The following is a 248,969-nucleotide window of genomic DNA, read 5'->3' as shown; positions in this document are numbered from 1 at the left end:
ACCTGGGTGACGGCAGAGGAGGTCCGTGACGAGATCTTGATCGAAACGTTCCACCAAAGGTTCCCCAGGAAACCTCAGCCAGTAGCGAGGTTCCGGAGGGAGTACTTTGGCACCACCGACGATGAGGAGGAACTGGAAGGATTCAGGGAATCGGAGTTGGAAGGAGGAACAGACTCCGATGAGGAGGAGTACTTGGGAACCTGAAACAGCAAGAGGTGGAGGGAAGTGTTCGAAACTTCGGAAGATGAGGGAGGTTCCTTCAGGGGTTTTGCTCCCTCGCCTCCCGCAGAGGAGGGGAGGGAAGGGGGTGAAGGGGGCCCTGGAGGGGAGGTGGATGTCAGGGAACTGCCATCTGAGACGCAGGAGGTGAAAGGGCTCACGGAGGGTGAGAGAGACCATTCAGCTGAGGAGGGGACCAGCAGGGGGAGAAGTGGAGTTCCAAGGGAAAGTGAGTCGGAGGGAGGGCTCAGAGACACTTCAAGCGAGAACAGTGGGGAGGTTTCAGGACCTCCTGTAGGGACACCCACTCCTCGCCGGAAACTGTCACGCCGAGAGTCCAGAAGACGCGTTTCCGTTAAGGAGCTTTTATGCTGGAAGAAGTTCCGTAAACGCCCACTGTCCGATTCAACGAGCGACTGATGGAGCCATGCTTAAGGAGCTCCGTCACAGACAGAGGTTTGTGGACTTAGCCAAACTCTGAGGGACTAGGATTTTACGCACAAGCAGCTCACCATCCCATCACACATCCCATTAACAAAAAAGAGATTAAAGCAGGAGACTTGGGTCAAGAGATCAGAGGGAACTAAGATTTGAGAAACTCTTAGGGTTTGAATATTTGTACACCAATAATCAGAAACATTTTGCACACCGTACGCCCCCATTGGTGTTCAGTGCCCTAGTTTGAAAAGATCCCCCTGTGGATTTCAAGCTGAAGCAGATTATTCAAGCCTTCCAGTTTTGGGCAGAAGACAAGGATCTGTTCCTGCTCTCCATTGCCTGCTTCGAAATGGCTGCCATATTGTTATGTTTCCAATCTTTCGACCCCAAAGACTCTGCTGGATGCTAATTAAATGTGACAGGGACATATGAACGCTGCAGGCTGTAGGGAGGTGGCCTTTGTTCCCACCTTTTCATTGACAGGATTGTTCTGGCTCTTTGCAGCAAGTCAGCAAGTGGTGGCCAAAGAAAAGAGAGATGAATAGAGAGAGAGAGAAAGCATATGCCAGCGAGAGGTCAACAGAAGGCCTTGCTTTTGCTGAGCCAGGTGCTGACTTTACAGAAACCAGGAGAGGGACTCTACTGAGTTGTCAACACATGGCACTTCCTAAACCCTGCTATGGTCTCCCTTCAGTACTAAAGCACACATTCTGGTGTTAGGATCAGAGGAAGCCGAGTAGTGACTTCTGAAAGCTGAGGTGTGTTTTCTACTAAATTAAAATTGGAGGTGCGCTTCACTTTTTACATCTGAAAAGGTTGGGTTTTAGAGCATGTTAAGAGTTAGTGTTTATCCACCCTCAAAGCAGCTGATCCCCTCATGTTGCATGTCATTGGACCGAGGCTTATCGAGAGCAGTGACTCCTGCAGAGACACAACAGGCGAGTCTCCAGTGAGCGAAGGTGTTTCTGCTTTCTGCATCAGGAGTGATAAAAATGTTCCAATCACCAGAAACAGCAGAAGGACTTATGCTTTGTGGGTGGAGCATTGGAAGAAGTCACAATGGGTCGTTTCTGTGCATACGTGGGGTTAACAGAAGACTTTACCTTACTTAAATCATTTCTTATGGCATGTAAGGACGCGGATGGTGCTGTGGGTAAAACCACAGAGCTTAGGACTTGCTGATCAGAAGGTCGGCGGTTCGAATCCCCACGACGGGGTGAGCTCCCATTGCTCGGTCCCAGCTCCTGCCAACCTAGCAGTTCGAAAGCACGTCAAAGTGCAAGTAGGTAAATAGGTACCGCTCTGGCGGGAAGGTAAACGGCATTTCCGTGCGCTGCTCTGGTTCACCAGAAACGGCTTAGTCATGCTGGCCACATGACCCGGAACCTGTACGCTGGCTCCCTCGGCCAATAAAGTGAGATGAGCGCCGCAACCCCAGAGTCAGTCACGACTGGACCTAATGGTCAGGGGTCCCTTTATGTTTACCTTTATGGCATGTAAGTTCTCATAAAGCATTATTGTGTCCCATCACACCACCTGAGAACTTTGGGGATCGAGTTTAGAATCTTGCATTCTGTTTTCAGACCTTGGAGGGGTGCCCATTTATAAGTTGGCCCCTCTCTGGAGCCACATTTGCAGTGGAGAAGACTTAAACTTCCCATTAACTACCAATTATTCTCCACAATCTCCCTTTTTTCAGTTTCTCCAGCCAAGAACCCAAACCAGAAGTAAACCCAGCTGAAAGAAAAACAGCTGGGGGGGGATAGGGTAGCATTTGGAACTTCCTTTGGGACACTTTATGAAGTTTAAATGTCCTTGCTACATGTGCTAAGCATCGCATCTGAACATTTAAAGCACCTTTGCACCACTTTAACAGCCATGGCTCCCCAATGAATCTTGGGAAGTGTAATTGAGTTAAATGTTCCAGCACCCTTAACACAGTTCCCAAAGGTGCTTTCAATGTAAGGCGTGGATTTGTGAGCATGCCAGCAGCCCATTCACCAGGGCCATCAATTGCTTGGTGTGACATTAATGGGCTGGCATCCATGGTCCTGAATGGGGTAACTGTGCCCCTGAAGGACCAGGTGCGCAGCCTGGGAGTCATTTTGGACTCACAGCTGTCCATGGAGGCACAGGTCAATTCTGTGTCCAGGGCAGCTGTCTACCAGCTCCATCTGGTACACAGGCTGAGACCCTACCTGCCCGCAGACTGTCTCTCCAGAGTGGTGCATGCTCTGGTTATCTCCCACTTGGACTACTCCCATGCGCTCTACATGGGGCTACATTTGAAGGTGACCCGGAAACTACAACTAATCCAGAATGCAGCAGCTAGACTGGTGACTCGGCGTGGCTGCCGAGACTTCTATAACACCGGTCCTCAAAGACCTACATTGGCTCCCAGTACGTTTCCAAGCAAAATTCAAAGTGTTGGTACTGACCTTTAAATCACTAAACTGCCTTGGCCTAGTATACCTGAAGGAGCGTCTCCACCTCCATCGTTCAGCCTGGAACACTGAGGTCCACCTCCAAGGGCCTTCTGGCAGTTCCCTCACTGCGAGAAGCCAAGCTACAGGGAACCAGGCAGAGGGCCTTCTCGGTAGTGGCGCCCGCCCTATGGAATACCCTCCCATCAGATGTCAAGGAAATAAACAACTATCTGACTTTTAGAAGACATCTGAAGGCAGCCCTGTTTAGGGAAGTTTTTAACGTTTGATGTTTTATCACATTATTATTATTATTATTATTATTATTATTATTATTATTATTTTGCTGGGAGCCACCCAGAGTGGCTGGAGAAACCCAGCCAGATGGGCGGGGTATGTATGTATGTATGTATGTATGTACATACATAAATCATTTAAATGTGACCAGGCACACATGGAAAGCTTACAAGAACATTACCTTATCCTGTAGCCCTCAAGCAATATAAAAGCAAAGACAGAGGAAACCTCAAAAGAACTATTGAGAATGATTACTGTGTCCTATCACTCTTTTTTCAGGGGCAACTTTGTCCGATGTCATCCATTCTACCACATCCAAATCAGTTTCCTACTATAGCTCTCCAAGCTGGGAGGGTGGGTGGGAAAAAGCAAGGAAAACCTACTGTTTGATGCCATATCTGTACTGTGCTGGTCTTCTGTTTGCAATGCCTGTGTTTCTACTAAAAAATACTCACTCGGAAGTGATACAGTCCATTCTACCAATTAAGAACTCGTAACCAGGCTTTTCCCAAAAGTCTTTGCTTAGCTGGCTGTATCATTGGCTTGGAGTTTGCTGCTGGTTATTATGCCTTTTGTTCCTTGCTATAAAGGTGGGTAGGGACACGGGTGGCGCTGTGGGTTAAACCACAGAGCCTAGAACCTGCCGATCAGAAGGTCGGTGGTTCGAATCCCCGCAACGGGGTGAGCTCCTGTTGCTCGGTCCCTGCTCCTAACAACCTAGCAGTTCGAAAGCACGTCAAAATGCAAGTAGATAAATAGGTACCACTCCGGGGGAAGGTAAACGGTGTTTCCGTGCGCTGCTCTTGTTCGCCAGAAGCGGCTTAGTCATGCTGGCCACATGACCTGGAAGCTGTACGCCGGCTCCCTTGGCCAATAAAGCGAGATGAGCGCTGCAACCCCAGAGTCAGTCACGACAACCTAATGGTCAGGGGTCCCCTTTACCTTTTTATAAATAAAGGTGGGTAGCTGTTTCCTTGGTGATGGTGTTACATGTTGTCCTTCAGGTTGCCTTTACTGTGCCTTGCTGTTTTTGTTTGTCACTTTGGGTTTGTCTTGAGTAAAATGAGGTATCAACAACAACAACAACATTTGTAGGGCATACACTATTGCTGCAGTCTTGGAAGTATCTGCAAGAGGAACTGTCCCAGACAGAACAAGAACATTGTGATACAAGACGCTGCTGTTCCAGGCATGCAAACTTGAATTTGCTGCTTTGACTTCATAATCTTTCTTTTTTTAATAAGATATTTATTAAAGTTTTAAAGATTTATATAAAATAGAAAAAACAAAAGAGCAAACAGAAACAATAAAAATACATACAAAACACATGCAACAACAAGAATTGCAGTTATAAAGATGAATGTATTGCCTAGAATGTTATTTTTGTTCCAAACATTACAAATTGTTGATAAGATGGACTGTTTCAAGAAGTGGCAGAAAGATATTTCTTAATTTGTCTGGCAGGGCAAGAAGCCCAGGATAAAATTCAAGATATTAACTGATGTAAAAGAAAGGGGGGGATTTGACTTCATAATCTCTTCCTTGCTCCTCTCTCACATTGCAAAGGAACTGGGGATCAATCCAGACTGGGCCCAAGCATGGCATGTGTCTGACCTGGTCCTGCAAAACATTACCTACAGATTAATGCCCACAAGGATGCAAATTTGAACTTATTTCTGTGCATATTCAGTTACCACTCTTGTGCTCACTCTCAGCAGTGGAAAAGTCAGCATCACATTTAACTGCATGATCTCTCTTTGGGGGAGGGAGAAAACACCTCTATTGCCTGTTTCATATTTAAATTCATTGAAATGTGTGCTAGCCATCTTTGATCATACAGAAATGAGTTCCAGCCTGGGGCAATGGTAACTGTGACAACCCTCTTCAGACGGGCTTCAAAGGAACCTGTTGCCTTGACATTATCAGTGTCAACCCAGAGATTCCCAACATGCATGCACACACCACACACACACACACACACACACACACACATTAAAGCATTAAAAAACAACAACATATTTTGTGTTTTCCCTCCCTAAAGATTTGCCCCTTCACCCCCTTCTCCTCAGACCCTGGACGGGGAAGGACAATGTTGATAGTAGGATGATAGTTGACCAAACCCAGCAGGGCTGTGTCAAAGGCATTGTAAGAAACTGTGTTATGATGAAGTATCATGAAGTATCATGCGTTGAGGACACTTACTATGAATAATGGGCTTTAGAGACTTCTTGGAACATCTCATGAACTCCAGCACCAAATTCTACTTCAGATCATATGGCTGTTCCTTGATATCCTCCCTTCATCGTCCTCTAGATTGTTTCTGCTTCACCCTTAATAGGATGCTAACAGGGGAGGGTGAAGGGAGGGAGGGAAGGAGGATGTGGGAGAAAGGTGGACCACTAGATGAAAACAACAAAGCACCTTCCCTCAATCAGATCAGAATTTGCAGTCAGACACCATGGGCATCAGGGAGGTAAGAACATCCTTCTGTGAATATAGGAGGCAGCCAAATTGGATGTATTTTGATAGTGTTCACCCACAACTCCCTTCCTATCATGTAGTTGACGTCCACCTGTTTTCCCCTGTAACAATCCATCTATGTGTCCATCTATACACTTGATCAGTCATTTCTGTCAGTAGGTTCTGTCTTTTTCACCTTTTCTGATCCCTCAATACATTTTGCTTCAGTTCATCTGGTTACTTTGAAAACGTTCACCAAATCCAGAAAACTGAGACTGTGGCCACTAACAAACAGTAGACTTAACAATGCAGACAGCATATTTTCCTCAGGGCCAGTATAAGTTCAGAATCGGAAAAGAAATGTTTTAAGTAGCTAGCAGATACTGTACCCGACGGAAGGTACGGAATAATTTTTGTCAAGGGATGTTTTCTAAAATCAAGGGCCCCATACTGGTGCCCTTAAATCAAGTCCTGAGTCACTAGCTGAAGACCAATGGTTTAGCTAGATGTATTTGATAGCCTGTTATTGGGACTTAAATTGATTGAAAACCTTGTGTGTCATTCCAGTTTGTGATGCCAATTCTTTCGTTGTTGTATTCTTGCATAACACACAAAAGGCTACATGCATCCTTCTTCTTTGGCGATTACTCGTGGCTGAGTAAGATTGTCTTCCATAAACATGGTTTTAAAAGGGACTGTGGAGGCCAATTCTGGATCCACACATCCTTTCACAGTGGGGACATAGGTTTCCAGGTGGGAGTTGATCATGGTGAGGGTTTGCCAAGCATGCCTTCCTTTTAGCGCATTTCTCCCTTTCATCCTGAGTTTGAGCATCTTCAAAACCCATGACACCTTTGGTAAATGCTGTTCTCCAACTGGAGCGCTCACAGGCCAGTGTTCCCAGTTGTTAGTGTTTAGACTACATTTTTAAAAGATTTTCCTTGAGAGAGTCTTTGAAGCTCTTTTGCTGACCCACCAGCATTACTGTGATGGCCTGGGATTTGGACTCGGAGGCTGAACCTGAGGAATCCCAGCCTGCACAGGATTCCCCACCTCCAGCTGAACCAGGGCTGGGGCTTGAGCCTGAAGGGTCCTCACCTGTGCTGGATCCTCAGGTGCAGGCACCAGCTGAGTCTGCTCTGGCTCCTGAGGTAATGGAGGACCCATTGCCTGCAGGTGCTCCACTCTCAGCCCCATCAGAGGAAGCTGAGGTTGCCTCTGGGTCCGGTAACCCTCCAGCCTCTCCTGAGCTGCAGAGGCTCAGGGCAGAAAGGCGGAGGGAACTAAGTTCCCACAGGAGGAGTGCTCGCCTCCAGGCCAGGAGAGGTGAGTCACCTGTGGACTGGGGCCGCCCTATGCCTCAGGGCAGATAAAAGTCAGCCAGCCCCAGTCCCAAGTTGCGGGAGCAACGTTGTTGGTAGCCAGTTCCTGCCTGCACCCTGTCCTGCCAGAGTTCCTGACCTCACCCGACTCCCTGCTTTTGACCCAGCTTCATCTTTGATAGACGACCTCAATACTGCTCCCTCGACCTCGGACTGGACTTGGACCTTGCCTCACGGAAACCCACAGGACCAGCACAATTATGCTTTCCATTTTTAAGTTTGGAGTAGAATAGTTGCTTTGGAAGACGATAATCAGGCATTCGCAGAACAAACACCATGGTGTGCATAAGGGGTTGGAGGAGGGGATTCCTAATTCTGTTGGCCAATAGAGCACAGGTTGTGTTTTCAAAATCAATATACCTTTGACTGCCAAATACTGGCGACAACTATGGGATGGCTATGCCACCAACAAGCGTTCTTTTGTGAACATCCGTTTGGCCGCTGGTGGGACTCCTGAATGGTCCCTTGTTCTCACTAAGCCGTGATTCTTAGGTTATATTTGCACATACTATGTTTCCACAGTGCATGAGATCAATGGATCCCTCATTGAGATGCCATTTCATTATATTTCTATACTGCCAGCAACACAAGGTGCTCAGAGTGTCCCCTCCTTCTTGTACCATCAATTTCATCTTCACAGTAACCCTTGAAGTAGGTTAGTCAGGCTGAGAGAGAGAGTTACTGACCCAAGGATCACTTAGTGAACTTCATGGCCATGTGAGGAGTTAAACCCAAGGTCTCCCTGGTTCCATTTGACACTGACCACAACACCATGCTGGCCTCCGTGATCTTAGCGCTTGATTTCTCTTACCATATTTATTCTGGTGTTTCAGTAGATATGGGGCTGAGCCTGCATATTTACTCCCCAAGATCAATCCTCTGCCAGTTGGGGGTTTTAGAGAAAGGTCCAGAAGGATGTTATGGTCGATGGTGTCAAAAGCCGCTGAGAGATCCAGCAGAACTAGGAAAGAAGCTCTCACCTTTGTCCCTGGCCCGCCGGAGATCATCAACCAGTGCGACCAAGGCAGTTTCAGTCCCATGATGAGGCCTGAATCCCGACTGGAAGGGATCCAAATGGTCCACTTATTCCAGATGTGCCTGGAGTTGTTCAGCAACCACTCACTCAATCACCTTGCCCAAGAATGGAAGATTTGAGACTGGGCGATAGTTGGCCATATTGGCAGCATCTAAAGATGGTTTTTAAAGAAGCAGTTTGATAATCGCCTGGGTCTGGGAAGGCTCCCTCACAGAGAGAAGCATTCACCACCCCGTGAAGCCCATCACCCAACCCTTCCCAGCTAGCTTTTATAAGCCAGGATGGGCAAGGATCAAGGAGACAGGTGGTTAGTTTCACTCGTCCAAGCAGCCTGTCCACATCCTCGGAGGTAACAGATTGGAATTGATCCCATGTAACAGGACTAGACAGAACTCTAGCACTCTCCCGCTCCGGCCCTGCTCCCACGGTGGAGAGCATGTAGAGAATGGCTTGCATTAGCAGTTCAGTTGGTTGTAGTGGCCCATTCCTGGAACAAGCAGAGTCTTCTGTGTCCACCACATCCCTTGACTCTTCCTTCTCCCCTCAACTCCAGGAACTGCAGAGCCGTCAGTTCTGGTGCCGCCTGCTGGCAGAGGCAGGAGGCACCCTGATCTTCGTTTGGGTGGTGCTGGGCGCCTCGTCCCCTGTGAGCCCCAAAGAGGTGCTTCCTTCCCCGCTTCAGCCAGCCCTTGCTGCAGGGCTGGTAGCTGTCAGCTTGGCTCACTGCTTTGGCGACATCAGCGGTGCCCAAGTCAACCCGGCGCTCACGGTGGCCTTCCTCTGCACCCGCAAACTGGACGCTCTGCACGCAGCAAGCTATATCCTGGCCCAGTGCTTGGGCGCCATCTTAGCTTCAGGTGTCTTCTACCTTGTGTTGCCCACCTCAGCTGTGGGGCAATTGGTCACCAAGGTGAGTAAGCTACACTCCTTTCTCCCTTCTTCTTTGGGACTCCCCCCACGTGAGGCATCCGCCTTTCAACTTTAACTCTGCCCACTTTAGCCAGGAATACAGTGGTACCTCAGGTTAAGTACTTAATTCATTCCAGAGGTCCGTTCTTAACCTGAAACTGTTCTTAACCTGAAGCACCACTTTAGCTAATGGGGCCTCCTGCTGCTGCCGCGCCGCCGGAGCACAATTTCTGTTCTCATCCTGAAGCAAAGTTCTTAACCCGAGGTACTATTTCTGGGTTAGCGGAGTCTGTAACCTGAAGCGTATGTAACCTGAAGCATATGTAACCCGAGGTACTACTGTAGAAATAAAATGCAGTAGCCATATTTTGAAGAGCAAAAAATGAGGACGCAATGGATAAAGTAATTTACAGTTGTTGTTTTTTGTGTGGAAAATCAATAAATAAGATTTACCCAAGAGAAAAAAAAGAACATCCTAAGAAAAAGCAGGACATTCCAGGATCAAATAAGAAACTGGGACGACTTCTGTAAATCTGCGACTGTCCTTAGAAAATAGGGACACTTGGGGGGTCTGTGACAGGAATGAGCCAGCTCCCAGCGAAGGTTTGCAGCCAACTGCTGAAAGCAGCCAGGAACAGAGAAGCTTAGATGTTAGGCAGGGGAGAGCTGGCAGCTGCAGATTTCGGCTCTTCGTGACCTTGACGGCCTGGTTGATAAGGCAGTAGCTGAGAGCAGGCTAGAACACAGCCAAAGTTCTCAGGAAGGACATAAAGACGCAAATAGAGACAGCCTCTCAGAAAAGGAAGAGATTGGAGCTGATCCACTAAGTCCGAAGTCAGCGAATGGGAGGGCTGCTAGATAGGAAGGAAAACAAGAGACGTAGGGGTCGTAAATTCAATATCTTCTGTCGCCGCCAGAAGGAGTTTTCAGAAGGGTCACCTTGAGTAATGATGCCAGAGGCTTTGTTAGAGTCGTCTGGAGCTATCTGTTTGTTTTTGCAAAATATCCTCCTTTTTAATTATCTACGCTTACTGTGCTATCAAGCTGAGAACCTGGACTCTTTACAGTCTGGGCCTGTGGCGGGTCTTGAATTTAAATGGGTGACCTTAGAAATGTTACATAGCTGAGTGCCATCATCCCTCTCTGAGCAATGAAGGGAACTGCAGCCAAGGAACTACCTGGTACCAACAGGTAGATGATTCTACAAGAGCTTCCAAGGAAGCGCTGATGGCTGTTCTGAGCAAATAGGAAGCCTTGCTGGCTGCATGGGACCATTGCTTTCCTCACGCTCCAACTTTGCCACTCCCTGCCTTTAGTTGTTGACTTGCTGACCACATCCCAGCAGCCCACTGCCCTCTTATGCCCCCACTTCCCATAGGCTACAAGTGACCCCTTTTTCTGCCAACTGCCCGGTTCTTGTCTCAAACTATCTCTTGAAACAACAGGTCCTTTCTGATTTTCCTTCCCACCAAAAGCCACTTCGTTTCACACCATTATAGACATTAAATCCACATATATATTTTTTAAAAAATGTATTTTCTCTTGTCTTTTAGCTATGCATATGTATAGCTGTGAAGGAGACAATGCCCAAGTAAATAGTTACGTGGCGATAAATAATAATAATAATAATAATAATAATAATAATAATAATAATAATAATAATTTATACCCCGCCCTCCCCAGCCAAGGCCAGGCTCAGGGAGGCTAACAAGCAATAATAAGAACAAATTGAATGAATACAACTTAAAAACAAAATTAAAATACAACATTAAAATATTAAAATGTAGCCTTATCACAGGAGGAGAAAGGAAAAGAAAAAAGAAAGAGGGGGAGGGAATCAAATTGGCTCCAAGCCAAAGGCCAGGCAGAACAACTCTGTCTTACAGGCCCTGCGGAAAGAAATCAGATCCTGCAGAGCCCTAGTCTCATGAGGCAGAGCGTTCCACCAGGCCGGGGCCAGTGTTGAAAAGGCCCTGGCTGTGGTTGAGGCCAATCTAACTTCCTTAGGGCCCGGGACCTCTAGAGTGTTGCTATTTATGGACCTTGAGGCTCTCCGTGGGGCATATCGGGAGAGGCGGTCCCATAGGTAAATAGTAGCCATCTCGAAGTTGTTTCAGATGCAGAACTAAGATAGCAGAAGTTACCATATTGGTAACGTGACTTTTAATATTACCCTCCATTTGTGACAGTTTTAAAAGAAATGCACGCTGTTTGCTTTGTGTTTCTTTATGCTGTTATTTGGACTCCGCGTCGTGAATGCAAAAAGTATTCTGACCAATGAAGGGTTTTAAACACATGCAAAGATTACCCAGCTGCCATGAACATGCTGGGGTCGAACAGCAGCACATATAGAATTGGTTTTAAATGGAGTCATAGAATTTGGGGGGAGGGGTTCCTCAGAGTCCATCAAATCCACTTACATGCTGAGTGCAGCAGGAAGATCGGCTGGTTGAAGACATTATGCAGCGTACTAACAATTTCAACATAAAAACAGTTTGAACTGCAATATTTCAGGTGAGCAGCGAAGGGAACGCTGGACAGGCCTTGGGAATGGAAGCTTTTTCCACTTTCCAGCTAGCTCTAACCATCTTTGCTGTAGAAGACCATCGGAGGCGTGAGTTGGGTGAGCCTGGAATCTTGGCCATTGGCTTCTCTGTAATTGCAGGAGCACTAGCTGCGGTAAGAGCCTTTGCTTGTGGTTTATAAAGTCCAGATTGATTGAAGGTTTTGTTGCTAGAAGCCTGGGGCCAGCATCGCAAGTTGCCCATGACTGAAGGCTGATTTTTAACGTCATTCCCCCACTTCCCCTGGTGTTTCAGATGATAGCATCCCTCCTACTGTTTCATAAGACGCATGGAATGTCAGGTTGCATTACAGTGGCACCTTGGTTGTCAAACTTAATCCGTTCCGGGAGTCCGTTCGAAACTGTTTGAAAACCAAGGCACAGCTTCCGATTGGCTGCAGGAGCTTCCTGCACTCCATCGGAAGCCATGTTGGAAGTTTGGTTCCCCAAAAACGTTCGCAAACACTCACTTCCGGGTTTGCGGCGTTCGGGAACTGATTTGTTTGGGAGCCAAGCCATTCGACAACCAAGATACCACTGTACTTAAAGAGAGCAATATCCTAGTCCTCATGACTTCAGAAAACTATATATATACAGTGGAACGTCTACTTACCACCATAATCCGTTCCAGCAGTCCGTCTTTTAGGCGAAATGGGTCGCTGATAGAAGTGCCGTTGTGCGCATGTGCAGACGGCGGCAGCCACTTCTGTGCATGCACGAATCACGGCAAACCTGGCATTTACTTCTGGGTTTGCCGCTGTCGCGACTTGGATCGTGCCCAAGTAGTGGCGGTCGTAAGTAGAGGTTCTAGTGCAATTTAAAAGATGCTCTGTCTGCAAAGCTTTGGCCACATTGGCTTTGTAATTGATGTACCCCCCAAAGTACAATCTTACATTCTTTGTATGGCTGGCTATACCCTTCCGTGTCAGCCAAGTGATTGTGGCTGAAAACTGGAGATTGAAGGAATCATGCAATCTTGGCTGGATAAAGAAAGAGTAAGCTCAGGCCTGAAGCAGGGAATTGATTTTAACAGCTGCACACACAGCACTGCATTCAGTCCTGCTGCACAAAGGAGGGCTGACAAATCAGAAAGTATACTAAAACTAACACTGGCACACACAGAAAAAGTTTGTAAGGAAATATATGCATATTTGCACAATGGATTCAGATCACAGAATGTAGGGGTTCTGGCTGAAGAATCAGGGTTTTTCTCTGTGTTTGTGGTTTGCAGAAACCTTTACTAGTACTTTACTAGTACTAGTACTGTAATTCGGGAGTGAAGTAAATTTAATACCAATGGTTGGGAACAGATTTTGCGACCCTATGGGCAGGGGGACTTACTTTTTATATATCTATGTAGCACCTAGCACATATTAAGTCATTTATGAACAATAGATGATGTTCAGCAAGACACACTCTTGGTTGTTTTTGAGATAATGACAACAAACTAACGCACAGAACAATCAGCCCAAAGGAGGGAGATGGACCACCACTGACTATGCCATTATGATATCTCTGCAGGGCACGTTCTCCGGAGGCAGTATGAACCCAGCTCGGTCCCTGGGACCAGCTGTCGTGACAGGAATCTGGGAACATCACTGGGTAAGTGGATGGAAGAGACCCTTTTGAGAGACGAGTGGTTCTTTGTTCTCCCCCTTTTCTGACTTCATGTATTTCAGCTGGCCCTCAGTGCTCCAGTTTTTCCCCTTCAAGCTTTTCTGGCTTAGTGTAATTATTTTTCATTTTTAAAATATTCTTTATTGAAAAATAAAAATATACAGAATTACAAGTGCGCCAAGTAAGATAAGACACACACAAACACACACACACACACAGAAGAAACAGGAAATACAGTGGTACCTCTGGTTACATACGTTTCAGGTTACATACGCTTCAGGTTACAGACTCCGCTAACCCAGAAATAGTGCTTCAGGTTAAAAACTTTGCTTCAGGATGAGAACAGAAATCGTGCTCTGGCGGCGCGGCGGCAGCAGGAGGCCCCATTAGCTAAAGTGGTGCTTCAGGTTAAGAACAGTGTCAGGTTAAGAACGGACCTCTGGAACGTATTAAGTACTTAACCTGAGGTATCACTGTAGTACCCATGTAGAAAACAAAACAGAAAAACAAGAAAAAACACATTGTGTGCCTTACAAAAAAAAGGGAGAAATTGTTATTGTAGTTAACAATTGTAGTTAATGTATTTTAGTTGGCCCTCAGTGCTCCAGGTTGTTGTTGTTATTGTTGTTGTTGTTGTTGTTGTTATTGTTGTTGTTGTTGTTGTTAAAACTGCCTGGGGTGCCAACTTGAATAAAATATTGGTGGGGGCAGGTAAGCCCTGACTCACATAATTGATCACACGATACGACGCACATACCCCATTTGAATGGCATTGCGCATCAACTGGGGGGCGGGGGAGGCCCCCTCAAATATTTTATTGGAGGGGCTGAAAGTACCTCAAGCCCCTAGGAGTTGGCTCCTGTGAAGGCTGCTTAGGAACCCTGAGTGCTGTGATTCCCTGCCTCTCTTGGGATCCCACCAAGTTGATTCAGTCACTTTAAAACTGCCTCCCTTAAGCCATCCTGGTTGATTTCGGGCCTACTTCTCTATCCTCAAGGATGAGACAGGTGCTTTAGGTTGCCACTTTTGCTCTCTCTCTCCTCCCTTCCTTCCAGGTGTACTGGCTGGGCCCCATCCTTGGTGCAGTCCTTGCTGGTGTCTCCTACGAATTCTTCTTTGCCAACAACGCTTCGCGGGAGAAGCTGGTTGCCTGCTTGACCTGCCGCGACATAGAGATCGTGGAGGCGGCCAGCATGTCTCGTTCTTCTGTCTCCGCCGCTGCCAAGCCACCTTGCAATGGGGAACACAGCACCGAATAGAAGGCAACGCCTTTCCCTCTCCGGCTTCCTGCTGCTACCCCCATGCAACAAAACTCCCTGCTCTTATCAAGGCTTCCTTTGCCACTTTGTTGTTGTTGTTTAGTCGTTTAGTCGTGTCCGACTCTTCGTGACCCCATGGACCAGAGCACGCCAGGCACTCCTGTCTTCCACTGCCTCCCACAGTTTGGCCAAACTCATGCTAGTAGCTTCGAGATCACTGTCCAACCATCTCGTCCTCTGTCGTCCCCTTCTCCTTGTGCCCTCCATCTTTCCCAACATCAGGGTCTTTTCCAGGGAGTCTTCTCTTCTCATGAGGTGGCCAAAGTATTGGAGCCTCAGCTTCAGGATCTGTCCTTCCAGTGAGCACTCAGGGCTGATTTCCTTCAGAATGGATAGGTTTGATCTTCTTGCAGTCCACGGGACTCTCAAGAGTCTCCTCCAGCACCATAATTCAAAAGCATCAATTCTTCGGCGATCAGCCTTCTTTATGGTCCAGCTCTCACTTCCATACATCACCATAGCTTTAACTATACAGAGCTTTTTCGGCAAGGTTTTTGCCACTTTACCCAGCTGCTATCTTCCGTATAGGATCACCTGCGCTCTGGCACTAGGATGGGACTGGAATCTGAACCCCTAAAGATGGCACAGCCTGACATTGGTGGCACAGAGCACGGCCACTGGTTCTGGCCCCAACATAGAGAGTATGGCGGTCTCATAGGCTAACACAAGCAAGAGCTGGAAACCAGGATTCCTGGGTTCTCTTTGGGTAAGATCCAGCGAGCTAGAACATGGTGCTCTGGTTTCTGTGCCCAGGATGATGGACATGGCAGACACGGAAAGGCCTGGAAACCAAGGCTGCTAGGTTCCATTCTACACTCCGTTGGCGACTTCATCATGTAAAACCCTGGGCCAAGAAGTTGACAGAAGACAGATCTGGGTTCATTGGTATATCGCCAGGTGATTCATAGGAGTTTGGTGATTCCCAATTGTTTCAACAACAGCAGCAACAAAATGACACCCCTCCCTCTCTCCTCAATTATACTACCAAAGAAAGCTTGGTGCAACTATTTCTGGTTCTTAAAAAAAAGAAAAACATTTCTGGGATCAGAAGTAAAGGTCTTTTGCTGCACCCTCTGCACACCCTCCAACATTCCTCCAATGAAAATAGGCTCGTACTATTCCATACCCTCTAACATTTCTCCAGTGAAAATACAGTCGTACCTTAGTTCTCAAACAGAATCCATTCCGGAAGTCCGTTTGTCTTCCGAAAATGTTCGAAAACCAAGGCGCGGCTTCCGATTGGCTGCAGGAGCTTCCTGCACTCAATCACAATCCACAGAAGTCGCGTCGGATGTTCAGGTTCCTAAAGAACGCTCGCACCTGGAACACTCGCTTCCTGGTTTGCGGCGTTCAGGAGCCAAAACATTCGAGTCACAAGGCATTCGAGAGCCAAGGTACAGTACAACTGTGGGGACGTCCTACCAGGCCCTCCAGCATTTCTCTGATGTCCTAAGGAAAAGCGGGGACGTGGGTGGTGCTGTGGGTTAAACCACAGAGCCTAGGACTTGCCGATCAGAAGGTCGGCGGTTTGAATCCCAGCGACGGGGTGAGCTCCCGTTGCTCGGTCCCTGCTCCTGCCAACCTAGCAGTTTGAAAGCACATCAAAGTGCAAGTAGATAAATAGGTACCGCTCCGGCGGGAAGGTAAATGGCGTTTCCGTGCACTGCTCTGGTTCGCCAGAAGCGGCTTAGTCATGCTGGCCACATGACCCGGAAGCTGTACGCCAGCTCCCTTGGCCAATAAAGCGAGATGAGCGTCGCAACCCCAGAGTCGGTCATGACTGGACCTAATGGTCAGGGGTCCCCCCTTTAAGGAAAACCGGGACATGCTGGGATCAAATCAGAAACTGGGATGGCTTTTGTAAATCTGGGTCTGTCCCTGGAAAGTAAGGGCAATTGCTGGTGGGTTTGGGGATGTTAGTACAGTAGTACCTCAGGTTAAGTACTTAATTCGTTCCGGAGGTCCGTTCTTAACCTGAAACTGTTCTTAACCTGAAGCACCACTTTAGCTAATGGGGGCCTGCTGCTGCCGCCGCGCCGCCGGAGCCCGATTTCTGTTCTTATCCTGAAGCAAAGTTCTTAACCCGAGGTACTATTTCTGGGTTAGCAGAGTGTGTAACCTGAAGCGTATGTAACCCGAGGTACCACTGTGACAGCAACAACGAAACAGTAGACGCTGCAAGCTTCAAGGATGCCCAACTCTACCCCAGGCCTGTGTCTACCATTTGCCCCAATATTAGGTGCAGCGCTTGAGAGAGCATCTCAGAGAGTCACCCCTGTTCTCTTTGCCACATGGGTGGAGTTCAACAACAGGTCTAAGCCAACGTCCCTCTCTAAACCCGATGCACACAATCAAGCACAGTGAGGAGTGCTATGGAGCGAGGGGGGGCGCATGCTGCCTCCCCTCCCCCTGTGCCTGGAACACGCTGGGCCAGGAAAAGTGCTGACCCAGCAAGTCCCATTATCCTCGCCCCTTTCAGGCCTGATCATTTCCCTCCCTCCGGCCCACTCACAGAGCAAGCTGGCAAATCCCCTGGAGCTCAGAGAGAATTAGAGTCCCTTAAACAGATCTGACTAAACCTCGCCTCCAAAATGCTGAGGTGACAAATATCCCAAAGAGGCCTCTTTCTAAGCACAGAGGGGGCCTGGTTTCATCCACATCCCCCCCCTCTTTTTTTGTTTTTGTTTTTTGTTGAGTGGTTAACCCCTGAAACTCCAGCCACAGGAGTTCTGTCTCCAGCGTTATCTCCTCTGTACGGTTTTGTTTGGTTCCTTAGCATACCCTCCAAAATTTCTCCGATGAAAATAGGGATGTCCTAAATAATAATAATAATAATAATAATAATAATAATAATAATTGTTGTTGTTGTTGTTTTGTTGTTGTTGTTATATTATTTATAACCAGCCCATCTGACTGGGTTGCCCCAGCCACACTGGGCAGCTTCTAACATGGGGAAAAACCCAGAGTAAAACATTAAACTTTTTTTTTAAAAAAAACCTTCCCTATACACAACTGCCTTCAGATGTTTTCTACGGGTTGTATAGTTACTTATCTCCTTGGCTCGGGAGTCACATAATTCCATATCCTCCAAAATTTCTCCAATGAAAATAGGGCTTGCCGATCAGAAGGTCGGCGGTTCGAATCCCTGCGACGGGGTGAGCTCCCGTTGCTCGGTCCCTGCTCCTGCCAACCTAGCAGTTCGAAAGCACGTCAAAGTGCAAGTAGATAAATAGGTACCGCTCTGGTGGGAAGGTAAACGGCATTTCCTTGCGCTGCTCTGGTTCGCCATAAGTGTCTTAGTCATGCTGGCCACATGACCCGGAAGCTGTACGCTGGCTTCCTCGGCCAGTAAAGCATGATGAGCGCCGCAACCTCAGAGTCGGTCACGACTGGACCTAATGGCCAGGGGTCCCTTTACCTTTAAGGAAAAGTAGGACCTTCTGGGATCAAATCAGAAAGCGGGACGCCGTCTGTAAATCCGTCCCTGGAAAATAATGCTTCCCAGCAACTGGTATTCACTCTGGGCGGCTTTCAACATACATAAAAACATAATTCTTCAGTACATAACAATAATAAAACATTAAACATTAAACAATCTTCCCTATACAGGTCTGCCTTCAGACTTCTTCTAAAGGTTGTTCAGTGGAACCTCAGTTTTCGAACATAATCCATTACGGAAGTCCGTTTGACTTCCGAAACATTCAAAAACCGAGGATCAAAGGGCTGTCAGCAAGTTCAATGGGGGAAAATTGAGAAACAGGTCTTGGAAGCTGTTTGACTTCCAAGGCGTGTTCAAAAACGGAAGCATTCACTTCCATATTTTCAGTGTTTGGCTTCCAAAATGTTCCACTGTATAGTTACTTATCTCCTTGGCTCGGGGGTTGCAAAATGCCCATCAACTTTGGGGGACCATGGCCCCCTCAATATTTTTTTGAAGGGACCTTTGCCCTTAGGAGTTGGCTCCTATGGTCCACAGCCACTAGGCCATACTGTACCTTGTAGCACAAGTAAACTTAAGAAACCCAGAAGTTTGGCTATAATAGGAGGATCCCCAGGATAAGGTAAGGGGATGTGAATGTGTTTGCTGGGATTAAGGGCTACTGTAGAGCATGGGTAGGCAAATTAAGTCCCGGCGGCCGAATCTGGCCCAATTGCCTTCTAAATCCGGAATTCGTTCATTATTTTTCTTCAAAATATAGTCCGGCCCCCCACAAGCTCGGAGGGACAGTGGACTGGCCCCCTGCTGAAAAAGTTTGCAGACCCCTGCTCTAGAGCCTGGGAGTGATATGGCTTTGGTTTCAGATGATGGAACCATTATGGGGCCTGGAAGGAATGACAGTTCAGCTAAGATTAGGCTGTCATACACACCAGAGGTTTCTTGTTCCTCAGTCTGAAGCCCATGACTTGAAAGTGATGGCAGGTTCTCCTGACTGAAGTCAATACAAGTACATTCCCCTCCGCATGAATCGACACATCTCAAATCGACCTTGTGAATGGTTTTGATCTCAACATAGCATAACTTGCTGCAACCTACCTTTTGGAAGGATTTTCTCCCCGAGCAAATGAAAGTACATTTCAAGATGTGCAAATCCAGTGGGAGGGAAATGCCCAACAACATCATCAGAAATTACCGCTCAGAAAATAGGTTTAGATTGCTGCAGAAAACTTTGTTTCCCCACTATGGCTTTTCATTTCCTAGTTGTGTATTTACAGAGCAAGTTACACTGGGGTGGGGAGGGATAAACCTCGCAGCTCTACTAGTGGAATGGCAGTGGTATCGAACACACATGCATGGCTTGGGAAGGGAAAACATGTCACCAAGAAAGACATAAACAGTGTAAAAATGGAGTCCCTGGAAACAGGGAGCCCAGCACAAGAGGATAAGCCAAGGGCATGCCTGTCATTTGCCACATCTCAACGCACAAGAAACACAGGCAACAAGGCCAAGGGAACCCTGTGGCAAGGCCTAATAAAGCAAAGAAAAACACACAGGGAGCATCACTGGTTCAAACGTAAGCAGACACTTTAAAAAAGACATAATTCCAGGCTGCAGCAATAAGCAAGCAAAGGAACCCAGTGGTTAATCTGCAGAGCATGAGCAAACATGCTCAGCACCAGGGACGGCTCAGTTGGCCTCAGGTTCGTGGGTTCAAGCCCTACACTGGGCTTGCATGGGATTAGATGACCATCGTGGTCCCTTCCAACTCTGTGATTCTTTGAGGAAGCTGTTGGTTCAAATCCACACCTTGGCTTTCTATTTTTACCCTTCCCCAGTTGCTATGGAACAGGAGATGATCAGAACACTTGTGGAGACACATGAAGGTTCAGGACAAGGGAGGGCAGAGAGGGGAGGCGGCAAGGAGTGCTTGGCTCTCAAAAGTCAGAAATATCCCCACTCTGGCTATCACCCCCCTGGCTGGTGAGGAGTGGTGCATCACGTACTGACAGGAGGACACAGGGCCCATGTCACTGCAGAAACCACTACCACACAACACAGTTGGCTGGAGGGAACCCACACTTTTCAACAGGGTCCCTGGCATTACAACCAGGGCCCCAGAGTGGCTGTGAAACATGCATTTGAGAAGCTGAAGATGCGTTGACGTTATCTGAACCACACAAGAAGATGGCAAGGTTGAGAAAGTGTGCGTCGTGGTGTAGTGGTTAAGAGCGGTGGACTCGTAATCTGGTGAACCAGGTTTGATTCCCTGCTCCTCCACATGCAACTGCTGGGTGACCTTGGGCTAGTCACATTTCTCTGAAGTCTCTCAGCCCCACTCACCTCACAGAGTGTTTGTTGTGGGGGAGGAAGGGAAAGGAGATTGTTAGCCGCTTGGAGACTCCTTAAGGGGAGTGAAAGGTGGAATATCAAGTCCAAACTCTTCTTCTTCTGTGGGGCTTGGATAGGATGCTCCTGAAAAGGAGTTCTCAGCAATGCATCAGATCCAGGATCTACATGTCATTGTGGTCCAGGGGTGTACCACTAGGAGTCCTTTAGGGACTATGGGGAAAATATGAAGCAGCCACAAGGGGAAGGATGCAGAGGCAGCAGCCACGGGCATCAGACTGCTGGATCGAGGTGAGCAAGCAGGTGGAGGAGCTGAAGAACAGGTGAGCATGGGCAGCAGGGCCCTGGGCATGCCAGAGCTGTTGGGGACAGGGGACACTGTGCCCAGGATTTGCTGGGCTGGTTTCAGTGAACACAGCTGCTCAGAGACATTTGCTGCTCAGTCACGCTGTCAGGAGCGAGCCAGCAATAAATCACACAGAGTAAGTGAAGTTAACTCTTTATTGGAAGAAACAGGAACTGCTCAGGAACTGCTAGGCCTAAAGAGCACAGCAACTCTTCTTCGGTAAGTCTTGCCCCTATGAAGCAGTTGTGGAAACTGAAGGTCTCCGCCTTCCCGCAGCTGCATAAGTCTCCTCTCCTGGGTCTTTGCTTCTCCCACTTCATACCTCTCCTGGTCCTGTGCATAGCTGTCAACTTACAGATTTGAAAATAAGGGACCAGCAGCCTCGAAAATAAGGGATCAGCAGCCAAAATAAGGGATTTTAGTCAACCAGCTGAAATGCGAAGTTAAAAGGGATCAGATAATTTGGGAGAGCAGTGCCGGTTTTTAGCCCTTCGTTTCCAGAGATTGCTGCTCAAGACACCAGCTGATGAAACACTGCAATTAAATAACTACAAGCAGCAACCACTTTTCGCGCAAAACGAAGTCGAAGCTACGAAGATGCTGCTGCAGTTCTGTATCTTTTCTCTCATGCTCCATCTGCAGCTCTCAGTTCCATCAGGCGGGGCAGGAGGAAGGGGGGGGAATAGCGCCCGAAGTAAACCCGCAGATCAGATCATCTATGCTAGTCTACCACTACAAATCTATGGGAGAAGCGCTTGCGGTCCTTCCTCCGCTTTCCCCCTCCATGGTTAGCCCTTGGAACACCTGCCCGTGCCTCTGCCTGCTCCTCCTCTCTTTGAACTGCTTTCTCTATGGTTGCCCTCACTCTCCTCTCAAGGCTCCTCAGCAATTCATAGGGCGCGCCAGGCTGCCCATCTCATTCGGGTCCTTCGGCGGTGCAGCCGCACTATGGCCTAGTGGGAGCGGCGGCGGCGGCAGCAGGCAGAGGGGAGGCCCCAGGCAGAGAAGCTTAGTTCGGCGGCCGCGAGGAGGATGGGGGGTGAAGGCCCTGAGGCTCCCACCAGTCCCGGCAGGGAGGGGCTCCCGGGGGCCGAGGCTGGTGAGAGGAGGCCGGAGGAGAGGGGCCGGGCAGTCAAGCAACACAGTTGGAGCCTCCCTCCTCCCTGACCGGCAGGGAGGGAGGGAGAGCAGCTGCTTCCTGTGAAACCCGGGAAATTTAAAGGACATCATCAATAAGGGACAGCAACGGGACACGGCGCTGGGATAAAGGAGTTTCCCGCCAAATAAGGGACGGTTGACAGCTATGGTCCTGTGAGACCACTGGGGAGGGGAGCTTGTTGCAGCAGGAGGGGGAGACATCCTGTCTTCTTTACCAGCCTGATTCATCTCTGCCTCTTGGCCGCCCTCCTCTCTTATTTCTGATTCTGGACTTCTTTCTGCCACGGACTCTCTCTTCTCACTAAACCCTGTTGCCTCTTCAGCTTCCAACACCTCCTCCCAGTCTGCTCCGTCTTCTCCCTCTGACCACTCAAAGTTGTCCCACCACCAATCCCCAGGCTCTGAGCCTTCTTCCCTTGTAGGTTGTCCAGCTGGTCGTCCCCCCCGCCATTCTTCTGTGTCCAACCAATCCATGACAACCGCCAGCAGGAGACAACCACCACATGCTCCCAGGGCAACTGTTGGACTTGCAGGCACATCCTGATGACATCCTTGCCAAGGGCAGCATCAGTTGGTGCTGGACTGTCTGCCACGTGCAAGGAGACTGGCAGCTCTGTAGGGAACATCTGGCTGCGTGCTGGCCAGTGCTGGGGGAGACTGGGTGGGCCTCTCTCATGATCTGTGCTGCAGAAGGGAATATTTTTGGGGCAGTTTACAGTACATAGGTATGAAAGCGATTTAAATGCAAGTAAGATGCGGGTGGCACTGTGGGTTAAACCACAGAGCCTAGGACTTGCCGATCAGAAGGTTGGCAGTTCGAATCCCCGCGACGGGGTGAGCTCCCATTGCTCAGTCCTAGCTCCTGCCAACCTAGCAGTTTGAAAGCACATCAAAGTGCAAGTAGATAAATAGGTACCACTCTGTCGGGTAGGTAAACGGCGTTTCCGTGCCCTGCTCTGGTTCTCCAGAAGCAGCTTAGTCATGCTGTACGCCGGCTCCCTCGGCCAATAAAGTGAGATGAGCGCCGCAACCCCAGAGTCAGTCACGACTGGACCTAATGGTCAGGGGTCCCTTTACTTTATCTTTACCTTAAGACATTAAACCATAACCAAAGCAACAGAAGATGCAGAAACAAAACTCACTGTACCCCTGGTCCAAAGTTAAAACAGATATTTAAAGAGACAACATTATTAATAGTATTAGTACAGTGGTACCTCAGGTTACAGACGCTTCAGGTTACAGACTCCACTAACCCAGAAATAGTACCTTGGGTTAAGAACTTTGCTTCAGGATGAGAACAGAAATTGTGCGGTGGTGGCGCAGCAGCAGGAGGCTCCATTAGCTAAAGTGGTACCTCAGGTTAAGAACAGTTTCAGGTTAAGAACGGACCTCCAGAACGAATTAAGTTCTTAACCCGAGCAACCCCTGTATTAATATACTCCCTATACCCACAGGTCTCAGGTGGTTCACAGGTTAAAATTGCAATATAAAAACACAAAATATATAATCAAAAGAAAAACAGAAACAACCATCCCCCAGGTGGTTCTGGCAAAGACTCAGGCGGTATAAGCTATTTAAGTTATGCTTGGTGCAGACTGCCTAGCCGTTTGTCAGACGGCAGTGGATCCAACCGCCACAGCAGGTCGCCATGAACGGATAAGACAAGGAAAAGTTCTTACCAACTGCTTTTTATTCTATATTCACAGAGAGAGGCTTGGAAATGCAGTCTCTTGGAATAATGGCGTTGCCACGAGTGAGTCTCCACCCCCTTCCTCTCTCCCCTCCCTCTCTCCGTTCATGCACCATCACTACGGGTGCTGAGAAGTGCCCTCTGCCTCTGAGCTCTCTGCTCTCCTCCTTTCAATGCTCTCCGGGTTCTGGGAGGGGGGGTCTGGAATGCTTTCTAAAGACACTGTGTCCGTCAGCTGCCTCCCCCTCTGGTGCTCCTCCTTCTTCCTCCTCTCCCATTATTTCCCCTCGTCTGCCTCTGAGCTGTGATCTCCCTCAAACCCCTGTTGTAATTCTGAACTGTCTTCTTCTCTGGAAGGGTCAGGCTGGGGAGGTGGTCTCCACCATTCCTCCTCTGCCCAGTCCCTGACACCTTTGCCAGCAGAGCTTATCTGCATGCTGGATGCAGCACCTCCCTTGTGTGATCTGAAAGGCAAGAATCATAGAGTTGGAAGGGACCCCAAGGGTCATCTAGTCCAATCTCTGGCAATGCAGGAAGAAGAGTGTTAGAGCGATAGAGTAGAAGAAGAAGAAAACAAGTTTTCCACATTTGGTAAAGAAAGTGGGGCATGGAAAATGGCAATAGGGGTTATATGTTGCAGGAAGTGTCATGCCTCCCCTCTTTTCCACCTGTGTGAGATGCTCTGTTTGGTACCCCAGTTACTGGAAGTGGACGAGAGCTTACCAGCATGGGGGGGGGATGGATGTCTCTCCTGTGTGGGAGGGATAGCACTCCTTTCCTGCTGTTGTGAGGGGAGTAATATGGGTCAGACATATGACATATGACAAAGTGTGGCAAGGGAGGCCCTCACAGCACAGGTGTACTTTATAGTGAGGCTGAGGCTTCCGGTTCCGCTCCGCCTTAATGGAGGCAGCCCCCACAGCAGCAGAAAATCATTGGCAAAGGAAGAACAAGGATGATTGAGGGTAATTATCCTTGCATGAAGTTGATAGACTATATGGAACTGGCGGAAATGACTGGCAGAATCCGAGACCAGGGAGAAGAGTCGGTAGAAGAAGATTGGAAGAAATTTAAAGACTATCTACAGAAACACTGTAAAATTAAGGAATGTTAGAAGGATGCTGGAATGAAGTTATGTGGTTTTAGCAATAATGTTATAAAGTGGTATGTAAAAATGGATTGTTAACAGGTAAAAATGTAAAGTTAGAATATATTAAGATAAAATATCAAGATAAAAGCAAAAATGGTAAGGACTTGCTGAAACAACTATTGAACTAGAATACAAAAAAGGGAGGTGTGAGGAGGTCAGGGAAACAAGCAAATGAAAGATAAGACATGGAAAGACTGATTTGTTTTTGTAATTGTTTTTATTTTTCTGTATTTTGTATTTTTTTATTTTTTTCATCTTTGTAACTTCTTTGAAACTTTAATAAATATTATTTAAAAAAAAGAGGGTAATTATCCTTGCAAATTCCTTCCAGGGATGGGGGGAAATGAGCTTCACTTGCAGTTCATCTCGGTACCTGGCTCTCGCTCTGGCATGGAATGCGGGGGGGGGCAGAGAGGCGCTGAGTGCAAAAGCACATCGCCTGTCAAAAACTCTCCAACGCTGCCATTAAGCAGCAGAGGTTCTCCTGTTAATTAGAGCTTAATTGGACTAAAGTACAGGCACGTGCTAGAAGAGGTGAGATCACAAACTGTCAAACAAACCAACTGCAAAACTCGAGATAAGATTTAATTCGGTGCAAAAGAAGGTGGGGGGAGGGGAGCCTACGGTTTCTTTATCTAAAGTTTTCTTCTCTACATTCATGATTTGGCAATCCTCCTCTGAAGGTTAGTTCAAATTATATTTGTAAAGGTTCACAATAGAAACTTAGAGCTGACTCTTCCCCATCCTTTATTATTTACGAAGTGAACTGAAAAACGCTAAGAGGACTTGGGATTTAATTTAATTGGAAGTATAATTGCTCATATATCTTCAGCTGGAAGGAAGGATGAAAGGAGTCTATGAACTACCAAGGAATTTATAAGGCACAGTGGCATATTGTGCGTTGCCAGCGCCCGAGGCCATGCAGAGGGGTGGTAGGGAGGGAAACAGATGGAGTACGTATGCGCATTCAAGCATCCGTGTCACCCAGGAGATCGCAGCCGCAGATGTAAGAATAGAAGGAGTCGTTCCGTTGTCTGGAGAGGTCACTTCCTGGTCTGCATGGAGATAAAGAACGACACAACTTTTAGAAGGAATCTGAAGGCAGCCCTGTGTTGGGAAGCTTTTTGAGTTTGACATTTTATTATGTTTTTATGTGTGCTGAAAGCCGCCAACAGTAGCTGGGGCAACACAGCCAGATGGATGGGGTGTAAAATAAAATAAAATTTGAATGGAGCCCAGCAATGGAAGTGCGGAGCTGCATTCAGGCAGCTCCAGGTGTTGAAATTTTGTGCCCCTGACAATTTTACGTCCAGGGCAACCACCCCTGTGCCCCCTATTCCACACCACTGCTGGTGCAGAGTTGGCAGTGTGCCCAAGTTCCTACTTGTCTCGCCAGAGTGGTGCATGCTCTAGTTATCTCCCGCTTGGACTACTGCAATGTGCTCTACGTGGGGCTACTTTTGAAGGTGACCCGGAAACTGCAATTAATCCAGAATGCGGCAGCTGGACTGGTGACTGGGAGTGGCCGCAGGGACCACATAACACCGGTCCTGAGAGATCTGCATTGGCTCCCAGTACGTTTCTGAGCACAATTCAAAGTGTTGGTGCTGACCTTTACAGCCCTAAACGGCCTCGGTCCTGTATACCTGAAGGAGCGTCTCCACCCCCATCATTCAGCCTGGACACTGAGGTTCAGCACTGAGGGCCTTCTGGCGGTTCCCTCATTGCGAGAAGTGAGGTTACAGGGAACCAGACAGAGGGCCTTCTCGGTAGTGGCACCCACCCTGTGGAACACCCTCCCTTCAGATGTGAAGGAAATAAGCAGCTATCCTATCTTTAAAAGACATCTGAAGGCAGCCCTGTTCGGGGAAGTTTTTAATATTTAATGCTGTACTGTTTTTAACATTTGATTGGGAGCCGCCCAGAGCGGCTGGGGAAACTCAGTCAGATGGGCGGGGTATAAATAAATAAATAAATTATTATTATTATTATTATTATTATTATTATTATTATTATTACTTGTGTTGTGAGGTCAGGCTGTATTATGCAAAGTGCTTCCTTTTTGTTCAAAGTGCCCTCATGCCAATGTTCCCAAATGTGCATGACATGACGCCAGGGGCATATTACCTCATGCCAGGCATCCTGCATACAATTTGTGGCCTCCCTGTGTGTGGTTTATATACTGGGAGTGGTGAGGTGTGTGATTAGGTGCTGAGCTGCACTGTATCCTATGCTCTGACATGGCGACGTGGGCTGCATGGCCATTAACATGGGGGTGGCCACTGTGATTACCTCACCCCCAAAGTCAAGAGGAAATCTAGGTCTTGGGCTGGTGTAAAGCTCTCTCACTGACAGTGATGTAGCCATGGCTCGAAGGGGTATAGGATCAAGCCAACCTGGTATTGTCCATATAGTTTTGGACTACATCTGGAAGGCACTAGGTTGCCTTGGACGCGGGTGGCGCTGTGGGTTAAACCACAGATCCTAGGACTTGCCGATCAGAAGGTCAGTGGTTCAAATCCCTGTGATGGGGTGAGCTCCCGTTGCTCAGTCCCTGCTCCTGCCAACCTAGCAGTTTAAAAGCACTTCAAAGTGCAAGTAGATAAATAGGTACCCCTCCGGTGGGAAGGTAAACAGCGTTTCCGTGCGCTGCTCTGGTTCACCAGAAGCAGCTTAGTCATGCTGGCCACATGACCCGGAAGCTGTACGCCGGCTCCCTCGGCCAATAAAGCGAGATGAACGCCGCAACCCCAGAGTCGGTCACGACTGGAGCTAATGGTCAGGGGTCCCTTTACCTTTAGGTTGCCTTAGATCAGGGTTTCCCAGCTGATGTTGGACTACAACTCCCATCATCCCTAGCCAGTAGGACAAGTGGTTATGGATGATGGGAATTGTAGTCCAAAAACTGCTGGAGACCCAAGTTTAGATTAGGCTTAGATTCAGCAAAGTGCTCCTCCCCGTGCCACTCCTTTCCTGCTCATGACTCCGCCCTGTCTTAGCTGTTCCGCCAGTGAATATTCACTGGTGTGTCTTGGGCATTCCTCTCATATATTTTGTGTGTGTGGTGGCGGGACCTTTTGCACTCTGCTGATGCTGCAGGGCTTCTGCTGAATCCTGTAGCTCCTCTATCGATGCATTTTCAGCATAGGATTGCTGCCTCAAATCAGTTAAAAATAGGTATATCACCATATGTTCTTCTTTAAAGCGGCAACGGTTTCCTGGTGTCTAAACAATGCATCCAGGTATATTACGGCTTGGAGAAGAATTTCAAACACACGGCTTGGAGATGAACAAAATCGGAGGTGCATTTCAGACAAATTAAGCGTTGGTTATATCCATATTGACTCAAATGGGAGGTTTATGATTACCTCACCCACTGCAATCCCTGGGATTTAAAAATGCTAAGATTTGATTGGATTACGCGATGTAACAATGCCATTAGCCAGTACGGAGGTAGGATCAGCTAAAAATCCAGTTTTAATATGTGACGAACAAATCACAGAATAAATATTTCAGCCCCAGTGTGGATACAGGTCACACCTACCTTCCAAGGGCTATCTAATTTTGTTCTTCTTCTGTGACGGAAAGTTGCAGGATTCTTGTTGTGGCAAGAAAAGAACTCAGTCTGGGTGTGGGGATCTGAAGGCCAGGGTTTTCCTATGGGGAAATTTGACACCATCAGATCAGGAGCATATATATCCATGATGTGCAGAAAAAGACACAGATGTGATTTGACAGCAGTAGTTTCCGAAGGTACGCAGCTGAGATCTGGAAAAAAAAATCCGTTAAAATTGCGATGCATTTAGAAAGAGGGTGCCAGGCTTTCTCGTACTAGTATAACACCAGCCTGTCTTTCAGTTGTTGAGTGGATGCTACAAGGCCTAAAAATGACCTCACCATGATGGCCTACCCTTCAGGGATCACGTTGCTGTCCTTCCCTCTCTGCTCCCTCCTGCACAAAGCTTGTTGCAGCACTGAAGACATCATGTCTGCTCCATTCTTTTGCATAGGGAAGAGTTTTGGCCTTGCAAACAGAGGACCTTTGGAGACGAGTCCGTTACACCTCGGAAAACCTGCAACTTGGGGAAGCCCCTCCTTGAACCGCCCCAGTTCAGAGAGGAGGACCGATGCTTTTTCTATACCAGTCTGCAACCAAAAATACACCCACAAATTGGCCCCTTGTGCTGCAGTAGCATCCTGGGGAGTTATGACCCGTCTACCCCCAGCAAGGAGTGTTTCCGTGAAGCTCCTTAGCTGAAAGGTGGAAAGAGGGAAACGTAAATGCACAAAGGGGTTGATCTATGAGGAGGATCAAAGCCCTGAAAGCCGGAGCAGGATCTGGCTGTCTCCTTGTGTACTCCTGAGCCTTTTTTATAAGCACCACCGCAGCTTCCCAGGCCAGGCAGGGAAGAGTTAAGAGACCCCAATCAGTTGAACTCCGTTCCCACCTCCTGGGCTGGGCTAGGGAGCCTTATAAAGCTCACAGCCGCAGTAGAAAGCAGTGGGCTTAGGTGGAGCTCAGCAGCAGCAGCAGCAGAGAGGAGCTTGGAGACTGCCCTGCTGCCGCTGCGCACCGCACCTCCACCACCGTCCTGCCTCACCATGTGGGAGGCGCGTTCCTCCTCCTTCTGGAGGGCTGTCTTTGCCGAGTTCTTCGGCACCATGTTCTATGTCTTTTTCGGCCTGGGGGCCTCGCTACGCTGGGTGGTCGGCCCCCTGAACGTTCTGCTGGTGGCCCTGGCTTTCGGCTTGGTGGCGGCCACCATGGTGCAGTCTCTAGGCCACGTGAGCGGAGCGCACATCAACCCAGCCGTCACCATGGCCTTCCTGCTGGGCTCGCAGCTCTCCCTGTTCCGCGCCGTCTTCTACATGGTTGCCCAGCTGCTGGGAGGAGTGGCCGGCGCAGCCGTGCTTTATGGAGTCACGCCAGCAGCGTTGCGGGGTAACCTGGCACTCAACACGGTAACTGGATCATGCGGAGGGTGTTTGAGGAGGGTGGCACGCCTATAATCTAAACATCCACAAGGTCGTATTGCTGCATGCGAGAGCTCCACTGAAGGATTGCATAGTGGGGGGGTTTTAATTCTGAGTTATTAGGGGCAATCCCAGGGGTGCTAGAAGGAGGAGAGGGATTCTTAACATCTCATAAGGAGTCTTGAGTCCCAAGATCTAGGAAGAATACAACCCACTAGCATAGGGCCTGGAGCCGGACTCTACATGCATTTGTGGGAGATGCAGGAGACGTTTGTCTCAGCTGTTATCTTTGATTGACAGCTTGTCAACTTGACTTTGGCTTCATAACTGGGTGGCACCCAGATGTCAGAAGATGATCTGAATGCATAGCCGTGCGTGTGTGTGTGTGTGTGTGTGTGTGTGTGTGTACTGTGAGGGAAGAGAGCAGGATCACAAAGGAATGCGAGACAGGAATATTTGAGGATGATTGTGTAATGAAGACAGCATAGTGGGATTTAATAAGTGTCGGCTTGGGCTATACGTAGGTTTTCCACGCATCAAGCTAACAAACGCCTTTGTGGCTTCTGCCAGCTGGATGAGCACCATGCATGTGAACTTTGTTAACTGCCAGACACAATGCAGAAGAGCAATCTTGTAGCCAATTGTTTGCATTTAAGAAAAAAAAGCCAACTTATCCCTTAGGCGTGAAAAGGCCTGTCATCTGTTGAAGCCCACACCTAACTAATCTGCTGGTTTTATAATGATTCTATCTTTATTTCAAGATCAAGCATAACTTAGCTTCTAGGGAGGATGTCTTGTCGATTGTAGCTCACAAAGAGCCCAATCCTAAATACGTTTACTTAGTCAGAAGTATGTCCCGCTGAGTTAAACAGGATTTGCACTGCGGTAGGTTTTCATAAAATTTAAGCCTGTGCCCGTAATGAACACCTCCCATTGTTTCATGGGCTGTGGGTTGTTCCTCTCAAAACTCCCTCAACCACATGTGATCTGATAGCTCAGTTCATTCTCCTAACAGAACAGTTTAAAGGAAACCCAGAATTACTAGTTGCTTTTTCGGCATCCCGCTGTCTCGGGAGCCAATGGAGGAATGTGGTATATGTTAGGTAATAATCAACTACATGACTTTTCCTTTATGGGGTTGACAGCAGAACTGCCAAAGAAGCTGGCAGATGACCATAGCTGAAATTTAAATTTTCCAAATCAATTTTGTATCAAGTAGTCCTTCTCCTTTCTTAAATTTAGATTCTTCCACCTCAGAGATGTTGGTTTGATGCCAGATGTTCAGATTTGTTGCTCTGCCAGTTGGTGTGATTTAGGCTTCCCTAGAAACATGTCTGGATTGTCAGAATTTACACTTCCTTCAGAAATTATCTGAATCTGTTCTTTTGTTGTTGTTGTTTAGTCGTTTAGTCGTGTCTGACTCTTCATGACCCCATGGACCAGAGCACTCCAGGCACTCCTGTCTTCTACTGCCTCCCGCAGTTTGGTCAGATTCATGTTTGTAGCTATGAGAACACTGTCCAACCATCTCGTCCTCTGTCGTCCCCTTCTCCTTGCGCCCTCCATCTTTCCCAACACCAGGGTCTTTTCCAGGGAGTCTTCTCTTCTCATGAGGTGGCCAAAGTACTGGAGCCTCAGCTTCAGGATCTGTCCTTCCAGTGAGCACTCAGGGCTCATTTCCTTCAGAATGGAGAGGTTTGATCTTCTTGCAGTCCATGGGACTCTCAAGAGTCTCCTCCAGCACCATAATTCAATCTGTTCTAGGCCAGTCCAAAGGATTTTGGCTCTGGTTTTTTTTTTAATGCGGTGCTTCACAGCTTCAGCCGGAGACATTTGATTCAGGTAGGGCTGGGATGAAGTTTGGGATAACTGAGCTAAAGACGTCAAGAACTGGTAACTATGCTTAAAATAGGCTAGCTTAAATTTTTGTCCACTCAAAAAAAGCAAAAGCATCTAGAGCAACAAACATAAAGAGATGAGTCTAGGGATTTAAGATCTACCAAAAAAACCCCATAAAGTAAGAGTGTGTATACAAACAAAAAATTAACATTTGCAGAGCATTTTTTCTCCACTAGGTTGAACCTATCTTCCCCCAAGCTTTGTTGCACGAAGGTCGGATATAAATTCCCAATGGAGATGCAGTCATGATTTTAAATTCCCTTTTTCTCCAGGGAGTCTGCTGGTTGTTTAAAAGAAATAGAATGTTTATCCAAACACTTTTTGGGTGTATTGAAGGAGAAATAGCAGATTCAGCGCTAGCACCTAGAGCCTGGGGCAACTGCTAGGCAGGGATCACCACTAACACCCCCCTCAGGGGACGATGGGTGGGGCAAAACACTTTATTTTTCATGGTCCTGTATGGGCAGTGGCACCAAGTGCCTAACTCTAGCTGCCATTTAAATTTCCCACAATGCCCCTGGTGGACATGATGGAAAAATAAAACCAAGGTCCAACCCAGGCTTGACAGATAATTCAAAGCAGTCCTAGCCTTCTTAGCTAGGGCAGGGGGCAGGGAATTGGGCTTGTGGGTTTAATTAAGTGCCCCCTTACCACCACCCCCTGCAAATAATTCAAGGATGGAAGATGATGAGATAATTGAAGAGAGCTACAGTGGTACCTCGGGTTACAGATGCTTCAGGTTACAGATGCTTCAGGTTACAGACTCCACTAACCCAGAAATAGTACCTCGGGTTAAGAACTTTGCTTCAGGATGAGAACAGAAATCGCATGGCGGTGGCACAGTGGCAGCAGGAGGCCCCATTAACTAAAGTGGTACCTCAGGTTAAGAACAGTTTCAGGTTAAGAACGGACCTCCGGAACAAATTAAGTACAGTGGTACCTCGGGTTACATACGCTTCAGGTTACAGACTCCACTAACCCAGAAATAGTAGCTTGGGTTAAGAACTTTGCTTCAGGATGAGAACAGAAATCGCATGGCAGCAGCGGGAGGCCCCATTAGCTAAAGTGGTGCCTCAGGTTCAGAACAGTTTCAGGTTAAGAACGGACCTCCAGAACGAATTAAGTTCTTAACCTGAGGTACCACTGTATTTAGGCTTATGTTGCCCTTAGCCTAATTCCAAGCAGACAGCAAGGTGGGGTGGGGTGGGGTGGTAAAAAGAGAAAGAAAAATGGGGGGTGGGGGGTGTTTTCTCTCTTTTGGCTCTGCCACCTGCCACTTGTTTTGGGCTCTGGTTTCTACAGATGGCTTTGGTTTTTCCCTGACAGATCACAGGAGGAAAAGTTCCCAATTCTTGCTGCCGCACATAGCTTGGCACACTTGCTAAATTAATTTCAAGGGAGGCAGTGTGGTGCAGTGGTTGGACCAGAACCTATTATCACTCGAGCCACAAAGCTCAGGAGATAACACTTGCTTGCAGCCACCCTCTCTCCTCTTCTTTTTTCTTTCTTTGTCTTTATCTTTGTCTTTTTATTATTAGCAAAATCATACATACGTAACCGATAAACACATAAAAAGAAGAGAAGAAGAAAAAGAAGGGGGGAGAAAAAAAAATTAAAAAGAAAATAAAGAAAAAAAATAACTATATCAAAATGACACCTTAAACAATAAGAATACCTATCTACTGATAAGTACTGTTGAATATAATTCAAACCTATATTGATATTTATTGTATATTCTAACCTTCAGTTTGGATTGAATCCCTTTACCATTTATTATGTTATTGACTTCCTTCTGCCTCTTTACGGTTTTGGTTCAAGTTTTCCTGTTTTATACCCCGTGTTTAATTATTTATCCTCATCTTGGAATGAATAAAAGACATTTCCCTATTTGCAGAGTTATTCAAAACACAGCCAAGTCTTAATATTGGAACCTTGTTTCATCAAATACTTGTTAAAACATTCCCATTCTTTTTTAACTTTGTCTGTTGATTTATTTCTTATTGACTCTGTAATTTTCGCGAGTTCCAAGTACTCGCATATTTTTAGCTGCCATTCCTCTCTTGATGAAATATCCACTCTCTCTCTTCTTAGTCTATCCCACAGGGTGGAGATTAGTCTGAACTTCTTGGAATAAGATGGAATATATACAGTGGTACTTCGGGTTAAGTACTTAATTCGTTCCGGAGGTCCGTTCTTAACCTGAAACTGTTCTTAACCTGAAGCATCACTTTAGCTAGTGGGGCCTCCTGCTGCTGCTCCACCGCCAGAGCACGATTTCTGTTCTCATCCTGAAGCAAAGTTCTTAACCTGAAGCACTATTTCTGGGTTAGCGGAGTCTGTAACCTGAAGCGTATGTAACCCGAGGTACCACTGCAATATACTACCACTCTTTGTCCAGGGGCATTCTTATCTGATCCCTACTTTTTCCACACAGTGGTCTCAATTTGCATAGGCTGTTTTATAGTGGGGTGTCAGGGAACTGCCATTGGCTCAGAGGCGAGAGGTGAAAGGTCAGCTGGGTTACAGGGAGCCTCCAAAGATTGTGGGAAGCAGCACTTCCTCAGCGGAGGAGGGAAGCCCCGCCTCTAGTGGGGAAGGGATGCAGGGCTCGGAGGATGCAAGAGAGAGCCAAGACACCGTGCATGAGCAAAGCGGGGGGGAGGCAGGTCCCCCTTTAGCCACGCCCTCTTTGCGCAGTAGGCTTCCGCGCAGAGAGGGGAGGCGTCGGCTGGGGGTCAAGAGACTACTCTGCTGGGGAAAGTTCAAGGACCGCCCACTCTCAGATTCTGCTAGTGACTGAGCAAGACATGGAATTGAGACGTTCTGCACTGTAAATGTTTTTTCACCAATAATAAACCCTTTGAAAAGACCAGTGGGGATCTTGCCTGTTCGCTCTCGAGCAACCACACCGGTAGGCATAACATGGGGGGGGGGGGTTGTTAGAAGTTTGTGGGTGCCAGACTCCCCTGTGGGTGCCAGACTCCCTGTGCTATGAGTTTCAGGCTCCCTCATGTTATTAGTTTCTGGGTGCCAGACACTGAACCTCTGGATTCAGCAATTGTTAAAATATTAAGCCAGGCTAGTTTCCCGATGAGGAAATTGCCTGTGGTGATGGGCCATTAGGAAAGCTCAGTGCCAGGTGGCAAATAGGAAGGGGCCCTCCCTCAACTCAGAGTTAGTTAGAAGACAAAAGCCAAAGTTAGAGTTGGCTGGGATGTGACCTGGAGGATAAAGGTTGCAGTCTGGTAAAGGCGGCAAGCTGGAAAGCCATGGCTAATTTCTGTCCTGAAGCCACGGCTGCAGCTATGGGAGAAGCAAGACCCACTTGGGGTGCCAATACTATGAACCCCTCCATCATAGGCTCAGGTTGTATATATGTGTAAATAAACCATATACCATAAAGACACCACAGTCTCCTCTGTGCCTCATTTCCCAAAGGAAATATGAACCCTGAGTAAACATGCCTGGAACCCCTGGAATCTTGCATCACTCAGCAATTGGGGTGGCATGCAGCAATATTGTCCTACTTTTGTGAGGGTATGGAGGGCTGGTGGTCAAATTAGATGGCCTTTTTGGGAGGTACCCACCAGCTGAATTATTCTGTATTTGCCTAGGGTGTTAAACCTAACCCAGAATTATTCATATAGCCCTTGAAGAGTAAAAGCATATCATCATTAATGAATTTTAAGTGAGTAAAATAGTGTCATAAACTATGCGGACTCTCACACTAATTGGAATCTGAAGCTGAGAGACAGTGTCATGACTTGCACCTTTGCTGGGCTTATGGTATATACCTGAGACTTGTTGGGTAGGATTCTGTCACCACTCAGCTTAGAGGGAACTGGAGGGAGACCAGCCACACCTATGAATGAGACTGGCATGTCTTTATATCAGTAGACCAGATCAAGTCAGTAATATTCCCTGGTCCCTACAAAGGCTTCCTGGTGCTTTTTTTAACCGACTTTTCTCCCTTGCCTCCCTTCACTTCTGTTGCCTCGGTCAACTCCTTGCACCACTGGCACCAAGTCTGACAGACAGACCTCCGCATTGCCACCTGGTAAATGCTTTGCCCAAATCTCTACATCCAACTTTTGATTAGTAAAGGTAAAGGGACCCCTGACCATTAGGTCCAGTCTCGGACGACTCTAGGGTTGTGACGCTCATCTCGCTTTATTGGCCGAGGGAGCCGGCGTACAGCTTCCGGGTCACGTGGCCAGCATGACTAAGCCATTTCTGGCGAACCAGAGCAGCACACGGAAATGCCGTTTACCTTCCCGCTGGAGTGGTATATATTTATCTACTTGCACTTTGACGTGCTTTCAAGCTGCTAGGTTGGCAGGAGCAGGGACCGAGCAATGGGAGCTCACCCCGTCGCGGGGATTTGAACTGCCGACCTTCCGATCGGCAAGCCCCAGGCTCTGTGGTATAACCCACAGCGCCACCCACGTCCCTTAACTTTTGATTAGCTCCATAAATATTTACTAGGCATGGAAAAGATGCCGTGAGAGTTGCCTTCAGTATTGTAAACTGCAAAGTTCTGGATGCCATGTCAATAATTATGCTATGAAGCTTATTGCATGATCAGAACAGTAGTAGGGGGAAGGAATGAGGTGTGGGCTTCTGTCGTTTCCTCATGGTTCTGTCCTCCTTTGTGTCTCCCTGATTTCAGATACACCCCAGTGTAAACGTAAGCCAAGCTACAGTCGTGGAGATCTTCCTGACCTTACAGTTCGTCCTCTGCATCTTCGCCACCTATGACGAGAGACGTAACGGGCGCATGGGATCTGTAGCGTTGGCTGTGGGATTCTCCCTCACTCTTGGACACCTCTTTGGGGTAATGACTCTGTGCAAGATGCACAGGTGTGGTACCAGATGTAGCCTATTTGCACAGTAAGATAGGGCCAGATTACCTTCATATTAGCCATGCGTACTTCTATCTTGGTTCTGTGAACAGCCCGACACATAGCGCTGTGCTGCCCTCCCCCATAGCTTTCAACTTACAGATTTGAAAATAAGAGACCAGCAGCCTCGAAAATAAGGGATCAGCAGCCAAAATAAGGGATTTTGCTAAGCTTATGAGTTCCATTGGCCCTTCCCCACCCGAGAGGGAGGGGGAGAGACTCTCGCCGACACCGCCTGCAAGCCCGGCATGAGGTGGTTGCGGCACCGCAGTGGCCGCTGAAGCGCCACCCTTCTGCGTCCCTCCCCATCCCATCCCCTCCTCTTCCTCCTCCCTCAGACTGCCGCCGCCTCCGGCTTCCCCTGGCAGCGCGGTGGAATCCTCGCAAGAGAGGGGCTGCCTGCCCGCTGCCACCCGTCTCCTCACGACGTGCCCCTGAGGGGGAAAAGGGAGAGACGGAGACGCGGCAGCTCGTGCGCTCGCTCTCTCGAGGCGGAGGACCCCGAGCCGCTGCTTCCCTCCCGAGCTGGGCGAGCATGAAACCCGGGAAATTTAAGGGACATCATCAATCCGGGACAGCAGTGGGACACAGCACTGGGATAAGGGAGTTTCCCGCCAAATAAAGGACGGTTGACAGCTATGCCCTCCCCATGCTTTAGCACAAACTCACTTTTCCATCAGTTTGCAATGCAACAGATCATGTTGGCTCCCTTGCTGTCGAGATTCCGGGGGCCTTTTCGCATGTGATCAAAAGGATTTCCCAATTTCGGAGTGGCCACATATGGGAGTACAAATAGAGCAATACTGTGACATTCAGAGTGAATCACAGCTGCTGGAAATATTATGGTGTTTGTCGACCGTCCATATCACTGCATTTTAGCAGAGGATGTGACAGAAAGCTACAGGATCATATATAAATCCCACCAAGCCTTTAGCTGGAATGGGGAATAAATTCAATTCGATTCACATTTAAAGGCAAACACACATGATCTGCACTTTCTAAAATAATATGCAAACTGAAATGTAGCCGTCCTTCAAAATGTGCAGTTCTCATAATTTTGCAATGAAGTTCTCTTTCCTAGTAATGTGTACAAATATGTATATCCTGGGGGTAGTGTTTGCATTGAAATGTACACACTAGTGGAAAAAAAACATACAAAATGGCATTATATTCAGGAAACTTGCTTTGCAAAAATGTCTGCGTTGGGCAAAATTTGCACTAAAATGTGGACAAAGTTCATTGAAGACACTAAAACCAACCAACCAGAAACTGATGTGCAAGAACTGACTTAAAGACTAAGAAAACGAGACACTGAAATTGACAGCTTGGTGCAGAGTCAGCCTTTAGAAAAGAAATTGGACCTGCTTGGGGTCCAGGGACATGGGGGTGCCTTATATACAGGGGGGAAACAGTTTCTCCATTCTAACCTTACTGTCTTGCAGATGTACTTCACAGGAGCTGGCATGAATCCTGCCCGATCCTTTGCCCCTGCTGTCATCACCCGCAATTTCACCAACCACTGGGTAAGGAGAGGGTTTGGGGGTAAGAAAGCAGGCTTATTCCTAATCAGGTGTGTAACAACATATCAAGCTAAGGGTTGCAGAGAAAGTTCTGGGCTGTTCAGGCCAGATTCCTCCAAGGCTTTATTTCACATATTCTAAAGACACCCCTCTTACCCAGCCAGATGGGCGGGGTGTGAATAAATAACTATATTATTATCATTATTGTTGTTGTTGTTGTTGTTAAACCTCTCCCTGAAAATTCATCCTTCACAAAGGCAGTGCTGAGCAGTAGTAGATCTCTGCAGATGCAAAGCTCAGATTGGAGACGGGTTCAATTATTGTGTCTGGTTCAAAGGAGTATTTGGGTCAATGGTGACGTGGAAGCACCCTAGAACTCTGTGTCACCCCAGATAAAATGAAGATAACCCAAGCAGAAGATTCCCATGTCAATACCTTCATAGGGGAGCAGGTTATGGTGCCCCATGAATAATTTTAAACACAGTTGCCAATACTTAAAATAATACAAAGCTCTGAAGTGTCTGCCCTTAGTCTGTGCCAACTTTGTACCAGCTATTTTTCCTGGTTATATGCACTAATTAGGAGGACATCCTGGAATAGCTGGTGCAGCCCTAAAGTAATATTGGGTGGTATCCATCATGTTTGTTCCTTCAAGGTTTCTGGAGAACTTGAAATAATTCTTCTTTTTGCACATGTATATTAGACCCAAGAGCAATAATCCCAGGACCAGGAGGTACAAATAGAGGAGAAAGGAATTTGCCAACAGTATTGGTGCAGACAAGGGACGCGGGTGGCGCTGTGGGTAAAAGCCTCAGCGCCTAGGGCTTGCCGATCGAAAGGTCGGCGGTTCGAATCCCCGCGGCGGGGTGCGCTCCCGTTGCTCGGTCCCAGCGCCTGCCAACCTAGCAGTTCGAAAGCACCCCCGGGTGCAAGTAGATAAATAGGGACCGCTTACTGGCGGGAAGGTAAACGGCGTTTCCGTGTGCTGCGCTGGCTCGCCAGATGCAGCTTTGTCACGCTGGCCACGTGACCCGGAAGTGTCTCCGGACAGCGCTGGCCCCTGGCCTCTTAAGTGAGATGGGCGCACAACCCCAGAGTCTGTCAAGACTGGCCCGTACGGGCAGGGGTGCCTTTACCTTTACCTTATTGGTGCAGACACTTCCTTAGGAGAGAGTCAGGCAATAATTCTTAAGAGAGTTGACATGATATATACATTGTTATGAGGAAAAAAACCTGCTCCTTTTCTCTTATGGGGTACCCAAGAGGCCATACAGAGTCCTTTTGTAGGTTCTCTATCGGTAGGAGAAAATAACAGACCAACCAGAGAATATTGAGAAGCAAAGCAGCTAGTAAGCCTGATATTTAATTAAAGCTGTTGAAACAGGGTGCTCCCCCCCACACACACACGGGGGGGGGGAGGGACCCTCAGCCATGTGCGCAAGCCCTTATATAGACATTTTAAATTGCCCGCCCTGGAGTCCAAGACCACCCCCAGAAACATCATACATACATCACAGAAGGGGTGTGGCCAAAAACCACCCCCTTAATACATCAGAGAAGGGGCGGAAATCTGGGTGTGTTGTTTCTTCCTGTCTGCCAGGTTACCTGATTGGATTACCCAGGCATCCTGGCCACTCTTTTGTTATGATAACTACTCAATTCCTGAACCCAGGTCACAAGTCACAGGCTCACACCCTATTCATATCTTAAATGTGCCCTTAAAACAGGATTTGTGAAAGAGACATTGGGGAGATTTCTCGTTTCCTTCAACCTTGCAGAGAAATATTTGAGGTCATTTTGGGAGAGAGAAAATGGTTTCAGGACTTTTCTGTGGGCTTCAGACATGTGGCTTACACATTTGTATGTGTTTGCTTGGTACATTTATGAACATCTCTGAAATAAACTAGGAGTCGAGAGTGGATTTCATGCTCTTTATTTATTCAGCTCATAGTGGTGAGGAGGAACGGAAGTTCCCCCAGAATGTCTGCTTTATATACATTATTTACACAATGGGCCCTACGTGATTGGCTACTTCCGGGATTCACCTGGAGGCCAATCAGGTTGCAGATTCACTTCCACCTGGAGCTGGATTGGGTGGCTCCTGTGGACCAATCAGACTGCTGCATTCTGGATCCTATTGTTCTAGGGTCAATCAGACTGCTGCATTCTGAATCCTATTGTTCTAGGACCAATCAGACTGCTGCATTTTGGATCCTATTCAACTCAGTATATAACAATCTATTTTATATATAGAAGACCTTCAAATTCTTATAAAAACATGCAGCCTATTCATTTGCCTCATGGTCACCTCTGCTGTGGAAACAATATGGGTTGCTAATATTCTCTATTTTAGAGACTGTGAGGTCATTCTTTTTGAATACAAACCAATGTAAAAGTTCCCTTTGTGTAATAAACTAGCACAGCAGGTGGAACTGTTTTGTCCCCCCCCCCCCACAATCCTTCTGAAATTTGAAGTGGTATTCCTTCCAAACTCCACCACCTTGCTCTGCCAGCTTCGTAACTGTTATGTACTGAAGTTCTCACCCTGGGCCAGCAGGGGGATACTATAGATAGTTCAGCAGCTTCTGCGGCTACGGCCTCCTCAGTGGCTTTCTGCAGCATGAGGTCTGGCTTGGCGAGGAGACACCGTTGCAGACGGATGTCCCGGACCCCACAGATGGTTCGATTCATCAGGGCATCGTCTAAGTCTCGGAACTCGCAGTGCATTGCTGCCTGTCGGAGAGCGGCGGTGTAGTTGTTAATTGACTCCCCCTCTGACTGGTTCCGGTGGTAGAATGCATGGCGGGCAGCAATCTTGGACGGCTTTGGTGTGTAGTGGTTGCGGAGCTTCTCTTTAATCGTGTCCCACGGTGCTGCCTGGACTGCTACAGGTGCAACCAATGCTCGGGCCGTCTCAAAACACCTCAGGCCCACAGAGGCTGAGGAATAGGCCCCGCTTCCGCTCCTGTGATACGTCCGTCAGCTCGTTGGCTTGGAGGTAGCAGTCAAACCGAGCAAGGTAGGAGTCCCATGATTCAGAGGCTGGGGCAAATGGCGGTAGAGGCACGAGTGAAGCCATGGTTCCGATGCCGATGTGGAGGCGATGGATGGAACACAGTGCTCTAGCCAGAACGGTCAGCTCTGAATTGATTCTGCTCCGTGATTTCGCTCCGTGTTTCAGCTCAGTGATTCAGCTCAGCTCAGAGAGTGGCCGCATCTGGCTGTGCTCTGATGTCCATCAATCCCATCCTCGTCGCCAGTGTTAAGTTGTGGGTGAACATATCAGACGACACAGCGATTCTCCAAACAGCTCTTGTTTATTCACAGGTCAGAACAGAACTAAACTGAAGGGTTCAGCCAGCCTGCTTATATAGAGCTCCAGTACAACGTAACTGTAACAACTTTCTGTAACTATCCAATCACTGAACGTCAATCTCAATCCCTTATTTGCATATGTGGACCTGAACTATCTACAGTATCCCCCTGCTGGCCCAGGGTGAGAACTTCAGTACATAACAGTAACTGAAGCTCAAGGAGTGTTATAAGCCTCTCATCGCTCCTCCTTTCTCTGTTAATCCTCCTCTACTTTCTAGGTGTATTGGGTTGGACCAATTGTTGGCGGTGTGATGGGCGGCTTCCTCTACGACTTCATCCTCTTCCCCCGGATGCGCGGGGTCAAAGAGCGTATGTCTGTCCTCAAAGGTGACCGGCCAGCTGAGACCAGCGCCCCGCCAGAGCCTCCTGGGGAACCCGTTGAGCTGAAGACGCAAGCGCTATAAGCAGTGACCTTAGGGTGACAAAACCACAGCACACACACACACCCCTCCTCTGGGGAGAGAGGGGGCAGGAACCACTGGCCCAGTATACAGACTGTTATTGCTCCTGGCCAGTAGGAAGCGGTGCCTTAGGAGACACAGATCCGAAGGGACAGTTTGTTATCCGGTCTCTCTCTCTTTCTCTCTCTTTTCAAACAAACGGGACGATGGAATGGGGAGAGCGGGTGGGTGGGGGAGATGGTGTCATTGCCTGATTTTTAAACACTTTCTTTTGCGGTGAGAAATCTTGAAAAAACGGCTTTAGGGGGAAAGGTGTAGGAGAACGATTCCTCCTGATCTCCCTGTTTGAATTCCTGCAAAACTCCAGAGTTGCTTCTATGTGTGTGTGTGTGTAACTGGACATGTGGAGTCCTTGCCACTTGGTGCTGGGTGTATGCATGAATGAGTGTGTGCGTGTGTACATATAAATATATATATATACATATATATATATAGGAAGGCATTGAACAACATCTATTCCCTTCACATCTCTCCATTTAAGGCCCCCACTGTGTTCCGCTGCTAACTTCCTTGGAGACAGTTCATCTAGCGTAGGATTGAGAGGCCAATTCAGGCTCCTTTGTGCTTTGTCACAGCCTTCTTTCACTTCCCTCCCTGCTCTGATCTGGTCCCCATCTCATCTCTGTGGGCTTTGCCAGCAATAATAATAATAATAATAATAATAATAATAATAATAATAATAATAATTTTTTATTTATATCCCGCCCTCCCCAGCCGAAGCCGAGCTCAGGGCGGCTAACAACAATAAAATAATGCAACATTCTAAAATCATTTCATTAAAAAATTACTTCAAATCAAATTGATGGCAACCATTGGGCTAGAGTTCTGTGAAGATTGCCAAAGGAGGGAGTCAGGCTGTGCCCTGGCCAAAGGCCTGGTGGAACAGCTCTGTCTTGCAGGCCCTACGGAAAGATGTCAAGTCCCGCAGGGCCCTAATCTCTTGTGACAGAGCGTTCCACCAGATCGGAGCCACAGCCGAAAAAGCCCTGGCTCTGGTTGAGGCCAGCCTAACCTCTCTGTGGCCCGGGATCTCCAAGATGTTTTTGTTTGAAGACCGTAAGTTCCTCTGTGGGACATACCAGGAGAGGCGGTCCCGTAGGTACGAGGGTCCTAGGCCATATAGGGCTTTAAAGGTTAAAACCAGCACCTTAAACCTGATCCTGTACTTAACTGGGAGCCAGTACAGCTGGTATAGCACCGGGTGAATGTGATCCCGCAGCGAGGACCCCGTAAGGAGTCTCGCTGCGGCATTCTGCACCAGCTGGAGTTTCTGGGTCAGTCTCAAGGGCAGCCCCATGTAGATCGAGTTACAATAATCCAGTCTGGAGGTGACCGTCGCGTGGATCACAGTGGCAAGGCATAAAGGCTTGGCTCAAGAAGGGATTAGGGGAGGAAAGCAGCAGGTGAAAGGGAGAGAGCGGAGACCGAGAAGCAGTGTTTTGACCACCAAGTGAGATCATGGCTGAGGTGGCATTTGAACCAGAGATGTCCCAGTTCATACTCTCAGCTGCTGTACAGCTTTCCCTCTGTGATATCTCCCTCCATTGCTGCTTCCAGACATTTTAGGAGGTGTGGACAAAAGGCATCCTGCAGGTTGTATGTTGCCTGCTTCTGGTTCTGGGTATTTTACACTGATCTTCCTGGCTTTGTTGATCTTCAAGCAACAGGAGACGGAAGGTTCTCCACTGTGTAAGCTTGGTTCTGTGTACTATTTATCTATATAAGCCGTGCGCTATAAGCACTCAGGCATGTTCCTCAAAGACGAAGGACATGGCTGGAATTGCAAGACCCTGCTTTGAAAGCAGTTTTGAAAATCCTGCATTTTCTGTTCTCCATGCACAGTCGCTTTTGACATCATTTCACGTCCCTTTCCTCATCTTCTTACAAGGAGACTGTATGCCATCTTCCCTTGGTCATGGTATCCCCTGAGATTTCTGCTTGGAGAGTGAAAGCATGGGCATGAAAGCTTCCTTTAATTTTAAAAAAATGAAAGCATTGCCCAAAATAGGTAGCATATGTTCTGATCAAAATAAAAATTAATACATAATAAGATGAGGGCTAATTAACAAACTCAAAAGATACCAGTTTCAGACAGCTCACACCTGAGAATCCTCAAGTTGGTCTTCTCAAATTCACCCACCCCAGGGCAATTAAGTGACTCCAGCACTTTTGTCAGTCCCTACCCCCACCAGAATGTCTAGCAATGCACCCAGGCCCTCCATTCATATCCTGCCTTTCTTCCATGGAACTTTTGCTGACCAGAACAAGACCTTAGCTTCAGCAGGGATGCAGCACCCTGTAAATTCAGTTCATGCCTTGAGAATTAATGAAGTGTCTGCAAGTTGTGGGGAACTTGTGGAATTCTCTTTAGTGGTGCTCTGCTTTGCACAGGCAGAAGCTTCCACCTTCTCCGGAGCTAAGCACAATGTGAGACTTCCGCCAATCCTGTAGCAGAGGCCCATGACTTGGGAGGTGGATGGGTGGTTTCTTGATCTTAAACAACTTGGGTCTCAGATGAATTGGTTGAAAGCTTTAAAATATATATATAATTATGAAATACAGAGAAGAACAAGCCTCGCTGAAGGGAATCAGCATGGCTTTTAAAAAGGAAAGTCCTGTCTTGACAAGCTTTTAGAATTCTTAAAAATATCAACAAATGTGTGGATGGGGGCAATCTGATACAGACATTAGTGTTGCCAACCCCCCCCCCATTTGCTGAAGGCCCTCACCAACTGCTCCTGAGAAAATTTAGCAGTCATGGTATAAGACTGCTTTCGTCAACCTGGTACCCTCCAGATGTTATTATTATTTATTGAAGTTCTATACCACCCTATACCGGAAGGTCTCAGGGCGGTTCACAGAACAAGATCAACATATAAAACCACAATATACCGTATTTTTTGCACCATAACACTCACTTTTTTCCTCCTAGAAAGTAAGGGGAAATGTCTGTGTGTGTTATGGAGGGAATGCCTACGGGTGGCATGCCTACAGATTTTCCTCCTCTAAAAACTACGTGCGTGTTATGGTCGGGTGTGTGTTATAGAGCGAAAAATACGGTATATAATCAAAATAAAACAACCCAATAACACCCCCTCAAAAAGAGCCACATTTTAAAAGGGCATAGGATGTTATTGGACTACAACTCCCATCAGCCTTAGCTAGCAACATCTGGATGGCACAAGGTTGGCAAAGGCTGGTATAAGAGGACTAGAGGATTAGAAGGTAAGGATATATTGATTTCCCCCCACAATGGAGGGAAGTAACCCATAGAATCCCTCAAGGACCGGTGCTATAGAACATAAACCATTCAGAGTCAGGATGAGCCATTTATAGACTGCATTAAATTACTAGTACAGTAGCAGTAATGATCCAGCATAATTTCTCCAAACTGGGTGAGTGGGCACCATAGTGCAAATGAGATTTAAGGTAAGTAAAGCAATGCACACTGAGACCAAAATATCCCAACTTGACATATACACTGATGGGATGTGGACTGGCTTTTACTTTACAATGATGGACAGCTCAATTAAAGTTTCACTAATGGCTTATATAAACTTTGCTTTCCTTCGCTCTTTCCACAATTTAAAGCTCTGTGTCCAGGTGACCTTTTGTTGTTGTTGTTCCTGTGAAAACCTGCTCTTTAAAGCTGAATTGATGTTTGCTCTGATTCAGTTTTAAAGAGCAGGTTTTCGTAGGGAAAGCTCAGGACGACGAAGGAGGGGCATTCGGACACAAAGCTTTTAAGGAAGTGTGGATAAGCCCTAAATGTGCAGCAATAGTTGGAGGAAAAACAAATCGGGACATAAATTTAAAATAAAACAGCTGGTCTCGGACTGCCATCATATAAAACCATAGTGCATTTAGAACGCTGTGTACAGTTTTGGCGTATCATCTCAAAAAGGAAAGAACAGAACAGGAAAAGGTAAAAAAAGGGGGGGGACAACAAAAATCGTCAAAAGGTTGAAGCATCTTCCTTAATCATTGGTAGCTTTTTAGTTCAGCAAAAAAAGTCGTGGGGATGGGGAAGACATGACAGAGGCTTATAAAGTCACGAATTGTGTGAAGAAAGGGAAAAAATATTCCTCCTAATAGAATCTCAATTGATTGGGAGTAGATTCAGGGCGGACAAAATCAAGGAACTTATTCACACAATACGGTCAGTTGTGGAATTGGATGGTCACTGGCTTGGTGGTTTTAGAAGAAATTGAGTCAATTGAGAGAAGGTCTCTCAATGGGTATTAACTATTCTAATTAAATGGAACTTCCCTGCTCAGAGAGGTATTATACCTGAATGTCAGTTGTTGTTCTCTGGGTGTCTTTTTATTTATTTATTTTAAGGGAGGGGGTCATTGCTGCCTTCATTTCTAGCTTGTGGGCTTCTGAGAGGCTTCTGGCAAATGCATGTTTAGAAAAGGCTGCTAGACCAATTGGGCCCTTGGTCTGAAACAGCGTAAGTCATGTTCTTACGGAGCTAGATGAACCGTTTGTCTTACCCAGCATAGCAATTCTTTTATGCTCTTTATTTACCACCAGGGAGTAGATCATTTTCAAGTACAGACTGACCTGCCTAGACATTCCCAAAAGGAACTGTACTGTAAGAGTCCTGCGCAGAGATGGGAAAGACCTTTTGGAGTCAGAGCAGGTGACTGATGGTTTCAAAATAGAGGAAACTCGGATGAAGTGAGCAGTGGGATTGCAGATGTTTCCACCTGAAAGCAAATGCTTGTTTTCTGCAGTGTTGGCATGTCTTAGCGGTGGATCTTATTTTTCAGATATATTGGTGTGAATTGATTTTTGGAGTCTGTCTGCTGCAACGTATATATAGTAAAAACTGATGTGATTTCAAAGCCTCATCAATGGACTCAATCTGGAGCCACTACATTGAGGTCTGTGGGATTATATCCACCATCATATAAAGCAACATGAACAGGATGAAATCACATGACTCTAGAATCTCTCCTCTGCAATAGATTTACTTCATTTGGGTCAACAAGTGGTTTGAATCTGGACTCACTTCACAGCAGCCAAAGGGGTTACGACTGGAGCCAATGGAACTGAAACTGATAGGACTGAGATGATAGATGATAGATGATAGATAGATAGATAGATAGATAGATAGATAGATAGATAGATATAGATAGAACAGGTGATATCAACGACCACTCCTCCGAAATCAGCAGACGAACAGTTGGTGTGAGTTCAGTCACTTCACTGAAGTCGATGGAATGACACTAAATCACCCCGTTAGCTGGGTTTATACTGAAACCAAAAACTGGCCCATCCAGAAGATTTGCTGTGTGTGAGACACCAATGATTTATTTGTTCTTCCTCACTTTTTTCCCATGCTGGATGGTAGCATGTCGCCTTTTCCAATGAACAGATTAACCTTCTCTTTCACAGGTATAAAGAACTCCTTTGGTTATTGTGTTGGAATTGTATTATTTAATTAAACGCTGTAATTTATTTTTGGTAATAGCTCTCCATCAGGGAAATCTGGCAGCTTGACGTAGTTAGGACGACACTTTCCACGACAAGGAAGATATAGGCTCTGCGATACATGGTATGTTGCAGAAAATGAACTCTGGGTCTTATATATTCAGGCCATCAGCCGCTCCAGTTCTGATCTGCTCAAGAAATTAAATACCACTGACCTATTAGACCTTAAGATACAGAGGTTCAGGCTGAAATTCTAAATACACATACTAGGGAGCAAGCCCCATTAAATCTAAAGGAATTTACTTCCAAGTAAACATACATAGATTGCCTTCTAAGAGTTATACCAAGGCATTTTATCATAGGATAAGTTTATCGATGACAAAAAGTAATCAACAGATTTCAGTGAAAGTGTGTCTCCATGTCCTGCTTCCCAGAGGAATCTGGTTGACCACTTCATACCAGATGGATCTTTGACCTGATCCAGCGGAGTTCATCATGATATCTGTCATTGGTATACAACAGTCAGGATTCCTGAAGTCTATTTCCAGCGTTAGAAGTAGAGTCAATATTTTTAGCCAGAGGTGAAATTTACATTCCAAACTGGATTGGGCAAACATTGCCAGTTACAGGATGTGATTAGGAAGTTGCTTTAAATTTAAACAGGCATGCAGGTCAATTTGCTTTACGCACCCAGGAAATGCCTAGAACTTTTGGTCAAACCCTGAGACCGAGCAACCAAACCTGGAAAATGTTTGTTGGGTAGAAACACCTCACAATTGCATAGCTGTCAACTTACAGATTTGAAAATAAGGGACCAGCAGCCTCAAAAATAAGGGATCAGTGGCCAAAATAAGGGATTTTAGTCAACCAGCAGCCAAACGAAGCCTCAAGTGGTGGTTCCCATAGCGCAGCAACCCGGCAAAGGGGATGCAGCAAGGAAACCCACCGTCACCTCTCCGCTGGGAAGCGCTGAGCAAAGGCGAGTCCCCAGGCAACGCGGCTGATTTGATCGGCACAAGGCATGCAAGCTCCACCCCCCAGTCGTTCTTAGACTCCTTATTGGGTGAGCAACGCAGCCAAGCAACACATTTGTAGCTTCCCTCCTCCTTGGCTGGCAAGGAGGGAGGGAGGGAGGGAGGGGAGCTGCTTCCTTTGAAACCCGGGAAATTTAAGGGACATCATCAATAAGGGACAGCAGCGGGACATGGCGCTGGGATAAGGGACTGTCCCACCAAATAAGGGATGCTTGATAGCTATGCAATTGGTTAAGAAGCAGCTAACAAAATTTCAGGACTTCCATACTCCTGCATCCAAACAGAAATTATTATTAGCATTTCCAGTAGTCTCTATTGTAACTGGAGCTTTCCTGGGCTGCATTATTCCTAAATGAAGGATGGGAAGGAAGCACAACTAAAGGAAATGGGAAAGGTGCTTCACATTTTTAACAGGACTTGCAAAGTTACTAACCCAGATCTTTGCTTACTGGCATTGCAAAATCCCGCCTCCGCTACAGTACACATTTAATAAATCCAAATTCTCAACATCTGGAGAGCAGGCTTGCCTCTTGCCAGACATAGGGTGTCCCTTAGAAGAGCTGCAAAATAGCTGATCGTCCCATTTTAAACAGCCATACAACACAGATGAGACTGGTGATAGCAACATGCCATATTTGAGAAGAGGTAACAAAATCGGGCAAAACACACACATGCTGTGCACCATGGAGAATTCCCTCCCCAGTCTCCCCCCATAGACGCTACCAGTGAATTCACATAGGAAGCTGCCTTATACCAACTCAGACCTTTGGTGCACCCAGGTCAGTATTGTCTACACTGCAGGGTTTTGGGCAGGGATGCTGTGAATTGGACCTGGGATCTTCCGCTTGCAAGATGAGCTACAGCCCTTCACATTTTAGTCATGCGGCTGTGAGCGCACGCCTTGCTTGGTTTTCTTTTCCTCTTTTTTTGTGCAACCCACATCGTTTCCCCAAAGCTTGACTTTCCCACCTGAAACGTAAGATCTGAGAGAATTATAGCATGTATTTACCTCAAACCGGTTAAGCTATCCGCATCCTCACACTTCCACAGTGGTTGTAGATCTATTATTATTATTATTATTATTATTATTATTATTATTATTATTATTATTCCCCGTCCTCAAAATGGTTGCAGGTCTTTGAGGTGGTTTCTCAAGCCTTCAAATCAGATTTATCTGTAGTCTCAAAATTTCATTTCCTAGGATTCCCTTGGAAAAAGCCACTTTTCTCCTTGGGGTGTACGAATACACCCCAAGACAAGTTTGATCAAAGCACAAGTACCCATTATGCCCATGTAGCAAATGTCTCCTACTTCCTGCAACTGTTTTCCTTTAGTTCATTTCCCAGTTTTATCATGAAAATGTAATGAATAAAGGCCGGTGTTCCCCATTTCTTACCTGGTTATTTGATCACAGGTTGACTAAACTTTCAGCACTTGAGTTCAAATAGGTTTATTTCCAAATAGGAGTGCAAAGGCTTGTGTTGCCCAGCTGGGCCTGGCGCCAGGCTCTTTTCTAGAGTCCCACATCTTTCTGACCCATGTAGATGCCCACACAGGCAGCTTCCATCCACCCCAATACAGTGGTACCTCGGGTTGCATACGCTTCAGGTTACAGACGCTTCAGGTTACAGACTCCGCGAACCCAGAAATATTACCTCAGCTTAAGAACTTTGCTTCAGGTTGAGAACAGAAATCGCGATGCGGCGGCAGTGGGAGGCCCCATTAGCTAAAGTGGTGCTTCAGGTTAAGAACAGTTTCAGGTTCAGAACGAACCTCCGGAGCGAATTAAGTACTTAACCCAAGGTATAGACAACTGAGAGCACTTCCAGACAGGAACTTATTGTGAAATTAGTGCTGCTCGTGCGCCAAAGTTTTCCCACCACCCACCCAACATTATGAGAAGAAAAATGCCAGCCTGTTCTTTTTCTGCATTTAATTCTGAAATTCCCATTCTGCAGGAAACTCACTTAAGTAAAAAAATAACCTGCTGTACATCCACAGTTTTTACAGGTGTGAAGGCTTATTTGCACAGGAGGCCTGTTTCCCACAAGAATGGAGAGGTTTCGGTGGGCGGCCTCTGTTGCCAGACCGCTTCTTCTATTCTCACCTCACAAATCCTTGCCATTTTGTTTCTGGCAGCCCCAACGATACAAACATACCTATATTTCTAAGGGACGCGGGTGGTGCTATGGTCTAAATCACAGAGCCTAGGGCTTGCTGATCAGAAGGTCGGTGGTTCGAATCCCTGTGATGGGATGAGCTCCCGTTGCTCAGTCCCTGCTCCTGCCAACCTAGCAGTTCAAAAGATCCTCAAAGTGTAAGTAGATAAATAGGTACCGCTCCGGCGGGCAGGTAAATGGCGTTTCCATGCGCTGGTCTAGTTTGCCAGAAGCCACTTAGTCATGCTGGCCACATGATCCAGAAAAACTGTCTGCGGACAAACGCCAGCTCCCTCGGCCAGTAAAGTGAGATGAGCGCTGCAACCCTAGAGTCGTCTGCCATGACTGCACCTAACGGTCAGGGGTCCCTTTACCTTTACCTATATTTCTATCAATTGCCACCTGCAGAAGGCACATGGGAATTTCAGCAGCCTGCTTCAAAGGATTTCTTCTTCTTCTCAAGATCTCTGCACAATGCATGTGGGGAATCAGCTGGGAAACTGTAACTGCAGTACATACCGTACATTGAAACTTAAAATGTATATATATTTACACACATGCACAGACACAGACACACAGAGATATCTTCCCCGACACCTCTTTATCAGTATTTCAGCATGGACCTAATAGGACCTAAACCCATTTGCACAGGACAAAATGTGTATTTTATCAAAGTACATCCAGTGTTTTTCCCCCTTTAATTTTTTGAACTATAGCTTAATCCGGCACTGGCTACGCCCATTGCTGCTCTCAATGCCTTCCTTTCTGCGCGCGCCTCCCCAACGGGCTGCAAAATTAACTTTTCGCTCCACCCCGTCGAAAGCGGGGGCGAGACTGAGCGCTCGCTTAAAAGGGCAATGCCAGGCTCTAGCGACCGAGTTGAACTGAATGGGCCTTACTTCTGAGCAAAAGGCGGCAGAGCCCTGCGCCTCCTCTGGCTAAGCCGGACCTGTCGCCGTGGCCCTTTTAAAAGGAGCGAGAGCGCATTCGCGCGCCATTTGGAATCCGGGAGGCGCGAGGAAGTCGGCGGCGCGGACCGGGAGGCGCTGCTGCTGCTGCTCCTTCTCCTCCCGGTGCAAAGATAGGGCGGGAAACGACGCCGGTGCAGATGGAGCGGCTCGCGCGGGGCGGGTAAATATGGCGGTTTGGGGAGGCCGCGGTTCAGGTTTGCAAGGCGCATTGCTAAGCGCTCGGGGAATGCGCGCAGCCTGGCGCTAACCGGCTGCAGCCCGCTTGGCATTTCCTAGGGAACAAGTACAGTGGTGCCTCGGGTTACAGACGCTTCAGGTTACAGACTCTGCTAACCCAGAAATAGTGCCTCGGGTTAAGAACTTTGCTTCAGGATGAGAACAGAAATCGTGTTCCGGCGGCGCGGCAGCAGCGGGAGGCCCCATTAGCTAAAGCGGTGCTTCAGGTTAAGAACAGTTTCAGGTTAAGAACGGACCTCCGGAACGAATTATGTACTGTAATGGGATGGGGGGGGAGGTGTTGGCAGGCAGTGTTACAATATGGCCTTGCCCTATCCAATATGGAAAGGTTGCTCTGTCAGAACGAGTCACAACTTGTTTTGAAATGAATCCCACTGGCTTGGGTAGAACTTAGTTCCCAACAGGGTTGTTGAGATATATTTGGTCATTTCCCCCCCTCCCATTTTTCTGCACATTCATGTTTGCGTACACATGCTTTAAATTTTAGTTAAAGGGGGTAGACTAATCCCAAAGCATGTTTAAGCTTCTAAATACAGTGGTACCTCGGGTTACATACACTTCAGGTTACAGACTCCCCTAACCCAGAAATAGTACCTCGGGTTAAGAACTTTGCTTCAGGATGAGAACAGAAATCGTGCTCCGGCGGCACAGTGGCAGCGGGAGGCCCCATGTAGCTAAAGTGGTGCTTTAGGTTAAGAACAGTTTCAGATTAAGAACGGACCTCCGGAATGAATTAAGTACTTAACCCGAGGTACCACTGTAGTATGGATTTTTTTGGGGGGGGCGGGGAGACAAAGTCTGAGTTGTTTCTGCTGGCAACCTGGAGAAGGAGCTCAGGTTTGGGCGGAGGGTCCGGAAGGGGGCATTAAGAGCACTTGGATCATGTTGCTTCTCCATAGTCAACCTCGTTGGCCTTGGCGGTGGTGAGGTTTTTTGGGGAGGTGGGGGGGACAGCCAGCTCTGCGTCATCTACTGTAGTGTATTGGGGGCAAGAGCCCCTATTCCTGTTGTTGTTTAGTCGTGTCTGACTCTTCGTGACCCCCTGGACCAGAGCACGCCAGGCACTCCTGTCTTCCACTGCCTCCCGCAGTTTAGTCAAACTCATGCTGGTAGCTTCGAGAACACTATCCAACCATCTCGTCCTCTGTCGTCCCCTTCTCCTTGTGCCCTCCATCTTTCCCAACATCAGGGTCTTTTCCAGGGAGTCTTCTCTTCTCATGAGGTGGCCAAAGTATTGGAGCCTCAGCTTCAGGATCTGTCCTTCCAGTGAGCACTCAGGGCTGATTTCCTTCAGAATGGAGAGGTTTGATCTTCTTGCAGTCCATGGGACTCTCAAGAGTCTCCTCCAGCACCAGAATTCAAAAGCGTCCATTCTTTGGCGATCAGCCTTCTTTAGGGTCCAGCTCTCACTTCCATACATCACTACTGGGAAAATCATACCTTTAACTGGGCAACCTCAAAACCAATCAATCCCTGTCGGGGCAGAAAGTTTGTAAATAATGTTCCGGCTGCAGCAAGAAAGGGGCGCTGATGTGTTTCCACACCAAGTTCTGCGCGCCGTACAAAGGCTTGTCACTCATACTTCTATATTCTGTGTTTTTCCTTCCTCCCCTTTTATGATTTGATTGTCTAAATTTTGCAAATAAAGGCCGAATGCGTGTTCTTCTCCAAAGCTTTCACGCGAAAACAGCACGATGAGGCAGCTCTGGTTCTCCTTTGCGTGATGAGCTGTTTCATTAGTTGCGAAAAGCACGCTGCAGCCGGAATTTTTTTATTTTGAACACACTTTCCACCCCTGGCAGTGATTTGTTGCTTTTGGTCACCCAAGGAATGGGGGCGTTTCTCCGCCCCCCCTAACATAAACAAGCATTGCGCGGACCCGGAGACGTAACGGGAGGGTTGCGCTTGGAGATGTTATATTCTGAGGATGGAGATTTGTGTGAGAGAGGAGCATACTTCTCGCCAGGCATTCGCGCTAGCTGCCAATAACCCCGCGGCCGCTTAAAGCCCACCGATTTCCCTCGGTGGGATTTCAACAGCTAGCTGGGTGCCGTAGCTCCTGGGATTTGCAAAGCGAGGGCGCGCGCGTTTTGCAGAGCCTTGCCTCTTGCAAGCCTTGCTGCAGCTTCTCCTGCCCTTTTCCCGCCATCGCCCTTCCTATAGGTGCTCGGGAGGTTTTAAATTTCGCAGGAAGGCAGGACTCGCGCACGCGTCTCCCTGGCACGGCACCGAAGGCCTCTTCCCGTGTCGAGCAACTTCCGCTTGCGCGGAGGCTGTCATTGGCGGCTGCTCGGCTTTGCGACTTTGCGAGCATCTTGAAAACGCTGGAGACGCCGGATCTCTCCCCGCGCTCTGTTTTCGGTTTTTCTTGGAGATCGTAACAACACGGGGGAGACTTCTCTTTTTAAATAGTAATAATCAGGACCCCCCCGCCCCCAGATCTTGCAAAGATTCCCTATATTCCATCTGCTCCAGATTAACGACCCCGCGTTAAATCCAGGTAAGGAAAGCGCCTTTTCTGGCGTCCTTGCAAAACTTATCGGCGTTGTTTTGTTTCGCCCTTGAGGTGGCTGCTTTTTGTGACTGCCGTGGCAAGGAATCTGATGGAAGATAAAGAGGACATTACTTGGTCACGACAACTAAAGCGGTTGCTAACCAGTTTAGTGCATCTCTGGGGTCGATCATTGGAAGTAATAAATGCATTTCAACCTGTGTGTGTCTGTGACCCACCCTCCATCATTTATTTCAAACGTGTCTCCAACTCCTCATTTGTCATTTCTCTATGTATTGCTTCTGCTGAAGGGAGACTGGTTTTTCCCAGCACTCAAAAGCAAAGTATTTGTATCTTTGGGAAATGCAGCCTGCCTTGCTAGGTGCCCACAACACTATTAGCACACTGTTGTTCACAGCACCCTGAGAGGATTGAAGTATAGATGAGCAGCAGCACTACTTATAATTTTACATGTTTTGTATTTTTTTTATTGCAAGCTGCTGTGAGGACCTTGGAGTTAAAAAGTGGGGGGGGGAATAAACAAAATTTGCCATCTCTTCTTGCCTGGGCAGAGCATTAACTTTTCGTTTTTGCTCCTTTAAATTCTGAGAGTTCAGTACTTGCAAAATTGTGCAATATTTGATTGTTTTATTAAACTAGGAATAACTGTTCGTCCTCATCTTTTCCCATCTCTTTAGCCATATAAACCTGTTCTGTTTCCATTGCATTGTAACCTGCTACAGCTGTGCTACTGATGCTGACCAACACTGACACAAGTATAGAGTTAAATTTACGTTATTCTTCTCTTCCCTCCCCTCCCTCAGTTTTACATTCACATCAATCCTATGAGGTAGGTTGCACTGTGAGACTATGACTGGCCCAAGGACAGCCAGTAAACTTCATTGAGGAGTCTGCAGTCCTAATCTCCCCTACTTTGTACTACTTTGTTGTTGTTTAGTCGTTTAGTCGTGTCCGACTCTTCGTGACCCCATGGACCAGAGCACGCCAGGCACTCCTGTCTTCCACTGCCTCCCGCAGTTTGGTCAAACTCATGCTGGTAGCTTCGAGAACACTGTCCAACCATCTCGTCCTCTGTCGTCCCCTTCTCCTTGCACCCTCCATCTTTCCCAACACCAGGGTCTTTTCCAGGGAGTCTTCGCTTCTCATGAGGTGGCCAAAGTATTGGAGCCTCAGCTTCATGATCTGTCCTTCCAGAGAGAGAGAGAATGCCTCCACTGATTTATTTGGGAAGTTTTAAAAGCTAATTCAAATAATTCTTTTAAGTAGTGTGCATAAGTATAACTGACTTCCGGGGGCTTCCAATTGTGTTTAAGGCTGCATTCCCATCCTGCGGACATTGAAGAAGTCTTACTTATGAGTAAAATTGCATAGGCTAGCATTGGAGAGTGGGGGAGGCATATACTATAGTGTTTTTGTCCTCCCATTTTAAGTGATGCCCTTGACTCAACGCTCCGTTGGTACTTTTCGGCGAGTGACAGTTTTCAGTATTCAACACCTCGAGAGGCTGTGCAATTAGCCCCACGTGCCCCCTTCCTTTCCCTTCTCCCTCCTGCAGCCTCCCCGCACTGCCAGGTGTTCAAAAGGAACGCTAGCATTATTATCACATGCAAGTGCCCAGCGCTGCCTTCCACTCCTGTCACGTTGCTTTCCTATATTCCTTTCCCGGCTGCTTCGCCCTGCTCACGTGCGCAGGCCGGCTGCTCCCACCCCACCCTGCTTGCAGAAACGGAGGTGTGATGATCCAAGTAGGATTGGTTGCCGGGTTTCCCCGGCAGCAAGCAATTTGTCGCTTCTTTGCTCCATGCTTAATTTCACGAACTTGCAAATATATGTGGCTTGCTCTGTTGCTTGCAGTTTTATTCAAACCTGTTGCTGTTTCATTCCCTCTGGGGATCTGTATGATTTGCATAGAATATTAGGTGGCATTTACCGTCTCTTCTCCCCCGCTCACAGGCATGTGTGCGCAGACTTTGACTGGATATGCAGATCGGTTGCTTTCCAATTTTTATTGCTCACTCGGCTATGATGGAAGTACACTATTTGCCCCTTCTAAAATTTGGCTCGTTTGGAGAAGGAACTTCAGTGAACTCTTGTGCCTTGCAAGCTGATGAATCTGCACTAGCCTTTAAAAATCCTGGAGATATTATGGTTTTTTTGGGGGGGGGAAGGTCTGTGCCACAACTGTACAATGCAGAGTTCTAAGACTGCAAAAGCCACTGAGTGCAACAGGGGGAAAGTTTCTGTGTGCACCAGCAGTAGGACTGGTTTTCAACATCACGATATATCACCAGCTAAACATTGTGATATATCAGTATATCACAATGTCTGAAATAAGGATGGAACTATGTAGAGGCGAAAAGTAGGGCTTGGGCGTTCAACATCGTGATATATCACCAGCTAAACAGTATGATGTAGCATTGCAATTCATGATACGTCACCAGATCAAAAGTTATGAAACAGTTATTACGCTATGGACATCAAACTGGTTTGGGGCGATATATTGCCCAGCCATAGTAAAGGTAAAGGGACCCCTGACCATTAGGTCTAGTCGTGGCCGACTCTGGGGACTGCAGAACTGCAGAGCCTTCAAGTGTCCCTATTTTCCAGGGACGGTCCTGGATTTGATCCCGGAATGTCCCACTTTTCCTTAGGTAAAGGTAAAGGGACCCCTGACCATTAGGTCCAGTCGTGACCAACTCTGGGGTTGCGGCGCTCATCTTGCTTTATTGGCCGAGGGAGCCAGCGTACAGCTTCCGGGTCATGTGGCCAGCATGACTAAGCCGCTTCTGGTGAACCAGAGCAGCGCACGGAAACACCGTTTACCTTCCCCCGTAGTGGTACCTATTTATCTACTTGCACTTTGACGTGCTTTCGAACTGCTAGGTTGGCAGGAGCTGGGACTGAACAACAGGTGCTCACTCCGTCGCGGGGATTCGAACTGCCTACCTTCTCATCGGCATGTCCTAGGCTCTGTGTGTGTGAATTAAAAATAGCTGGGGGAGTCTGCAGTACCCCCTTCCCCCATGCACACTGGGACTAGTCCCACTCCATCTAGATACCTGATCACCTTGTGAGTACTGATGGAATCATGGTAGCTCATGGTTCTCTTGTTTTTTTACATGTGAAACATGCAGGAATAGTTTGCAGAACAGTAATCTACCATCGGTTATTTGAGGAGGGTTTCAGTACTTGCTGGTGATGGTTGGAAATGGGGTAAACTGCATGAGTTGTGCAAAATGCTTGCATATGGGAGAGATTAAACGTGTCGTCGTTGGCCAGCCAGCCAGGCCCTGTAAGTTCTGCCACGCATGGGCAAAATTTGCTTTGGACACAAAAGGAGTACGTTTTTGTGGCCATCTTAAAATGATGCCGTGTCTCTTTTGAAACACCTTATGCTGATCCATCAGTGTTGTGCTGGGGGTGGGGCCGCTTTCTTGACCCACTTCACATTCACTGGCTTTTGTTAGCGCACAGCGGTGCGGAGAGCCGTTGAGAATGCGGCCTGTTATGCAACTCAGGTACACTTTCCCTGGTAGGCTATTGACTTTCTCATACTTCCCCAGGGGGCCAGTTTCCTTGGAAATTTGAATGAAACTAGGCCCCAGAAACTGCACTGGCTCGCCAGATGCAGCTTGTCACGCTGGCCACGTGACCCGGAAGTGTCTGCGGACAGCGCTGGCTCCCGGCCTATAGAGTGAAATGAGCGCACAACCCTGGAGTCTGGCAAGACTGGCCCGTACGGGCAGGGGTACCTTTACCTTTAGGCCCCAGTCACCTGCGGGGAGGAGCAAGAAACCACATGTGAGCTGTGGCTCACAGCGTGCCTGAATAAGCCATGGTGTGCAGGGTTGTTTTGGATCTGTGTGGTTGCATTGTAAGAACTGAGGCCAGTGAGGGTTGAAAACAGTTTTCCTAGGCATTCTCATCATCTTCATTTTACTCCAAATCTCAAGAAAAATCCAGGTTCCTTGTACCCCCCCACAGACCTACCTGTGCATACAACAATTCTTCCTTTCCTTCTTTCCTTATCTTAGTTTTACTTCATTTTAACTGCAAACTCAAAGAGATAGGAAAGTTAAGGAATGTTGAATGATGCTGGATTGAAATTGAGTGGTTTCTAGCTGTAATGATATAAAGGAATATGAAAAAAAAGGATTGGATAGAAAACAAGGTGTTATTATAAGCTGTGATGCTTTAAGTTAAGGATTTGCTGAACAAATAATCTGAAATGGAATACAAGAAGGGGAGGTATGAGGAGGTCAGAGAAATATGTTATTGAAAATTATGTATTATGAACTATATGTTTTTTATAATTTTTTGTTTGTTTTTTGTTCGTATAAAAAATTGAAAACTTTAATAAATATCTTTTTTAAAAAAAGAGAGAGATAGGAAAGTTACCAGTTGTGAGCACCATCTTTTATATAGGGCTTTGCCCCCCCGATGTTGTTGAACTCCATCTCCCATCATCACGGACCGTTGGCCGTGCTGGTTGGGACTGGTGAGGGTTGAGAGCCTAGTAACACTTCAAAGGTCACAGGTCCTCCCCATTCTCCTGGGTTATAACACTTTGCATATGTCACCCCATCCTTAAATCAATCCCTGTACGTTAGGTTAGCGTTTTGTCCATACTGGAGATGGAGGTGAGTCACAGCTTGCCCAAATCCGCATAATTATGATGCAAGAATTATACAGTGGTACCTTGGGTTACATACGCTTCAGGTTACAGACTCTGCTAACCCAGAAATAGTACCTCGGGTTAAGACCTTTGCTTCAGGATGAGAACAGAAATTGTGCTCCGGCGGCAGTGGGAGGCCCCATTAGCTAAAGTGGTGCTTCATGTTAAGAACAGTTTCAGGTTAAGAACAGACCTCTGGAACGAATTAAGTACTTAATCCGAGGTACCACTGTATTGATATCTCCTAGTCTATATGCTGTTCTAACAGCCAAGTGTCACAATCTCCTTTGCCACGAGTGAAGTAGGGCCAATGCCTACAAACGAACAAATACCGTACTTTTCTCTCTATAACACGCAGATTTTTTTCTCCTAAAAAGTAAGGGGAAATGTCTGTGCATGTTATTGAGCGAATGTGGGGGGTCCCTGGAGCCGACCCTCCCAAGCGCAGAGGAAAAATCAGACAAAAATCCAATCGCGCGCGTCAGGAAGAAGGGAGGAGGGAGCTCCGTGAGAGAGAAAGCTGTTGCTTTCCTGCATTCTGCCTCAGGGTCTTACTGCCCACTCGCTTCTGTTTTGGTTGCTGTTTGCTCAAACGGAACAAAGAGCAGGCAAATCCCCTCCCCTCCAGGCAACCCCTTCCCTCCAGGCAAGCAGAGGGGAAAGGAAAGGATCTCCGTCCTCCTCCAGTGGTGCTGCGTCCAGGGAAGCATTTTAGGGAAAACATGGAGGTGGGAGAGAGAGGGGGCTGGCTTGGGTGTGTGTGTGTGTGGGGGAACCTTTTCCTTCCTTTCCTCCCTCCCGTTAAATCCCTCCCCTGCATTCTTAGCCAGCTGCTTTTCCACACACCCCTCTCGTGCTCCTTGTCCCTTCTGTGTTTTTCCTTCCCTCCCCACCTAAAACGTGGTTACAAAGCATGGATCCATATGGATCCTCAGGATCTTTGCATTGGGTCACCCCAAATTCACCATCAGATCACATTACATGTCCATGGCTGCAGCCTGCACCAAACAAATCACGCACCCACTGTTGCCTGGGGCTGCAGTGGTGCAAAAACGTGGTTACAAAGCATGGATCCTCAGGATCTTTGCATTGGGTCACCCCAAATTCACCATCAGATCACATAGCATGTGCATGGCTGCAGCCTGCACCAAACAAATCACACACCCACTGTTGCCTGGGGCTGCAGTGGTGCAAAAACGTGGTTACAAAGCATGGATCCACATGGATCCTCAGGATCTTTGCATTGGGTCACCCCAAATTCACCATCAGATCACATAGCATGTCCATGGCTACAGCCTGCACCAAAAAAATCATGCACCCACTGTTGCCTGGGGCTGCAGTGGTGCAAAAATGTGGTTACAAAGCACAGATCCACAGGGATTGTCAGGATTTTTGCACTGGGCTACCCCAAGCTCACCATCAGATCACATGTCTGTGGCCACAGCATGAGGCACAAAAATGATACATCCACTGTTTCATTCAGAATTTTCCCCCCTTGTTTTACTCCTCTAAAAACGATGTGCGTGTTATGGTCAGGTGCGTGTTATAGAGCGAAAAATACGGTACACGGAGGACGCGAAATCGCTTGCTGCGCCAGTGAGCTGTTGATAAATGGTGGCTCACCCAGTGTTAGAAACTCGGATGTTTAATCTTGGTGCCAAATGACTCCTTAAACCGGTGGTTTTCAACCAGTGTGCCATAGCTGGGCTGCCTTGAATGATGGTCAGGGATGCCGTAGGCAACACTGGCCTTTGTCGCTCCATCCTCTCACATCTCTGCCTCCCAAAGGCTGGCACAGCTGTTTATTGCAGGAGCCCCGGCTATAAGCTCTGTAGGTGAATGGTGCCTCTGGGAGGGCACCTCTCTTTGGGGCAAGAGCTAGCATCTCAAAAGACTGGAGCAGCAGCTATGGCTGCCCAGAGGACTCCCAAGGAGAGGGGAGAGGAGGCTGAGGGAACACTCCACAAGGGAGGGTGTTCAAAAAAGGTGAGAGGCTGCCAGATCTGCAGGGAAGGGGTGACACAACTGGGCTCCTGAGCCACACAAGGGTGCCCAAGAAAGAATATAGTTGGTTAAGGGAGCCATGAACTCAAAAAGGTTGAAAACCTCTGCCTTAACCAAGGTTGCAATCACCAGAACGGAATATCTATTTGCCATTTTGGGGCAAGACTGCTCTAAAGTCCTTATTTTTCAACTGATGGACGTACTGACTGACTGACTTATTCTCAGTTAAACATCTGGCTAGTTCAGATGACAGCCTTGAAAGCTGGCTAAGAACTTTGAGAACTTAAAAGAAGAAAAGTCACTTGATCCAGGGATATATATTGGCATATTCCAACCTCTTTTTTTCTCAATGGTGACTGCTCCTGCTCAGGCGGCACAGAAAAAGCAATTAGGTCCCAGAAATACTTTCCGATTGTGCAGATAAAATATGAGTGATAGAATTCTACAGGTTGGGGGTATTAGTGTGTGAAAAACGGTCCAGATGCAATGATCCCCAGGCATGCACCTCCAGATAGTGATGTCAGGCGCCATCCTGGTGCCCAGGCATTTTCACTTGGTCGCAAGTGGCCGAAAGCCAGGTGCAAAATGCGCCTAGCGTCTGGCTAATTTTGAACTCTGCACATCAGGCTGATCAGGTTAACGCGGTCCTTTTCCCTGAAATTTGTAGTGGTTCAAAGAGATCTACCTGCTGCTGCTCATGTTCATGTTATCACACAGAGTAGCTGCAGCAAAATGAAGTGGCCACTGTGGAGATTCTGGCTCCAAGATGCATCATCTTTTGGTTTTGAAATGGAGGAGGTGGCAAGGTTCAAGCCTGACTGGGAGCCATGCTGCGTAACCTCAGATGGTGGGTGTGACTGATCTTCAGTGGAAGATCTGCACTCCCCTGCGGGCATCTCCTTGCATAATTATGATTGCTTCACATGTTCCAGGATTAAGCCCTGGATTTCGGAGTAGGTTTTGAGGCAGAGCCTGATTCAGAGCACTGGGCCTAGACCCATTGGAAGAGAAAGATTCAGTGTGAGCAGGCCATTTAGAGTGCTTTAGCAAGGCCTGCTCAGCCATTGGGCAGCGTGCGGCTGCTGCCTCAGGCAGCAGAAGCCCCCGAATCAGCGCCCCCACGGCCGCCCTGCCTGCACCACTGCCAGCGATGGAGAAGCAGCGCCAACATCTGTGCCAGTTTCGGCTGAGATCACATCCATTTGGGGTGTGAGCTCATCCCAAATCAGCATGATCTCGCCTGAAATTGACACGGATGCAGCACAGCGGTTGCGGCAAGCAGTAGCGGCGACAGGTCTGGTGGCAGCAGTGTTAGAAACTCGGAGATATAATCCTTGCTGTTGTTCTTTAGTCGTGTCCGACTCTTCGTGACCCCATGGACCAGAGCACGCCAGGCACTCCTGTCTTCCACTGCCTCACGCAGTTTGGTCAAACACTGTCCAACCATCTCGCCCTCTGTCGTCCCCTTCTCCTTGTGCCCTCCATCTTTCCCAACATCAGGGTCTTTTCCAGGGAGTCTTCTCTTCTCATGAGGTGGCCAAAGTACTGGAGCCTCAGCTTCAGGATCTGTCCTTCCAGTGAGTACTCAGGGCTGATTTCCTTCAGAATGGAGAGGTTTGATCTTCTTGCAGTCCATGGGACTCTCAAGAGTCTCCTCCAGCCCCATAATTCAAAAGCATCAATTCTTCGGCGATATAGATATAAGCTAGGCGCCAATTGTCTCCTTAAACCAGGCTTATAGTCGGCAAAACAGACTGCCTAGTTGCCATTTTTGGGGCCGGACGGTTCAAAAAGTTGTATTTTTCAATACGACTTTTAGGTTCCTGAAATTCATTCCGATGGTGCCGATAAAATATACCCGATAGAGTTCTACGGGATGTGGTTGCTAGTGTGTGAAAACAGTCAAAATTCAAGGACCCCTCAGGCACGCACCTCCAGATGGTGGAGACATCAGGTGCCATCTTGGTGCCTGGACATCTTCACTTGGTTGCAAGTGGCCAATAGCCAAGTACAAAGTGCGCTTGGCGCCTGGGTAATTTCTAACGGTGATCAGCTGCTTGCCAGAGGTTGTGCTAAAATGTCAAAATCCCAGTCTTCCCCCACTGAATATTGCATCCACCTAGCCGAGATACCTCAGAGGTATCTGAGCATAAGTCTTAAGCTATGTGGTTGCAGAAGAGGTTTGGGCTCCCAAACATTTCTCCTCAACTTGCACACACACACATACACATCCTCCCTGCTACATAGTGATCTGGGTTACCGTGAGACTGGAAAATAGGTTAGAATTCTGCAGCGCTTTGTGTAAGTGGGCCAGTTACACAAACCAGGTTACGTCCTGTCATTTCGAAATCAGTGTGAACTCCAGTAGCGGTGGATTGGGGTGAGTTAAGAAGGGGTTGCCTTGTTGTGAAGTGGGTGGAGAAAACACATCTCCTTTTCCTACTCCTCTTTAGTAGCCCAAAGTTTTGCCAGTTTTCTGCAGTCTTCTAGTTCCCAGCAGCTTTACTCTTTCCCTCTCATCTTATAAGCTCCAGGAATTTTGGAAGCAGTCCAGCTGCGTGCGCCTGAGGAGTTTGCGTGCATGAAGCCCCAGGAACCGGAAGGTTCTGCTGGTAAAATAAACTTACACAGGAGTAACGTGAGAAATCCCTTCTCTGCTTTTTGATCTGTAGGCCAGGAAAGGTGTTTTATCTGTCCTCCATCTCTTGATATTCTTCATGGTTCTTTAAGGCTGTGGCAGTTTTGTGATATCTCTGCTTCAATAGCCTTGGCTATTGGAAAAACGGAGGTTCAGGGCGTGCTTTTCTGAAGCTTTTCTGAAGATCTATAGTCAATTTGCATGGAAATCTTAGTTTGCTGTAGAGAAGACCTATGCAACAGCTCTGCCTATTTTAGCATGTTTTAGCTTCTGAGCAAAGGGTCTGCGGATTTTGGCTGAGATTTATAGCCAAACATTGTTTCCGGTGAAGTTCCACTTTTCCGCTTGTTGACCTGCAGAGACAAGGTAAGTCTCTTTTGCATCCCCTGGCAGGGGACAAGTAGCAGCTGCAGCATGTTTACGGCAACCTTTCTTGTCCATCCCATAATGCTGATTGGTGCTGAGTCACAGCAAACTAACTTAAATGTCCGTTCACCTGCTGGTGGTAATATTTGAGGATCGCAGCTTCTGAAGTTTGCTAATTGCACGGGAGAGGGGGGCAGCGAGCTGCAGTTACCTAATTTGTTGGGTAATAAAGGGGAAGAAGGGATGCGGGTGGCGCTGTGGGTTAAACCACAGAGCCTAGGGCTTGCCAATCAGAAGGTCGGTGGTTCGAATCCCCTCGACGGGGTGAGCTCCCATTGCTCGGTCCCTGCTCCTGCCCACCAAAGTGCAAGTAGATAAATAGGTACCGCTCAGGCGGGAAGGTAAACAGCATTTCCATGCGCTGCTCTGGTTTGCCAGAAGCAGCTTAGTCATGCTGGCCACATGACCCGGAAGCTGTACGCCGGCTCCCTCGGCCAATAAAGTGAGATGAGCGCCGCAACCCCAGAGTCGGTCACGACTAGACCTAATGGTCAGGGGTCCCTTTAAAAAGGGGAAAGAGAATTGCATAGCAATAGGAGAACGTGGATTGTATGAACCCTATCTCTTAATGTGGCCAAACAAGGGTGGTCTTGGCTGTGTCTGCCTGGTAGCCAATTAGGAGGTTTGGCATCTGTTGATTCTGCATTCGCAAAGAATTGTGAATTTTTGCTTGGTTGTGTGACTACTTCAGTTGGGAGACTTAGGCTCTTGAGAGAATCCCTTTATAAAAAAAAGCTGTGTGGATAAACATGAGTTCACACAGTCACTTAAGATCAGGCATAGGCAAACTCCTGCCCTCCAGATGTTTGGGACTACAATTCCCATCATCCCTGCCCACTGGTCCTGTTAGATAGGGATGATGGGAATTGTAGTCCCAAACATCTGGAGGGCCGGAGTTTGCCTATGCCTGCTTAAAGTGGTTGTTCTGTGGAGCCTAAGCAATGAATTTGTATCTCATTCGGGAGACTATAGAAGAGTCTGTTGTATTAATTTTTTGTAGCCAACGTGTATTTATATAGAGAATGACATATTGCAGAATACAGCTGCAAAAAACCACCAGGGCAGTCCCTCCGACTTTCAACACTGCCCTCAGTAATTGCTTGGGCCACACAGAAAGTGGCATGTGCTGTAAAACATCTGGAGATGTGAGAGGGAGTGTATGAGAACTATGTGGAATTTTATTTCCTTTCTCCAGATTTTGAGATAATGGCAAGAGTTGTTGCCAGCTTTTCTTGCTTGCTGAAGCCAGACATACTGTACATTATTTTATTTTTTGCATTTGCATTCCATATTTCCCCCTTCAATATGCAATATATGTTTTATCCCCATCCTCAGTTAATTCCCACAACAACGAAGTAGGTTAGGCTGAGAAGCAGCAACAGAGTGGGGATTTGAACCCTAACCTCGTAGCCTAGAGCACAACAATCAGCAGAAAAAGGAGGGGTCATCAAGGAGGTAAGGTAAAGGTACCCCTGCCCGTACGGGCCAGTCTTGACAGACTCTAGGGTTGTGCGCCCATCTCACTCTATAGGCCGGGGGCCAGCGCTATCCGGAGACACTTCCAGGTCACGTGGCCAGCGTGACATCGCTGCTCTGGCGAGCCAGAGCCGCACACGGAAACGCCGCTTACCTTCCCGCTGGTAAGCGGTCCCTATTTATCTACTTGCACCCGGGGGTGCTTTCGAACTGCTAGGTTGGCAGGCGCTGGGACCGAGCAGCGGGAGCGCACCCCGCCGCGGGGATTCGAACCGCCGACCTTTCGATCGGCAAGCCCTAGGCGCTGAGGCTTTTACCCACAGCGCCACCCGCATCCCTCATCAAGGAGGACTGCGCTTCAAAATATTAAATTTGAAATATTAAATTTGAGAACAATGTGGGAAAAGCCCCCTGCGTGATTATAGAAATAAGGAATGGTCAAATAAAACAAGATAGTGAGTTATACCAGCAACTGACTGATCGCGAGAGGAGATTGTTAATATCAGGATTGGAAAACTGTGAAGTAATAAAGAAGAGAGCAGAAAGATAAAGGATGGGCATTTGGCTTTTGAAATCCAGAACACGGGAAGTCCCACTGAAATTAATTAATTCGGATTATATAATTGGCTATTTATTTATTTTTTGAATGTGGAAAGATTTGGTTTGAATTTGTTATTAATATGAATGTTTTTTTAATTGGAAAATGAATAAAAATTATTTACAAAAAAAGAGGGGGGAAAGAACCCTAGCCTTGTGAGGTTTTTTTAATAAATACATTTTATTAGTTTTTAACATATTAATTAACATTCATACAACACAACTTCACATCTTATACAATATTTTTTGGACTTCCGTCAGCGCCTCTGATGATTTTCCGTTCCTATCACTTATTATGCATTTCTTAATTTCATATTACCTTTAATTATCTTTAACTAATAGTTCTCCTCATTGTCTTTTTTGCAATATTTCAAAAAATCCACCTTACAAAACTTCTTGCAAACCTACTAGCGTAATCTGTCCATCACAATTACTTTTCAAATACAGTAGTCCGTAAATTTTCTCCAGTCTTCTGAGAATCTCTGGTCCTGCTGGTTTCGAATCCTTCCTGTTAGTTTATCTAATTCTGCATAGTCCATCAATTTCATTCTCCATTCTTCTTTCGTCGGTAATTCTTCTTGCTTCCAGTTTTGTGCCAAAGCCTTGTGAGGTTCTAGTCCGACACAGTAACCCCGGCAAGCCAGTGCCTGGATTTCTGCAGGCAACAAAAGCCATTTTGTTTTACAGAGCTTCTGCCCTTTTTTTGTGAATGACCATGCAACTCCATAGGGACGTGGGTGGCGCTGTGGGTTAAACCACAGAGCCTAGGACTTTGCCGATCAGAAGGTCGGCGGTTCGAATCCCCGCGACAGGGTGAGCTCCCACTGTTCAGTCCCTGCTCCTGCCAACCTAGCAGTTCGAAAGCACCTCAAAGTGCAAGTAGATAAATAGGTACCGCTCCGGCGGGAAGGTAAACGGCGTTTCCATGCACTGCTCTGGTTCGCCAGAAGTGGCTTAGTCATGCTGGCCACATGACCTGGAAACTGTACGCCGGCTCCCTTGGCCAATAAAGCGAGATGAGCACCGCAACCCCAGAGTCGGCCACGACTGGACCTAATGGCCAGGGGTCCCTTTACCTTTATGCAACTCCATGGCTTAACGTTGCTTCTGTTCTCCGCAGGCTCCCTTCTTTCATTTAGGCTGAGATTTATGGACTTGTACATGATGAATTGCGAACTCTTGGCGACGTGCAGCGCCCTGGGCTTCTTGGAAGGGGACACCTACCACAAAGAGCCGGATTGCTTAGGTGAGAGATCCCAGGGGGTTGCAGGTGTATATTGGAGGTTTAAAGGGGGGGCGGTATGCCTGTCACAAACAGACTCATTAATGGATCCAGTTGATATGGGGATGTGGATGGGGGATGCATTTTAGGGAAGTGTGTGATTTTTATACACTTAGAAAAACCGATCCGTCATTAGAGCACAAGGCTCTTAATCCCAAGGTTGTGGGTTCAAGCCCCACCTTGGGCAAAAGATTCCTGCATTGCATAATAAATAATAATAATAATAATAATAATAATAATAATAATAATAATAATAATAATAATGTTGTAATTTATATCCCACCCATCTGGCTGGGTTTCCCCAGCCACTCTGTGCAGCTTGCAGCGTATTCAGGTGAAACTCGGAAAATTAGAATATCGTGGAAAAGTTCATTTATTTCAGTAATTCAACTTAAAAGGTGAAATTAATATCTGAGATAGACTCATGACTCGCAAAGCGAGATATGTTAAGGCTTTATTTGTTATAATTGTGCTTTATACCATTAAAATTTTCTGGGGCTGATATTTGGTTGAAGGAGTCTTAGGCAAGTTTATGCAGATTTAATCAATCAATTTAAGTTTTATTTGATCGATGATCAGCTGACAATAGCTTTGATTGCTGTGGGGAAGTTCTTCCTTTTGGTTGTATTTGGTGTAGAGGCAGGGAGATCATTATGTCAGAGCAAGCAATTCTCCTTGACCGATAGATTAAGCATCTTTCTCCCCCCACCCCATATGCTGTTCTGGGAGTTCCCCTCCCAAAAGATTTGGGGAGGGCGCGGGGCGAGGAGAAGGCAGGAAGTCCTGTTGTGCTATGGCTTTGTCATTGCAAAGGCTTCTGCTAGCTAGCACAACAGTTTCACTGAATATGACCCTTGGATTTTAGATGGTGAATCTATATCAGCCTTCTACATCTTAGTGGTGCTTGGAGGTCGTTGGACTCCAAATTCCATGAGCCTCAGCCAGGATGATGGGAGTTGTAGTCCAGTAACATTCAGTGAGCACTAGGTTGGGAAAGGCTGTTTGTTCTGTATCTGGCAGCCTGTTCCATGTTGGAGGCAGTCCCTCCTGTAAGAGAGAGAAGGGTTAATCCCTTTTCTAATATGGTACCTTCCCCATCAGGGAAGGGTGGTGCTGTGGTCTAAACCACAGAGCCTAGGGCTTGCCGATCAGAAGGTCAGTGGTTCGAATCCCCGTCACGGGGTGAGCTCCCATTGTTCGGTCCCAGCTTCTGCCCACCTAGCAGTTTGAAAGCACATCAAAGTGCAAGTAGATAAATAGGTACCGCTCTGGCAGGAAGGTAAACGGTGTTTCCGTGTGCCACTCTGGTTCGCCAGAAGCAGCTTAGTCATGCTGGCCACATGACCCGGAAGCTGTCTGCGGACAAACGCCAGCTCCCTCGGCCTATAGAGCGAGATGAGCGCCGCAACCCCAGAGTCGTCCGCCACTGGACCTTATGGTCAGGGGTACCTTTACCTTTACCTTCCCCATTTGTGGCTATTAAACAATATATAATGATATGTGTGTGTGTGTTTTTTAGTATTGTCAAGATAAACAGGAATTTCTGTTTTCTCCATTTTTAAAAAGGGCTTCCTCTTTTTGCAGCAATAATATAACTTCTTGTATAACCTTGCTTAATTTTTAAGTGATGGGACAGGAATTCCATGTGCTTTTTTGTTTCACATCCTTTCCAATGTTGCTCCCACATAACCCTTCTCTCCCTGCCCATCTCTCCATGTTCAGAGAGTGTGAAAGACTTGATCCGCTACCTGCGCCACGAAGATGAGACGAGGGATATTCGGCAACAGCTGGGGGCGGCGCAGATTCTACAGAACGACCTGATCCCTATCATTGTCCAATACCCTCAAGACAAACAGCTCTTTGATGCTGTTATCAGGTAACCCGCGTGGGTGTGGGATGACTTGCTTGGCTCCTGTAGGTTTACTAAAACCCATACATTAATATTATAATAATCAGGAGCTCACCAAGTTAGTGGCTAAATATCTTGATCTGGTTTTGTGTCGTTGAAACACATTGCAGACGTCTGATCTCCCTGGAGACCTAGAGATGTAATTTTAGACTACTTTGCCTCTTTCATTTGACAAATGTTTTGTGTCGCTGGGAAGGCGGTAATTCTGTATTGATTTGCTATGGATGTTTGTATGCGATGCCAATAAAAGGTTTGATGAATGAATTAATATTCTTCATGTACGTACAATGTTCCCTGACAGCGCTTTGATGAGAGACAGGACTAATAACTCATTTCAGTCCAAAGCCTTGATGGTGAAGAAGTCGGAGGTCACGGTGTAAGGCCATACAATGCATAAATGAAATTGGGATACAGTCATATCTTGGGTTAAAGTAGCTTCAGGATGAGTATTTTCGGGTTGCGTGCTGCGGCAACCCGGAAGTAACGGAGTGCGTTACTTCCAGGTTTTGCCGCTTGCGCATGCGTGGAAGCGGTGAATCGCAACCCACAGACGCTGGTTGTGTTCGCTTCAGGATGTGAACGGGGCTCCAGAACGGATCCTGTTCGCATCCAGAGGTACCACTGTATATCTAAGGAGTGACCCTTTATAAGGAGATACAAAAATACTCTGAAGAAAGGAAGGCCTGCAAAAATTGTGACAGGAACTTTGATAATGTTCCCAGCTTTCTTTAATTTTGATCTGCTTCATCTGTCGTGGAGCTACGGCCCGATGGCAAACCACCACTCTCAGATCTGTATAATTTGTGGCCCGCAAAGCTGAATGCAGCCCCCTAGGGACGCGATAAAGGGTAGAGTGGCATTCAACCAAGTTTTATTCAGAATTAAAATGAACTTGGTCGTATTGATTCATTTCATTGGGTCTGCTCTGAGTAAAATTTGGTTGAATGCCGCCTAGAGTTTCTTAAGATGAGTGTTCCTCCTGAGAGAGCCCTTTCCCTCGTGGCCATATACCTAGAATCATGGAATTGTAGAGTTGGAACCCAATGGTCATCTAGTCCAACCCCCTGCAATGCAGGAATCTCACCTAGACCTTCCAGCCTTAAAAACCTCCAAGGCGGAGAGTCCACCATCTCCCAAGGGAGTCCGTTCCACTGTCAAAAATAGCTTACAGTCAGAAAGTTATTCCTGGTGTTTATTCAGAATCCCCTTACAGTGGACGCTTGGGTTGCCAATGTGATCCATATGGGATGCACGTCCGCAACCTGCACTGGCGTGTTTGCGCACACACGGGTTGCGATTTGGCACTTCTGCCCATGCGCAAAGTGCAATTTAGTGCTTCTGCACATGCGCGACTTCCGAAACCTGGAAGTAACCCATTCTGGTACTTCTGGGTTTCAGCGGTCCATAACCCGAAAAAACGCAACCTGAAGCGTCTGTAACCCGAGGCATGATTGTACTTGTAACGTGAATCCATTGGTTTGAGTCCTACCCTCCAGAGCAGGAGAAAATAAGCTTGCTCCATCTTTCATGTGACAGCCCTTTAGATATTTGAAGATGGCGATCATATCACCTCTCAGTCACCTCTTCTCCAGACTAAACATACCCAGCTTCCTTAGCTGTTCCTCATAAGGCTTGGTTTCCAGACCCTTGGTTGCCGTCTGGCTTTGCTTAACGATCAGAAGAGATGGGCCTGTTTTTCTCTGCTGTGAGAAAAGGTGCTTCTTTGTAATGCACTCGATAATTTTAAGACTTAAACTGAGCCCCAAAGACTGTATCATCTGCTGCTTTTAAACCTGGCTCCAGAAAGCCTTGGGTAAAATAAATTTCTGTTCTTCCTCCTTATTTCTCACATTCGCTCTCCTTGAACAGAGCAGGTCAGCCAGTGGAATCTCTAGTTTTATCACTGGCAGCCTTAAGCAGAGAACCACTAGCCCCATCAAGGCTGTCGCTCGCTTAGGACTCCGTGAAGCTATTTCACAATAATGGTTGGATCCTCTTACTTTGTTTTCTTTTTCTCCTAGGTTAATGGTAAACCTAACCCAGCCAGCTGTCCTCTGCTTTGGCAAACTCCCGCAGGAAGCCAGCTTCCGACACCATTTCCTGCAAATCGTCTCTTATCTGCAGGCTTACAAAGAAGTGAGTGGTTCGTAACAGGAGCTCGGCCTACACTCGAGTAGGACCCTGGTGGGGAACACATGCCCGACTGGCATGTTCCCTCCCTCCTGGTCGATCGTTCGGGAGCTTCAAAAGCTTTCTTCACCCCGAACATCACAGCGACCGATGCCAACTGACATCGGCACACTTCGCGATCTGCAGAGTTTGCGCAACTTGCGTGACAGACCTCAGCAACTCAGCATTTTGGCTAATCTACTTTATTTACATATAAACACACACGGAGCACTGCAACATGGCTCCCTCTCTCTCTAGCACCAGACAGCAAAGACAAAAAAGAACAAAGGACAATAGTCCCACTTCACGGAACACAGGAACACAAACATCCTGTCTCTGTCACTTCCCACTCTGTGGAGTCAAAACATATACCGTCACGTGATAGACAAAAATCCCATGACTGCACTCATGGAGCAGGAATTCTAACAGTTCGCACTGGTGTCTCTCATTTTCCAATCCTTCCTGGGATCCATGTGGGACTGCCTTGTTTTTCTTGAGCAGCGGCGCTTCCTGTAGTCGTGCAGAATTCTGGCACACTCTCAGCTTTCTGGAAATAATTCTTTGTTGGATTCAGACTGAAGATGAGAGGGGAGGGGAGGAGCTGCAGCCTTCTGGGATAGAGGGCCCTGACTTGAGGGCCTTGGAGGTGAACTTGAGTTCAGGAAGGCGTGGAGATCAACAGTGGGCAGGCTAGTGATGGGAAAGTGAGGATCTGCTCTTCTGGGGTTGAGCTCCCTCTAAGGCAGTGGTTCTCAAACTTTTTTCTTTTCTTCTGGGCCACACTTTCAGAATAAAATTTGTTCTCACCGGGCCACATTTTTATTAATAAGAAATACATTGGAACACAAAAGAGAAACAACTGCTAGCAGTGCTTGATTTATAGCATAGAATGCAACTGCTTTATACCTTGGTTTACGAACTTAATCCATTCCGGAAGTCCGTTCTTAAACCAAAGCGTTCTTAAACCAAGGCGTGCTTTCCCGTAGCAGCGGGGGACTCAATTTAGAAATGGAACGCACTCAACAGGAAGTGGAACATGTTCTGCTTCCAAGGCAAAGTTCACAAACCAAAACACCTACTTCCGGGTTTGCAGCGTTCTTAATCCAAGTTGTTCATAAACTAGGCTGTTCTTAAACCAAGTTACCACTGTAATATGATAATGGGACACCCAGAAAGCATTAAACAATGCAGCTACATAAGAACGTGAATAATTCCCCAAATATGAACAAGTCTTTGCTAGCACTGTGTGATTTCGGGATTACAACTGGGTTTGCCCCCGGTATCACTGGATGCTCTTCCGCTTATCTATCCATATTCTGCAACAACAACAGAAATACCGCATTTTTCACTCCATAAGATGCACTTTTTTTGCCCAGGGGCAAAAAGCAGATCATGCTTTTTTTTTTTTTTTTTTGAAAGAGAAGACTAAAGCAATAAGGAGAGAAATTAGAAGAAAAGGAGGAGCAAAAAACTGCTCCAGCTAAGGAAAAGACACTTAAGGCAAACAAGAGGGAAGGGAGTGTTGAAAGGAAACAGCGGATCAGTGGGATCGGAAGAGAGATAAGGAACGCTAGCGGAGGCTGCCGGGGAGGGGGGAGGTAAAAGCCCAAGGATCCTCAGGATTTTTACATTGGGTCACCCCAAATTCACCATCAGATCACATAGTGTGTCCATGGCTACAGCCTGCACCAAAAAAATCACACACCCACTGTTGCATGGGACCGCTGTGGCGCAAAAACGTGGTTACAAAGCACAGATCCACATGGATCCTCAGGATTTTTACATTGGGTCACCCCAAATTCACCATCAGATCACATGTCTGTGGCCACAGCATGAACCACAAAAATCATACACCCACTGTTTCGCTCAGAATATTTCCCCCCCCTTGTTTTCCTCCTCTAAAAACTAGGTGCATCTTATGGTCAGGTGCGTCATATGGAGCGAAAAATATGCCATGCTACACTATACTAGACCGAAACATTTAAATGTTTCTTTGATTGCCCTTGAACCTTCCTGCCGTGCTTGCCGTCCTCTCCTGCCACACCCTCCGACAACCACTGCTCTAGGGGTGTTGTAAACAAAAATTGCCCTTTTCCCTTATGGGGTATCCAAGAGCCCATATAGAGTCCTTACATAGGTTCCCTATTGGTAGGAGAGAATAACAGAGGCCAACCAGAGAATATTGAGAAGCAAAGCAGCTAGTAAGCTTGATCTTTATTGATCTGTTGCAACAGGGTGCTCCCCTCACTCGCAGGAGAGGAGGAGGGACCCAGAAAAAAGGCATGCAAGGCCTTATAAAGACTTTTGAAATTGCCACCCTGTAGATCAGGACCACCCCCAGAAACATCATACATACATCACAGAAGGGGTGTAACCTAAGACCACCCCTCAGATACATCGCACCTGCATCACAGAAAAGGCGGTCTAAAACAGAAATTTTGAATCTTGTTTTTCTCCTGTCCTTGTTTATCTCCTGTCTGGCAGGTTACTTGATTGGATTGCCTGGGTAGCCTGGCCAGTCTTTTGTAATGATAAATACTTAGTTCCTGGGCCAGGTCACAGGCTCACACCCTATTCAAACACAGACATACCCTTAAGACAGGATTTGTGAAGGAAAAGACAGTGGGGAGGCTTTTCTACTTTGACCTTGCAGAGAAAACATTTGGTCAGTTTGGGAATCAAAATGGCTCCAAGTTGGTCTTCCTGTGCTGATCTATGTATGTGCTTGGTTGGGACGCCATATATCTAAGGCCATAAAATTCCTATCACAGGGGAGACTAACACGCTTCCTTCCCCACCTTGTAGGCGTTTGCCAACGAGAAGATCTTTGGGGTACTGAGTGAAAAGCTATATGACCTGCTGCAGCTGGTGAGTAGTACCCCCAGTCCCAGAAGCGGCACTTTGTGGGGGACCCGATCCTCAAGCGCAAGGAGCCAGAAGGGATTTAGGGAATGGATGTGGAAGGGGACCAAAAAAAGTGGGTGGGAGGGCAAGGTTGGGTTTTGGGCAGAGGCAAAAGCTCTGCCCTGTGACCCACTTGTGTTGTGGGGGGTTTATATATGATGACCTGCCCCTTCCTTCCTTCCTTCCTGCCCCCAGGACTGGGAACAGCGCCAGGAGGAGGATAACCTCTTAATCGAGCGGATCCTGCTGCTGGCGCGCAATGTGCTGCACGTCCCGGCCGATCCCGACGAGGAGAAGGTACTTGCATGTCTGAAGGGGGGCACCCAATTGCGGTCAGGCTGCTACTGGTCTAGGGCTTTGCCTGAAGGTGCAAAAGAAGCACCTGAGCTTTTGCAGAGGTTCACCTACCTGTACCTCTGCTTTCACAGCAGTCACTGCTTTGTTGTTGTTTTTATACCCCGTTTTAGGGTGAATTACTGTACTTTTCCGTGTACAAAATGAGGTTTTATATTTTAAAACTGTGTTTAAAAATTGGGGGGGGGGGGTTGTCTTATACAGTGTTACCTCAGGTTACATACGCTTCAGGTTACACACGCTTCAGGTTACAGACTCCACTAATCCAGAAATATTACCTCAGGTTAAGAACTTTGCTTCAGGATGAAAACAGAAATCGTGCTTCGGCGGCAGCGGGAGGCCCCATTAGCTAAAGTGGTGCTTCAGGTTACGAACAGTTTCAGGTTAAGAACGGACCTCCGGAACGATTTAAGTACTTAAACCCGAGGTACCACTGTACACGGATAGTACACATAGGTGGGACGTGGTTTTTGTTGCTGTGGTGAGCCGGAGATTGCCAGCGGCTATTGGGCGTGTTATTGGTGGCTTCGGCAAGGGCCCCCTGCCCCCAAAAGCTCAACAGATCTGGGCAATCCTTTCCGTCTTATACATGGGGGCGTGTTATACACGGAAAAATACTGTATATAATAATGGCTTGACTTAGGCTTGACTTGAAGCAGAGGCTTACTGGTTTACACATTCACATTATACGCACATCACTACACATTCACCACACTATCGTTAAATCTGCTGGATAAGGGGTGGAGGGGAATGGGAACAGTCGTAGGTTTTGCTTGTCTCTGGTATATTGCAAGAGATTTGCTCGCTATGTCACGCTAGTACGTGAGGTGACATGATAGATTTCCACACACAACCTCTGCAGGAGTGAGGTGTGTCAGTAGTTCTGCTTAAAATGTGCATTGCACATTGTCTCCATTTAGATTATACAGTGGTGCCCCGCAAGACGAAATTAATTCGTTCTGCGAGTTTCTTCGTCTTGCGGTTTTTTTCGTCTTGCGAAGCACGGCTATTAACGGCTTAGCGGCTATTAACGGCTTAGCGGCTATTAACGGATTAGCGGCTATTAACGGCTTAGCGGATTAGCCGCTTTAAGAAAAAGGAAACAAACTCGCAAGACGTTTCGTCTTGCGAAGCAAGCCCATAGGGAAATTCGTCTTGCGGAACGACTTAAAAAAAGGGGAAACTCTTTCGTCTTGCGCGTTTTTCGTTTTGCAAGGCGTTTGTCTTGCGGGGTACCGCTGTATAGGAGTAACCCTAGCAAAAATTTTGAGGGATTTTGCACCTGGTCTGACATTGCAGACTAGGTTAGCACTGCTGAGCTACGGTTTCGGTAGTCGAATGGACTCCTGGAACAGATTATGTTCGAGAACCACGACACCACTGTATATATATTTAACACAAACTTATTGTTCTTTGGAATGCAGTTTGAAAGCCAGCAACAGATAGTGTCCCTGTCCTTAACAACCACAGTAGATAGATAGATAGATACTTTATTCGGCTATAAGCCCACAAGGTAAAACCAATCAATAACTAAAATAGCATTTTACATTCTAAAATATCAACTAAAATATTTCAACGCATAATCTCCTTCACGTTACATACAATCTCTAGATGTACCATATTGTGGCCTTGAATATAAAGATGGTGGATAGAGTTTACTAGATTTTTAATAGTCATGCAGCATTCCATGAAGTCTTTTATATGAAAGAACTGAATTCAGGAATCTGGCAACCTGTAATGTTCTATAAGAGTCAATGTCCTGGAGTAAATAGGCTAGATGTAATTCAGGTGGTTTAGTAACAGTTTCCAAGATGATTGAACTCAGAATCCTTGATCGGGGAACAATATATAAAGGACAATTAAACAAGATATGATAAAGGGATTCTATTGATTTGCTGTCACATGCGCATAAAACCAATGGGCCGAAGATTCCAATCTGATAGGCCATGAACAGGCCGGGTTTAGACCTAATCGTGCTTCTATTGACCATGCAACAACCACAGTGTTCTTCCTTCCTTCCTTCCTTCCTTCCTTCCTTCCTTCCTTCCTTCCTTCCTTCCCCTCACCCCTTGGTATCCCTACTCAGAAGAAGAAGCAACTTAGGTCATGAGGACCCCAGTGCCCTTGTACTCAGGCTCCTGTGGTCTTTCCCACAGAACATTGACGACGATGCCAACATTCATGACCGGGTGCTGTGGGCCATCCACATCAGCGGCATGGATGATCTGCTCAAATTCTTGGCCAGCTCCCAGAGCGAGCAGCAGTGGAGCCTACATGTGCTTGAGATCATCTCCCTTATGTTCCGTGACCAGGTAAGCAAGGGGAGGAGGAAGGGGGTTGGGCAAGGCGGGCGATAATCTTCAGGTGGCTGAACCCAGGCCTGTTGAATTGCTGGTTGGGATGTCCATTGGATACAGTCTCTCTGTTAAAAGTTGGCAGTGCTATTTTTCTACAAAAAGAGGTGCCAGAGCTCACCATGAACACCTCCCTTGTTCTCTTATACAGTCGTACCTTGGAAGTCAAACGGAATCCGTTCCAGAAGTCCGTTTGACTTCCAAAATGTTCAAAAACCAAAGCATGGCTTCAGATTGGCTGCAGGAAGCTCCTGCAGCCAATCAGAAGCTCCGTCGACCGTTCGGCTTCCAAAAGAATGTTTGGAAACCAGAACACTCACTTCTGGGTTTCGATCTTTCGGGAGCCGATTTGTTCGGGAGCCAAGGCGTCCGAGATTCACAGTACGACTGTAATGGCAGTGGCGCCCACCGGAGAGGTGCCGGAACTGAGTTTGCAGCTGAAGAAACGCTCTTGAAGTGGGAATGAAGACCCAGGAATTTGGTGGCATTCAAAACTTATATACTGTAGAAAGGGAAGAAGGAAAAGGGAGAGTTTGAATACAAGACGAAAGAGGAGATGGCAATAGTTTTCACCTGTACTTGTGAGAGACTTGTAGCGTGGGGTGTAATTGGGGCAGTTTTTGGTGGGTTGGGAAACAGCAGTTGCTAACAGAATTAGTGAATATATATATATATATATATATATATATATATATATATATATATGCACATACATACATACCCCGCCCATTAAAATACAGTAATGTATCAAACATTAAAACTTCCCTAACCAGGGCTGCCTTCAGATGTCTTCTAAAAGTTTGGTAGTTGTTGTTCTCTTTGACATCTGGTGGGAGGGCGTTCCACAGGGCGGGCGCCACTACCGAGAAGGCCCTCTGCCTGGTTCCCTGTAACTTGGCTTCTCGCAGTGAGGGAGCCGCCAGAAGGCCCTCAGCGCTGGACCCCAGTGTCCAGGTACAACGATGGAGGTGGAGACGCTCCTTCAGATATATTGGACCGAGTATATCTGTGATACATAGGAACAGGTTTAGAGGCAATGTGCCTTCAGATAACGCATGCGAAGGGCAAAAACGGACATGTCTTGAGCGTGGTCATTTTGTGAGTCTTTTCACCTGGTCACTGTTAGGTGAAGTGATGGGTGAGTTAGTTGACATTACCCAAGGATGGGGGACCCTGTGTCCCTTTAGATCTCGCTGTTCTCTAGCAGGCTGCCTTGCTGACCAAGCCAGCAGGGCCCAGCGGCCGGACATGTTGGGTGTTTCAGTCCATCAACATCTAAATGGCCACAGGTTAACCTTCTCCGGTCAAACCTAACACGGTTGTCCTTACGTTTAGCATTTTGTAAGCCTTCTCAAAGTTGGGAGGCACAGAAGACAGGCAGAAAGATTGCCTTGTCCTATAGGCAACCTGAGGGATGCAGGTGGCGCTGTGGGTTAAACCACAGAGCCTAGGACTTGCCGATCAGAAGGTCGGCGGTTCGAATCCCCACGATGGGGTGAGCTCCCGTTGCTCGGTCCCTGCTCCTGCCAACCTGGCAGTTCAAAAGCACATCAAAGTGCAAGTAGATAAATAGGTACCGCTCCGGTGAGAAAGTAAACGGCGTTTCCGGGCGCTGCTCTGGTTCGCCAGAAGCGGCTTAGTCATGCTGGCCACATGACCCGGAAGCTGTACGCTGGCTCCCTCGGCCAATAAAGCGAGATGAGCGCCGCAACCCCAGAGTCGGCCACGACTGGACCTAATGGTCAGGGGTCCCTTTACCCTTTACCTTTATAGGCAACCTGCAGTGACTACTCTCTGCCTGGGATGGGCTTGGTATTGGGTGAGCCTAACTTGGGTTGCAGGAAGTCACAGAAATCTGTGTCCCCAACAGAACCCAGAGCAACTGGCAGCAACTGGGCAGGCCCGCTCAGCCAAGGAGCAGAGCGCAGACGCGGCTGAGTTGGAGCACCTGAGGCAGAAGGAACTGGCTGAGAAGAGGAGCCGGGTTCTCCAGCGGAGCAGCAGGTGAGGCAGGGTGGATTCGATTTAAATCAAATCGATTTCAGTCACTAGTCAGTAAGACCTGTGCTTCTAACACTTCTGATCCTTGATTCAAACTATGCTTGTTCCCCCAATATATGCATCTGCTTCTCCCTTTTCCCTGCAGGCACTCTCGTTTCGGTGGCTGCTACGTCATTCAGGGCCTGAAGTCTTTTGGAGACAGAGACGTTGTGATGCATAAGGGACTGCAGAATGTAAGTTGATGTGGGTGCAAGTGTGTGTGTGTGTGGTGGGGAGAGTCGTTGCCTGGCAGTGCTCAAAGTTGAAGGCCTCCCTTTGCTACTTTGGGTTGCGAAGTGTGTTAAGTATAGTAATTTAATTCGCAGACATTGTAAATGCTTGCATGCATTAGGTAAAGGGACCCCTGACCATTATGTCCAGTCGTGACTGACTCTGGGGTTGTGGTGCTCATCTCGCTTTATTGGCCGAGGGAGCCGGCGTACAGCTTCCGGGTCATGTGGCCAGCATGACTAAGCCGCTTCTGGCGAACCAGAGCAGCGCACAGAAACGCCGTTTACCTTCCCGCTGGAGTGGTACCTATTTATCTACTTGCACTTTGACGTGCTTTCAAACTGCTAGGTTGGCAGGAGCTGGGACCGAGAAACGGGAGCTCACCATGTCACGGGGATTCGAACCGCTGACCTTCTGATCGGCAAGTCCTAGGCTCTGTGGTTTAACCCACAGCGCCACCCATGTCCCTATTTATAATATTAGAATCACAGAATTGTAGTGTTGGAAGGGACCATGAGGGTCATCTAGCCCAACCCCTGCAATGCAGGAATCTCTTGCCCCAGGTAGGGCTCGAACCCACGGTGCTGAGATTCTAAAATCTCCCACTAGCAGAGCTAAAAAGGCTCTAACCCCAGGAGACTTTCTCTAGGCCAGTGGGGCTGGCAGTGTGAGACGGCTGATTCTGGGAGGCCTGGAGAGGCAGTGAGGTGTTGGAAGGACAGAGCTGTGTGTCCCAAGTAGCCTTGCCTTCTAAGCTACCCTGCTGGCTGCCCGCGGGGGTGCTGGAGGATGGTGTCTCATCACCAGGGCAAGCTAAGGTTCAACCTCCACTCAGGTTGGCTTCTGCATGTAGAATGAGCCATATTGCTCCTTTCCTTGGGCATCAAAATGTTTTGAGCTGGCCTTGCCAGGCCTGGGTAGGCAATACTGAGCTTAGCAATGGTCTGACTCAGTGTAACACAGCTTCCTGTGCTGGTGTGTAAAAAGTTAAAACATAAAGCAAATTGCAGTGAAAAAGAAGAAGTGGAAAATACCCGTGTCCCTTGCATGCATTACTTTGTGTTTAAATTGGATTGGTTGGTAACCGAGTTCTAGAGAGTTCTGTAGGAGTTCTCATGTGATTGGCTATCGTTGGTCACATGGGAAGCATACAGTGAAGGAGAGACTCTGTTGAATGTGAGGCAAGATGGCTGTGTTTTAGAATCCACAGTGAACACCGCTAGGTTGAATTGAGTGTCGGAGTGCTTCTCCACTTGGGAGAAAGAGAGCAAAGATGCAGGAGAAGGCAAAAGTGGGCAATCTATCATAGGAGCTGCAAGGCCTGGCCTAACTGAGATACAGAAGGCTGAGTGCTGAGCTCTAGAAAGAGAGGAAAATACAGTTGTTTAGAAGTTAGAAGAAGAGACTGTAAGCCCATGCTTGAACAAGCACGCGGCTGTAAATATTATGTTTTAAATCATCTATAACTTGAGATTCTACAAGTAAAGCTTTTGAATGTTAAAGTCTGGGCATTGGTTTAATTTCCAAAGAAGGGTGTCAGTCGTGATTTGAGCTTCTTAGCTGCATTTTCGCTGCTCTTACTTCAACAACAAAGTGGTAGCCCAGAAAGCCCCTCACTTGCCTACCCTTACAAACCCCCTCAACTGCCGAGGAAGCTGCAGTTGTCGATTCTTCACCTATACTCCTCCTCTGGTGCCCTTGCGTACCTCAGGTGTGGAGAACCTGTGGCCCTCCAGCCATCGCTGAACTACGCTACCCAGCAGCCCCAGCAAGCATGGCCAATGGCCAGTGATTATGGGAGTTGTAGTTCAACAATATACAGAAGGCCAGGGGTTCCCCACACATGGTGTGCACCTCCCTCTCATGCTTGCTAGAGCAAGTAGGACTTACAGGCAGGGGGAGAGTAGGAATGGGGCAGGAGAAATAATAATAATAATAATAATAATAATAATAATAATAATAATAATACCCCGCCCATCTGGCTGGGTCCCCCCAGCCACTCTGGGCGGCTTCCAACAAAACACTAAAATACAATAACCTATTAAACATTAAAAGCTTCCCTAAACAGGGCTGCCTTTAGATGTCTTCTAAAAGTTTGGTAGTTATTTTTCTCTTTGACATCTGGTGGGAGGGCGTTCCACAGGGATGGCGCCACTACCGAGAAGGCCCTCTGTCTGGTTCCCTGTAACTTGGCTTCTCGCAGCGAAGGAAGGCCCTTGGCGCTGGACCTCAGTGTCTGGGCAGAATGATGGAGGTGGAGACGCTCCTTCAGGTATACTGGACCGAGGCTGTTTAGGGCTTTAAAGGTCAGCACCAACACTTTGAATTGTGCTCAGAAACATACTGGGAGCCAATGTAGGTCTTTCAAGACTGGTGTTATATGGTCTCGGGGGCTGCTCCCAGTCACCAGTCTAGCTGCCACATTCTGGATTAATTGTAGTTTCCGGGTCACCGCTGCAGCCATCTCCACCTTCGTATCTTCTCTGCTCTCTCTTGTTCCTGGGCAGGTGAAGAACTACAGCCACGATCTGGCCAAGGAGGTACGGCGGGTGCCAAAGAGGCGCCAGCTTGCCCGCGATGGCGAGGGCGTCTCTCGCCGCTCAGCCCTCAACGTGAGGCTCTTCCTCAAGGAGTTCTGCGTGGAGTTTTTGGAGAACTGCTACAATCGCCTGATGTGTCTGGTCAAGGTGAGAGTGGTCTCCGTATCCTGCCAAGCGAGTTTGGGGATGGCAAATGGAGCTGGAAAAGGGAATCGGGAGGGGAGGGATGTTGGTGGTGTTGGGCAGAGCTGCAGCATTGCCTTCCCCGGGGATATCTTTTTTTTTTTTAGTTTATTTTTTTTTTAGTTTATTTTTTATTAATTTTAACATATAAATTATAAAATGTACCACAAAACCTATCACTTATACAGTCTTTTTGGACTTCCATCAGCACCTCTGATGATCCACCGTTTTAACCACTTCTTATGCATTTCTTAACTTTATATTGCCTTTACATCTCTTAACAAATCATCCTCCCCCTTATCCATTTTTACAATACTAATTATACTCCTCACAAAACTTCTTGCAACCCTATAAATGTCATCTGTTCTTCACAATTACTTTTCAAATAGTGCATAAATTTACTCCAGTCTTCCGTGAATTTCTGGTCTTGCCGGTTTCGAATCCTTCCTGTTAGTTTATCTAATTCTGCATAGTCTATTAACTTCATCCTTCATTCTTCAGTTATATATCATCTCCCAGAAGCATTTCACCTTTTTACATTCCCACCACATGTGATAAAATGTTCCCTCTTTTTCTTTACATTTCCAACATTTATTACTAACTTTATACATTTTCGCTAACTTAACAGGTGTAATATACCATCTATACATCATTTTCATCACATTTTCTTTTAGGGCATTGCATGCAGTAAATTTTAAACCTTCCTTCCATAATTTCACCCAATCACTCAGCTGTATATTATACCCAAAATCTTTGGGCCAGTGAATCATAACCGTTCCCCGGGGATATCTGTTCCTTAACATAAAAGTGCCAACTCTGCAGAATCTGGCAAGACGTCATCCTTCTTTCTGTTCTAGATCAGAACTTTGAATTTTAAGGATTTAATTTTAACTTTTGTCATTGGGCAGTAAGAGTTTAATCTAGTGACGTTGCACAAACAAAACAGTTTCCACTTGTGCAACAGACTCCCCCCCCCCACACCTTGAAAAAAAATCTGCATCGGAGAGTTGGAGGAACTCCTAGAATGGATTGCCAGTCAATGACTTTGCTGGATACAACCCAGTATAAATACTGTAAAGAAAAACCGGTGCTGGTTGGTGTGATGGGTGACAAATGCCCTGGAAGCACATGGAGATGAATAGGTCTCATAAAGACCTCCCTCCAGTCCTTTCTTATTGTGCAAATAAAGAAAGGTAGAAAGGTGCAAATGTTCATATTTTACAGTGGCACCTCAGGTTACATACGCTTCACGTTACATACGCTTCAGGTTACAGACTCCGCTAACCCAGAAATAGTGCTTCAGGTTAAGAACTTTGCTTCAGGATGAGAACAGAAATCGTGCTCCGGCAGTGCGGCGGCAGCGGGAGGCCCCATTAGCTAAAGTGGTGCTTCAGGTTAAGAACAGTTTCAGGTTAAGTACAGACCTCCGGAACGAATTAAGTACTTAACCTGAGGTACCACTGTACTTAATTCGTTCCGGAGGTCCATACTTTTTTTTTTAAGAATAATTTTTTATTAACCGACCAATCACATCAAATCAAACCAAATTACATAAATTCCAAATTACACAGCCGAATTTTAAATTTTTGTTGGTGGTACCCATATTTCAAATTCCAAAGGGGATCCAGTCAACTTCTTACTTCTTACTGCTGTTTTAATGTCCACAAATCTAACCTTATGATGTTCACAGTACTATCCAGTCCTTTCTTATTGTTTTTCCACATCTCTTGTTGTTATTTTCATATATTTTTCCTTTCTCTTTGTGACCTCTGATAGTCTCCGCAAGCTGGTTAGAACAGTTTGTAATCCTGCGTGGATATTTTTTTTTTTTATCCAGTAGCCATATCCAGACGTTTTCCATATAACATCACTTCCATACATCAAAACAGTCTTAGCGTCATTAATCTTCATCAATCTGCCTCCTTTCTCAAAACCTCTGAGGAGATTCACTAGGAATGCAGTCTGAAAAGAAGTCCGTTCTGTCCTCCTGGCTATAAATCCTTTGGCAAGATGGCGGCTCCAAATTAATTGCTGCGCCATTCCAAAAGCTCTTATTGCTTCTCGATCTCCATAAAGCATACTTTTGGTTAAAGTTTATCTCCACACAGACCTTAATCATCCTGCTTGGGTCAGTTCAACCGACGATTCTAATGAGGGGGGTTCTTGTAAATCACATAGAAGGAAAGTAAAAAAGGTTTTCCCCCCCACTCAGTCCCGTTGTCAAACATACCCAGCCTTTGGTGTATCTTCATCGTAAAATATTCCTGTTTCTCCAACCTGTCGTCTTCTTTCGCAGAGGTCACTTAAATTAGCAGACTTCACTCCCCTTCTTCACTTGAAATATGTGCATTTGCTTCTTTTGTAATTAATTATTCCAAATTGCTGCAGCTAGTGCGCGATCAGAGACAGCGTCCAGGAGAACCGAGATCCACACGGGGGCATTCTGCCTAGGGCCCTCACCCCCTTCTTTCGAATTAGGGGGTGATTTATGGGCACAGCAGGCAAGGGCAGTGTTCCCCATTTCCTTGGGGCAACAAGGGAGGCTGCCTACTCCCATAACAGCCTCTTAATTACCCCGTGTGGGTCGGAGAGATGATATTGTCGGCCATCTTCCAGTGCGCCCCTAGTGGCCCCGGAGGTCCATACTTAACCTGAAACTGTTCTTAACCTGAAGCACCACTTTAGCTAATGGGGCCTTCTGCTGCTGTCGCGCCGCCAGAGCCCGAGTTCTGTTCTCACCCTGAAGCAAAGTTCTTAACCTGAAGCACTATTTCTGGGTTAGTGGAGTCTGTAACCTGAAGTGTATGTAACCTGAAGCGTATGTAACCTGAGGTACCAGAGTATATAGAAGTTACCACCACTGTGCTCTGCATCTGAAATTTCTTGCTTTCCACTGTGCACATAATAGGAACCCAAACGAAAAGGAGCAGTAACAGGATCAGCAGCTTCCTCTTGACGTTCCTTTTCTCTCTTCTCCCCTATCCTGCAGGATCACCTGATCAGGGAGAAGGCCCAGCAGCACGATGAGACCTACTACTTATGGGCCATGGCTTTTTTCATGGCCTTCAACCGGGCTTCATCTTTCCAACCTCAGCTGGTTTCTGAAACGGTTAGCGTTCGGACTTTCTACTTCATTGAGCAGAGCCTGACCAAATACTATGAGATGTTACTTATGGATAAGAAGGAGGCTACTTCTTGGTCTAGAAGGTAAGGGGGGGTTAGTCACCCTGTGGAATGGCCTGCTGGGTTTCCCCCTCTGGTTTTGGCTGTGCGAACGAGTCCCTTTTGTCACTTGCCCTTTCATCCTGTCTTCCCCTGTCTCTCTAGAATGCATCTGGCTCTCAAAGCCTACCAGGAACTGCTAACGACGGTGCACGAAATGGACCATTCGCAAGACGAAGCTTTGCGCAACAGCAGTCACATCATAAAGAGTGAGGATTTTTAGTTGTAGAAAGCACAACCTCTTAGGACAGAGGTTTTCAACCTTTTGGGGTCCACGGCTCCCTTGACCAACTTCATTCTTTCTGCGGCACCCCTGTGGGGCTCAGGCGCCCAGTTGTGTCACCCCTTGCCTGCAGAGCCAGCAGCTCCTCACCCTTTTCGAAACACCCTCCCCTTGGGGTGTGCTCCCTCGGCCTCCTCTCTTCTCCCCTCTCCTTGGGAGTCCTCTGGGCTGCCGCCCCTGGTCTCTGAGCTGTCCTCCCTGCCCCCAAAAGAGGTGCCTCCTCACACTGTCTCACAGGGGCCTGGGAAGCACCCCCTGGCCAGCCCCAGAGGCACCATTCGCCTGCAGAGCTTGAAGCCAGGGCTGTTGCATCAAACAGGTGTGCAAGCCTTTGGCAGGCAGAGATGCGAGAGGGCATCAGAGGAGGGAGGGAAGGGAAGAGGGACAGTGGCCAGTGTTGCCTGTGGCACCCCTGACCATCATTCAAGGCACTCCAGGGTGCCACAGCACACTGGTTGAAAACCACTGTCTTAGAGCAATGTTCCGCCTGTGCTTAAGACCCAGTTCAGATTGAGAGGCAATGACTTGAGAGCTTTATGTGTTGGGTGGATATGCTGTCTTAGGTAGCCTCAGGAGCACATAGATGATAATGAAGAAGAAAGAAATGGTTGTCCGCTTTCTCTTGTTTTCAATTTATGAATGTCTTTTTAGAAATATTATCTCTAAGAAACAGCTAAGCCGCTGAAGATCTTGTTGGAAAGTCAACAGAAAACAAGCGCCTAAAACAAGAGACTTTTCCATACAGCTGGAAAAGCTTGTCAAAACAAAAATGTCTTCCGTTTCACGGAAGTACCGATAGTAGGCCCTGGTCAGGGATACTGTTCCACAGAACAGGGGCATCTGCTCTGAATCCCTGCTCCGAGTTACTGTGGAGAGGGCTTTTGATGTTTTTTGGATTTGGAAGGAGAAACTTCTGCAGGACACAGTGACCCTACTGGGTCTATAAGGCGACCTCAAGGAACCTGGTTGTGAGCTGTACACAGGTTGCCCAGCCCCAAAGTGGATTTAGCATGAAGTGCTTAGGATCCTATTCCTTCCGCTATTTTTTAATTTCTTGTAGAGCAGGAAACGCTGGCTTGTGTGCACGGATAACACTAACACCATAACCACCTCTTTCTCCCAGACAACATTTTCTACTTGATGGAGTACCGCGAGCTGTTCCTCACCCTCTTCCGTAAGTTTGATGCCACAAAGCAGCCCAGGTCATTCCTGAAAGATCTGGTGGAGACCACTCACCTTTTCGTGAAGATGCTGGAGAGATTTTGCAAAGGGAGGAGCAACCTAGTGGTCCAGGTATATTGGTGTCTGGGGACAAAGTCCTTTCCATGCAGGGAAGCTGGCGGCTCCCAAGTAGGCCGCACTAGGCCTCTCCATTTCAGCCAATCCACACAGACCCATAGCTGTCAACCGTCCCTTATTTGGCGGGACAGTCCCTTATCCCAGTGCTGTGTCCCGCTGCTGTCCCTTATTGATGATGTCCCTTAAATTTCCCTGGTTTCAAAGGAAGCAGCTCCTCTCCCTCCCTCCCTGCCGGCCAGGGAGGAGGGAGGCTCCAACTGTGTTGCTTGGCTGCGTTGCTCACCCAATAAGGAGTCTAAGAACGACTGCGGGGTGGAGCTTCCATGCCTTGTGCCGAACAAATCGGCCGCGTTGCCTGGAAACTCACCTTTGCTCAGCGCTTCCCAGCGGAGGTGACGGTGGTTTTCCTTGCTGCATTCCCTTTGCCGGGTTGCTGCGCTGTGGGAACCACCGCTTGAGGCTGCTGGCTGGGCTTTCTGCCTTTGGCTCGGAGGGGCTCAGAAGTTGAACATACCTGTGCTTGGAAAATCCCTTATTTTGGCTGCTGATCCCTTATTTTCGAGGCTGCTGGTCCCTTATTTTCAAATCTGTAAGTTGACAGCTATGCACAGATCTGCCCTTCCCTATACATCATATAGGGTGTCAGGTGTGGGGATAGGTAAGCGTGGGGCTTTCCAGACACCAACAAACAGCTGATTGCCAGTACCTGCGAAACCCCTTCCGCAGCGCTTCCCAAGCTGATCGTTGGCGTCTGTGAAGCGCTGCACACACCTTCTAGGCCTGAGAGGATGATTTTTTAAAAATGTATTAAAGATTTTCTTGATTTATAAAGGTATGTTCAATGTCTCTCTTTCGTATTTTTTTCCACATAACACTTCTTTTTTTTTACAAATCAGTTTCATTTGTTGAGACATTAGGAAGAATAGGGGGAGAGATGAGTGGGGGTGGGGTCGGGTGGCGATGTTTCTATTTTACTTAATATATGTGGGGTTTTGTGTCAGCATTGCTTGTGCAGGTTCTCTGCTGTTCACTTGTGTTCCTTTGGTGGTGAGAGAGGTTGGGGTTGGCCTAGGGTGTGGCTTTTCATTTGTGGTTGGCTGTGGTGGTCTTTGTTTTCATGTCTGAGTGGGGTGGGTGGGTGTTCTGGATCAGGTTAGCCATATTAATTTGTATGCTGTTGGTGGATTTTTGTCATTGTCTTGTTGGGCTGTGTATGTGATAAAGGGGAGCCATACCGGGGTGAAGGTGTCTTCTTCTATTTGTCCCCGTGTCAGTTTCAGTTTATTGGTTAATTTTTCTAGTAAGGTGAGAGGATTGATTTAATCACTTTCCCTGGGCCGTGCTTGTGGACGGAGGGCTCTAGGATTGCTACACTTCCGTCAACAGCCCCTTTTCCTCAAAAGCTGGCTCAGAAACCAGGAAGCTGTTTGTTTGTTTGTTGCAGAGCAAGAAAATCAAGAGGAAGAAGAAGCCTGCTAGGTCGGCTGTGCAGCCCCGAACGCCTGAGGAGCTGGAGAAGATGTGGACGAGGCTAGCTGAGCAAATTGATAAATGCATCAAGGTAGGATAATGGGAAATAACCAGTCTTGACACAGCAGCTTGGGGGCTCCTGTATTTTGTTTTCTAGCTGTCTGGAAACGGAGAGCGGCGCTTTTGCTGCTCTCTTGTTTGATCCAGTTCTAAAATGCACAAGGTTCTGAAGTCATAAAGGTAAAGGGACCCCTGACCATTAGGTCCAGCCGTGGCCGACTCTGGGGTTGCGGCGCTCATCTCGCTTTATTGGCCAGGGGAGCCGGCGTACAACTTCCGGGTCATGTGGCCAGCATGACTAAGCCGCTTCTGGCGAACCAGAGCAGCGCACGGAAACGCCGTTTACCTTCCCGCTGGAGCGGTACCTATTTATCTACTTGCACTTTGACGTGCTTTCGAACTGCTAGGTTGGCAGGAGTCTGAAGTCATAGGAACACACAAAAGGGAGCTGCCTTTTGCTATCAACTTAGACCATTGGCCCACCTAGCACTCTCTCTCGTGCAGTGCCTGTCTAGGGTTTCAGAAAGGGACCTTTGCAGTCCCCATCTGGAGACGCCAGGGCTTGAATCGGGGGCGCTTCTACACACAAAGCTCTACCATTGAGTTGCAACCACTCCTCAAAAGTCATGCAGAGCTTTGCATACAGATACGGGTACAGTAAAAAAAAATCAGACTCAAATATTCTGGGGTTGTTGTTTTTTTTAAGTCTTCCAAGTGCATGGGAAAATTAAATAAGGCAAAGGGGGTCAAACCCCTCACCCACCTCTTGAGCAATTTTATAGTAAGGTAAAGGGACCCCTGACCATTAGGTCCATTCATGGCCGACTCTGGGGTTGCGGCACTCATCTCGCTTTACTGGCCGAGGGAGCCAGCGTATAGCTTCCAGGTCATGTGGCCAGCACAACTAAGCCGCTTCTGGCGAACCAGAGCAGCGCACGGAAACACCGTTTACCTTCCCGCCGGAGCGGTACCTATTTATCTACTTGCACTTTGACGTGCTTTCGAACTGCTAGGTGGGCAGGAGCAGGGATCGAGCAATGGGAGATCACCCCGTCGTGGGGATTCGAACCGCCGACCTTCTGATCGGCAAGTCTTAGGCTCTGTGGTTTAACCCACAGAACCTCCTGCGTCCCTAATATTTTGCAAAAGGAAGTAAATTGTCTGTGTTCCAGTTCTATTTATTACATTACATAGAAAATTCTATTTATTACATATTACATTTGTATCCAGCTTTTACTGCAAGAAGCTCAAGGTGGCATGCATGGTACCCCACCCTTTTCAGCCAGTGTGGTGTAGTGGTCAAGAGCAGTAATCTCGTAATCTGGGGAACTGGGTTCGCGTCTCCGCTCCTCCACGTGCAGCTGCTGGGTGACATTGGGCCAGTCACATTTCTCTGAAGTCTCTCAGCCCCACTCACCTCACAGAGTGTTTGTTGTGGGGGAGGAAGGGAAAGGAGAATGTGAGCCGCTTTGAGACTCCTTAAAGGGAGTGAAAGGCGGGATATCAAATCCAAACTCTTCTTCTTCTTCTTCTTACCAACAACCCTGTGAGGTAGGTTGGGGAGAGAGAGAGGGTGACTGGCCCCACGGTCGCCTTACACCACTCTGGCTCTGATAGTACTGCCTAGTGTAGTGATCATATTTTCTAGTTGTGTGAAGTCTGGATATTGGTCTGTGAATGTTCAGTTGCCAACAGTGGCTTGGTAACACTTGTTTTGCAGTTTCGCTTTTGCATCTTGCTAAAATCTTCTCAAGAGAGGTGTGGAAACTGATGATAGTAGTGCAATAGCCCACTGAATTTGCTCAGCCATCATTCATGCAGTGCCTTCTGGAAGCCAGTAGGGGGTAGGGTTGCTAACTTGCCAGATGTTGAGCTGGTTTTGTAAGTCCTCTAGCCCTATTTTGAGATGGCGCGACAGCCTCCTTTCAGAAGATTTGATAAAAAGCATGCATTTGGAAATGCAGGCAGGCTTGCAATCTGAAAAACGCATTAAAATTAAAAATGTTCCTATCATTTGACGGGCAAAGAATTCCGCCCTGGTCGAAGAGAACTCTCCAGTGTGTGTGGCAGAAAAACCTTAGTGTGAATCTGCATTCAATCCTTCCTCTTTGAAAGTTTACTTACTTTATTAATCTTGCTCTCGTTGGGAATACATCCGGCATCTATCTATCTTTTTGAAAAATTTAAAAATTTATTTATAAACCTAAACTTTTCAGGTTTATACATTTAATTGATTTTACAATCATTTTAACATTTCAAAGCTTGACTTCCTTCCCCTTTTTTCTGCAGTCCCTTGAGTTTATTCTTTGATATATTCTGCATATCCAAATTCATTTATTTTGATTATTTAATTATCTACTTTAAATATATACCCTTATGAAACTGCAGGTTATTACAGTAATACTGCCATTGTTTTTATTTGTTTGCAGTTTGTCTGTAAATATTGAATAAACCCTTTCCATTCTTTTACAAAAAGTTTGTTGTCTTGATTTCTTATCCTTCCAGTTAGTTTTGCCGTTTCTGCATATTCCATAAGTTTTTGTATCCATTCTTCTTTCATCAAGATTTCTTCTTTCCATTTTGAGGCAAATAACATTCTTGCCACTGTAGTTATGTGCATAAATAAATTTCTGTACAATTTAGGTCAGGGGTAGGCAAACTAAGGCCCGGGGGCCGGATCTGGCCCAATCGCCTTCTCAATCCAGCCCGCGGATGGTCCAGGAATCAGCGTGTTTTTACATGAGTAGAAAATGTCCTTTTATTTAAAATAATAATAATAATAATTTATTATTTATACCCCGCCCATCTGGCTGGGCCTCCCCAGCCACTCTGGGCGGCTTCCATAGAAACAAAAAATACACTAAAATATCACACGTTAAAAACTTCCCTGAACAGTGCTGCCTTAAGATGTCTTCTGAATGTCAGGTAGTTGTTTATCGCTTTGACATCTGCTGGAAGGGCGTTCCACAGGGTGGGCGCCACTACCGAGAAGACCCTCTGCCTGGTTCCCTGCAGCTTTGCTTCTCGCAATGAGGGAACCACCAGAAGGCCCTCGGCACTGGACCTCAGCGTCCGGGCAGAACGATGGGGGTGGAGACGCTCCTTCAGGTATTGCATCTCTGGGTTACTTGTGGAGCATAGGAATTCGTTCATTATTTTTCCTCAAAATATAGTCCGGCCCACCATGTGGTCTGAGGGACGGTAGACCGGCCCCCTGCTGAAAAAGTTTGCTGACCCCTGATTTAGGTAGTTCTGTCCCTATAATTCCCCAAAGAAAAGCTTCTGGTTTTTTTTACAAAGGTTGTTTTCCTGCATCTCTTTCTTGCCGTCAGGGTCCTGAGCCTCTCCCAGAGGATGTTGTCCCTTTCGATGCTGCATCGGAAATTCCACTGGAGGAGCAGCGAGCTGAGGCCATGGTACGGATCCAGGACAGTCTACTGGCTGGCCAGGCACCTGAAGCTCTGTCCCTCTTGCGGTCAGCAAGGTAAGGAAGTGGCTTCAAGGAATGTATCCGTGTCCTTAATAATAATCATAATAATCATAATAAAATTTTATTAATATCCCGCCCTCCCCAGCCGGGCTCAGTGCGGCTAACAACAGTAAAAGTAACACAGTTTACATAAAATCACAATCAATTAATTGAAATACATTCTAAAATCAATTCATTCTAAAATCAATTCAGAGTCAAATTAATGGCAACCATTGGGCCAGAGTTCTATGAGGATTACAGAAGGAGGGGGTCAGGCTGTGCCTCAGCTAAAGGCCTGGTGGAACAGCTCTGTCTTGCAGGCCCTGGCAGAAAGATGTCAAGTCCCGCAGGGCCCTAGTCTCTTGTGACAGAGCATTCCATCAGATCGGAGTCACAGCTGAAAAAGCCCTGGCTCTGGTTGAGGCCAGCCTAACCTCTCTGTGGCCTGGGATCTCCAAGATGTTTTTTGTTTGAAGACCGTAAGTTCCTCCGTGGGACTTACCAGGAGAGGCGGTCCCATAGGTACAAGGGTCCTAGGCCGTATAGGGCTTTAAAGGTTAAAACCAGCACCTTAAACCTGATTCTGTACTCCACCGGGAGCCAGTGCATCTTGTATAGCACCGGGTGAATGTGATCCCGTGGCTAGGACCCCGTAAGGAGCCTCGGCACGGCATTCTGCACCCGCTGGAGTTTATAATAGTCTGTGAAGGACTATTGGTGAATCAGAGGAGCTGGAATCAGAGAGTTAGGAGGGGCCCAAGGGCCATCTAGTCCAACCCCTTGCAAATACAGGAATCTCGGCTAACGCATCCATGACAGATGGCCATCCAACCATCTGCTTTATTACCGCCAAGGAAGGAAAGTCCACCACCTCTTGTGGGAGTCTGTTCCACTGCCGAACAGCTCTTATTGCCAGAAAGTTTTCCCCGTACGTTTAGTTCGGAATCTCCCTTCTTGTAACCATTGGTTCGAGTCCTACCCTCCAGAGCAGGAGAAAACAACCTTGCTCCGCCAGAAGCTTGGCTCTGCCCTCACCGGTCCTGGAAGGATCCTTTAAAAAAAGTCCCATAGAGACTTTGTGCCTGTTCACTGGGGGATAGAGGAAGCCCAGAACACCTGTTCTTTAGATGTCCCTTTTATGAAGAGGCACGTAGTGAGAACATTGATCCCCTGCTGGTGAGGCTTGCTGACCTCCCAGAAAAGCAAAAATTTGACCTTTTCCTGTTAGGCAAAGATCATAAGACAACCTGGATGATCGCCAGATTTTGTGTACAGATCTGTAGGCACAGACCATCCCCCAACCCAAACTAGTTCGTTAAGAAAATCCCCAAGTTTTACGTGTCTATACACTTTATAAATTTATTGTACATTGTTTTAAATGTTTGATTTCCTTCTAGGATTGTACCCCCAAGTGTGTTTTATAAACTGGTCTCCGATAGTAATATCTATCTATCATCTATCTATCTAATCTATCTATCTATCATCTATCTATCTATCTATCTATCATCTAACAAGCTTGCTCCCTCTTCCACGTGACAGCCTTAAGGTAGTTGAATATGGTTATCTTGACACGCAGCATTGACCATCTCTGTGTTGTAAGAAACCTGAAAAGTAAAGGAAGTGTTGGAAGCAGCTAGGTTTTCAGCTTCATTAAGTGGTCTTTTAGCAGCCCTGTTTAACAAATGAACATGTCCAGCAGAAGGGTCTTCCTCCAGAAATGCGTGGCAAATGTAAACTTGGCAGTGTGCGTGGCCCTTTACTGGAATAACAAGAAGGCAGGTCTCTGTCCCAAGCAGCTTGCAATCTAAACGTTGACACGAGGGACTAAGAGGAGGAGGAGGAGATGATTATGGGTTGGTGGTGTGTGTGACATGGGCAATGTGGGGGTTCCAGCCCCCCCAACTTTGAAAAGATTGTCAGCTTCTTTAGACATTTATCTAAAATATCCTTAGGAATGTTATTTGGAAGGAAACATTTATGAACGTATTCATGAAGGCCAATTGGATGCATCTCTCTGCACAGACATAGACGCAAGGCACACAAGTAGTGATGTTTGCTGGATTATCACCCTTGTTCACCATTCTGTAGTTGCTAAAGGGGTGTGTGGGCATGTGGGCTTGGTTTTGACCCAGGTCTTGATGTTGGAGTGCAGGAAGTATCGACCCTACTCTATCCTAGCTGTTGCACACAGCTAATAACTCCCGCTTTCCTTCTCTTCCGTAAGGGAGGTGTGGCCAGAAGGAGATGTTTTTGGATCGTCTTCCCTTGGCCCGGATGAAGAGACAGAGCTGCTAAGACAAATCTTCTTCGCCACCCTGCCTCGTGAGTGTCCGTTCTCCATGAGTCAAGTAGAAAGGAACAGCAACAGGGCGGGAGGGAGGGCTGCTAAGGACCTTTCCAAGGGCCTAAGCCTTCCCTTACGGTGGATCCTCAAATGTCCTTACATTTGACACACCCCTTCATATATTTTTTTAATAAAGTTTTTTATTGATACAACAAGAAAAAAGAAAAAAAACCACAAATACCAAATTACACACAAGAATAACCATAGACACGTAATTTTCTTAACAAACAATAAAACATCTATTGGTCTTAACACTAAAGACCCAACCTCCCGTCTATTCCATATTTCAAATTCATATTACTTACTGCCAATACACACTTTTATCATAGTTAAACTTATTCTTAATAAATCTAATTTCTTATATCTACCTTGCAACTATTACTGAAGTTCCTTGAATGCTGCAACAGAATTTAAACTACTATAATTATTTTTCAGATATTCTTTGAAAACCTCCCATTTTGAAACAAATTCCTGTTTTGATTTATTCTTTATTTTTTCTGATAAACCATCTAATTCGGCATATTCTGTCATCTTTTGGATCCAATCTTGTATAGAGGGGATTTCATTACTCTTCCATTTTGCTGCGATCAAAACTCTTGCTGCCGCCGTCGCATATAAAAAGATACCCTTCCTCTTTGTGGAATATCCAAATCTGTTATTCCCAGGAGGTAGGCCTCTGGTTTTTTATTGAATGAGATCTTTAGCATTTTTTGCAGTTCTGCATGGATACTCTCCCAGAATACCTGTATTTTCCTACATATCCACCACATATGGTAGAATGTTCCTGAGTCCCCGCATCTCCAACAATTACTTGACACATTTTTATACATTTTTGAAAGTTTCCATGGTGTTAGATACCATCGATGTTGCATTTTTTGAAAGTTCTCTCTAATCGTGTAACAATTTGTGAATTTCCAATTGATCTTCCATAAATTTTCCCATTGGGCCATGGTTATTGAATGGCCAAAATCCTGGGACCACCTCACCATTGCCACTGTTACCTCCTCCTCCCTTCAAATGCACGCAGGACAAACAGCACCTGAGACAGATGAACCTGAGGAGGCACTTGAAGAAGAGGAAGTCGCTGAGGAAGAGTTGGCGTCTGTAAACGTCTCAGAAAAGGAATTCAGTTTCCTGGATTACATGAAGCGGTAAACAGGGTGTTGTTTTTTGTAAGAGCTTCCCCCCCCCCCCCATCCTTCTGTGTGCCCAGGGCGTTTCAAATGTCTTGAGGCTGTTTCCTCTGGCAATCTTGTCCATGTCATTTTTTAACATCCTTCCCCCACCCCCAATCCATCATAAGGGCTAGAAACTTGACTTAACGAAAAGAAAGAGAGAGTGAACTTTAGGAAGCCAAATCCTGTGCCCATTACCAAGTTTTGCAGTTCTGTGGAGGTGCAGTGTGCAAGCAGCCCTGACTATAAATATCTCGCCCTGGTCTTTACGCTATGGTTACCAGATTTTTTTCAATGAATCTGGAATCTGGGGACACTTTTTTTTAAAAAAAAAAGCTGAGTAGCAACAGGGAGTCAGTAGGGGGGAGGTGAGGCAAAAGACCCTGGGCCTAAGCACACATGCATATTGTATAAAGGTGCAAAGCCTTTCTTTCACACCCTGTGAAACATAAATGCACAGAGGTTTTTTTAAAAAAACTGGGCAATGGCTGCCCACCCGAGCCTCCCCCAATCTGTAAAAACAAAGGGGGAAGGGGGCAGGAGATCTGTACTGCCGGACATCCCCGGTTCCCCTTTGGCAGCTGCAGTCAGCAGCCTGGAGTCAGCCAGAGGCAACTGCGCTTCCGGGCTGCTGAGGCTGCCGCTGCCATGTTTCCCGGGGACAGAATTTGTCCGGGGACAGGGAACCGGGGACTTCTGGTAACCCTACTTTATGCTGAACGTGTTTAATATCTACACCCTGGTGTGCAGGTTTGCCAGTGCCAGTGTGGTCAAGGCCTATGTCCTGCTCTTCAAGAACTACCAGCAGAACAGCGCCCACACTAACCACTGCGTGGTGAAAATGTTGCACCGCATCGCCTGTGACCTCAAAATGGAGGCACTACTCTTCCAGCTTTCTGTCTTCTGCCTCTTCAACCGGCTGCTCAGTGACCCTGCTGCTGCAGCTTACAAGGTGAGGTTGACGGTAGCTGGGTTGCCCTGTGCATCATCAGAAACGTGAAGGCTACGATCCTAAATTCACCTACTAAGGAGCAAGCCCCACTGAACACAGGGGGACTTTGTTCCCAGGTAAACGTGTGTGGGTTGATCTGTGGATGGGGAAATTGCAAATTCAAACCGTGCCTCTACCACACAGATGAATGTAGCAGTCTCCATCCTCTAGACCCACAAGAGGGTGCTTTGTTGCAAGGTTGTTGTAAGAAATAATGAGAACATTGTTTTGAATGTTTTAAGGTACTACGTGTATTCGATGCCTCCCTTTTCTTTTTTAGCAGTACCTAGCCCTTTTATCTGCATCTCAAAAAGGGAGGGGCCTTTTTACATGATCTTTTGAGAATCATCAGGAATGCCCTTTTGGATTAAGGTTTGTTTTCTTGGCAGTTTGCCGAGGAAGGAATCTGGCATGAGTCAGTTGCCAAAAAAAAAAAAAGTTGCTTAAAGCGAGCTAAGAAGAAGAAGAAAAGAAAAAACAATTCCCAAACCTGCAGATTGCCTTTTTCTGCCTGCATGAATCTGACATGTATCCTACCTCCTCCTATGTATGCAGTGTTATTAAGGAAACCTAAAATACCTACGGGACCGCCTCTCCTGGTATGTCCCACGGAGGACATTACGGTCTTCAAATAAAAACATCTTGGAGATCACAGGGAGGTTAGGCTGGCCTCAACCAGAGCCAGGGCTTTTTCGGCCGTGGCCCCAATCTGGTGGAACGCCCTATCACAACAGGCTAGGGCCCTGCAGGACTTGACATCTTTCCACAGGGCCTGTAAGACAGAGCTGTTCCACCAGGCCTTTGGCCAAGGCACAGTTTGACCCCCTCCTTCTGTAATCCTCATAGCCTAATGGTTCCAATTAATTTGATTCTGAATTGATTTTAGAATGTATTTTAATTAATTGACTGTGATTTTATGTAAACTGTGCTATTTTTACTGTTGTTAGCCGCTCTGAGCCCGGCTTTGGCTGGGTAGGGCGGGATATAAATTATTTATTTATTTATTTATTTATTTATTTATTTATTTATTTATTTATTTATTATTTGTTATATCTGTCTGTCTTAGCAGCCTGAGTTAAGGGGGTAGGGAGCGTCTCTACTTTTTTAATCATGAAATATTCCCATAGTGCTGAACAGTAGTGACTGCAGAGCCCTGATACTTAAATTAAATAAATACTTCTCTCCAACCCTAGGAGCTGGTGACCTTTGCCAAATACATTGTGGGCAAGTTTTTTGCACTTGCAGCCAACAACAAGAAGGCCTATGTGGAGCTGCTGTTCTGGAAAAGCACGGCCGTGATTCGGGAGATGACTGAAGGCTATGCTTTGGCAGAGGAAGATGAAACGTGAGCTCCTGGAATATTTTTCCAGTAACTTTTAAGTTTCTGAAGGGGCATTTCCAGAAAGGAGTGGCCACTCTCTCAATATATTCCTTTTTTGTTTTGTGGGGGTGGTGGTTAACAAATATCTGTGTGTATAAAGCAGACAATGGAACAGGGGGGGAAACCTCACAGTACAAAATTACAGTACGGTGCAATGTAAAACTATAAAAATCCTCCCCAAATCAGCAGCAGAACATTTCGAAGACATCTTGCAAGTGAGGGGCCTTTTTGCCTTTAAATTAAGGGGCGGAGGGAGGTAGCACAGTATTCAAGGACTTCCACGCAGGGTTGCCACATCATGGCAATTACCGGAGAGCTTCCGGCGTCTTCTGCCCACTTTCCCTCACGTGCTTTTGGTGAGCAGACCTCCAGATGCGTGTGGGTATTCACATGTGAAATTGAACTATCCCAGGTTCACTTTTACAATTATTCCACATCAAATACCGTATTTTTCGCTCCATAGGGTGCACCGGACCATAGGGTGCACCTAGTATTTAGGGGGGGAAATAAAGGGGGGGAATTATTCCCAGCCCCAAAGACCAAAGAAGCCAAGACAGCCAGCGGGATCCATGCCGCAGCCAGGCTGCTATCCGCAAGCCTTTAGAGCCAGGGGTGCGCAGTGCTGCGCTCTCCGGGCTGCAGGCTGCTATCCGCAAGCCTTTGGAGCTCAGCGGGAACTCCTGCCACGCTCTGAAGGCTTGCGGATAGCTTCCTGAAGCCTGGAGAGCGAAAGGGGTCGGTGCGCACTGACCCCTCTCGCTCCCCAGGCTTCAGCGAAAGCCTGTATTCGCCCCATAGGACACACACACATTTCCCCTTCATTTTTGGAGGGGAAAAACTGCGTCCTATAGAGCGAAAAATACGGTACCAAGTAAGAAGAATTAAAGTTAAATCTCTTTTTATGCGGAGGGCAGGAGCATAAAAGCACACTTCAACCCTCCCATCTCAGTATTTATTCTCTCTCCTGCTCCATACAGCTCTAACTCCCTCAAGGCTGTTCAGTGGACTGAGGAAGACGAGGAGGAGCTGAGGGAACTTTTCTACAAGTACAAGGAAGTGGAAGGTACCAAATGACATGGATGTTGGGGGGGGGAACAGCATTGCAATCTAAATACAGTGGTACCTCTGGTTGCAAACGGGAACCTCATTTGCATCCTGAAAGGAACACAACCCGCGTCTGCGCACACGCGGGTCACAATTCAACGCCTCTGCGCATGCGTGTGATGTCATTTTTGCATGTCTGCATATGCGTGAGCGGCGAAACCTGGAAGTAACCCTTTCCAGTACTTCCGGGTCTCCGCGGGACGCAACCTGAAAAGATGTAACCTGAACCGAATGTACCAAGAGGTATGACCGTAGAGCAAGATTGAGACTTTCAATATAGGATGCCTGTATTTTATCCACTTGGAAAATAGTAATAATAATTTATTATTTATACCCCACCCATCTGGCTGGGCTTTCCCAGCCACTCTGGGCGGCTTCCCAAAAAATACTAAAATACTGTAATACATCAAACATTAAAAGCTTCCCCGAACAGGGCTGCCTTCAGATGTCTTCTAAAAGTCTGGTGGTTGTTGTTCTCTTTGACATCTGGTGGGAGGGCGTTCCACAGGGCGGGCGCCACTACCGAGAAGGCCCTCTGCCTGGTTCCCTGTAACTTGGCCTCTCGCAGTGAGGGAACCGCCAGAAGGCCCTCGGCGCTGGACCTCAGTGTCCGGGTAGAACGATGGGGGTGGAGACGCTCCTTCAGATATACTGGACCGAGGCCGTTTAGGGCTTTCAAGGTCAGCACCACTTTGAATTGCTCCCGGAAATGTACTGGGAGCCAATGTAGGTCTTTCAAGACCGGTGTTATGTGGTCTCGGCGGCCGCTCCCGGTCACCAGTCTAGCTGCCGCATTCTGGATTAGTTGTAGTTTCCGGGTCACCTTCAAAGGTAGCCCCACATAGATAGGGTTGAATGCTAAATTCTACCACAAAAATGACTTCTGGGCCCAATTTTTTTTGAGGGGGGGGGGAAGACACTTGGAGCTGGCCTCATGTTGCAGTTTGGGATGAGTGGCAGGTCCTAAATCTGAAAAGGCTAATGAAGTATAGCGGCCCATGGCAAGTAAGAATTGCCCTCAAGCCAAACAGGCAGGGAAGATTCTGCCAAAGCTACAGGTGTGAGCAGATAGGTGAGCAAAATATGTAGGCCACTTCTTGATTGTGGAAAGAACAATTATTTTTCCTGCATGAGGATGGAGAGCCTGATCTTCCTCCTCACCTCCTCACCCAGCTACTAAGCCTCTCCCCTCTTCCCTTCTCCAACACCAGGTGAAGATATCCTTAACAACATCATTGCACACCTGACCACTCGCAGCTGGACACGCAAGCAGGTGGCCAAGCGATTGGTGCGCTTGGGGCTTGCAAGGAGCCTGCGGGATTTCCCTCGGGAAAGGTAGGTCTTTGTTCAGAGGGCTGCGACCTTCTTCTCTGATGGGCTGCCTCGGGGCTATGGCACTCGATAACAGTTGTAGGGAAAGAGTGTGGCTTGCCTCTTCAATAATAATAATAATAAATTTTATTTATACCCCAGCCAGAGCCGGGCTCAGGGCAGCTAACAGCAGTAAAATTACAGTAAAAACATAATGGGGGGGGGGACCAATTTAAAATACAGGTTAAAATGCAGCCTCATTTTAAAAGTAGCCCATAGATCAAACCATAAAGCGAGGGAAACGTAAGTGTCAGACTGAGTCCAAACCAAAGGCCAGGCGGAACAGCTCCGTCTTGCAGGCCCTGCGGAAAGATGTCAAGTCCCGCAGGGCCCTAGTCTCTTGTGACAGAGCGTTCCACCAAGTCGGGGCCAGTACTGAAAAGGCCCTGGCCCTAGTTGAGACCAATCTAACCACCTTGCGACTTGGGACCTCCAAAGTGTTGTCATTTGTGGACCTTAAGGTCCTCCATGGGGCATACCAGGAGAGGCGGTATGCCCCGTAGGTATGTGGGTCCAGGCCGCATAGGGCTTTCCAGAATTCCTAGTGGATTCTGGTTGTAGGTGCAGAATTTTAAGCCCTTGTACACAAAAACCGTGATTTTTTTTAAAAGAGCAAATATTGATTTTCCATTGAGTTGTTAGGCAGCATGCAGAGACTGCCTGTGGAAGCCACTAGAAAAGCTGCTGCGCCCTTTTAAGTGCCAGGTTTTATTTTGCAAGATAATCATACGCTTGAACATTTAGATAATCTCTTTTAGGGCACGCAATCTGAATGTCCTTCACTCACGTTTTAAGCGAAACAAATTGGGGGCACCCCATGGAGTTGTTCCCATCCTAAATATTTGTACCTGCATATCAGAATTGTCCTTCCCGATAATGCAGATTTTATGGTGAAAATGTACTGTATTTTGTGACGTGTAAAGCATCAAAGAAACACATTTGCTTATGTGCTGAATAGTCTGTAACCTGAAGCATCTGTAACCCGAGGTACCACTGTACCGTATTTTTCCATCTATAAGACGCCCCCATGTATAAGATTTTGAGGGGCTCAGATTTAAGAAAATCCACCCTTGGCGCTATCTGTGTATAAAACGCCCCCTAATTTTGGACATTATTTTTTAGGGGGGAAAAACCTAGTCTTATACACGGGAAAATACGGTATATAAATAAAATCTTGTGGAATGCAACTTTACAGAATTTGCACAGCCCTGCCCTTCTCCCTCGTGTAATTCAGTCCATGCAGGTTTCTCACTGGAGAAAGACTCTCCTCCCTGGAAGAGAGGGGAGTGGTTGTGGGCGGGAGCCCGAGCTCCGCCCCTGGCCGGGGGCCTTAGCCCCCACCCCTCCTCACCTGGCTGGCGCCCACGCCCACCGGAGGCAGCCAACCAGGTGTCTCCGGGGGGCGTGTTTAGCAGCTTAATGCTGCGGCTCCAGCTCCGCCTCCTCCTCAGTCGTCGTCGTCCCGCAGCGAGTCACCCACCCTCCACTCCCATTTAGCTCAGGGTCTAGGTTTTTTGGCCTTGCTATGGACCTTAGGTTGGTCGCCCCGGTTGTCTGGGGGGCCTGGTAGGAATTTTTCCATTTGGCATTAGGCTTTTTGGTTTTTTCGCCTACCTCGTAGCAATCGTCACAACTTTTGTGGTATTGGTGGGTAGGTTAGGCATTGGATTCATGTGTGTCAAGGGCTAGGTGTGGCCATCGCCTATGCTATCTACCGTGGGTTATTCCGTTAAAGGAATCTGGCGGTCGTGTATTCCGTCCGATGCCTGCTTGGCGGGAGGCCATGGCACGACCCTCGGTGACATCAGGGGTGAGCCTATAGTTGGATGAGCATCAACAGGCTCCACCTACTGTTGAATAAACCCACCTCCTATAGTCATCCAATGCCTAAGCCAATACCTTTTCACTGCTGTAATCAATAAAGCTGTGGCCTTTTCTTGCCCATTAACCTTATATCACGTGTCCTTGTGTGTTTATTTCACATAGCGGGGGTCGGGCCCTTGATCCACAACCTTGCCCTTTTTCTTTCTTATCCTCCTTGCTGCACCTTATAGTTTCGCCCCCATTTCCTTGCTTGCTGGGAAATGTTGAGGCGTGGCAGGGAGCGCCATAGTTGCTATTGTACGCTTTCTTCGACAGGAAGGGGACACACATTGCATTGTGGACGGAGGATCAGGAGCTGGAACTTCAACGCCTCTTTGAGGAGTTCCGGGACACAGATGGTGAGGGTCTGCCTGCTTGGAGGGTCCCGAGTTTGCAACCATAAAAGGGATGCTGCTCTTGTAGAGGGGGCGGAGCTTAATACCTTCTAAGCCAGGGGTGGGGCACCCCGTGGCCCTCCCATATTTTGTCAGTCTGCAACTCCTGTCAGCCCCAGCCAGCAAGGCCACTGATGATGGGAATTCCTGCCTCCTTAAAGCCACACTCACAGACTTTTTTGGTGCCAAGTTTGCTCCAGTGCCAGGGTTATTTTTCCAGCAAACCTCCAATAACCAGGGTTATTAACCCCATTCACCCACTTCTGCTTTCCCCCCACCCCTCCCCAGCTCCAGGATAATATTATGTGCAACACTTAAACCAGAGCTTTCCAAATGGTGTGTCGTGACACATTAGTGTGTCCGCCTGCAGCGTGTCACATAATAGTGTCTGTTAGTTAGGGGTTAGTTTAACCTCTGGTTTGCTAGTAAAACGGAATTACGGTGTCGCGAAATGATGCACATGTAAAAAGTGTGTCATCAATGTGAAAAGTTTGGGAAGCTCTGACTTAAGCAGTAATATATGTACATTTAAGGGACGTGGGTGGCGCTGTGGTCTAAACCACTGAGCCTCTTGGGTTTGCCAATCAGAAGCTTGGTGGTTCGAATCCCCGCAACAGAGTGAGCTCAGTCCCAGCTCCTGCCAACCTAGAGGTTTGAAAGCACACCAAAAAGTGCAAGTAGATAAATAGGTACCTCTCCGGCGGGAAGGTAAATGGTGTTTCCGTGCATTGCTCTGGTTTCTGTTGTGCCAGACGCAGCTTAATCATGCTGGCCATATGACCCAGAAAAACTGTGTGTGGACAAACGCTGGCTCCTTCGGCCTGTAAAGCGAGATGAGCACCGCAACCCCAGAGTCGTCTGCGACTGGACTTAACTGTCAGGGGTCCTTGTCCTTTACCTTTTTATATATACATTTGGCATTTCACGTATGGAGGTATTAACAGAGGTGACACCAGAATGGTCTCTGAGAAGAACGATGCGCTAGGCATCCTCATAGCCGTGTTCCGTGGGGACACAGAGAAGTGAGGGAGAACCATTCCTTCTTGGGAGTGAGTGTAGAGCAGGGGTGTCAAACTCAAATTCATCGGGGGCCGCATCAGCAGTTTGGTCACCCTCAAAGGGCCAGTTGTATCTGTAGGACTATGTAAAGGACATGTAAAGTGGAGGTTTCCTGTGTAGAACGGCCGGCGCCGCTAGAGGGCAGACATTCTCTGGCTTGTAGGCTGCCGCGCATGCGCTGAGAGAGGCAGCTTTCTTGTGTAAAAAAAAAAAAGCGAGAATAAAAGGTGAAGGCTGGCGGCCAGCGGCGGCTACGCGGGCCACATGACGAGGTCTGGCAGGCCGGATTCGGCCCGCGGGCCTTGTGTTTGACACCCGTGGTGTAGAGTGAGTCACTCCTCGGTTTCTCCCTCTCTGCAGATATCCTGGGCAATGTGATGAGACATATCACCGCTAAGCGTTCCAAGGCCCGCGTTATCGAAAAGCTGCTCAGCATGGGGCTGGTGTCTGACCGAAAGGAGCTCTACAAGAAACGTAGGCGCAAGCCTGGCTCCCTTGCTGCGGTATGGCACCCCCTTTCTGTTCTGTTCATTCTTCTCTCCTGCATGCGGGCAAGTGATAAAATGCTTGTGTGAATGTGCGTGGTTACCTTGGCATCATTGGATAGGTGGTGGTTGTTGTTGTTGTTGTTGTTATAATATTTTATTGAATTTATTGAATTTAAAGCCCTAAACGGCCTCGGCCCAGTATACCTGAAGGAGCGTCTCCACCCCCATCGTTCTGCCCAGACACTGAGGTCCAGCGCCAAGGGCCTTCTGGCGGTTCCCTCATTGCGAGAAGCGAAGCTACAGGGAACCAGGCAGAGGGCCTTCTCGGTAGTGGCACCCGCCCTGTGGAACGCCCTCCCATCAGATGTCAAAGAGATAAACAACTACTTGACATTCAGAAGACATCTTAAGGCAGTCTGTTCAGGGAAGTTTTTAATGTGTGACATCTTAGTGTATTTTTGGTCTTTGTGGAAGCCGCCAGATGGGCAGGGTACAAATAATATATTATTATTATTATTATTATTATTATTATTATTATTATTTACTGCCCTATACAGTGGAACCTCTACTCACGTACGGAATCCGTTCCGGAGGTCCGTTCATGAGTCGATTGGGGTCTCTGGTAGAAGCGCCATTCTGTGCGTGCGCATTCGGTGGCGGTGCCATTCTGCGCATGCGCAGACAGCAGAAGGCACTTCTGCGCGTGTGCGAATCGTGACAAACCCGGTATGTACTTCCGGGTTTGCCGCGGTCGCGAATCTAATTGTCCGTGAGTAGGGGCGGTGGTAAGTCGAGGTGCTACTGTATCTGGGGGTCTCAGGGCTGTTCACAGAATAAAATTGAGATGTAAAACTGCAGAATACATTATAAAAATAAAAACAACAACCCAGTAGCCCCCCCAAAAAAAAAAAATTCTAAAAGGGCATAGGATGTAAACAACCAAAGGCCTGGTTAAAAAGGAACGTTTTTGCCTGGTGCCTAAAAGAGTATAATGAAGGCGCCAGGCAAACTTCCCTGGGGAGAGCATTCCACAGACGGGGAGCCACTGCAGAGAAGGCCCCGTTCTCGTGTTTCCACCCTCTGGACCTCTTGAGGAGGAGGCACACGAAGAAGGGCCTTAGAAGATGATCTCAGGGTCTGGGTAGGTTCACATGGAAAGAGGCGATCCTTGAGGTATTGCAGTCCTGAGCCGTTTAACCAGGCGTCTTGGGCTGGTTGGCTCCCTTTTCTTCTCCAGCGACTTCAAGACGGGCCTTGCTGGGATTGTTAACTTTGGGTTTACCTGTGGGTAATGGTTTGATTTTTTTTTCTGCATAGCATTTGTGTTTTGTTGGAGGAGTAAGATGCCTCTTGTTAACTATGACCTCCTTAGCGAGCTTTCTTCTTTTGCCTTTCAGAACAAAGACATGTTCCCCAAGGACTTTGCAATACCTGACCTGGACGAGGCTGAGGAAGATGATGAAGAGGAGGAGGAGGAAGAAGAAGAGGATGACTTGGATAGCGAGGAAGAGGGGGAGTCAGCCTGGAAGGATGGTGGCCATGATGCGGGGAACAGGCCATTGGTTGGGCAGCCTAACAAGAAGGGTGGAGCTGCCTCAGCTAGAGTCTGCCAGGAGCTTGTGCGATGCCTGAGGCAGGAAGGTGAGAGCCTGGTGGCAAGAGAAGGAATTGTGGCATGCCGCGGAGCAGCTCACGGTGGCATGGTGGTTTGGGGGGCAGGCAATTATTATTATTATTATTATTATTATTATTATTATTATTATTACTATTACTATTACTATTACTATTATTATTTATTATACCCTCCCCATCTGGCTGGGTTTCCCCAGCCACTCTGAGCGGTTCACAACTGAATATTAAAAACACGATAAAACATTAAAAACTTCCCGATACAGGGCTGCCTTCAGATGTCTTCTAAAAGTCAGATAGTTGTTTATTTCCTTGACATCTGATGGGAGGGTGCCACCACCGAGAAGGCCCTCTGCCTGGTTCCCTGTAACCTCACTTCTCGCAGCAAGGGAACCGTCAGAATGCCCTCGGAGCTGGACCTCAGTGTCCGGGCTGAATAATGGGGGTGGAGACGCTCCTTCAGATATACTGGGCCGAGGCCATTTAGGGCTTTAAAGGTCAGCACCAACACTTTGAATTGTGCTCGGAAACATACTCCCTCCCTCCCTCCCTTGACAACTGGTCCGCTGGGAAACCCTCAAAATGTCTGCTGCGAAACCTCCAGGAAGCTCTTGGGAGCATGCACAGTTCAGGAAGTTCCTGGCCCAAACCAGAGAGAGGGGGTGGGGGTGGGAGGGTCGGTTTTTCTTTTTGGGGGAGGGGGAAAATGGGGGGGGGAGGATGTATTTTTGATAAATTGTTATGTTGAAATCCCTAATAAAAAATATTCAAAAACAAAAGGAAGTTCCTGGCCTGGCCTCTTAGGCATTTGCCGTCAAACTGCATGACTTTGCGTGAACCTTTGGAGATGCCCATTGCTCCCCTGTGGCCACGTTGGAAAGCTGCAAGAGGCTTCCAAGGAATCTTAGGATTGCCCGGAATACCTTTCTGAATGTTACCTAGATTTGGGAATCAGCCTTGGGGCAATCTTTGGAGTGTGGAGAGAGCAAGAACGCTAATTTGGTGCAGTGGTTAAGAGTGCCGGATTAGGACCCGGGAGGGCAGGGTTCAAACCCCCACTTGGCCATCGCTCACTGGGTGGCCTTGGCCCAGCCACTGCCTCTTAGCCATAAACCTACCTTGCAGGGTGAAGTGAAGGCCCAAGACAGGTGTTGATCATCATGTGAGCTGCGCACAGGTGGGCTGAAGCGAGCTGCCCGCTAGACCTGTGCAGCCTCCTTTTGTTGAGACAAATATGCAAGCTAGGCAGATACATTTTGGGCTGTGACCTTTACACATCTTCTGTCCCGAGATCGTGGGGTGGTACAAAGTTATTTTGGCACCTGTTTCCACAGCGTCATTTCCCCCTTGCACAGTGTATGACGAAGGAGACAAAAGGTCTCAGGGAAAAAGGTTACAGACAGGACACCGCAGACTGCTGAGACCGCAAAAGGTCAGATGGAGGGAACGAAGTTCCAGACAGCCGTGGCTTGTCTGAGGGGGAGTTTGCCCTGCACCCCCAAGGTCACGCGTGCAGGCAGACTGTGGCTGCCTGCTGGTGGGGAATGAGCCCCCTCCGGACCCCACTCCCCTCTCCGCAATATCTCTACAGCAGGGTTGTTTTGGGGTTTGAGTGAGGAGGTGGAGAATCATGTATGCCACCTTTTGGGAGAAAAAGGTGGGATATAAACACAAGGAGTAATGAAGTACAGTGGTACCTCAGGTTAAGTACTTAATTCGTTCTGGAGGTTTGTTCTTAACCTGAAACTGTTCTTAACCTGAAGCACCACTTTTAGCTAATGGGGGCCTGCTGCTGCTGCTGCTGCGCCGCCACTGCACAATTTCTGTTCTGATCCTGGAGCAAAGTTTTTAACCCAAGGTAATATTTCTGCGTTAGCGGGGTCTGTAACCTGAAGTGTAAGTAACCCGAGGTACCACTGTAGTTTTTACGGTTATATCAAAAATTACTACGACTCCCATCATCCCTAGCTTAGCAGGACCAGTTGTCAGGGATGATGGGAACTGTAGTCCAAAAACAGCTGGAGGCGTAATATTTACAACCAGATGAAAGTTTCAGTTTTGGAGTAATAAATTTTCAGAGTACAGTGGTACCTTGGGTTACGTACTCAATTCGTTTTGGAGGTCCGTTCTTAACCTGAAACTGTTCTTAACCTGAAGCACCACTTTAGCTAATGGGGCCTCCTGCTGCCGCCGCGCCGCCACTGCACGATTTCTGTTCTCATCCTGAAGCAAAGTTCTTAACCTGAAACACTATTTCTGGGTTAGCGGAGTCTGTAACCTGAAGCGTCTGTAACCTGAAGCGTATGTAACCCGAGGTACCACTGTACCTTCTCCCCATGCTTCTCTGTTTAACCACACAGTTTTGGGCCTACGATGGCAGAATGGACTTTGTGCATTCAGGTGGGAAGTACAAATTTTGTTCAATTCGCCAGGACATCCCATGCAAATAACAGGAAAGATCTCCAGCACAGTCATTTGCCTGCAGTGCTGATTTAAAAACAATAATACAGAGAGATTTGAGCATTGCAGGGGGCAGGGGGCATTTTAAAACACTGATTTCACTGACCTATCCAGTCTTTTACCACCTCACCTTTTTCACACGTATCAGAGAAGGCCTGGTCTACCCGATAACACTGGGCCTTTCCTAAAGTTGTCGAGAGAAGGAGCCCCTTCATCTTTCCACCCACTTTTGTCTTCGTAGGTCTGTCCGGCCCTCTGCTGTGGCTCCAGAACTGCCTGAACCGGACAGCTTCTGACCGAGAAGAGGATGGTAAATACAGGGAGAATGTTGCAGATTCCTGTTTCTTGCAGGCACGGGGAGAGGTTGAGGAAGAGATTTAATATTTCCCTTCTGCTGCTCTCAGCCTCCAAACTTCATTTAAGCCAGGCTCCTTGAGGTGCAGCAAGACCAGTCCAATAAACTTTTATAGTTAGTTAGCTTTCTTCTTACTTTGTATTTCTGTACTTAGCCTAGGTGATTTATTTATTTTGTAGTACTGAATTTATTCTGCGTTTGTGAAGCTGTTGATTTGTCATTTTATTTTGCTAACACTCCTCTATATTTTGCATATTATGTTTTCTCCTACGCTCTGCGTTTTAATGTTTCCGCAGAGTTTGAAGGGGACCGCAAGGGACATCTAGTCCAACCCCCCACCGTGCAAGAATCTTTTGCCCAATGTGGGGTTTGAACCCACGACCCTGAAATTAACTTTGTCTCGTGCCCTACTGATGGAGTTCTCCCTTCAGTTCAAGCTGCTTTGGGCACACCTCATTGTGGGAAAGCGGCATATAAACTCGAATCAATCTGTGTTGTCTAATAAGCCGCCCAGAGTGGCTGGGGAGGCCCAGCCAGATGGGCGGGGTATAAATAATAAATTATTATTATTATTATTATTATTATTATTATTATTATTATTATTATTATTATTATAAGGAAGACAAAGGCTAAAGAGCCAAATATCCACCAGGAAGTTGCAGACAAGAATACTATACAGTGGTAACTCTGGATGCGAACGGGATCCGTTCCGGAACCCGGTTCGCATCCTGAAGCGAATGCAACCCACGTCTGCGCAGGTTGCAATTTGCTGCTTCCGCACATGCGCGTGACGTCATTTTGAGCGTCTGCACGAGCGGCGAAACACAGAAGTAACGCCCTCCATTACTTCCGGGTTGCTGAGGGAGCACAACCCGAAAATTCTCAACCTGAAGCTACTGTACTGCTCTTTCCCATATGATTCTAGAATTTAGCTTGATAGATTCCTGTTTCTCCAGGATGTGCCCAGCCAGTACCATTGGTGCCACTGTCTGAAGAGAATGAGGATGCCATGGAACACAAGCTCTTCCAGAAGCTTCTGCGTAAAGTAGGGATTCGAGCCCCAGCCAGTGAACAGGTAATTGTTTTGCTAGAGGATATGAAGGTAAAGGGGGATGCGGGTGGTGCTGTGGGTTAAACCACAGAGCCTAGGGCTTGCCGATGAGAAGGTCCGCAGTTCGAATCCCTGTGATAGGGTGAGCTCCCGTTGCTCGGTCCCTGCTCCTGCCAACCTAGCAGTTCGAAAGCACATCAAAGTGCAAGTAGATAAATAGGTACCGCTGCGGCGGGAAGGTAAACGGTGTTTCCATGCGCTGCTCTGGTTCGCCAGAAGCAGCTTAGTCATGCTGGCCACATGACCCGGAAAGCTGTCTGTGAACAAATGCCGGTTCCCTCGACCTGAAAGCAAGATGAGGGCCGCAACCCCAGAGTCGGTCATGACTGGACCTAATGGTCAGGGGTCCATTTACCTTTACCTTTATAAAGGTAAAGGACCCCTGGACGGTTAAGTCTTGTCAGAGGCGACTCTGGGGTTGCGACGCTCATCTCGCTTTCAGGCCAAGGGAGCCAGCGTTTGTTCACAGACAGCTTTCCGGGTCATGTGGCCAGCATGACTAAACCGCTTCTGGTGCATTGGGACACAGTGATGGAAACCAGAGTGCAAGGAAACGCTGTTTACCTTCCTGACGGAGTGGTACCTATTTATCTACTTGCACTTTTTGGCGTTCTATTGAACTGCTAGGTTGGCAGGAGCTGGGACAGCAGGAGCTCACTCTCATCGTAGGGATTTGAACCGCTGACCTTCTGATTGGCAAGCCCAAGAGGCTTAGTGGTTTAGACCACAGCGCCACCCGCATCCCATAGAGGATATGGAAGGAGAATGGGTTTGTGGGTGTAAAACATTTTTTAAGGAACAGGCCTTTTTTGTAATACAGTGGTACCTTGGTTTATGAACTTAATCCGTTCCGGAAGTTCGCTCTTAAACCAAAGCATTCTTAAACCAAGGTGTGCTTTTCCATAGCAGCGGGGGACTCAATTTACAAATGGAACACACTCAGCAGGAAATGAAACATGTTCTGCTTCCAAGGCAAAGTTCACAAACCAAAATACCTATTTCCGGGTTTGCAGCGTTCTTAATCCAAGTTTTTCATGAACTAAGCTGTTCTTAAACCAAGGTATTTGTGTTTTGCTTTTTGGAAGGGCAACTTTAATAATTCATTGAGAAAGACTATTTCATCATCATCATCATAAATTTATTATTTATACTCCACCCATCTGGCTGGGCTTCCCCAGCTACACTGGGCGGCTTCCAACAAAAGATTAAAAATACATTAAAACATCAGTCATTAAAAACCTTCCCTAAAGAGGGCTGCCAAATATGTTCCTCCTTTCCCTGCTTTAACTGAAGCTGGGTTTCTGTGATCTTAGCTATTTCCTGCTTAGAATAAGACAGCTGAGTGACACTCCTAGGTTAAAGTGACCCAGAAGAACTTGGAACGCATCCAAGAACCTAAGTTAACACATGTTAAAAAGTATGAGCTCCAGGAATGTTTGGTACAGTCCCACACCAAAAAAAAATCTTCTATTGATCCCTGTTCATCATTTGTGGTTTTTCCTGCTTTGTATGTACATTTTTGGAGATGACTGAGGAAAAAAGGTTGAAAGAAGTGGGAGAAATATAAATATATATTCAGGAAAGATGAGCAAAAGCATTCCCAAATGCTCCTAAACAAGGATGGAAGTCCTTCAGTCTCATCAGCTACAGTTATGTGTTAAGTTTGTGGCTTTGGTGGAACAGCAGCTTGTATTCCTCTATTGGCTCTCGCTCTGTCTGCAGAAACATTCCAGCATTTGTGCTCTGTTGCAACGTGAACCATTCAGTTGACTCTTTGTAATCTTGCTTTTCATACAATCATAGAAGATAAGATAATTATTAATGTGGTCTCCCCCCTGCATTTATTTCGTAAAGGTTTGCCTTTCTATCTTGGTATCTGTCCTTTCTCCTTTTTTTGACTATGTCACAGTGTTTTGTCCCAGTGATTTATGACCAGAGCAAGTTTGGATTATGTCCTCCTGTTTGCCCAAGGCCTTCTTGCGAAACAGAATTTCCCCTCCCTCTCTCCTTCCTGCATAGTGTCGCCTCCACACATTGCCTCTGCTCTGGAGCCGGTAAATGAACCCCTAGAACAGATTTTTTTTGGGGGGGGTCACACATGAAGAGGATAAGTTCCATTGCACAAGCGGAACTCCTTGCACGGATGAAACGACTTTGTTGCATACAACCCTTTGGTTTAAAACCAGGCTGGCGCAGCAATCCTTGAGCTCTGCTGCTATTGCAACTAATTTGCAGGTAATCCTCTCCATTTAGCTCTGCGGGGAACAAGAAACTTGCAAGAGGGAGCCAACAGCAGAAGCAAACAGGAGCTGTTGTTGTTGTTTAGTCGTTTAGTCGTGTCGGACTCTTTGTGACCCCATGGACCAGAGCACGCCAGGCACTCCTGTCTTCCACTGCCTCCCGCAGTTTGGTCAAACTCATGCTGGTAGCTTCGAGAACACTGTCCAACCACCTCGTCCTCTGTCGTCCCCTTCTCCTTGTGCCCTCCATCTTTCCCAACATCAGGGTCTTTTCCAGGGAGTCTTCTCTTCTCACGAGGTGGCCAAAGTATTGGATCCTCAGCTTCAGGATCTGTCCTTCCAGTGAGCACTCAGGGCTGATTTCCTTCAGAATGGATAGGTTTGATCTTCTTGCAGTCCATGGGAGTCAGCGTGTATTTACCTTCTTTACTTCCTACAGGAATCTTTCTGGCGCATCCCGGCCAAACTCAGCCCAGAGCAACTACGGCAAGCGGCTGCTTCCATTGCCTCAAAAGAAGTGGAGGGGGAGACCAAAAATCAAGTAGCCGGTAGGTGTACGGAAGGGGAAACACACTGAAACAACCCTCTGCCTGTTGAAAAGGCATGTCACTCCCTTGTTCCAGCAGCGCCACTGGCTACCAGTCTATTCTGGGCACGCACAATTCGAAGTGCTGGGTACAACCTATGAAGACCCATATGGTTTAGTTACAGGTAGGTAGCCATGTTGGTCTGCCGTAGTTGAAACAAAATAAAATAAATAAAATAAAATAAATAATTCCTTCCAGTAGCACTTTAGAGACCAACTAAGTTACAGTGGTACCTCGGATTAAGAATTTAATTCGTTCCGGAGGTCTGTTCTTAACCTGAAACTGTTCTTAACCTGAGGTACCACTTTAGCTAATGGGGCCTCTTGCTGCCGCCGCCGCCGCACGATTTCTGTTCTCATCCTGAAGCTAAGTTCTTAACCCGAGGTACTATTTCTGGGTTAGCGGAGTCTGTAACCTGAAGCGTCTGTAACCCGAGGTACCACTGTATTGGTATGAGCACACGAAAGCTGGTCTCTAACTTAGTTGGTCTCTAAGGTGCTACTGGAAGGAATTGTTTTGTTTTGTTTTGTTTCGACATATGGCTTAGGTCCAGGCTATTTGGGAAGCCATGTTCCCTCATACAAACCTATTTGGGTTTTGAGATCAGGAACTAAAAAATGCAGAATGAATGAATTAGAAGCTCAGTTGCTCCTAGGCCCTCTGAAGGTCCCATTCCCCTTGCCAGATAGACCTTTCACTTCCCTCAGAACCTCCATTGTTTGTCATCTGTAGAGCTGAACCTGCCTGCATAGAATTTCAGAATGTGTTTGTGAGCAGTCCATGACATCACAGAAGCTCAGCCAATGCACACGCAGAGACAGAAAGCTGTTCGTGTGTGTATGTGTATATATATATATATAAACATTCTATTGATTTAGAGTCTCTTATTGTTGTACATGCACACTCTGTGTGTTGTTGTAAAATGAGGGCGTATTTGTTCACTAGTTTTCTTCCTCCTCTTGGCAGTTGTGCATATAACATGGAAACGGTTTCACATGCTACTTTCCTGCGTTTAGGTGTCTTAGAAACACCCAAGAACAAATAAAGGACAGACACTAAAATCATCAGCACTAATGCCTAAGCTCAGCCCTCACTGATTGCACAACTCAGCCTAGAATAACTTCCTCAAACTGGTGGTTAATCTGTAACCCATTTTAGCATCCTAGTTCATACTGACAGTATTGATCCCAAAAGCGTTAATCTGGAGGGGCATGCTCTCAAATGCTCCCCCTCTTCAAGTTTAAGTTTCATTTCTTAAAAAACATGTGAATTTGCGGAATTGGTTGCTGCCGTCTCATATTGTTGCATTTCTCTGGGTGGGGAAAGATTCTGGCAGTCCTGGCAGAATCAGGGAGACATGGGAGACAGCATCTGTAATCAGAGTAATATGTTTTTCAGGCCTAACCAGCCTTTGACCCCTTGAGCAAGGCATAGCCCAACTAGCATAGTAACCTTCCAGCGGCTTGATGAACCTCCTGCTTTTATACTCTCCTGGTATGCCCCACAGGGGACCTTAAGATCAATGAATAATCATGGTTTAGAGGTCCTGGGCCCTAAGGAAGTCAGATTATCCTCCATCAGGGCCAGGGCCTTCTCAGTGATGGCTCCGACCTGGTGGAATGCTCTGTCCCATGAGACCAGGGCCCTGCAGGATTTAACTTCCTTCCGCAGGGCCTGTAAGACAGCTATTCCGCCTGGCTTTCAATTTGTTTTTTTTAAAAAAGATATTTATTGAGTTTTTCCACCTTTATACTTTAAAAAATCAAAAAGAAAAAAACCAAAAAAAGTTAAAAACACATAAAGTTTACAATCCTTATTTTCAATAACATATTTCCCTGACTTCCCCACACCTCCCCTTCTTATATTCCAATTCAAATTGTTAATTCAACAAGTTCTTGTCCCCAATTTTTGACCTTTTTATATTTAATTCATTTAAAAAAAACCAAACCAATTTTAACTTATAAACATCAGTATTTAAACATCAGTACTCATTCTTAAAACTTTTTTCTAAAGTCGACCCAAATTCCCTTCCACGAATTCCCCAATTTTCATACTAATAACAAAACAAAATAAAAAAACAGATTATAATTCTGCACCCTTTGGATTCCCAAACCCCACCCCCCTTTCCCAGTTTCAATCCCCAACAAATGTCCATCAGTCTTAGTCTACTATCAGCCTGGAGACCTCACGTCCGAGGCTCTTAATTCTCTCTCAATTCCTCTCTGCCGGTTTTTTTGGTAGTCCTTAATATTAAACACCAGATCTCGGAGAAGCTCTGTCCCGATAGGGTCCATATTTCTTCCAGCCAGACCTCCATACTTAAAAGTGGAGCCTGAATCTTGTTTCTTACTCCTTTTAAGTCCAATTGTCCCAAAAGCTCCAACTTTCACCTTAATCAAATTTGTAATCCATAGGTCTTCAGATCTCCACATAAGGAGATCTCTCCATTCTTCAATCTTCAATTCAAAACAGTTTTTCATCATCCAGTACTTATTTTCCTTTGTAGCCATCATGTCAGGCCTCTGGCTCTCCTTTGTCATCTGCAACATTACATCTCCTCCTTCCTTTTCCTCAGAAACAACATATATCTCTTTCTCCACACTCTCAAATCTTTCAAGTTTCTCTTCTTGTCCAGCTGCATGGACTTCATGAGTCAAGTCCTTATCAAATTCAATGGATTTGTTTACTGTTAAGTCCAGAGTTGCAACATTTGTAGCCAAAACATCAATTTGGCCTTGTAACTTTCCCAAGAGAAGAAACACTCTGTCCAATTTAGCTTGAATTTTTCCTTCTTCAGCCATTCTTGTAATGTCCCAAAATCCCCTCTAGAGGGATTTTGGTTACTTTATCTTCCTTCCAGTTCAAATCCAAAAATCAAGTTAGTTTGTATCAGTTCTTCCTTGTTTTCAACAAAATATAACCAAATTGTAGCAAATATATCCAGCAGAGATAGCAGAAACAAAGTTCTCTTTTTCCTTCTTGACAGCTAATTTGACAGCTGTCAAACTCTTCTATATCTCCTCAACAGGCTCTCTCGCGGATCACTCCCGGGTCCGGGGGGGGGGGTGGCACTTCAGCTCTCAAAATTAGCTCTTATCCTCCAGTGAAATTACTTATACTGCCAAATCGTGAAATTAATGTCTTTTACCCAATAAAGAAGAAGAAATTCTCTCGACCTTAGTTAGCTAGTCCTTGCTTTAGATTATTTATAAGACGGGGAGACGGACTTCCTGTTTGCGCCTTCCCCGATCGTGCCTAATTCAAAAAAAATTTTTTCTTTACAAATCCAATTTCCGTATTACTCACGGGTTGTTGCTTTTAGAGTCCAATTGTTCACAAGAAGAAGTCAGCGCTCTCTGACCATGGCATGCGGCTTCACTCCGCAGGAGAAGCAGTCGACTCTCAGCACCGCGCCGCTCACCCCGTCCCCCGTTCCGAAGCCTTTAAAAAGGCTCCTTCGCGGGTCGGAGGGGGCGCAAATGGTGCCCGCCGAGTCACCAAGTTCACAGGCTTCAGCGCCTGTGATTTCTTTGATTCTATGTCTCCAGGAGATGTGCATAGTGTAATAAAAGCAGCAAAGAGATTTTTTAAAAAAATAATAATGCAAAGTTGACATCCATGGAAGAGACCTTACTCATTTGATTGGGAAGACTTCTCAGAACAAAAATGTCTTCAGCTGCTTCTGGAAAATCCAGGTAGTGAACACCAGTTGCATCTCTACAGGAATGCTGGTTGCACTGAAAGCCCCACTCTGAGTTACTGTGGAGAGGGCTTCTGAAATCCTTGGAACTTGCAAGAGAAATTCTTCTTCAGGAGGCAGTGACCTACAGGGGTTACAAAAGGGACATCTCAAGTAACCTGTCCCTGAGCCGTATTAGGTGAATACAGCCATGGGCACAAAATTCTATAGACGTTGCTATGCCTGAGATGTTCAGTAATTCATTATAATTACAATAGCCTGTGCTGCAGTTGGGTGTTTGGGAGACCAGCTGTTCTGGAAAGTTCTAGCACTTTCCTTAGAGATCTATTACTCAAATTCAGTTTGCCGGGAACTTTCAACTGCAATTCAGTAACTAGTTTGCCCCGCCACCAGACTGCCACCTCCCTTTGCAGAGCTGGCTTTGTCTTTGCAGCTCTCACACTTTCTTTCTTGTCGGTTTCAGCGGAGGAGCATCTCGAGGCAGAGGAGCCAAGATGCCTGACTGCGGAAAAGTAAGGACTGTGGGGGCACCGGGGTGTGGGAAGATGACAGCAAGGTGAATTGTAATAACTTAAAAGCATGGAGGAGACAAATAGCAAGAAAGAAACTCAGGTGTTACATGCAGAACACAGGAAGCTTCCTTTATTCAGAGTCAAGACCACTGATCCATCTAGCTCACTGTTGTCTACACGGACTGGCAGCAGTGAGGATTCAGGCAGGAGTTGTTTCCTAGTCCTATCCAGAGATGCCAGTGGTTGCAAAACTGCTACGACCCTTCCCCCTTCTATATTCATTCTAGTTCTTGGGTGGGGTTCATTTATAATGGAATTGAGCGGCTCTGTGCTTCAAGCCCAGGATTTTTTTTTTGCATATCTGATTCATAGAGGCAGAAAATGATGAGTCACATGCAGCCTTGCACTTCCAGCTGTCAGAGTGAAAGCTGCCATGTTCTGAGCAGGAGAGAAGTCAGTTCCTTCCTGCCCGCTCCCATTTGCCGCCTCTTTCTGTTTGCTGCCCTGCTCCATTGTTTGATATTTTCTGAATTCAATCGATGACCAGCCATCAGCAACTGGAATCCTGCTACTCGTGATTTTTCGTAGTTGGTTTTCTTCCCCGCCCCCAGTTCAGTCCACATTCTTTTCTTCTGTTCTTTTCAGAAGTTTATACAGTGGTACCTCAGGTTACATACGCTTCAGGTTACAGACTCTGCTAACCCAGAAACAGTGCTTCAGGTTAGGAACTTTGCTTCAGGATGAGAACAGAAATTGTGCTCCGGCAGCACGGCAGCAGCAGGAGGCCCCATTAGCTAAAGTGGTGCTTCAGGTTAAGAACAGTTTCAGGTTAAGTACGGACCTCCGGAACAAATTAAGTACTTAACCTGAGGTACCGCTGTAATTTGATACGAAAGCAAAAACCTGGCACACCATTATAAAGTGGTACCTCAGGATGTGAACGGGATCCGTTCCAGAGCCCTGTTTGCATCCTGAATGGAATGCGCTCCGTTACTTCCGGGTCGCGGCAGAGCGCAACCCGAAAGCGCTCAACCTGAATCGTATTTATCCTGAGGTATGACTGTATAGGTTTGTGCCACCTGAGCTACAAGTTTTGTTGGTGGAAACCTGCCTAGAGCACTGGGGTGGATGCTGTAGCTTCTGATTCTGCATTCTTCTCTCCCTGAGTTTATGTTTGGCATTTGTATGTGGCAGGGGCACACACCAACACCCCTCTTTCTTGCCCTTGTTTCCAGGGAAGAGCCCATCCAGCCCCCTCTGGGACCCAAGCGGAGGCGCTTGGTCATTGACGGTGAGGAGCAGGAAGAAGGCAACAGCCAAGGTATGTCTCGTGGCAGCAGTGTAGTTACTTCCATCAAACACCTTTCCCCAACCGCCATCTCTTCTCTTTCCCAGCCCCTACAAATAATCCCTTTGACGCTTCTCTTGGGTGCAACTTGATCACAGATCATCTGTAGGAGTGTTGCTGGTTGTCCCCAAGTTGTGGGGGCTCATTTGGCATCCGTATGAAAACTTGAGCCTTTAGAGTTAATGACTCGCTTCTGTGGAATGTTCTCCCAATAGGGCTCATCCACACTTACCGTATTTTTTGCTCTATAAGACGCACCTAGTTTTTGGAGGAGGAAAACAAGAAAAAAAATATTCTGTATCTCAAAAGCCAGAAGAACAAGAGGAATCGCTGTGCAGCGAAAGCAGCAATCCCTCTTGCTGTTCTGGCTTCTGGGATAGCTGCGCAGCCTGCATTCACTCCATAAGACGCACACCCCCCTTACTTTTTAGGAGGGAAAAAGTGAGTCTTATAGAGCAAAAAATACGGTACTCCCCACCGCCACCCCCCGCTCTTTCCAGCTTAAAAGCTTTGTGTCTTAGCGGTTTTTCTCCCCGCAAAACCCACTCTTTAGCGCTCAGTCGCAGCATACGTCAATTCGTGTTTTCTGCAGAGTGCCATTTGCACTGATCGAGCTTTAAAGGGCAGGTTTTTCAGGGAAATCTCCCGGGCCAAAAAAACCACACCAAAAAGTGCTCAGATGCGGAGCTTTCCAGGCACCATGACCTGTGCTTTTAAAAGTGTGGAGGAAAAGCAATGTGGCTACGACCTCAGCTGACACCTTCTATATTGACTTCCAAACATTTACTGAAGGCTTCTCTTTGCTTCCGGTCTTATGCAGACAATTAAGGAGGAGGGACACCTGTACTAGTCAAACTGGTGGTCTCTGTTAATTTTTATGGTGTTTCTATTTTAACTGTAACCCGCTTTGCTGTTGTTGTGTTTTTAATGAAATTGCAGTATACAGATATTTTAATAAATAAAACGAACAATATCCAAAAGGCTGTGGGTTCCCCATCCCTCATGCAAAGGCTTCTGTGAGCTCAAAGTACCTGCCCATGAAGGAAGCTGCCTACCTTGTCTGCATTCACCTGGTCAGCATCGAGGTGCAAGGAAATAGCAGGCCATTCTGCCCTATTTCTGCTGCAGATGTTGACTGTATTTCCCTCCCCCCTTAGTAAGGCTGTCATTGTTTTATGTTTCCACGAATTAAAATCAATTGAACAACAATAGAGTAGCAACCCCCCCTTCACCCAATTGAGAGAAATAGGGGAGTGGGGGGGCAGAGGCGTCAGTAGGCTACTAGAACAACCAGCAAGATACGCTGAGAGATAAGAGAGACAAAGGGCTCTTGATAGAAGTTGGGGCAGTGGTCTGCAGAAGAAAGACAGTGCTGTGATTAGATCATTCCATCCTTCCTTCACAGTACAGAAAGGGCAGCAGAAATTACCTGCCACCCCCTGCCCAAAGAGGCTGCCCGCTGCCTTTATGCGTGAGTCACTGCTTTGACTAATCACGAGGCATGTCAAGAATCCTCAGCTTATCAGAACTTCAGAAACCCTGCCAAGAGTACATTACTGAGGTTCGAAGGGGGTGGCGGCAGAAAGGATGTTCATTGTTCGGTAATGGATAGCAGTGAGAGCAGCTTCTCATGCTCTCTCTCTCTGTGTTTATCCTTCAGCTTCTTTCCCAAAATGCTGAATAATTCCCACTTGGCTTCTGAAGCAACTTTCTGCAAAAAATCCGATTAAGTCACAGCACTGCTTTTTCCATTACCACTTTATCCCTTGCTCTCTTAAGATCACGCTGTATTTTATCTTTGGCACGGCAGGGTCCAGTGATGAGGACGAGCCTCAGCCTGCGGGCAAAAGGAAGTGCCGGCGAATTGAAGAGGAGGAAGAAGATTGAAGGAGTTGGCCCTCCCTGGCCCAGTTCAGACCAGTTACACCCACTGTCAGCTCTGGAGCTGCAAGAACCACCTCGGGCAGCGGGGTCCTTGATGAAGCAGGCTGGAAAGAATCTCTCTCTTTCTCTTCGCCAGCCCCGGTCTCCCAGTCTTGGTGCACAACACTTCATAGTTTTGGGGAATGGGATGCAGGCAGACTGAACATGTGAATGAGGCCTGCTAGAGAACGAATGCAGGGAAAAGAAATGGGAGACGTGCCTGAGGAGGGAAGAGGAGAATGGGCTTTCTGCCCTGCTCTGTTACAGGATACAACAGATGTTGAAGCTGGAGCAGGAAGAAGCTTCACTTTAAACTGTTCTGTAACCATTTGTAGCTTACGACACCTGTGACACGGGGCGTTTGTTCTGAATGATGTCTGCTGAGAGCCAGCAAAAGCCACCCTGACAAGACTGACCTGCCAGGCAGAAACGAGGCATGTTGGCTCTTTGAATCTTAAGGCTACTTGGCTTTTGGATTCGCCACCGCTCCCTTTCCGTGCCTGGCCAAAACACGACCTCATCCCTGTGCTCAAGTCTCACATTGCCTTACAATACATGCGCACGGTCTTCTGTCTCCATTGCGCCTTGGCACCGATATTCTTCAAAAATGTGTGCTTGTACTGGAATCACACAAGACTCGTTTGACGTTGGGTGTCAAGAGTTGAATTGTTTTGGGAGGGTGGGGTTCAAAAGCAAAGATGTGCTCCTGTGCTGAATTTTGTTCCCAGATTATTGTTCTCACCACCAGTTGCTGTAGCAGTTTTCCTTGCCGACAGCTATTGACTTCGTTGCTTGGGTTGTTCCAGGCAGAGGCAACGTCAGAGATGTATAAGGGTTGCCTCTCATTCATGGCAGAAGGGCAGGAATGTTAGCACATGACTTGTGTGCTTGTGTTGTGTTTTCATAATAAAAATCCCCCAAACAACCCTTGGCTGACTAGTTCTAAAGAAATCCAACGTTTCTTCCTTGTTTTACATAGCTGCTGAAAAATGCAAGAGCTTCTTGTAGGGAAGGGGATGAGGGCTTTGCAATGGTTTCAGTGCATTGACTTTCCTTAAAAAGGAGGAGGAAAGCAATAGTAATCCTGCTTTTAGCAATTTCAGGTTTTTCTGTAATTTGAGTATTCCCACATTTGCACATGGGCACTAGCTCTATATGTTTGCACCAAGCCTGATTTGTACCCCAGGCCCTGGGATGCGGAACCTGGTGCACTCCAGATGTGGTTTGTCTCCAGCTGCCATCAACCCCACACAGGAATGGTAAAAGTAAAGGGACCCCTGACCATTAGGTCCAGTCGCAGATGACTCTGGGGTTGCAGCGCTCATCTCACTTTATTGGCCCAGGGTGCCGGCGTACAGCTTCCGGGTCATGTGGCTAGCATGACTAAGCCACTTCTGGCAAACCAGAGCAGCGCACGGAAACGGCGTTTACCTTCCCACCGGAGCGGTACCTATTTATCTACTTGCACTTTTGGTGTGCTTTTGAACTGCTAGGTTGGCAGGAGCTGGGACAGAGCAACAGGAGCTCACCCCGTCACGGGGATTCGAACCGCCGACCTTCTAATCAGCAAGCCCTAGGCTCTGTTGTTTAACCCACAGCGCCACCCGCATCCCTACACAAGAATAGACTCCTCCACAATTCTGCTCGCCCCACAGCTTTCCCCCAATAAATCTTGCTGAATCGGAGCAAAATATCAGCCGTTTTTTTTGCAAATTGAGGTTCACTCCGATTTAGCCTGGGTTTTCCAAGGGGAAAACACGGGACAAGTGGAAAACCTTTTGACCCTTTGCTTTCTAGGCATGGAACAAGTGTGGACAGGCCCTGTGACATTGTAGTCCAATATCTGGAGAAACACAGGGTTCCCAGCCTAAACTTTAGAGAGCAATTGCTGGGGATTGCAAGTGGGGAGACTGTTGTTGGCACTCATGACCTGTTTTGTGAGCTGCCTGGGGTTTTCTGGTTGGCCACTCCTGAGAATAAGGTGACAGACCAGATCGGTATTGGGTCTGATCCAGGACATAAGTGCAACAGGTATTCCCAGCAACTGGTATTCAGGGACGGTCTGCTTCTCACACCGGAAAACACGGCCAGCAGCCAGCAATAGCCGTACTCTCCATAAATTTACCCTAATCCTCTGTTGGAACCAGTCTAGCTGGTGGCCATCACTGCATATTCTGGGAGGCAGTTCCATTGATTTAACTATGTGCAATGTAAAGAGTTGCTTTCCGCTCTGTGCCCTGAATTGGCATTCAGCTTCATACCATGCGCAACTTTATAGAACCCTTGTCATGTCTGCCCTCAGTCCTTTCCACATTCGAAATCCCCAGATGTAACCATTGCTTCTTAAGTGAATAGCTCCAGCCCCTTGATCGTTTTGGTTGCAAAGGACTTCTTCAGGAATTCCCGCTCAAAGTAGCTGCTGAAACAAAGCCAGAGAACTGCAGCAGAAACCAAAATGAGTTGAGGATGAATACATCTGTGCCCCTTGCAAAGGGAGAGGGGAAGCTGATAATGAATTAACTTGATAATGAAGCAAGAGTGTTGCAATGGGGTCTCCTGATAAGACCCCAGAATATAGATATATAAGCACTGGGGAAACGGCTCTGCATTCCCACCTTGGTAATTATACGTTTGTGCCTCTTCTCCAAACAGGTAAGCTGCTCCATTCTGGTGGATGGGCAGGGGCCAGCATGCTATGGGGGAAATAGATTTTAGGAGACTTGTAGAGGAGCAAACTTAAGGGTTTCAGTTTGAAGATGAGGACCAGGATAGTGTGTTATGCTAGCAGGGAGGCCCCTTATGTTTCTAGAATGAGGATCAGCATCTGGAGAAAATAAAAATCTTGGCATGTATAATGTGGCTGTTCACTAGAAGCAGCTCGGATGCTGTGATATTGACCAGATCTCTAGGAGTATCTTGTGCAAGCAAACTTGGCTGCTTGCAATTCGTGGCTGACTCAGCTGCTTTATGAGATTGTGTTTCCTAAGTGCCGGCACCAAAGGGAAAGACACTGCTTTGTCATAAGCTTTTCCCCCAGTGAAGAACCCTGATTGCTATTGTTTTAAGCAGCTTTGACAGCGCCATATGGAACTCTGACCTGTACAGGATGTAACCTTCAGAACATAATGGGGTTTTTTTTGAACGCTCAGTTCATTTTTCATCTCCCACCATATCTTGACCTAGATCTTGAGGGTTTGAACAAGGAATGGGGAATCTTGAGAGTTAAACAACAACTAAGGTAAAGGGACCCTTGACCATTAGGTCCAGTCGTGACCGACTCTGGGGTTGCGCGCTCATCTCACTCTATAGGCTGAGGGAGCCGGCGTTTGCCCGCAGACAGCTTCTGGGTCATGTGGCCAGCATGACTAAGCCGCTTCTGGCAAACCAGAGCAGCGCACGGAAACGCCGTTTACCTTCTCACCGGAGTGGTACCTATTTATCTACTTGCACTTTGACGTGCTTTCGAACTGCTAGGTTGGCAGGAGCAGGGACTGAGCAACGGGAGCTCACCCCGTTGCGGGGATTCGAACCGCCGACCTTCTGATTGGCAAGCCCTAGGCTCTGTGGTTTAACCCACAGCGCCACCCGTGTCCCTAAACAACAACTAGACAGCCACAAATTCCCTTGCCATGATTTTCCTCTGCTCTTGTTTTTTCAGGAGGCACATGACAGGCAAGCTGTTTTTTCTGCCTCCTCCCCTTCTGAAAACATTCTGCTGCTTTCACACTTGGAAATAGCAGCTACTGTAGAAAAGTAGGTGAGTGGGTGGGATGCCACTGGCAGACCCTCCAAGTGTCCTTATTCTCCAGGGACAGTCTCAGATTTACAGAAGCCATCCCAGTTTCTGATTTGATCTTGGAATGTGCTGATATTCCTTAGGACCTCCCTATTTTCATGGGAGAAATGTTGGAGGGTATTGAGTTATGCAACCCCCAAGCCAAGGCGATAACTTTAGAAAACATCTGGAGGCAGCCCTGTATAAGGAAGTTTCTTTTAACGTTTTACTGTGTTTTTATATGTGTTGGAAGTGCCCAGAGTGGTTGGGGCAACCCAGTCAGATGAGCGAGGTATAAATCGTAAACTTAGTACATAGGTAAAGGGAACCCTGACCATTAGGACCAGTCGTGGCCGACTCTGGGGTTGCGGCGCTCATCTCGCTTTATTGGCCGAGGGAGCCGGCGTACAGCTTCCAGCTCATGTGGCCAGCATGACTAAGCCGCTTCTGGCGAACCAGAGCAGCGCACGGAAATGCCGTTTACCTTCCCCCCGGAGCAGTACCTATTTATCTACTTGCACTTTGATGTGCTTTCGAACTGCTAGGTTGGCAGGAGCAGGGACCGAGCAACGGGAGCTCACCCCGTCGCGGGGATTTGAACCGCCGACCTTCTGATTGGCAAGTCCTAGGCTCTGTGGTTTAACCCACAGCGCTACCCGCGTCCTGCAAAACCTACTACATAGGACATCCCTATTTTCATCAGAGAAATGTTGGGAGGGTATGAACTAGGAGAAATGGTTCCAGCCTCCTGTTCTTAAAGCCATCGCCTTCCGGCCAAAATGTGCTCCTGATGAAGGGCTGAATGATACATTTAAAGCACATGACGCCCCCAGAGAATCCTGGGACCTAGTCTACTCAGTTGTGGCTTTAGCACCTTTAATAAACTACAGCTCCCAGAATTCTTTCAACGTATTGGAGTGCGTGTGACCCTTGTTTCAAGCAGGAGACTAAAGGCTTTCTATTGGCTGATAGAAAGGCCCTGTGTGGGATTACTCATCAGCAGAGTAGGTGTTCCCTCGAAATCTCTGTCTAGACCTGACAAAGAACTCGGGGCGAGATTAATTCCCTCTTAAGGGGAAGGCTGACTTTCACTTCAATCATCCAAAAAGAAGTGAAGTATTTTGGGGCAAGGAGTCCAAACTAAAGCAGCTTTTCCTAGGGCACATTCTTCACAGAAAGCAGCTGCAAGCAGAGGTTTTTTTAGGAAGCCACTCTCATTTGAGCAAACCCAAACTCCTAACGCCCTCGCATGTAGACTTAACGCTGGCTGCTGCCACTGCTGCGAGGGCATAGTCTCAGCATGATGCTTTAAACAGTGATGGCTTCCCCTGAAGAATCCTGGGAGATGTAGTTTGTTGAGGGTGCTGAGAGTTGCTGGGAGACCCCTATTCCCCTTCTAGAGCTATACAGTGGTACCTCAGGTTACATATGCTTCAGGTTACATACGCTTCAGGTTACAGACTCCGCTAACCCAGAAATATTACCTCAGGTTAAGAACTTTGCTTCAGGATGAGAACAGAAATCGGGCTCCGGCGGCAGCAGGAGGCCCCATTAGCTAAAGCGGTGCTTCAGGTTAAGAACAGTTTCAGGTTAAGAACAGACCTCTGGAATGAATTAAGTACGTAACCAGAGGTACCACTGTATACAGAGGTACCTCTGGTTACTCCGGTAACTCTGAGGGGAATAAAGGTAAAGGTAAAGGTACCCCTGCCCGTACGGGCCAGTCTTGACAGACTCTAGGGTTGTGCGCCCATCTCACTCAAGAGGCCGGGGGCCAGCGCTGTCCGGAGACACTTCCGGGTGACGTGGCCGGCGTGACATCGCTGCTCTGGCGAGCCAGAGCCGCACACGGAAACGCCGTTTACCTTCCCGCTAGTAAGCGGTCCCTATTTATCTACTTGCACCCAGGGGTGCTTTCGAACTGCTAGGTTGGCAGGCGCTGGGACCGAGCAACGGGAGCTCACCCCGCCGCGGGGATTCGAACCGCCGACCTTTTGATTGGCAAGCCCTAGGCGCTGAGGCTTTTACCCACAGCGCCACCCGTGTCCCACACTGAGGGGAATAGGGGTCTCCTAACAACCCTAGTCCATGTACTTAGAAGTCTGCAGTCCCCAGTCAGTCTAAACCACTGAGCCTCTTGGGCTTCCCGATCAGAAGGTTGGCGGTTCGAATCCCCGTAACAGAGTGAACTCCCATTGCTCTGTGCCAGCTCCTGCCAATCTAGCAGTTTGAAAGCATACCAATTCAAGTAGATAAATAGGTATCACTGTGGCGGGAAGGTAAACGGTGTTTCTGTGCACTCTAGTTTTTATCACGGTGTTCCGTTGCGCCAGAAGCGGTTTAGTTCTGCTGGCCACGTGACCCAGAAAAGCTGTCTGTGGACAAATGCCAGCTCCCTCGGCCTGAGAGCAAGATGAGCGCCGCAACCCCATAGTTGCCTTTGGCTGGACTTAACCATCCAGGGTTCCTTTACCTTTTTATCTGCCCCAGTGTCACACTCCCCCATACAGATTCCCAAGTAAGAGCTAGATCTTCTGTCTCCTCCTTTCAACAGGACTTCCAATGAACCTGTCCAACATGTATCGGCCCTCGCTACCTCCCAAGGCCTTCTTGACTTTCTTTGGCTTCCTGCTCCTATGCCATGAATCGGAAGTGCACTTGCTGTCCATGGCGAATCCCAGGGAGAAGGCTTCCGAAGACCACCCACTGACCTCTGACTCCCCCTCTGTTCCTCTCCGCATCTTCCTGAGCTCCATCTCCCCGAATTCCCCCCAGTTGCCCCAAAAAGGGGTTTCCTGCGAGGACTTGATGCCTGAAGCCCTGGACGGTTTTGCTGATGTGCCTGAGCTCTCCCAGACCCTCATCCGAGCTGCCTTAGTGCTGGCCCTGCAAAGGGCAGGCTGTAGCCGGCATGCGGAAACCCTCGTCTTGCACCTCTACGAGGAGCTAGGACAGGTAGATTCGGACGACCTCCTCTTTGCGATGGCCGGGTCTCTGAACACCACTCAGTCCCCCGGTCAGAGGAAGAGCAGCGTAGCCTTGCAATTCAACTTGGACCAGCTTGCGCAAACGCCAGTCCATCACTGCCGAGGTCTGTTGCCGGTGAACGGGTCCCTCCTGTACGGCAAGGCACACAAAGTCTACCGGGGTTTTCCAGCGGCTTCCAAAGCCTGTCACCGTCTAGGGGATTCCTGTGCCGGCGTGGCCTCCAGCGACAGCACCAGCTTCTACGTGGTGGAAAGAAAGGGCAGCTACTTCCTGCCCCGCCATGGCGCCACCTCCTGGCTCCACCAGTGCCGCAGGCTTGGAAGAGGCCGCCGTTCCACCGCGGAGGACTGCGACAATGAGACTGAGGAGAAAATCTACCTTATCCTGGACTGGATTCCTTGGGTCGGCGCCTTCTACAGCCTTGCCACCAGCGTGTACTTTGCAAAGCTGAACTGCATGGAACTGGCGCATCAGCGTGCTATGAGCTGCGCCATAGACATAGGCCATGATTTTCTGCTTTTTGCGACTGGCGGGGCCAGCGGCGTTCTTGGCATGGGGATTTATGCGGGGCTAAAGCCAGGCTTGAAGACAGCAGTGCGTGCCATGCTGAGGTATTTGAGAGAGGAGAGGAACACTTTTCCTGTCCCTTCCAACTACTCTGGTCCAGTCACCACCTTCTAGCTGCTCCATAACTGTTCCTAGCCCAGATGAAGCGACTCTCGTGAACTCTCCATCGCCTAGAGAACACAGATGTTTTTTGGGGTGGCAGAAACAGAGGATCCTTATTTGCTTGCTTTTGTCTGCTAGAAGTTCTAGTTCAAAGTGCTGGTTTTGAAATTATTAGAAAGGCCTGGGATAAGACATGTCTGAAAGCAATGTGGAAAATGATTGTTTTTAAAAAACCTGAACTTATGAAATTGTACAGGAATTGTTGGACTTATTGAATAAAATACTTTGTTCCTGTACGTGAGAGTGGATGCCAGGCCAAGACCATCCTACCCCTAGAGGAGGAAGAAACCTCCAGCAAAGAAGATGAAGAAGATTGGCAAACTAAACTATTGAACTATTTAGGTTAATTTAGTCAATGTAGAATCCAAGAGAGAAAGAGGACTTTGATTATTAAAAAAAGGGGGGTAAAGATTTGATGCTCGTCTTTTAAGCTTTGTGTATATACTTTTAAGTTAGTATAATTTTTGAAACTCACTTGTATTACGATGAACAAGGTTTTAAAATTGGACTATTAAGATTAAAAGGTTTTAAGGACGTGCGCGAACAAGTATTAAACAATGAAAGCAAGAGGGGGGGAGGGAAGTCAAGCAAAAATACAGTGTTCTTTCATTATGTTGGTTTTTTCTGTTTTTTTTCCTTTTCTTTATATACTGTTGTTATTATGTTTACTTTTTGATGTTATCTTTTTGGAAAATCAATAAATTGTTAATTAAAAAAAACCAAAAACCCCCCCGAAGTGCTGGTTTTGACCTACAAAGCCTTAGATGGCTCAGGACTACAGTACCTCAAAGGCTGCCTACCTGGACCCTGAGATCATCTTCTGAGACCCTTTTGTGCGGTCTGGAGGACGAGAAGACGAGAACAGGGCCTTCTCTGCAGTGGCTCCCCATCTGTGGAAAGCTCTCCCCAGAGAGATTCGCCTGGAGCCCTCATTTATATACCTTTAGGCGCCAGGCAAAAATTTTCCTTTTTAACCAGGCCTTTGGTTGATTGACATACTATGCCCTTTTAAAATGTGGGGGGCATTATTGGGTTGTTTTCATTTTATATATTTTGTGGTTTTATATTCTGCTTTTACCCTGTGAACCACCCTGAGACCTGTGGGTATAGGGCAATATATGAATTTAATAAAGAATAATAGACAACACTTTTCTAAAAACCTGTGTTTCAAAAGTACTTCGGCTCTGTGGCCCCTCCAGGAGAGTGTCCGTGCAAGTGTTTTTAAACATGAGAGATCCAAAGGCTGGTAATACAAGACTGGGCCTTTTCTGCAGTGGCTCCCCATTTGTGGAAAGCTTTCCCCAAAGAGGTTTGGCTGGCTCCTTCACTATACACTTTTAGGCACCAGGCTAAAGTGTTCCTCTTCAACCAGGCTTTGGGCTGATTGATATCTGATGCCCTTTTAAATGTCTTGGGGGTGGGCTTATTGCTTTGCTATCGTTCTTATTTTTATTATGTATTTTGTGTGTTTTTTTATATTGTAACCATACATTGTGAACCACCCTGAGATTTATGGATAAAGGGCAGTATAAAGGTAAAGGGACCCCTGACCTTTAGGTCCAGTTGTGGCTGACTCTGGGGTTGCGGCGCTCATCTCGCTTTATTGGCTGAGGGAGCCGGCATACAGCTTCCGGGTCCTGTGGCCAGCATGACTAAGCAGCTTCTGGCGAACCAGAGCAGCGCACAGAAACGCTGTTTACCTTCCCGCTGGAGCGGTACCTATTTATCTACTTGCACTTTGACGTGCTTTCGAACTGCTAGGTTGGCAGGAGCAGGGACCGAGCAACGGGAGCTCACTCCGTTGCGGGGATTCGAACCGCTGACCTTCTGATCGGCAAGTCTTAGGCTCTGTGGTTTAACCCACAGCGCCACCCGCGTCCCTAGAGGGCAGTATACAAATTTAATAAATGATAATAACAACAATAGTAGTAGTAGTAACAAACATAATAATTCTCGAAAACATCTGAATCGAGTGAGACTTGACGGTGAATGCTCTGGATCAGTGTCTGAATGCATTGGTTTTCCTGGTTGAGGCTAATAAATTGTGCTTGAATTTTAGGAAAGCAAGATGCTATTTGGGTGGGTGGTCTGAGAAACAGTCAAGTTACCTGTTCTGGATGGGGTTGCACTTCCTCTGAACGTGCTTCTTCTTTGGCATTCCCCCGTAGCCAAGTAAGATTGTCTTTCATGAACACGGTTTTGACAGTGAGTCCGTAAGTGACTGTGGAGGCCAATTCTGGATCCACACGTCCTTCCACAGTGGCGACATAGGTTTCCAGGCAGGAGTTGATCATAGCGAGGGTTTGCCAAGCATGCCTTCCTCTTAGCACATTTCTCCCATTCATCCTGAGTTTGAGCTTCAACGTCCAAAGTTCGTCTTCAAAGTCCATGACACCTTTGGAAAAGGCTGTTCTCCAATTGGAGCGCTCACAGGCCAGTGTTTCCCACTTGTCAGTGTTTATACTACATTTTTTAAGATTTGCTTTGTCTTTAAACCTCATTTGTTGACCACCAGCATTACGCTTTCCATTTTTAAGTGCTGAATAGAGTAGTTGCTTTGGAAGACGATAATCAGGCATCCGCACAACATGACCAGTCCAACGAAGTTGATGTTGAAGAATCATTGCTTCGACACTGCTGATCTTTGCTTCTTCCAGTACACTGGCCTGTCTTCCCAAATGATGTGTAAAAAAATTCGGAGATGCCATTGATGGAATCTTTTGAGGAGTTGGAGATGGTTTTTATAAGTGATTTATAGTTGGGCCACTTGTGAACGCCATCTGAAGGAGCAGATGCATAGCTTGAGGATACTCCTGGATCTGTCTGTCATCCACAGTGCCCTCAATGGCAAGGTGTGCCATTCTACAGCTTTGTAAAAGGACATGGGTGGCGCTGTGGGTTAAACCACAGAGCCCTGGACTTGCTGATCAGAAGGTCAGTGGTTCGAGTCCCCACGACAGGGTGAGCTCCCGTTGCCCGGTCCCTGCTCCTGCCAACCTAGCAGTTCAAAAGCACGTCAAAGTGCAAGTAGATAAATAGGTACCACTCCGGCGGGAAGGTAAACGGCGTTTCCGTGCGCTGCTCTGGTTCGCCAGAAGCGGCTTAGTCATGCTGGCCACATGACCCGGAAGCTGTACGCCGGCTCCCTTGGCCAGTAAAGCGAGATGAGCGCCGCAACCCCAGAGTCGGTCACGACTGGACCTAATGGTCAGGGGTCCCTTTACCTTTACCTTTAAAAGGACATAGCTCCAGCTCTTAGATCGTGTTGGTTGCAAAGGACTTCCCCTGTGTTCTGCTCCCGGGAATCCCTACTAAAATAAGCTGCTGAATCAACGCAGGGAATGCTGAAAAAAAAAAAAAAGTTGACAGTGACCCTCGCAAAGATGCCAGAACTTGATAGTGAAGCTGTGTGTTGCAATGAGGTCTGCTGATAAGACTGACCAACCAGGGTAGAGATCTATAACACAGGGGCAAAAGGCTCTGGATTTCCAACTAGATTCTCTATACGCTTGTGCCTCCTCTGCAAAAAAGGTAAGCTGCTTCTTCCTGGTGGCAGGTGAGTGGGTGGGAAAAGGCTGGCGTGGGGGAAAAGGTTTTAAGGGACTTGCAGAGGAGCAAACCAGGGTTTCATTCTGGAGACAAGGTAGCAGGACAGAGTGCTAGGCTGATAGGATTAGCACCTGACATTGCATTGCATTCCTTTATTTCATTTCTATTCCACCCTTTCTCCCAAAAGAGCCCAATATCAACCATGGTCTTGAAAGACCTACATTGGCTCCCAGTACGTTTCCGAGCACAATTCAAAGTGTTGGTGCTGACCTTTAAAGCCCTAAACGGCCTCGGTCCAGTATACCTGAAGGAGCGTCTCCACCCCCATTGTTCTGCCCGGACACTGAGGTCCAGCGCTGAGGGCCTTCTGGCAGTTCCCTCATTGCGAGAAGTGAAGTTACAGGGAACCAGACAGAGGGCCTTCTCGGTAGTGGCACCCGCCCTGTGGAACGCCCTCCCACCAAATGTCAAAGAGAAAAACACCTACCAGACTTTTAGAAGACATCTGAAGGCAGCCCTGTTTAGGGAAGCTTTTAATGTTTAATAGACTATTGTATTTTAATATTCTGTTGAAAGCCACCCAGAGTGGCTGGGGAAACCCAGCCAGATGGGTGGTGTATTAATAATAATAATAATAATAATAATAATAATAATAATAATAATAATAATATTGATCAGACCTGTGAGGGTTCCTTGTGCAAATGAACTTGGCAGTGTAGCAGAGAGTCGTGGCTTATGGAGAGCTTGTCCACATTGGAGGAAAATGTGGATTTGAACCAGCCTGCCTCTCCATTAATGTGGGCAGGTCCGTATGACATCCCACCCCCTTGCCCCAGTGTTCTCCAAAATCTTTCCCTCTTTTAAATGTGAGGTTTTCCCATCCTTGGAAAGCTAAACGTGGAAGAACCCCCCCACCTTAACTGGGAGAGGTCTGGAACAACCCTGAGTTGGAATCCAATTTTATTATGACGCGGTCAAGCCTTGAGCTGTTTTAACTGACATTTGTAAGAGAGCCCTCCAATGGTCTTAGATTTGCTTCTTAAACACCACACACAGTGGAAAGTATCTTCTGTCCTTCAACTTAGCGTTCTGTTTGGGATGGAGCTCCCTGTCTCACATTTGTTTGTTTTAAGTCAGCTCAGACAGTTCCATATGGGACTCTGACCTGTGGAGCGTGTTCCCTTTAGATGTTAGGGCTCGTCCACTTCCTCTTGTTGACCTGCTGCTTTCCCCCAGGAAAAATAATAATAATAGTAAATTTTTATTTATATCCCGCCCTCCCCAGCCGAAGCCAGGCTCAGGGCGGCTAACAAAAATAAAATAATACAACACTCTAAAATCATTTCATTATAAAATTAATTCAAATCAAATTAATGGCAACCATTGGGCTAGAGTTCTGTGAAGATTGCCAAAGGGGGGGTCAGGCTGTGCCCTGGTCAAAGGCTTGGTGGAACAGCTCTGTCTTGCAGGCCCTGCAGGAAGATGTCAAGTCCCGCAGGGCCCTAGTCTCTTGTGACAGAGCGTTCCACCAGATCGGAGCCACAGCCAAAAAAGCCCTGGCTCTGGTTGAGGCCAGCCTAACCTCTCTGCGGCCTGGGACCTCCAGATGTTTTGGGACGACAACTCCCATCATCCCTAGCTAACAGGACCAGTGGTCAGGGATGGTGGGAGTTGTAGTCCCAAAACATCTGGAGGGTCGAGTTTGCCTATGGCTGCCTTAATTGGATCAAATGGCATTTCAGGTTTCCTCTGGATCAACATTTGCTCCGATTGAGAGGTAAAGAGCGGTTTTCCCTGTGGAAAGGAGCAGGGCAAGGAGAAATCTGCTGGGACCTGTGCTTTCTAGGCATGAAACACTGATGAGCCCATAAAAGCATTTCCCCCTAAATGCTCCTTTATTCATTCTCTCCCACCCTCACCGTTTCTGGTTCTGGGTATTGAAGGTTTGCACCAGGGATGGAGCAACTGGTGCTGGACTACAGTTCCACTGGCCACGGCAGCTGGGGCTGATGGAAGCTGGGAGTTCAACAACATCCGGGCAGCCACCAGCTCCCTTTCCCTGATTTTCCTCTGCTCTGTTTTCCCAGGAGGCAGATGATAGGCAAGCTGTTTTTTCCTGCCTCCTCCCCTTCTGAAAACATTCTGCTGCTTTCAATCTTGGAAAGAGCAGCAAATGAAAAATGACAAGCAAGTGGGTGGGTGAGCTGCCACGGGGAGAAAGGGTTCCACCCTCCTGTTCTTAAAACCACCTTCTTTCAGCCAAACGCTGTGCTCCTGATGAAGGGAGGAAGCACTTCTGGTGCCCAGGGGAAGCTCTTGGTCCCATCCGTATCAGACTTTTAAAGCATGTGACTTTTCCCAAAGAATCCTGGGAACTGTAGTAGAGTAGAGTAGAGTAGTTTGGATTTGATATCCCGCTTTATCACTACCCGAAGGAGTCTCCAAGCGGCTAACATTCTCCTTTCCCTTCCTCCCCCACAACAAACACTCTGTGAGGTGAGTGGGGCTGAGAGACTTCAGAGAAGTGTGACTAGCCCAAGGTCTCCCAGCAGCTGCATGTGGAGGAGCGGGGAATCAAACCCGGTTCACCAGATTATGAGTCCACTGCTCTTAACCACTACACCACACTGGCTCCCTGTACTGTAGCGTACCTGCCGCAGACCTGCAGCTCCCAGCAGCCTTAACAAGCCACAGCTAATGTGATTTAAAGCTATGTTAATTAAAGGTGTGGTATTCCTGTGCCCCTGGAACCTGATCCAAAGGGCTTTGGAGCTCAGGGCCCCTAGACCATCTCATAAAAATATGAGAGCCAAATGTTTCTCAGTTTCCTCCTTTCAACAGGACTTCCAATGAATCTGTCCAACATGTATCGGCCCTCGCTGCCTCCCAAGGCCGCCTTGACTTTCTTTGGCTTCCTGCTCCTATGCCATGAATCGGAAGGGCGCTTGCTGCCCATGGCAAATCCCAGGGAGAAGGCTTCCGAAGACCACCCACTGACCTCTGACTCCCCCTCTGTTCCTCTCCGCATCTTCCTGAGCTCCATCTCCCCCAAATCCCCCCATTTGCCCCAAAAGGGGGTTTCCTGCGAGGACTTGATGCCTGAAGCCCTGGACGGTTTTGCTGATGTGCCTGAGCTCTCCCAGACCCTCATCCGAGCTGCATTAGTGCTGGCCCTGCAAAGGGCAGGCTGTAGCCGGCACGCGGAAACCCTCATCCTGCGCCTCTACAAGGAGTTGGGACAGACAGATACGGATGACCTCCTGTTTGCGATGGCCGGGATTCTGAACACCACTCGCTCCCCTGGTCAGAGGAAGAGCAGCGCTGCCTTGAGATTCTTCTTGAACCTGCAGGCGCAAACACCGGTCCGGCACTGCCAGGATCTGGTGCCGGTGAACGGATCCTTCCTGCACGGCAAAGAATACAGAGTCTACCGGGGCTTTGGGATGGCTTCCAGAGCCTGTTACCGCCTACGGGATTCTTGTGCCGGAGTGTCCTCTAATGGCAGCAGTTGGTTCCATGTGGTGGCACGAGAGGGTAGCTATCTCTTGCCCCAGCGTGGTGCCTACACCTGGCTCCGTAAGTGCCACGGGCCTCCAAGAGGCCGACGTTCCACCCCGGACAACTGTACTAGTGAGACGGAGCAAAAAGTCCATGCAGTCGTGAACTGGATTCCTGGAGTCAGCACCGCCTACAACCTTGGAACCACCATTTACTTTGCGGCCAAGGACTGCAAGGAGCTGGCAGAGGAACGTGGTATAGATACCCTTGTAGATGTCAGCCAGGATACACTGCTCGCAGTGACAGGCGGGGCAGGCAGCGTTTGGGGGATGGGGATTTCTGCAGCTCTAAAGCCGGCGGTCCGAAGCGGTGTGCATTATTTGGTACGCTACTTCAGAGAGAAGGGGCCTTATCCTGTCCCCTCCAATCTCTCAGGCCCCGTCGTCGTCATCTAGTTGCAACAAAGCGCCTTCTCTTCTCAATCAAGCGTTTCTTGCTATAAAATTGTATGATCAGTCTGTTATTTGTAGCATGCTTTTGCATACTAGATATTGTAATAAACAAAATCTGCCCTTATTCCCTTATGGGGGACACAAGAGCCCTTATAGAGTCATTTGTAGGTTTTCCATCGGTAGGAGAAAATAACAGAGAATACTGAGAAGCAAAGGAGCTAGTAAGCCTGATCTTTATTGAACTGTTGCAACAGGGCGCTCCCCTCACACGCAGGAAAGGAGGAGGACCCAGAACCAAGGTGTGCCTGCCCTTATATAAACATTTTAAATTGCCTACCCTGGAGCTCAAGACCACCCCTCCATACATCATACATACATCACAGAAGGAGCGTAACCCAAGACCACGCCCCACAAACATCATACCTACATCACAGAAAAGGTGGTCTACAACAGAAATTTGAATTCTTAATCCATTCTAGAAGTCTGTTCCAAAACCAAAGCGTTCCAAAACCAAGGGGCACTTTCCCATAGAAAGTAATGGATTCATCCTTTTAAACACAACCCCTAAAACAGCAATTTAACATGAATTTTACTATCTGACAAGACCACTGATCCATAAAATGAAAGCAATAATCAATGTACTGCAGTCACACAATCAATCAATCAATCAATCAATCAGTAGCTGAACTGGGTGCCACACGGTCACAAAAACAAAACAAAAAAGAGCCGCAGAAACAAAAACGCAAAATAAATAGCAAAAACAGACACACCTCAGTGTAACACTCAAAACGGAAGTGCGGCACTCAAAACAGAGCACGTTCGGCTTCCGAAAAAGTTCACAAACCGGAACACTTACTTCTGGGTTTGCAGTGTTTGGGTTCCAAGTTGTTTGAGTACCAAGGTGTTTGAGAACCAAGGTATCACTGTATCTAGTATTTGGGCATAGAGGTTTTGCATCTTGCAGTGGGTCTTATGGAGACTCTTAGGAGGGGTTGGCATTTATGCCCGAGCAGATTTTTTGAGCACCAGATACATTTGTTTCGTATTGATTTCCTCCTTCATTTCTTCTTGTCTGCCTTGCATCTCATAATGCAGTCCCTTCTTGCAAGCTTTCTCCCTCCCTCCTGCACTTGCTTGCTTCCTTTTCCTCGTCCCCTGCAAAAATAATTGCACGAAAATCTTTGTGCTTATTCTACCCATTTAGAACAGGCGTTTGATAACATTTGCAGTCTGGAAATGTGATGCTTGCTTCCCGCAGCATGCTTCTTCCACCCTTCAGCCGCCCAGCATTGCCTGCACTCAAAGCGTGTGGGAATTGCTATCATAATGATGCGCCGCCACGCTGATTTCGATTGTGGTTTGGAGAAGGCCAATGTCATCGCTCCCGTTTCTGGTCAAATGTCACCCTCAGCAGACACAGTGGGTGGCTGTGCAGTTATGCAAATATATAAGAATTGGAAATAAACGGTCAAAGGTTGCCTATAGATGAACCACTCTTGCCAGAATTGTTCCCTCTTATTTCCGATGTTCAGGCTATGAGTGCCGTCGTGTGAGGAGCGGAAATGGCACCACCCACACATAAGATAGAGTTATCTGAAAGCTTGGGTTTGGGGGGAACTCCCAAGATTTGCAGCACTAATGAATACCGTATGTTCAGAGATCACAGCATACCATGAAATGCAGGAACTGACTAGGGTGGCTGGATTCCTGAACAAGGTGCACTCCAGGGTGCAAGACTCTTGTTGAAGGTTCCACTGACATTTATCTTCTTTTTAAAAAGGGGGTTGGTGCTTTTGGGTTTCCCTTAAAGCAGCCTTAGATGTTGCTGGACTACAACTCGCATCATGCCTAGCTAGGAGGGCCAGAGGCCAGGAATGATGGGAGTTATAGTCCACCTGAGAAAGGCTGCTATAAATGAAACCTATGGTCTGTAAATGAACCTATGGTCTATAAACCTATGGTCTATAAATGAAACCTATGGTTTATGGACGCGGGTGGCACTGTAGGTTAAACCACAGAGCCTAGGACTTGCTGATCAGAAGGTCGGTGGTTTGAATCCCTGCGACGGGGTGAGCTCCCATTGCTCGGTCCCTGCTCCTGCCAACCTAGCAGTTCGGAAGCACGTCAAAGTGCACGTAGATAAATAGGTACCACTCCAGCGGGAAGGTAAATGGCGTTTCCATGCACTGCTCTGGTTCGCCAGAGTCGGTCACGACTGGACCTAGTGGTCAGGGGTCCCTTTACCTTTACCTTATGGTCTTTACAGGTGCATGGGATCACAAATGTCAAACAACCCTCTGCACATGGCCCGTCGATGAAGCCTGCTTTAAGCATTAAGTTCACATGCAGCTCAGGCACATTCTAGAGCAGGGTGGGGTGGGGCCATTTTGGATCTTTATCTGCCCCCCACCCCACCCCGTGGGACAACAGTGATAGGTGGGTAGAGCAATCAGCTGGTGTAAACAATCAGAGGGCGTTTCCAGTCCTCTTGTTGGCACTTTATGCTCTCAGACTTGGGACAAAGGAGAAAGAACATGAACCAATTTGAAACCACCAGCCTGTTAAAACCATTTCCAGCAGTGGCTCAAGCCCAACTGCCTGTGAAAACTTTGGAACCACTCCCTTTGCTCAAATTCAGCTTTTACTCTTAATATACTCAGAGGAGCCTTACATTAGATGTTTCTTCACATGTTCTACTATGTCGCTATGAAAGAATATGAAGCAATTGCTTTGGGTAGCAGATACAGTGGTACCTCAGGATAAGTACTTAATTCGTTCCGGAGGTCCGTACTTAACCTGAAACTGTTCTTAACCTGAAGCACCACTTTAACTAATGGGGCCTCCTGCTGCTGCCGTGCCGCTGGAGCCCGATTTCTGTTCTCATCCTGAAGCAAAGTTCTTAACCTGAAGCACTATTTCTGGGTTAGCGGAGTCTGTAACCTGAAGCGTATGTAACCTGAGGTACCACTGTACTGGTCTTGGCGGTGAGCAACCTCAAGGTCTGTCTTGTTTAGAAGACAATTGGGGGGGGGGAACGTTTGCCTTTTTTTCAGACGCACACTGCATGTAGAAAGGAATAGGGGATTTACACTCCCAAATAAGCTTTGGACCACTGCAAATCATACAACCACATGCCCATGAAACTAGATAGCGCTGAGTTGTGTCTGACCCAACACTTGTTCCGAGCATAGGACACCTTCAACAATTGAGCAAAAGCAGGCTCACGCATGCATGTTCAGTGGTTGATAACTGCAGCGCCATATGATGGCTTACACTTGTGGTTGGATTATCTGAGATAAAACACCACAGGCGGGAAGAGCTTATCTCCACAGGCCAATACTTTTCAGTGGGCTCAGTAGCCTACTGCAATGCGTTATTTACATAGAGGTGCTTCTGAACTGAAGATGGTTTGGAAACTTTAGCTGGTGCGGAATTCAGCAGCCAGGTTGTTCACCAGGGCAAAATGGCATGAGACTGTAACACTAGTCCTGGCCTGACTACACTGGCTGCCAATCAGTTTTCAATTTAAAGTGCTGGTTTTGAAGCACTTTAATGAGATAGAGTGGTACCTCTGGTTACGAACTAAATTCATTCCGGAGGTCCGTTCTTAACCTGAAACCGTTCTTAACCTGAGGCAGCACTTTAGCTAATGGAGCCTCCCCCCCCCGTCACCGTGCGATTTCTGTACTCATCCTGAGGTAAAGTTCTTAACCCGAGGTACTACTTCTGGGTTAGCAGAGTCTGTAACCTGGAGTGTTTGTAACCTGAGGTACCACTGTACAGCCTTAAGCGAGAACAGGCGTTTTCTGTGGTGTCTCACTGTTTGTGGAATGCTCTCTGCAGGGAGACTTGCCTGGAACCAGGAGTACCAACTTGAATACAGTGGTACCTCGGGTTAAGTACTTAATTCGTTCCGGAGGTCCGTACTTAACCTGAAACTGTTCTTAACCTGAAGCACCACTTTAGCTAGTGGGGCCTCCTGCTGCTGCTGAAGCAATATTTTTCTTAACCTGAAGCAATATTTCTGGGTTAGCAGAGTCTGTAACCTGAAGCGGATGTAACCTGAGGTACCACTGTAAAACAGTTGGGGGGGGCAGATAAGCCCTGCCCTGCACAATCGATCCCAAGACACACACCATTTAAATGGCAATTCCCAGCAACTGGAGTGGGGGGGGGTGAGCCCCCTTCAAATATTCTATGGGGGGGGGGCAAAGGCACATCTCTGTCCCTAGGAGTGGGCTCCAATGCCTGGCACCATCATCACATAGAATGAGAAGGGACCCTGAGGATCATTCTAGTCCAGCCCCCTGCAATGCAAGAATATACAGTTGTCCCATACAGGGATTGAACCTGCAACCTTGGCATCATCGGCACCACGCTCTAACCAACTGAGCTATCCAGGCAGCTAGCTGGAGAGGGGCCACAGTTGTCAACCTTCCCTTTTTTTTGCGGGTAATTCCCTTATTTCAGCGCCGTTTACCGCTGCTTCCCGCTGCTATCCCGGATTGTTAGATATCCCGTAGACTATCCCCGGGACAGGTGAGGCTGCTGATCCCTTCTTTTCGAGGTTGCTGATCCCTTATTTTCAAATCTGAAAGTTGACAGCTATGAGAGGGGCTAAGCAAAAACATTCCTCTTGAGCGAGGTCTTTGGCCGATTAAACAAAGCTATGCCTTTCAGCAGCAGGCGGTGTGTTTATTAATGCAACCCTCTTTCCTTTTTAGGCTTTAATTATCTCTGTGGGGGTGTATTTCTTGCTTGTTCGTCTGGTTGTAAGACAGACCCTAATCCTGCGGAAAGCCATCTACAGTGGTACCTTGGGTTACATACGCTTCAGGTTACATACGCTTCAGGTTACAGACTCTGCTAACCCAGAAATAGTGCTTCAGGTTAAGAACTTTGCTTCAGGATGAGAACAGAAATCGTGCTCTGGCGGTGCGGCGGCAGCGGGAGGCCCCATTAGCTAAAGCAGTGCTTCAGGTTAAGAACAGTTTCAGGTTAAGAACGGACCTCCGGAACGAATTAAGTACTTAACCCAAGGTACCACTGTAATTAGATTTCAATTTGATCCTGACTTGTTTTTAGGAGGTAATTTGTTCAATTTTATACCATTGTTAATATACCATATTTGTTACCATTGTTTTATACCATATTTGATGATAGCCGCCCTGAGCCCAGTCTTGGCCGGGGAGGGCGGTATATAAATACAGTGGTAACTCGGGTTGCATATGTTTCAGGTTACATACGCTTCAGGTCACAGCCTCCGCTAACCCAGAAATAGTGCTTCAGGTTAAGAACTTTGCTTCAGGATGTGAAATATACTCAGAGTCGCAAAGTGATTTCATGCTCTTTATTCAGCTCCTAGTGGTGAGGAGGAATAAATGAATGTCCCCTCAAAGTATCTGCTTTATATACATTATTTACACAATGGGCTGCACATGATTGGCTAATTCCGGAATTCTACTGTAAGCCAATCAGGTTGTGGATTCACTTCTATCTGGAGCATGATTGGGTGGTTCCTGCCAACCAATCATACTGCTGCATTGTTCTAGGACCAATCAGACTGCCGCATTCTGAATCCTATTGTTCTAGGACCAATCAGACTGCTGCCTTTTGGATCCTATTGTTCTAGGACCAATCAGACTGCTGCAGTTTGGATCCTATTCAACTCAGTACATAACAGGATGAGAACAGAAATTGTGCTCTGGCGGCGCGGCGGCAGCAGGAGGCCCCATTAGCTAAAGTGGTGCTTCAGGTTAAGAACAGTTTCAGGTTAAGAACAGACCTCCAGAATGAATTAAGTACTTAACCCAAGGTACCAATGTAAAAGCTGATGATGATGATGATGATGATGATGATGATTATTATTATTATTATTAGGTTGCCCTGGGCAAGTTGAAGGACTAATATAATTAACTAACTAATTAATTTCTTTTTTAAAAAATTAGGAGTCATTAAACAAATGCAAATAAACCAGCCAATGCAGAACCCACGTGCCAACTAAGGCTGGTGGGCGGGCCGGCGTGGCTTTCCAGGGCTCAGTCCCCGCCCCGTCGCCGACGTCATTCCTGGGAAATCGAAATTCTCGGCGGCTCTTCCTCCTTCGGGTCGCCCCTCCCTCCGTGGCTAAGGGCCGCTGAGTCTCTCCGTCCAATCGCGCAGAGCGGTGGGCGGGGCAGCGCCCTATGCCCCGCCTACCTCCATTCCAAGCCGCCGCTTCCTCCGGCGCCGAGGGAGGGAGGGAGGCGAAGGCGCTCCCTGGAATTGCAAGCTGCGAAATAACATTTCTCGAAGGCGGCTGAGCGCCGGGTCTTGCGGTTTTGCACCGGTAGGAGAAATGTATGGGTACCAGGCTGGGGTTGGGGGCGCAGAGGGCCAGCTTGGGATCGGATGAGTTGCGTTTTAGGGGGTGGGAGGGAGTCGTAGAGCACAACTGGGCAGGTGGATCTGTTGATCTGCCAGGTGGATCTTGGGATCTGTTTCCGCTTTGGCAGAAGATCGCGGCTCTCTCAGATACCTGGGCTGCTTGCAGTAGGTCGGCAAGGACTTCTGGCTTCCAGCTGCCTCACAGTAGGAATGGTAACCACAGCGACACCCCGCCCCAAATGCATTTTATTGCTGCGAAGTCCAGAAAAATAATAATAATAAAAGCTTGTGGATCTGTAACCACGGGGCGATGAGCTCCGTTCGCTCCCGCAATTCAACAAATAAACCCCTGAGCTCGGGATTTTTAAGTTGCAAGCACGGTATCTGAAGGTATAAGGAAGTTTGTTGTAAGGTGTAATGTTTTATTAGGTTTTATGTATGTCTGTGGCTTTTTCTGAGACCCCAGACCATTGCAGAAGTCTTAGGTAAAGGGACCCCTGACCATCAGGTCCAGCCGTGGCCGACTCTGGGGTTGCGGTGCAGTTTCTGGGTCATGTGGCCAGCATGACTAAGCCGCTTCTGGCGAACCAGAGCAGCGCATGGAAACTCCGTTTACCTTCCCGCCGGAGCGGTACCTATTTATCTACTTGCACTTTGACGTGCTTTTGAACTGCTAGGTTGGCAGGAGCAGGGATCAAGCAACGGGAGCTCACCCCATCGCGGGGATTCCCGACCTACTGATTGGCAAGTCCTACGCTCTCCGCATCCCTTCGCAGAAGTCTCAGAACACAACAAAACAAAAACGCCTTGACCAGAAGGTACCGTAACTTCAGGAAGCTCAGGGAAGGGGATTTTCCTTGCACCCCTGTCTCGCATTGTTCAGGAAACTGCACCCCAGGCTCTGCAGAGTGTTTTACCTGGGGTCACGCAGGTGGTCCTGGCGAGGTGGAAAAGGGATGGGAAAGTCCTCTTGTGAAAACTTGCTTTGTTTTAGGGTTCCAGTCAAGGGCAGGTAGCATCTTCAACTAAGCGCAGTTTCTGGAGGGGGTGGTCTGCCCCAGGGCCCCCTTGCAGAACTTTACAGCCAGAAAATGGAGGTACAGGGGCAGAACCAGATGCAGGAGAGTTCTGCAGAACCAGCTGCCAATTGCAGACATTGCTTTTTTGTTCAGGGAACTTGCATTTTCCTTGTGACAAGGAGCCCCATAGCTGAGGTTTCCTTAAATTGAATGCAGAGATATTGTGGCCCCATTTAAGACAGTGAAGCTCTAAGTGGAAACGTCTTTCTCTCCCCCCCCCCCCCAATGTCTCTCACAAGTAATTCCATCTCTCATTCTCCTTTCAGACTCCATTTATACCTTATCTGCCCCCCCCACGCCCCCTGAAACGTCCAATTTGTTTCATCCCTCCTGTGGACCTTTTACATTCACCTCTGCCTCCCTTAGCATTTTTTATCTCTTCTCCCCTTTCATTCTGTTCCCACTTTGGAACAGAACACTCTTTCCCCATTTTTTTATTTTTTTATTTCCCCAAATTTTTATTTATACCCCGCCCTTCCCGGTCCAAAAACCGGGCTCAGGGCTAACAACAAATTTAAAACACTTGATTGTAAAAGCAGCATAAAATACAGTATAAAAACATGAATAACAATAAAATTCAAAGTTCAGAAATCAATTTAGGGGAAATCCATCTAATAAACATTACATAATCACCAGGGCTAACTGGCTGAATTAGTCCTAATTGCGCCAGCGAGGAGGCCAGGGGAGAATTAGCTGTGGGGTCTCAGAGAAGGTGATCTTCATAAAAGGGGAGGGAGAGGGAAGAGAAGGGAAATAAAAGATCAGGCTGAATTCAAATTAAAAGCCAGGCGGAATAGCTCTGTCTTACAGGCCCGACGCAAGGAGGTTAAATCCTGCAGGGCCCTGGTCTCATGGGACAGAGCATTCCACCAGGTCGGAGCCATCACTGAAAAGGCCCTGGCCCTGGTGGAGGATAATCTGACTTCCTTAGGGCCCGGGACCTCTAAACTATGGTTATTCATGGACCTTAAGGTCCTCTGCGGGGCATACCAGGAGAAGTGGTCCCGTAAATATGTTGTTAAGAGGGGTTTTTTTTTAGGGTGTGGGTAGGAAGTAGGCTGTATGTGTGAATCTTGGATTCACTTAGTATTAAAATATAAACTAGACTAGCCTCCTGTGTTGAGGTGACAGCCTGGGCTAGGAGTAGGCAACCTCAGGCCCGGGGGCTGGATGCGGCCCAGTCGCCTTCTCAATCCATGTTTTTACATGAGTAGAATGTGTGCTTTTATTTAAAATGCATCTCTGGATTATTTGCGGGGGGCATAGCAATTCATTCATTTCTTTTCTTCACAATATAGTCTGGCCCCCCACAAGGTCTGAGGGACAGTGGACCAGCGCCCTGCTGAAAAAGGTTTCTAACCCCTGTGCTAGAAGAACATGATGCAAACGTTTTGTATATTTCAATTTCTTACTATTACATGCAATCTATTAAATTATTTTAATCTGAGCAATTCACAAATAATGGATGCCATATTGCACTATGAATATTCCTTTTTAATTCTTGGCTCTGCAGTTTTCCCTTCGCTAATAAAAACAGCAACAACAAAATACTAACATTAAAAAAAAGACTCCAATTTGACCTCTGAATCGGAAATTGTGACTGAGTTACGCTCAGTTACCAAAGTCTGTTACCATGAGATTTAAGCAACTCTGCCAGTTTTCAGAGTCAAAAACTTTTTAAAAATATAGTCCGGCCCACCACATGGTCTGAGGGAAGGTGGACCGGCCCACAGCTAAAAAAGTTTCTGACCCCTGGCCTGGGCGATGGGCCATTAAGGGATACAAAAGGAAAAGAGCTCTCTGTCAAATGTCAAATGGGTGGGATCATAGATAGAAGGAAGAAGCCTGAGTTTAGAGCTGAGTTGCGGTGATGTGACCTAGAAGTTAAAGCAGTAAGCCGGAGAGTTAGAGCAACATTTGAGAGGGATGCGTGATTTCTGTTTGACTCCCAAGGCTGCGGCGATGGAAGGAACAAAACCCTTTGGGGATGTGAATGTTGGGAACCCCTCCATCATAGGCTCAGGCCGTATATATGTGTAAATAAACCCTATATCCGGGATGCGGGTGGAGCTGTGGGTTAAACCACAGAGCCTAGGACTTGCCGATCAGAAGGTCGGTGGTTTGAATTCCCGCGACGGGGTGAGCTCCCGTTGCTCGGTCCCTGCTCCTGCCAACCTAGCAGTTCGAAAGCACGTCAAAGTGCAAGTAGATAAATAGGTACCGCTCCGGCGGGAAGGTAAACGGCGTTTCCGTGCGCTGCTCTGGTTCTCCAGAAGCGGCTTAGTCATGCTGGCCACATGACCCGGAAGCTGTACGCCGGCGCCCTCGGCCAATAAAGCGAGATGAGCGCCGCAACCCCAGAGTTGGTCACGACTGGACCTAATTATCCCCTTTACCTTTAAACCCTATATCATGCAGATAGCACACTCTCATGAAGCCCGGAACCCCTGGAATCTCGCAACGCTCATAGATTGGGATAGCTTGCAACAACAATAACGTTTTTGCTCACTTTCTTCCTTCAACATGTCCTCTGGTACTTTCACTTCAGAGGAAGGAGACCTTTCTTCTTGGCTGCCTTCCTTCTTACCTGCCAGGAGTTCCAGGCATGGCTCGTGGCCAGGGATGAAAAGTGAGGAAGAAAAACTGGGCAGTCGGTGGCACTGAGGCAAACTGAGGAGTTCTGTTCCTCCATTTGAGAAACAGCATTTTTAGATTTATGGGTCAAGTGGGCTGTGGTTGCTCTGTTTGTTCTGTGGAAAACCCTGGTTTTTGGTGCTTTCAGGTTTCTTGTTGCAAGCAGATACCGTATTTTTCGCACCATAGGGCGCACCGGATCATAGGGCGCACCTAGTTTTGGGAGGCGGAAAACAGGAAAAAATTATTCTGAACCCCAGAAGCCAGAACAGCAAGAGGGATCTGGCTTCTGGGATATCGTGTGGCTGTCCTGGCTTCTGGGGTAACCGCGCCAAGCCTCTTCAGGGCAGCGGGATGAAGGCTCCCTCTGCCCGAAGAGGCTGCGCAGGGCTAAAGCAGAAGCCAGGACAGACGCGTCGCTGAAGGGGCGCTGCGCCTTCTCTCTCTCTGTGCAGCGCCCCTCCTTCACAGGAGAGGCGCTGCACAGAGAGGGAGAAGGCGCAGCGCTCCTTCAGCGAAGCTAGAGAAGGAACAGAAGGAGACCCTTCTGTTCCTCCTCCGGCTTCCAGGACAGGCGCGTTGCCGCGAAGCCAAGGTGCCTGCATTCGCTCCATAGGACGCACACACATTTCCCCTTCATTTTTGGAGGGGGAAAAGTACGTCCTATAGAGCGAAAAATACGGTAATTTATTTATTTTTTTGCTTAATTGGTAGGGTTTTCTGCCAGAATAATTTGCTGTTGTTGAGTCATTTAGTCGTGTCCGACTCTTCATGACCCCATGGACCAGAGCACGCCAGGCACTCCTGTCTTCCACTGCCTCACGCAGTTTGGTCAAAGTCATGCTGGTAGCTTCGAGAACACTGTCCAACCATCTCCTCTGTTGTCCCCTTCTCCTTGTGCCCTCCATCTTTCCCAACATCAGGGTCTTTTCCAGGGAGTCTTCTCTTCTCATGAGGTGGCCAAAGTACTGGAGCCTCAGCTTCAGGATCTGTCCTTCCAGTGAGCACTCAGGGCTGATTTCCTTCAGAATGGATAGGTTTGATCTTCTTGCAGTCCATGGGACTCTCAAGAGTCTCCTCCAGCACCAGAATTCAAAAGCATCAATTCTTCGTCGATCAGCCTTCTTTATGGTCCAGCTCTGGATCAAATCAGGGTTGGGTGGGCAGGGGACTGGAAGAATGATGCCGACAGAGATGTGTAGACGGTGTGAAAATTTCGGCATTCATCCCGCAACGGACACCTATCTGGAAGCACCTTCCTTTGCCCCATAGGGAAAAGTGGGTGAAAGGCATAATGTGACTAGATGGCAGCTGGCTGCAATGATCCTCAACCCAGACAGTATCAATTGGTTTGAATTCCTGGCTGACAACAATTGCTTTGAAAGCCATTGAGAGTCGAATTTGTTACAGTCCTAAGGCTTTGCATTTTAATTTGTAATTTTCCTATTGGATTTTAACTACTGTAAACTGTTTTGATATTTTTAAAAAATGAAATTGCAGTATTCAGTTTAAAAAACCAAATAAATAATCTGACCTCTGCATAAGTAAATCCCTTTGACTGCTTTTAAACCCTGTTGGGTTTGAATAGGCTCTTGTTGAGAACTTAACTTTCGTGTTTCTGAAAGTCTTGTGGTATCTGTTTGCTGCTGATTATTATTATTTGTTTGGTTTGAATTGTCCTGTCTTCCTCCCTCCCCCCATTGCTTGGCATTTTCTCCTTGGTTTCACATCTCCTTTTAGTTTTCGACTCTGAAAACTGGCAGAGTTGCTTAAATCTCATGGTAACAGACTTTTGTAACTGAGCATAACTCAGTCATGATTTCCGATTCAGAAGTCAAATTGGAGTCTTTTTTTAATGTTAGCGTTTTATTGTCGCTGTTTTTATTAGTGAAGGGGAAATTGCAGAGCCAAGAATTTTTTTAAAAAATTCATTGCATTTGTTATTTGTGAATTGTTCAGATTAAAATAATTTAACAGATTGCATGTTAAACTGTACAACACGGGTGTCAAACACAAGGCCCGCGGGCCGAATCCGGCCCGCCAGACCTCGTCATGTGGCCCGTGTAGCTGCCGCCGGCCGCCAGCCTTCACCTTTTATTCTCACTTTTTTTTTTTTGACACAAGAAAGCCGCCTCTTCAGCGCATGCGCGGCAGCCTACAAGCCAGAGAACGTCTGCCCTCTAGCGGCGCCGGCCGTTCTACACAGGAAACCTCCACTTTACATGCATTCAGGAAACCTCCACTTGTTTTTATATTGAGCGCATATTGAGTCCTATAGATACAACCGGCCCTTTGAGGGTGACCAAACTGCTGATGCGGCCCCCGATGAATTTGCGTTTGACACCCCTGCTGTACAAGTATAAAGATAAATATATATAGTAAGAAATTGAAATATACAAAACGTTTGCATCATGTCCTTCTAGCACAGGGGTCAGCAAACTTTTTCAGCAGGGGGCCGGTCCACTGTCCCTCAGACCTTGTGGGGGCCTAGACTATATTTTTGGGGTGGGGGATTGAACGAATTCCTGTGCCCCACAAATAACCCAGAGATGTATTTAAAATAAAAGCATACGTTCTACTCATGTAAAAACATGCTGATTCCCGGACCGTCTGTGGGCCGGATTGAGATGGTGATTGGGACGGTTCTGGCCCCCAGGCCTTAGTTTGTCTACCCATGTCCTAGCGTAATGGAAGAACAACAATAAAATGCTTACAGTTTGCTGTAAGGATAAAAAAAATATATATGTCCCCTAAAAGCAAATTATGATTATTACAATCTATTACCTACTCTTTACCCATGGGCCTTAGGGCAGGTTACAATAATTAAAACACAATGTTAATATTAAAACACAACGAACAACTTAAAATTACAGAAATAAAGTGGGTCTTTAAAATATGCATCTCAGGTGTCCAAAGCCAGGGGAAAGAAGTGTGTCACCATTCACCAAAAGCTGTACAGTCGTACCTTTGATTCCAAATACCTTGCGAGTCGAACATTTTGGCTCCCAAATGCCGCAAACCCAGAATTGGGTGTTCCAGTTTGCAAGCATTCTTTGGAACCCGAATGTCCGACGCGGGTTCCGTGGCTTCTGATTGGCTGCAGGAGCTTCCGTAATATTTACAACCACATGGTTTCATTTTTGGAATAATAAATTTCCAGAGTAGTTTTTACAGTTAGATAAAAAATGACTTATTTGGTTATACTATTAGAAATACATAGGCAGATAATTATGAAATTATTGTGAGTTTTAATAAGTTAACTGTTTATATCTGGACAACTTTTCTGCTGTACTTTATTGGAAAGAGAAAAATAATCATTTCCTTTATAACAATTTAAACAATTTATTTAACGAAAACAATAACATTATAGCATATGTATCCATATTTGTTAAATGATGTGCTTAACTGGTTTAAAAAACACACACACACACACCTTAGACTGAGTTTCAGCACACATGAAAAACTTAAAACAAATCCTTATTTCCTGATGAATGGCCGTTGGACTATAATGTAACTTAGATAGAAAACTATCTTTAGAAAGATTTTTTCCTCCAAAAGGATTTAATTTTGAAAATCCAATTTAAATTTTGAAAATCCGATTTATATTTTAAAAATTGATTTAAATTTTTAAAATCTGATTTTAAAAAATCATTAATTTTCATCCACTCTGCATTGTTTTTGGACTTAAGTATCTTTAACCATCAGCTATCCACTTGCCAATATCTACACATGCAATATTTTAGCATCTGCTGTATATACAAGTGAGGTTGCTCCACAAATGATCAAATCCACACTAAATCAGCAATTATCATTTCTAAAATAATTCTCTTTCCTTCTTTCTGTATATATGAAAGCCAATAGTTCGCTTTTACTAGGCGTTTCCCCTTTTATTCTTATCCGCGCATTTCGCTGCGTCCAAGCTTCTGTCCAAACCTCTTAAGTTTCCAAACATCTCTTCTCGTCATCTGCATAGCTGTCAAGCATCCCTTATTTGGCGGGACAGTCCCTTATCCCAGCGCAGTGTCCTGCTGCTGTCCCTTATTGATGATGTCCCTTAAATTTCCCAGGTTTCAAAGGAAGCAGCTCCTCTCCCTCCCTGCTGGCCAGGGAGGAGGGAGGCTCCAACTGTGTTGGCTGCGTTGCTCACCCAATAAGAAGTCTAAGAACGACTGGGGTGTAGCGCTTGCATGCCTTGTGCCGATCAAATCGGCCGCATTGCCTGTGGACTTGCCTTTGCTCAGCGCTTCCCAGCAGAGAGGTGACGGTGGTTTTCCTTGCTGCATCCCCTTTGCGGGGTTGCTGCGCTGTGGGAACCACCGCTTGAGGCTTTGTTTGGCTGCTGGCTGGGCTTTCTGCCTTTGGCTTGGAGGGGCTCAGAAGGTGAACATACCTGTGCTTGGAAAATCCCTTATTTTGGCTGCTGATCCCTTATTTTCGAGGCTGCTGGTCCCTTATTTTCAAATCTGTAAGTTGACAGCTATGGTCATCTGTTGTCCGTTCTCTGTTCGCTATGAAGGACTCCTTTCAAGCTTTTCATGTTCTGACTTGCTTCCTCAGGCATTGTCAGCTGTGAGGAGCCCAGTCTTGACTCTCCCGCCAGCAAACATGTCTCAGTGGCAACAGATCCAGAAGTTGGGTGGATCTTACCTGGACCAGGTGCACTACCTTTATTCTGAAGACTGCCTGCCCATGGAAGTACGAGAGTACCTTGCCTATTGGATCGAGGAGCAGAACTGGTAATGCTACTTGGGTCGCTGTCAAGAAAGGAAACTCCCATTTCCTGGCTATTTCTCTCCCCCCCCCAACCATCACCATTATGGGTTCTCCACCATTATGGCTTCTCCATTATGTATGGGTAAAGGTAAAGGGACCCCTGACCATTAGGTCCAGTCGTGGCCGACTCTAGGGTTGCGGCACTCATCTCGGTTTATTGGCTTAGGGAGACGGCATACAGCTTCCGGGTCATGTGGCCAGCATGACTAAGCCACTTCTGGCGAACCAGAGCAATGCACAGAAACGCCGTTTACCTTCCCGCCGGAGTGGTACCTATTTATCTACTTGCACTTTGGCGTGCTTTCGAACTGCTAGGTTGGCAGGAGCAGGGACTGAGCAACAGGAGCTCACCCCGTCGTGGGGATTCGAACCGCCAACCTTCTAATCGGCAAGTCCCAGGCTCTGATACATTTAACACACTGATATACCCATGCCATTTCCCCCCCCAGCCGTAACTCAGTTCCGGCACCTCTCAGGTGAGCTCCATTGCCATTATAAGAGAACAAGGGACGTGTTCATGGTCAGTTCCGGCACCTCTTTTTTTAAGAAAAATACCACTTGATAACCCCCAAAGAATTATGGGAGCTCTGCTTTGTCATGGATGCTGAGAGTTCATAGGAGGTTGGAAATCGATGGCTGAAATATTTTTGTGTTTTCGTATTGTACTGTTTTATTTCATTTCATTTTATTTGTGAGTTATGTGCTGTGTGTTTTATTTTATTTTGTTTTCTTTGTGTGTCTGTGTAGTTTATAAACCAATAAAGACTGATTTTTTTTAAAAAAGAGAGTTTTTAGGAGACTAAGAACTTAGAAGAACCACTGGTAACTCGGGTTAAGTACTTAATTCGTTCCGGAGGTCTGTACTTAACCTGAAACTGTTCTTAACCTGAAGCACCACTTTAGCTAATGGGGCCTCCTACTGCCACCGTGCCGCCACTGCACGATTTCTGTTCTCATCCTGAAGCAAAGTTCTTAACCTGAGGTAATATTTCTGGGTTAGCGGAGTCTGTAACCTGAAGCGTATGTAACCCGAGGTACCACTGTAGTTTTTACGGTTATATCAAAAATTATGACTCCAATCATCCCTAGCTTAGCAGGACCAGTGGTCAGGGATGATGGGAACTATAGTCCAAAAACAGCTGGAGGCCTAAGCTGGGAAACCTTGATCTACAGTCTTATATCAGGATGAATACGCTTCAGGTTAAGCATTTTCGGGTTGCGCTCCGCGTTGACCCGGAAGTAACGGAACGCATTACTTCCAGGTTTCGCCGCTCGCACATGTGCAGACACTCAAAATGATGTCATGCGCAGAAGCGGCAAAACGTGCAGTCACGTGTTATGTTCGCTTCAGGATGCGAACGGGGCTCCGGAACGGATCTCCATTCACTTCAGGATGTGAATGGGGCTCCGGAACGGAACCCGTTCGCATCCAGAGGTACCACTGTACAGTGGTACCTCAGGTTACATACGTTTCAGGTTACATACGCTTCAGGTTACAGAATCCGGTGCGGCGGCAGCAGGAGGCCCCATTAGCTAAAGTGGTGCTTCAGGTTAAGAACAGTTTCAGGTTAAGTACGGACCTCCAGAACGAATTAAGTACTTAACCCGAGGTACCACTGTATATCCTTGTTTTTGTGCATTTGAGCCAAGGATTTACCCTCCCTCTGCCATTTCTCCTTCGTGTGCCTTTCAGGAACGAAGCGGCGCGATCCGACCCTTCGCAGGCTTGCAGCCTTTTCCACACCATGCTGGGGCTGCTCGACGATCAACTCGGACGTCTCGTTTTGGGGGAAGAAAACAATTCTAACATGGTCCTCAAGCACAACCTGCGCCGTTCCAAACTCAACCTACAGGTATGGGCCCGGGGTGTTAAGTTTTTATGCATATTGGAGGGCTGAGCCGTAGGGAAACAGCCAAAGCAGAACTAATATTTCCCTGGGAAGAGAGGCCGTGGAGAAGGCAAAGGCATACAGAACTATAAAAACCAGTTTAAGACCCCAAAATCCATGTAAATGAAATTCTATATACAGTCGTACCTTGGTTTTCAAACAGCTTAGTTCTTGAACGTTTTGGCTTCCAAACGCCGCAAACCCATAAGTGAGTGTTCCGGTTTGCAAACATTATTTTGGAACCCGAACGTCTGACGGGGCTTTCGATTGGCTGCAGGAGCTTCCTGCAGCCAATCGGAAGCTGTGCTTTGGTTTACGAACGTTTTGGAAGTTGAACGGATTTGCGGAACGGATTCCGTTCGACTTCCGACGTACGACTTTAGTAGCAGTGGTGCTAGAAACAATGGCTTGGGCATCCAGTGTTTTCTATATGTTGATGGAATCTCAAGAGTAGATTTTTGGGGGGGTTTGTAGAGGGAGAATCTCCGCCCCCCATAATTTGTATTAAATTTTCTGTTTTACATTTTTGAATATTCATTTAAACAGGCTTAAAATGACTTCCATTCTTCTCTTTCCATGGTTCATCTTGCATAACATAAATCCCTGCATATTTTATATAAACTATAAACCATTGTATTCCATTGTTACATCCATCAAAACTTATTTACGCTGTTGAATTTATCTTAATGCTGCCCACGTTTTCAAATATACACAATCTCTGATATTCCTTGTTTCTGTGGGCAGATAGCTCTGAAAGATATCAGTGAAGTCTAAAAATCTTGAGAAGTAAACGCAATGCCTAAAAATGTGCAGTCCAACTGCCACATTTAAATACAGCATAATACCCGAGATTAAAATCACAGAGTTTAAAAGGTCTGTGAGAACAACAACAACAAAATCCTGGCAGAATTCAGTTTTGTGGCAGGGCATTTGGCAACTGAGAGGCCTCTGTTGAGAAGGCCTAGGATTGTACTGTTGTTGTGTCTTAGATTTCTTACCAACTGAATGCAAAATTAAAGTTTAACGAAGATTGAGAAACATTTATTGACTACAGTGGTACCTCAGGTTACATACGCTTCAGGTTACCGACTCCCCTAACCTAGAAAGAGTACCTCAGGTTAAGAACTTTGCTTCAGGATGAGAACAGAAATCGTGCTCTGGTGGCGCAGGGGCAGCTGGAGGCCCCATTAGCTAAAGTGGTGCTTCAGGTTAAGAACAGTTTCAGGTTAAGAACGGACCTCTGGAACGAATTAAGTACTTAACCCGAGGTACCACTGTATATGGAAAAGAGCTGTGTAGAACCGAAAACGCTGGCAGCATTAAGATAAATTCAACAGAGTGAACAATTTTGGATGGATGTAAACAGTGATTTGAATGGTTAGAGTAAAATATGCAGGGATGTATGTGATATGTAAAATGAACCATGGAAAGAAAAGAAGGGAAGTCACTGGATATTCTAATGTTTGTAAAATGTTTATTTCAAATTGTGAAACAGAGAATTTAATAAAATTATTACACACAAACACACAAAAGTGCAAAATTAAAATTGGTTGAAACAATTTCATAATCGGAAGAATGGGATGAGTCTGTATGTATATGTGCATTTGTGTGTGTTGTATTGTGGGAAAAGCCTACGTGGACTGAAGCCCACTTTATCGTATACGTTGAGATATATCTTTAATATCTTCAATATATTTTCAGTTGGCAATCAGGGAGAGGTAAAGGGTAAAGGGGACTCCTGACCATTAGGTCTGGTCGTGGCCGACTCTGGGGTTGCGGCGCTCATCTTGCTTTACTGGCCAAGGGAGCCGGCATACAGCTTCCGGGTCATGTGGCCAGCATGACTAAGCCACTTCTGGCGAACCAGAGCAGCGCACGGAAACGCCCTTTACCTTTCCGCCGAAGCGGTACCTATTTATCTACTTGCACTTTGTGCTTTCAAACTGCTAGGTGGGCAGGAGCTGGGACCGAGCAACGGGAGCTCACCCCACTGCTGGGATTTGAACCACTGACCTTCTGATCAATTCCTGTCCTCATCTTGGTATAAGGAAACATTTTTTCTATTTACAGATTTATTCTAGGCACAACCATATTTTGCTTGTTGAACCTTGTCTCATTAGACAAGTGTTAAAGCCTTCCCACTCCTTTTGGACTACATCGATTGGTTTATCGATTGGTTTATTCCTTAATTATTTGGTCATTTTTGCGAGTTCCAAGTACTCGCTTAACTTTAATTCCCATTCTTCTCTAGCAGGGCTTAAATAAATGATTGAATGAATGATTGAATGAATGTGGAAAGTACCTCCTCCTCCTGTCAGTACTGTAACCTGATTATTACAGCATGCTTGCATGTCATTTTGGGTCATTTTGCTGTGGCCTTTCCTTTCAGGCCAAATATCAAGATCATCCAGAACAGCTGGCCAACTTCATCGATGGCTTGCTGAGAGAAGAGCAAGGGATCCTCGCAGAAGCCTTGGCCGGGTCGCGGGTAAGAGAAACTCGCTTATAATAAAATAAAAATAATTTATTATTTATACTCCGCCCATCTGGCTGGGTTTCCCCAGCCACTCTGGGCGGCTTCCAACAGAACACTAAAATTCAATAACCTATTAAACACTAAAAGCTTCCATAAACATGGCTGCCTTCAGATGTCTTCTAAAAGTTTGGCAGTTGTTTTTCTCTTTGACATCTGGTGGGTGTTCCACAGGGCGGGTGCCACTACTGAGAAGGCCCTCTGCCTGGTTCCTGTAGCTTTGCTTCTCGCAATGAGGGAACCACCAGAAGGCCCTCGGCGCTGGACCTCAGTGTCCGGGCAGAACGATGGAGGTGGAGACACTTGGAGCTCATGCTGGGCTGCCGGATCTGCTCCTTGTGCTACAGTTCTCCTCATCCTCCTTCCGAGCGGCACAATGTCTCTTGGTCACAGCCCTAGTTTGCTGGAATCTTCCGCCTCCTTAATCTCCTTCCATCATTTGCTCTCAGCACATGCTTCTCTTCAGTACAGTGGTACCTCAGGTTAAGTACTTAATTCGTTCTGGAGGTCCGTACTTAACCTGAAACTGTTCTTAACCTGAAGCAGCACTTTAGCTAATGGGGCCTCCTGCTGCTGCCGCGCTGCCAGAGCACGATTTCTGTTCTCATCCTGAAGCAAAGTTCTTAACCTGAAGCACTATTTCTGGGTTAGCGGAGTCTGTAACCTGAAGCGTATGTAACCCGAGGTACCACTGTATTTATGCCACAAATTGGCAAGGTTTACCTGCCATGGGCTAAATCACTCCCACAGAGATTGTCTGTGGCCTGGTCTGGCGCAGTGCGATGCCAGAAATCGCATCTGCGCATGTCTGCAGTGCCGGAAATTGCTTCTGCGCATGCCCAGACGCCAGAAATCACACATGCGCAGAAGCGATTTTCAGCATCTGGACATGCACAGACGCGATTTCCGGTATCTGTGCGTGCGCAGACGTAATTTCCGGCACCACTCGGTTCGGGGGCGGCTCATGGTCTGGTAAAACGGTCTTTGTGGACCTCATCCGGCTCATGGGCCACACATTGCCGACCCCTGATTTACACTGAAAGTGAACCATCCTAGTTACTAAATTGTACTGTGAGATGCCTTTTCTTGCTTTTTTGCATCCATGTTTTCAGTTTGCATCTTAGAACTGAGCTTGGCATTGGAAAGTTTGCCAAATCTGCGCGCTCTCTCTCTCTCTCTTTCTCTCTCTCACACACACACACTGGTGTTACCGTAGCGAGTAGAAGAATGGTCAAGATAAGCGAGTAATAAGAGCAGTGATCTGTGGTTGACAAAAAGAAGAGCATGGAAGTGTTCACGTAAGGTGCAGGTGGTCAATCCCTTTTGAATTTGTTTTTCAAATGAATTTTCACAACAGTGAGGGCTAGAAACTTTAAGATGGCTGACACCTTTGGGGCTCTACAACAGGCTTGCTTTCTGTGTGCGTGGAACTGGAGAAGATGGGCAATCTTAGGCACATACTCTCTCTGTGTGCCTTCTGCAGTGATGATCCTCAGCACCAGTGCATAGTTTCCAAGTCCGACTGTTTTGTTTCCTCTCCCTCCCTCTGCAGGCACGAGTGGAACCAACCCCCACTGCCTCTGTGGTCCTCAACCCACATCACAACATTGAGAGCCGGCTCATGGATATGCGAAGGGCTATTCAGGTGAGAGTGCTTGTGTAATACTTGCTGGGTTGCTTCCCTTTCATTGCAGTGTTATTTTGCAGGGATTTCCAATTCTTGGTTAATTTCACCAGATCCTGCAAGCCACCCATTTTGTGTGCAATATGCTGTGATCCTCTTTCTGATCCTGTTCATGCAGTAGATGCCAGGAGCTATGGCTGACATAAATGCAGTGTATTTGTACAGACCCCCTCCCCTCCCATGACGTGTTGTAGGGCTTAGTTTAGTTTACCGTGTTTTGCGCTCCATAAGATGCACCTTTTTCCTCCTCAAAAGTAAGGGGAAATGTCTGTGCGTCTTATGGAGCAAATGCATGGTCCCTGGAGCCGAATTGCCCAGGGGCGAAAAGCAGATCGTGCCTTTTTTTTTTTAGAAAGAGGGAAGGGAGTGTTAAAACAAAGCCACTGAGCAGCTGATCGGCAAGCAATGGGGAGGGAGATTAGGGACGCTAGCGATAAAGGAGGCTGCCTGGGAGTGGGGAGGTAAAAGCCCATGGATCCTCAGGATTTTTGCATTGGGTCACCCCAAATTCACCATCAGATCACATAGCATGTCCATGGCTATAGCCTGCACCAAAACAATCACACATCCACTGATTCGTGGGGCCGCAGTGGCGCAAAAACCTGGTTACAAAGCATAGATCCACATGGATCCTCAGGATTTTTGCATTGGGCTACCCCAAACTCACTGTCAAATCACATGTCTGTGGCCACAGCATGAACCACAAAAATCATACACCCACTGTTTCATTCAGAATATTTCCCCCCCCCCTTGTTTTCCTCCTCTGAAAACTCGGTGCATCTTATGGTCTTATGGAGCGAAAAATACGGTAGTTTTTTATTGTTTCCCCCCAGGCATGTTGCTGGGTGTTCAGATGGCTCTCCGGGCATGGGCATCTTTGCATAATATTTGCATATTGTAATTTTTAAAATAGAGGGATGTAAGTGGTGGGTGACTGGGGTCTTGACCGCATTGCATCCTGCAGCACATCCAGCAAATGGGAAAAATTGGGAGAGGGGAGGCCAGGAGATCCAGGGCTCATTGCAAAAGACCCAGGACTTAAGCCCTCTGAGCCAGAGACGGAGCTAGCCGCTCCAGCATGGAGCGGCGTATGTGCTGTGCACCCGGGGTGTGTGTGTGTGTGTGTAGCAATCTCCCCCCCACCGGATGACACTCAGGGTGGGCCGCACCCACCGCACCCCCTTTCTCCACCAGCGCTCTGAGCCACTCAGTAACCACCTGTTTCCGGTTGCACACCAAATGAGTGCAAAGCTGGGAGTACAGAGGTTTCATTGCAGCCTAGATAGCTGAGTTGGTTAGATAACGCCACGGTTGCAGGTTCGATCCCCGCTGCGCATTCGTTCCTGCATTGCAGGGGGTTGGATCCTTGGAGTCCCTTTCCAAATCTACAGTTCTGTGATTCTATGTGCAAAGATGTGTTCTCAGCACCAGGGGTTTCCACCCTGCAGCGATTCTATGCGGGAAGTCTCAGTCCTCGGGAGTAGCTTCCGCTCCACAGGATGCAGAGAGCTGCCTTGCATTATTCCAGCTAATTTAGTGGCCCTCTGTGGAGGTGCCAGAAATGCTCTTCCACTGAGCTACACAGTCTTTCTCTAAACAGTCTTAGCTCAGATCCGCTCATTTGTTTTATTTACAGAAAGATATTCATCCCGCTATATCATTAAGAATATCAAAACCGTTTACAACAGTATCTGCATATAATAAAAGCACACACGCAAAAAATAAAACTGTAGCTCATCAACTAACGGTCATGGAAAGATGGGTTCTGAATCGCCTGCGTAAACCTGCCAGAATCGAAAGGTTTTCAGCAGGCGTTTAGAGGTTGAAACAGAAGGCGCTTGCTGAATCTCTGCTGGAAAAGCTTTTTGCAGGCCTGGTCTGATGACACTAAAGGCTCTATTTCCTGTTGATGTCAAAAGAGCCTCGCCAACTTGGGGCAGAGCCAACGTGCGGTTTGGTAAACGTGAAGCTTGAACGGAGCTTACAGAGAGAAATGCTTTTTTTCCTGAATAGCAAATACTTCCTGTGGGCCTATACAAATCGGCTGAGTGTTGAAATGGTTTAGCCCCTTTGGTAAATATCTCCTGGTCTAGGCCATTCCCCTGCTTAAGGGAAATTGGGAAGGTGACCCTCAAAAGTAAATAATGGGGGACCCACCCTTACAACTTGACTTGGAATAGGCTTGGAAAAACGGATTGTCAGCCTCCCCCCAAGAGAAAACGCGTCGTTTCCGTTGGCCCCTTAGTCCAGTGCAAAGTTGAGACCCTGTTTGTGCCTGTTGATGCCTTTGGGAGTGCTGAGCCGTCTGAGACTTCCCCCTCAATTCACCCGGCTGTGGAGGCGGCGACTGATGGCGGGTCTTATGTGAGGCCCTCAAATGCTGCCCCGGCAGAAATCATGGGAATTTACTGGGGCAGTATTTGAAGGTGGCCTTTTAGAGGTCTTGCCATAACATCTCCTCCCTTGCTGTCGCCACACAGGTCACAATGTACTCCCTGTCCCACACACTTCAGTTTTTCTCTCACAACCTCCTGTTTTTAAAAAAGGGGGTAGTTGCATCCCTTCACTCCTGTTTTGGGAATAGGCAGCTACTAGTCTGGCAAAAGTTGGTTGTAATAATAATAATAATAATAATTGTATTATTATTGAGATCCAGTGTGGTGTAGTGGTTAAGAGCGGTAGACTCCTAATCTGGGGAACCGGGTTTGCGTCTCTGCTCCTCCACATGCAGCTGCTGGGTGACCTTGGGCCAGTCACACTTCTCGGAAGTCTCTCAGCCCCACTCACCTCACAGAGTGTTTGTTGTGGGGGAGGAAGGGGAAGGAGAATGTTAGCCGCTTGGAGACTCCTTAAAGGGAGTGAAAGGCGGGATATCAAATCCAAACTCTTCTTCTTATTATTATTTATACCCCGCCCATCTGGCTGGGTTTCCCCAGCTACTCTGGGCAGCTCCCAACAGAATATTAAAACATGATAAAACATTGAACATTTAAAACTCCCCCAGGGCTGCCTTCAGATGTCTTCTAAAAGTCAGATAGTTTATTTCCTTGACAGCTGATAGGAGGGTGTTCCACAGGGTGGGCGCCACCACCAAGAAGGCCCTCTGCCTGGTTCCCTGTAGCTTCACTTCTCGCAGTGAGGGACCACCAGAAGGCTCTCGGAGCTGGACCTCAGTGTCTGGGCTGAACGATGGGGTTGGAGATGCTCCTTCAGGTATACTGGGCCGAGGCTGTTTAGAAAACAGACAGGCTCTCAGTGTGGGAGTGGATGGGCCCCTGTTCAGCCCTTACTCTTCAGGGTGGGTTGTCGTGCAGGCAGGGCACCCCTGGTCCCACCTGTTTGGAGTTGCTTACTTTGACTGAGAATGCCACCTGGTTCTGCTCCATAGGGTCTGAAATGTTCCGTAGGCCATCTTGAAGATCTGCAGGATGCCTTTGACTTCCGTTACAAGACGCACCAGATGTTGGGTGAGGAATACAAGAAGAGTTCACCTAGTCCAGCATCCTGTTCTCCCAGTGGCCAATCAGATACCTTTGGGGAGTCTGCAAGCAGGACACAGTCCTCCATTCACCTGTCATTTCCTTCAACTGGTATTCAGAGGCATGGCTAAGATTGGAGGAGAACTGTTCTCTTCAACTGTCCTTAATTGCTGGGGATGGTCTCTTTTAAAAACAGACAACTTGCCCTGATTTCTCTTGCAAAGTCCACAATCTTTGCCTTCCTGTCTTCTGATTTCATGCCATGTTTCCAAAAAGCAGCTGGTGGGTGTGTCTCTGTGTGTCTGTGTCTGTGTGCCAAACCATTGTGGTGTCTCTAACCTCCCAGCTTAGATTCTGTAGATGCCTCCATCTTTCACATCTCCCCTTTACAAACTCGAGTGGGCTAGCCATGCCAATCTATTTTGGCAACAAATAAACAAAAAAATTAAATTGAGGCACTTTGAAGACTTATTTATTGACGGGACTTTTTGCAAAGCAAGGAAAGAGAGAGTTACTGTCACACCAAAACAGCGACTGAAAGCAAAACTCTCTGGTCCTGAATGGGGTAACTGTGCCCCTGAAGGACCAGGTGTGCAGCCTGGGAGTCATTTTGGACTCACAGCTGTCCATGGGGGCGCAGGTTAAGTCTGTGTCCAGGGCAGCTGTCTACCAGCTCCACCTGGTATGCAGGCTGAGACCCTACCTGCCCACAGACTGTCTCGCCAGGGTGGTGCATGCTCTGGTTATCTCCCGCTTGGACTACTGCAATGCGCTCTACGTGGGGCTACCTTTGAAGGTGACCCGGAAACTGCAATTAATCCAAAATGCGGCAGCTAGACTGGTGACTGGGAGTGGCCACCGGAACCACATAACACCGGTCCTGAGAGAGCTGCATTGGCTCCCAGTACGTTTCTGAGCACAATTCAAAGTGTTGATGCTGACCTTTACACCCTAAACGGCCTCAGTCCTGTATACCTGAAGGAGCATCTCCACCCCCCATCTTTCACCTGGACACTGAGATCCAGCGCCGAGGGCCTTCTGGCGGTTCCCTCGTTGCGAGAAGTGAGGTTACAGGGAACCAGACAGAGGGCCTTCTTGGTGGTGGCGCCCACCCTGTGGAACACCCTCCCTTCAGATGTGAAGGAAATAAGCAGCTATCTTATCTTTAAAAGACATCTGAAGGCAGCCCTGTTTAGGGAAGTTTTAAATATTTAATGCTGTAGTTTTTAACACTTGATTGGAAGCCGCCCAGAGTGGTTGGGGAAACTGAGCCAGATGGGCAGGGTATAAATAATACATTATTATTATTATAAAATTATTATAAAGAACCCACAAAGGAAGCACATCCGTAATGGTCCTTGTGTTTCCTGCCTACCCTTGCTGGCTGGCGAGACGCCAGGAGCCGAACTTCCCCGAGGCAATAGTTGGCAGCTACCGGTGGGTCCTTCTTGGCTTGGAAGTAGCTACCGCCGACCTCACCCGTGGTATTAAATGCAATTTTTCTCTTGCAGGAAGTACGACCACTCCTGAGGCTGCAGCCCAGAGAACACGGGCGTTGCAGGACATGGTGAATAATGTGAACCGTTGCCGCAAAGTGAGTCTGAACACTGTCTTTCTCTCTCTCTTTTCCAATGATATTTTAGTAAGTTTCAACATTTTTAACACATGCAATAAAATCACAATTTCGTCTTTTCTCTTATTATTATTTTTTACTTCCCATCCCATTTTCCATGGAGTTGTTGTTTCTCCCCTTCTGCTTCTCCCTGTCTCATATCTATCAAATCGTAGCCACAACATTATAATCTAATCGCTTCTGTGGCTCGTAGCTCAAATCCTGTTCTCGAGCTCATCGTACTATAGTATTTCTTTAAACTGCCTGAGAAAGGCATCCATTCTTCCATGAAACACTCATAATGAGATCCTCTTAATTTTGCCCATTCTGCATCGTCTTCCTTACCCATTCTTCTTTGGTGGGAACTTCTTCTGCCTTCCATTTCTGCGCATAAAGAATCCTAGCTGCAGTTGTTACATACATAAATAACAATTTTGGGGGGTACAGTGGTACTTCGGGTTACATACGCTTCAGGTTACATATGCTTCAGGTTACAGACTCCGCTAACCCAGAAATAGTACCTCGGGTTAAGAACTTTGCTTCAGGATGAGAACAGAAATTGTGCTCTGGCGGCGCGGCGGCAGCAGGAGGCCCCATTAGCTAAAGTGGTGCTTCAGGTTAAGAACAGTTTCAGGTTAAGAATGGACCTCCGGAACGAATTAGGTACTTAACCCGAGGTACCACTGTATTTCTGCCCCCCAAATCCCTAACAGAAATACTTCAGGGTTGTTGTTTTTTCCCATGCTAATTTTAAACATCTTTTTTTATCTCGTCATGTATCATTTCCCAAAACACAGTGGTACCTTGGTTGCTGAACGGCTTAGTTGTCGAACAAATCGTCTCCTGAACACCACAAACCCGGAAGTAAGTGTTCCGGTTTACAAACGCTTTTCAGAAGCCGAATATCCGACGCGGCTTCCGCTTGAGTTCAGGAAATTCCTGCAGCCAATTGGAAGCCACACCTTCTAACAGTTTTGGGAGTCAAATGGACTCCCAGGACGGTTTAAATTTCAGAACCATGGTACCACTGTGCCCTTGCGATGTACCATATTTTTCGCTCTATAAGACACACTTTTCCCCTCCTAAAAAGTAAGGGTAAATGTGTGTGCATCTTATGGAGCGAATGCAGGCTGCGCAGTATCCCAGAAGCCAGAAGAGCAAGAGGGATTGATGCGCAGCGATCCCTCTTTCTCTTCTGGCTTCAGCGATAGCCACGCAAAGCCTCTTGAGCGCAGCAGGAGCGCTCCTCCTTCTTCGCTCAAGAGGCTTTGCGTTGCTTTCTTGTTTCTTGTTTTCCTCCTCTAAAAACCAGGTGCGTCTTATGGTCGGGTGCGTCTTATAGAGCGAAAAATACGGTATGTATCTTTCTCAATGTCTTCACTGTACCAGGGACCGTAGGACCCTCTCCAGTGATGCCTTGCCCCCTCTGCCACCCCACTTAGGCCTCTGTGTTTGTAGGTACATTCTTACTTATTCACAGTCTTTCTACCAGGAACTGCTGGATAGGATCAACGAGCTGCTAGGCCGCTCCGATACCCTGAGGGACTTTCTGCTGGCAGAGCTAGCGGTGTGGCAAGACTGCCAGCGGCGGGCGTGTATTGGGGACAATTGTGACACCAGCTTGACAGAACTGGAGAAGTGGTAAGTCTCAATGGGAAGGTCTGCAGTAAGTTCGCCTGCACCTCCAGCCTGTGCTCCTACCATCTGTTTTGCTTCACCGTAGGTTCACCGGGAGTGCTGAGAACCTCTTCCATTTGTTGCTGCTGCTTCGCACCCTGGAGGAGCTGCGCCAGAAGGTGTCCTATGAAGGAGATCCCCTGCGGGTCCAGTTGCCCCAGCAGGAGAAGCGGCTGAAAGAGCAAATTGCCTGTCTTCTGAAAAGGTTCCAAGAGGAAGGGAGGGCACCCGTCGAATAAGGGGAGACAAGGAAGTGAGTAGGGGGAGATTGTGGGTGCTGAAGATCTTTCTGCTTTCTCCCCAGTGCATTTGTGGTGGAGATTCAGCCTTCCATGCCATTGCCCAACCGCCGGCCTCTGGTGCTGAGAACCAGCAACAAGTTCTCTGTCCGTGCCAGGTGAGGAGAGAGGGCCTTAATCCAGCAGTGGCTTCCAGGTGGCGGCCATTTTGGAATGAATTAAAAACCACTAGGCAGAGGTTGGGAAGAGCTTGGGGCTCTCCAGTTCTTGTCAGGCTGCCATTGGCCCCAGTCAGCATGGCCAGGGGGCAGAGGCAGTTCTAACCTTCCCCAGGGCCAGGGCCTTTTCAGTGATGGCTCCGACCTGGTGGAATGCTCTGTCCCATTAGACTAGGGCCCTTCAGGATTTAACCTCCATATGGAATGTTAGAATGATGTTGGATTAAAAGTTATGTGGTTTTTAGCTATAATGCTATAAGGAGTATGAAAAAATGGACTATTAATAAGTAAAAATCCAATGTTACATTATTTTAAGATTAAAGATTAGGATAAGCAAAGAGGGGAAGGATTTGCTAAACTGACAAATTAAACTGGAATACAAAAAGGGAGGTTAGAGGAGGTCCGGAAATTAAGTAAATGAAAGAATGTAATGGAAAGATGGAACTGTTTTTTTATTTGTATTTTTCTTTTTCTTTTTTCATTTTGTAAAACTTTAATAAATATTTTATATATATAAAAAAGGATTTAACCTCCATCTGTCGGGCCTATAAGACAGCTATTCCACCTGGCCTTTAATTTGAATTCAGCCTGATCTTTTATTTCCCTTCCCCCCCTCCCCTTTTATTAAGATTACCCGCTCCGGGATCCCACAGCTAATTCTCTCCTGACCTCCTCGCTGGCCCAAGTAGGACCAATTCAGCCAGCTAGCCCTGGGGATTATCTAACTGGTTTTTGATTTTTATTGTTATTCATGTTTTTATACTGTATTTTATGCTGCTTTTATAATTAAGTGTTTTAAAGTGCTTTAAATTTCTTGTTAGCTGCTCTGAGCCTGGTTTTTGAACCGGGAAGGGCAGGGTATAAATAAAAATTTATTATTATTATTATTATTATTATTATTATTATTATTATTATTAAGGCAGTGCAGCCATTTCCACCCCACTGGGCACTGAGCTTAGGGGGCACTGTGGTGCATCGCAACTACGACCTAGTGAATTGAGCTGAACGGGAGGGAGAAATGGGGCGCCGGATTTTGGCCTTGCGCAGGGTGTTACTGAAATTTGAAAGGCCAAACCCAGCCCCTCCCCCTCGCAGGGATGACTTAGGAGGCCAGCAACATCTTGGATGGTCACTGTTTTCGCCATTCCTGATGGAAGAGGTGATTGGATCAGGAGGCCTCTGCTTAGATGCATCCAAGAGACGTATTCAGCAAAGCACATTGCACTAAAAGCCATTGGATTTTAAAATGAGGGAGCAGGGAAGATTTGGTTCAGGACTGTCAGTGAGGCCTGGTAGTTGGGGGGGGCAAGGTTGCCAACAGCAGGTGGCACCAGATCCCACTAATTCTACATTTGCTCCCATCCTCCGTCCTGCTGAAAAATGGAGATTTAAGGAGGAAACAGAGCCAGGCTCACACTTTCCCTTACGGAGCGAAACTCCGCTGCCTGCCACTTTCGATCTCGTGGGTTATAACAAACTGTTGTCGCCACTTAATTCAGGCTCCTGGTGAAGCTCCTGGATCGAAACCACCCGATGGAGGTGAAGATTGAGATCGACCGGTGAGTTCCTCTTGGTGAAGTGCCAAGGTATTTTTGTTTTATAGTCGCAAGGGCAGGGCTGAAGATTGCAGCGGTGCGACTTGTGGGGAGGGGGTAGGGCTGGGTCATCTTCCACTAAAAACTCTTTCATTTTCTTCATCTCTTGCAGGAACGCTGCTAATTTGGAAAGGTAAGCAACAGCTGTGGAAAGGCAATGGAAAATAGTGAGCCTTGCCCATTGGGAGGCTGGGGTGGGGTACAAGCTCTGATTTGGCACCTGCATGGTGGAGGAAGGGGCAGGCTTTTGCTTACCTAGCAACTTGGGCCCCTTGAGCCAGTGTGGTGTAGTGGTTAAGAGCGGTAGACTTGTAATCTGGTGAACCGGGTTCGCATCCCCGCTCCTCCACGTGCAGCTGCTGGGTGACCTTGGGCCAGTCACACTTCTCTGAAGTCTCTCAGCCCCACTCACCTCACAGAGTGTTTGTTGTGGGGGAGGAAGGGAAAGGAGAATGTGAGCCGCTTTGAGACTCCTTCGGGTAGTGATAAAGCGGGATATCAAATCCAAACTCTGCATCTTCTCTTGCCATCTTTCTTATTTATGCTCTTGATGTTTTTGCGATGCGCATATGCAAACCCTGCTTTCAGTCCTCTAAAAGTTTCAGGGTAGACATGCACTCATACCTCGGGTTACAGACGCTTCAGGTTGCATGTTTTCGTGTTATGGATGTGCCGAAACACGAAAGTACCGGATTGGGTTACTTCCAGGTTTTGGCGCATGCGCATGCACAGAAACACTAAATCATGCTTTGCGCATGCGCAGAAGTGCCAAATCACAACCCGTGCGTGCGCAGACGCGGCGCTGCGGGTTGCGGACGTGCCTCCTGCACGGATCACGTTCGCAACCTGAACGTCCACTGTATTGCTTTGATTCCAATCAGTGCATCTCCTGTAACTTCCTGCTGAAATCCCATAACTCTTCGTACCAAAAAAACATGTTTCAGGTTGTTGTTTATTTATCTTGCTTTTTTTGCACTGAAGTGCAGGTGCCCCTCCAAACGGCAATAATGTAATTAAGGTTAGAGGGGCATCGCGAGACAACTAATAAGCTGGAATGGCGATTGGACAGTCCAATACAAATTGGCCACAAAAGTATTATTGTTGCATCCAATCGCATGTTGCAGAATACCTCTACAAAACACACACACCAGTTTGGAGATGGCGATGTGAAATTTGCTCGCTTGCATGGTAGGGGAATTGGCAGCAAGGAGGTGTCTTCTGGGATGTAGAAAAGGCTCAATCCAAGTCATTGCTCATGAAAGCTGAACCCCAGAACTGGTGCACATGAGCAGAAGGAAACATGGCAGCTGTGCTTCCTATTCTGCTGTTTGAGCAGAATAAAGGTAAAGGGACCCCTGACCATTGGGTCCAGTCGTGGCCGACTCTGGGGTTGCGGCGCTCATGTCGCTTTATTGGCCAAGGGAGCCGGCGTACAGCTTCCGGGTCATGCGGCCAGCATGACTAAGCCGCTTCTGGCGAACCAGAGCAGTGCATGGAAACGCCGTTTACCTTCCTGCTGGAGCGGTACCTATTTCTCTACTTGCACTTTGACGTGCTTTCGAACTGCTAGGTTGGCAGGAGCAGGGACCGAGCAACGGGAGCTCACCCCATTGCGGGGATTCGAACTGCTGACCTTCTGATTGGCAAGTCCTAGGCTCTGTGGTTTAACCCACAGCGCCACCCGCGTCCCTTCTTGAGCAGAATAGCATAACAATAAAACTCAGCCTGACTATAAACTTGTTACAGAAAGGTAGCCGTGTTGGTCTGCCATAGTCAAAACAAAAAAAATTTTTCCTTCCAGTAGCACCTTAAAGACCAACTAAGTTAGTTCTTGGTATGAGCTTTCGTGTGCATGTATCTGAAGAAGTGTGCATGCACACGAAAGCTCATACCAAGAACTAACTTAGTTGGTCTTTAAGGTGCTACTGGAAGGAAAAAAATTTTTTGTTTTGACTATAAACTTGTTACTGGCCAGCTGGGAATGGCAAGCTTTCACAGATTACGTGTGTGTGTGTGTGTGTGTGTGCATGCGCTTTTAAAAATCTCTCCCTCATTTGTAGGTTTCGGAGGTTCAACATCTTGCCGTCAACCACCAAAACCATGGTGATGGACCGGCCCCAAGTGGAGGGGCTCATCTGTGATTTCAAGTACATTGTAAGGGCCTGGTGATGGGGGAGATGCAAAACTCTTGTGTGTTTGCAGCTCTGGGATGGGAATTTGTGTTCGTGCAGCTGTGGTGGAGGAAAGACTTGACAATTCAAGTCTTGAGCTCTGGGATGACTCACAGTTACCCTCTGCCTCAAAACCCACCCACCTACCCCAATTTTGTCCTACTCCTGTGGTTGCCACACAATTCTGAACAAGGTGCGGCAAAATAAATATGGAAGACATTTTGGCCAGCTCTTTTTGAGACTTTCTTCCTCCATTCTGTGTGGCTCGAACAAGAAATGTGTTAGGGAGGGGGGGTTATTGGGCCATTCTTGTTTTGATTTTTATTATGTATTTTGTGATTTTATATTGTGATTTTATATTGAGAACTGTCCTGAGACCTGCGGGTATAGGGTGATATACAGATTTAATAAATAGTAGTAGTAGTAATAAGAAAAAGAATAAAATTAACTTTCCCTGACCGTTCTTTTTATTTCCTCTGACATAATACCTAGGAGAAAGGATTCTGGGGTTTTTTCAAATGAAAATCTAAACATCTTTTTCAGTTCGTTATAGATATATTTATGTATGCAACTACGGCGGCAAAGTTATTGATTGCCAAAAATTGGAAAAGTAGCAGCGTCCCAACTAAAACAGACTGGTTATCTAAAATGATGGAATACTTCCATATTGCCGAAATAACAGGGAGGATAAGAGGAGATACGGTACAAAAAGTGAATAAGGAGTGGGCTATCTTTAAGGAATACATCAAAATTTATGTGGAAAAAGTAGAATTTCTGACAGATATTGAGTGAAAATGATTAGAGTGAAAGGAGAGTAAAGTCAAGATAGAAGAAGAGATTAAAGAAATAATGAAATGCATTTAAGTTAGTTGGAAAAATAAAGTAGCGTAGCAAGAACGGCTGGAAGTCAAGTCACTTGGTGGGTGTCCGTGTGGGGTAGGTGTGTAGATATGTTGATATGTACAGTATAGGTAGGTATTATATAGAGTAATGTAGGTATGTTTTATGTTATGAAAATAAGGTAGTATGTTGTGTATGTGTATTGTGTAAATGTATATATGTGTTTTATATGTTAATAAGATTTAAATTAAAAAATTTTTTAATGACTTTCCCTACTCTAGCTCCTGAGGCCTGGGAAAGAGCACTGTATTCCCCCATTTGGGACCTGCTAGGAGGCCTAAATATTTATGAAGAAGACTTGAGCCTAGTCTTTCTGGGGCAGGGAGTGGGGAGGAACATAATGTACGGGCCTTGCTGTATATTTTTTTAGTACATGTATGGAGCACACTGCCTCTTCATTTTTGCTCCCCATAGCAGCCATTTTGTGCTGGGACCCACAGCCACTTTTATGGAGAGATTAGTCCTGGTGCCTCATTTCTTTAACGCACCCCCCAAAAAAATAAAATAAAACCAACAACGACGCCCACTGGCCTTATTCACAGGCAGGTTATGACTGAGCATCAAATGCGTGGCAGGAAGGACTTTTCCCTATCATCAATTGGGCCTTTGACATTCATTTGCTCCCCCTTTAATAATGATTACCAGTCTCCCATTTCTCAGTGAGTTGGTCTCTGTTCTTACTCCTCCAAGCTTGCGATGTCCTTTGTGGTCTACTTTTGCACGAAGATGGATCTTCTTAGAGCAGGGGTAGGCAACCTAAGGCCCGGGGGCCGTATCCGGCCCAATTGCCTTCTCAATCCACCCTGCGGACGGTCCAGGAATCAGCGCATTTTTACATGAATAGAATGTGTCTGGGGACGCAGGTGGTGCTGTGGATTAAACTACAGAGCCTAGGACTTGCCGATCAGAAGGTCAGCGTTTCGAATGCCCACGACGGGGTGAGCTCCCATTGCTTGGTCCCAGCTCCTGCCAACCTAGCAGTTTGAAAGCACATCAAAGTGCAAGTAGATAAATAGGTACCACTCTGGCAGGAAGGTGAATGGCGTTTCCGTGCGCTGCTCTGGTTCGCCAGAAGCGGCTTAGTCATGCTGGCCACATGAGCTATACCAATAAAGCGAGATGAGTCGGCCACGACTGGACCTAATGGTCAGGGGTCCCTTTACCTTTTTAGAATGTGTCCTTTTATTTAAAATGCATCTCTGGGTTATTTGTGGGGCCGGCCTGGTGTTTTTACATGAGTAGAATGTGTGCTTTTATTTAAAATGCATCTCTGGGCTATTTGTGGGGCATAGGAATTCGTTCATTCCCCCCCTCCAAAATATAGTCCGGCCCACCACATGTTCTGAGGGACGGTGGACCAGCCCACAGCTGAAAAAGGTTGCTGACCCCTGTCTTGGAGGCACGAGAACAGCTTTGACTTCTGCCAGGGGGCGCTGCCCAGCATGATGGCATCTGGTTGCTTCCAGCCCTGTAAACATGTGGTTCTTCTTCTCTTTGCAGATGCTGAAGGAGCAGAAATGCGGTTTGGGCAAAGGCAAGGGCAGCAAAGGCCTCAGTGAGGTGGGTTTGCCTTTCCCAAGAGTGGCTGGCTCAATGCAGCCGTGATGTAGCTCCTTTATGGCCTTCCAGCCGTGCTATTGCTGCTGCTTACAGGGGGAGCAGGCTTTGTAAGCACACCAATCCGATCCGATCAGTTTATTACGGCCATAGACCAGCAGTTTAAAAATGGCTAAAAAAACAATTATAAAAGCAAGATACAATAGTTATAAGAACAAGCCAGTATAAAAACAGCGAGACAAGTGTTGCTAACCAGCTAGAATTTTAGTTGCTACTGAAACAATCCAGTTGAACACTGGATTGTCGTGTGTCTAAAACACAAGATTTCATAAAGGAAATTAATAATAATAATAATAATAATAATAATAATAATATACTAGTAGTAGTGCCTCCATAAGGCTTGCTGTCCTTGATTTATCATGATTTCCCTGCGGGTAATATCTGATCCACAGAATCATGCTAGTGTGTAATCAGAGGGTTTTTATCTGATAACAGGCATTTTAAAGAGAAGGCCTCAGTTCTCCGCAGACTTAGGTACAATATTGCCTTCTTTCAACCTGGGTTTTCCATTGACTGCTGGAAATCCAAGGCTCTTAGTCAGACAGAAAAGTGTTTTTCAAGTTAAGTGTGCTCTGTCATTATTTCTTTTATTATATTCACTTTCCACAGGAAGATGTCTCGAAGGGACTTTTGGATCCGTAAAATACAGAACAACTTGATAATAAACTGAAAGCCAAATGTATGTGGGGGGAGGGGAATACAACAATGCATACAGTAGAGTTAGTTTGCTTGGAGGCTTGTGGCATCTTCATCACAATAAACTGACTTACTGTACTGTATTTCATGGCCTTCTTGGCACAGACACACCTAAGTACTGTATTTTTCGCTCTATAAGGCGCACTTTCCCCTCCTAAAAAGTGTGTGCGTCTTACGGAGTGAATGCAGGCGGGAGGCTCTGCTCAGCGCTCCCTTTAAAGAGCCGCGTGGAGCGTGCGTGCTGCTCTTTGGGGCTTTTCCCCGAGGAGGGATAAGGGCTGCCCTTCTCCCTTCTCGGGGAAAAGCCCCCAAGAGCCGCACACACACTCCGCGTGCTCTTTAAAGGGAGCACGGCTCTTGGGGGAGCCTTAGCCATGCAACCCCCCCCCCCAAGCAGGGGATGAAGGCTCCCCTTGCCCCGGAGAGGCTGCGCGCAGCTATCCCATAAGCCAGGACAGCAAGCGGGATCGCTGCGCAGCGCTCCCTCTAGCTGTTCTAGCTTCTGGCCTAGCCGCGTGAAGCCTCCGCAAGGCAGCGGGGAGCCTTCATCCCGCTACCCTGCGGAGGCTTTGTGCGGCTACCCCTGGCTTTTGCGGAAGGTGTGCTCTGTCCCTTCCCCCACCTCCCAGAAAAGCCCCCAAGAGCCGCGCTCCCTTTAAAGAGCGTGCGTCTCTTGCGGAAGGAAAGCCAGTAGGCTTGCTTTCGCTGAAGCCAGGAGGGCAAGAGGGATCGGTGTGCACTGATCCCGCTTGCTCTCCTGGCTTCAGGGATAGCCCTGCAAAGCCTCCTGAGCGAAGACGGAGGAGCGCTCCCTTTGTGTTGCTGTCTTATTTCTTGTTTTCCTCCCCTAAAAACTAGGTGCGTCTTATCGTCCGGTGCGTCTAATAGAGTGAAAAATATGGTACTTGGAAGTGTGTGTACAGTGGTACCTTGGGTTACATACACTTCAGGTTACATACACTTCAGGTTACAGACTCCGCTAACCCAGAAATAGTGCTTCAGGTTAAGAACTTTGCTTCAGGATGAGAACAGAAATCGGGCTCCGGCGGCGCTGCAGCAGCAGGAGGCCCCATTAGCTAAAGTGGTGCTTCAGGTTAAGAACAGTTTCAGGTTAAGAACGGACCTCCGGAACGAATTAAGTACTTAACCTGAGGTACCACTGTAGTCAGTTGTTCTAACACTTCCTGCATCTGATGGATGGACTCTAGTCTACAGAAGTTCACAACCCAATAAATCTTTTAAGGTTCCAGAAAAATCTGTCTGTATAAAATAACAGACTCAACTAGGTGTGTGCCTCTTGCCTTTGCTAATTCTCATTCTCCCTCCCTCCCTCCCATAGGGATTGTTGCCTGTCACAGAGGAGCTCCACACAATCACTTTCATCCTGGACTATTGCTACCAAGATTTTACGTGTCAGCTGCAGGTATGAGGACCTCACTGATGAAGTTAGGAGTTGGTTGTGGTGGTGGTTGAATTCAGTCCTCTTACCGGCCAGGTTCCTTGAAGTGAGCCTACTGAAGAAATGAACCTATGCTGCCAATTCTCAGAGTAAACCAGTAAGAAGTAAGCAGCACATAAGCGGCACACAAAACACTAACAAACCATTCTATGTTCTAAATCTTATATTAATAATCCAAAATTTGAGGAAACAAGGTACAAGATCTACTACAGAAGCCACAAATAGAAAACTCATTCAAATTGTGTCCAAAAGGAAGATTCAATCTTTAAAGTTCCTTTAGCCAGGCTCCTGTAGATCTCAACAAAGGTAAGTTTGATCAAACGAAGTGTCAGCGATGTTACGCTCAAGGGTTAGATATCAACGAAGCTTAAATAATATTTCTAAATAATATCTGAACAGACAAGTACAAAAGTCTCTACTTACAGTCCATAAGTTACATTCCTTCTTGGCTTCAGCTACAATATTTAATTTCTTTCTTCGGGAAATTCTCCCTCAAGATTTTGGTGTGTTTACATACATTCACTGGTGATATCAACCAAAACCTGATTAACCTTTAAACATTCATTTTGTAATTTCTGAGAATATAAATACAAAAATCAATACACTTCATATGTTAAGTTCTTTCTTGACTTAAGCATTTATTTTATTTAAACACTAATAAGTTTTGGTTTGTACCACCAGTGAACGTTTATAAAGATATCAAAACCGTGAGAGAGAATTTGCCGAAGACGCCCAAGACTCTTCATGGGCGAAACAGCTGACAAACGCCGGCACCCTGTCTATCTCTTGTGCGTAACATCACCGAATCTTTGTTTGATCAAACTTATCTTCGTTGAGAATATTTTTGTCACTGAGAGGAGATTGGGAAGAAGGAAGATCCATTAGGCCCATCTGTCAATTGCCTTCCTCGTGTTTTTGCCTCAGCTTGGTCAAGGAGAGAGCAGAATTTGTCATATGGGGACCATGGCCTTTTAAATTTGGCCCAGGGTCTGGGATCTGCATTTATTGCTGCTCTTTCAAGATTTGTGATCTTTCTCCTCTTAGACATCCACTTTGCCAGTGGTGGTCATCTCTAATACCAACCAGATGTCCAGTGCTTGGGCCTCTATCTTATGGTACCTCATGTTCAGTCCAAACCCAACGGTAAGAAACATACTACATTTCTCTCTTTTTTGAAAGCCCTCTCTGTGGGATAGGGTTGACCCCCCCCCAGCCAGAAAGCATTTCGTTTCATTTCACTTTTAATTTGCATACCGCCTTTTAAAATTACTATACGTAAGGTGGTTCGCAAGCTGAAGAAACAACAAAATACACAACAAAGATCATAACCTTATAACAATCTGATCCAATACAAAAAAATCATAATAAAAACATAACTTTGAAATAAGCAACTTATGTCAAGCAAAGTAATACTCAACAATCCCTTCGAATATAATAGTACACAATAAAATTATATCACCTGAGGCCCTTCTTTGTGTGCCTTCTCAGCGTGAGCTTCCGGAAGGTGGCAACACAAGAACAGGGCCTTTTCTGCAGTGGCTCCTCACTTGTGGAATGCTCTCCCCAGGGAGGTCCGGCTGCTGCCTTCATTATGCACCTTTAGGCACCAGGCAAAAATGTTCCTCTTTACCTTTGGTTGATTTGATTGACATCCTGTGCCCTTTTAAAATGTTTGTGGGATGTGTGTGTTATTGGGTTGTTGTTTTTATTTTGATTATGTCCCTTGTGGTTTTATATTCTGGTTTTATTCTGTGAACCACTCTGACACCTGCAGGTATAGGGTGGTATATAAAGAATAAGAATAAATAAAGCAGCAAATAATAATTTGATTCAGAACTCCAGTATAGAAACTGCTGTCACTTAGATGTGGATACCTTGCCCATGTTTAGCCTGTAGCGACCCCTCAGTTCAGAAGATGGCAGATTAATAGCCCCCCACACACACCTCGAGCATGCTTCAGAGGATACCCAGAGACACTCCCTGGAGAAACAACCACTAACTTTGGCGCTGGTCGCCTTTTATTTCCAGACTCCTTTCCTTGTGTGTGCTCCACAGCACACAACACTGCACAGGGCATGTGCCTGCAGCAGTCTTGCACATGTGTCGACCCGTGACTTTTCTCCCCACAGGCAACCTGCTCTTCCTACATGAAAGTCGCTTCTGTGTACAGTGGTACCTCGGGTTACATACGCTTCAGGTTACAGACTCCGCTAACCCAGAAATAGTACCTCGGGTTAAGAACTTTGCTTCAGGATGAGAACAGAAATCGTGCTCTGGTGACACGGCGGCAGCGGGAGGCCCCATTAGCTAAGGCAGTGCTTCAGGTTAAGAACAGTTTCAGGTTAAGAACGGACCTCTGGAACGAATTAAGTACTTAACCTGAGGTACCACTGTATTTTTATTCAAGATTTCCTTGGTTTACAAAAGTACAGTGGTACTTCGGGTTACAGACGCTTCAGGTTACATACTCCTCAGGTTACAGACTGCGCTAACTCAGAAATAGTACCTCGGGTTAAGAACTTTGCTTCAGGATGAGAACAGAATCGTGCAGCAGCAGCAGCGGGAGGCCCCATTAGCTAAAGTGGTGCTTCAGGTTAAGAACAGTTTCAGGTTAAGAACAGACCTCCGGAACGAATTAAGTACTTAACCCGAGGTACCACTGTAGACAACATGGCGCTCTCCCAGATGTTGTTGGGACTCCATCAGCCCCATGGCGAACGACGGGCCTGGGATGAAGGGGACTTGGAACATAGCAACACCTTCAGGGTTCCATGTTGGGTTTTTGTAACTCTTGTGACATTGTCCCGGCCAGCTTTGTATCCAAAGCTTTTGATGGTCCCGGATTTCCCTCCAACCTCATGCCCTGTGTGCCTCCTGTTTCCTAAATTGGTCTCGCCTGGTTCACTGTGTGTGTTTTCCCTCTCCCCTCCTGTCTTTCTCTCAGAACCAGCTATTTTTCTGCAAACCACCTGCTGCCACCTGGGAACAGCTGTCCCCAGTCCTGAGCTGGCAATTCTTGGCTGCTACTGACCGAGGCCTAAACGCAGATCAACTCAAGATGCTGAGAGAGAAACTCTGTGGTAATGAGGGAGTTTGGTAATACGGGGCCAGTGTAGTGCAGTGGTTCAATTTATTTTGGATTTTCAGAACCCCACCATTTAGGACTGGGCTATATATTGATATATTGTCCAAAACCAGTATCATGATCGTCATAATCATCATCACTTCTAATTGGTATACCATCTTTCTATCTTACAATACCCAAGGCGGTTTGCAAGCTGAAGAAACAAAAAATGTACACCTTATAACAATCTAATGCAATACGAAAAGGTGATAATAAAACATAACTTTAAAATAAGCAACCTACATCAAATAAAGTAACATTCAACAACCGTAAGCACAGTATAGAGTAATATTAAATATCAGCATTTAAAAATTAAACAGAAATCCACTCTTAACAATTACAATAAATAATTTCTAAACTACAGTCGATAAAACAACGGCAAACCACAGTGCATAAAATAATACAATACAAATTTAGAAGCAGAGACTTGAGGGTGGGGCAACGCAAGTGGAAGAAGACCTTACCTGATGAAGTCTCTCCCCTCACAGTTCTTCCTCCATGCACAGATTCCTTATGAGGACTCCCAGGGCTGGGGGCGGGGGCGGGCAAGGCAGGTGGAATGATATTGGGTTCATAATTTTTGACCTGGAAATGTATCACGAATCATGATGTGTGTTTGTGTACTATGCAAGAATCACTGTGTGCGAAAAACCATGAAGCCAGCCAATAATAATAATAATAATTTATTATTTATACCCCACCCATCTGGCTGGGTTTCCCCAGCCACTCTGGGCAGCTTCCAACTGAATATTAAAAACAATACAGCACCAGACATTAAAAACTTCCCTAAACAGGGAAGTAAAATAGTTGTTTATTGCCTTGACATGAATGTCAGGTAATTGTTTATCTCTTTGACATCTGATGGGAGGGCGTTCCACAGGGCAGGCGCCACTACCGAGAAGGCCCTCTGCCTGGTTCCCTGTAACCTCACTTCTTGAAGTGAACTGCCGGAAGGCCCTCGGAGCTGGACCTCCAGGCTGAATGATGGGGGTGGAGACGCTCCTTCAGGTGTACTGGACCGAGGTCGTTTAGGGCTTTAAATGTCAGCACCAACACTTTGAATTGTGCTCGGAAACGTACTGGGAGCCAATAAAGATCTTTCAGGACTGGTGTCTTATGGTCTCGGCAGCCACTCCCAGTCACCAGTCTAGCTGCTGCATTCTGGATTAATCGCAGTTTCCGGGTCACCTTCAAAGGTAGCCCCACGTAGAGCGCATTGCAGTAGTCCAAGCAAGAAATAACTAGAGCATGCACCACTCTGGCGAGACAGTCTGTGGGCAGGTCGGGTCTCAGCCTGCGTACCAAGTGGAGTTGGTAGACAGCTGCCCTGGATACAGAATTGACCTGCGCTTCCATGGTCAGCTGCGAGTCCAAAATGACTCCCAGGCTGTGCACCTGGTCCTTCAGGGGCACAGTTACCCCATTCAGGATCAGGGAGTCCTCCACACCCGCCCGTCCCCTGTCCCCCAGGAACAGTACTTCTGTCTTGTCAGGATTCAACCTCAATCCGTTAGCCGCCATCCATCCTCCAACTGCCTCCAGATGGTTGCTTCCCTCGATTCCTGTAGCCCCTGTTAACTCTTCCAGCTCACCTCTCCCCTGACTCATGCATGGGGCAGCGAATCATAAGACCAGGCGCCGGCAAAAATCACAATGCCGGAAAAACCGTGAATCCACCCAATGCCTCTACTTACCTCCATCTTTATTTCAGACATCGTGATACAGCAGTGTATTGCAATGTTGAGCGGGTGAAAAATCACAAAGTTGAAAACCAGCTATTTCCCAGCCCTAGCCACATTCTACCCTTTTAAAAAAAATATTTAGGATTTTCAATTAACCACCATTCTATCCTTGGCCCATGCCCCACATACATCTTAAATCACATTGCAATAAGAATACGTATTAAAATAGAAAGAATGCAACAATAAAAATGAAAATACAACAGTAAAAATAAAGGCAGCAATAATAAAAAAATACAACAATAAACATGCACCAGCTTAAAAATCCATTCATAAGGGACAACAGCAGTGATTATGGGTAAAAGATTCCTTAGCAGGCAACAGCTGGCTGTAATAAAAATGCTGGCCCCTCCATGACTCACCTTAGGTGGGAGAAAGAGAAGGGGGCCTCTCTCTCTGTTAAAAAGTAGCCAGGATGTTTTGAGAGGAGGTGAACTCCTCAAGTGTCCTGGGCTCCCAAAGTCCCAACACAGGTGGATTTTCCTCCTCACGTCTTCAGCAAAGTCCTTTAGTGCGAAACCCATTTTAAATGAGGGGAAATGCAGTGGTACCTTGGTTCTCAAACTTAATCTGTTCCAAAACCAAAGCATTCCAAAACCAAGGCACGCTTTCCCATAGAAAGTAAAGCAAAACGGATTAATCCATTCCAGACTTTTAAAAACAACCCTTAAAACAGCAATTTAACATGTATTTTACTATCTAATGAGACCGTTGATCCATAAAATGAAAACAATAGTCAATGTATTGTGCTATAAAATAAATAAGACAGTATTGTAGATGATTAAAAAAAAAAATTCTTACCTGCACTGATGATAGTCATTGTTTGGATGGGGAGGGAGAGGGCTTTTATCCATTTCCACAGTCACACAATCAATCAATCAGTAGCTGAACTGGGGTTCCACACGGTCACAAAAACAAATGAACCGAAAAAGCCTCAGAAACAAAAACGCAAAATAGATAGCAAAAACAAAAGCGCCAAACTTAATCCGTTCCGGAAGTCCGTTTGACTTCCGAAATATTCGAATACCAAGGCGCAGCTTCCAATGGGTGCAGGCGCCCCGGAAACAATAGCCAACAACCACATTGAACGTTCGGCTTCTGAAAAATGTTGGAAAACCGGAACATTTTCTTCCGGGTTTTCAGCGTTTGGGAACCAAGGCGTTTGAGAACCAAGGCATTTGAGAACCAAGGCGTTTGAGAACCAAGGTACCACTGTATTTCCATCAGTGACCATGAATGTAGAGCCAGGGTTGGTGGTAGCTGTTTTCAAGATAGAATGAACAGAGTGTTATCTTCTGTTCCCTCAAGTCCATAAAGTGGAAGTAAGGGTGGTGGTGGGGGTGTGCCAAAGAAGGGTCAACTAACAGGCCTCACCCCCCCCCCCATATTTCTGTCAAAACAATTATGCAGCTCACTTCTTGCCTTTTCTTTCCACCGAAGGACCAAATGCAACATCGCAGAGCACAGTCGCCTGGGCACAGTTTGCCAGGGTAAGCGCCGCCCCTGCCTCCTTCTGTTGCTCACTGAAGCGCTTTCCCTCTTCTTATTTCCTCTCCCCTGTTCCCCACAGCCTACTTCTTACGCTTTCTCCTTCTGGACCTGGATTGATGGCATCTTGCTCCTGATTAAGGAGCACCTCCTGCAACTCTGGAACAACGAGTAAGGAGCGGGGTGGGGAAGAAGAGGGGGGAATTTGGCTTCTTCCTTCACAAATAGCAGAACTCGAGGAGTTGCACAAAGCCTTTAACGGCAACGGCCTCTGGAGGGCGCTGTTTGCCAGGGGGAGTTTTGCCCGTCTCTGCCAATCGTTGCAAAAGCCACCTGAGTTCTTTGCAAATACAGTGGTACCTCTGGTTAAGTACCGCATTTTTCACTCTATAGGACGCACGTTTCCCCCCCCCAAAAAAATGAAGGGAAAATGTGTGTGCGTCCTATGGAGCGAATGCAGGGGAGAGGCAAGCAGGAAAAGCCCCCAAAAGCCGCACACAAGCTCCGCGCAGCTCTTGTGGGCTTTTCCTCAGGAGGGACGAGGGACTGACACGGCCAGTGAGTCCCTTCTTCCTCCTCGTAGAAAAGCCCACAGGAGCCGCGTGCTCCTTAAAGGGTGCGCGGCTCCTGTGGGCTTTTGTGGGAGGTGGGGGTTTTGCCATAGTCCCGCGACCCTCTCCCGGCTGGAGAGGTGACGTGCAGCTATGGCAGCAGCCTCTCCGCTGCTCCCCGACCTGCTCTTTGGGGCTGGCGGTGGGCTTCCCCCTGCCAGCCGCAAAGAGCAGGTCGAAAGGAACCTGAAGCCTAGAGAGCGAGAGGGGTCGGTGTGCACTGACCCCTCTCGCTCTCCAGGCTTCCAAGGTAGCCGCCTGAAGGCGACTAAACGGCACCTTGTTTTAGAGGGGGAAAACAAGGGGGGGGAATTCTCCCCCTCTCTGCCCAGCGCCTCCTGCCGCTTTGCTGGGCAGAGAGGGGGAGATTTTTTCTTTCTTGTTCTCCCCCCTCTAAAACAAGGTGCGTCCTATTGTGCAGTGCGTCCTATAGAGCGAAAAATACGGTACTTAATTTGTTCCGGAGGTCCGTTCTTAACCTGAAACTGTTCTTAACCTAAAGCACCACTTTAGCTAATGGGGCCTCCTGCTGCTGCCGGAGCACGATTTCTGTTCTCATCCTGAAGCAAAGTTCTTAACCCGAGGTACTATTTCTGGGTTAGCGGAGTCTGTAAGCTGAAGCGTATGTAACCTGAAGCATATGTAACATGAGGTACTAAAACACACACACATATATCATTGTTATTTATTGTTTAATAGCCACAATTATAACATCACAATTATAACAAATAAAGGCTTTGCATGTCATGAGTCTATCTCATATATTAATTTCACCTTTTAAGTTGAAATTGCATTCGCTTCTGGATGCGAATGGGGCTCCGGAACGGATCCTGTTCGCACCCAGAGGTACCACTGTAGTATATACATTACCAAGCAAGCGCTTCAGTCCATGGGGAATTGACCCCCAGGTAGCCTTCGATGCACAGCTCTGTGGCCAACAGACTGTGCCGAACTCCCAACTGTTATATTCAAAACTAGGTGTTTTATAGATGCTGTCTCAGCTATGAACCACCCTGCCCTACATCCAAGTCATGTACAGTGGTACCTCAGGTTACATACGTTTCAGGTTACATACGCTTCAGGTTACAGACCCCACTAACCCAGAAATAGTGCTTCAGGTTCAGAACTTTGCTTCAGGATGAGAACAGAAATCATGCTCCGGCGGCGCGGCAGCAGCGGGAGGCCCCATTAGCTAAAGTGGTGCTTCAGGTTAAGAACAGTTTCAGGTTAAGTACGGACCTCCGGAACGAATTAAGTACTTAACCTGAGGTACCGCTGTACTGGCCCGTTTTTAGTAATTGAGTAGATTCCTTGTCCTTGTGACTCGGGAGGGCTGCAGGAAGAGATCACCATAAAAGTAATTTTATTATTTGTACCCCACCCATCTGATGTGAGGCTACAGTTGTCGGGAGGGAGTTAAGGCAGCGCAAAGGTGGCAGCTCTTTGACCTCAATATTTCTCCTCTTCCCACCCCCATCGCATCCTAGTCTCATCATGGGCTTTGTGAGCCGCAAGCGGGAGAGGAGTTTGCTGAAGAAGAAGAGGGCAGGCACCTTCCTGCTGCGCTTCAGCGAGAGCACCGCCAATGGGGGCATCACCTTTACCTGGGTGGACTTCGACGACACAGGTCAATTCCTGGAATTCTCTCCCTTGCCTTGCCTTGTGCCAGCGTGGTGTAGTGGTTAAGAGCGGTAGACTCGTAATCTGGTGAACCGGGTTCGATTCCCCGCTCCTCCCCATGCAGCTGCTGGGTGACCTTGGGCCAGTCACACTTCTCTGGAGTCTCTCAGCCCCACTCACCTCACAGAGTGTTTGTTGTGGGGGAGGAAGGGAAAGGAGAATGTTAGCCGCTTTGAGACTCCTTCGGGTAGTGATAAAGCAGGATATCAAATCCAAACTCTTCTTCTTAATAATCACAGTGTGTGTGTTTTTCTGCTTTTTTTTTTAATTCTTCTTGAGGGTTTTAAAAAAACCAATTTCATTGTATTTTTTAACTTACGCTCTGATTAGAGATGTGAGTCCCTTTAAAAAAATCTGTGAAAATGGGGATGGATTGTGGGGAACAGTTGTCCCTGTGACAACTTTCCCTTGCTCAGCGGGGGAAATCTAAGTATGATTTCTGTGTAGCGGTTAGAGAGTTTTTACCTCACTTCCCTCTGCCATGTTAAGCTGGAGAGTTAGTGCCCCTTTGTGGCAGCACACAGAAAATTTATGGTTCAAAGATGAGTTTTTAGGCTTGTGGCAAATCCATTTCCTTTAATTAGTATAACTTAATCAAGCATTCGGACAAGAAGATAAGCAAGGTTAAAAACAACATACAGTCCAAGCTACGATTGCAAATCTGAAGTATTGATTATTGATGCAGAGCTGGGAAATGCTAATTAAATCAAGCAAGTCTGGGCTGTCTCTGAAGGACCTGACAAAAATCGAAAGAAGCCTTTTATTTTCGTTTTTTACCATTTTAACTGGGTTGCACTGGGGTAAGGAAAATCAGCTATAGCTCCTTTTCCTGTGTCCCTACCAAAACAGGTGTGGAAGTGCGAATATTTGCCACCAGCCCCCCATTTTCAGGGAGTTTCCCCCCCCAGGCCTTTCCATCTCTAACCTTGAAAAGTGTGTATAAGAACTAGGGATGGACAAACCCATTTCAGTTCAGTCCCAGTTCTACACGGGGGCAGAAATAAGTCCATCTCCTTTTGCTTTCCTGCAGATTTGAAAGTAAAAATCCTTTAAATACAAATTATTATTATTATTATTTAAGTGCTTACGAGGTGGTCCAAATAAATAAACAGAATGCATGAACCAGCCCCAGGATTTTCCAAAATGAGATATTGATACACCCTCCCATTTTTGTCAGTCCTTCTGAACTCTCCTCATATGTTTGGTGCAGTGCCAGATTTACGTATAAGCTAAACAAGCGGGTGGCGCTGTGGCTTAAACCACAGAGCCTAGGGCTTGCCAATCAGAAGGTCGGTGGTTCAAATCCCCGCGACGGGGTGATCTCCCGTTGCTCGGTCCCTGCTCCTGCCAACCTAGCAGTTCCAAAGCACGTCAAAGTGCAAGTAGATAAATAGGTACCGCTCTGGCGGGAAGGTAAACGGTGTTTCCGTGCGCTGCTCTGGTTTGCCAGAAGCAGCTTAGTTATGCTGGCCACATGACCCAGAAGCTGTACGCCGGGTCCCTCGGCCAATAAAGCGAGATGAGTGCCGCAACCCCAGAGTTGTCCGCGACTGGACCTAACAGTCAGGGTCTCTTTACCTTTAAACAAGCTATAGCTTAGGGCCCCACCCTTTGGGGGGGGCCCCAAAAAAAATTAAGGAAAAAACCTGGATGTATTAATATACTTATTCTTAATTAATAATAATAATAATAATAATAATAATAATATCTTTATTGTCATCGCCCCCTCTCGGGGACAACGAAATTACAACGAAATTAATTGTATTTCAGTTCAACAATTACCGTATTTTTCGCTCTATAGGACGCACCAGACGATAAGACGCACCTAGTTTTTGGAGGAGGAAAACAAGAAAAAAAAATATTCTGAATCTCAGAAGCCAGATCAGCAAGAGGGATCGCTGCGCAGTGAAAGCAGCAATCCCTCTTGCTGTTCTGGCTTCTGGGATAGCTGCGCAGCCTGCATTCATTCCATTAGACGCACACACACTTCCCCTTACTTTTTAGGAGGGAAAAAGTGAGTCTTATAGAGCAAAAAATACGGTACTTTGATAAAATACATATTTTGTTATGTGCAAATGGCTTTAGATACCTGTTAGGTCCATAAATTACCATATAGCAGATATTCAACACAAAAAAGTGACAATTTGTTGTTGACAAAGGACAGCTGGACATATAAAGGACCTCATTAAACCTAAACTGGGCCCTAGTCTGGTGAGATGTAGGCAGACCATTTTCATTCTAAGCCTGCCTGCCTCTTTTATTTAACTTTTATATAGCTGCCATTCCGTAAATATTTCCTTGGTTGCTTATTACAAAACAATGATTTAAAAACAAAAACCCAGTACAGAATCTTTATAATCGTCAATGAACACTAGAAGATAAGACGGTGGGAATTCTTGCAACAGAGATAGCCTAAGAAGAATTTACGTATTTAAAATGCAGTTTTGAAAAAGCTTGCACGAACAAAGCTAACTCCACCTGGCGACCTGGCTGGTAGCCCAGATTTGTAGGAACAGATCATTCTCTAGAATAAAATAGCTTACTAGGGAAATGCTGAAGTTGCCCTTTGGGGCGCCTCAGGGTCAATTTCTATGGTAGCCCAAATCTCAGTTGTACGGGTGTATGTATATATCTCAATTTTAACTCATGAGCTATTGCTGCAATCTGCTCTGATTGTCTATTTTTATGGACGCTGTTTTTACTGTGTTATGCGAGCTGGTCTTTGACCGTAATAAATTATCTATCTATCATCTGGATGGGTTGATCTCCAGACAAGATCAGAAAGAACTCCAGCTGACACTTTGACTATGTGTTTCTAACCTCTGCAGGTTCCCCCAGGTTCCAGTCAGTGGAGCCCTACACCTCTGTCGAGCTCAAGTCCCTGGCGCTGCCAGACATCATCCATGACTATCACTTCCTGGCTATGGAACAAAAATCTGAGAATCCACTGAAGTACCTCTATCCTGACACGCCCCGGGATACAGCTTTTTCTCCTTACTATAGCGAACGCCGGGAAGGTATTCCTGCCTGCCAGCTTGTCATGGGGTTCCCTCTTTCATGACACTCTTCTATGCCCTGAATTCCAGGGCATTCGGATGTCTTGCATTTTCACGTTTATGGGCCCGGCTTATATGTATTCAGTATTTCTGTAATCTCGCCGTGCAGAATTCATCCTCCTCAGGTGATGATTATGATTTACTGAATTTATATACCGCCCTATTCCCAGGGGTCTCAGGGATAAGATAGAAAACCACAAAATACCGTATTTTTCGCTCTATAAGACACACCAGACCATAACATGCACCTAGTTTTTGGAGGAGGAAAACAAGAAAAAAAATATTCTGAATCCCAGAAGCCAGAACAGTAAGAAGGAGCACTGCGCAGCAATCCCTCTTGCTGTTCTGGCTTCTGGAATAGCTGCGCAGCCTGCATTTGCTCCATAAGACGCACACATTTCCCCTTACTTTTTAGGAGGGAAAAAGTGTGTCTTATAGAGCAAAAAATACGGTACATAATAAAAGTTAAAACAACAACCCAACAACACGCCTCCCCCCCAAAACCACATTTAAAAGGGTATAGGATTAAAATCAGATCCACCCAAAGGCTTGGTTAAAAAGAAACATTTTTGCCTGGTGTATAATGAAGGTGCCAGCCACTGCAGAGAAGACCCATTCTCATGTTGTCATCCTCCGGACCTCTCAAGGAGGCGGCACATGAAGTAGGGCCTCAGAAGATGATCTCAAGGTCTGGGTAGGTTCATGTGGGAAGAGGCAGTCCTCAACGTATTGGGGTCCTGAGCTGCAGAGAACTTGATTGCTGGTAGGTGAGGTTTTGAAACAACATCTGCAGCTTTTATGGCTGCCATGATGATGATGATGATGACCAGGCTTTTTTTCAGCCGGAACTCACTAGATGTCAGTTCCGGCACATCTCAGGTGAGCGCCATTGCCATTACAGTGGTACCTCAGGTATCTCAGGTTAAGTACTTAATTCATTCTGGACGTCCGTACTTATCCTGAAACTGTTCTTAACCTGAGATACCACTGTAATATACCACTTTAGCTAATGGGGCCTCCTGCTGCCGCTGCACCACCGGAGCATGATTTCTGTTCTCATCCTGAAGCAAAGTTCTTAACCTGAAGCACTATTTCTGGGTTAGTGGAGTCTGTAACCTGAAGCGTATGTAACCTGAAGCGTATGTAACCTGAGGTACCACTGTATAAGAGAATAAGGGAGGTGTTCATGGTGAGTTCCGGCCCCTCTTTTTCTAGAAAAAAAAGCACCGACGATAACTATGGTAAACTATATGCTGCCATCTATGTTATAGAACTTCACAGAGTAACATAATTTACAACAAAAAGAAGAAAAAGCCAGGGCCTCTGCTCTGTGGAGTTTACTGTCTAAGGGTGAAGACAGATAATAATTATACAGAACCGGAACGTGCAGCAAATTTTTCAGCTCTGGTGTGGGCCTGGCTTAGTCCCAAATTTGGACATGCACACCAACAAGTTGAAGGTTAACTCAGCTGTTAGTCTTGCCCCCATAAGTAGGCTGGCTGCTTTTATTTTGGGGAAATAAATAAAGGAATGTTTTACATGAAGGCTTACCTACTTGTTTGCCATTGTATTGGCTGTTAAGAAATATTTTTGAAAGTGCAAGACTTCTCCATGGGTTGGGGTGAAGGGAGCAAGGTTCATTGGTCACATCATCAGGGGAAGGCCAATTGGTGCTGCTGGCTTCTGTTTCACACTTGCCAACCGCCTGCCCCTGAGCTTGTCTCTTGAGAATTAAAATACCGTATTTTTTGCTCCATAAGACTCACTTTTCCCCTCCTAAAAAGTAAGGGGAAATGTGTGTGCGTCTTATGGAGCGAATGCAGGCTGCGCAGCTATCCCAGAAGCCAGAACAGCAAGAGGGATTTCTGCTTTCACTGCACAGCGATCCCTCTTGCTGTTCTGGCTTCTGAGATTCAGAATATTTTTTTTCTTGTTTTCCTCCTCCAAAAACTAGGTGCGTCTTGAGGTCTGGTGCGTCTTATAGAGCGAAAAATACAGTACATTTGGACATTAATCTGGTGCTGGGGCTTCATAGACCTCCATAGGTTCTACAGTAAAAGTGTCACCCTGAAAACACTTCCAGAATGTTTCCACAGCTCTAAAAACATTGTTTCTGCCTTCACTCTTAACACAGCATCCACACAACATTGTTGGCCAACCTGTTTCCCCCTATAGTTAATCCAGATTTCCCCTTTCCTCTACACAGGTGATATTTGCTTTTTTAAAAAAATAAATAAATCATAGTTACTAACTCAGCAACTCAAAAACTTCAAAGTAAATTATTCCTTTTTTATATATAAAAAGGTGTGCATTTGCATATCAACAAGACAGATTTCCAGATCTCTTCTCAAGCATAGAATTCGAGTAACATTTGTACAAACTTCAGGCACTCTCTGAATGCAGAATCCACTGAGGCAGAACTCATGGGTGCTGAGCTCAGTGCTGTCTTCCTTGCTTTGGTTGGTGAGGGGGTCCAATCCTGCTTCCAGCTCCCTTACACACCCTTTTTTCTCTCCTTCCCAGCGGACCTGACAGAAGAGAGACGCTACTTGAACCGCCGCCTGATCAGAGTCTCGTCTCAGTGAGTTGTGCCATCTCATCCCATGTCAGCCTCTTTGAGAGCTTACCGTATTTTTCGCTCCATAAGACGCACTTTTTTCCTTCTAAAAAGAAAGGGAAAATGCCTGTGCGTCTTATGGAGTGAATGCACACGACCGGAGCCATGGCTCCTGTCAGTCAAGCAAAGCGGGAGCCGCTTACAGGGCTTCTGTCCCACTTTGCGCGGCTCTAGCTTTGCTTGCTTTACAGCGAGCCGGGATGAGGCAGGCGATTCAGAGCCAGCAGGCGCTTTTAAAAGCGGTGCGTAGCCAGCAACAGATGCAGCAGCCTCAGCTAGCAAAGGTCTGCGCGCTCCCTAAATGGAGCAATGAGGCTGCAGAGGGACGGCAGAACACAGGAGGGGTTGGATCCAGAAGGATAAAATTTAAGCAACCAGCAGCAAAAAAACCCCCAACCTTGAGCTCTGAGCCATGAGCGCTGTGAAAATCAGGAGATAAAATAGGAAGGCTGCTGGGGACTGGAGGGCAGAGAATGAGGGAGAGGGAAAAATTACACAAATCCCCCCCTCGTCTCAGCTGATCCGCTGGCTCCTTGAGCGTGCACACTAAACAAACATACAACTCCTGTCCCTCTCAGTCTTACTCTGATATACCAGTAGCTTATTAAATAGTTTAGTACAACATTTGATTCAGAATATTTTTTCCCTGTTTTCCTCCTCTGAAAACTAGGTGTGTCTTAAGGTCAGGTGCGCCTTATGGAGCGAAAAATACGGTACTTGCCATGCCAGATCTGATCACACCTCTTTCAACTTCTGAGCCTATTGGGGACATCAGAAATTTGGGGCTGCCCTGCATACTTAATCCCCTGGGCTGGGGTTGTGGGGAGGAACATCCTGGGCTCCCCCCATCTACAGTGGACCACTTTGACCTGATGTTTCTATGAGGTCTGGTGACTCCAAGCACTAAGGGAACTCCGTAGTGTAGCTGATCTTCAGAGGAACAGCTCTAACCACCAATCAGCTTATCGGTGATGTCACATAGAATGTCAGGTGTAGGGCAGGTGGGTGTGGCTTTGGGGAAACACCCTGATGGGCCAAATTGGGACATCTGGTGGGCCATAGGCAAAGACACCCAATCCTTAGTCAAAGACAAAACTTTAACCTATGCTCAGTGGGATAAAAGGCTCTTTGCAGCTTGCTTGATGCCTGTGTCCAGGGCAGCTGTTTACCAGCTCAATCTGGTACGTAGGCTGAGACCCTATCTGGCTGCGGACTGTCTCGCCAGAGTGGTGCATGCTCTGGTTATCTCCCGCTTGGACTACTGCAATGCGCTCTACGTGGGGCTACCTTTGAAGGTGACTCGGAAACTACAACTAATCCAGAATGCGGCAGCTAGACTGGTGACTGGGGGCGGCCGCCGAGACCATATAACACCGGTCTTGAAAGACCTACATTGGCTCCCAGTACGTTTCCGAGCACAATTCAAAGTGTTGGTGCTGACCTTTAAAGCCCTAAACGGCCTCGGTCCAGTATACCTGAAGGAGCGTCTCCACCCCCATCATTCTGCCCGGACGCTGAGGTCCAGCGCCGAGGGCCTTCTGGCGGTTCCCTCATTGCGAGAAGCAAAGCTACAGGGAACCAGGCAGAGGGCCTTCTCGGTAGTGGCGCCCGCCCTGTGGAACGCCCTTCCAGCAGATGTCAAAGCGATAAACAACTACCTGACATTCAGAAGACATCTTAAGGCAGCCCTGTTCAGGGAAGTTTTTAACGTGTGATATTTTACTGTATTTTTGGTTTTTATGGAAGCCGCCCAGAGTGGCTGGGGAGGCCCAGCCAGATGGGCAGGGTATAAATAATAAATTATTATTATTATTATTATTATTATTATTATTATTATTATTATAAAGGAGAGGCAGCCAAACAACGCTTTTTAGGGAGAGAGTTTTGCAGCCTGGTTGCCATGTTAGAAAAGGCACTGCCTCAACATCCCATCTAGTCCTGCATCTGAAAGTCGTAGCGCACTCTCTTTCCCTTGTGGACATGCAGTGAAGCTGCACGTTGGAAAATTCAGGACAGAATTTTGCCTAAAATGTTTAATCTGTTATTAGATTGGGGGGGGGGGATAGATTTTAACCTCTGAGAAAAACTTAAACGATTTGAAGTTTACAGCATGTTATTCTTTGAAGGAGAACTACAGTGGTACCTCAGATTAAGTACTTAATTCGTTCCGGAGGTCCGTACTTAACCTGGAACTGTTCTTAACCTGAAGCACCACTTTAGCTAATGGGGCCTCTTGCTGCTGCCGCGCTGCCGGAGCACGATTTCTCTTCTCATCCTGAAGCAAAGTTCTTAACCCGAGGTACCATTTCTGGGTTAGCGGAGTCTGTAACCTGAAGCGTATGTAACCCAAGGTACCACTGTACTTGAAAACGATTTGCAGATGGTATTTAACTCTGAGTAGCCTAGGACTTGCCGATCAGAAGGTCGGCGGTTCGAATCCCCGTGACATGAGCTCCCGTTGCTCGGTCCCTGCTACTGCCAACCTAGCAGTTCGGAAGCACGTCAAAGTGCAAGTAGAGAAATAGGTACCGCTCCGGCGGGAAGGTAAACGGCGTTTCCGTGCACTGCTCTGGTTCGCCAGAAGCGGCTTAGTCATGCTGGCCACATTACCCGGTAGCTGTACGCCAGCTCCCTCGGCCAATAAAGCGAGATGAGCGCCGCAACCCCAGAGTCGGTCACGACTGGACCTAATGGTCAGGGGTCCCTTTACCTTTACCCAGGCTTGCTAAGATGCATGAGACTGAATCAGATCAAATGCTGGAGATTGAATGCTGGAGATTGAATCAGATCAAATGCTGAATCAGATTCAAATGCTGAATCAAATGCTGGAGATGCAAAGAGGTTGAGGGAACGTTCTTTCATATGTGGTGGACATGTAAAAGGGTAAAAGAGTATTGGGAAATAATCCATAATGGACTGAAAAAAATGTTTAAAAGTACTTTCCCCAAAAAACCCAGAGTCCTCTTTTTGTTGGGGATAATTCAGACTGAAATTCCCAGGTGTCAAGAAAAGGTTATTTATGTACGCTACTACTGCTGCCCATGTTTTGTTAGCCCCAAAATGGAAAACGAGCGAGATCCCAACCAAAGAAGAATGGCAACTTAAGCTGACAGAATATGCGCAGCTTGCAGATTTAACATATAGAATAAAAGAATGAGGAGAATATACGTTTAGAGAAGATTGGAAAACGTTTTTGAATATATGGCAGGAAATTGTGTACACCTGAAAATGTTGGCAGCAGTAAAATAAACTGAACAGTGTAAATAAGTTTTGATGGATGCAATAATGGAATACTGAATGGTTTAGTTTTTGTAAAATATGCAAGGATTTATGTTATGCAAGATGAACCATGGAAAGAGAAGAAAGGAAGTCATTGATATTTGAAGGATGTTTAAATGAGTACACACACCCCATATTTTTCTGTGTATAAGACGATGCTTTTGGCTAAAAAAAAAGGCAAAAATTGGGTGTCGTCTTATACATGGATAGTGAATGCAGAGGGGGGACATGCGATTAATGGCAGCAGCAAGCAGGAGATTGGCAGCTGCGACTGGGCGGGTGATTGATGGCTGCAGCAAGGCCTGCCGGCGATTGGCTGTGGCAATTGGACAGGCGATTGGCAGCTGCGACAAGGTGTGTGATTGGCAGTGGCTGTGGCAAGCGATCGGGAGTGGTGGGCAGGCGGGTGAGCGATTGGGAGAAGTGACCTCTCCACCCCCCCAAAAAGCTAAACAACTTAATTTCTTAATTTTGGGTTTTAAAAAAATAGTGTCGTCTTATACATGGGGGCGTCTTATACACAACAAAATACGGCATGCATATATATATATATGTTCATATTTATCCAGGCAGCCAGAAGAGGCCCAGGTTCCCAGGCCGAATGATTTGGCCCTTGCAGATGATGAGCCCTTGAACCACGATCTGGCGGGATTGGAGCACTGCATTCAAGTTCCCAGGCTGAATGGTTTGGCCCTTGCAGATGATGAGCACTTGAACCACGATCTGGCGGGATTGGAGCAGGGCGTTCAGGTTCCCTGGCTGAATGGTTTGGCCCTTGCAGTCGATGAGCACTTGAACAATGATTTGGCAGGCTTGGCGCTCGGCCAGGAATGCCTTATGTCCGACAGGCAAGGTGAGTGGTGAATCTGTGGCCCTCTTGAGGGGTAAAGTCCTTGCAACAGAGGGTAGTCTCCTGGGGCTACATTTGCAATGCTTTGGGTTTCTATTCTGGGTCGCAGCACACCAGATCTCTACAGTATTTCCTCCTTCAGTTCCCAGATGATTCTTTCCTTCCCTCCTGTTTCCTCCACACCAGATCCTTTCCTTCCACTGCCGGGTGATGATCAGCACTTGCTACCGCCGCCCATTCGTCTGTTTGAGGCGCCTGATGAGATCCCGGAACTGAATGTGATGCCTCATGAGATCCCAGAGCTGAACGTATTGGCTGATGAGATCCCAGAGCTGAATGTCGATGAAAGTGATTTTCAATAGGCTCCCATGTACCATCACTGCTCCCCACCTTGATACGACAGGCTGGCATCTTCTTGGAAATAAAAGCAGGTCCACCAGAGGAGGGTTGATGGCGATGGTGATGATTTCTGGCAAGATGGATGCCTAAAACTGTGGCTCTGCTCCCTTCTGACTGCCTACTGGCTTTCTTATTAATCAATTCAAAGAGGATGCTGAACCACCTTTGAAGTTGCTCTTGAGTGTTCAGATAGAGAGAGAGGCTGGAGACTGGGAATGCCTGAAAATGGGTGCAATCAGAGTTCTGCTAGTTTGGGTTTTAGGTATTTGGGGGCTACCATGCTTGCTGCTGCCAGCTCAACCTGTATATTTGTAAATAAGCGTGTCCTGTCCATAGCTGTCAAGCGTCCCTTATATGATGGGAAACTCCCTTATCCCAGCGCCATGTCCTGCTGCTGTCCCTTATTGATGATGTCCCTTAAATTTCCCGGGTTTCAAAGGAAGCAGCTCCTCTCCCTCCCTCCCTGCTGGCCAGGGAGGAGGGAGGCTCCAAGTGTGTTGCTTGGCTCTTTGGCCTGCCCCCCTCCGTCCTCCTCTCACCAGCCTCGACCCCCGGGAGCCCCTCCCCGCCGGGACTGGTGGGAACCTCGGGCCCTTCCGCCACCATCCTCCTTGCGGCCGCCGAACTGTGCGTCTCTGCCTGGGGCCTCCCCTCTGCCCTACACCGCCGCTCCCGCTAGGCCGTACTGCGGCTGCGCTGCCAAAGGACCTGAATGAGATGGGCAGCCTGGCATGGTCTATGAATTGATGAGGAGCCTTGAGAGGAGAGCAAGGGCAACCATAGAGAAAGCAGTTCAGGTAGAGGAGGAAGAGGCAGAGGCACGGGCAGGTGTTCCAAGGGCTACAAGGGAAGGACCACAAGCGCTTCTCCCATAGATTTGTAGTGGTAAACTAGCATAGATGGTCTGATCTGTGGGTTTACTTCAGGCGCTATTTCCCCCCCTCCTCCCGCCCCACCTGATGGAATTGAGAGCTGCAGATGGAGCACGAGAGAAAAGATACAGAACTGCAGCAGCATCTTCGTAGCTTGGACTTTGTTTTGCGCGAAAAGTGGTTGCTGCTTGTAGTTATTTAATTGCAGTGTTTCATCGGCTGGTGCCTTGAGCAGCAATCTCTGGAAATGAAGGGCTAAAAACCGGCGCTGCTCTCCAAAATTATCTGGTCCCTTTTAACTGGTTGACTAAAATCCCTTATTTTGGCTGCTGGTCCCTTATTTTCAAATCTGTAAGTTGACAGCTATGGTCCTGTCCTTATGATGCCTTATGATGTCCAGTCCAGTCCAGCTTCTACGGAACTTCCCATCATTTGGAGAAATAGGGGGTTCAAATCAAACTGCATAGTGGTAGCTGCAAACATGGACAAAGGTCGCTCTTTTTCTCTGGAATTTTGGTCCTTCTGTTCAGTCATCTTTTCCAATTTGTATTTTTTTCACAGACTGTTCTGCTAATGTCATTTCCAAATCGTTGCAGCGGCCCATAGGTTTCTTCCTTATCCTCCCACACCTTTTTCCAGACCTGATCTATGGCAGGGTTAGGGGTTTTGTGTGTGTTTGTTTTTGTAATAAAATTCACTTTTGCTGGCTCAATGGTTTTCGCCACATTGTGATTTTTGCATCGCGCACACATAAACACACACACACAAACACACACACCATGATTTGTGATACGTCGCCAGGTCAAAAACTGTGGAACTGTTATCATGATATGGACTTCACACCGGTCTTGGGCAATATATCAACCTTGGAAGTCGAATGGAATCCGTTCCGGAAGTCTGTTTGACTTCCAAAACATTCGAAAACCAAATTGCTGCTCTTGATTGGCTGCAGGAAGCTGCTGCAGCCAATCAGAAGCTGCGGAAGCCCTGTCAGACGTTTGGGTTCCAAAAGAACGTTTGCAAACTGGAACAATCACTTCTGGGTTTGCGGCATTCGGGAGCAAAACGTCCGAGTTCCAGGGCGTTCAGGATCCAAGATATGACTCTATTGCTCAGCCCTAACGGTAGGTTGTGTATGCGGCTTCCCATTAATCATTTGTTCATCCCACTCATTTTCAGTGCATTTCCTCGCCACATTCCTAACTGCAGAATACTCCTTGGTTGTTGGTTTTTTGGGTTTTTTTAATGGATTTGTTGTGCTCATACATAGGCCTTTTAATCCTTTTTTACTTGTGCAAGCCTACATTCCCCATAATGCCCTTGAGCCTCTCCCGAAACAGTCTGGAGGTGTCCTTAATTGCTCCTCACATTTCCCCCACTTCTGACCGGGTAGGGAAAGGTGGCTTTAATTACAGTGGTACCTCAGGTTAAGTACTTAATTTGTTCCGGAGGTCCGTTCTTAACCTGAAACTGTTCTTAAACTGAAGTGCCACTTTAGCTAATGGGGCCTCCTACTGCTGCCGCACCGCCAGAGCATGATTTCTGTTCTCATCCTGAAGCAAAGTTCTTAAGCTGAAGCGCTATTTCTGGGTTAGTGGAGTCTGTAACCTGAAGCGTATGTAACCCAAGGTACCACTGTACTGGTTTTGTTGCATCATGTAATCCCTGCTCCTTTAAAAACAACAACAATGAAATACTGGTATTTTGCTATTTAAAAATGAAAGGGGGTGTGGAAATAAAAGAAGAAATCTTGCTACACAGCTACAGTTGTTCTCTGGTTGTTGGAGCGTATTATTGGCCCACAATGAAATTCAGGAAGGGCCAGAGGCACCGCCAGTAAGAGGGGCGGGAACATACCCCAGGAGAAATAGAAGAACAGAAAGAAACAGGGATATTACTCCAGGGGCACCCTGGCTAGGCTTGATAGTTCACTTTTATCTCTCTCCCTGTAACCTTCTCTTCCCTCTTTTCTGCAAATGGAATGCCAAGCCGTTTGCACACGGAGGAATAATTTTTAAAAATAGCTTTTAATGGAGTAAGTCATACAAAATGTGTGCAACATTCATACACCCCCCCAAACAAATCATCCCTCAAAATGGAATGAACAAAACAGCATGCAAACAAATAAATAAAAACGTGAAAATGTGGAAGTTATTCAACAAACCCCTCCCCTTTAAAAAAAACATTTTAAAAGTTGGCACATGGATCCTCCCCACATTAAAATAATAACAGTAATAATAATAACAATAATAATAATAATAATAATAAATTAATAATAAAAATAACAACAACATATTTCTACCCGCCCATCTGGGCAGCTTCCAACAAAAGAATAAAAATACATTAAAACATCAGTCATTAAAAACTTCCCTAAACAAATCTTGGCCCCTTCGTCTTATCACCCGGTTTCTTACTAGCAGGGGATTGGGGCCGGTGTTTAAATAAATAAATACATAAATACATTAAATAAAAATGTTAAATAAAAGCATGACAGCACGTGTGCTATCAATAAATTAAGTACGTCGATTAAATACAATGAAAAGTGTATGATTTGGACGCACAAATCCACCCTTCCCTCCTCCAATCTTAGTTTGCATTCCTGGCTAATGCTGCGCAATGGGAAATGACTCTTGCCACCACGACGGCGAACGACTGCAGGCGAAGCAGGATGGGGTCCTGCAAGGCTTGCTTCTCCCATTCTGCCGAAATGGGAGGGAGGTCTGGGCTGCTGCTTTCCATATTTCCTCCAACCTGTAGGAGACAAAAGTATCGGGGTTAAGAACACAGGAAAGAGCCCTGCTGTTGAATCAAGGGGAAACATGGGCCAGCATCCTGTTTAAGGCTGGGCGATAAACTGGTTTTCATCAACGTGATATATCGCCTGCTAAACATCGCAATATACCGATATATCACGATATCTTAAATAAGGATGGGACTAGGTGGAGGCACTGGCTGGCTTCATGGGTTTTTCTTGCATCGTGATCTTTGCATAGCTCAAGTACGTCATGATTCGTGTTCTATTGTCAGGTCAAAATTGGTGAAACCGATATCACGATATGGATTTCAGATGGATTGAGCTTTGGTGTGTAAATAGGATAATGGTACAAAACCAAATTTATAGCAAATCAAATAATATGGAGAAAGTAAAGCTTAAGCGCGTGTTTAAGGAATTTAAATTGGGAATGCAAAGGGAACATCGGAGCACTTGAAAAATTTAATCTCAAGTGGATGTACAAAGCAAGCATTAGTTAAAGAATGAAAAATTGTTAATTTTCATTCTTCCTATAATATCTAATATCTATTGTATACTTCTGTTATAAAGTTTTCAATCAATAAAGCACTCAAAAGCCAAAAAACAAAAACAAACCGGTTTGGAATGATACATTGCTGCGCCCTAATCCTGTTCTCTCACTTCCATACAAGTATGGAAGTATGGAAGTGAGAGCTGAACCATAAAGAAGGCTGATCGCCGAAGAATTGATGCTTTTGAATTATGGTGCTGGAGGAGACTCTTGAGAGTCCCATGGACTGCAAGAAGATCAAACCTCTCCATTCTTAAGGAAATCAGCCCTGAGTGCTCACTGGAAGGACAGGTCCTGAAGCTGAGGCTCCAATACTTTGGCCACCTCATGAGAAGAGAAGACTCCCTGGAAAAGACCCTGATGTTGGGAAAGATGGAGGGCACAAGGAGAAGGGGACGATAGAGGACCGAGATGGTTGGATAGTGTTCTCGAAGCTACCAGTATGAGTTTGACCAAACTGCGGGAGGCAGTGGAAGACAGGAGTGCCTGGCATGCTCTGGTCCATGGGGTCACGAAGAGTCGGACACGACTAAACAACAACAACAATCCTGTTCTCACAATGGCCTGCCAAGTGGTGCTGGGAAGCCTGTAGGTGCAAAAACGCTTTCCCCCCTTCTGTGATCTTCAGAAGCTAGTACTGTATATAGAAGCACACTGCCTTTGACACGAAGTGGTACCTAGTCATCTGGGTCAGTAGCCTTATCCTCCCAAAGGGTTAAATATGCTTCCAGCCCAGGTTGCTAGTTCTGTAACAATGCCTCTGCCCTTATCCCACACTATATAAGCTTAGAAAGACACCTGACCAGTGTTACTGAGAAAGCAAACCAACCCTGGTTATTTCATGATCGCTATTGCAGGACTGCTGTTTTGCCTGATCATTTTTTGACCGCTGACAATTCAGCAAGGATGCGATGTGTTGGGTGGGCGGGTCCCTAGGCAAGTGGATCCAGGGGGATATTGCACACTTTATAATTTGTAGGTGATGCAGTACATCTTGGCACGTATGTGAAGGAAGTACATAACCCAGAGAGCATTTGCATAGCGAGTTTCAGTTCAGCTGCACAACACTCCGTATCTTTGAATCTTTATTTGCATCAGCCACCAGCCATAGCAATAAAACACACAATACGATATGCAAAAAATAAAGATAAAAAAGTCAATTATATAAAATATGTTTTGCGGGGGTTCGGATCAATAGTCAAATAGTGGATCTTATTCTAATTGCCCCGGCTAAAAACCTTGCAACCTTTGCTGTCACCTGCTCATCTTGATTTGCCAAGAGAAAGGACACTGTGGCAATGACTGGGTGACCCAGAATGGACAATAAAAGAGGGGTGATAACCTCATTCCTCAAGTCTTTATAAAAAGTGCAAGTCAGAAGGACAGGTGGAAAATAGTCATACCACGGGCAAAATTTCCTTATTGTGGCCAGACTGGTCTGTCAGCTGCAAAAGTGAATCACGGCAAGTGGAATTTGGAGGTTTTGCTGGTCCCAAGTGCTTTCCCTGGGAGAACTCGAGCTTTATAGCTCAATAGGAGCAAATGGCAACCTGCAGAAAACCTGATTGCTGTTTGCTCCAATTCAGCGGTAGAATGTGGGTTTACCTGGGGAAAGCTCTGGGACAAAAATAAGTGCTCAGAGATGGACCTGGAAAACCCGGGCCTGTGCCTAGAAAGGAAAGCGAAGGTAAGTAAATATGAGCTCTGTGTTCCTTCACTTTCACTGCCAGCCACTTGAGGGCGCTATGCCATCTTTCCAGCTCCCCTAAAGGAAGACTGACGTTCAGTGGGACTCCTGGGTTTTAAGTATGTCCATTGAGATCCGGCCACTCCCTAGCACGGAGGAAGCGAGCAGCTGGAAGCCAGGGATTTATTGCCTTACTTGGAGCACTTTAATGCAGTTAAAGGAGGTCTTTAAGCAGAGGCTTGACAACCATATGTCAGGAGTGCTCTGATGGTGTTTCCTGCTTGGCAGGGGGTTGGACTCGATGACCCTTGTGGTCTCTTCCAACTCTATAATTCTATGATTCTATGAAATGGCACCAATCTAAATCTCTGGTCCCATGCTTGAGGTTGAATCCTGACAAGACAGAAGTACTGTTTCTGGGGGACAGGAGGCGGCCAGGTGTGGAAGACTCACTGGTCCTGAATGGGGTAACTGGGCCCCTGAAGGACCAGGTGCGCAGCCTGGGAGTCATTCTGGACTCACAGCTGTCCATGGAGGCACAGGTCAATTCTGTGTCCAGGGCAGCTGTCTACCAGCTCCATCTGGTACGCAGGCCGAGACCCTACCTGCCCGCGGACTGTCTCGCCAGAGTGGTGCATGCTCTGGTTATCTCTCGCTTAGACTACTGCAATGCGCTCTATGTGGGGCTACCTTTGAAGGTGACCCGAGACCATATAACACCGGTCTTGAAAGACCTACACTGTCTCCCAGTATGTTTCCGAGCACAATTCAAAGTGTTGGTGCTGACCTTTACAGCCCTAAACGGCCTTGGCCCAGTATACCTGAAGGAGCGTCTCCACCCGCATCATTCAGCCCAGACACTGAGGTCCAGCTCCAAGGGCCTTCTGGCAGTTCCCTCACTGCGAGAAGTGAGGTTACAGGGAAACAGGCAGAGGGCCTTCTCAGTAGTGGCACCTGCCCTGTGGAACACCCTCCCAGCAGATGTCAAGGCAATAAACAACTATTTTACTTTTAAAAGACTACTGAAGGCGGCCCTGTTTAGGGAAGTTTTTAATGTCTGGTGCTGTATTGTTTTTAACACTTGATTGGGAGCCGCCCAGAGTGGAACGCCCTCCCACCAGATGTCAAAGAGAAGAATAACTACCAAACTTTTAGAAGACATCTAAAGGCAGCCCTGTTTAGGGAAGCTTTTAATGTGTAATAGGTTATTGTATTTTAGTGTTTTGTTGGAAGCCGCCCAGAGTGGCTGGGGGGACCCAGCCAGATTGGTGGGGTATAAATAAATTATTATTATTATTATTATTATTATTATTATTATTATTATTATTATTAAATAGAGACAGTGTGCGGGCATCTGTAGGTGACATATTTTTGTGATTGCGGTTTTTTTTTAACTGTTAAAAAGTTTTAAAACTCTCTTTTAAATTGTTGTAACTTGCCCTGGGATGAAGGGCTTGGTAATAAATTTAAAAGAATGGTAGTGTGGGAAGGGACCCCAAGGGCCATCTAGTCCAACCCTCAGCAATGCAGGAATCTCAACTAAATCATACATGACAGATAGCCATCCGACCTCTGCTTAAAAGCCTCCAAGGAAGGAGAGTCCACAACCTCTCAAGGGAGACCGTTCCACTGTTGAACAGCTCTTACTGTCGGAAAGCTCTTCCTGATGTTTTGTCGGAATCTCCTTTCTTGGAACTTGAAGTCCCTGGTTCGAGTCCTACCCTCCAGAGCAGCAATTAAGATGATGATGATGACAGCCTCAGTCCTGTATACCTGAAGGAGCGTCTCCACCCCATCGTTCAGCCCGGACACTGAGATCCAGCGCCAAGGGCCTTCTGGCGGTTCCCTCATTGCGAGAAGTGAGGTTACAGGGAACCAGGCAGAGGGCCTTCTCGGTAGTGGCGCCCACCCTGTGGAACACCCTCCCTTCAGATGTGAAGGAAATAAGCAGCTATCCTATCTTTAAAAGACATCTGAAGGCAGCCCTGTTTAGGGGAGTTTTTAATATTTAATGCTGTATTGTTTTTAACACTCGACTGGGAGCCGCCCAGAGTGGCTGGGGAAACTCAGCCAGATGGGCGGGGTATAAATAATAAATTATGATGATGATGATACAACCATATGCAGCTGGTCTGTGCAGAGCCTCCAATGTAGAGGGAATGCAGACGTAACAATGCATTTGCAAATGCATTTGGGACTTGGGGACTCTTGCAAAGCAGAACAAGACTGCACCTTTGGTTGTGCTGTCCTAGCGTAGCTAGACTCAGATGTGCCTTCCTCACAACTCCTGCATCCTTCTATATTATCTCCCTTCCCACTTCCTTCACCAACTGATTAGCTCACTGGTCTTCTAGGATTGTGCAGTACGGCAGTGACGTTAGCATGGTTGCTTTAAAAACAATAATCCATCTCATGTCCGCGTGCCTTTGCACGGTTTGCTTCATTGACTCTTTCAATGTGCCTCTGACCTTCATGAATGACCCTGGGGCCTCCCTGTGGCCAAGCCCATTCAACCCCTATAAAACGTGTACCCACCTTTGAGACGAGTTGCAATAGTTTATACAGGGTGTTTTTGAGCTCAGTGTTTGACGTCGGGGGGAAAACGCGCACCAGAAGTTCATGATAATGGTGAAGTCCTTGGTGGATTTTTCCCAGGCAGCCCTAGGAAGGAGAGTAGAAACTTAATTTGTTTTGTTAGTTTAGAGGACAGGCTCAGGCTGCAGCAAGCATCCGATCTTGCAGCGTTGAATGCAAAACTGCTGAGAGTCACATGTAAGAGTCACAAAACTGCTGAGAGTCACAGGCTTTGACCTTGAATTTCTGCTCCCTAATTTGATGTTATGAGACCAGGCTAAAGGCTCCTGCAGGCACCATCTTTTATTTTAAAAAATGCATTTATGGTGATTAGGGCTCATGATGCTATTGAGGTGGTTATATGCATAGCTGTCAACTTACAGATTTGAAAATAAGGGACTAGCAGCCTCGAAAATAAGGGATCAGCAGCCAAAATAAGGGATTTTCAGAGCACAGGTATGTTCGACATCTGAGCCCCTCCGAGCCAAAGGCAGAAAGCCCAGCCAGCAGCCAAACAAAGCCTCAAGCGGTGGTTCCCACAGCGCAGCAACCCGGCAAAGGGGATGCAGCAAGGAAAACCACCGTCACCTCTCCGCTGGGAAGCACTGAGCAAAGGTGAGTCCCCAGGCAATGTGGATGATTTGATCGGCACAAGGCATGCAAGCTCCACCCCCCAGTTGTTCTTAGACTCCTTATTGGGTGAGCAACGCAGCCAAACAACACAGTTGGAGCCTCCTTCCTCCCTGGCTGGCAGAGAGGGAGGGAGAGGAGATGCTTCCTTTGAAACCTGGGAAATTTAAGGGACATCATCAATAAGGGACAGCAGCGGGACACAGCGCTGGGATAAGGGGCTCAGATGTCGATAAGGGACTTTCCCACCAAATAAGGGACGGTTGACAGCTATGGTTATATGCAACCTCGCTTTCAGTACTGATGATGCCTTGCAAAAGTTTCAGGGTGGCTGTACTGCTTTGCTTCCCAAAGGTCCATGTCCTGGGATTTATTCCTGAAATCCTGAAACATTTTATACCCCAAATGTTCGGGGGTGGTTGTTCCTACCACTTCCTATGGAGGAAGAGTTCCCCACTCCAGACAGAAACAATGGGGAAGCATCACAGCATATCTAATAAAGAAGAAAGATGCGTGGATGGCCCAATATTAATCCACAGCCAATACAGTGGTGCCTCGCAAGATGAAATTAATTCGTTCCGCAAGTTTTTTCTTCTTGCGAGTTTTTCTTCTTGCGAAGCACGGTTTCCCATAGGAATGCATTGAAAATCAATTAATGCGTTCCTATGGAGACCGCCTTCAGACCAGGTCCGGGGACAGTCTGTCCCCAGACCTCTTCTGAAGGCTGGCGGGGGGGAGAAGGACTTTTCTCCCCACTGCCAGCCTTCAGAACAGCCTTTCGTCTTGTGAAGCAAGCCCATAGGGAAATTCGTCTTGCGAAGCCGCTAAAAATCGGAAAACCCTTTCGTCTTGCGGGTTTTTCGTTTAGCGAGGCATTCGTCTTGCGGGGCACCACTGTACTGTACTGCATCAATGACATGTTGATGATTACATCTTCAAAAAATCACCAGTCTGGAGGGGGCCCTCAAGTTATGAGACCCAGTTTTTGTCAAAGCCGTTTGTCCCTTCTTTTCCCCTTGTTTTTCTCACTGCCTGACTTCCCAACACCTTGGGGGGGGGGGCAGTGATCCTGTGCCATTGACTAGACTAGGGGTCAGCAAACCTTTTCAGCAGGGGGCCGGTCCACTGTCCCTCAGACCTTGTGGGCGGCCGGACTATATTTTGGGGAAAAAATAATGAACGAATTCCTATGCCCCACATCCCAGAGATGCATTTTAAATAAAAGAACACATTCTACTGATGTAAAAATACGCTGATTGCCAGACCATCTGCGGGCTGGATTTAGAAGGCGATTGGGCCAGATCCGGGCCCTGGGCCTTCGTTTGCCTACCCATGGACTAGACCAAGAGTCTTAATGATTTTTCTGCCTCTTGTAGCAATTCTATGTCAGGAACTCATCAAGTAAGACCCTGGTAGAGACACATGCCTGACTGGCATGTTCTCTCCCTCCTGGTCGATCGTGAGCTTCAAAAGCTTTCTTCAGCCTGAACATCACAGCGACCGATGCCAACAGACATCGGCACACTTAGGGATCCGCAGAGTCTTCGCAGTTGCCTAACAGGCCTCAGCAACTCAGCATTTTGGCTAATCTACTTTATTTACATATAAACACACACGGAGCACTGCAACATGGCTCCCTCTCTTTCTAGCATCAGACAGCAAAAAGAAAAAGAACAAAGGACAATAGTCCCACTTCACGGAACACAGTAACACAAACATCCTGTCTCCGTCACTTCCCACTCTGTGGAGTCAAAACATACACCGTCACGTGATAGACAAAAATCCCATGACTGCAATCATGGAGAAGGAATTCTAACATTCTAATGTATGGTGCTAGAAGCTGTACAGTTAGTAATTGTGTTCTTTTTATTTTGCTGCTTTTCTTTCTTGCACTGTATTTAATTTCATATGCTTTTCACAGAATTAAAGTAGCAATGCAATAAAATGCAATGCCAGAATATCGTCACTTGACGATACTGGAAATGTTAACTGATATACGAGCAGGAATTACCAAAGGGATAGCTGATGGATTCGGATAAAAGAAAAAAGAAAAGCGAGACTTCCGGAGGCGGCGCGAAACAGCAATGGCGGTCCTCTTCAGTTGTTGAAGAGGGGCTCCGCGGAAAAGGGTCGTGCGCTGCGGCACAGCGACGACCCGTTTAGGAAAACCACGGGTAGAGTGAGCCCGTGGCCGTGGGATTCGGCGGGCACCAGGAGCGACCTCGGATACGCAGAAGGGACCCCGTAAGGGGCTCCGGAACGTGGAGGGGGTAGCGGTGCTGTGAATCCATCGCTCTTTCCGCGGAAGCGAAGCCGCGCGGCTGCTGCTGATGAGCGCTGACCTTTCTTCTTTGAACATTTGATTGGAAACAACAAACTCGTGAGTAAGAAATTTGAGGCTTTATTGGGACATCAAATTGGTGAATTTCGGCTGAAAGCGGGAGACGCTAAAAAGGAAGTCAGTCTTCCGTCCCTGTTTAAAGTACTGAGCAAAGTTTTTTTAAAGCGGAAGCGTTGAAAGGAGTTTAAAAGAAGTTGGAACTTACCCTGCAAGTTTGGATTTGATTGTGAGACTGTGCTATACCTCTCTATATTTTGTGGATTATAAAGTTATAAGCCCCAGCTCACGGGCTGCCTGGATACAAAGTAACATCAGACTGTGGCAACTGTGTATAGAGACATAAAGTTACATTGGGCTACTTTGCAGTTACAAAAAAGGAACTGTTGTTCACACCTTCGCAAAGAACCTTTATCATCTGCAGTTTAAAGTGAATTTAGAGGGTTTCCCCCCCTTATTTTGGATTTTACCATATTTGGGAATTAAATGGTGGAAACTTTTGGGGAGCTCCCCCTGCTGGATTGTGGAAATATAAACCTCTGAGAACTGCTGGTTGTTTTGGAAATCTTTTTGCCTGGATGATTGCTTTTCCCATGGGATTTACAATTTGACCTTGAAACCTAGACAGTTGTGGAATGAGTGTGGCAGGAAAAACAAGGGCTGCCAAGAAAGCAAAACAAACTGAACTATTGCAATCAACTTTGCCTGTGCAGCCACGTAGATCATCTGTTCCAATTGTGACAGGTCTGCAAGAAGGACAATTTAAACAGCCAGTTTTGGAGGATATGGCTGCAGGAGGATTAGACCCTATTTCTAAAGAAATATTGGATCAACTGGCAGCATTAAATAAGAAAGCTGATGAACAAGCGGCTAAATTTGACCAGGTTACAGCAACGATTAATAAGTTGACAGACCAAGTTGCTCAAAACACACAGGCGATAGGAAATTTTGAAAAGACTATATCAGAGAACCGAAAATTAGCTGAGGACGCAAACACGAAAGCAGACCAAAACAAAAAAAGGATTGAGGAATTAAGAGGGGAAGTAAGACCACTGAGTAGACAGGTCACTGAACAACAGGCCTATCTGTCTATGGCGGAGCTGAAAAACCGGGAAAGTAATCTTAGGATTAGAAATATTCCAGAACTAGAAAAGGAAGATTTGGCTGGCTTTTTGACTGCAGAAATATCCAAGTTCTGGGGTTTGGCAGAAGAGAAAGACTTCAAAATCGTCACCGCTTTTAGATTGGGAAGAGTGGCCAAGAAAGATAAACCAAGGGATTGCTTGATCATATTGAGATACAAGCAAGAAAAAGACAACATACTTGGCCTACATTTTAAAAACCCATTGGTGATACAGGGAAAGACAGCAGAAATCTTCAGAGACATACCAAAACAATTGTTGGACTTAAGAACTACATACAAGGATCTGGCAAGATTATTAAGAAACAACACAATCCCTTACAGGTGGGAATTCCCCCAAGGATTATCTTTTAATTTGAAAGGGAAGAAGGTGAGAATCAGAACAGCAGAAGAGCAAGAAAAATTCCTAAACGATCACGGGGAGGACCTTCGAAAAGGGACAGCAGGTACCTGGCCACCCCCCACGCCTGGTACAAAAGATCCACCTCCAGACATAGACGAGAAGGGAGACAACCCCATCGGCTAACAAGCTGATCCAGGATGTCTCTGCAGCTTTTTAGTTGGAATATCCATGGGGCAAATTCCCCTGAAAAAAGGAAAAGGATTTTTCACATTTTGAGGAAAGAACAACTAGACGTCATTTGTCTCCAGGAAACCCATGTGACTAGGCTCCACAGAAGAGTGCTAATAAACAAGCGACTAGGCCAAGAATTTATTTCATCAGCTAAAGAAAAGAAAAGGGGAGTCGTGATATATGCAAAGGAGAGCCTAGCACCAAAATTTGTGTTCAAAGATGAACAAGGAAGAATTTTGGCGATCGAAATACAATCACAAGGAGAAAAATTTTTGATAATTGGAATTTATGCACCAAATGAGGGGAAATCTGAATTTTATGGGAAGCTGCATGAGACAATGCTGGACCATATGGACTATAATAACATCATTCTGATGGGAGATATGAATGGGGTTGTCTCCACACACATGGATAAGTCACAAAATCAAAATGTGACTAAAGATGGCAGACTACCAAAGACTTTTTTTGAACTCACAGACAATATGGACTTGATTGATATCTGGAGGACAAAGAACCCCCTAGGTAGAGAGGGAACATTCTTTTCTGAGGCCCACCTATCCTGGACAAGAATCGACCAAATCTGGATATCTAGAGGACTGGCACCCAAGACCAAAAAAGTAGAGATCTGCCCTAAAACTTGCTCCGACCATAACCCCTTGAAAATGGACTTGAGACTTACACCAGCTGGATCCTTCAGATGGAGAATGAATGATGCATTGTTTAGAGACCAGGAGATAGTGAAGAAGGCCCAAAAGACGATGAAAGATTACTTTGAACTAAATTTGAACACTTCGGTGGAAAAAAAAACAATCTGGGACGCAAGCAAAGCTGTTATGAGAGGGTTTCTGATACAGCAGAATTCTATTAAGAAAAAACTCTGGAACGGTAAAAAGGACAAGATCTTGGAAAGGATAAAAGACGGAGAGAAAAAGTTGAGACTAAATCCAAAATCAAAAGAAGTTTTGAGAGAAATAAAATTCCATCAAGCACAATATGCAAAACTGATAAATCAAGAAGTTGAATGGAAAATCAAACAGATGAAACAAAGATCATTTGAATCGGCAAATAAATGTGGGAAGCTGCTATCATGGCAGCTGAAAAAGAGACAAAAACTGAACTTTGTTACCAATCTAGAGGTTGAAGGAGAATGTATTCAGAAACCAGAGGAAATTAGAAAGTGTTTCCAGAGATATTTTAAAAAATTGTTTTCCCAAGGACCCCAAGTGGAGACTGAAATAAATAAATTTTTAAAAAGCTATGGCCTACAAAAACTAACACAAGACAAACAAACTGACCTGAATTATAAAATAACCCAACAGGAAATCGAAAATGCCATTCAGAACATGCAACTAGGCAAATCCCCGGGCCCAGATGGACTTACCTCCAAATACTATAAGATATTGAAGGAATACCTGACTCAGCCATTGATGGAGGTATGTAATCAAATTATGGAAGGGAAGGGGGCACCAGAATCGTGGAAAGAGGCATTCATCACTTTGATACCAAAATTGGAATCTGAAAAGACTCAACTTAAGAACTATCGTCCCATCTCACTCCTAAACGTGGATTACAAGATTTTTGCTGACATTTTGGCAAATAGATTGAAAAAAGTCTTAAATGGAGTTATTCATAAAGACCAAGCAGGCTTTCTCCCTGGCAGGCATTTGTCAGATAATACTAGGAACATTGTTGACGTTCTGGAACTTCTACAGACAAATTTGAATACAAAAGCAGTTTTGATATTTATAGACGCGGAGAAGGCCTTTGACAATATATCTTGGAAATTTATGAAGAAGAATTTGGAAGGGATGGGAGTGGGAAGGGCGTTCCAAAATGGCATAGATGCAATATATTCAGAACAAAAGGCTAAATTGATAGTAAACAATGTGGTGACAGAAGAGTTTAAAATTGAAAAAGGAACACGACAGGGGTGCCCCCTATCACCCTTGCTATTTATTTCTGTCCTTGAGGTTTTGCTAAATTTGATCAGGAAGGATCAGCAGGTGGAAGGAATACAGGTCGGAGGAAAACAATATAAACTGAAGGCCTTTGCAGATGACTTGGTTTTGACATTACAGGAGCCGGTGTCCAGCACAAAAAGAGTATTGGAATTAATTTCTGAGTTTGGTCGGGTGGCGGGATTCAAGTTAAACAAACAAAAAACTAAGGTTTTGGCAAAAAACTTGACACCTTTAGAAATAGATGGGTTTCAGAAGGAAACAGAACTAAACGTTGTTAATAAAGTGAAATACCTGGGGGTCAACTTGACTGGGAAAAATTTGAATCTGTTTAAAGATAATTATGAAAAATGTTGGTCTGAAATTAAAAAGGATCTAGAAATCTGGTCAAGATTGAAACTTTCCTTGTTGGGAAGAATTGTAGCAGTAAAGATGAATGTATTGCCAAAAATGCTGTTTCTGTTCCAGACCCTACAGATCGTGGACAGAGTGGAATGTTTTGGAAAGTGGCAGAGGGACATTATGAAGTTTGTCTGGCAGGGCAAAAAGCCCCGAATAAAATTTAAAATATTAACAGATGCAAAGGAAAGAGGGGGTTTTGCCCTGCCGGACTTAAGGTTGTATTATGAAGCTGCATCCCTCTGCTGGCTGAAAGATTGGTTTTTGCTAGAAAACACTGATGTCCTAGATCTGGAAGGGTTCAACAATGCTTTTGGGTGGCATGCATATTTGTGGTACGACAAGGTAAAGTCTCATAAGTTGTTTAAAAACCATATTGTAAGGAAATCTCTGTTTTCTGTCTGGACTAAATACAAGGACTTATTTGAAAACAAGACTCCGAGGTGGTTATCACCGATGGAGGCTAAAGCCACAAAAATACTTAATATGGGGGGTGGCTGGGCAAAATACTGTGAAATAATAGAAAGAGTGGGCGACACTTGGAGGTTGCAGAGCTTTGAAAAATTGAAAGGGAAGGTGCGAGACTGGTTTCACTATGCCCAAATTTTAGAGATCTTTAAAAAAGATAAAAAAATTGGTTTCCAGGTGGAAAAATCAAAATTAGAACTAGAATTACTTGAACCTAAGACGAAAGTGCTTTCAAGAATGTACAACTTGCTGCTTAAATGGAATACTCAAGATGAGACAGTCAAATCAGCCATGATAAAATGGGCACAAGATATTGGATACAACATTATGTTTGAGGACTGGGAAAGGTTATGGACCACCGGTATGAAATTTACGGCATGTAGTGCCTTAAAGGAAAATATTATGAAAATGATGTACAGGTGGTACATGACCCCAGTCAAACTTGCAAAGATATACCATTTGTCTGATAATAAATGTTGGAAATGTAAGGAGGCTGAAGGAACTTTTTACCACCTCTGGTGGACATGCCCGAGGGTGAAGGCCTTCTGGGAAATGATTTATAACGAGTTGAAAAAGGTATTTAAGTATACCTTTCAGAAGAAACCAGAGGCCTTCCTCTTGGGCATTGTGGGCCAGAGGATACCTAAGAAAGACAGAACCTTCTTTCTATATGCAACGACTGCAGCAAGAATTCTCATAGCTAAATACTGGAAGGCACAGGAGCTACCCACACTGGAAGAATGGCACACACAACTGATGGACTATATGCAACTAGCCGAAATGACTGGCAGAATCCGAGACCTGGGAGAAGAGGCTGCGGAAGAGGATTGGAAAAAATTTAAGGACTATTTACAAAAACATTATAAGATATATGAATGTTAAAAATTTGCTAAGGTTTGAGGTAAATATGCTTCAGTATTGAAATTCGGAGTTGATAGAAACAAAGTTAATGATTGAGAAAAGTTTTAATTTCAGAGTGAATAATTAGATGAAAATACAAAAACACAGGAAACAAGGTATTAATTTGCTGTTTATATTTATTATAAAGAATGCAGGGATGGAGGAGATGGGGAAGTCCAGTGGATGATGAAAAAAAAAAAAAAGACTTCGAAAAATGAATTTTTTCTTGTTTAATTTCTTTTTCTTTCTGTAAAACCGCTTTTGTTGTGTTATTGATGATGGATTTAGATTCTGGAAAAAAGCAATAAAAAAATTTATAAAAAAAAAAAAAAAAAAGAAAAAAGAAAAGCAAATTAAAGATAACTATGACATAAAATCAGAAATAAGGGGTAATTAATTATCCAAGAAGTGGAAAATCTTTTTCTTTCTTTTTTAAAGTGGTATAAAATTTGCTTAATCTGTTATGGATTTGTTAAAAATTTGGAAAACCAATAAAAAAATAACTGGCAAGAAAAATACAAGGCAGGAAATAAAAGCAATGGAAGAAATAATACAAATTTAATAAATAATAATGACAACAAAAAGCAGCAATTAAAAAGCAATGTGGATCTGCTGTGGACCACCTGAAGGAAGCTTATAGTCCGCAGGCCACAGTTTAGGAACCCTTCGACCAGGCCTTCCAGTGCCAGAAATGAAAACAGACTCTCAACTCTTTGCTCATCCCTTAGGTTTGTAAGAAAGAGTCTGGATAATTATATAGTGTGTGGTATAACAACTTTCTTTCTGCCTTCAGGGAACCATTTCCACATCTAAGTGCTTGCCAAGGAAACTCTGAGTGTTTGGTGTGGAACTTCCTGGTTGTTCCTAAGCTTCGTGGGATGAGTTCCAGTGCACGTTCCTGGTTTGGAAGAGGGCACTGTGTCAACGCTCTTGGGTCTTCTCCATGTTACCACAGGGAATGACCGTGACTTCAGGGAAACACCCAACGCATATTGCGTTGGAACGTCCGTTGTCTTCCAGCGAGATCTATTTCCCAGTTGACAAACTAAGGCTATGCTTCCAGCCAGGGAACCCAACTTTACCCAGAATGCAGTTTTGATATCCTAATTGAAACTGAGGGTGGTGGGGCGGGGAGGTTAAAAATGTCCTGAGCTGCTGACTATTGCCAACTTAGCATGGTTGCCTTTGCCCTTAACCTGAAGCCAAATGTAAAATGCACACTAAGAGGAAGCGACCAGGAATCCTTTTACAAATCTGTTGTTGTTGTTGTTTAGTCGTTTAGTCGTGTCCGACTCTTCGTGACCCCCTGGACCAGAGCACGCCAGGCACTCCTGTCTTCCACCGCCTCCCGCAGTTTGGTCAAACTCATGCTGGTAGCTTCGAGAAAACTGTCCAACCATCTCGTCCTCTGTCGTCCCCTTCTCCTTGTGCCCTCCATCTTTCCCAACATCAGGGTCTTTTCCAGGGAGTCGAATCTTCTCTTCTCATGAGGTGGCCAAAGTACTGGAGCCTCAGCTTCACGATCTGTCCTTCCAGTGAGCACTCAGGGCTGATTTCCTTAAGAATGGATACGTTTAATCTTCTTGCAGTCCATGGGACTCTCAAGAGTCTCCTCCAGCACCATAATTCAAAAGCATCAATTCTTCGGCAATCAGCCTTCTTTATGGTCCAGCTCTCACTTCCATACTTCACTACTGGGAAAACCATGGCTTTAACTATACGGACCTTTGCTGGCAAGGTGATGTCTCTGCTTTTTAAACAAATCTGTTACGATACCTTTAATAAAACATTCTGCTCCCCTGTTCCGCTGCCCAAAAAATTCTGGCCATTGTTGATTACCCCTCAACAGAATTACAATTCCCAGAAATTCTTAACAAACTACAGCGCCCAGAAATCTTTGAGGGAAAGAATGTGGTTCAAATGTGCTTTAAAGGAATAGCGTGTACACAGCCTTAGTCTTTAAGGTGCCACAAGACTCCTGCTGTTTTTCAAGCAGAAACTAGCAAATTCAGGTTGTGCAGTTAAAGTGGATTTGGTGCTCTCGCGCAACAAACCCCCCCCCCAAATATCTTGACTCTTTTTGTGGTTAGGAACTTGACAGGGAAATGAAAGGTGAGACGTTAACTTCCTGGGAGGCAAGTTGGAATGAGTTGTCAATAAATGACAGACATTTATTAAATGGTTTCCATGCAAACCTTGTGCAAAGAAATCAGGACTTAAGGCTTAGTAAACAGGCTGTCTAGAAGTGACTTTTGTTGGTTTTGCTGCAACAGACTAATGGCCCTTTGGAAATAGAGACAGACAGGCTTTATTATTTTTTACTGACCATGTTGTCTTTTAGATAAATTTGGGGAAAATTACCAGGGGGCTGCTGGTCAAATTATGAAACACGTCTGTTCCTCCCTAGCCTCCTTTGGTGCCCTGTGCATTGGGGAATGTGTGGCGGTTGGCTCATCTTCCCCTCATTCAGGCCTCTGACATTAAGTTCTCTGGGCCTACTCTGAAGGTCAGGATCCGGTCTTCAAAAACTGACCAATTGAGGAAAGGGGTCACCTTAACACTGGCCCCGGCACAACAGGAGGGCCTGTGTTGGTGTCCGGACATGGGGCGGATCCTCAGGGTACGTCCCAAGCACAAGGGCCCTTTCCTCAAGCAGTCTTGCATAAAGTTACAGTAGCCTGTGGCGGTGACCCCCTGAAATACTTTGGGCGCTCTTTTCATATTGGGGCTGCCACTTTAGCGGCAGACCAGACTCTGCCCTCATCAAGGAGCTGGGTTGCTGGCGTTCTGCGGCGTACAAGGGTTACATTTGTCCCCGCACGCCATCCTTCTTGTTGTTGTTGTTTAGTCATTTAGTTATGTCCGACTCTTCGTGACCCCATGGACCAGAGCATGCCAGGCACTCCTGTCTTCCACTGCCTCCCGCAGTTTGGTCAGACTCATGTTTGTAGCTTTGAGAACACTGTCCAACCATCTCGTCCTCTGTCATCCCCTTCTCCTTGTGCCCTCAATCTTTCCCAACATCAGGGTCTTTTCCAGGGAGTCTTCTCTTCTCATGAGGTGGCCAAAGTATTGGAGCCTCAGCTTCACGATCTGTCCTTCCAGTGAGCACTTAGGGCTGATTTCCTTAAGAATGGATAGGTTTGATCTTCTTGCAGTCCATGGGACTCTCAAGAGTTTCCTCCAACACCATAATTCAAAAGGATTAATTCTTCGGCGATCAGCCTTCTTTATGGTCCAGCTCTCACTTTCATACATCACTACTGGCTGCAATTTAGTTTTCTTGCAGGTCTGCCCAGCACGAAGATATGGGTGGTGGGGCATAGCAACGTTCACGGGGCAGTAGCCTATGCCTTGTCGCGACTGGGGCCGCAGTCTTGACATCCACCCCAAGGTACATGTCTATTGGATGGGCTGGCGGCGCATGCGTTGGCCCGCCTTGATGCCCATGCTCCTGAGGGCGGCAGCTGCGCACGGACCACCAAAAGTTTTGGTTCTGCACCTGGGAGAGAACGACTTGGTGTGGGGGAAAGGCATTGCCCTGACCCTGGCCGCCAGGGCAGATGTCAAAAGCTTGCAGGCCATGTACCCGGCAATAACCATCTGCTAGTCCAATCTCCTTCCCCGCCTGTGCTGGAGAGGGGTTAACAGGCCCTCTCACATCAATTACGGTATGCGGTGCAGGAAATAAACAGGGCCATGCGCAACACCATGCGGCCAATTGGCAGACTCTCTATTCCACATCTCCATCAGAGTGGAGAAGGGCGGGCTGTTTAGGGCTAATGGAGTGCATTTGGCGCCCCTGGGAAATGAGCTTTGGTTGCAAGGCCTCAAAGATTGGGCTGACGGGTGTTTCTTCTTCAGCTGTGGTTTCTTGGCGGCGAGGCCCCTTAGGGCCTCGGGTGGCGGTTTTTAGGCCTTGGCGAGGTATCCTTTAGGGACATGGGTGGCGCTGTGGGTTAAACCACAGAGCCTAGGACTTGCCGATCAGAAGGTCGGCGGTTCGAATCCCGTTGCTCGGTCCCTGCTCCTGCCAACCTAGCAGTTCAAAAGCACATCAAAGTGCAGGTAGCTAAATAGGTACCACTCCGGCGTGAAGGTAAACAGCGTTTCCGTGTGCTGCTCTGGTTCGCCAGAAGCGCCACATGACCTAGAAGCTCTACGCCTGCTCCCTCGGCCAGTAAAGCGAGATGAGCACCGCAACCCCAGAGTCGGCCACGACTGGACCTAATGGCCAGGGGTCCCTTTACCTTTACCTAAGGTATCCTTTAGTCTATCTTCAAGTTGGGGGGGAGGCATTTTGTGCACCCCCACGCGGCGGCATTTGCAGGGCCCGTTAAAGGGTTGATTGCGGGAGTCCCTGGCCCTAGTGCGGCGGCATGTAGGTCAAACTCCCGGCGGAGGTAAGGTGGGAGGACATGCTGTGTAAGTTTGTCCTTTGCAGTCCCCTCCCACTGAACCACATTGCCCTGCACATCCTCAGTCCCAGACGGGCTGAGAGGGTTACATGCCAAGGCCTATGCCAAATTTCCCACATTCTGAAGTTAAATAAAGTTGTGGCCAATTTGAACCCATACTTTGGTCTCTTGTCTCTCTCTTTGGGGGTTAGGCTCCACGGACAGGGTTCAGCGCGTGTGCTCGCAAAAACACTTACCATTTTATTATTGTCCAACGAATCTGGATCACATTTGTCACTGCATTCAATCCTCTGCGGAAGTGAAACACTCGTATTTGCCTCCTGGGGGGTGATAAAGAGAAACTCGGTGTAAAGATGTATCTTGAGCAGGCCAGAAGCCCCGCTTCTGGTATTCCTCCTGCCTTGCGTTCCACCTTACAATCTCTCTTTCTCACCTCTGTTGTTTCATTCATTTTTGCGGGAAATTCCCTTATTCCAGTGCCGTTTCCCACTGTTTCCCGCTATCCCAGATTGTTAGATATCCCGTAGACTGTCCCCCGGACAGGTGAGGCTGCTGATCCCTTATTTTCGAGGCTGCTGATCTCTTATTTTCAAATCTGAAAGTTGACAGCTATGTGCTTTGCACCTTGAGTACTTTTACCTGGACGATATGCGCCTTTGAGCTCAGATAATAAATAGCAGACAGTGTTCTGGGGCAGCAGCACTCACCTGGCCTTTGTTCAGTTGTGCTGCTTCTGCATACTGGGAGGTAGAGAGGGGTAGGGGTGAGATGGCAGAGAGGTTGGTGCCGCGGTGCAAATGCATCAGGGGGATCTGTTCCTGTACTCCTGCCAGTGTCTGTTTGCACCGTGCCAACCTTTCTGTTCCCCTTCTGCCTCCCAGTAAACAGCCACCACAGGACCAGGGGTCAGGGGAATGGCCTGTTCACCACGCTGTCTCAGACCCTCCAAGTGTCCTTATTTTCCAGGTATAATCCCAGTGTTACAGAAACCATCCCGGATTCTGATTTGATCCTGGAATGTTCTGCTTCGCCTTAGGACATCGCTATTTTCATCGGAGAAATGTTGAAGGGTATGGAGTTATGCGACGCCTGAGCCAATGAGATAAGTAACTATACAAAGCCTTTAGAAGATATATGAAGGTACAGTGGTACCTCGGGTTAAGTACTTAATTCGTTCCAGAGGTCCGTTCTTAACCTGAAACTGTTCTTAACCTGAAGCACCACTTTAGCTAATCGGGCCTCCTGCTGCCGCCGCACCGCTGGAGCACGATTTCTCTTCTTATCCTGAAGCAAAGTTCTTAACCTAAAACACTATTTCTGGGTTAGCGGAGTCTGTAACCTAAAGCGAATGTAACCTGAAGCGTATGTAACCCGAGGTACCACTGTATAGGGAAATTTTTAAAAATGTTTTATGTTTTTATATAAGTTGGAAGCCACCCAGAGTGGCTGGGGCAACCCAGTCAGATAGGCGGCGTACAAATAATAAAATTATTATTATTATTAAGGAATAAAAGGTAAAGGTAAAGGTACCCTTGCCCGAACAGGCCAGTCTTGCCAGACTCTATGGTTGTGCGCTCATCTCACTCTATAGGCCGGGAGCCAGCGCTGTCCGCAGACACTTCCGGGTCATGTGGCCAGCGTGACAAGCTGCATCTGGTGAGCCAGAGCAGCACATGGAACGCCGTTTACCTTCCCGCTGGTAAGCGGTCCCTATTTATCTACTTGCACCCGGGGGTGCTTTCGAACTGCTAGGTTGGCAGGCGCTGGGACCGAGCGACGGGAGCGCACCCCGCCGCGGGGATTCGAACCGCCGACCTTTCGATCGGCAAGTCCTAGGCGCTGAGGCTTTTACCCACAGCGCCACCCGTGTCCCTATTTTCATTGGAGAAATGTTGGAGGGTATCTTGTCTGCTCATGCTAGTAATACTACTTGGTTGCCTGGAGGGAGGGTAATGAGGTGTTTGTGTGTGTAGAAACTAGCCTACTAGCCTCAGGTAATATATTCAGGTTGCTTGCTTGGCCCACCTTTCTCTGATCCCACCCCCCCATTGACATGAAGGTTGCTCAGAAAGGAATGCAGCTTACAAGCTAGAAAAGGTTTGCAGCAAGCATTTCCCGGGGTTTGAGAATGGTATCTGACAACCTGTCACTTTATTTATGTGTGCGTGTTTGTCAGATCATTCCCTGTTTGCCCCTAATATTGGAAACAGTCCAACGGATCTTAGCTACACATCTACACATAGCAGAGTTGGGATCTGAACCCTGGTCTCCCAGGTCCTAATCCGACTCTAACCTCTGCACCACACTCTCTAATAATAATAATAATAATAATAATAATAATAATATATTATTTATACCCCGCCCATCTGGCTGGGCCTCCCCAGCCACTCTGGGCGGCTTCCATAAAAACCAAAAATACAGTAAAATATCACACGTTAAAAACTTCCCTGAACAGGGCTGCCTTCAGATGTCTTCTGAATGTCAGGTAGTTGTTTATCGCTTTGACATCTGCTGGAAGGGCGTTCCACAGGGCGGGCGCCACTACCGAAAAGGCCCTCTGCCTGGTTCCCTGTAGCTTTGCTTCTCGCAATGAGGGAACCGCCAGAAGACCCTCGGCGCTGGACCTCAGCATCCGGGCAGAATGATGGGGGTGGAGACGCTCCTTCAGGTATACTCTAACACTGATGGCAGCCCTTCTCCCTTCTAGAGTCGCCTGGTTCTCCTTTGCATCTAGTTACTCGAGAGCAGGGGTTGCCAGGCTGTGGCCCTCCTGATATTGTTAGACTCCTCATACTTGGCCAGCAGTCAAGGACGATGGGAGTTGTACTGGCTTAGAGTGAGCAGATTAGAAACCATGCAAAGATATAAGTCCTAGCTCTAGATCATTATGGTTCAGCAGTCCACACCAACGTTAAGGTCCAGTAAGGTTAAAACCATCTGAAGCATTAGGTTGCATCCGAGTGGTGGAATTTTAATTGTTAGACTTGCAAGCTTCCTCAAACTCGGCCCTCCAGATATTTCTTGGTCTACAACTCCCACAGTCCCTAGCTAGTAGGACCAGTGGTTAGGGATGATGGTAGTTGTAGTCTCAAAACATCTGGAGGGCCGAGTCTGAGGAAGCCTGTTTAGAGAATGGTAAAAGTATGGAGTTTCCGCTCACAATCATGTGAAATCAAGGACCAATTATGCTGCAATATTAGAATATTAAACGGGGGGAAACAAACAAGCAGCAATTGCTTCAACTCACAAGGTTTCAAAACAAAGAGGAACGAGAGAGAATGCGAAACTTTTAAAACCACATGCGAGGAGGAGTTGCCGTTTTCAACATGTGCTGGGTCAGACTTCACTGTTTGTTCGTCGCTGTGAAGAGAGCCGTGGGAAATGTTCTGTGCAGTTGTTTGTGTAATTCTTAACCCCCTGCTAAATGTCACTGGGTAAAGATGCTAGCTTGTCATGCGACACAGTCAAGTACCTTGTGTCACATCCTGCACAGTTGAATGTCTTGAGACTGACATGTGGCAAGGGTGGAGAAACTCAACAAGACAGGGGTGCTATATATAACCAATGCAAAGAAAATTGGAGTGCGCATGTGCCCTGCTTTGTTTTATTTCACCAATTATTGAAAGGTATAAAAGCTGTCAAAACCCTTTGCTTGGGGCAGTTCCCTTCAGATTGGCTCCAGGGGTGCTGCACTGCTGCAGCAGTAAATAAAGAGAGGGTATTTATGGCCTCGGCTATCATTTAAACCAGTGTTTACCAAACTTGCACCACCAGCTTTTGTTGTGGTTTTTTTGGACTACAACACCCATCATCCCTAGCTAGCAGGACCAGTCATCAGGGATGATGGGAATTGTAGTCCCAAAACAGCTGGCGCCCCAAGCTTGGGAAACACTGATTTAAACTGATCCCTACCTGGGGACAAACTGAGGGGAGTGGGCCTTCCATGACATGGGTAACTGAAAGTGTTTGATATTTTGAAAGGACAATTTAATGCCAGAAAATTCTGGAATGACTTTATAGGAGAACATTGCTCATTAACCATTTTGTTGTCCTTCTCCTTCTCTTTCTCCACTTGTGCTGGGGGCAGACTTTGCTAATTTGCGAGGCCAAAATTTGGCGCCCCCAAATGGATCTTCTCAATTATGGATCTTTCTCCATTTTTGTGCCCCCTCAACTTGCGGCATAACACCCTAAATCTGCCACTACTTGTCTACACCAGCGGGTGGTGGTGACTCTGGATTAAGGCTACAATCCTATGTGCATTTACCCAGGAATAATAGCAACTGAAAATAGTGGGACTTACTTTTGACTGAAGTAAACATGAATAGGATTGCACTGTAAGTAACATGGAGTAGAGGACTGTGAACTTATGTATGTGGTCTGAAGATAATCACTACCTTTTGTCTCTCGTTAAAGTAGGGGTGTTGGTGGTCCTCCACATATTATTGGACTCACAACTTCCAGTAGCCCCAGGCAACATGCCCAATGATTAGGGTGATGTGAACTGGTGTACCAGTGGTAGAGATGGTTGAATCCATCTATTTCAGTTTTTCTTTTTCCCAGTCAGATTCAGTTCCCCAGAATTCCACACACATCATCATCATCAGGAAACTACACCAGCGTTTTAGCACTGATTCCTCCCAATAGACACATGCTTGTATGCAGTTTTGCCAAATACATCTTTTGCAGAACAATTTTGGAACGTTTCGAACTCCTTCTCAAGGGGACAAAGTCAGCCTAGCACTGGCACAATCTCTTTGGCTATCCCTTTATTTGGGGCTGTTTTTAGCTGAGCCAAACTGCCTGTGTTTTAACGGTTTACGGCAGCGATTTTCAACCTTTTCGAGTCCACAGCTCCCTTGACCAACTACAGTGGTACCTCAGGTTAAGTACTTGATTTGTTCCGGAGGTCCATACTTAACCTGAAACTGTTCTTAACCTGAAGCACCACTTTAGCTAATGGGGCCTCCTGCTGCTGCCGCACCGCCGGAGCACAATTTCTGTTCTCATCCTGAAGCAAAGTTCTTAACCTGAAGCACTATTTCTGGGTTAGCGGAGTCTGTAACCTGAAGCGTATGTAACCTGAAGCGTATGTAACCCGAGGTACCACTGTACAGTCGTACCTTGGTTCATGAACGCCTTGCGACTCAGAACGTTTTGGCTCGTTTGCAAACAATTTTTGGACGCCAAACGTCCGACATGGCTTCTGATTGAGTGCAGGAAGCTCCTGCAGCCAATCCGAAGCCATGCCTTGGTTTTCGGAAGTTGAAGAGACTTCCGGAACAGATTCCGTTCGAGAACCAAGGTACATTCTTTCTGCAGCACCCCTACGGGGGTCAGGAACCCAGTCGTATCACCCCTTGCCTGCAAGGAGCCAGTAGCCCCTCACCTTTTTTCAAACACCTTCCCTTGTGGAGTGTTCCCTCAGCCTCCTCTCTTCTCCCCTCTCCTTGGGAGTCCTGTGGGTAGCCGCTGCCCCTGGTCTCTGAGCTGCCCCCCCGCCCCAAAGAGAGGTGCCTCCTCACACTGCCCCACAGGGGCCTGGGAAGCACCCCCTGGCCAGCCCCAGAGGCATCATTTCCCTGGGGAGCTTGTAGCCATGGAGGCTGCAACAAACAGCTGTGCAAGCCTTTGGGAGGCAGAGACAGGAGAGGGCATCAGAGGAGGGAGGGAAGGAAAGAGAGACAGAGGCCAGTGTTGGCCGTTGCATCCCTGACCATTATTCAAGGCACCCCAGGGTGCCACAGCACACTGGTTGAAAACCACCAGTTTACAGTGCTGCTGTTTTAGAATCGCACTCCTCACCTTAAATTGTTTAATCCTCTGCCAAGAGGAATTAACCAGGTGCCTTCTGTGCCAACTTTTAAATGTGTGCAGAATATCTTTCTATTCTGCCAAGCCTATGCAGGCAATTAAGAATATTTTCTTCCACAGTGGTTAATGGGCGTCTGTTATTTTTTTTTTATTACTATTTTATATGGATTTTGTTGTACATATTTAATTTTTATTGCTACAAACCACTGACAAACTTTTAATGATATAAATATTTTTATGAATAGAATAATAATAACAACTGAAACTAGTTTTATGGGGGTGCCCTGCCAGATTATGACAAGTTTTCAGCAGCTGTATAAAATGTCTATGTTTTATTGAAATGGACAGAACAGTTTTATGTATAAGCCACTTTATGAGGGTTTTCTCTGAAGGACAGTATGGGGGGGGGATTAAATAAATATAACTAAATATAAATGCAAAAGAGTGGCTCCACCACTAGGGATGGGAGAAGAAAGTCAATCTAGTTCTCATTTACAGGTGAATCTCCCTAATCTGCACTTTCTAAAACAATATGAGAACAAAAAGACAGCCATCCTTTGAAATTCTTTGAACTTCTCCAAATTCTGCAATGCCAACATGGGCATAAAAATGCATATACTGAAGTAAAATGTGAGTATAAATGCATAAAATGGTGAAAATAACATATCAGAAATTCTTCATATTATGGGAAATTGGTTTGCCGGTAATAATAATAATAATAATAATAATAATAATAATAATAATTTAATTATTTGTACCCTGCCTATTTGACTGGGTTGCCCCAGCCACTCTGGGCAGTTTCCAACAACTATAAAAGCATAATAAAACATCAAACATTAAAAACTTCCCTAAACAAGGCTGCCTTCAGATGTCTTCTGAAATTTGTATTTACGTGTCTCCTTGACATCTGATGGGAGGGCGCTCCACAGGGTAGGAGCCACTACCAAGAAGGCCCTTTGCCTGGTTCCCTGTAACTTCGTTCCATATATATCAGTGCAAAATTGCATACAAAATGCTGGTTGCACTAAAATGCTGGTGGATTTTCATGAGGACTTTGAAAAAACAAATCGCAAACTGAGGTGGAAATGTGGAGAACTGTACTTCATAATTAAAAAAAAGGGAAGACACTGAGAAAAACTGAAATGGATAGATTTGGCCATTCATCTCCATCTCTAAACAGCAACCTTTCCCCTCTAGGTCACTTTTCTGTGAGGGATGCTCAATCATGGAACGCCCCACAAATGAACTTTTCTAAACCCTAAGCCAGTCTGGGGAACAGAACGGTTCTGCTTTCAGGCTAATTGCCAGCGTTTGTTCTTTGCTATCCTTTAATTCATTTCCCTACCAAACTCGCTCCTTTACATTCCAGCCCTCCACTGGCATGCGTCCCCAAAGTTTGCCAGTTCAGGGTACCATTTCATGTGCATCTGACAAAGTGGTCCAGAAAAAGCATAGGCCATAATAAACCGGCCTTTAAAAGTGTCGCGATGCAAAGGTCTTCGCTGTTGGAGCTCTGCCGTGATCCACGCTCCTCTTTGGAACCTCAGACCGCGCGGGGAATTCTATTTTTACTTACCACCACCACCTTCTCCTCTAGCCTCAGCTTCCACAACTCGCTGAGTATCTCCTGAGAGGCATCTTTGCAATCCTTCCAGGAAGGCTTGTTTTCCCTGGGCAGCCTCATCCCCCTGGAAGCAGCAACCAGTAGCAGCAAGAAGCCCAGAAGACAGCTTGCCCTGAGGTTCCTTGAGTTGCTCTGCATCTCTGAGGAATTCAGATGGAGCCTGGGATGATTCACGAGCACTTGCCTTGAGACTGATTGTTCGAGGAACCAGGATCCCTCTATTTATATTCTCTGCCACAGGCTGACTCAGGGAAATAGTGGGGATTTCCCTTCTGGGCCTGACAGGTGGGGATTGTACTACAACTGCAGTGATGTCAGGGAGCAGAGCTAAGTCCAGCAGATCCCATTCATGGTGACAGTGACACTGCTAAGTCCACTGGAAGAAAAGCAGAAGTGATACCGTGGTCTGGGCACTCCAGTGTGGATTGTGGGTCACCTCAGAAATTGGTTCATTTGCCTAATGGGTTAAGAGCATAGGCATCTCCAAGCAGGGTGGGCAAAGCACAAAACTCCCTTTTTTCTCCCTACCTGCACACAGAAAATCCAAATCATACATCATCTAATACCTATGTCAGAAAATTATCCGGGAAGAGGAAACCAAGAAGCTGGCCTTCTATTTCCCCAGCTCCCACCAGTCCCTCAGTGCCCCTTTCTCCAACACACAAACAAAACCCTCCTTTAAAAAAATAAAGCCCCTGTTATTTTCAAACCATAGGGACGCGGGTGGCGCTGTGGGTTAAACCACAAAGCCTAGGACTTGCCGATCAGAAGGTCGGCGGTTCGAATCCCCGCGACGGGGTGAGCTCCCGTTGCTCGGTCCCTGCTCCTGCCAACCTAGCAGTTCGAAAGCACGTCAAAGTGCAAGTAGATAAATAGGTACCACCCCGGCGGGAAGGTAAACGGCGTTTCTGTGCGCTGCTCTGGTTTACCAGAAGCGGCTTAGTCATGCTGGCCACATGACCCGGAAGCTGTACGCCGGCTCCCTCAGCCAATAAAGCGAGATGAGCGCTGCAACCCCAGAGTCGGTCACGACCGGACCTAATGGTCAGGGGTCCCTTTACCTTTACCTATTTTCAAACCAGTCAAAAAAAGGACAGGCAATTGCAAGTGTAATAACATTGCTGGTGATGTGAGCACATTACGTCATAGAATCATCCAGGTGCAGATCAATGTCAAGCATGTATTTTCACATGTGGCCAGGCATGGTCAGTAGTTGTTGTCTCTATCCCGATGTGTTGATGAATTGAATAAAGGAATAGCAAGCGATGGAAAATTTTGTCTGTTTTTGTGGGTGCTTTGTGAAGTTGGCAGGTTTATTCCTCAGCTGAAGCAACAGTTCAAACCTGACCATATCGTGAGTCGAAGAAATGATGCTCCCGTTCCCCCAGTATGTTATCTCTAGATGCACTGGCAGTAAAGGAAGAAGCAACAAGTCTTTGAAGACAACATCTTGGTTAGCATCTTAAATAAGTTCAATAGGGCTAAGGCTGGTGGCGTATTCAAAGGCTGATCTGTGAAAAGGGTGGTTTCAGAAAAGAAAATTGTCCCCAGGGCATGGCCACCACATGTGGAAATAAGTCCCAAGCTCGCCACAGGATCTTCAACAGTCTAGGGTGTTTTTATTTTTGTACTTTCTGTAATCCTAATACCCAAGTCCTACCTCCTGCCTTTCACCATTATTTATTTTTTAATAAACAGAAGCCTACAAGCAAAGCAATAAACACAGTAACAGAGTTGCCCGTTATAGTTACTGTTCAAATGTTCACTCTGGTTGCAAACAGATGACCTTTTTGTTGAGCATTTTTCCTGATTTGTTTGCAGGAAGGTTAGACGAGTTTTGCTATTTATTGAGCACGCATTCTGCTTTGTTTTCAGGAAGCTTAGATGATGCCGATATTTTTCTACACTTTCAAGTGCATTCACCTTCACTTTCCTTATTGCAAAAAGTCCAGAGGGGGGGGCTGTTGTGCAAGAGCAGTTATCACCTGAATTTTCCAATATGTGAATTGAATTCTACATGAAAATAGTGACAATGTGGAAGCTCCCTCTGTTATTGACTGAGTGGTTTGTTTGCCACTGTTGACAGAAGTACTGTTTTCATCCCAGAGTTCTGGATAGCTTCTCTTTTCCTTTCAATTTTCAGTGTTCAAGCCTAAAGGGTTTAAAGTTTAGCACTATCATGTTGAATTAAGCCCAGAAATTAACTAAAAATGAGTGGGAAGAAGAGCAATACAGTGGTACCTCTGGTTACGTACTTAATTCGTTCCGGAGGTCCACTCTTAACCTGAAACTGTTCTTAACCTGAAGCACCACTTTAGCTAATGGGGCCTCCCGCTGCTACCGCGCTGCCGCCGCCGCACGATTTCTGTTCTCATCCTGAAGCAAAGTTCTTAACCCAAGGTACTATTTCTTTGTTAGCGGAGTCTGTAACCTGAAGCGTATGTAACCTGAAACCTGAGGTACCACTGTATAAGACAATGGAGCACCCATTTTTGCCATGTCCTAAATCAGCTGAAGTTTCTGAACTGTCTTCAATGGCAGCCCAAGGGAAGAACATTATACATGTAGTAGTCAAATTAAGAATTCAAAATTCAAATGAGGACCTCAAGCGAAGTTACAGGGAACCAGGCCAAGGGCCTTCTGAAGGAGCATCTTCACCCCCCCATTGCTCAGCCCAGACACTGAGGTCCAGCTCTGAGGATCTTTTGGCAGTTCCCTCACTGCGAGAAGTGAGGTTACAGGGAACCAGGCAGAGGGCCTTCTCGGTAGTGGTGCCCGTCCCATCAGATGTCAAGGAAATGAACAACTATCTGACTTTTAGAAGACATCTGAAGGCAGTCCTGTATCAGGAAATTTTAAATGTTTGATGTTTTATTGTATTTTTAATATTTTGTTGGAAGCCACCCAGAGTGGCTGGGGAAACCCAGCTACATGGGGGGTATTATTATTATTATTATTATTATTAATAATAATAATAATAATAATAATTGTAGCCTTGGCTTCCACATCTCTGCTTGCACCTAACCCAGATCAGTTTATTAATCCATACATATAGCATTGACATTGTGCTGGGCACTGTACAGCAGTGTTCTCCAACCTTAGATCCCTAGATGTTTGATCACAACTCCCATCATTCCAAGCCAACTTAGACAAGGGTCAGGAGTGATGGAAGCTGTAGCTCAACAGCATCTAAGAAAACAGTGCTGTAAAGTGAAATAGCCCATGTCTAAATGCTTCACAATATACATTGGAGGAGAGGGGGATAGATAGAGAGACTAGCAATAGTGGAAAGGGTTTCAGGGGCCAGGAGTTGGCTTCACCTGCTGAGCAGCAGCCTGAAGGAGCAGAAGGTGAAGTGACTCCACCTACTGCTGATCAGCCTTCATGCTTCTGATGGGAACCACCTGGTTCCAGCTTTCTTAAGCAGTGTTTCCAGCCTCAGTCAGTTGCTGGAAACATTAACATTCGTCGTTCCTGACCAGGTCTTGCTGCTTCTTGTGACCTTGGATCCTCGGCTTTCTTGACCCCCGGATCGTCTGACTACGCAAGCTGAGGTAACTCCTGACCTTAGGACTGGATTGTACAAACAAACTCTATAAACACCAAACACTGCTGTTAAAACAGAAAGGGGGCAAACCATCACAAGAGGTGTTGAAATTTTGGGAGGTTGGACAGTTACAATGAAATGGTCTCGGTGGTGGGGTGCACATTTTAATTCCTATTTATTTATGATTATTAAAAGGTAAAGGGATCCCTGACCATTAGGTCCAGTTGTGGCCGACTCTGGGGTTGCAGCGCTCATCTCGCTTTATTGGCCGAGGGAGCCGGTGTTTGTCCTCAGACAGCTTCCGGGTCATGTGGCCAGCATGACTAAGCCGCTTCTGGCGAACCAGCGCAGCGCACGGAAACACCGTTGACCTTCCCGACGGAGTGGTACCTATTTATCTACTTGCACTTTGATGTGCTTTTGAACTGCTAGGTTGGCAGGAGCAGGACTGAGCAACGGGAGTTCACCCCGTCTCGGGGATTCGAATTGCTGACCTTCTGATCGGCAAGTCCTAGGCTCCGTGGTTTAACCCACAGCGCCACCCGCGTCCCTCATTTATGATTATTACTTTGTTGAAATAAAATAATTATCTCCCTCCACTGAGCTCTGCTGTGGCTGGCAGCACATGCCTCTGACAAAGAGGCATGGGAGAATTAGGGTAAAAAACTACGTTTAAGGCGAGGGACAGGAGAAAATTGATTCAAGTATGCATTGTGTAGAGAAAGTGGGTCACGGTATGATCCTATGTATGTTGACTCAGAGTTAAGTTGCACTGTATTCGATCGGATATTCTCTGTTGTACCTGTGCATAGGATTGCAACCTAAATAGATGTTTTGCCTCCCTCCATCATACTAGGGCTCAGTGAAATTTATTAGCAGTAGATACAGGACAGAGGAAAGATGATGGTAGCCATTGGCTTAGCAGGATTCACAAGGTGTTTAAATTAATCTGAAGAAGAAGAAGAAGAAGAGGAGTTTGGATTTGATATCCCGCCTTTCACTCCCCTTCAGGAGTCTCAAAGTGGCTAACATTCCCCTTTCCCTTCCTCCCCCACAACAAACACTCTGTGAGGTGAGTGGGGCTGAGAGACTTCAGAGATGTGTGACTGGCCCAAGGTCACCCAGCAGCTGCATGTGGAGGGGCGGGAAGCAAACCCGGTTCCCCAGATTACGAGACTACCGCTCTTAACCACTACACCACACTGGCTCTCTTATCTGTGGAGGATAAGAGCCATATGGGAACAACGAACCCCATATATCAGCCATAAACAGATTCTCTATATCCAGAGGTAATATTCCTCAGAATGCCGACGGCAGGGCGGTATATTATATGTGAGATCTATTTCTATCACACACTACCTATGGACTTCCTGAAGACAACTGGTTGACTGCTTAAGGAAACAGGATCTGGGACTGGTCAAATCCAACAGAGCTCTTTTTAAGATCCTGAGGTGGCAGTCAAAGGTTTGCTCGAGTGTCTGAACTGAGAGTGAATGGCTAATAGGGAAACTGTGGCCCTTCAGATGTTGCAGGACTCCAGCTCCCACCAGCTGCAGCCAGTTAATAATAATAATAATAATAATAATAATAATAATAATAATAATAATTTATTATTTATACCCCGCCCATCTGGCTACTCTGGGCAGCTTCCTACAAAGATTAAAAATACATTAAAACATCAGTCATTTAAAACTTCCCTAAACAGGACTGCCTTCAGATGTCTTCTAAAGGTCAGATGGGAGGGCGTTCCACAGGGTGGGTGCCACTACCGAGAAGGCCGTCTACCTGGTTCCCTGTAACTTGGCTTCTTGCAGTGAGGGAACCGCCAGAAGGCCCTCGGTGCTGGATCTCAGTGTCCAGGCAGAACGATGGGGGTGGAGACGCTCCTTCAGTTTGGTCATAGATGATGGGAGTTGTAGTCCATCTTTGACCTAATGCAATCAAACCTAACACACAGTATTAGTTGCCTATAACAGAATTATTGGAAGGGAGGGAGGAAGGGAGAGAAGGAGGAAGGTTAGAGAAGCATCTCATAAAGAGAGACAGCAGGTCACCCTCCATGTGTTTGTGTATGTATGGGTTGTTCAGACAACAACCTTTAATTACAGTGGTACTCAGGTTACATACGCTTCAGGTTACATACGCTTCAGGTTACAGACTCCGCTAACCCAGAAATAGTGCTTCAGGTTAAGAACTTTGCTTCAGGATGAGAACAGAAATCGTGCTCTGGTGGCGCGGCAGCAGCAGAAGGCCCCATTAGCTAAAGTGGTGCTTCAGGGTAAGAACAGTTTCAGGTTAAGTACAGACCTCTGGAACGAATTAAGTACTTAACCTGAGGTACCACTGTATTCCATTAAAGTTTTGCACAGCACACTAGTAATACTCTTGCAGCACACTAGGGGGCCTTGACATAGAATTTCGGAATTGTTTTGAACCAAATACTGTAGATTTTCCTCAGAGCTACTGCCAGAACCCAAGTACCGGTATTTTAATTGCCAGATGCTATTAGGCATCTGCTTTCAATCTATTTTGTTTGATTTTTAATCCATGTGATATTTAGCACTTTGGATCAGTCACAGACTCGTGCTGGCACCAGTTACGTAAGTGCATTTCCTTGTGATCACTGTTCCTGCATGTGCACCACTTCTGAACTGAAGTGGCTTCACCTTCTGGGATGTCCCTTCTGGTAAGCTGAATGACGCCATGGAACAAAAGGCAGCTTTTGTCTTCCATCAGGACATTCAATTTCCTGTCCTCAAAACACTCTGACATAACCACAGGTGTGGGAAGGAATTGATGCAATATTTGTGACATCATAGTCCCCGTCAGCTCGCAGCGTTACTTTCACAAGTGCTGTAGTGAAACCGCACATACACACATACAAATGGCTGCATTGAAACTTGCCAACCTGGTAATGTATGCTACATGACATGGGACAACACCCATTTTGAAAAAGCCTCTGGGCAACAGATTGCGCACATTAAAAGATGCATGGAGATAGCAAGTGAAAACGGATGACAGGCGATGGCAGTTAGGATAATGTGAGCCTCTCTCTCTCTCTGCAGGATCCTAAGTTTCCTTGTAACAAGGGCTTTCTTCATCCACGGACACTTCCTGAAACGGGGCCTGAAACTATGACGGCCTTGGAGCTGACATAGTTAATTCCTTCTTGATAATGGGATGGAATTGGGAAAGAAAATGTTGCCCCACCTCCCTCTGCTCTGAGTTTGACCAGTGTCAGTAGGTTGTTGTTGTTGTTGTTTAGTCGTTTAGTCGTGTCCGACTCTTCGTGACCCCATGAACCAGAGCACGCCAGGGACTTCTGTCTTCCACTGCCTCCCGCAGTTTGGTCAAACTCATGCTGGTAGTTTCGAGAACACTGTCCAACCATCTCATCCTCTGTCGTCCCCTTCTCCTTACACCCTCCAACATCAGGGTCTTTTCCAGGGAGTCTTCTCTTCTCATGAGGTGGCCAAAGTATTGGAGCCTCAGCTTCACAATCTGTCCTTCCAGTGAGCACTCAGGGCTGATTTCCTTAAGAATGGAGAGGTTTGATCTTCTTGCAGTCCACGGGACTCTCAAGAGTCTCCTCCAGCACCATAATTCAAAAGCATCAATTCTTCGGCGATCAGCCTTCTTTATGGTCCAGCTCTCACTTCCATACATCACTACTGGGAAAACCATAGCTTTAACTATACGGACCTTTGTTGGCAAGGTATCAGTAGGTAGCATTTAGGAAATGGCAGCCACACCTTCTCTGGGGTCTCTTCAGTATCTCGACCCTCTTCTCTCCAATCTTTCCCTCTTTCTCAGGTGGTGTACGCATGCCATACTTTCAAAGCGCATTCATCCCCTTAAAAAATTATGGGCATTGTAGTTGACAACTCCTCACAGAGTTATGATCCCCAGCAACCCTTAACAAATGTCAGTCCCCAGGATTCTTTGAAGGAAACAATATATTTCAAAGTGTGTACACAGCCTAAGAATCTTCTCATTACTCCGAACCTCCTCAGATCAATGTTGGTTCCAGACAGGATGAGTGCCCTGTGCCCTTCACACATGGAAATTCGTTGCCGCGTCCACATAATGACCTTGGTATTAAAATGCCAGCCTGTGTTTTATTCCCATTTACGGTAATCCAAATTTACCCTTTCCGAGGGGAAATCCAGTAAGTTAAAAAAAAACAACCAACCTGTTGCCAACAACCCATTTGTGATATCTCAATGACTCATTGGCATCTGGAAGCAAAGGACAGGATTTAACTAAGTTGTTGCGTGTGTGGAATGAGGTCTGCTCATACAACAAGACTTCCCCTGTCCTCCTGCCCCATAGGCCCTGTGTGCCCCTTAAATCTAGAGGAACCCTCAGAGCAGGTTTAAGGGGTGCATGAGGAACATGCAGGGGAGAAGTCTCATTGCATGAGCAGACCTTGTTCCACACAGACAAATACCCCACTTAGCCTATGTTGCATTCCCCCTGAAGTGTGGAATTGCTGTACGTTTTGCCATCATCCAATCATTGTCGTCCCCTCTTTTTCTGGTGGTTCTTCTATATTTTCTCAGTCCACATAAAGTCTGCCATTCTTTTCAGAAGAATGGAAGAGTATTACAATGTCCTCCTCCTGCAGGTAGACAGCGATTAGGTGGATGAACATATCAACAATGCAGCACATTTTCGCTATAATTTTTTCAGGTGCTATTTTATCACCCTGTTGTTTTTAATCTATGTTTTAATTTAAACACTTTTCTGGATGGGTAGATAGATAGATGATAGATAATTATTTGAGTATTAGTGAAATGCAACCTAAATGCTAAAAAACTATAAATGCTAACTTTGAAATGATTTTTAAAACTCCTTTCCAGTCACCAGCATTTTAGCAAGGTGGTTAAAAACACTGGCAAAGTTTTGTTTTAAAAAATCATCTTTTAAAATTAGCGTTTCGTTCAAGGGGGTATAGTTTGCTTTTTAACACATGCACGCACATGGTGGAAAAGCATTTTAGAGCTGATTAAGAAGTTGATTATAGGAAAAAATAAATAAACGGGGTGATACTACCATGACACTAATCACAAAGATTATAGTGCATGTGTGCTTGTCATCAGATGGCTGCTCAGATGAACTGAGCATTTCTCTTTCCTGCCTATGCCACACTCAAGGAACATACTTCCAGTAGTGTAGAAACTAGAAAACCAGTTGCTGTTCTGCTTTCAGCTTACAGTGGAAGAGCAATGTTTGGGAATCACTGGGAGCCAGCCTACAGGAAGCAGCCTTAAAACAAAAATACCAGCAGCAAAGAGAAGGGACAGTGAATGGCGTGTGAGGAAGACGATGAGACAGCCTAACTGATGATGGCTGGTGTTCATGGAGACAGGGCGGAAGACAGGGAACCCAAACCATAACTTGAGTCAGAGCCAATGTTGAGCCATCTCATTCTAGTTTTGTCTCCGTCCTCGATGCTGAGTTTAACAAGGGCAACACTGAGGTGGAAGAGGAGGAGAAGGAAGATAACAGCTAGGGCCACTCTCTACGCAAGAAGGCAGGCGGGAAGGGACTGGCTGAAGGCAAACCAAGGTTGATGGGGCAGCTCCCCACGTATCCTAATGGATAAGCCTCTACTGCAGTCAAGGCTGGATGGGAGATTGTCAGAAGCTCAAGGTGAGAGTGGCATCATCATTCCCTCTAGTTCAGAGATGAATGTTGGTCCCTATGTCACCAAAACTGGACTATATCCACACAAAGAGAGAAAGGTATATGATATCTGGGAGAGCCCCAAAGCATAGTGGGGAAAACCCAAAGGGCAGGAAATATCCACAAATATTTCAAATGAATAGTAAGTATGGAAGTGGCGTTGGAATGACTGTTGGGGAGTGGGTGGAACAGGAGGACAGAGGGGTGCATTTAGTTTTTGAAGTAATTTTGCACTTCGGATGGCTCCATTTTCCCCACCCTCCCAGGCCTTGGGCAAATCATATGCTGTGAGCCCCCATGAAGTAGACTCACCTGACTCCAGTGAAGGTTGTGTTGTGTTTCCACCAGCAACGTTCAGCCCGGACACTGAGGTCCATCCCTGAGGGCCTTCTGGCACTTCCCTCACGGCAAGAAGTGAAATTACAGGGAACCAAGCAGAGGGCCTTCTTGGTAGCGGCACCCGCCCTGTGGGAACACCCTCCCATCAGATGTCAAGCAGATAAAGAACTACACAGCTTTTAGAAGACATCTGAAGTCAGCCCTGTTTAGGGAAGTTTCTAATGTTTGATGTTTTATCATGTTTTTTACATGTGTTGGAAGCAGTCCATAGTGGCTGAGGCAACCCAGCCAGATGGGCAGGGTATTAATAACAATATAAATAATAATAATGATTGTTATTTCTGCCATTCATAGTCCACCCACACCACTGGCCTCTCAAATGCTAGGGGAACAGCAGGCAAAGCAGATTGGGGAGAGTCACACACTGAAGCGAGTATGATAAACTCACTAAGGACATTGACTGCATCCAGGCAGAAGGCCTCTTTGCAGTAGGAATGCACTACAGTGGTACCTCGGGTACTTAAGTACTTAATTTGTTCTGGAGGTCCGTACTTAACCTGAAACTGTTCTTAACCTGAAGCACCACTTTAGCTAATGGGGCCTCCTGCTGCTGCCGCACCGCCGGAGCACGATTTCTGTTCTCATCCTGAAGCAAAGTTCTTAACCTGAAGCACTATTTCTGGGTTAGCGGAGTCTGTAACCTGAAGCGTATGTAACCCGAGGTACCACTGTACTTCCTTCAAGTGCCTTTCTCAATCCACTGAGAAAGCAGCAGAAAGGACGAAGCAGCCTGGGGATTGCATTGTTTTGGAGTGCTATCCTTTCAGGCCTTGAGTCTTCTGTGGGTCTTGAACAGGTGACATTAGGGTTGTCAGGCAGGGATTCAGTCTGTATGCCACCCTCGTGCTCTGGCGAGACTCCTCCATGGCCTCCTACCTTCCTCAGAAATGGGTAGACTACAACTCCCATCATCCTTGACCATTAGGCTGGCTGCGGATGATGGGAGTTGTAGTCTACCCACAGCTGGGGACCCATGGACTCGAGGGGAGCAGCTGCACACCAGCCAATGAAGCCTCCCCATAGCAATAGGCCTGCCCTTCTCTTGGTTAACGCCTGTGCTGTTAATTCCTGCAAATGGGTCTGCTTATTGGTCTGAGCAAGCGGGATACCTGCTCTTGCTGAATGCTAATTTATCTAATTAAATCATTCGTTAATTGCTTCCTATGAAACATCTCAAATCAATTAACGATAATAACATCAACATTTTTTAAAAAAAAAACAACCCGCAGATGTACATCATCTTCATCTACAAAAACAATTCAAGTCCAATGCAGATAAAGGCTACAATCAATCAACAATTCCCCATGGTCCCTTCGAAGTCTTCAATTCTATGATTCCACTTAAAAAGTTGGTTGAGAAAGAAAGGTCTTCCAAAACAAAACAAAAAACCCACAGTAGGATACAGATCACCTTTGCCTCCTTCCCCCTTTGCTTTGTGTTCTACAGCTCAGAATTCATGTGTGACACACTGAAATTTCCAAGGGTTCTGGGAAGTTTCTCTGTTATCACTGATCCAGCAACGTTGATATGACATTCATAATGATGGAGGAAATTCTCGTTTCAGATGAAAAGCCTCTTTTAAATAAAGGATGTTCGCTCTAGTGTTCCGGGTGCACAGAGCAGCAAAGGTTCTCAAAGCACCACCAATGTGCTATGTGAGCACGAACGACGAGGATCCTATTTCCTTAATAACTGCATTTAGCACTTGTGTTGTTGAAGTGGTTGGCGCAAAAGTTACAGGTCTTTAGGGCATTATGGGACGCAGGTGGCGCTGTGGTCTAAACCACTGAGCCTAGGACTTGCCGATCAGAATGTCGGCAGTTCGAATCCCCGCGCGACGGGGTGAGCTCCCATTGTTCGGTCCCTGCTCCTGCCAACCTAGCAGTTCGAAAGCACGTCAAAGTGCAAGTAGATAAATAGGTACTTCTCCGGCGGGAAGGTAAACGGCGTTTCCGTGCGCTGCTCTGGTTTGCCAGAAGCGACTTACTCCTGCTGGCCACATGACCCGGAAGCTGTACGCCGGCTCCCTCAGCCAATAAAGCGAGATGAGTGCCGCAACCCCAGAGTCGTCCGCGACTGGACCTAACGGTCAGGGGTCCCTTTACCTTTACGGCATTATGAAATGCACCCCTAGATCCTAGAGTCAGAGGCAGTCATGGTGCTGGATACCTTTGGAGGGAAAAGTGCTCTCTTTGGCGCAGGTCTTGCTTACAGGCGTCATGAATTCGTGTGAGAACAGGATGCTGGACAAGATGGGACACAGGCCTGATATTCCAGAGCTCTTATGATGTTCTCAGAGCTGCAAGGCCTCCCCAAAGCTTACCACGCCCAGATTTTATAACGGGAGAAGCAAACTTGAAACTTGAACGTGAAGCAAACTTGAACATGAAGCAAACTGGAAAGACTGGACCTTTAAATATTTGGCCCTTTTGAAACAGCTGCCCCAAGTTTGTGCTTGTAAAGATGTGCGTCAGTTTCCTGATTAGCCTACACAACAAAGATAAGCCACTGTTCAGAGTGAAATCTGAAGGCGCAGGTAGACTCCCTGGATTCTTTAACAGCCTGCCTCATCTGCAGAGAAATGAGAAGGAGAGAGTGGTTTCACGCAGACGCGGTTTCCGATTGCTTGGAAAAAACCGTGGAGAGAAGGCAAAAGCAGGAAACCTCAGTCCTCACAACTGCTTCATTGGGGCAAGACCTACTGAGAAGAGTTGCTGGGATCACTTGCCTGTACAGTGGTACCTCGGGTTACATATGCTTCAGGTTACATACGCTTCAGGTTACAGACTCAGCTAACCCAGAAATAGTACCTCAGGTTAAGAACTTTGCTTCAGGATGAGAACAGAAATCGTGCTCCGGCGGTGCGGCGGCAGCAGGAGGCCCTATTAGCTAAAGTGGTGCTTCAGGTTAAGAACAGTTTCAGGTTAAGAACGGACCTCCGGAACGAATTAAGTACTTAACCCGAGGTACCACTGTACTGTTTTGGTTTCTTTGAATAAAGAGTTAACTTCACTGACAATGGTAGTGTTTTTTTATATTGTTGACCTACACCTGACTCCGGCTCCTGACATTTTTATTCCCGACCACAGACGAGCAGCAAGTACTGCTTCCTTCTCCATTTTCGTCAGGCTTCTCTGACCGCCCTTCCTGTGGCTAATCCGCTTCCTAACAAGAGTTTAATAAGGAGATTGGGCAGGTATTAAAGAGGCAGGTGATGAAGCAAGTTACAGTGCTCAGGAAAGCATCCTCCCACCCGGTTTTTGCTTTCCCTCTACGTTTTCCTCTACTGCCACACCCTAGCGGAAAAAAAACCACAAACAGGGTTACTTCATCACCATGAATGTCACTGTAGGGGCTTCCCCTTTGAGCAGCCGGGATCTCTTAGCAAAACAAAAGAGAAGAGCAGGGGGGAAGATGGCCCAAGGGAATGGTTTAAAGCTGAAAAGCATTCAGTTTTCTTAGAAAACCAGTTTCATACTGCCATCTAGATGCCAAAGACAAGCCCATGCATGTCCATTTCAACAGGAAATGGAGCTCACAGTTGCACACCCGATGCCATGCACGAAACCCAGATGAGCCAGGTCATACTATTTGTTGTTGTTGTTTAGTCGTTTAGTCGTGTCCGACTCTTTGTGACCCCCTGGACCAGAGCACGCCAGGCACTTCTGTCTTCCACTGCCTCCCACAGTTTGGTCAAACTCATACTGGTAGCTTCGAGAACATTGTCCAACCATCTCGTCCTCTGTCGTCCCCTTCTCCTTGTGCCCCTTCTCCTTGTACAGTGAAACCTTGGGTTGCGGACATAATCTGTGACGGAGGCATGTCTGCAACCCGCAGCGTTCACAGTCTGAAGTGCAGCGTCTGCGCAGGCACGTCTGCACGATTTGGCACTTCTGTGCATGTGCGAGCGGCAAAACTCGGAAATAACCGGTTCTGGTACTTCCGGGTTTCCCGCGGTCCGCAACCCAAATCACGTAACCTGAAGCGTCCATAACCTGAGGTATGACTGTAAAAATGGATTATTAAAAAAAAAAGAGGAAATAAGCGAAGCAGTTGAAAAAAGATTGAAAATGGTAACCATTGAAGGGCAGTGGGGAGTCAAAGGATTCAGGGAATCCTAAATAATGATGATGTTTAATGTTTGAATTTAAATATGCAATGTAAAATTCAATAAAGTAGATCTGCAAAAAAAGAAAGAAAAAAAGAATGCTGTTGTGGTTTGCTGGCTACAAGATGAATAGAAAAGGCACATTTGCCCACATGTGTGTTGAGGAAAAAAGGCCTTTGCCAGAGTAGTGTGGAATGATCTGTGAAGGACCTTCCCAGTAAGCTCCCCAGTTCTGCTTTTGGACTCCCCAGTTGGAGAAAGGCAATCTGGAGATTCTTCTTGCTCTGGAATTCACTGCAAGGTCCAGTGTGCCCAACACACAGCCAGCCTAGTGGAGAGTCTGACCATTCCTAACTGAAACCTAAACTGCTCAGGGGAATGTCCTGTCCTCCTAATAATCCCAACATTGCACAGAAAGGTACAGCACACAGCTTTGAAATCCACATGACATATTTCACTGCCACCGGCCAATTGCCACATTCTTGCTTTCCCCATGCGCTCCCTTTGTTTGACAACATAAGTGTGTGTCTGCGAGGAGGGGAAGAGAAGACGGTGGTGGAGTAACATATAAACCTCCACATAAGCTGTGTGCAAGCAAACCAGGATGAATGTTTGACACTCGGCATTTATCCTGATTTGCTTGCATGGAGGTAACACGTCTTCTGTCAATCAATTGCTTATTCCCCACTTTTTATTGGGTTTCCCCATCACTTTCCTAACTGCAAAAAGTCTTCTTTTTTAAAGTGGGTTTGTTGCAGGAGAGCACATACTGATCCATTTTACTTGTGCAAACCTAAATTTATGTTCGGGCTTGAATCCACCCTGAAAAACGCTGACATTCTGGAGGCAAAATTGTACTTTGGCTGAAGATACCTGGGTTGACATTCCTGATCAGCCAGGCGCCTTGATTGCAATTCCATGGATGCTTATCTAAAGTAAGTTCCCTTGAGCTCAATGTTGCCTGTTTCAACTTGTAAAACACAATGAGCCTTAACAAAAGATCTTCAGTCAACTGAAATAAAATGGCCTGGGTTCATGGATCCTCCTCAGTTTAGTATTGCATCTCTTCCATAACCTGGAAAAATGCTAGCATGGACATACCTTGTGGGCTCTTCCCACCTGTCCCAAATCTCCTGATACTAGTGGAGCTGTGTGAAAGGATTGCATGCTGTGGCATCGGGGTTCTCAGGAGGACCAAACCCACCCTAGAAATAAAGTAGGCCTGGACAGTGCTTTTTTCGGGGGGGGGGCACAGGGGTACACATACGCCTAACATTTTGTGAATCTTTGTACTTTTGTCCATTTACTGTATTTATTTTTCCTGATTTGAACTATAGAATGACGATTTTGTTGAGTCAAAATGAGAGTACCCCTAACCAATTTTTTTGTAGAAAAAAAGCACTGGGCCCTGGGCTGCCAAAATTCCAGGGGCACCGGCTGTCTCAAAATATCTTGGCAAGAGAGAGAGAGCCTTTTAAGGAAGCATAGAAAGGCAGCCTAGTGGTACATTGGATGTTCCCCTCTGTTCTAGGGCAGGGGTGGGGAAGCTTCTAGTTGGGTGGACATCATCTGATGTCATTATGGCATGAGATGTTTGCTAGGTGGGTTGTTTCGCCCACCTGTTCAAGTTCCCTTGCAGTGCTTCTTAAGCTGACACTTGGGTGCTTGGGAAACAGAACACAAGGGGTTTTCCAGCCTTGTGTTCAGCACTTGGGAAATGCTGTCAGGAATTTGGGAAGCACTGTGCAAAACGCTTTGCAAGCCCTGCGCTCAGTGGTTCTCAAGTGCAGAGCCTAGGGCTGGCGAAGCTGATTTCTGCTGGGAGGATCAGCTTTGTGGCTGGAATCCCCAGGAGGAACTCAGTTGCCCAGTCAATCCAGCAGGCTTGATGCCTAAAGTGGCAGCTTTCTGTGGGGATTGACTGCACAGTCAAGTTGCCTACCAGGAACCTGGTTGCAAAGCCCATCTATCCTATTTGCTCCACACCTGATGTCCTATATGATGTCAGGTGCGCAGCAGGTTTGGGGGAAATGGCCTCATGGGCCAAATTTTGGCTCTCTGCCAGGCCAGGTTTGGCCTGTGGGCTGGAGGTTCCCAAACCCTCTTCTAAGTAAGGCAATCCAGAGCCGCCTTATTTCCATTGTCTGTGGAGGATATGGAAACATTGACAAAGAAGGGGAGAAGGGTGGAGGGCAGAGAAGTGAAAGACATTAAAACTTAAACGTGAGAAAATATGTCAGCGTATAGAAGTAAGATTATCTGCTCTGCGAGAGCACTCTTGCTTTAGTCTCATTTCAGAGCTGAGCTCTGGAAAAACCAGTTTTGTCAGTTTGCTGCAGAAGCTAAATGTGAATACAGACCCTCCAGGTGCCTCTATTTTCCAAGGATGTCCCTGATTTAGAGAGGCCGCCCCATATTCTGATTTGATCCTGGAATGTCCCACTTTTCCTTAGGATGTCCCTATTTTCCCTGGAGGGTATGGAGTTATCCGACCCCTGAGCTGTCTTGAAGGCAATCCTGTGTAGGGAAGGTTTTTTTAATGCTTAATGTTTTATTATGTTTTTATATATGTTGGAAGCTGCCCAGAGTGGCTGGGGCAACCGAGTAAGATGTGTGTGGTATATATAGTAAAATTATCATTATGGAATGGGACGTCCCTATTTTCATGGGAGAAATGTTGGAGGGTATGTGAACAGCACTGAGCGACTAGAGTTTGGTACATCATGGCTCCTGCCACCCAAAACAATATTAAAAATCCCCGGAAGAGCTTTGTAACTCTTCTAAAATGAGTTGTGATTTCTTAAAAATAATACAGGGATAATATGTTTAGATGAATAAACTAAAGACGCCAAATAAATAGCCAAATAAAGGCACCCTGTCCCTCCTATTGGTTCAGGAGGGGTCCCTTTAAAAAAAAAGGTGGGCCTTGATTCCACCTTGCTCTATTTATTTCTTGAAAGGGGTGTAGGTGTTTTGCCTCTTTTTGTGGAAGGTAGAGTTTGGCACTTTGCCCTTTTTTTTCTGTGAAATAGGTACTTCTATCTGGAAGGTCTTGTGCTATAGTGCAACTAAGGTAGGACAAAACCCTTCCCCCAACCTTCCTCCTTTGCCTCGTCTTTAGCCTCAAGTGGATCTTTGAGGAAGAAAGTGATATAAGAAAAAAACTGCTCCTTTCCCCTTATGGGGTACCCAAGAGCCCATATAGAGTCCTTTCGTAGGTTCTCTATCGGTAGGAGAAAATAACAGAGGCCAACCAGAGAATATTGAGAAGCAAAGCAGCTAGTAAGCCTGATCTTTATTAACTGTTGCAACAGGGTGCTCCCCCACATGCAGGAGAGAGGAGGAGGAGCCAGAACAAAGGTGTGCCTGCCCTTATATAGGCATTTTAAATTGCCTGCCCTGGAGTCCAATACCATCCCCAGAAACATCATACATACATCACAGAAAAGGCAGTCTACAACAGAAATCTGAGTGCATTGTTTATCTCCTGTCTGGCAAGTTACTTGATTGCATCATCTGGGTTTTGGCCACTCTTTTGTTATTATAACTACTTAATTCCTGAATCCAGGTCACAGGTCACAGGCTCACACCCTGTTCATATCTTGAATGTGCCCTTAAGACAGGATTTGTGAAGAAAGAGACAATGGGGAGGTTTCCCACTTTGACCTTGCAGAGAAATATTTGAGGTCAATTTGTTCAGGACCTAATCTGTGGGGTTTCAGACATGTGGTTTCTATATAAAGTTATGAACATTTAATGTTTTTATATATGACCTTAAAATTCTTATAACAAAAACTTTATCCTTCTTTTATATGCCTGGCTAATTAGAGCTTTGCGTGAAAGGCCTTTCCACCAAAACCTTCACCAGTTGAGGGTGGAAAAACACTTGTGGTTATCTTCCATTTTGGAAGGCAGGGCTCCTTCTCAATGTGCAGGGGTCGATGGGGAAGGAAGTATGCACAGGGGGTGGCAAGGGGATAGGGGGTCAATGCACAGAAACCAGAGCAGCAGGACCCATCACCAGATCCAGAAGGGCCCCTGTCTCCATGAACACGGTGGGCTCTGAGGCGTAGGAGCAGTGGGGAGGGGTGCTCTAGGACCGGGACAGCCAACTCCTAAGAGACTGCGATCTACTCACAGAATAAAAAACTGGCAGTGATCTACCCCTTTTGGGGGTTTGCGGGGGGGGGGCAGTTCAGGTCAAAGTTGTTGAGCTTTTTTAGGGGAAAGGGGGAAAGTTGCTTGCCAAAAGATCACTGCGAAAACTCCATCTTGATCATGCAACAATGGAGGACGGAGGGCGGGGGTGGATTCTATTTTACCACCACTAAGGAAAGGGAGCCAGCGATCGACCGCGATCTACCAAAACCTCCCGGGGATCTAACAGTAGATCGCGATCAACCTGTTGGACATCCCTGCTCTAGGAGGCTGAGGCAGGCAAGGGCCCACAGCCAGCTCCCTAGCTGGCCAGGTGAGTCTCACTAGCTCTGGGAGGAGTAAGCTGGAGTAAGCTCAGAACAGGTGAGGGTCACCTGGCTCATCAAGCCCAGATGCTGCCACCAGCACATAAAGTACAAAATGGAAGCAAAGCTGAGGTGCTGTGTCTGCTCAACTGCCCATGTTGATGGGCCTTGACTTCGATGCTGCTGAACCTCTATGGGGCTGTGCTTTGGGTTTGACTCTGGACAGTATCCTGACTGCTGGACTTCAGACTTGGCTACTTGGATTGACCCTGGACTGTGTTTCCAGACCTTTGGAATTTGCTTGTTTGGATTGACCCCTGGACTTTGAATTCTGGAAGGAATACGGATTTCCTGCCAGCTAGGCCAGGGGTTCAGGACAGAGGTTTGACCAGGGTGGGGGCTTGCCCGGCTTCTATTTTACTGTCCCTCCAGAGAGCAAGAAATGTGGCAACAGTGAGGAACCATCGCAGGACAACGAATAAAGCAGAATAAATCCACACCTAATGCACTATTAGTGTTGCCAGAAGCGTGTTGCAATAAAACACCAGTCTTCTTGATTGCAGGGATAGAGATGTGATGAGACAAATTTGGAATTCCCTGAGCCTACTCAAATTAGTGAAATTCCATTCATCTTAGAAAACTGGAAAACCAACAGAGAGCCAAATATGGATGGGCAGGTTGTTTTCTAAGTAAAGGAAATTCTAAGTTTCGTTTATGAGCAATAAACAATTGTGTAGCTGGGACAGTGGCTCTGAGCAAAGGTGCTGCCTTTTGTTATGCTAAGATTGCATTGTGACTGGGGGTGGTTTTTGACAGGAAGGAAAACGTTTTGGTATTAAAGAAATTCCTTTGTAATACACCAAAAAATCCATCCCTTTGAATGTTGTTGTTCTTATTAATCTGTCCATTAATCCTATTTTCTAATGGTTAGAAAGGGAAGTCAAACTGGGAAGGTCAGCAGCTCCGTGGTTAAATATGTGACTGAATTGAATGTCTCTGGGTTTTATTTTTTAAAAAAACAGTAGCCAAAGACAAAAGGAGTGGGGATCAGTATCAGAAAAGCGGTGCATGGGGAGGAACGTTCAGTTCCACACACATATCCTCCAACATTTCGCCGATGAAAATAGTGACACCCTTTTCCATAACAACAACAATAATTTTATTATTTATAACCCACCCATCTGACTGGCTTGCCCCAGCCACTCTGAGCTGCTTCCAACAGCCAATGAGATAAGTAACTACAAAAACTTTAGAACAGGCATAGGCAAACTCTGGCCCTCCAGATTTTTGGGACAACAATTCCCATCACCCCTAGCTAACAGGACCAGTGGTCAGGGATGATGGGAATTGTAGTCCCAAACATCTGGAGGGCTGGAGTTTGCCTATGCCTGCTTTAGAAGATATCTGAAGGCAGCTCTGTATAGGGAACTTTTAAAATCATTGTTATATAAAGTTCCCTATACAGGGCTGTCTTCCGATATCTTCTAAAGTTTTTGTAGTTACTTATCTCCTTGGCTCAGGGGGTCGCATAACTCCATACCCTCCAACATTTCTCCAATGAAGATAGGGACGTCCTACTATACCCTCCCAACATTTCTTGGATGAAAATAGGGATGTACTGAGGAAAAGCGGGACATTCCAGGATCAAATCAGTAATTGGGACAGTGTCTGTAAATCCGGGACTGTCCCTGGAAAATAGGGAAACTGCCCACACACCATCACACCAGTGATGCATTCCTGATGACAAAAGAGCCTCATGGACCAGCCTCTCCCCATGTAAACAGTTTGAGACTGTGTTCCTCATCTGGGGGCCTTCTTCGTGTGGCTCCTCCTTGAGAGGTCCGGAGGGTGGCAACACGAGAACAGGGTCTTTTCTGTCGTGGCTCCCTGTTTGTGGAATGCTCTCCCCAGGGAGCTTCGTCTGGTGCCTTCATTATATATTTTTAGGCGCCAGGTGAAAACATTCTCTTCAACCAGGCCTTTGGCTGATTAATATCCTACAGCCTTTGAAATGTAAAGTGTGTGTGTGTTACTGTTTTGTTGCTTGGGTTTTAATTATTTACTTTTGTTTTTAACTTGTATTTTATTCTGTGAACCGCCCTTGATGCTTCAACTTTGTTTTTCTTTCTCTGTTTCAACCTCAGCCAATTCCAATCTATTAAATGTTCGGAATAAGTCAGAAGCCCAAGGCAGTATAAGTTCCTCAACTATGTTTATTCAACATTTGTCAGTGACAACAGCTCACTCATAGGAACGCAAGAACCAAACTGACTGGACAACACACTAATAATTCTGAGCATGAACTGACCGTTGACAGTTGAAGTGCATGCGCTTACTTGCCATTAGAACATTCATCTACCAACGCTTCTATGATTGGTTAGAATGCGCCTTGTAACATAAAATGTGTTAAACCCAATACATAACACAATCTTAGTTTCATCATCTCTAATTCAGTACAGTGGGTACCTCGGGTTAAGTACTTAATTCGTTCCAGAGGTCCGTTCTTAACCTGAAACTGTTCTTAACCTGAAGCATCACTTTAGCTAATGGGGCCTCCTGCTGCCGCTGCGCTGCCGCTGCACGATTTCTGTACTCATCCTGAAGCAAAGTTCTTAACCTGAAGCACTATTTCTGGGTTAGCGGAGTCTGTAACCTGAAGCGTATGTAACCTGAAGTGTATGTAACCCGAGGTACCACTGTACTAGGATTCTCCTCAGATGCAGCAGCTCCCTGCCCTTGGTCATCCCGAGTCTCTTTCTCTTGGCACTTGCTGGTCATTTTCTGACAGGAAATTTTTCTCCTTTTAATAAAATAACTTCACTACTTTATTAAACTGGTTGTTCTGTGTCTCTGGGTACGTTACTGTGTGGGTTTTAACTTCGCATCACGGCGCTGCCACTAATTAATATGCGACGGGCTCGGCGCCTCAGTTACTGCTCACGCAGATGTGCCTGCTCTCACTTAAATATATTACCCCCACCTCATTGAACAACCTTTTACCTGAAGGCTTAAAAACTAAACCTAACTATCCCAGAGTATCCTGTGGGGGACTTTTGTGAGGGGGATAACCAATAAGTTGGAGTCTCAAGCAGGTGTTCTTTAAATAAAGAATAAAGATTTATTTTTAAAACAGGGTGAGTCCTTTAAAATGAGGCATCTGATCGAGGCCTGTATTTTAAAATGAGCTTAAAGATATATTTGCAAATGCTTGTATATTTCATGCCAGGCAGAAACCAGCTGGCTAAGTACTCTGGCAGTTGTTTATCTTCCTGCTCAAGGGCCCCCCTGATTTATAGCAGTAACAGGAGACAAGTTTCTCAAAGTTGTAAAAGGGAAATACAGGCTGGGAGCAAATGTTACACTGACCCTACAAATTACAGAATACAATCAAGCTGCAAAAACACTAATTAAGAGTTGGTAAATAGTAAGATTTATTGTTTAACAGAAAATAATACCATGTGCCTCCCATCAGACTCTAGCCATATTTTCCTAAGGTCTAAGGTATAATGAGAGAGTTAAAGGGCAATAAATTTTGGGAAGAGCTAATAGGAAGAGCTAATGGGAAAAGCAGCTGGCTGGGAAAGGGGGGGTGTAAACTGAAGAGGCTTCTTTTGAAGAGTTCCTTTTTACTTTGAAAAGGCCTTTTCTTCTAAAAAAACTATGTTATGTATGAGATTTGTTGGCTTAATGTAATATGCAAAGGATGTAGAAAGTAAGAAATGTTAGATTCGTATGTTAGATTCTTATTTCATTGATGGTGTGTGAGAATGTGAACCCAAGATCACTGTTTAGATAGAATTTAATACCGTGAGCCATCTGTTTTAGCCATTTGTTTTGGAATGCAGGGGCAACAGGGGCAAAAGGTGATCTGGTAATTAAGGTGCCTTGTCGAGGCAAATGTAAGATATATGGCTACTTGTCTGCCATTTATGGATAGAAGGAAATATAGCTCTTTGTCTCCCATAAAAGGTAATAGGAAATGGGTGTATCTTTTATGATTGGTTCTAGCAAACAGCCAATAGGAATTTCAACCAGGCTGATTGGACAGAGGCAGCCAAAGGAGGAGCAAGGGGGCTGGGCTGAGGAAATATAAGTGCTGGCCATCAGGGCTGGAGTGGGCAGAGCTTTGGTAACCATATACCACTGTGTCTCTCATTTATTTGTCTGACAAATAAATTATTATTTTAATTTCTCTATTGCTGCGTTGAATATTTCATTCCAGCTAAGCGTTAACCACAAGCAGGGTGCTACAAAAAGAGGCCACAGAGTACACATGCTCCACGGGGCCTCTTTTAAAAGACTCACCCTGTATAATACAAGTGGAGAGACTTAGGTTACTTCAATAATAATAATACGCCAGTTGACTTCAAGCCATTTTCAGAGGTTTCGGCTTTATAGTTTGGTTCCTTTCCAAGGCGGTACTTTCCTTCAGTTACCCACCCCTTTAACAAATCCAGCTCCTGAGGTAATTTCAGTAATAATCTTAAGGGCCCACTACACACACTCCTTCCTTCACTATATTTTGGGAGTCTCTTCTTTCCTCAGAAGTCTCTCCCCTCCAGACTGGTTTGAGACTAAGTAGACTGATCTTTTTCAGCTCCTACTTTTCCTGTCTCACCCTCAGTCTCCCAGCAAGATCCAGTCCTATTACTACTGCAGGACACCACACTCAGTCCTTCACTGTACACACGGTGTGGGTGTTTTCTCCAGAACCAACTCTCCCTCCTCAACACTCTTTATATTTCTTTATATTTCAACCTGACCCCTATCCTGTCTCCCTACCTAACTCCCAACCTCTCCAACCTCCCTCCTCAACCACCTCAACTCAACCACCCTCTCTCCCTCCAAAGCTCTCCTTTTAAACCATGGGTTGGCAAACTAAAGCCCGGGGGCTGGATCCGGCCCAATCGCCTTCTAAATCCGGCCCACGGACGGTCCGGGAATCAGCGTGTTTTTACATGAGTAGAATGTGCCCTTTCATTTAAAATGCATCTCTGGGTTGTTTATGGGGCCTGCCTGGTGTTTTTACAGGAGTAAAATGTGTGCTTTTATTTAAAATACATCTCTGGGATATTTGTAGGGCATAGGAATTCATTTATTTTTTTCAAAATATAGTCCGGCCCCCCAAAAGGTCTGAGGGACAGTGGACCGGCCCCCTGCTGAAAAAGTTTGTAATGTAAACTCTCCCTCCTGGAACCACATCCAATCAGAGGCTGCCGTTCTTTAACCATTTGCTGGCAGGATAAAAAAGTAAAAAGAGACACTTGTGGAACCAACTTTTCCGTCACACGCTGACCCTCAGATTTCTCACTGGCCAAGGAAATAGGGAATATATACTGGGGGTGGTCAAACTGTATGGATGTATGCGTTCCTCCTTTCACTTTCTCTTTTGTTCCTTGCATTTCTTGGGAAGATGCACAACAATGTGTGAGGATACTTGCTTTTGATTCCATATACCCAGATACATGCTGGCACACCGGGATGCTGAGATAGAGCATTGTTATTTTCTATGCCAACGTTTGCCAACCTGGTGCCCTCTGGGTGTTTTGAACTACATACCATATTTTTCGCCCTATAGGGTGCACCGGCCCATAGGGCGCACTTATTTTGGGGGGGGGATAAAAAAAATGTATTCCCCCCCCCAAGCCCCAAAGAGCAAAGAAGCCATGACAGCGAGCGGGATGGATCCCGCTAGCTGTCTTGGCTTCGTTTTTAGACTCGGGGCTGGGAGTCCTAGAGCTCCCAGAGCTTGCGGGGCTGGGGGCGGGGGAAGCCTGAGCTTCCCCCGACCCCAGCCCCTAGAACGGGTCCTGCTGCCCGCAAGCCTTGCAAGCCCAGCGGGAACTCCCATCGGGCTCGCAAGGCTTGCAGACATCTGCCCGAAGCCTGGGGTGTGCTCCAGAGTGCCCCGTGCTTCGGGCTGCTGGCTGCTGCCCGCAAGCCTTGGGAACCCGGTGGGCACTCCTGCCAGGCTCCCAAGGCTTGCGGATAGCTTCCTGAAGCCTGGAGAGCGAGAGGGGTCGGTGCAGGCGAAGCCTGCATTTGCCCCATAGGACGCACACACATTTCCCCTTCATTTTTGGAAGGGAAAAAGTGCGTCCTATAGGGCGAAAAATACGGTAGTTCTGAGGATGAAGGGAGTTCTAATTCAAGGCATCTAGAGGGCAGCAGGTTGGGGAAAGTTGCTCTATGCCACAAAATACTAAGTCTGGTTGTTGTTGTTGTTGTTAATTGTCAGTCACTTTGAGGATCTTCTACGTGTCCTTGTTTGCGTCCCATTCCCTGTGCGCCATTCCTTGGGTAGCTGGACACATCAGTTCCAGGAATCTTCGTAAAATGCGGTAGCTGAGGTTGGTACTACAACAACTTCCCTGTGTCTGCAGTTTTGCTTTTTATCAATGGAATGCAGAGGGGGAGGAGGTTTGAGGAGGAAGAAGCTCCTTGCTGTGGCTTTGTGGGAGAAGAGGAGGGATGGGGGAGAAATCTCATTACCTTGAAATTGTGCTGGGAAACACAGAAAGCCAACACAGATCTTTTAAAACAGGCATGTATTCAGATGTGTGGTGCATCTCTTCCACTAAGACATGCATGATGGACACATCTGGAGTTTCCATAGTCGCAACTAGCCTGCAGGTGTGTTTGTTTAATTTTTGAATGCAACCAAGAGGGGAACCACAAGTTCACTTCTGAATTGCTTGATTTTTTTTTCTTGAATGAAAAGTTGCTACTTCATTGCTGCTTTATAGTGCATGCAGCCACATTCATTGGTATATTTTTAAATTATCCTGCCTTTCGCTTTCTTGTAAAGAGGCTGTGTTGTTGTTGTTAAATTCCTTTGCCGCCCTTCCTTGCAAAGGAGCCCAGGATGGCAAACAGATTCACAATTTAAAAGTAGAGCAAAAGCACTGTCCTTTAAGGTTCATCGATGTTGGTTGGTGTCCGTCTGTCTTGGAAGACGATGGAGGAGCATAGCTGTCAACTTACAGATTAGAAAATAAGGGACCAGCAGCCTCGAAAATAAGGGATCAGCAGCCAAAATAAGGGATTTTGCTTAGCTTATACATGAATCCGGCACTGATGGAGCCATGCTGCTTTTGCAGTTATGAAAGAGTTATGAAAGGGATGCAGAGGGGGAAATCACTACATTAAGATGCTGCACTGGTTGGAGGGTATGCTAAGCAGCACGTCGGGGCTGCCGTCATCCTGGCGCGAGGAGTTCCATTGGCCCTTCCCCACCCGAGAGAGAGGGAGGGAGGGAGAGAGACTCTCACCCACGCCGCCCGTGAGACCGGCATGAGGCGGTTGCAGCGCTGCCGCAGCCGCTGAAGCGCCGCCCTTCTGCGTCCCTCCCCATCCCCTCCTCTTCCTCCTCCCTCAGGCCGCCTCCTCAGCCGCTGCTGCCACCTCCGGCTTCCTCTGGCAGTGCTGCAGAAGTCTCTCAGGAGAGGGGCTGCCTGCCCGCCCGCTGCCACCCGTCTCCTCATGACGCGCCCCTGAGGGGGAAAAGGGAGAGACGGAGATGCGGCAGCTCATGTGCACACTCTCTGGAGATGGAGAACCCCAGGCCGCTGCTTCCCTCCTGAGCCGGGAGAGCATGAATCCTGGGAAATTTAAGGGACATCATCAATAAGGGACAGTAGCGTGACACGGCGCTGGGATAACGGAGTTTCCCGCCAAATAAGGGATGGTTGACAGCTATGTGGAGGAGTGTGCCTTTGGGAGTGATGTCAAACCGTTGGGAGGTTGCAGCGCCTGCTGTGGCTGTAGAGACCAATGCAGGCGAGACATGTTTTGTTGCAGCTGGGGCGGATGAAGGAATCTGATTGTGCTGCTGTACCTCCCTCTGTACTCCTCCTTTGGTCACTGCTATGGATACATGACCTGACCATAGCTGTCAACTTACAGATTTGAAAATAAGGGACCAGCAGCCTTGAAAATAAGGGACCAGCAGCCAAAATAAGGGACCTGCGGCCTCACCTGTTCCAGGCACTCCAGTCTTCCTGTCCTCCTGCAGTCTGGTCAAACTCATGCTGGTAGCTTCGAGAACACTGTCCAACCAACTTTGTAACCAGAGGTTCAACTGAATAGAATCTGAATCACATGCACCACAAGGCCTATGCAGCCTCAACTTAAGACGGCTCCCCGGCCTGGCTTTGCACTGAAAAGTTTGCAACAGCACGTGCAACAAAATGGCGTCCAGCATTCAAAAAACCCCTCAGCTTGCATTAACTAGCCGCACACAAGGCATGCAAGCTCCACCCCCCAGTCGTTCTTAGACTTCTTATTGGGTGAGCAACATGGCCGGCAGGGAGGGAGGGAGAAGAGCTGCTTCCTTTGAAATTTAAGGGACATTCTTTAAGGGACATTTAAGGGACATCCATCAATAAGGGACAGCAGCGGGACATGGCGCTGGAATAAGGGCTGTCCCTTCAAATAAGGGACACTTGACAGCTATGGACCTGACTGTCTCCAAGCACTGGTCATCTGGAAGGGCTACCCACATGGCAGAGTGGATGTTTGCAAATGTGACATGAAGGTTGGCAATGTCTTTGTAATGCAGTTAGTTTGCCAAGGAGCCTGGTGCCTGAAGCCAGCTCCTTGGGGGTCCTGCCACTTTCCATTTTGTGGACATGACCAAGCCAGCGTAGACATTGTTGAGACAGGAACGCAAACATGCTGGGAATTAGGAGAACACAATCGTTTGAAACTCTGTCCTGCTACATAACACCCAAAATTTTCCTGATGGAGCGCATCAGGCATCGATCCTGCAGGGCCAGATTAATCATTGTGCCAACTACTAGACAGAGCATTCTCTCAGTCCAGTTGGGGTCCTTGTGTGATCTAATTATCTGGAGTTTCCAGTGCAGCAACAATCCCTATCTTATTCCTAGCCCAGAAATTTAAGATTTCTGCAAGGTGTCAGACTGGTGATCAAAGAAGTTGTCATATCCTGCCGTTTATTTTCTTACACCATCACCAAGATTCATTCATTTGTCTCTGTTCTCCACTAAACCATTTTTTTAGTGCTCTAGTAATTTTTCACTACAACTTCCTCCTCCTTTTGAACTTTCTGTGATTGTTTCTGGTCCTGTGGAAGCTTGTATAATACGTCCAAACAAAGTGAGAGCAACCATATGATCAGAATTCTGCCAGTTGTATTACTACGTCTGAGGGAGATTCCATTTAAACAGGTTACTGTAACATTTATAGATACTGCATTACATACCCAAAGGCTGTTTACCCTGTTTACGCTGCAAATATCTGAACGTATCCACACTTTGGCTATTTTATTTCCCCCTTCTGTTAATCAAGGGGAAAATCCACCTTCTCACCCTTTAAATCCCTCCCCTGCCCCAATAGCTTGTTCTTCCTGTTCTGCCATGGCTATGTGTGCTTGTGTGTGAAACGTAATGTCCATACATTTTGCACAGATGGCCCTATTTACAACTATTTCCAAGGTGCTCTGTGGTTTTCTATGTAGAGGCTAGATCAGAGATGTCTCCTCCTGCCTGGCCATGCTTTGCCCTGTGGTGAGGTGTGGCTCAGTGGGCTGCTAGTTCTCTCTGTGGCAGGGTGCTTTGCTGCCAGTGAGGGTATAGCCATCAGGCTGAACTTCTCTGTTGTGTGCCACAAATATATATTTTAATTACTGAAAGAGTTGTTTGCGCAAAAACTGAGGTTTGGGCTAGGGGAGCATGCTTTGGGGTAGTTTCAGGAATGGCAGTTCATCTCCCGAGTCCTCCTCTTCTTTACCTTCAGGCAATTAGAAACTCAGATATATGATCTAATTGCCAGATGGCATCTTAAACTTGGGCTGTGATCACCACAAGGGAATGTCTATTATTATTATTATTATTATTTCCACTTCTGTACCACTTAATAGGGACGCGGGTGGCACTGTGGGTTAAACCACAGAGCCCAGGACTTGCCAATCAGAAGGTCGGCGGTTCGAATCCCCGCAACAGGGTGAGCTCCCGTTGTTCGGTCCCAGCTCCTGCCAACCTAGCAGTTCGAAAGCACAAATGGCAAGTAGATAAATAGGTACCGCTCCAGCGAGAAGGTAAACAGCATTTCCGTGTGCTGCTCTGGTTCGCCAGAAGCGGCGTACTCATGCTGGCCACATGACCCGGAAGCTGTATGTGGACAAACACCGGCTCCCTTGGCCAATAAAGCGAGATGAGCGCCGCAACCCCAGAGTCGGTCACGACTGGACCTAATGGTCAGGGGTCCCTATACCTTTATACCACTTAATATTTTAAAGAACAAATCTCAAAGCTGTTTACAACACATTAAAACATCAAATAAAACAATCCAGAATAAACCTAATTCTGGCTTCAAAGAAAATATTTCAGATCCTTCTCTTAGTGACAATTTCCTTTCCCCAGTCGCCAACCTAGCATCTAGAGATCTCCATGTTGTTGCAGTTGGACTCACACCAATCGCAAAACGTGCCCAGCTAATTTCAAGTACTGCCTGCAGGCCACTTGCCCCTTAACAGCCTTTGAGTTATTGATTCTGATTTCAGAGTATCATTGAAAACAACAAGATAAATTTGGGAGAAGGGGGGGGGAGACTTGGAGGCACAAAACCAAAAGCATTCATGTATGGACAAAAGGGCACAAAAGCATACATGACAAAGTCAGGTTTGTGCAACCCACAGAGGCATTGAACACCCTTGTGTGGGCGCATCTTTAAAGGGGCCACAAAAGTCTGTTTTGGTTGCTAACACAGGCTATTGCAGCCAGTGGCACAGCTAGCCGCTCGGGCACCTGGAGTGGTGCACATGTCGTGCACCCGGGGGCGGGTTGATCTGCCCAGGGGTGATTGGCGTGGCAGCGATTTACCCAGGGGGATTTTGTCACCTGCCCCCTTAGGGATGACAACCGGGGCGGACTGCCCCCACCGCCCCCCTTCCTACACCCCTGATCGCAGCTACACCACTAGGGAATATTAGTAAACAAAGGTTACTAGTAGCCATGCTGACCACACATCCTTGATAAATTACCATATCAGTCATTTGTGGCTAAATAGGAGTGGGAAATCCAAAAACCCTGTTCTTAGCTTGTCTTAAGTCATATTTGATGGGCTGGAGGGGAACTTCCCTCTGAGTGTGTGAGGACACGCCTACTTCTCCAGCTAGTTTGCTGGATTCCATGCGAGTGACTACACTTCATACTGAATGGGCCTCTATACCACATAAAATATGACAAAGGCTTTCACTAGAAAAAAGGAAAAGGAAAAGTCTCACACCTCTGTGTATTCGCTGTGTATGTGTGACTATCCTGTTGCTAATATGTACCTAGGATTCATCCACACTTACTTCCATTCCATGTTTCTAGGCACAGGTCTGTGTTTCCCTGGTTAGTCTGAGCACTTCCCCACCCAATACCTCCTCTATTTTCCCTTTGAAAAACCACTCTTCACCGCTAAATCGGAGAAAAGGACCATTTGTGGAAAACCCGGATTGCTGTTTGCACCAATTCAGAGATAAAGATCGGGTTTTCCTGGGGAAAGCAGGGGGTGGGGGAAGTGCTCAGACATGGACCAGGAAGGCACTTTCTGATATGCCTAGAAAGTGCATATCATGCATACATATTATGGAACATACAAAACCATAATGAAATGAAATATCTGAAAAATATTTCCTGAACGCATCCAGGAGCAGACCCTCTAAGTATCCCTATTTTTCAGGGACAGTCCTGGATTTATAGAAGC

General features: G+C 46.7%; 5 protein-coding genes and 1 long non-coding RNA gene across 10 annotated transcripts; 5 read left to right on the top strand and 1 right to left on the bottom strand.

Annotated features, from left to right (window-relative positions):
- Positions 1-8,700: 8,700 nt before the first annotated feature.
- LOC128409652 (aquaporin-4-like) lies at positions 8,701-15,549 on the top strand. The gene is made up of 4 exons (XM_053380217.1): positions 8,701-9,219; positions 11,679-11,843; positions 13,249-13,329; positions 14,400-15,549. Exons 1-4 carry the CDS (start codon positions 8,701-8,703, stop codon positions 14,601-14,603), a joined length of 969 nt encoding a protein of 322 aa, XP_053236192.1. The 3' UTR covers positions 14,604-15,549.
- Positions 15,550-28,251: 12,702 nt separating this feature from the next.
- LOC128409580 (uncharacterized) lies at positions 28,252-28,716 on the bottom strand. Its single transcript, XR_008329258.1, has 2 exons — positions 28,625-28,716; positions 28,252-28,449 (listed from the first exon to the last, which is right to left on the bottom strand). It is a non-coding gene; the product is annotated as an uncharacterized LOC128409580 (long non-coding RNA).
- A 579-nt stretch (positions 28,717-29,295) lies between these two features.
- Positions 29,296-42,721, top strand: MIP (major intrinsic protein of lens fiber). The gene is made up of 4 exons (XM_053374987.1): positions 29,296-29,754; positions 36,335-36,499; positions 38,009-38,089; positions 41,680-42,721. Exons 1-4 carry the CDS (start codon positions 29,395-29,397, stop codon positions 41,863-41,865), a joined length of 792 nt encoding a protein of 263 aa, XP_053230962.1. The 5' UTR covers positions 29,296-29,394; the 3' UTR covers positions 41,866-42,721.
- An 8,819-nt stretch (positions 42,722-51,540) lies between these two features.
- On the top strand, positions 51,541-120,380 carry TIMELESS (timeless circadian regulator). 3 transcript variants are annotated; one of them, XM_053374698.1, is made up of 30 exons: positions 51,541-51,685; positions 67,211-67,336; positions 69,095-69,248; positions 71,303-71,417; positions 74,256-74,318; positions 74,550-74,651; positions 76,865-77,020; positions 78,933-79,066; positions 79,209-79,296; positions 81,841-82,020; positions 85,046-85,263; positions 85,384-85,487; positions 86,685-86,854; positions 88,305-88,421; positions 91,723-91,874; positions 94,084-94,181; positions 95,231-95,354; positions 96,129-96,330; positions 97,563-97,714; positions 98,728-98,813; positions 100,066-100,189; positions 102,365-102,447; positions 103,903-104,045; positions 105,428-105,671; positions 108,361-108,429; positions 109,431-109,549; positions 112,265-112,373; positions 116,576-116,624; positions 117,860-117,945; positions 119,783-120,380. In XM_053374698.1, exons 2-30 carry the CDS (start codon positions 67,240-67,242, stop codon positions 119,857-119,859), a joined length of 3,615 nt encoding a protein of 1,204 aa, XP_053230673.1. In that variant the 5' UTR covers positions 51,541-51,685; positions 67,211-67,239; the 3' UTR covers positions 119,860-120,380. The 3 variants fall into 3 exon arrangements, with proteins under 3 accessions (XP_053230673.1, XP_053230655.1, XP_053230666.1); XM_053374680.1 differs by having other exon boundaries at positions 116,546-116,624; XM_053374691.1 differs by lacking the exon at positions 51,541-51,685 and adding an exon at positions 54,178-54,262 and having other exon boundaries at positions 116,546-116,624.
- A 5,781-nt stretch (positions 120,381-126,161) lies between these two features.
- APOF (apolipoprotein F) lies at positions 126,162-127,554 on the top strand. Its single transcript, XM_053374842.1, has one exon. The coding sequence runs from the start codon at positions 126,233-126,235 to the stop codon at positions 127,337-127,339; it is 1,107 nt and encodes a 368-aa protein (XP_053230817.1). The 5' UTR covers positions 126,162-126,232; the 3' UTR covers positions 127,340-127,554.
- Positions 127,555-141,128: 13,574 nt separating this feature from the next.
- On the top strand, positions 141,129-190,478 carry STAT2 (signal transducer and activator of transcription 2). 3 transcript variants are annotated; one of them, XM_053374759.1, is made up of 24 exons: positions 141,129-141,214; positions 149,523-149,701; positions 151,432-151,591; positions 154,017-154,115; positions 155,713-155,805; positions 159,233-159,311; positions 160,835-160,917; positions 162,428-162,576; positions 162,659-162,817; positions 162,917-163,009; positions 164,569-164,628; positions 164,777-164,797; positions 166,725-166,818; positions 169,236-169,295; positions 171,388-171,471; positions 172,552-172,650; positions 174,452-174,587; positions 177,811-177,860; positions 177,941-178,029; positions 179,957-180,096; positions 182,978-183,166; positions 185,729-185,786; positions 189,671-189,954; positions 190,138-190,478. In XM_053374759.1, exons 2-24 carry the CDS (start codon positions 149,571-149,573, stop codon positions 190,311-190,313), a joined length of 2,586 nt encoding a protein of 861 aa, XP_053230734.1. In that variant the 5' UTR covers positions 141,129-141,214; positions 149,523-149,570; the 3' UTR covers positions 190,314-190,478. The 3 variants fall into 3 exon arrangements, with proteins under 3 accessions (XP_053230734.1, XP_053230754.1, XP_053230745.1); XM_053374770.1 differs by lacking the exon at positions 141,129-141,214 and adding an exon at positions 141,377-141,642; XM_053374779.1 differs by lacking the exon at positions 149,523-149,701 and having other exon boundaries at positions 141,146-141,214.
- The last annotated feature ends 58,491 nt before the right edge of the window (positions 190,479-248,969 follow it).

The sequence above is a fragment of the Podarcis raffonei genome, chromosome 2, assembly GCF_027172205.1.
Source record: "Podarcis raffonei isolate rPodRaf1 chromosome 2, rPodRaf1.pri, whole genome shotgun sequence".
Taxonomy (NCBI): domain Eukaryota; kingdom Metazoa; phylum Chordata; class Lepidosauria; order Squamata; family Lacertidae; genus Podarcis; species Podarcis raffonei.
Note: the sequence above shows the minus strand (reverse complement) of the source record. Positions and strands in the feature narration are given on the sequence as shown.

Bases quoted from the DNA above. Each gene is read 5' to 3' on its own strand.
- MIP (XM_053374987.1), top strand. From the start codon at position 29,395: ATGTGGGAGGCGCGTTCCTCCTCCTTCTGGAGGGCTGTCTTTGCCGAG. The intron at 29,755-36,334 runs GTAACTGGATCA...CCCTGATTTCAG, and splicing joins GTAACCTGGCACTCAACACG to ATACACCCCAGTGTAAACGT. The intron at 36,500-38,008 runs GTAATGACTCTG...ACTGTCTTGCAG, and splicing joins CTCTTGGACACCTCTTTGGG to ATGTACTTCACAGGAGCTGG.
- APOF (XM_053374842.1), top strand. From the start codon at position 126,233: ATGAACCTGTCCAACATGTATCGGCCCTCGCTACCTCCCAAGGCCTTC.
- TIMELESS (XM_053374680.1), top strand. From the start codon at position 67,240: ATGGACTTGTACATGATGAATTGCGAACTCTTGGCGACGTGCAGCGCC. The intron at 85,488-86,684 runs GTGAGGATTTTT...TCTTTCTCCCAG, and splicing joins CAGCAGTCACATCATAAAGA to ACAACATTTTCTACTTGATG. The intron at 95,355-96,128 runs GTAAACAGGGTG...CCTGGTGTGCAG, and splicing joins TTCCTGGATTACATGAAGCG to GTTTGCCAGTGCCAGTGTGG.
- STAT2 (XM_053374759.1), top strand. From the start codon at position 149,571: ATGTCTCAGTGGCAACAGATCCAGAAGTTGGGTGGATCTTACCTGGAC. The intron at 171,472-172,551 runs GTATGAGGACCT...TTCTCCTCTTAG, and splicing joins ATTTTACGTGTCAGCTGCAG to ACATCCACTTTGCCAGTGGT. The intron at 180,097-182,977 runs GTCAATTCCTGG...TAACCTCTGCAG, and splicing joins GGTGGACTTCGACGACACAG to GTTCCCCCAGGTTCCAGTCA.
- LOC128409652 (XM_053380217.1), top strand. From the start codon at position 8,701: ATGGCTTGCATTAGCAGTTCAGTTGGTTGTAGTGGCCCATTCCTGGAA. The intron at 9,220-11,678 runs GCATCCGCCTTT...GCAATATTTCAG, and splicing joins TGGGACTCCCCCCACGTGAG to GTGAGCAGCGAAGGGAACGC. The intron at 11,844-13,248 runs GTAAGAGCCTTT...ATATCTCTGCAG, and splicing joins TTGCAGGAGCACTAGCTGCG to GGCACGTTCTCCGGAGGCAG.